Source organism: Leuresthes tenuis, unplaced genomic scaffold (genome assembly GCF_036924035.1).
Source record: "Leuresthes tenuis unplaced genomic scaffold, fLeuTen1.0.hap1 SCAF_7, whole genome shotgun sequence".
NCBI lineage: Eukaryota > Metazoa > Chordata > Actinopteri > Atheriniformes > Atherinopsidae > Leuresthes > Leuresthes tenuis.
This window is the reverse complement of record NW_027325361.1, coordinates 17,384,995-17,672,533: the sequence shown is the minus strand read 5'-3', so window position 1 is coordinate 17,672,533 and position 287,539 is coordinate 17,384,995. Positions and strand designations below refer to the sequence as shown.

General features: G+C 42.3%; 11 protein-coding genes across 20 annotated transcripts in view; 7 read left to right on the top strand and 4 right to left on the bottom strand.

Moving 5' to 3' along the window:
- Positions 1–18,996, top strand: part of cpamd8 (C3 and PZP like alpha-2-macroglobulin domain containing 8) — a 43,998-nt gene extending 25,002 nt beyond the window's left edge. Inside the window, exons 29-44 of the mRNA XM_072389629.1 lie at positions 1,575–1,731; positions 3,184–3,258; positions 4,673–4,838; positions 6,663–6,749; positions 6,932–7,068; positions 7,737–7,892; positions 8,600–8,662; positions 9,957–10,213; positions 10,301–10,388; positions 12,358–12,432; positions 12,593–12,698; positions 12,884–12,994; positions 13,077–13,289; positions 14,751–14,822; positions 17,557–17,758; positions 17,920–18,996. Of these exons, the coding sequence (XP_072245730.1) occupies positions 1,575–1,731; positions 3,184–3,258; positions 4,673–4,838; positions 6,663–6,749; positions 6,932–7,068; positions 7,737–7,892; positions 8,600–8,662; positions 9,957–10,213; positions 10,301–10,388; positions 12,358–12,432; positions 12,593–12,698; positions 12,884–12,994; positions 13,077–13,289; positions 14,751–14,822; positions 17,557–17,758; position 17,920 (1,966 nt within the window). The 3' untranslated portion in view covers positions 17,921–18,996. The remainder of the gene's footprint in view (positions 1–1,574; positions 1,732–3,183; positions 3,259–4,672; positions 4,839–6,662; positions 6,750–6,931; positions 7,069–7,736; positions 7,893–8,599; positions 8,663–9,956; positions 10,214–10,300; positions 10,389–12,357; positions 12,433–12,592; positions 12,699–12,883; positions 12,995–13,076; positions 13,290–14,750; positions 14,823–17,556; positions 17,759–17,919) is intronic.
- Positions 18,997–20,363: 1,367 nt separating this feature from the next.
- On the top strand, positions 20,364–22,579 carry cimap1d (CIMAP1 family member D). The gene is made up of 5 exons (XM_072388794.1): positions 20,364–20,407; positions 20,522–20,613; positions 21,130–21,240; positions 21,660–21,773; positions 22,000–22,579. The coding sequence occupies exons 1-5, from the start codon at positions 20,364–20,366 to the stop codon at positions 22,485–22,487; spliced, it is 849 nt and encodes a 282-aa protein (XP_072244895.1). The 3' UTR covers positions 22,488–22,579.
- Positions 22,580–22,625: 46 nt separating this feature from the next.
- Positions 22,626–25,074, bottom strand: cks2 (CDC28 protein kinase regulatory subunit 2). Its single transcript, XM_072388697.1, has 3 exons — positions 24,899–25,074; positions 24,390–24,517; positions 22,626–23,093 (listed from the first exon to the last, which is right to left on the bottom strand). Exons 1-3 carry the CDS (start codon positions 24,955–24,957, stop codon positions 23,050–23,052), a joined length of 231 nt encoding a protein of 76 aa, XP_072244798.1. The 5' UTR covers positions 24,958–25,074; the 3' UTR covers positions 22,626–23,049.
- Positions 25,075–26,454: 1,380 nt separating this feature from the next.
- shc2 (SHC (Src homology 2 domain containing) transforming protein 2) lies at positions 26,455–42,364 on the top strand. Of its 4 annotated transcripts, none has more exons than XM_072389626.1 (15): positions 26,455–26,759; positions 27,165–27,205; positions 27,296–29,784; positions 32,919–32,989; positions 35,154–35,214; positions 35,482–35,601; positions 36,117–36,170; positions 36,331–36,382; positions 36,508–36,634; positions 37,069–37,249; positions 38,212–38,305; positions 39,243–39,422; positions 39,518–39,864; positions 40,017–40,168; positions 40,696–42,364. In XM_072389626.1, exons 3-14 carry the CDS (start codon positions 29,017–29,019, stop codon positions 40,143–40,145), a joined length of 2,184 nt encoding a protein of 727 aa, XP_072245727.1. In that variant the 5' UTR covers positions 26,455–26,759; positions 27,165–27,205; positions 27,296–29,016; the 3' UTR covers positions 40,146–40,168; positions 40,696–42,364. The 4 variants fall into 4 exon arrangements, with proteins under 4 accessions (XP_072245727.1, XP_072245729.1, XP_072245728.1 ...); XM_072389628.1 differs by having other exon boundaries at positions 26,460–26,759; positions 29,524–29,784; XM_072389627.1 differs by lacking the exon at positions 27,165–27,205 and having other exon boundaries at positions 26,461–26,759; positions 29,524–29,784.
- A 283-nt stretch (positions 42,365–42,647) lies between these two features.
- Positions 42,648–55,730, bottom strand: ankrd24 (ankyrin repeat domain 24). The gene is made up of 23 exons (XM_072389624.1): positions 55,659–55,730; positions 55,416–55,472; positions 53,606–53,736; positions 53,115–53,203; positions 52,963–53,027; positions 52,785–52,842; positions 52,566–52,636; positions 52,333–52,439; positions 51,210–51,382; positions 50,589–50,611; positions 50,252–50,344; positions 49,883–50,002; positions 49,674–49,793; positions 49,388–49,517; positions 49,056–49,228; positions 47,774–47,937; positions 46,908–47,692; positions 46,496–46,812; positions 45,547–45,780; positions 43,703–43,879; positions 43,456–43,623; positions 43,275–43,340; positions 42,648–43,054 (listed from the first exon to the last, which is right to left on the bottom strand). The coding sequence occupies exons 2-23, from the start codon at positions 55,449–55,451 to the stop codon at positions 42,986–42,988; spliced, it is 3,369 nt and encodes a 1,122-aa protein (XP_072245725.1). The 5' UTR covers positions 55,452–55,472; positions 55,659–55,730; the 3' UTR covers positions 42,648–42,985.
- A 5,556-nt stretch (positions 55,731–61,286) lies between these two features.
- Positions 61,287–82,812, top strand: shdb (Src homology 2 domain containing transforming protein D, b). Of its 2 annotated transcripts, XM_072389622.1 has the most exons (8): positions 61,287–61,690; positions 62,339–62,719; positions 64,515–64,665; positions 67,794–68,015; positions 76,846–76,923; positions 77,642–77,816; positions 78,985–79,104; positions 81,205–82,812. In XM_072389622.1, the coding sequence occupies exons 2-8, from the start codon at positions 62,390–62,392 to the stop codon at positions 81,389–81,391; spliced, it is 1,263 nt and encodes a 420-aa protein (XP_072245723.1). In that variant the 5' UTR covers positions 61,287–61,690; positions 62,339–62,389; the 3' UTR covers positions 81,392–82,812. The 2 variants fall into 2 exon arrangements, with proteins under 2 accessions (XP_072245723.1, XP_072245724.1); XM_072389623.1 differs by lacking the exon at positions 76,846–76,923.
- A 10,103-nt stretch (positions 82,813–92,915) lies between these two features.
- Positions 92,916–96,283, bottom strand: s1pr3a (sphingosine-1-phosphate receptor 3a). Its single transcript, XM_072389621.1, has 2 exons — positions 96,014–96,283; positions 92,916–95,372 (listed from the first exon to the last, which is right to left on the bottom strand). The coding sequence occupies exon 2, from the start codon at positions 95,252–95,254 to the stop codon at positions 94,052–94,054; it is 1,203 nt and encodes a 400-aa protein (XP_072245722.1). The 5' UTR covers positions 95,255–95,372; positions 96,014–96,283; the 3' UTR covers positions 92,916–94,051.
- Positions 96,284–121,923: 25,640 nt separating this feature from the next.
- Positions 121,924–137,061, top strand: mier2 (mesoderm induction early response 1, family member 2). Its single transcript, XM_072389620.1, has 13 exons — positions 121,924–122,061; positions 124,571–124,743; positions 126,945–127,058; positions 127,295–127,400; positions 128,288–128,367; positions 129,653–129,722; positions 130,365–130,510; positions 130,873–130,954; positions 131,501–131,595; positions 131,681–131,811; positions 133,044–133,186; positions 133,813–133,908; positions 134,959–137,061. The coding sequence occupies exons 2-13, from the start codon at positions 124,717–124,719 to the stop codon at positions 135,375–135,377; spliced, it is 1,509 nt and encodes a 502-aa protein (XP_072245721.1). The 5' UTR covers positions 121,924–122,061; positions 124,571–124,716; the 3' UTR covers positions 135,378–137,061.
- A 7,709-nt stretch (positions 137,062–144,770) lies between these two features.
- plpp2b (phospholipid phosphatase 2b) lies at positions 144,771–161,732 on the top strand. The gene is made up of 6 exons (XM_072389619.1): positions 144,771–145,208; positions 155,704–155,855; positions 156,125–156,387; positions 156,916–156,973; positions 158,010–158,186; positions 159,087–161,732. Exons 1-6 carry the CDS (start codon positions 145,148–145,150, stop codon positions 159,243–159,245), a joined length of 870 nt encoding a protein of 289 aa, XP_072245720.1. The 5' UTR covers positions 144,771–145,147; the 3' UTR covers positions 159,246–161,732.
- A 14,390-nt stretch (positions 161,733–176,122) lies between these two features.
- Positions 176,123–210,415, top strand: tle2a (TLE family member 2, transcriptional corepressor a). 3 transcript variants are annotated; one of them, XM_072389617.1, is made up of 20 exons: positions 176,123–176,689; positions 186,196–186,359; positions 194,568–194,631; positions 196,845–196,889; positions 199,039–199,101; positions 199,432–199,473; positions 200,028–200,235; positions 200,587–200,603; positions 201,215–201,310; positions 201,762–201,806; positions 203,329–203,490; positions 203,735–203,855; positions 204,616–204,812; positions 205,239–205,315; positions 205,891–206,140; positions 206,238–206,485; positions 207,107–207,254; positions 207,373–207,523; positions 207,665–207,741; positions 207,844–210,415. In XM_072389617.1, the coding sequence occupies exons 1-20, from the start codon at positions 176,666–176,668 to the stop codon at positions 207,949–207,951; spliced, it is 2,307 nt and encodes a 768-aa protein (XP_072245718.1). In that variant the 5' UTR covers positions 176,123–176,665; the 3' UTR covers positions 207,952–210,415. The 3 variants fall into 3 exon arrangements, with proteins under 3 accessions (XP_072245718.1, XP_072245717.1, XP_072245716.1); XM_072389616.1 differs by having other exon boundaries at positions 199,432–199,506; XM_072389615.1 differs by having other exon boundaries at positions 199,432–199,536.
- A 789-nt stretch (positions 210,416–211,204) lies between these two features.
- tle2b (TLE family member 2, transcriptional corepressor b) lies at positions 211,205–281,730 on the bottom strand. 4 transcript variants are annotated; one of them, XM_072389611.1, is made up of 21 exons: positions 281,274–281,730; positions 280,961–281,189; positions 270,215–270,312; positions 268,565–268,628; positions 250,528–250,572; positions 234,772–234,834; positions 233,239–233,313; positions 230,865–231,045; positions 229,629–229,645; positions 227,538–227,678; positions 225,492–225,545; positions 222,258–222,425; positions 221,712–221,871; positions 220,948–221,117; positions 220,550–220,626; positions 219,406–219,655; positions 218,927–219,174; positions 218,430–218,577; positions 216,316–216,466; positions 216,119–216,195; positions 211,205–214,377 (listed from the first exon to the last, which is right to left on the bottom strand). In XM_072389611.1, the coding sequence occupies exons 2-21, from the start codon at positions 280,982–280,984 to the stop codon at positions 214,270–214,272; spliced, it is 2,319 nt and encodes a 772-aa protein (XP_072245712.1). In that variant the 5' UTR covers positions 280,985–281,189; positions 281,274–281,730; the 3' UTR covers positions 211,205–214,269. The 4 variants fall into 4 exon arrangements, with proteins under 4 accessions (XP_072245712.1, XP_072245714.1, XP_072245713.1 ...); XM_072389613.1 differs by having other exon boundaries at positions 230,865–231,042; XM_072389612.1 differs by lacking the exon at positions 281,274–281,730 and having other exon boundaries at positions 280,961–281,267.
- Positions 281,731–287,539: the final 5,809 nt, after the last annotated feature.

Here is a 287,539-nt window from a genome sequence, read left to right as displayed (position 1 = left end):
TAGGGGGCTGAATACCAGAGATGGAAGGAACTGATATCTGCTGCTGCATCAACCTAATGCCTATGTTCATTCCTGAGCCAAACCTGCGAGCAAATCTTGCTTTTTTTCATGTTACTTTGCTTCTTTGTAGATGTGGCTATGTTTAAAATATAACATCATGTAGGGTCTGTGTGTTTATCATATAGTCTACCGTACTGTAAAGTGAATACAGTTTAGTAACAGTATCATCACCTGCAGAGAAATTTGGCTGCTAAAACGATTGAGAGAGACTTTCTCCAAGTCATAAGATTTCTCTGAAAGTTTGTCAACTTTGTCATGGTGCATCCCGACGTAATGTTTTTGAAAGAATCCTTCCTAATCTCGTCTTTGAAGTGTGGATAACAGTGGCTCAGAGAGGGAACTTGGAGGTAGGAAGTTAGAAAACAGGAGGATGAATTAAGGAGGGGGAGAATCATGAGAGGGGGACCCTCGCCTGGGCCCAAGGGGTGGAAGTGAGCTTTCCTCATGCTTCCTTCCTTCCCCAAACTGACTTACATTTACTCTTTCCAGTACCTTTCCCTGAGGCCCAACATTTAAAGCCAGTGACACAATGTTACTTAATATTATAAAAATTCTAACAGGCCTGTGGCATCAGTTTAGTCTCAGGGGTGGAATAAATCCAGCATCCGACCAGGGAAGATTTAATGTTTCGGTTTATGAGTGTACTATTCTTTTTCCTACACATCCCCCCTGGTGCTCCTTTCTTGGATTATGATCTCACTTATAAGCTGTGTTGGGAAACTAAAGTGTGACCTGTTTGTGTATTCCTTCATTTCCATCTCGTTTTTCTCTCCTCTCATGGTAAACAGCTTACCTCATCTTATAAGTCACTTGTGGTCAAGGGTGCTGTAATGGAATGCCTTGCTGTCACTGAGCAGTTATTGGCTGAAGACTGCAGCTTTCGACCACTACCGGGAGGTCTGTTGTTTATGGATGAGTGTATGTTTATTAGCTTAGCCTTGTCCCCAGGGCTGACCTTGGCCTTTCTCCGTTGCTCCCCTGGTTCTTCTCCACTGTGGCCCATTAAAAACATGGCCCATAAACTTTCAGTTGCACTCCCAGGCCAGCCAGAATCACAACCATCGTCCCTGGGTTCTGTGTTTGCATAAGTTGCAGGACGCTTTTGGGTAATCTTTAGCTCACAACCAGAAACATAAACTGACTGGCTCATGTTCAATTTCACATTCTCAAGAGCGCAGCTGCCCCATCCTGTAGCACTGATCAAACTCTGCCGCACCCATCTCCTCCCCTCCTCATTCCTTTCTTTTTTTCCCCTTCCTCAAATCCATCTATACATACCAGACCTTTTATACAAAAACATGCCTCCATCTATGTTCCTCTCTAGTAGGCTTCCTCCCTCTCTGCTGACAGACTTAAAGCATGCAACATACTGAAAAATTCCCTTAGTCTACCGAAATGGTCATAAAAAACACAATAACTATTTTCAGAAATTTGCCAGTGCATACTTTAAAGGCTCTTCCTCTCACTCTTCCTTGTCCATCTCCCCCCTCCATTCCCATCTGTCCTTCCTTTAGGTTGACAGCGTTTGTGCTGAAGTCCTTTGCTCAGTCTCGGGGTTTCATCTTCATTGATCCAGAGGAGCTCCGCGCAGCAAAGTCTTGGCTCATTAGACATCAGCGAGATGATGGTTCCTTCCCTGCTATGGGGCGCATCCTCAACAAAGACCTGCAGGTAGACCTGGATGGACACGAGATTGAAGGGTTGTTTGCTTTTCTCTGCATTTAAAGCGGGAACACATTTAAAAGTCAAAATGCTATGTCGACAGAGAGCAAGGGGAGTTTTTTCTTTAGATTTAGTTTGTTAAGTATTAAGTTAATCAGTGAATCAACACTTCATAGACTTTCAGTTCCAGGACTTCTAAGTTGGAGAGTGTGTGGATGAATTGATGCCAAGAAGTAGAGCCTCACTGATTATGACTTTTTCAGGCTGATGCAAAAACTGAGTTTTAGGGGAACATTTTTCACTTTTTCGAAATATTGTCAGATATTCCTGCATGCATTCGTATATATTTAGATGCATAAAGATTGTCAGCACTGAGAGCTTTCTGGTTTTGATTTCTCGCCCAAGTAGCATTAACCAGCTATGTTCAAATGGGCTTTGGTTGAGTTCATGTAAACATCTGGTTGAAAGGAAAATACATGGAACACATTCCCCCTCAGCTTTGATGACAGAGTAACCATTTATTGGCTTCTTTAAATAAATATGGCTATTGGCTATATAACACAGAGCAGCAAAGAATCTCAACAGTCTAACTTTCCCCTCTCCTCCGTCTTCTTGCCTGTGACCCCCGAAATTGCTCACATTCAAATATTTTATTTGTCGACTCATTAAATGTACCTGCAGGAGGGAGAATTGGGTAGATAGGAGGCTTGCCAGGGGAGCTGTAATACTCTGGGTTATCCTTTGCCAAAGTCATTTCTGCATCCAGACAATGACAGTGGCATGACATTTTAATTCCACATTGTACGCTGAGTTTTATAGATGTGTATATCTATATCTATTTACATATATAGATATAGATATACACCTTGTCACAAACACATTTTATGGTTATATGACAGAAATTATTAAATGCAGCTGCAACAAAAAATGTTTAGATGTCACAGCTGTGTCACATGGCAAATTTCATTGATGGTGATGTCTCATTCATGCCTGTTGCTTCGCCTCCTCTGCTCCCATCTCTGGTGGGAATGACTAAGAGGAGTCAAGGAGAGGAATCAAGTGTGTGTAAATTGGAAAATTGGATTAGTGGGAAGTCTTGGCCCCAATATCAATTACCCATAATTCAGATATTCACTGGTACAGGCTGTTGTACAGACTGCATAGCAATTACACTATTGGAGATGGGTTCCCAGATTGGTTAACAACACACTGTGGAAATGTGTTATGGCTCCATACCACCAGCTGTCATGTACATGTGCTGCAGTGCTGCTGTTGTAAACAATGGAGTTGAAGTCGCTCTGCTGGACAAATTCTGTCATGACATCAGCTTTCAATGCATTACGCACTGTAACAAAAAATATGTTATATCCACCTATATCAGACTGCATAGTCCGTAACGCGTTGGACAACTTTTCTAGGATGTGACATTAAGCAAAAACAAATTTGTGCTCTTGTTCACAGGGAGGGATCCACGGGAAGATTTCACTGACAGCTTATGTGGTAGCAGCTCTCTTGGAGACAGGAATAACCACAGAGGTAAGATGTCCAATGACATGACACAGCAGAGTGTGCCTCTCACTACCCAATCGCTCGCTCGAAGGAAGCTTTTAAAGGAACTGATGGCGCTTAATTTGGCAGCTCAAAACAAAAACAAGTTCAAATATCCCTGGTCCTGTTGAGTCACTTATCCTGGTTGCATTGTTTTAAATTGTTATTTATTATCAAATGAAATATCAGTCCTAAGAATAAACCCCCGGTGTGCTACCTGTCCCACTTAAACAATTGCAGTCCATCAGACAAGCCCGGGTCATGTGTGGACTTATCACTGCATTCCAGATAGTTGTGAAGATGGATGTGCTGGCAGTTAGCCCATTCAATTTTGTTATGCCCCAGCGCTCTTAATGTAACGTCTAATCACGTTTGAACCACCTCAAAAGATTTAGGCTGACATGCAGAGACAGTTTAGTCCCTTAAAAAAAAAAAAAAACACCTCTCTTACATTTCGGTTTCTTCTATTTTTTTGTTTTTTTTCCTTTACATTCTTCACTTTTTCAATTCGACTCAATTTCAAAAACTTTATTTGTCCCCGGGGGACAATTAAAGGGATACAGGGCAGTTGTACATAAGTAACACGGACAAGTTAAAGATAAATATAGTCTATTATTTATAGTCTTTATACTCACCATCCTCAATGATTAAGTGTTCACTAAGATAAAAAAGAAAAGTTTTCAAAAGAGCAATAACAATCTTCAGCTTGTTCTATGCATTCTTAAAACATAAAAGCCTCTAATTCTCTGATTGTTTTTGCCTTTGCTCGCCAGTTGTCCAAATAGTTGATTCTTTATTTCGCATTTGCTCTCTCTGGCTTGTCAGCATCCATCTGTCTCCCCCCTTTTGCTCTGCTATCTATTCCATAAGAGGTTCTTCCGAGAATCTGCCCTTTTACAGCTGATAAAGACTGAAAAGGTATCCATCACTTCAAAGCAGTGCCTCTATCTCCCTTCCAATTTCACTTAATTAAAAGATGACTGCTGCAATTACAGTGAGTGGCTCTGGAGGCCTATCATCTCATAGATGAGAGGGAAGGTCACATCTGCATGAGATGAAAGTCAACTCTCAGCTTTTTAATGGACAAAATTAATGTTTATCAACAACTGAATTTTTCCCAGAAAAGGACTGTTGCACAATTAGACGGGGCAGCCTCGAACGAGCTGAACGCCAAATAAGATCATGGCAACAATTGTGTCTGCATAAAAATGATACCAAAGCCGCCTCGTGCAAATAATTGGGAAGTAAGTTACTGCAGTAAGGGATACCTTGTTTTAAAGGTATCAATGTTAGGAAACAAATAGAACTTAAATGTGCCCAGGCATTCAGATTCAGACATTCCACAGTTGAAATTTCTTTCATTGCTGCATCTTGTAAGCAAAAATGAACACTTCTGGTACAGGAGGAGAAGGTGGCAGTGGCCAAAGCCAAGGATTTCTTGGAGAGCAACACATACTCTGCTGACGATCCCTACACAACCGCTCTGTCTGCGTACGCCTTGGCTCTGCTACGCAGCCCTTACGCCCCGCTGGCTCTGCGCCGCCTCAACCACATGGCCATCACACAAGGTACTACCGCACGTCACTGTGAGCAACACGATTGCTATTCTCCTTTGGTTTCATTCGGTGAAATATCAGCAACCTGGATAACAGATGTACAAATAAGCCATGAGCAAACCCAGATGTTGTATTTATAACAGCAAAACCAACAAAAGAAAGAAAAGAAACATTCTGCAAAGACAGTAAAAAGTAGAGAATGTATCTACCTGTAATGCCAAGTGTGACATCATCTGTGAGGTCAAACAACAGGAGCCAAAATATTAAAGGTGAATTTGTCGCTTGATCTTCAAAAATCACCGCAAGGGGGCAAAAAAAAAAAGTATTTCTCTTCATCACTTGTGTTTTCTGTCAATTCATTACTGTGTCCTCTCATTTTACCTAAAAAACAAACCGGAATGACAGCAACTAACAAAAACAAGTGTACCTTAATTTTGGTCTTACTGCTAATACTATGCTGGCCAGTCATGCTAACACAGCTAACTTCGCACAGTTTATTATTTTACAGTATTAGTTTTATTATTGTAGTTGTATTTATTTATTTATTTAATTTCATCATTTGATAGTCTTATTTTGTACTGTAACGATTCAGCGAGATCGCAGTTTTTTGCAGAAACGTAGTAGCGAACATATTAACACTGTATACCTGTGTTCTGTTTTATCGACGCAAAAGAAACATTCTTGTTCACACACACCAAAAAGTTACAGCTGCAAGATAAGATACATGCACAATGTTTACAATGTGAAATCTTCCCGTGGATCCCTCCCTGTGGACAAGAGCACTTTTTATTTACTGGTCCAGCTGCAAGTTCTGCATCAGATGTCTTTTACTACCCAAAAACCAGTCTGAAGCAAAGAAAAGCAACACCAGTATTATTACTATTTTAACTCTCTGCATAGAAACATGTTTTTTTCTAGGAGGGGCTGGTAACAAAGGTGACGTTTGCTTGCCAGCAGCTGCAGACATTGTTGTTCTGTGTTCATTGAATTCTACTCATTTCTATGCTCAGTTTGTCACCAGTTTATTCACGTGCTACTGCCAACACCGGCTACTGCTTCCTCCTTTTCTTGCGCTGTTGGCTCTAAGGGAGACTGGACTCTATGGTGACTCATGTTCCATTTAGTGGTACAAAGTGGTATTACAGTACATCACAGTCTTTCCCCAAAGGATCTTGAGTGATATATCTTAGCTGCATAGTACACAGGTGTCTTTGTATTACATCATTGTTATTGCTTTTTCTAATTCTGTTGATACCTGTGGTTATATTTTTTATGTTTTAACCTTTTTTTCTACAAAGAGCACCTTTCAAGACTGCTCAGTTGAACAGCTTCACACTCGACACCTCACCTCACCTCACCGGGTCGTCAGCAATACAAAGTGTGAAGTTAAACAGCTGAACCGATGCCAAGAATTACAAAGAACTGACATAAATGGACAGAGATGTTCTTTCATTAGTGAGATTTACAGTTACAGCCCGAAAACCAGAGGGTACACAAGCACACGCTATAGGACATTAACAATTTTTAAAGAAGCCACGAGAGTTCTCAACAGGAGTTCAGTCCACCGCACCCTTCTGTTTCTTATCTCACTCTTGGTTTCCTTTGGCCATTTCCTTCTCTTCCTCTTGACTAACGCCTTCTGCAAGTTTTGGCAATCAAATCTGATGTGTAACTACAAAAATGCTCTTGTTAGATCACAATTTTAATCTCCAAATACGATAAAGGCCTGTGGCCTTGATTGTGTAATTGTTGAAAGAGATTTGATACAGTAATCAACGAAGCAACCCCCCTTTCCGTCAGGTGTCTGTCTTTATTTTACCATGCTTGTCTCCGTAGATGGACTCACGCACTGGAGTCTAACCGGCAGCACTGTGACCGACGAAGACACTTTCATGGGCTTCAGCGATGGCCTCTCTCAGTCAGGTATCTGTTGATTATAAGACATGGAAGCTGACAGGATGAGTAATTTGTTTCATTAAAAGTCAGCAGGAAAAAATTGCTTCCTTATATCTTTACGTGTTTGATACTGATATTCTATTGTAAATAAAAAAAGGAAAAAAGATTCCGGATAATACTCTTCAAAGTCAGTTCTTGTTTGATCCCAGTGGTGTCAGCAGAGGTGGAGATGACAGCATACGGTCTTCTGACCTACACGCTGCTGGGGGATGTGGCTTCTGCATTGCCTGTGGTCAAATGGCTCTCCCAACAAAGGAATGCCTTGGGTGGCTTCTCTTCCACTCAGGTACTGTTTTTTTCTGGCCATTTTTCTTTGACTTGAAGTCTTTACTCCAATCAGCCATAACAATATGACCATCTAATATTGAGTAGATCCTCCACTGACCAGTCTGGATGTCAAAAAAGAACATCTAAGGGCATCCCGGAGTGTCTGGTAGCAGGACATTAGGAGTAAATCCTTTTGGCCCTGTCCGTTGTGGGGTGGGGTCTTTGTGGATTGGGCTTACTTTCCACAAATGCCATCAGATCCCATCAGACTGGTATGTGGGGAGTTTGGGGGCTGGTTGAACACCTCTTTGTGTTGTTCTTTGAGCTCTTCCTAAGCAAATTTTTTCAGGGCCCAGTCCTGTCCTACAGGGGAGGCTTCTACTGTAGAGCAGTTGCCACATGTGACATGTGACTGTTCTGCAGAAATTGTTCAGGTAGGTGACAAGAAGTAACATCCACATAAATACCAACATGCAAGTGTTGCCAGCAGAACATTGCATTAACAAGATGAGCAGTGTTGCTCACCTCACCTGTCCATGGTTTTATTGCTGTGGCTGATCAGGGTATATTTGATCTTCTTTTATAATTCAGTTTCAGATGATGTCATAGATAAGCTATAACTTCTAAATATAAATTCCTTTATTGATCCCAAAACTCAATTAGACTTTGAATTAAATCCCATTCCAGGACACATGTGTGGCTCTGCATGCTCTGTCAGAGTACGCCATCCTGTCTTATGTGGGACGGGTAAACCTCACCATCTCACTTGCCTCCACCAACTTGGACTTCCAGGAGACCTTTGAACTAAACAGGGATAACAAGAAACTCCTTCAGAGTGCCAAGGTAAATGTGGAATAAAACTAATCATTGGCTTTTATATATTACAAGATATAACCAATTTGGCATGCTTACGCCTCTAAAATGTTTGCCGAGGTCGACAGCTCTTTATCAAAATGAATTGTCAGTTCCACCTATTACCAGTGGAATTCCATGCATTGCAGCTCACAGAAGCCCCTGTTTTTATATGCAATTTAGAAATGTTTGATTACTGTGACTGATGAGCACTTATGTACCAGAGTCACGGTCTGGCATCAAACAGTAATCTGTGTGTTTGCTTGTTCAGCTATTCAGTATCCAGCACCTTTTTCTTACTGCCAAACCAAACCAGGCTCACCTGGGCTGTATTTCCCAAAAGCACCGCGTTGGTCAGTTGATTTAGGAACTGTGCTTTACTGGCCTGTTTGCCCACTCATAAAACAAACTTGAAAGTGTTGGGAAGATCAACCTTTACTTAAGCTGTGCGGGTAAAATGACTCCATCAGACAGCACAAGCAGTTCAGGTGAGAGTCCTGTGGGTTCTCTCTGCCAGGCATGTTACTCTTCTATGATTAGTGGTGTCAGCTTAATTGGGGGCAATTAAGGGCTTCTGGTTCGTAGCCAGGGAGCCACTAGTGGCAGTGCAGCAGTCTACAGCATTCATTCACTTGATAAATGACTCACTCACCTCTCCCTGCCCCCTCTGACTCTCTTTTGTCTCTCTTATTTTTCAGATCCCTAGTATCCCCACAGGCCTTTTTGTCAGCGCTAAAGGAGAAGGCTGCTGTCTCATGCAGGTATCACACACACGCAGACACACAATTGCATGTTTGCTGTCTTGAAAATAACACGGGTGTGTCGCACCACGGTGCCCAGATTCCACCGTGAAATTTAGAGTTTTTTGGTAGAGCTCAATCAGTTGTTTAGGGGTCTTTTAATTCCTGTTGTCTCCCACCTACACACATAAACCACTTTTATGAACAAACAGACAACTCCTCCTTTATAGATGACATTCAGTTCTGACTTCTTATCACCCATATTTTTTAACATTAGTCTGCTTTAAAACCAAACATATTATTAATTTAAAAGCATGATCACAGATTTTAAACAGTCTCACTTTCATAAACTTTTACTTTATGATTCAGCTTTATGATTTGATTTGAGTGCAACACTTCCAACCACAGCAAAAGGTTTTGTGATGACCTCTGTGGTGCCTGAGATATCTTCAGCTCACTCTGCTTGGCAGGTTTCTCACAAACAAATTTTCTCTTCATCCGCACCCCTTCGTGCATCAATACACTTCCCTTACAGCCCCTTGGGCAGCAGCACCTGGGCTCTAATGAAATACAAGAGTGGCGCAATCAAAGAGTCCTGCCTTTGTATGTGATTGTAGACAGACTATAAGTAATATGTTTTGTGCCTCAGGGTTAGCATTTAGTAGCTTTGCAAATGTATCAAATCACACTGGATTATTTATGCAGAAGTTGTATAGTTGTAGGGATAATCTCATTTTGTGAAATTTAAAAAAAAACACCAAAGAGTGAGTTTTCCTCAGGCTAAAATAGTAGTCTGCTGAATGTGTCTTGTGTCCAGGGAAAATGATTTGTGGTTGATACTTGAAATTTTCTTTTCTCACTGACTCCTCAGTGCCTGAAGTCCTAAATATTTTAGCTCTTGGTAGGTTGTTGCCAGTTGTTGATCCCGCAAACTTAATATCTCATGTTGTAGACGGAAAGTAATGCTAACAGTGTAATTGACTAATTTAATTTTAAACTAATAGAATAGAATAGAATAGAAAAATACTTTATTCATGACAAAGTATGATGACATCATAAGATTTGATAAATGCAGTTGGCTTAAATTCTGAGTGCTGCATTTCGTAGCCTAACATCTTGAGACCATTCCACAACACGGGAAGAATATCAGTCAACATCAATCAAGTGGACATCAGTTCAACAGCCAGTTCAAATATAACTATATTTATAAGTATCGTGATTATAAGAACCTACTGTCTTTGTTGGTCTCATTTGAATGCTGGCTGCCCAATTTTCATGAAAATCATTTCTGCTTTTTTGCTCTGTGTGCCTGTAGATTGATGTGTCTTACAACGTACCTGACCCAGTAACCAAGCCAGCTTTCCAGCTCAAGGTGGATCTGAAAGAGCCTTTTCAGGAGCGACACCTGCAGTCTCAATCCTCCTCTTCCCGACATTTTGCCTCACGCTCCCGAAGCCGAGCTGACAATCGTTCCGAACTTAACCGGAAGCGCCGAGCACCCATCGATGATGACGACCCGGCAGCACACCGAGACAAAATGGATTTCCACATCTCTTTAGAAGTTTGTGCCAGGTATGAGCTGACCACACAATCATGTAAAGAGTTGCTTCTCACTTAACCTTCTATTCATCCTAAACACACACTTTTTTTTTTGTCTAGATGGCTCCATTCAGGCTCATCTAACATGGCAGTCATAGAAGTTCCCATGATTTCGGGTTTCCAAGCAGATGTCGAAAGTCTAGAGAGGGTACGTAATGGCACTTTGCCAGAGGTTCGCTTACGGACGCTTACTGGCTATTGTTGTTGGTCATAGTGATGGTACAAATAATCAGGTAAGAAACAGAGACAGATGTAATCACATCTGTAAGCCATTTTACAAAAAGCAGCATGTCATGGAATTTATCGGGCTCATCCTGTTTTCTTCAGAAATTCCATTGCAATCATCGCACTTACGTTTACACAGTCATGTACACAAAGGATTTATCCTTAAACTTACTCACACAAACAACTGCGCATTATAGATATGGAAGGTTTTTTTTGCATAAATATTTATCGGAGACAGAGGCAATAAAATGTCACACACAACTAATTGGGCTTTTTCAGGTACAGAGAAACTTGTATAGTTTACAAAGCGCAGAGGAGTGGATCATCAAAAGATGATGAGTCAGTGATAAGGGGAAGGTCAACTTTCGGGCTGATTACGGGTCATTTCCCACTTCACCCATGAAGAGCTTGTCTCTCATTACTAGACTGTGATCGGGGCTCAGTCTGTGGGCATACAGACTCCATAAGAGACTCCACTGTGGCTACCTGGAGAAATGTTAAACTTATACACACGCTTACACTGAGGCTGACCTGAGTTGTATTGGCTAACAAGCTCAGTTTTGCACCTCTGCTGGACTCCATTGATTTTTACTGTTGCCTGCTTCACTGCCACCTACATTCCTCAGTTTACAGTGGCAAGTTTGGCTTCACAATCAGGTTTAGTTGCTTTCATTGATGCTGTGGCCATGAATGATTAGTCCAGTGACTACTCTTATCACCTGATTTAGTGAGCTGCGCTTAACAACCCAAAACACATTGTCGGCTCAGCATTTCACCTATGGGAGTTCACAAAGAATGTTTAGTCACTTAATAGACACATAATAGTTTAGAATAGAGACTGATTTTACAGAGTGTGTGACAGAGGATGTGTGTGTGTGCAGGCAAATGTTTGTCTCTTTTGCATCAGCTTAGGCTGAGCCCATCACAAACACCTGCTGTCTCAAGGCTGCCACCTTTTACAGAATAAAAAATCCTCCTGCAAGAGGAAATTAACTTATGGCTGTAAATACACACATGCGAATTCATCATAAATAGCATATTCATGATTCATTCATATACTCAAAAGATAAAAAAAAAAAAGTCTGTCTGCTCTATCCCTTCTTGTAGACATCATCCATGTTGCATTTCTTTTCTTATCTATGATCCAGCTGAACTCAAAAGCATCTGTAGTCCACCTCTAGGCCACCTCTCCACCTCTTTTTCCACATTGTTCCACAAGGTCTGACCAATTGTTGAACCTGGGGAACTGCAGTTGTAAGCTAAACTGAGTCTGTGACTGGTGACTTGCATTTGATTTGCCTTCCTCCTTTTGCCCTTAGAGTACATTGAGTTGAAGATCATGTGACAGATGGTCAGTAAGGGCCAAACAAATATAATTCTTCAGTTTAAGTAGAAAAGGGGAGTATGCCAGCTAAAGGATTGGTATACTGAGGTCTGAGATTGTACAAAACTTTATACTCCATAATATTTTGTTTAGTTGGATTATTGGAAAATTAGCCCATTTTACCTCCATGGGTTTATTTATCCCAAGATTTCATTTTATGTGTTTTACATATACAGAAATATCCAATTCTCTGTGAGTTGTAAACATGACATGACATGAATGGAGCTGTCCAGTCCATTGTGGTGCTGATTACCGTTAATGTCAATAATGATGACTTCTGTCTGTGGTCATTCCTGCATTTTCATTTTTGTCATGTGGCATGTTCACCTGTTTTCCAATATGGGATTTTCTCAAGGTATTGTAACGAAGTATTGTGAGGAAACACTTCCAACCATAAGGCTGCAATAGTCCAAACCAATTCCACTACTAACCTGATCTGAATATATTTGACATTTCTTGTGCTTTGCCACTTTATGATGTTTGTCGTACTTACTGTCCCCCTTAACAGCTGCTGATGGATAAGAGAGTTGGTCTGAAGAGATACGAGCTGGACGGAAGAAAAGTGTTGTTCTACTTTGATGAGGTGATCAAAATTCTTTCTCTCTTGACACATGTGAAAGCATACAGCAGGGTTTACACAGGGGTGATTATTTTGTGTGTGTGTGTGTGTGTGTATAAGTTCTAGTGTTCAGGTTAGTGCCTGTGCTCATATGTATGTGTCTGTGGGTCTTCATTTTCCTTAGATTCCCAGTCAGTGTATGACATGTGTAGCCTTCCAAGCTGTCAGGGAATACATCGTGGGCAAGACGGCACCTGTTCCGGTCAAGATCTATGACTACTATGAACCAGGTGTGCCTCTTATGAATCTCTTATGCTCTTTTCGCTGCTACAGACCAGGAAAACCACGTAGTGTCCTCTCTTTTGTCAACATTTGCAAATTTTGAATTTTTTTACCAAGTTATGATGAATGTCATCGTTGTTTGGTGTGTTTGGATGTGTGACTGTCCTGTTGTGGGTCTGGGCTTGCCATGCAGCTTTTGAGGCCACCAGGTTCTACAATGTTAGCGAGGGCAGTCCCCTTGCACGAGAGCTGTGTGACGGACCTACTTGCAATGAGGTGGAGAGTTCAACTAATCAGTGGACAGGTGGGACATTTATGCTATGCCCATCACACTTTGCAGACACCCCTCCATCAACAGTATCCTAAAAAAGATGACCTTCCTGCAGGTTTTGTGCAAGCAAACCAGTGCAACAATGTGTTTGGCTGTCTGGAGGAGGAGCAGTTTGAGCGTTGCACCTGCTACAGGGATTGTGGCTACGACGGGGAGCCTGTTTGTGGGTCAGACGGGCAGCTCTACCAGAACCAGTGTCAGATGGAGGTCTTTGCCTGTCGCAATGGGACTCGCATTAAGCAGGTCCCACCATCTCAGTGCCCACACAGTAAGAGTTCTCTCATTACACGTCACTAAGCATCTTATTTTTTCACAGACCTAATAATTGCGTCACATCTCTACTTGCACATTACTACAGCCAAGTCACAGAGCACAACATATTCCCAGCTTTGATCAGGGATTCAGATAGTATGGGCGGTGTGTCAGCTCACCTTTGATTCCACCAGCTGGACAAATAGTTAACCACGTGCAGCTTAGACAGGAATAGGTCGAATGTGTTATTGTGTTATAAACTGTAATTACTACCCAGCTACAGTTGTGAGCAGTGTTGATGAGACAGGGTGGACAGGCAAAAAAGTTTCAAGTCATTGTAAGTTTAAATTAAAAAATGATAATAAAAGCCAAACATTTGCTATCTAACAGGGACATTCCTACATGTTTGCTCATCAAAGCAAGTCCACCCCCACCATCTGCTATTCTTCAGGGAGTCGATCACAACATCTTGTGCTTATCACCACCCAACACAATTGTAATTTGAAGAAATATTTACAGGAAATGATGATAATGGTGCAGCTGTGCCCATATCTATGCATCTATGCTTATATCTAGTCAAGAGTTGACTGATACTGTGTGAGTGTGTTTCTATCAGACACGGTTGGTTTGCTTTGTTGTAACTCAGTACAAGTGTATAATCATGAATTGTGCTTGGATAATGTGAGTCCGCTGTTGTGCACCTGCAAGTGTGATTATGCTCATCTGTGTGTGCCGTGATCTTAGCTGAGGAAACAGCTGTTCAGGTGTTGGGCTGATTATTGGATGAGCTCTCTGAGAAGAAGTGCCCACGATATCACCCTCCCTCCACCCCCTCACCACCACACACACACACACACACACACACACACACACACACCAGTCCTCTCTCACTCTCCGCCATATTACAGGGCTCCCTCCAAATGACAGAGTGCTTTTGTCCAGCCTTTGAAATCTTTGTCACATTCCTTTCCGACGCACAGCCCAACAACAAAGGAGCCTTCATGTTGTGGAGCAGATTGGGAAAAGGCATAGACAAAACTTCTGTGGGAAAAGACCTCAGTTTGAGCCAAGTGGTTCATGCTGTAGATTATCAAAAGGTTTGTAAATTTGTTTAGAGCTCCCTGACCTTGTTTGTTTGTGTATGCTTGTGTGGGGCAGATTCATGCCACCATATCCCAAATTTGAAGAAGTAAAAGATACAATTTGTTTCCACTCATGGCCTCCTGGGCGTTGTTTGGCCGCTGCTAATTTAGCGCTGATAGATTTTAATGCAAGCCTCATTTGGGACTAAGTGTACATCATTATTTTGCCAAGAAGTGTTGCTCAGTGGAGTGGATAATACTTCTGGGCAGTGTTTAGATTATGCAACACAGAAACTTTATCAAGTCTGTTACAGTTATTTATTTTAAGATGAAGTGGAAGCCACATAGATGTGAAGAATCTCAAGTGTATCTTGTGGGTGTGTTTGCATTTCCAGTGGAGACCACCAAGGACAAGCAACCAGTCGTGAGCCAGGAAACCGAGCAACCCTCAGTGCCTGTACACACAGGTAAGTTCATTTACCAAAGCTTTACACTCACACTTTCACATGCTTTAACTCCTCTGTATGCTTTTCTTCTAATATTTCCATCACTCCTCTCTTGTCATGCTATGCTCTTTATTCTTTTTGCTTCCCGTAGCTCTTCTTTGTTCTTTTGATATTTCTCTTGATTATGCACATGAGTCTACAGCATGTTTAAACTTCTTCTATACGAATGCCACTGTGTTGATTTTACTAGGTTGATAATCTTCTTCTTTTGTGGAAGGGGGTGTGGGGGGGGGTTGCATTTGCAGAAAAAGAAAGTAAGAGACAAAGACATGAAAAGCCTGTGATGAGGTTTGGGGGGGAGGGGGGTGAAACACTGAAAAGGGGGGACGGTCTAACAGAGAGAGCTTCAAGATGAAAGAAGAAAGGTAAAAAAAAAAAAAAAAGGAGCAGGCTCAAAATGGGAGAAGGGAGAGGAGGAAAGTGGATACGTAGGTGGGGTGTGTGGCTGCACATTTCCCTGCCACCACATCATGTCTACAATCAGTGTGATAAATAGGTGGATAAGTTTCACGCAGCAGGCTTAATTGTTGCTGTCATGAGCTTGCCCCTAGCACAGAGGCAGCCAGAGAATTCCTGATAGGATGTTTAGCTGTGTGTGTGTGTGGAGGGAGGATGTAGCTATGTTACATTTGGCAATTAAATTGTGAGAAGGGCACAGCAGCCTTTCATAAGCTGCAGAATGCTGTAGTCTTTTCATGCATGCTGCTTGTACACATTGTGTGTTGTACTCTTTGAAGTGCAAATAACATTAAAGTCTGCCTGTGTGACTGAGCTGTGTACAGGTGTGTGTGTGTGTGTGTGTGTGTGTTTGATGTGGTGTGGCCTGCACTGACTTGTTTCCGAGCCTGCAACTCCCGGTAGCTGCTGCTCACAGAGCTGCTCTCAGTCAAAGGTCTCCTTAGTACAAAAGCTAAATGCTTCTTACTTACCACAGGAATGTTATTCCTCACACTTAAGCATACATCCATATATGCACACACACACACACACACACAGGCATAAGCTTATTGCTTGCTAGCACAAGCAAACGTGTTAAGATACACGCACTCGGCTACAATGACCCTGGGGTGATTAGAATGAATAAGTACTGCAAAAACACTGTCATTGTAAACCATTACATTGTTGACGACATGCCCGCTAAGTGCACCAAGAGTGTAATAGGTGAAGGTAGGTTGTGCCAAGGAACTGACATTTTCCTTCAGGACACTAAAGGAAGCTCTGGAATTAGCTTCCCTGTGCAGACTTGTCTTATTAGTGAACTTGTAGCAGCGGTCAACATACAGTACAATTCTCACACATTTAAAGGCTCTTTTGAGCTGAAACCTTCCCACCAGGCGCTTCCATTTTATGGTCATATCACTTTTGAATTAGCCATAAAGTGGCTGATGTAAATGTTAAAGTGTAAAATGTTTTTAATTTTACGTGTTAGTACATCTCATGATAATGTGCCTCAAAAGTTTTTAAAAATTAAGAAGTTGTCGTAAAATGAACACTGGATGAAACTATACCCTAAAAAACAAGCAGGAAAAAACATATAGTGATCCTACAGTAGCATGCAGTAGAGAATGTAATATCTTAAGCAGGGTGGGACCCCCACTGGCTAACCTGCAGTATTGCTTCTGAAGAGGATTAGATGAGCAGGTTTTTAAAAGTAGAGCTTTCTGGTCAGGTTTTGTATTTGTAAAGTAATTTTTTTTTATTTTTGGGAACACAGCCTAGCTTCCTGTCATTATTCTTATACAAATCCACTGAGAACTAAGAATAATGACAGGAAGCTAAGCTGCGTTCCAAAAAATAAAGTCGAGGCACTGTAAAATTGAGGAAGAAAAAAAAAACAGTTAAAACCAATATTTATTGAGAAAAGAACCGAGGAAATATTGCAACTGGTGAATCTGAGAAAAGTATTGGTTTTCAGAGATACATTTCTTCAGGTTTTTGATATTGTGCCAGCAATACATTTCCAAAAAATTGACAGTGGCACATTCAGCCGTGGGCTGCATCATCTTGCATATATGTACATATATGTTGAGCATTAAATATGCTTTCAAAACTTTTAGCCTTGTCCCTTATGTACTAAATCCTTTGATAATATTGTACATTATACATATTGCATTCTTTTTGATTTCATGTTGACATGATTGTTCCTGAACAGTTGAACTATATATCCACATGTTGCAGAGTGGTGAGCTCCATTTCTGGAACACTGTTCTGTGGCGCTAATTTTACAACCAGTCATGTGACTGACTTGTTGTTAAATGACCTTTTTTTGTCAGCTTTTTTCTTTTTTATTTGCCTTCAGTCTCAACTTTTTAAAAACACATTGTTGCTATCAAACTCAACATATGAGCAAACAGAAACCGTACAATTTATTGCTTTTAACATTTGAAACTCTGTCTCTGTACAATTAAATCCAGCATTCACATTATTTATAAATGATTATGTTGAGTTTAGTATTTATTGGATAGACCCAGCTTTTTTTTTTTAAATAAGGCTATACATAAATACATAAACATTACTTCAAAATAGTTGAGATGGTGAAAAACGGAACATCACACCACGGCAGCCAGTAGTTTAATCTTGACCAACCTAATCAGGTGCTTCCTCATCACCTATTGGGGATGAACCGCTCACAGGCCTTGCATCTGTCGGCCTTTATTTGCTTGAATGTGTCTCGGTTTGTCTTTGCTTTCTGTAGGTGAGGAGGAACAGGGTTCCATAGCGGAAGTGTCTTACTACTCCTATGAATACGACTCCGATTCTGAGGCTTTCCTTGCCGATGCAGACGGAGGGGATCATTTTGACCTGCCTGAAGGTGGGGGCACCGTGGACTATAAGGTGCTCCTACAAGCAGATACCCAGATACCCACAGTGGACACAAAGAACACCCCTGAGCGATGGTAGGAGCTGCTTCATTCGTGCTTTTGTCTGTTTCAGTGAACCTGGGATAGTCCAGTCTGGTCCGATCGGTCTGTAGCGGTGTGATTTGTACAGACGTGAAATTTGATCCCTGGTGACAATCTTACAAAGAGGATGTGTCCTGTTTTCTTGTCATCCACAGAATCGCTCACTGAGTGAAGCCATACCCACATCCAAATTGTATCATATTTGTGAATATGCTTGTGAATGGAAAAGGAAGAGAGACTTGCACAGATTTTGCGCAGATTTTTCTTGGGTCTGAAGACTGAGTGTGCGAGTTTTTGTTATCAGGTGATAGGAGTCGGAGCGGATGCCTTTGTCACGTATGTCTGTGTGTGCGACTGAATGTGAATGTGTATGATTATTGTTAAGCTAGAATCCTACAGAGTTTTGTTCTCCTGTAGACACCTAGTCCTCAATACGCACCATAGCATCTTTGTTATTCACTGTGCTGCCTTTATAATCACTAGAAGAAATAATCAAGTATTTATGTTTGTAATTACACCTGATTTTAAGCAAAATATTTTGTTATATTTTCTATCTGTGGTATTTATTTGTAGCTAGAGGTCATATATTTTTTTTTTTTATGTTTAAGTCATTGCTCACCCACACAGCCTACTTTTTTTTTTCCCTTTGTGGTTCTTTGTGTGTTATCCAAGGCATTTTTTTTCTTTTATAGCAAGCTTTAACCCAATAACTGACAAGTTTGATGAAATTCCTGTGCTGGTATCCTGCTGGAAACAAATTAAAAAAAAAAAAAAAAGACATATGCTAACCATATGCTTTACAGAAACATAAGCTGAAATGATTTTCATTTTTAAGATTTTTGGAATTTTTTTTTGCATTCGTTAGACAGCACAGTAGAGACGGGAAACATACGTTGGGAGAGGAGAATGGACATGCAGCGAAGGTTTCTTGCCATGTCAAACCACAGGAGAGAGGTGCTTTTCGAGCTCCGTTGCACCCGGACTCCTCAGCTGTCTCTGACCACAAACACCATCTGCTCTCGCCACTCACCTACCTTGAGATTTGATTGTACAGTTTATAAGCTATTTTGTTTTTTGTTCAATTTTGATTCGTGAGGCAATCAAGTTTCAGAAAAAATAGTGACGTTTCATATTCCTGTAAATGTTCCAAATTTGATTGAACGCAACCCTGATTCCTATCAAACATTGTGATTTTTAAAACACGGATGACAATAAAATTTACATACAATTTAGTGGTTTGCTTTGGGTTTTTTTCTTTTCATCAATCTTTGACGCAGACGAAAACGGTCAGAGTCGAAGTTTTGTTTTTTGCCGTCACACAAACTTTTCCACCTCAGCCATTGGAGTGAGGAAATACCTCAAACCTACCTATTTTTCAAACTGCCATCTATGCAGATGTAGCACAGCGTGTGTTTCTTTTCCACCAAATGAAAAAGAGCAGTCGTCTTTGAACGCTGTGTTGCTCCATTTCCCTTGAAAGGCTAGTTAAGTCTGCAGATAATTTCCTGTCAGCAGTGACCTGTATTTTAACCCTGCTGCTTCAGAGGGCCCTCTGCTTTGATAACTTACTCTCTGACCCCTGACATGCTTCTGTGTGTTAGTTTGTGCTCAACCGTACACATCTCCAAGTCTGGATGTGCACCATATGTGTTTGTGTTACTGCTGACAACAGATTCAGGTTACCAAAGCAACGGTGGCCAGACAGAGAGTTAGAGCCTGTTAAAGTTTAATGTTCGGTTACTGCACATGTCACTTGTCGACCCCCTCGATTATCGTGGCCTCCAGCGACGTGCAGCTCAGGCCTGCGGAGGACTCGTGCAAATTGCACAACTCACTGGGATTAGAGGAGATCAAAGAGGGCTAAGTTGCAGCTGCCGCTAAGTAGTCTGGCTGAAACTTAAAAATGATAAATCCCATATGTATGTTTTTGATTTATGCCTAAATCAATGATGCATGCAAAAGGTAGGCCGTTAACCCACAGACTGTGTATGCAATGGAAAAACCCCCCCAAAAAAACTCCTGTTCCTGTTGTGACAATACACCACCAGCCTCTGCAGGGGATCTGGCTGCTGCAGGCCACCAACAGCAGTCTCTGTGGCAACTACATGCATGGCTGAAGAGTGATATTGCGTGTCCACACTGCAATGAGCAGAAAGAGTGAAAAGAGAAAGGAGGGAGAGGGGGATCTTGGTTTCATGGTTGGCAGGGGGGAGCTAGCATTACATGAGAGTGAATCGGAGTGATGACATTGTTTCTAAGAACCAGCTGAGTGCACCAATACATCCACCTCTGTGGAGGATGGGCCATTCACCTGTCCGAGCAGCCACAGATGGATCATTTGGACAAAGAGGCAACCGGGCAGAGGGACAAAACCTCATCCAGATCAGAGTCTGCTCTGGTATTGACAGTTTAAAATGTATTATAGGTATCAAGTATCCTGATCGTTTGAGAGGAAATTGGGGATTGATTCTGGATCATTCAGGGCTTTGGGTTTTCTCTGTCTGAGGAACTGTTGAATTGCTGTGAAATCTGAAGAAATACATCCATGGTGTTCATGGAATAAGGGACCGACACTCGTCTGATGACGGATTATCCAAGTATGCAGCCTGCTTCACCTCTGGCTGAGAAGAGGATTTATCTTTGGTAAGGTACAAAAACAGCTTTTGAGGACTTCTTTTTTCATGAGTTGATATTTCTATTGTCAAACATCTTGTAATGTGCTGCATGAATATGTCTGTAGTACTGCTGCGGTTGCAGGATTCATTCAGGAATCATTCCAGAAGTATCCATCACGTCTACAAAGAGTCAGATGGAGAAAAAATATCCAGATATTGCAGGGAAAGAAAAAGGTGAGATCAACTGAACACCGAGTCTTACAAAAAGCAGCTTTTATTGATCATCCACGAACATAGAACTTTTACAGAGCGTAAAGACAAACATCAACTTTCAATCTTCCAGTTAGTCACCTTAGGTCATACGGTTTTTCACAAGGCTGACTTGAGCAGAGTAGAGGTGGGCAGACTTGCCAGGACTTGCTCCAGTCTTTGAAATATTGCACCCACTTGCTGTATTTGTGTACATTCCGCTGAACACTTGTACGTTGATGTGATGCTTTGTGCCTCGGTTCTATTCTTTATGTTGTGTGCTGTTTGGAAGATGTTTGTTGCACATAAGCCAAGAGGCAGATACTGGCTTGAAGATGAGAGCTCTGGACTCATTGTATCATAATCACAAGTCACCTCTAAAACTGTTTTTCTGTGTGAGCATATATCTGACATTTGTGCTCTGTAAATGGATTTTATTGCATATAAAGTGTGAAAGATTGTGGATGAGCACATCAGTCATACATTTCCATTTGTTTTTAGGGCCCGGACCTGGGCGCTATGGACTTCCACCTACCATTGGATTCATTGGACATGACTATACAAAGCCATCCAGCCCTGCCTACTCTTTCCACGGCAGGATGAGTAATAATAGTGGGCGACTCTCTTATACCTGAGATCAGCATGAGCTACACTTGAATACTTTTTACTTTTATTATTACTGTTCATGTCTATACATTGTATCTGTATTGTACGTCTTGGTCAGGATTTTGATTGCAAAGACATAACTCAGTTAATTATGAAGCATTCAAAATCACAACATTTTTATATGCTCTTATCCACACAGTTTCTCTGATTTTCAGAATGATTTAATCAGTCATAAAATTTCACCAGCCAACCCACCTGCCTGTGTGGTGCAGTATCACACAGTAACCACTAGGGGGAGACATAGTTTAACAATTGTGTACTTTTTTGATCAAACTGAATTTAGTGCCTTTCTCCTTGCACTATTAAAGCACTGATGGAGAAAATACCACACTAAATCATCACAAATGTTCATTTTCTTATTGCAGTGTATTCTGTTGATTCCAGTCCAGGGCCTCGGTATCACGTCGATGCAAAAATCACTCGTTTTGGAAGGGATGGCATACCTGCATTCTCAATGTTGGGTAGAATGAAACCACAAAGTAAGTTTTTCCCTTGAATTTCATTTGAAATCATATGTTGCTACAATTTTCAATAATTATAGCTTAAACCAAAAACTCTGTTCTAGTTAAAAGATGAACTCTTACAGTACAAAGCAGAAAAATAACCGCTTTGGATATTTCTAGAAGTCCAGCGTCAGCTGTTGCAGCTAATCCCTGCTAACTGCACTCTATCATATGGTTTGTGTGATACCTTTGTGTTGACTAGAAGAGTTACTCCACACACCTGGACCTGGAACATACAGCCCTGAGAAGGCACCACCATGCAATCTGCAGCGCAGACCACCATCTTACACAATGGGTGCTCGCACACAATACCGCAGTGTGGACCCAGTTCCAGCTCCTAACAAGTACTGTCTGCCTCCACTCATGGGTTCTCAAGTCCCAAACAAGCCAGCCAGCGCAAGTTACACCATGTCAGGAAGTTTCAGCACAGGGGGACCATCTGTGGATTTAGCGAAGACGCCAGGGCCCTGCGGCTACAACAGTACAGACCCAAATGTGTATCTGCCCCGAAGGCCAGCATTTTCCATGTTAGGACGTCGCAGCTTATCCAGGAATAACATCAAGAAACCAGATCCAGGGACTTACAATCCAGAGAAGGTCACAGTTCACAAAGTCCGGGCACCAGCCTACTCCATGGGCATCAGACACACAGAATTTGTCACCCCACTAATTGTCGGTGTGTCTGACTGAAAAATCAATCAGAAAATACCAGCAACAGAATTCTGTAAGGCCATGATACAAACAAACGAGGAGCAAACATAGATGATTTGAACATTTTATTTTGTTCTTTGAGTAGCAAAGAACTTGTTGACTCAATCACAACTCGTTGGCAAAATTTATATCCTCTAATAACAGTATATGTACATAACACAAACATAAGTTTTAAGAACAGGAAATATTTGAACAGAAAGCTTTCAGGGTTGAACCAAAATAAAACCCTATGCTAGTAGGAAGTAAATCCATCTCGACAAAACGACATGCAAAGACATCAAAAGATGTGTTGAAAGTCTATAGACAGGCAACGTTTCGCCTTCACATCGTTTCTAAAGGTCATCCCAGTGGAATCAAGTAGTTTGTGGCTCATTGCCTCTAAACTAGATGGGATTTGAAAGAAAAAACTCCCACAATACAACTACAAGTTTTCAAAACAATACATAAGAACATATGTAGAGATATATATGTGGAAGAGAAGTATGCTCTTATGCAAATACATACGAGCAAAGGCAACACGCATTTTACATATCGTTCCCATTCATTCCTTCGGTAGAGGTCTTCTGAAAAGCAGTATATGTGGCTCTGGGGAGTAAAGCAACAAAAAGGGATCCGTCAGCATCAAGTAGAAAATCACACGTCTGCACACCAGTGTGTTCTGTCTGCACACAACTGTAATCACGGTCTAATGATACACACAAGAAACTGTTGAAGAATATTCAGATAAATTTGATTACTGTCCTAATACTACTCCAAACCTCAAAAAGTTGGGACTCTTGTGTAAAATGTCAATAAAAACAGAATGCAATGATTAGCTAATCTTATGAACCAGTAGTTATTAACAATAGCACACACAAAACATATTGAAGGTTGAAAGTGAGACTTTTTACTATTTCATGAAAAATAGTGCTCGCTTTTCATCTTATACCTTTAAGAATTAGTGGCGCCTTTCCAGATGTACAGTTTCTAATAACAAGCCGGACGGTTCTTCTCCTCTTTAGTCCAGAGGACACAGCATGATGACTTTGAATTTCAAGGTTTCATTTGTGAATAAAATGTTGGTTCATGAGATTTTCAAACCACTGCATTCTGTTCTTATTTACATTTTTACAGTGTCCCGACTCTTTTTGTATTTGGGTTGTAGAGTCATTGAAAGCTGGTGATATCAGCGTCGCTCTGCTCCGAAAGATTTTCTTTCCTAATATGACACATTATAAAACTAAAGACAGTTCCTCCAGTGATGCCGGGCAGAAGCTAAAGGAAATACTCATTTTCATGCCACAGTGTTTTTAAGTGTATAACACAATTGCTGCATTGTCTTGCACACAGTTTACAGCCAGTGCAGGTCATGGTAAACTAATATTCTTTAACTTGCATCTGAAACCAAAGACTATTAAAAAAAACAACAACACACACCCCAGTCACAGCCTGTCCACCCTGCTGCTATGCAGCAAGATGTACAGAGGCTGTAAGACTACTGAATTCATCATCAACATTCCACCATGAAAAAAAAGTTGTATTTCTATGCCTCGAGCTTGATCTTTTATGATTTCATAAGTAACTTTTGTTTCATTGTGAGTAGTTTAAGGGGAACACATTTGTTATATACTTATACAACCTATCTGCACAATGCAAGTAATAACACATAACTGATAACACATATTCCGAATCATGTAATCACAGATGTGCTTTACCTGAGCTTCATTTGTTTCTACAAAGAGGATGGACTTTGTTCCATCTCTTTTACAGACACGTTAAAGCAGCCATAAACTGAACGAATTAATCCAGCAACCAGACCTTTGGTTGTTTATAGGCTTCAGTGGAAATTTCGCGGTCTTTAAAAACAGTTTGAGCCTGTCCTACGGGTCCTTGCTTACTGACCTGGTTTGTGGATCATATAGTGAATCCAGCCCTGGCTCTGTTGCACTCCCAGTCCTCTCCACTCTTCCTCTGTCATCAGATGGGAGGAAGGCACCAGTTTAGACAGCTGCTTCGGAAGCACAACATGTCTGTGGGAAGGTAAACATATGACATATAAACATATAACATATAATTATTTAAAAGATCACTGCTTTCAAATGACACCGAAGTTTATGTCACTCTTGATGCTAGCGAAACTGTTACGGGTGGCTAGCAGTGAACAGGGAGTTGATTTGTTTTAGTATTATCATGAATCTACGTTAATGTAATGCTAACAGCAAATGTTTATCACTGTCTTTTACTGTAGTGAGGCTTCTATTATTGATATAATCATTAGTATGAAATTATCAGCCCACAGTAATACCGAACCAAGTAGAAAACAAATCGTCTCTATCATAGTTTGGTGTTAGCTAACTTCTCAACACAGAACAACGGACTTCAGGAAACGTTAGAAATGGCAATGTTAGTACCTGTATTCAAACTCTTCATCGTTGTACTTATCAGAATAGAAAATCTGCTTTTTTGACATCTTGTCCCAGATAATATCCAGAAAACTGTGCTCCGGTAAATGGGTTTGCAAGCGATATTTACGAGCTGCACCAACCTGCTGTCATCTGCCGCTGTTTTATTTTGAGGGTAATTCAAACCCCAACGGTTACCCGCTTTCCGCTGATTGGTCAGGTCAGCAGCACGTGGACACAACACGATCGTCTTTATATGTGAAGATGAGGCACTCGTCTGTTTAAAAACGCAACCATTACGAAGTTGCAAAAAGTGGACACATTTCCTAGTGATCTCTTTTACGAAAAAAGCTTCTTTTTTTTTGTTTCACGAATTCTAAGTATGTGGTAGATGTTTGAACCGGGGATATTTGCATTTTCGAATATTCTGGTCCATCGCCATGAGTTTTGTCTTTTGAAAATAGAGACAAAGGGAGAGTTCTTCTGTCTTATTTTATCTCTGTCGCATTGATTGGAACTGGAAGGAGTTAACGTACAAAAAGTATCTGAGCTGGCTATTTGGCCACCAGCTGTACATATTCGTCAGTATAAGTCTGACCCTAATACCAGCTATTCAAGTCTGTAGTTTGGCAAAGTTTTGGAATTAATTGTCCATGAATTTTCATGAAACATGAATTTTGGAAATGACATATGCAGCATCCTTTTGTCGAACATTATTTGATGAGCCCACTGCGATATAGAGGGCTAAATGCTACTGTGACTTTTCCTATAAAAACATAATTACAGATATCAAGTGAAAATTGACCCACAGTCCTTCTGTGAAACAGCATTTCTACAAACATACTTCTCATGTTTTACAGCAAGATATTGTCAAGAACATTTAATAGAAATTCAAATTAGATAAAAAAAAAATCCTACTAACAATTTGATTTAGCCTCAGCACTGGACTTAAATATATTTAGTTGTCTTACACAGAAATATGGATCAGTCTCTTGCTTTAAATGCATTTCCTTCTTTTCACAATTAGTCACTTTTAACAGCAAACCTTTTTTTTTTACCTTTTAACATTACAAAAGGGTCTAAAGTTGTCTTTGCTGCAGGTACCATATGTTGTTCTAAGTCATAATCACCGTTGTCAGGGTAATGTGTGCTAATAAGTGGTGGAGTATTCACAGCATGATTTGTTCCATTTGTAATTTGCAAAGTCAGGAGCTAAATCTGTTAACTCTTTACACACAGTGTGGAGTAATTGTGTGGAATGACATTGCATAGGCTTCAGTGTGATCATTTTAAGTAATCTTTCGGTATCATATGCAGGTTGACATGTATTACACTGCAATGACTGCATGGACTTTGAGTGTTTAAAATGATTAACGGATTCAGTTGCAACAGATAGAATAAAGAAATCTATTACACTTTGTTTGTGGTGTTAGTGCAGTCGTTTGTTATGAAAACGTGGGACAGAACATACTGAGAAAGGCCAGCTATTGCTTCATCTGTCAACATGCATCGATTGCATCTGGTTTATCAGTAACTTTTCATTCTCTGTTGCGAACAAGCAAGAGGAGATTGACTTTCTAGAGGAAAGTGAAGAGGTTTTGTAGCATTTTGCTTGTGTGTGCTCTTTTTGTCTGTTTGTGTGTATGCCCTTTTCCTGGTCTCCTGACCACTGAAATTAAGTTGTTCTCTCATTCAAGAATCACTACAGCTCCTCTCCGCTTTGATAGCTGAAGCACACACAGACACATGCACGCACACACGCACACACGCACACACACACACACACTGCATTGCGTTTTCCCTGATAGAAGTCAGTGGAAGTTCACTGGGCTGAATCCTGCTTTCATTCTCTAAAGACCTTGATTTATAGGTAAGATTCTCAGTTCCAATGCATTGTGAATAACTTCTACCCTGCAAATATGTCATTATAATTTGTTAGGCTTTGTCCATCCGTATTGTTTGGAATTAATGTGGCTATGGTTTGTTTACTGAAATGTTCTAATCCTGTTTACAGGACTGCATAGTTTTGAAAAGCCTTGTTAGAAATACACAATTCGTTGTGTTTTAGAGGAACTAAATGAGCATACAGATATCTGTGATTAATGATTTGATTGTCTTATTCTTTTCATTTTCTTCCAGTATTAGTGTGTAAGTCTGATAAGAGATTAACAGATACCCATGAGCCTTCTGAAGAAGAAGGAGATTCATTTATTGAATAAAAATATATCAATGCATTATATGCAACATACTTTTCTGTGTGCTTTCCACTGGACAGACACAACGGAAAATAACTCTGGCTGCTGCTGTCTCTCAAAGGTCACTTCTTTTTTAGATTTTTTAGTCATATTAATGTCTTTAAAACCTTTTTGCTGCAAATCTGACAATTTTTTCCTTTTGGGTTATTAGGCTCTTCTTGTCCATTTGGTTTAGAACCAAGGTCTGCCCACCAAAATCCGTGACATTAATCTTAGTTGCTCAGGGAAATACTGTTTTCAAATTTTGGGAATTCAAGGACCTCCATAGAAAATCGGTGGCTCTGATTCTCTGCTCAAGGGTCATTCAACTGTGGCAGAGGAAGGCGGCCCGACAAGATCATAAAAAGCTACCAACAGCAAACAGGGGGACATTATGCTGAATGCTGGAAAAAATACATTTCCGTTTGTTTAATCCAGCTGTTGTTTTGCAAGTAAATAGACAATTTGATTGTGCAAAATTGCTCTGGAACATTTAAATAATCCTAATCAAGCAATGATGTAACATTTGTGGGTTAGTACATTAACCTTCTTTGCTTAACAGGTTATCGGGTTATCACACATACTTCGTTTATTTGCATATACCCTGAGCATTTGTCCTCTGTTTACCTATTTTTCTCTCTTACTGTTTGACCAAAAACAAAAGTTAAAGAAAAGTTCTGCAGTGCGAATCACTGCACGAGAACCTTTGTGTTTCAGATAAAGAATTCTGATTCCCTTATGTTGCCTTCACAAGATGAAACAATACAACTGAGATGAGCGGGAAAGGCACAAGGGAGTGTACGAGGAGCGAGGAGCTAAATGGATCGTGCTGAGATTGCTGATTGCTCTCTTGGGAGGTGGATGGGAGGGTCTGTGGCGAAAGAATTCTGGCAGATGGGATGGGGTGGATGCTGTCAGACATGCAGTCCCTTATGAGCGTAGCTGCATTGTCTCCTTTGTCGCTTTTCTGTATGTAGCCAGGACAAATGGGATTACACCCCCGCTCACATCGACATGTACACAATTCATTTTAAGTAATTGGATGGATCTCCTTCCGATTTTTGATCAGTTCTTGAGTTGTTATTTTAATATGGCTGCAGGTTATTCCTGTACTATAGTGTGGAAATTAGAGTACACATTCATGCAATTTTCTTGTAAAATCTTTTGGATTTTTGATTGAATTGATTGATTAAATTGATTGCAAGGAACAGATAACAATTTCCACTCGCACTTCTTCAATTTAGAGCTTGAAGGCATTATCATGCAATTCCAAATGCAATATTTACCATCTTTAAAGCAACGTAATATTGACAAAATTCTAAATGACATTGCTCTCTTTTAGTTCACACAACAACAGCATCGTTTCACCCTGAGACGTAATACCACTCTTAATGTTCCCCAAAGATTTTCTGCACCGGCACAGATTGTTAATTTGATGAATTTCCTGTACATGGAGAAACAGGTGATCGGTAGAATATGTCTGTGTCTGGGAGGACGGTGGATGAGGCAGATGTGTTTTAGTTAATACAATCTGAGAGCAACTGGGCAGGGCAGGGCTAACAGGCCAATGACATCATACGCAGGGAGGGAGAGACAGACTGGGAGCACACAAGCGATCTTGCCTCAGGCAGTGAAAGGGAGCGGGCCAGCTCAGATGAGGAGGAGAGCGGCATGAGAGCGGGACAGTGCGTGTGCCAGAGCGGGAGAGAACCAGCCAGCTTTACGCTGATTTGACAAGGATATAGGACTTGGCCTGGAAGATTTGCTCTTTTGGTTTTTCCATCTTCCTCTTCCATCACACCTTTCCCCCTCCCCTTCCCCTCTCCCCTTTCCCCGCCATCCGCTGGCAGTTATCCCCCCTGTCAGCTCCTGCTTCAGGCGGCTCCTCCGGGCATGCTCCTTAAGCCAAAGTATGGCCGCTTTCGCAATGAGTCTGTGACCTCCTCCGACGACCTGATGCAGAGCCTAGCCATGAGTGGCAAAGTTGTGGCCACACCAGTGGTCCCCTCTTCCACCCCGAACCTTCCTCTCCCTCCTTTGCCTCCTCTGGATCCCAGCACCAGGTCCTCCTCCTCCGCTAGGGCTACAGCCCTGGCAGACTCCCCCTGTCTGGATGGGGAACAGGATGCCACCACAACTTTTTGCATGCTCATCCCTAGGATGCCCCAGTGGAAGTTTTCCAACTCCCTGCTCAGCCGGAGCCCATCCAACTCTAGCTCCAGCTCCAGCTCCAGCTCTAGCAAGGACTCGGGCAAGGCAGCAGCAGCTCCTTCCCAGGCCTCTGTGTCCTCATCGTCTTCATCACTCAGGGCCAGTGGTGCGACCAGTGGCCCAGTGGCCAGCCTTGCAGCCGTGCTTAACTCCTGTGACCCTGTGTGTGTCACCCCCTGTTCTTTACAGGCCATACGAGGGCAGCGAGCAGTAGCAGCAACAAATTCCGCCAGTCCAGGAGTGCAGGGATTTGGGGCCGCAGAGGCTATGGTGAGCCCTGGTGGTCCCAGCAGCTCCAGATCAGGAATGAACCGCAGAACAAGGGTGGAAGGCATGTGGCTGGGGGCAGAGGACTTTAACCAGAAGGGCAGCTTCATCCACAAACCCTCTCAAGGCTGGCTGCACTCTGACAGGAAGATTGCAGGACAAGGGGCCTCTTATATTGTCAGGGTAAGTCAGTAGGCAGCTTTTTTAAATGCATACATATTAGAGAAAGTTAAACATCAATGAATTGAATTTTTTGTCAAGCATTAACAGTTTTCCTCTCACAGGAACTCTATAAAAGGTGGTCTATCAGGGTGGGAAACAAAAGAACATGTAACTAGCATGCGGTGTGTTATGCAGCTCACGGGGCGAGGACGAGGGGAATACATAATTTAATCCATATAGATGGATTGGTGTGGCTGATTGGGAGACTGCATCAGGACTGCACACAGGCGTCAGGGTGGAGAAAGATAAACCATGATTTATGTGTATAGTCTGCAGAAGGTGTTGTTGTTCAGCTGCACCGTTTAGCAAAGGTGGCGTTCATCTCACTGTACTTAAAACAATCACCAACTCTATTCATAGAGAATGTAACACATGCCTGTGGGAGTGGTGCTCTTTGTGTGCTTTTGAGATTGTTTACTTTCATGTTTGCAGTGAATACATATGATTTCATCCACAAATTGGATTTACAGTCTTGGCAAAGTGAGTGACAGTGTTTACTGTTATTAGTATGCTTAAATGCAGGTTTTAAATACTTCTCTAACCCCTTGTGTTTTTATCAAAAATGTAATTATGGTGCTTAAAGAATAATGGATGATTGAAGCGAAGTAGATAAATCAGTGTTCCAAAGAAACGTCTTTTTCAGAATGTGTGAGTGATTTCTTGTTTACAAGGGGTTACCGTCCAAAGCAGTCTGCTTGACGTCAGTGTCAATCTCCCCTGAGCAATCCCCCATGACTGTTCACCTCTGCCACTCTGCTCTCTCCTCTTCCTTCTCAAACTAATGACACGGTTCCTGAATAGGCCAGTCTGCGGCCGAAGCATGCTTTCTAATAGCATTATACGGGCACCATTCATTCCTTTATTCAATTACATCTAATCACAGTCATTTGCATCATGTGATGTGGGAAAGGAGGTTGGATCGGTGTGGGAGAGGTCCAAATGATGAGTACGTATGAGGTGTGATCATCATGCAGGGCTTTCCAAGATTGATAACAACTGCGCCTTGTATCTCCGATTGATATCTCCGTTAATGGTCAGATGAACCTTCAAGTACATAATTGTTACCATCAGAAAGTGTGCTGCGATAATGACCCGCGAGAGCTAATGTTTGAAATGTGCAGTATTTCATGGCTTCTGAAGCAGAGCTATATGTGCAATTCAGTGGTACATCTATGCAGGGAGGAGCACTTACTGCATGTATTGGTGTCAGAGGGACTGCTGCACTGTGCCATCCTTAAGTAGCTTAGTGAGCGTCGCTCTTTCTTTATTTCTACTGGCTCTCAATCACTTACACAGTCAATAAGTCACACAAATCCTGCCCTCATTAAGGAGAGACATAATGTGAATCTTAGAAATGGTTTTACATATCCTCTCTGTCCACACAGCCATGTCATGTGCTGTGTCTTCCCTGCATCTGCCATGTCTGATAGCCAGAGAACTGCAGCAACCATTAAACAAGCAGCGTGGCTGCCAAAGCAGCTGCTGTAAATACAGCTAGATTAAAGCTAGACTGCTATCATTTCATATGGTTTCCTTACAGTCTCTGATTCTAAAAAAACAAAACAAAACAAAACAACTATTTATCTATTTTATAATCTGATTACCTTTAACCACTGATACGGGTTATGTAAAGATTCCACAAATTGTGTTGGGGTATGCTTTCAAATCTGCTATGAACAGTGTGCAAAAGTCTAAAATCTTTGACAATCTTTGTTGTCTAGAATGAGGAAAATTTTCTCCTGCATAACCACTCACTGCATAAATTGCAAACAAGGCAGGGTATGCGCTGACTGAACTGAAAACGGGATCCGTTTGTGTCTTTCATCTGGTCACGGAACATTATACAACATACAAGGTGGTTCTTGTTCCGCCACTGCCCTGAGGATAAAATTACAGCATATTAGATAACGAATTGTGACCCTTTTTTAGCGACAAACAATGAAACAGCAACGATTGAGCTCAAAGAGGGCATCTGCAACAAAACAGAGTTTGAGAAGGGGATGCCGGTGTTATTACATTTCTGAGGAATGTTTCTCAGAAAGCCAGTGTCACTAATCGTAGGAATAGTAAGCTGGAGCTCCGGTCAAAAGGACAACAGTGCAGATTGGCTAATAGAGGAGGGGATTTGTTGCATCAGCAGATGCTTGTGTGACAATGGAAGCATTGGCAGAGAAAAGGAAGAGGGGGGAGCACAATTTCCCTGATGGAAGACTTCCCTTAAGTCCAAATCTTATTAGAAATCTCATTAAGCTCTAAGGCTCAAAGGTTGCTCTTTCTGTCTCTCATTCCCTGCTGCGTGTGGTTGTTTGTGGTACAGTTATAATATGACAATATAGCATATCAATATGACATGGATTCAGCCTTACTGTGGTGAATTTAGGACCCAAATGCATTGGATTTAAGAAGAGTTGATCAAACTCTTCTTAATGACAGCTAGTCATGTGCTTGAATACATTCTATTTCCTCTTCATTTGGTTTATTTAGCAGGTACAAGCTAGATGTATGTACTGCCAACTGTGTCATGGATAATAGGTTTACTTATATTAATTGGATGGATAAATCTATGGATACAGATTTATGAATCTAAAATGGCAATGAAACAGAAATATTGTATGTTTTACTCACTGCGAAAGCTTTCCTTCAAGGAAATGTTCTCACTAGTAATAATTGTATAAACAAGCACACTCACACCCCTGGCATCCCCCAGAGGGCTAAGAAGCTGCTGTTTGTCCACGATTTGAAGCTCTTAGCGCTGCTAATCTAGTCAAGGTGCCATTAGCACCCTGACCTGTGAGCCAGGAGGAAGCCACAAAGCTAGAAGCACATTTTAATGGTCTTTCTTAGGATTCGATTAAGATTATTGTTGGAAATAGTCACATTTGCAGATAAATTATTAAATGTTTTACGTTCCAGAAATGTCACTTCCGAATGCATGCCCATGAGTTTCAGTTTCAGAACGTAAAAACTAGTAACTGCAGAACTTCAGAGTCATTAATCAAATATCTGCCCTTAGCTATTTTTGCTGTATTTGATTTAACGTGTACATGTGCGTGGGTATGTGTGTGTGTGTGTGTGTGTGTGTTTTCTCACTGTAGTACATGGGTTGCATTGAAGTACTGAAGTCGATGCGATCCCTGGACTTCAACACACGGACTCAGGTGACAAGGTAACCATCTTTACTGATAGTGGTGTGTCAGGAGAATTTGATCCAAGATGTACAGCACTGATAGAGACGTCAGTCACTATAATACCGAATTTCTTCCAGCAGTGTATTAGAACCGAAGCAGAAATGTTTATTTTGTATTTATGTTTCATATAGTATGTTCACTTGGTGTAATAAAATCAAATGAGCAGCATTTGCTACTTCTAAACTAACATCAAATTCTACAACTACACAATTGATAATAGAGTGACAGTAGCTTTGGTGTAAACCTGCTAACATTTTGGAACTTTTTTATCATATGGGCCAAAAACAAATTTCAAATATTCACTGATAGTTGTGCAATTGAAAGCATAAGAGGCTTCAATCAAAACTCAAGTCACAAGGCTTGGCATAAAGGCCGACCCACTTCGCGTGTGCCTCAGTTAAGAGACAAACACAGCTTCTGTATTCGTGTTGCCTGGCGAGACAGGTCAGACAGTGCATGTGTTTATATGTGAAACTGTGCCAGAGGCTCTTTGTATGTCTGTTTCCTTGTGTTTTCATGCCCTTCATGTGATGTTGTTGTTATAAAAGCACATTCTATGCAATCCTCAACCTCACGGGAGAAACTCGCCTCTGTCTCTCCCCCCTCTGTCTCTCTTCTCCCTCTCACTCTCCTATCTCTCCTCCACAATCGATCTGCAGTAATCTGAGCCTCACTGTGCATCCAAGACTTAAGTGCAGGGTGGAGGGAGGCGGCAGAGATGGAGTGATAGAGATAGGGGATCTATTATTGATGATGTTCGCTAATGAGTGTGGAAAGCTGCAGTGGCCCCCGTGAACGCGCCCTGCTGGATAATGTCTTTGGCTGTAACTTCTTCAGGAGGAGCGAGATGAGGAGGGAGGGATGTTCAAAACAAAACAGCAAAACAAAAGCAAAGGGAGGATCCATAAAATACAAAGAGCTGGCTGCTCTCAAGGCATCAGTTTGATGATGATTGTTGCACCGATGATGAATGTGTTGCGGTTGTTGTTGGGGTTTTTCTGTTTGTTTTTTTGTGCTCTGGGAGAGACATCACATTCAAGCTAGCTCTGGTTCAACTTTAGCTCATGTGAGGCATTTTATCCAAATCCCATGTTTCTAATTGCTTCCTTTATCTACCTAGCTAATTTGACAAGATATTAATTGTATCTGAATTTGCGCTGGATGTGATTCAAAAGCAGCAATAAAAAGTAAAAAATTCTCAGCTAGAGCTGGCCTCAGTTTGCACACAACATAAATGCGTCCTGGAAGGCCACAACAAACCATTAAGCGGTTGATAGAATTTCAAAAATGTATTCCGGCTCCTGGAACAACACTGGTGATAATGAGGCCTGGCATTTCATTGCAGGGTAGACTGCAGGCAAAAAAACAACAACAGCCCATCCTTCTCCTCCTCCCGCTCTCATCAGCATGAGTCATCTGAACATTGTGGTGTTTTTCAAAAATCCCTGAGAAGACCTTTACTCGAGATGGGACGCTGCTTTTTAAATATTTACGAGCCACTTGATAGGGGCAGCTGGGCCCTTGATTGCTGTCCCCACTGTCCCTGGTAGAGAGATTACGAGCTACATCCTTAAATCCGCATCATGCCTCACTCCCACTCCCACTGTTGGACACTCACAAGGAGACGTGCACTTTAAGTACCCATTAGGCAGCCATTCCCAGGAGTTTTAGCAGCTTTGTTGCAGAGTTGTCATCTAAAGACTGATGCCTTAAAAAAATCTATTTTGCTTCACATTCTGCTGCTTCAATTTCCCTAGTTTCCCCACAAATTGGGTTTTCTTTGTCACATCAGCGGTAAAGAAAAACTGGATTAGTACAAAGTAAACACAACAGACACAAACCATTTCTTGACCTTTGAACTGTTATGGATCTTTGACCTGTGGCATTGGATGGAGTGAGGGAACGAAACACTTCTGTCCATGTTGAAGCGCAGGTTATTCCAATAATGCAATGCAGACGTTTTTCATAGCCCTGAGTACTTCAACACAGTTTTATTCGTATTGTTGTCACTCAGTTATCTAAATGCATATGTGCAGACAACAATGAACCTGCATGATTCTCCATATCATGAATAGTTTGCTCGGTGGACCAGTGTGGGCCTCCTTGGACTAATATGCAACCTTTCTGCATTTTTCTACTCAGGGAAGCCATCAACAGACTTTGTGAAGCTGTGCCAGGAGGGAAGGGGGCTTGGAGGAAGAAGGTTAATAATTGCTTTATAATCCTACCTTGTACGTTTTGTTTTACTTGTGGCAAGGAATCTGTCATATTCCACATGAACTAAAGAGGTTTTGGCTCTAAAGGAGCACTGGATAAACCTAAAACACCATCACAAAACACATCCATCTATTGCTCTATGCTGTTTTCTTTTAGAAGATAAATGATAAACATGCGTGACATTTTTATTTTTTCAATCATTTACAGTTGAAATTATGTGATTGTGGTTTTCACTGTATTCTTTTTCATTCAGGCCTTGAACAAAGCTCTGCAGTCGGTCATGGGGAAGAGTAACCTGCGATTTGCAGGGATGAGCATCACAGTCAATATTTCTGTAGATGGCCTTGGTCTGCTCATCCCGACCACACGACAGGTTAGATGATGCTTAATTACCATAAACCGCTCAAAGTTCCAACTGGATTTCATAGGCTTTTAAGAACTGTTACTGATCATTGCTGGTGTAAATAAGATTCATCCCTCACTACAGTAGATTAAGATCTTAAGAGAAATTACTGTGAAATAGAGAAATAGTGAAATAGAGAAATAGAATTAGAGAAATAGTGTCGATTACTATTTTTGCATTCTCTGAATTCTTAAAGTTCTAGTTCTTCATTTGTCTTTTAATTGTTAAACATCATGGTGAGTACATTAACTGGGAAGTTACCAATGAAATTTAAATGGACAAAATATTGAATACCGCCCTTCTTGAAATATCAAGTAATAACCTTTAATAGTTGAACGTGTAATTTTCAGAAAACGACTTTTTTTTTATTTTATTTGCTTAAAGGATCACGTAAAGGGAGCACTTAGCCTTTAGTTTCTCATTTTCCTGTCTGTTGACAATAATTGCTGGAATAGAAACATCTTTTAGTCAATTTTCTCTTTCAGGTGATAGCACACCATCCCATGCAGTCCATCTCATTTGCCTCTGGGGGAGACACAGTGAGTGCAGCCCTTAACATTGCTGTCTGGACATTTTTTTTACATAATCTATCTGACTCATTTGTGTTTCTCATCATATTATTAAAAAACTATATGAATTAGAAATAATGTGTTTAATTCAAGTCTGATGTGATGGGATTTTCTATCCTGTACATTGCAGGACACACCTGATTATGTTGCATATGTTGCCAAAGACCCAGTGAATCAGAGAGGTATGTCCATCTGCCTTACTGCCCATTTTGAAATATATTTAAGCTGCTTTAAAGCTCCCTCTCACATATTGCTCATAAGGAAACAATTTGTCTTGTGTGATGCAATGCTTTTTGGCTTCCTTCAGCATGTCATATCCTGGAGTGCTCAGACGGTTTAGCCCAAAGTGTCATCAGTACCATTGGCCAGGCCTTCGAGCTGCAGTTCAAACAGTATCTACACAGCCCTCCTAAAACAATGGCGTCTATGGAGAGGTAACAGCAAGTTCAGTCAAAGCGATGACTTATTGGAAAGGATGAAAAAATGAGTCGCATCTCTGAAGTGGTAGGAGACTAATGGCAGATAAATTCTCATGATTTTATGAGATGCATGTAGGTACTGCCAACTGCATACAAATTCTAAAAATAGAACTGCACATAGTGAAATGAATATGAATACAGTTCACATGTAATGTTCAACGAACAGCTTGTTGAAACAGATGAAAAAAAGTAAGAGAGACTGTTTTTTTTATCAGACAAAATCGTTTTGAGAACCCAGAGTTCCTTTCCTAATGGTTACTCATACTATTAGTGTCATACACAAAAATCTGAATCATTTAAGCTTTTACTGTCTTTATTTAGGCATTTGGCTGTAGTGCCAGACCTTAATAAAAAGGCATCCTCTTTCTTACACATGTTTTTCTCTTTAGGCCTGTCAGGACAGATGAACCAATGTGGGGGGAAGATGAGGATTTCTCTGAGCATGATTACTACAACAGTATTCCAGGGAAGGAGCCTCCTGTTGGGGGAGTTGTGGACTCCAGACTTAGGCCCAGCGGAGCCTTCCTGGGTCACATCCATACCCAACCACAGAGCAAGATGGCATCTCAGGTTAGTGCCATGGCATGGGTGAAGTCAGGTTAGGCTCTAGAGTTTGGATTATGGAATGAGAGTGTTGGTTTACTCGTACTTTCTATTTCATGCAGTCGTATACTTATATTCTACTTCATTTCATAAGGAAATCGTAATGCACATACGACACAGGAAGAAAAAAAGTAGTCACATGAGGCGCAAGCAGATCCAGTTCCCCACTGTTTCCCAAAAAATATAAAAGATTAGAGGAAAGTCGTTCCTATTTCACTGATCACAAAATCTTTGATTTGGAACTTTTAACTGCAGACAAACTACCGCCACTTCAGCAAGCTACAGCATTGTTGTGCACTGAAATACTGGCACATCAGTGTTAAAAGTCTCACTCATATAAATTATAACTCAAGTGGGATTTTCGAAGTCTGTCATAATGTTCGTATACTGATAATTATTCTACCACACCAGTATTGTCTTTCTATGTATAGCTTTTTGTCAGCATTACCATTGGAAATGTCAGCAGTGCCAAAGAGTGATACTCAACCTCAGAATCTAATGTTATCGCAGATATAACAGAAACTGCATCTGGCTATCATCTCTACCTTAATATCACAGAATGACTGTGATACTAAACTCTCTGACATCTCCCTCATAAACTGGTGACTGATGTGTTTTGCTGCTTCTTGTCTGCATTGTTTACACTGACCTGAAGCAAAGGACCATGAAAATATACTCCATAAGTGACTCCCTAATGTGCCTGTCCCATAACTGCCAAAGACAGATATGATTACATAACGGGCTTTGGTAAAAGAAACCTTTAGCCTCTCCTCTCAGCATGCTCATAATATGGTGACTTGCCATAGCTGATGTTTCAAGGAGAGTGCTTCAAAACTGCATTACACAGGCAAGGGACGAGAATTCAGCATTAATTTGCAGAGAAACTGATGTTTATTATGTGTGTTCCTGGTGTGGTCCTGTGTTCGCAGATGGGCTCACCGGCCAGGAGGGAGCAAGCATCTTACCCGCCCGGCCAGCTGTGTTATGAGCTCCACTGGGACACTGAAACCACTTGCAGCTCAGGTGAGACACCCTGTGGCAGTAAACCTCTATAACAGGTAGAACAATGAAAAAAGATCTTTGTACTTAACCTGTTACACCTTTACAGTTTATCATTTCATTATTTTCTAAATGACAGGAAGCTTCTTATAAAAGTTTAGCCTAAATTGATATCAAATGTTTTTCACACTCAGGAAATGTATGGATTTGCATTTTTAAAATGGCAATGGTTCTTAATAGAGAACAGGTTAGATTTTTTTTTTTTTTAGTGGTTTTCAGATGTTTGTGTGGATATGTCTGCGTAAAGGTTGGTTGTGTTCTCCAGTCTTGTTGTGTCTGGAAATCGCTGAACTTCGTGGCCAGACAGCGATTCCCCTCCCAACCAGCAGACAGGCCCTCACTGTCTGGATATTTCTCAGGATCACATTAAAAGAATTAGGAGTCTTGGGATCAGATAGCTTTTGAGATAAAAGAGATGCGCTCATGGTGCACAATTTCTCATCTTTGGGAAGTAAAGATTCTCTGACATCAGTTTTCGTCTTTTACACCAAATTTGTCAGAAATAACAGTTAGAGCTTGTTTTCTTTGCCATCTGAATTCCTGAATAGCGTGTATGGTTTGGTGCTGAAGATACTTATATTATCATTTTCTGTGGATTCTAATAAGCTGAAAAAGTTGACCATAGCGAAATGGTGATGAAATTTACAACATAATTAATCTGGTTCCATCATCTCATTATTTTGAGTGAGCACTTTTGGCACTAAATGCAAAAGTCCAATGATAAGTGGAAACAAAATTAGCACATATTTAGTTTACTGTGTTGTGATTTCAACCACTAGAGGGGGCAAACATTTAAATCATTAAACAGTTTTAGCTCACTAACACTGCACACATAAATACACACGCACAGATCTATCGATCCAAAAATCACAAATGTTAGAAACTCATTTGTCATCGACAGGTCTGACATCAGATGGTTACTTGTGTGCTGATGGTCAGCCATCGAGCGGCAAGGATTATGAAGAACACCAATATGTAAACACCCGGAGTTTGGAAAAGTTGGATTCACTCACACAGGGTCCAGATGGACACAGAGGGGCCAGGGTGCCTGACAGTCCTAAGAAGGACCTCTTTGACATGAGTGAGTCCTTACATTTAATATAACGGATACAATGAGGGTAAAAGCTATTGCAGAACAGCCACATTTGTATCTCTGAATAATATTTGTCTCCGCAGGGCCATTTGAGGATGCCCTGAAGCTCCATGAGGCCTGTGGTGGAGCTGCTGGGTCCAACATATCAGGTGGCTCCTGCTCACAAGCTGGAGGGGGAGGTGTACGAATCTTAGAGGACCAGTGGCCCAGCCCTCCACGACGCAGAGCCCCTGTTGCCCCAAATGAGGAGCAGCTCCGCAGGGAGACCTGGTACCACAGCCGGATGAGCCGGCGAGATGCAGAGAAACTCCTGGTCCGAGATGGAGACTTTCTTGTCCGTGAGAGTACCACCAACCCAGGACAGTATGTGCTAACAGGCATGCACTGTGGCCTACCCAAACACCTACTCCTTGTGGACCCTGAGGGAGTGGTGAGTCTGTCAAACTTTGATATGTATATATTGAATCTTTTTATGAAAAGCCAGAGAGGCAAAAATAGATTGAAATCTAACCATTTCGTTGTTTGCTTCTAGAGGTCAACATGATTACTTACACAGCCCATTTCCTGTTTTCCTCCATAAAGGTCCGGACCAAAGACATGTTATTCGAGAGCATAAGTCACCTTATATCATACCACTTGACGAACGAGCTGCCTATTGTGGCAGCTGAAAGTGAGCTCCATCTCAAACAGGTGGTCAGGAGGAAGCAATGAGTCGCCTGGCCCTGCGTGGGATGGTAAACAGCTGTATACACTGAATTGTGCGATTATTCGAATGACTCAAAAGGCAGAAGTAGCTAGTTTGCCACCTGCTAAAGAAACATCCTCTTGCAGCTTGCACTCGACAAACCAATCAGAGCAAACTTTGCTTTTCTGGAGAAGTCCCTAAAAAGACATAAGCAAACACTGACTATTTCAGACAGAATGAAACCAGAAATGCTGCTGCAAAGTATCGTGCAAGGAAACTGATGTGGGTGCGTGTGTTTTCCATGTGTGCATGCAGGCAACCTCTAGCAGAACCCAAAAATAAATGTATTAGACTGTAAATGAGCATATTATGCTCTTTAGGAAAGGTCAATGCGCACTCTAACAGAAATATCACCAGATATTGTTTGTCTTATGGGAATATTTAGAATTTTCCATATAAATTTACATTTAATATTCGCTTTTTGTCAGGCAATAGTGGACTATCTTGTGCAATAGACTTTACTATACTACTAATATATACTAATTATGTCATCTTTCTTTTTCTACAATATTCCAGAGCTGAATGCTTCTGTGGCCCCTGCAAGCAACCTAAAAACTGAATCTGGAACTTATTTTCATGGATAACTGTTCATCCGAAAGACATCTGATACAGACATACCTATTAGGAGAGTGAGGTGTCTGACATCACCTTGTACTTTCTCTGCCTGTTGGATTCCAGGGTTACTAAAATAGCCATCATCTGTCATAAACTCCTCAGCATGCAGCAATTAAGCTAACAAACCAACAAGAATCCACAGACTGGTCCGTGCCAGAGCGTCGTGATCACAAAAGTCAAAACTTAAAATGACAGCTGTTTGGAGAGGACCCAAACTCAGGAAATTTCAAATGGAGCTGATACACAGTGAAGGAGACCTGCAGAGGGCGTAAACGTGAAGTGCTTCCAGAGCTTCACACCACACAGTCGCAGATCTCTGCCAATAAAGAACCATCACCAGAGCAAAACTGTCTTTGATTTTCTGGTGCGGATATAAAAACAAGAGATGGGTCAGGTTCACTCTTCAGAAACTCATTTTTGTATAAATGCAAGAAATGACTTTAAGTCTGTGACTAAAAGAAGCAAATGAAGACATGTTGCTACACAGTATGATCACCAGTCTGCAGTGTCCAGGAAGGCACAAAGGATGCAGACTGAACACAATCCATTGCTGGATTTAGAGAAGAGCTGCACATTCTTCCATTTTTTTTTTTGTTTGTTTTGCCTTGATAATCTATGTAACAAATCACTTTTTTTTTTTTTAGAAAATCATAGTCAGACCATATCTTAATTTAGACAGTCCAGTGAGCATATGATATATTGGCTTGCTTGACAGTGACTTGTTTCATCACATTTACCAGTAATATCAGTTGTATAAGCCCATGAAACATCACCGGTCACTGTACTCTGTGGTGAACGGTGCATCCTGGGTTAAAAAACGAACCCCCCCTGCATTAACGCTCCCTGTATCCATGCGTGTTTTTCCACAATCCCACCCACTTCAGTGCCTTAATAACCACACTGACAGGCATTTGTGTCAGAGTGTATATAGTGTGCATTTATGCTCATATTGCAAAGTTTTTCTTGCCATGCCAACGAAAACATGAACAAACTTCAGGATGATTAAGCTCTTATATTTGTGAACAGTAACGTAAGCTGCTTTGGTTTTGAGTCGAGTGATGATTAACGGTCTCACAGCTGTATTGTGTGTTGTTGTCTTATGCGTATCCCTCTGAAGAATCCCCTCAAAGATTTCTTCCTATAGCAGTCAAACATTGGTAGCAACTGTTCTTTATCCTTCATTTGTCCCGGCTCAGGGTAATTCATCATCTTACTGGCTCTCCTTATCTCCAGGTCTACATCTGCTCATAATATATGTTTCTATACTGCTCACTGACTGCACTAACAAGTGGCCAAACCCCTGTCTTGCCATTGTAATACTTTTCATATTGACTAGATTATCATCCTTTTGCTTTTCTCTACTTAAATGCATATCTTTATTAAGGCCCACATCTGTTCTTAGTCTCAACCTCCTCACTGCACAGAGATAAGGTCAACTGCAAGACTTTTGATGAGCTTAAATTGTGATTTTTTTTTTTCAAGATCTCCCTTTTTGCTTTCTCAGGAATTTCTTTGATCTTTTCTTCTATGAATAAGAGGGATGGCTTTTTGTCAATAAAATGATGAAAAACAAGAGTACAACTCAAAAGGTGTTTTGTCATCTGTGAGTCCTACTGCCTCAGGTCCACAGCCATGCCCTCCCTGTAGTCCATATATTTGCATGCACACAAGCTGCAAGACAAATTAAGAGTTAAAGTTTCCATCAGCCACAAATAGAAAAGGAACAGTGCAGCGGATGTGGCGAAAGAGACCTATGATGTACTCAGTCAACCGTGTCTGTGCATTAAGTGTGATTAAAATAAGAAAAAAAAAAACAGAAAAGGAACAACAGCAGAGAAGTCTATCTTTTTTTTATTATAACAACATTATATAAAATCAGTCAGCTTGTCACTGGCACACAGCTTGTTCTATCGTCAAAATAAACACTCTGTATCCACATTCACCTTCTATCACGAAGTCCTGACAGGTCATAAAGGCACTCCACTTTCAGCTGTCTCACTGTTTGGTTATCAGTCAAGCATTAAGGCTGTTGTTTAAGGTAATTTAGTTTTCGCATGCAGCAATGTCTGACCACAAATATGTTGTGTTTGGCTTTGTAGACAAAGTCTGGTCCTGCAGGTTAGACTGCTGGAGCGGCAGCTTTATGCTGCCATGTAAAGGGCCTGTAGGTGGACAGAGACTTACAGAGACTTTAGTGTCCCTGCTGTGTCATCCTCAGGATCTGAAGAAGCAGATGCTGCACTTCTTCATCCATGCGACCCTGTGGAGAACAGACAGCAACACCCATAACCAGTCAAAGAGTCAATACAAAACTGAAGTACTTCCCTAAACATTAAATAAACAAATAACACTTAAATAAAAGAAGCTAAGTCAGTTATTGTCAATGCTCTTGATTTCTATATGCAGCAATATATGCAGGGGCTGTCCACCTCTGGAATATGTCATTTTATTATGTATGTTTCTGTGTGCACTCAACTGACCTGCACAGCAGCCAGTAAATGGGAGCGGTATACAGCCACCACCTGTTTGTGCTTTCTATCCCAATCCTGCAAAAAAGAGAAAAAATACTATCATGTCAAGATCCAGTATCTGATATACATCCAAGTCACTCACAAAAGGCATTTTAGCTTAATTAATTAACATAATCACTTCTTTCCTCACCTGTAGTTGTTGGGTGAGTATGGAAATCCTGTTCTGCAGGGCCATCTGTTGTCCCGGGTTACCATGCTGCGTGGATGAGGAAGAGGAGGAGGATGAAATGCCAAGAGGAGGAGAGAGAGCTCCCAGGGCCTCTTTTAGCCGGAACACCTCCTTGGACAGCTCTGTTATCTGCACACATATCCAATACATCGGGTGCCAGATCAAAACTTCAACAGCAGTTGCTAAAAATGGGCCTGCAGTCTCTCACCTTGCGGTCCTTCTCTTTTACCAGCCCCTGGGACTCCTGGATGTCTCTGTGGAGCTCCTGGATGTGGCTGGACTGGGTCTGTAGTTCAGCAAGCTGCTGTTGCACTGTAGCAAGCTGTGACTCTGCCACCTGCCGCTCACTCTTGTTGAAAAGTGCCTCCCTCTGCACCTGGAAGACCTAGATCAGTATAACAACTCTTGTTATTCTATCACTATAAAAATGTTGGTTTTTTTGGGGGGTTTTTTGTTCACTGTACAACTGTGCAGTGACAACTGCGTTAATATGACCTTGACGAAGGAGTCATTTGAAGAAAATATTTTCAGCATCCATTACTTCTTAATATTTAAAGAAGCCTCATGCATTCAGGAAGCAAGTTGTAATGACTGACGATGTAAAGATTTAACATTTTTGACAAGTTGAGCAACAGTATGTTAAGATATAAAAGATGAAGTGTTTCTTGAAAAACACCCCTCAGACTGTTGAGAACGAGGTTGGTCAGCCATGTTTTAAGTGTATATTACAGAGGAACATTTCAGTGGTCAAGAGTGCCACAATGTGTGTTGTTTTGATGGGGTTTTTTAATGCTTGTTTTCATTCTGTTTCTTGTTTGGGTTCTGTCATTTCCTCACTCACTTCCTCAGTCTCTCTCCAGTCCAGTTATCAGTTCCACTCCCTTCACCCGTGTTCATTTATCCTCAGCTGCAGTCATTCACCAATCACTCTGTCCACAGTATTTAGTCTCGCTGTTTGTTTATGTCATTTGCCAGATCCTCACAGTCACTCTCCTTCGTGCTACTCCCGGGTCCTTGTCTCTGTTTTGGCCAGTCTGTTTGTTTCAGTAATTCATCATTTTGATTTTGTTTTTCCGTGTTCGGTTTTTGTGTTTTTTCCGGCTTTGCTTTGTTTTAAAATAAATCGTTTCCATTCATTTTTGCCTGCTGGCTCTCGCTCTGTGTCTGCACCTGGGTTCTCCTTCCTCGCCTCCACCTTTGAAACGTGACAGAGAGACGATTGCATTTGCTAGAGTACCAGCATAATTAAAACGCTAATGGAAAAAAAAAAGCTGAGGATTAAAAAGAGGATGCCTTCTTAAGCAGGAGGTGATTTTAAACACACCTCAAAATAGATCCTTAAAAGCTACAAAAAACATTTACAAGCTGTTAGACTGTTTAAATGGGTTGTTATGAAGTATTGACTGAGCAGAGTGGCTAAACATTTGTTTGAAGCCTTTATCCTTTTTTTTTTTTTCTTTTGGAAAATAAATGTTAAAATGATCTTGCTCAAAATGTAAATATCTGATTTCTCAGCTTATTTATTTTTAGGAATCAGTTCATATTTTACCTGCTAAGTTATGATGGAAATCTTGACAGAGGGTGTCCAAACCTTTGCCTGTAATTGTACTGTGCATGTGTGATATTAAATATCCTGTTGTTGTGTTTTTTTTGTCTTTTAGATAGAAACTCCTTCTACTCTTAGCAGGGGGAATGTTCAATCTCATTCTCTGTGTGAGGCAAAGGCCCTTTCTTTATATCCAGTCGTTATACCAGAAAACCACTGCACAAGCTGATGGACAATTACATTTGGAGTGTCACCAGGAGGACAAAGTGTTCATACGACTCTACTTCAGTACATCAGTAAGCACATACTCAGCGGGATCATTGTAACAGAGGGAAGTAATGAAAAGGAGAAGTAATAGACAAATGAATAATGTAAAGGCTAGAAAAAGGCTCTCATGGAACACAGCTCACATTATGGCAGACACAACATCTAATTTGGCTTTAGATGACATTAGAAAGGACTGAGGGCAGACACAATAACACACACATGCACAAAAGCGTACCTACCTCCGTGCACGTCTTCTCATGTTTCCGAGTGAGATCGTTGAAGCGAGCCGTGATGGCGTTAATCTCAGCCTGCAAAGAGAGCCGCAGGGCTTCATGGTCCTCCTTAGAGATCAGACCCTGTTCTGCGGCCTTCTGGGACTTGAGCTCTCTCAGCTCCATCTCCTTCTCACTCAGAGCATCCTGAGCTGCTGCTGCATTGCTCTCACTGGCCTCTAGGGTGCGCTGAAGCTCTGTCTGTCACACAAAAGGGTGAACTGTGATGTACTCTCATCTGAAGATTGGTAGGTTTAGCACAAACCCTTCTTCTAGGTGAGGCGGCATGTTTTTATTCTTTTGATTGTCCAAAATGTGCATGCCTTGTCCTGTTAGTGTATCTAATGTGATTTACACCTGTTGCATTGATATTGCTTGTGCTTATCTCTCTTGATGAGCATGGTCATCAAATGATTGCGGTCCATTCATGTACAAAAATCAACACTAAAGACTTCATCCTCTATTATTTGGCAAATCATGGGATCATTTTCCAAAACATGGAGTCATTTTAAAACAAAACTTTGTTATCGTGCTGCCATACATCTGCCACATCTCAGCCAGGAAAAAAAAATGAAAAGAAATTTCAAAGCTTTGACACTTTTAAAGATCTCCCCTTAAATGAAGTAAAGTTTAACTCTTATACCTCAGATAAACTTTGTAGTATAGTTTAATATAGAGAAGTGTTGAATGTTGGCATAAGTCATGTTTTAACTCTTAGATATGCAAACCTATAGGAACTTATGTACAAAATAGAGGTAACGCTGTTGGTTGGCACTTTCTGCTATGAACCAGCTCTTATACTCTGAGTTTTCCGTATTTGACCTCTCTATATATTATTATATTCTATTTTAGTTGATTAAAAATTCCCTTCCTCATCTGCATCGTTGGACCATTCTATGATTTGATATTCACTTACCTTGACTTTCTCATGCTCTTCTTTGGGAATGGCTTCCTGCATGGCCTGCAGTTTGGCCTCTAGTGTGGCAGCCTGCTCATCAGCCTGTGCCCGCCGGGTTTTCTCATCTTGGAGTTCCTGCAGTGTCTGAGCTAGCTGCTCCGATACTGCAGACAGCGCCTCTTTATGTTGTGAAAACAACACGGCATCTTTCAGCTGCAGGGCATCCTGTGCCCGGCCCTCCCGCTCTGCACACAGGCAGTCTAGAGCCTGGGCTGCTTCCTGCCTGGCCACCTCCAGTTCCTCCCTTACTGCTGCCAGTGTGCGCCTGGAGTGCTCTGATTGGACAGAAGCATGATTGTGCACAAAATCAACAGAGAAGTCCAGAACCATAACAATGCTGTACTATTCAGAAAGAAATGGCACAGCACACCTGACACGACTGAGGGCTCTGAGCTCTCTGAATGTTCCTCCTCCTCCTCTTCCTCCTCATCATCATCTCCACGACGAGGATGCCTGAGTCTCTCCAGCTCCAGGAGGGCATCGTTGAGCCTTCTTGCCACATCTGCCCTCTCCCTTGCCAGCTGCTCACACTGGAGCCCGAGAGTGACTTGTACCTCCTCCAGCTCGGAGCGAGGCACACACTTTCTCAGCTCTACCTCCAGCTCACCCAAACGCTCCTGAAGGCGGCGGACTTGATCTCCATCTCCAGCTGCTGCTCCCTCTTTCCCTGATGTCCTGCTCGCTGCCAGGGCTGCCTCCAACTCAGTAACTCTATCACGAAGGGACCTCACAGTTTCCGCCTCTCCTGATTTGTCTTCTTTCTCCTCCTCCTCCTCCTGTACAGATTTTTTCTGGGCCAGAGTAGCCTGGAGTTCCTTTACTTGCTCTGTCAGCTGTTTGACTGTGTCACTGTCCTGGCTACTCTGACCCCCTGCCTCGCCCTGTCTCTTTGCAAGCTCCTCCTCTAACTGCCTCACTCTGGCTTTCAGCTGCTGCACCTCCTGACTCGGACTCTCTCCTTTAGGCCTAGCAACTGCTACGTCAATATCCCCTTCAGCACACTCCACTGAAAGCACCCCGAGGCTCATCTGCTCCTTTAGCTCCTCCAGCTCAGACTGGGAAGAGGCCAACTGCTCCTCGAGCCCCTGCAGCTTCTCCTTCAGAGCTTCTGTGCTCTCTGCATTGGCAACTTCTTCCTCAGACCTCTTATCGCCACTGTAGAACATGACACATTGAATCAAATAGAAGAGAAACAAAGAAACAGAATAAACGTGTATTTTTATTAATCAAGCTTACTACTCCTCAGCCACACTGGAGGCCTCCTCTAAAGCCTGGGCCTGAGAGAGACGTTCCTGAAGAGCTTCAAACTCCTTTCTCAGGGTTTCATACTGAACTAAGGGAACAGAGTCTGAGCTGGTAGCCTGCATGTCTGTGTCATCCTTCTCAAACATCTCCAGCATCTGTACACAACAGAGAAGCAATTACAGCAGCACTTAGAAGCGTTCAATAACATGCACTGTACTGTTTGCCAGTGGGTTAGGATTTTAGGCAGCCTTCAGGTCATACACTCTGTTGAGTTGCGATGCTTGGCTTATGAGTATGTACAATGGACTCCAAGTATTAATAACTCAATCTTAATTAGACGTACACTTCATGTGTATATATATATATATTCATGTGTGGTATTTCACTTCAATAGCAAAAAAATATTCTTTCAAAATTGGCAAATCCGTATTTCTAACCTCTATAATAAGCCAAGCTCACAAAACACAGGATTTAACATTTTTCAGCTCTTTTTCACAACACATCTTTCATGCCAATTTTTTTTTAAATCCTAAATCCTCAAATTTCCTTTCAGTCTAAAAGCCAAACAGCTTTTGTTGTCAGAGATTATTTTCTCCCAGAAAAGAGCTATGACTATCCTGCTCACCGACATGATAAACCACTATCTAAATCCCAACAGGAGGTTTTGTTTCTAGTTTACTTCAGATTGCATCTCTTTGATCGCCTATCAGATCTTTGATTTCCTGCTTCCCTGCGAGGCTCTTCATCACACAGCGAGGCTGATGTGAAACTCTTAGCCTGCATCCCTGCATGTTTCCAGGGGTGAAAGAACAACCAAATACACTGAAACAGAAACCTACATAAAGCTTCAGTGCAACAGAGCTCTCCTCATGTCAGCTAACATGACCCAGTTAATAAGGATTGTCTACAAATTTGCCTACGACTGTGTCTGCATCTGGTGCTGGTCTGTTCTATTTATACCTGCATGAACACAATTGGCTCAGCACATTAGTCTTGCAAACTACAGTGTCTTTAAGTGGTCAAGATAAATACTTGGGTCAGGGACACTCAGCTATACATGAAACAGAATGTTCCCCCTCTGCCACAGAACCATTTAAAGATCACTTCACTCATAATTTATCTGCATTGAAGAGGTCTTGGACATATTGCAAGCATGTGATGTTATATTTGTGTGCTTTACTGTGCTAAATACTGGCTACATGAGTACTTTCTTGTGCATGTGCTTAATTACGCACGAACAGCATAATAATGTTTTTGTGCTGTTTGGCCTTACCTGCACTTTAAGAACGAGTTCTGAGTTCTGGGTGGTAAGTTCATCTATTTGTTTACGCAGCTCAGCAACTGTTCCTAGGTCTGCAGGAGAGGGGCTGACTGAGTCAGTGTCTGTTTGAGAATTGACCTCATTCTGAGCAGGAGAGGCTCTGGAGCGCTTGGAGAGCAGCTTTTCTAGAGGGAAGGTTCAGGAGAGACCACAACAAAAAATAAATTACTGCACTTCAGTGCCTGATTTTACTTATGCGGGAATGCCAAAATATTACACGCTTGGAAGTACATGCATGCTCCGTGTTGGGGAGGGGAAAGTCCACAAATACACGGACTGCATACCTGGGAAGTCCAGCATTTCATCCATGTCTTCAGAATCACTGGCCCCAATTCCATGGCTCCCCTTCAGCTCCTCCAGCAGCTTATCCCTCTCCGCCTCTGCCTCCTTTAGACGCTGCTTCAGTTGGGACAGCTATTGAACACATGGAAAATTTACAAATATATGATCATCTGTGATACGGGTGCATTGACAACCATCTGCTGGCTTGAATTAAATTGTGTAATTTAAGTAAACTTATCAGTGAGGAATGGAAATTTACTCAAGGTTTTATTTTCTACAGTTCTTTACCTGCTCCAAGGCAGAGAGGGCACTCTGTTGCTGCTGCTCCAAGGCTTTGATCTTCTGAAGCAGACGGCCTCTCTCCAGACGCAGCCGTCGGATCTCTTCAAACACCTCCTCGTCCTCTGCCTTATCCAGACAATACAACCATACAAAAGAATCATTCAATGCATTTCATGTAACATGTAAGAAAAAACACAAAGATTTGCTGTGCTAACCTTGGCTGAATGCTGGGTTTCTGGGGGCAGAGGAGAAGTAGAAGGAGAGTGGGACTTCAGGGGCTCAGGGGACTGGGAGGGGGGAGCTGGACTCTGAGGCTGTGGAGAGGGCGGCAAACCCTGGATCTTTGTGATTATAAAAAGGATAAAAAGTATAAATGGGGGGTGGAACTGTCCAGCTAAACTCAGCAAATCTAATAAGTGTTTTTTGTTTCCCTGGTGTTATCTCATCTAAACAAAACAAGTAATAGAAAATAATTTCCTTTGTTTTGTTTAACGCTGCAATGTCACTGTTTAAGAAGAGGTTTTACTGTTGCAATGTGGTAAAACAAAAGCACTTTCCATCCACTGATTTGTTTCTCACAGTACCTGGAGAGGAGAGCGGGGCGGTGGAGGAGCTTTTCGTTTGCGGGGAGTAGTCCCCCCTTGCACTGATGAATTGCCTGAGGGAATTTGAGGGGGCTGCGTGGGGGTAAGAGTGGGATCACTGACAAGCAGAGGTCAAGCTCAACTTAAAAAGGACAATTGAGGAAGCCAAGATAAGACAAAGGGTCAGCAACAAAGAGGAGAGAAAGCCAACAAAAAAGAAAGCAGCACATAGAAACAATGACCTCATATTGGAAAACATGCACAATATGATTGGCCAAAATGAGCCATGATCTCATCGATGGAGGGAGTGATACAACGTACAGCTATGCAACATTACCTCCTCGCCTGTGCCCTCAGAAGCTATGCAAGCATTGGGAAAAAGACAAAGTAGAATTCTTAAACCTCTTCAGCAAAGAGGCTCAGCTAACAACCAAGAGCTTACATGCACACATAATTGAAACTTTCCCTTCCAATGACTTTTCAGCTCAAACAGGATATGTAAAATTAATGTGGCTTATAGTAAATCCACCAAACGTGCATCAAATCACAGATAAAAAAAAAAAAAAAACTAATGCGGTCAGGCGTCAAGTGCAAATCCCCTCCTTCATCAGTGTCAGAGCAGCTGCACATCTGGCCTTCATATATCAGCAAAGACTAGTTCTATATTTTTTTTACAAGCACACCCAGCTGCCCCTCTGATCCACTTCTTCTTACTTACAACCGAACTCTGGGGGAATATTGGACACACACTAAAGCTGCAGCTTCATTAAACAAATGTGTCATTTAAATCTGCTTCATGAGCAATTTCACAGAAGTAACAAAGCATGATTTATAAAAAACTAGTTCATGTGTTGAATCAATGTTCCAAAGAGCTGCACTGGTTAGAGAGGCATCATAGGATATTTGAGGATATTTGATATTTTCATTTCTGAAAAAGGACTCGGTTCTCATACTGTACCTGGAGGTACTCCGTCCTGCAACATCTGAATGATGTGCTGGTTTCCTGTGGTTACGCTGTAGTCGGCAGCTTTGTGTCCAAGAGAGTCAACCAGCTGTGTGTTGGCCCCACCTCTCAGCAGAGCCTCTACAGTCTCAATGCTGTCACTCTCACAGGCCAGCATCAAAGCAGACCTGTCATTCAAAAAACAATAATAAAGAACGAGGCAACACAATATTATTTACAATGAGCAAATTAATATGGTTCAATTCCCGGCTGGGGCCTTTCTGTATGGAGTTTGCATGTTCTCCCACGTGTATGCGTGGCTTCTCTCCGGGTGCTCTGGCTTCCTCCGACTGTACCAAAAACATGCATGTTAGGTTAATTGGTGTCTCTAAAATTGATTGAGTGATTCTGAGTGTGTGTGTGATTGTTTGTCTCTATGTGGTTCTATGATGGACTGGCGACATGTCCAGGGTGTACCTCGGTGGGATAGGCTCCAGCCCCCCCGCGACCCGACTGACGGATTAAGCGAGTATAGAAAATGGATGGAAATTAATATGGCCATGAGTTATTAGAGTGACAAAGTACTAGAGTACATGGTACATTCAGTTTAGGCCTTAACATAGGCATTTTGTAGAAACAGGGTCTTTGACGTGTTAATCACTGAAAAGCTAAGAAATTAATTTCCATTAGGCTTTGTCTAATGTTTTGTGTCATGTTATCCAGGAAATAGTTATCTCATTATATTATCTTATTATCTAAGCTGCTGTGTAGAGCCAAGCTGAAGCTGATGCTCCCAGCTGGAGCTCCTGACCTGCATCTTTCTAAATTTCGAGCAAATACTCCAAACTACTGGAGGGTTCCTAAAGGAATACCTCCTGCACTCTGACTTAGACAGCTGAGAACCCATTCATGAAGTTTCCTCGTTTTTGTTTTTGAGTTTCTTTCTTATAAGGCCTCTGCCTGTCACTGCAGGCTTTCCCCTTTCTACTTTCCACTGACACTTTCTGTCATTCCGTCTGTCAAAGCTTCGGTAGTGTTCACAAACAGTGTTGCTCATCTCTCAGAGTTTCACTCTCCAAACTCTGAGAGGATGAGGAAGTAGAAAATCTCAGGAAAATTCTCAGCAACAGTTCACTACCTTCCTTGGTTGTCCTGTATGTTTGCATTGGCACCTCGACCCAACAGAAAGACACACAGCTCCACTCTGCTCATCTGGGCTGCTAAGATCAGCGGGGTGACCCCATCCTGTAAGAAAGACCATCAACCAAACATCATGAGGAAACATTGTACACTTAAATGACCCCGTCAATCAGCCATGACAAAACCAGCAAACTAAATGTCACATAATTTCCCAGCAGATTTCAAACTTACACTGTCCTGGACATCCAAATTGGCCTTGAAGTCCCACAGGGTCTCAGTGCAGGACAAGCAGCCACTGATTGCTGTGGGACACGATCAGAACTATAGTTATCAGAGGTTTACATACAGCATAAAATTGGCTCAATTTCTCAACATCTCCATTTGCCGTTAAATATCACATTCTGGGTACATGATATTAATCATATTGTTGTGTGTAAGTGTAGCTGTTACCTGCATGATGTAGTGGTGTCCTACCAATGCTGTCAGTACAATCCACTGCCAGCCTCTCCTGTCAGAGACACAACATACACATCTCTCATTTGTAGTGCATCGGAAATAAAATAAAAGAAAGAAAGAAATAGGAAAAAAAGGGTCTTTATTTTATTTGCAGGGCATAACTGTGGTTTACCTGCAACAATCTCTTTAAACACTCTGAATGGCCATTTTTGGCTGCAAGGTGAAGGGCACTGAAGCCTGAAATTGATCACATATACGCAGATATTTAGAACTAATCTAATACACGTTGTTCTTGTCTTACAGGATGAAGAAAAAATATCTCACCGGCCCCGTCTGTGACATTAATGTCTGCTCCATGAGAGATGATTACCTCCAGGCAGTCTAAACGGCCTCTGGATACACAGAGGTGAAAGCTGGCAGATGGAAGAGTGACAACAAGTCATTACAGATGAGAAAATAAAGTTGGCCTATATATTCACTCGCTTGATTTCTGAGGCTTGATCAAAACGTTTTATTCCTTTCATGGATTCATTTTTATTCAAGAGAAAGAAGGCAGCAAACTATTTAGAAAAATACTGTATTTTTCTTAAGCTGTGAGGTATTTTCACATCTTTTGGAGTCTAACTGATCTCTAAAAGATAGAAAATTACATTTTCATCCTAAACAATCAGTGGTGCATATTTCTAGATGAAGATTTATTTGTTGCAGAAGAATAAAATAAGGAAAGGAAATAAAGCTTTGAAAATGAATAAACTGCCTCCAATATCAAAATAGCTTTTTATCCCATTAAGGTAAAAGTTAGGAGCATAACTTACGCTGACTTTCCCTCAGCATCCAACTTTGTGGGACAGAGACCCTTTTTGACAATGAGGGCAGACACTTTGTCTGGTTCATTCTGCTCCACAGCCAGCAGGAGCCTTTCATCACTCTTGCCCCAGTCCTGACTCTATAGGGGGGGGGAGAAAAGAGAACAGGTTAACCTGGTCACCAATGAAAACTGAGACCACACCGCATACCTCCTAACATTCCAAACCAATCTGGTTTGATGACCATGTAAAAGCTACATTTTCCATGCAAAAAATATGCTTACCAGGCTAAACAAAGCAACTTTTAATCCAGAAATTTTAAAGCGCGGTAAATTCCAAATCAGTTATCAATACAGAGATAGAGGATACCTACTGGCAGCGGCAGCAGACTGAGGCAAGGACAGAACCGCTTCATCAGGCTAAAAACAGGCTGCTGGGGATCCATAGCAGCAGGGCGTCACATCCAACCAAATGCTGCTAAAGTGTACAAACTGACCACTGTGTCCTACCTGACTATGCACACTGGCACCTGGCTACATGATATTACAGAGAATTTAGACAAATCAACTACTGATAAGTTTCTGGAAGATACCTTTCAGAGGTCAGAGCAGAAATCTACATACCAGAGGATTTATACTGTCCACAAATCCTCCCTACAGTGAAACTGAATTGCTCTCCACACAAACAGCAAGCGGTGATATACACAGAGTTACATAGTTAATTTCTGTCCTCACAACATTGCAGCATCTCCTCTTCGAATTCAAAACAGCACCCCTCTCGTCGTATTGCTTCGTCTGCTAGCAGGGACATAGCAAGCCTGGCCAACGCAACTCCCCTCCCTCTTGTCCTCCTTTCTCTAACCTAATAATTTCCCAGCTGCCTTCTTCACTGTAGCGTGCGTCTTACTTCTCTCAATTAGTTTTTGTCAGTCCTGCAGAGCACCTCTTTGACTGCTTCATAGATCTGTTTCTCTGCAGCTACAGAGCGGGGCCTGTGGGATGTGAGGACTCAGCAAAAAGTGGAGGTAAAAAAAAAAAGAGCTGGATAAGCTGCACTCTGCTCTGCTGATTTGGGTGGCAGGGGGGACATACCAAAGACACAAACAGAGTGGCTGTGTGCCCATCTGTCTGTCTGTCTATCTTTATATGGTAAATCTACTGTCTAATAACCAATCTCATCCAAAGAGATCCCTCTTGTCACCAGTGATGCAGTGATCACTGAATTTGATGGGGTGAGAGTATTTATCACAACAGAACAGTGCTAAATGAGGATGTAAAAACCATTACCAGTATCCAAATGTCCAGACCACAAAGCACACAGGCCATTTAGGGGAGAGTCTGAAAGCTGAAAACTGCTAGTTTATCGGCTTGTATAAGAGCCCAGAACCAGTACAACAGACTGCAGCATGTAGCTGATTACTCTGTAACTGATTCTTTCTGTATTGTCCAATAGTTATCGTCAAAGCAGCCCCAAAACACAAGCAAAAATAATGACAGCTGGAGAGTAGGAATTCTTTGTGTGCCTGTGTATGTTTGTGTGTGTGCGCGCGTACATGTGAATAATTGAAGGCTACCTGAGATCACTGGTTATGGCAGCAGTCTGGAGACTGCCTTGCTCTCCTGCTGCTTAGTGACACTGAATACTGGTGTCCCCCTACCCATATATTTACAGAGAGCAAGTTGGAACCTTATATAAATGACTACTTCTTATAGTGAAGCTGAACACTTTAATGTTAGGTTAAAAATGGAAAAAACATTGATGAATACAGATGAGAATACAGATGAAAACAAACGCACACCTTACGAGAGATGGGTCCTACCTCAGTTTTTTTAAACTTTGCTTTCAGACTTTTCATGGTGTCGTCTCAACAGGAGCACTGCAATTAAAAATGTCTGAATTAAATCAGGAACCTAATGTTGCTGTAACTCTGCAATTGTCTTAAGATACTAATATTTCAGAATATAGAAGGAATTTATCAAACCAAGACAAAAAAAAATAGACACCTTAATGCAGTTAAAAAATACAGCTATATACGGAATTTAAGGGTAAACATATTGCCTACCTGTGGAAGACTGTCCGGTTCCAGGTGGGTATTTCTTCTGTCCCATCAACTGCTCAGAGCAAAACACTGAAGTCACTGCTGTCTGGCGGAGAGCAAAAATGTACCCGCCCCAACCCTAAATCAACCAATCAGCAATGCTTAAAACGCCGGATCAGCGTTTGATTGGCGATGATGGATGCTGTCAGTCGCGTGCAGAACGGTCCTCTCAACCTTTACCGGTTTTGAAGACTCATTTTCAAGTGTCGACGAGCGTCTTCTTATCTCGTGTCAAAGTGAATGTAATTTAACGCAAAATAGCATTCAGTCATAATGAACGTCTTATTTTATCGGTGTTTTTCCGGTCCGGTTCAAGAGTCTCTCCTGTGCAACACGGGATGTAGAGTGAAAGTTCCTGAGTTTACATATTTTAGCCAATCACCGAACCGTGATGGAACTATTGGAACCGCTGAAACCGGAAGCACCCTATTTCTCCGTTTAAAACAATAAAAGGTGAGTGAAAAATAGAAATGTAAAGTCTAGTATGAGTTTACCTATTACCATGTTATTGGGGGTGCTATATATTTCACAACACTGGCCATATAATTTAATAAGACCGTGGGCTAACGTTTGGACATTGTTGCATGGGCTACAGTACTATTATCATCATGAATGGAGACTTTTGTGTCCATTTTTATAAACTTTCACTGTAAACCTAAACTTTAAGTTGTAGTTGTCTCGAGTTTTTAATTTATCAACATAATGCAATAGCATGGAAGAATCCAGTGGTGAAAAAAATGGGGAAAAAAGTTGTTAAAATTACTTTTAACCTGAAAACAGATCTAAACAGAGTTTTGAAGTGCTTGTAGTCTACATTTTTATTTCATACTACTTCCCCCTGCTTCATTTCAGAGGAAATATTGTGCGATCTACTCCTCTTGATTAATTTGACTACTTTACTGATTACTTTCACTGATTCCTGTTACAAATATGAATAAGTTTAACATGAAATGGATTGTTAAAGATTACACAAGAATTTTCCAACCTTTTTGCCCTCTGACATCAAATAGTGTGTGTTTGGGCTCATATTTCCGATTTCTATTAGTACAGAAGTAAGTATATCCACCAAAAAGTGTTATCCTCCCATCTTAATTAAGCTTTGATATAAAAAATTCACTGATATCATATGATTACTTTTAATCTATTCAAAATCGAACTCAGACGCAAAGGACTTGGTTATTTGTCTGTGTAAGTATTACCAGTACCTACACAATACGCAGCAAAACACATGACAAATATCAGTGGCGCTTAAAACAAATTAAATAAACTACAAACACAACAGAATAACCACCAACTGCAATTCAACTTATCTTGAAATTATCATGAGTGCACAGCGAAGGATGTGAGCGTATAATCAGTTCCTACACGTGGATGTCATTTCTTAAGCAGCCGTGTCAGAAAATACATCCAATAGAAAATATGTTATGTCATTTTTTTCCCTACATCATGTAAACAAAACGACTAAAGAAATTGCTGGATCTTCTAAAAGTATTTCCACATGCAGAATGCGGCATGAATTCCAGATGTTGGAACGAACCAGCTGTGTAGCCTTAAGAAAATCACTTATTAGCGAGGCTAATTGGGTGGAAAAAAAGGTCTTATTTCGCTTCACTCTTGGATTCTCAATGGGAAAAGGTCATGTGGTCTGATGAGTCCAGAATGACCCTGTTCCAAAGTGATGAGCACACCAGGGTAAGAAAAGCGGCGGACGAAATGCTGCACGCAGTCATTCCTCATGCCTATCACACAAGCCTCTGGGGGCAGAGTTATGATCTAGGACTCGGTTGGTCAGGTCTCGGTTCAGCAACGTCATCTTCCCGAAAAAGGTCAGCTGGCTACAGTACACAAATACACTAAGTGACCAGGTTTTTCCATCAGTAGATTTTTTCAATTTTTTTTTATTTCCCCGATGGCATAAACACATGTTAAAACGATAATACCTGGATTCATCTGGCTCAAATTATGCAAGATTGACCCAGGGAGCATCAGACATCATTTTTACACATGGATTGGCAACCACAGAATTAAGACCAAACTCCTTTAGTTCTGGAGACATTTTACACAGTAGTACGACTCTCATATCATCAATACAAGGTTTTGACGGAACAATTAATGCAGCTCTTAATGTAAATAAAAGTTGTGGTATTGTGTAAGCTTTATGAAACAAAATTATGGGGAATACGTGCTGTAATCATGTTACTTAAAGCTTTTATGTTACTTTTCCTTTAGTACATAACTAGGTTCTACATTTTCCTGCTTTATTTGACCAAGGCTTCTACTTGTAATTTATGTATTTACACTTTTGGTTAAGCAAAGAATCTGAAAACTGTCAACACTACTGGTAGTTTTTCACCAAAATGTTCAGATGTTATGTTTTTATAAGTGTTTAGCATAGTGGTCCTGTTTTCTTGTTTCACGTGTAAGCGTGTTGTTTTGATCTTTTTTGTTGAATGAAACAAGGTTCCACAGTCGGAAATGGAATATGAGCATGTGTACGGACACACTACATTTGTTTTTCACGGAGCTAATGTTTTACATGTAACCATTCACAGTTGATCGTTGATGTGAGGCCACATTCAGTAAATGGGAAAAATTGTATTTGCTAAAACAAATCTCATCTGTTATGCTATGTATCCACATGCTATGTAGCAGTTTCTCATCTCCTTGGCACGCATCCTGTCACTCTTGTTTATCAGACCATTGATTATCATCAACTTCTCATCTGATGTTTTCCCTTGTGATTCATCAGGATACAAATCTCCTTGGTCAGGCTCAGTCAGCTCCTGATCACATGTGATGTCCTCTGAGGGAGCTTTCATGGCATCAAACAGCAACATCTGATCTTGTGGTAAAAGGTCATATACTTTCCATGCTGAATCGTCTTCTAGCTTCAGGGAGAGGAAGTATGATGAAAGGAATCAGATCGTTCCCGAACAGTGTTGGTCATTTGATAAATCGGGTCAAACTCTGTAATGTTCTGATGGGGGTGTTAAAAAGGCCCAACATTTGTGGAAATGTCAGCCCACACTGTACCAGTGCCTCATGGTTGGTGTAGTGTGGCCAGTTGTGGCTTGTTGTCATTGAATCCAGCTTCGACTACAGGGGTCGAGAGTGTGGATTGTTTCTTGTCCTTTGTGGTCAAGAGATTTCTAATTCGTTACTAGCAGGTGACTTGGCAGAGTCAAGTGGTTATTGTGCAAATTCCAGACGACTGCGCTGTTGGACACACTTAAATAACACCATGTCAGCTGTTTGCTTGAACAAATGAGAAATTAAAATCTGTTGGTGACAGCGAATTCATTGTTTCGAGGTTTGATGAGAAATAGCTCTCTGTAAAGAACTGAGACACATCAAATGAGGAAAACTGCAACTCAGGTATCAGGCCTCCCCCATTATTTTTAAAGGCTATCTGCAATATGCGCAAGCCACCAAACGGGGGCAGTAGGTGCAAAGCAGAAGACTCCACAGAAACGAATTCTTCCCACAGGTTTGCTCCTGTAGCTTCCTTCTTCAGTCCAGAGGATTGCATTCGGGTTCACCTTGTGGCTTTGAAAGCTAACCTTTGTTATGTGTGTACATTACTGTCTGCAGCCAATGGACCAATTGCTAAAAAAAAAAGCAAAAAACAGCTTGTTTGGAAATGTCAAAAAATGGCACTGAAAAGCAACATCTCAGTGAAACCTGAAGTTGGGAGGAAATGTCGCATCCATATTTAGCCTTTTATAATGAGGCAATCTAATTCTTCTCAGAAAGATTTCACCGCGCCTTGTTATTTTTTCAATTTGATTACATATTTGGCTCTTATGCAACAGCTCTTTTTGAATGAAACTGACATGGCCTATGTACCAATCTGACTGTCGGCCTGTATTTCTGTCTTTGTCTCTCACAGAGAGATTCCTTTTCGCCTTTTCGTTTTCTCTTCCTTTTTCTTTTTTTTTTTTTTTTACTTTACCTCCTTGTGTCTTTGTCACAGCTTCACCATCAGTTGTCTCCGATTTTCCGTCTAATATCTGTAGTTTCACTCTCCTCATCCATAAAGTTCTGGCTCTCACCCCGGCTGGGATGGAAACATAAATTAAATGCAAGCTCACTGGTGCTCGCCTGCAGGGGGGTTAGAGGAGGTGTTGGGCTGAGCAGATAGTGTAGATGAAAAAGGGGAACGTGTCACTGAGGGGAGGGGGAAGAGAAGCTCGATGCTACGTTCAAAGATATGACACGAGATTAAAAAAAGAGGTTAAAAAGAAGAGAAGAGTGAAAGCAAAAAGCCAAGGGATACACGAACAAGATCTCTTTTTTGTCTTGTCATGGGGAAAGAGCATGTTTTTTTGTTATTTTTACCTCTTTTTTCCTGTGTGTGTGTAGTATATAGTTTATAGTTTATAGTTGTAGTATCATGACCCATGTGTTGTCCAACAAGATCTGTATCAGCTTGATGAATGAACTGATTTGAATCTCTTTAGACGTTCAGCTCAGCATATTGATCTTGTTCCCACATGATCATGACCAAGTCTCACACGGACATCTGCAAGTGTTATAAAAGATTTTTAGAGAAAAGTGAAGTGGGGGGGAAGGTAGAAGTCAGCAAAGAGTAGCCCCTGTCCCTGGAGAATTTTGTTTCCAAAGGGAAAAAAAAACTGACATGCCTTTGTTGGTTGATGTCAAGAAATTGATCCTGCCTTCAAATTTACTGCCTCAGTACTGTAAGTGATTTAAAGTGGACTGCGGGGCCCTGAGAGCTTTGCAGTCACACTTGTACAGCGCCTTCAGACGTCCTTCAGAAACACCTCTGGATTGGTTTTTGATCTCTTCCCTTAAGTCTGGAGTCAATCTTTGGTGAAGACCGTTGCAGACACGGATTGGAAGACAGACAGGATGGGGAAGATGAAAAGGTCTGGATGGAATAACGTGGAGAACAGCGTGGCTGTGGAGACGGTGGTGGGGGTGGATTCTAGCTTGATGACCTCATCCCGTCACCCGCCCCTGGGAGAAAGTGAGCTCACAAGTGTCGTAAAGAAAAAGGGCATTTATGGTCTTTTAACAGACTTAGATGGGCCTTACCCAGTGTAGCATACAATCCAATTTACCAGCCTGGACAATGGGTAATGTGACATCTGTGAGAGTATGACACACTGAGAGAGAGCAAAAAGGGATCAAACAAAGGGATGAAACTCAAAAATGCTCTCACTCGCTCTCTCTTTCTCTTTTTCGTTCTTTTTTGTAAATCTGTGTGAACAAGTTTCATAGCTTTTTCTCATCTTGTCTGTGTGATTGAAGTAGATGAGAGTTTTCGTGTCTAACTTCTGTCACATATATGTGCTCATGTTGCCCAAAAAAATGGTTGGATTTCCTTATTCTTGCAAGCCATTTTTTTTTTTCTGAGACAGCAGAGAACAGTTTTGTTCAGCCTTCGGGCTTCTGCGTGCAGTTCTTTGAGGGGGTTACTTCTTGAAGCCAGACAAATGACAATAATCTTGAGTCAAGCTACAACACTGAAAACCTCTAGTGATGTCATGCGAATGAATAATGCACGTCTTTGGAGCATATTCGTGAGAGCAGACTCCTCTTCACTCGTTCTGCCCTTGCCTCTCTGTTGTGCTTTTGGAAGAGGTTATATTTCTTGTTGCGTTCTGTATTATGTGCAGGCACTTCAATGAATGAACGGTCGGCTGATTGCGAAAGGGAACAGGAGGATATTCCACTGGGAATGAAGCACCTCCCCTTTAATCGCTCTGTTGAGTTGCGTTGCTCTAGAAGCTGTTGTCGCTCTCTCCACTCTCACATTTGCAGACTGCCGTTGGAGGAACTCTGGTACATCTCGGCGCGCGTGTGTTTCTGGTAGAAAGAGGCACAGTTTTTCAAGATCCTTTGCCATTTCGTGGAATCAAAAGCTTTTACGAGTGGAATACTTTATCAATTCTCCGTATCTTTTTAATGCCAGCGACATGAAGAAACGCGGAATAAAGCACCCAAAGTGGCTGAAGGACTGAATCGGCGTGGTGAGTGGTTGTGCGTTCGGAGCGCAGCGCTCTCTGGGTTCTGTATAAAGCCGATGTTTTGATGATAGTTTCGCAGATAAGTTCTTGTGTTTTCGGCTCGACTTTTTTTTCTTTTTCTTTTCAGCAAGTGTGTTCTATAAGTAAACTTGTGTTTTTATGGTTGAAAAATAATCGGGAAGAAAGTTAAGATTGTTTAATTGAAGGTGTCGTTGATTCCGTGTGACTTTTTAATATTCTCCTCCTGCTGTTGTCGTTGCTGTAGTATCACCACGTTAACGTTGGACTGAAATGTAATTGAAGCCTATGGGCAAAGTCCAGTTGCCAGACGTTATCGCTCCCTGCCTGAAACAAAAGGAGAGCGTAAAGCCCAGCTGTCACTGTTGGTTAATGTCACACGGGTGCACGTTATAGCTCACAAATAGTTGGTCTGTGATTAGGAGGAGGTAGTTTTGCACAAATATTGTGGGAGGATCAGGACCTGTGGATTACTGTTGTTTTTTGGAACAGAAACTGAGGTTATTTTGTATTTATTGGCCTCTCTTGTCTCAGTAAAAATGCACAGGGGTAAAGTCAATCTATTGCTCATGTAGTCTAATCAGAATTAAGGTCAACGATAACCTTCTAACTGTCCCTGTCTGCTCCCTGCAGCCTCCTGCTTCAACTCCACTACACAGCAGCACATTTGGAAGCTGAGCTGTGATGGCCAAGTGGCTGAAGGACTACCTGAGCTTTGGCAGGAAGGTGCCTCCACAGCCACCCACACCAGACTATACAGAGAGCGAGATACTCAAAGCATATCGACTCCAGAGGGACCTCGATTTCGAAGACCCCTATGAGGAGTCTGAGAATAAGTCCAGAGCGGAGTCTGGGACTTCTGAACCGGCCACACCAGTGTATGGGTCTCCCATGAAATCATCCAGCGTGGATGTGAAGTCACCTAAACACAGATTGATCAAAGTGGACTCTCAGGAACTGGGGCGCACCAAAATTCTCCTGAGTGCTATCTCCTTGGAAGACCAACAAGAGCCTGTAAGAACCCTAGTCCTTCTGCTTTTCTTGCTGGTATACAAAGAACAAAGTGGGTGATGACAAATAAGATCTTGTTCAGTGGAGTGGGTAAGAGTAATGAAGAGAAAGCAAGCAAAAGAGAGAGGAAAACACTCTAGCACGTCTCTCTCCTCTCACTTCAGTCGCTGTGACAGGTTTTATTGATCAAGCTCCATAAAAAGAGACTTGTAATGTGTCAGAAAATATGCATTGTTTACATAAATCACATTACATCCCACACACCAAATAAATTTGCTAGCATTGGTGGAGTGGGGGGGGATTTATGGTTTTAGCAGGCCATTGAGTCAGAGGGAGTCACAGTCCCCTGAGATTATGTCCCTCCATAAATAATAGATGGGGTTTGGGTTTGCAAGCTGAGAGACCCTCGCACAAGCATGTCAGGGGCCACATAGAGTATCTTTCATGATATATTGCATGGTGATTTGTCAAGGGCCTCAGAGGGGTATCATTTATGCTTCGGTGCAGTTTGTGTCATCAGGGCTGTAGCACTGTTCTGGCTCCGTATTCTATGGGTTGTTTGGGGGGGGGGGGAAAGCGTACACAGCTAGTGAGAACAAAAATACGGCAGCTGTGTGGAGGGCAACTGGAGCCGAAGCAAAGATTTTTTTTCAGGGACACCGTCTACATGCGAACTCACCTCACACATGCTGAGTAAGTTTAGAGTTTTCATTACAGCACTTGAATCCATGACTCCACTCGTGTAAAATGCCAGAAAGTGCAAAAGTCCTGAGGTGGATTGAAGTAAAAGTCTTTGTTGAGTCAATAGCTCCCCTGCATGCCCCACTCATCCCACTCTCATTAATTTCCCATGGTCTGTGGGAACATCCGCATTCTAATTAACATCGCAGATTCTTGTGCATTGATAGATAACCTGTTAGAGAATCAACAGGGGATTAGGATGTAATTTTGTGAAGGCGTGAGCGTATTTAGCAGGAATTTGGGAAGCAAGCTTTTCTTCAGTAATTTCCTTTTTTAGAAGAGGAGGAGAGACAAAGGATATACATGGTTTAGTTCTAGGTTTGTGCACCTGTGTGTTTGTGTATGCATATGTTTGTGCGACCATATGGTTGCCTATGTTGCTGTCACTGTGCCAGATGACCGCAGTCCTTCCCACTGTGATTGCACGGAGGAACCAATGCTACGGACCACATATCTTCCTCTTTAATCTCTGTCCACGCTTTTTGCAGCCAAAAGAACAGATCTTCCTCAGGCAGGATGGACTCTTCACTGCACAATGATGCCTTCATATGACAACAAAGATACAATATGGTTTTGAGAATGTTTTTTTTAGCAGTGGCCACACTGCAAAGTTTCTTAATGCTGTGCACAAAAAAAGAAAGATACTTTGAAGTCTTTCATCTGTGATCAAACATATTTTTAACTCGCCGTTCACAGAGTGTCGCCCTGTTCTCTCCATCTTGGGTCTTGATTAGCTATTGTCCGTGCAGCATTCTGAATTTTCCTCCCTTCCAAAAAGCATGTGTTTGATACTTGAATTCAAGTGTTCCTTAAATGTGTTCGATGTGCAGCTCTCACAAAATACAGATTTGACAATTCTGGATGAAAGTAGAACTAATTATAACCTCTTTAGAATTCTAGCTCGCTTTGCAAATGTGCTTGCAAGAAAAGAGCACATTTTTAAAACAATTGGTTTTCATTATACCGTGTCAGCTTTTTTTTTTTCCTGTTCGGGTTGAAATAAGTGTTCCGTTACTAAATGCGTCTTCTTCACGAGCGTACGTGTTTCATCTCTTAGGTGGTGCCATCGGCTCCATTGGCAGGGGACACAGATTATTCTGATCCATTTGACGCTCGATTGGACCATCGACCGGAGCCAGATCTCGGACCTGTTCCCTGTGAGAATAATGGCTACATGGAACCATATGAGGCCCAAAGGGTCATAACAGGTCAGTGAAGTACCTCATTCTCGAGAAGATTTTTGAGCTTCGAAAAGAATGAGTGACTTTGATCGCAGTCACTCTGTGTTCTGCTGCCTCGTCCATGCTGTTTCCATGATGTACCTTTCCTTTACCCATTCAGGATGGATCAGTCCTTCCAATGCTTTGTGTTCGGAACAGTAGGGTTTAGCTCTCCAATAGAGAGGACCACCTCCTTTATCTGCTGTCTGCACATTGACTATCAGTTGCAAAAAATGAGGGGGGGCCAGTGATTTAAAAATCCTCAGAATGAATTTTTCATGAAAATCATCAAGGAAGTAATGCGGCTGTCTCCTGCACATCATGCACAAGTGCGAATGACCCGATAGCTGCTTGGTTTGAATAGTTGTTGAGATCGCACCGAGCTATTTTTGTACATCTGCCGAGCCAGGTCTGTGTTTAAAACGCTGGAATGTATTTTACAGCACAGAACAGGCAAGTGGCAGATTGTGAGGAGGAAGTAGTAGAATCTGATTTTAAAAAAATGTAATGGATCAGAAAGAATCATTATTTCTTTAATGCCCTAATTTCATCAGATTCAGTTTTTACTGGTTCTTTTTTGTTTTTCTTATTGTTGTCTTTGGCATTGATTCCATACATCCACACCATTAGTGCCCTCATAATATGAGGGTAAGTGGACAAATCTGATTCAGCCCTTTTACAAGAGAGCCAGGTATAGTCTCTTAGGTAGATCAAATCATGAATAAAATATGCAACTGTGTCATGTAGTAATATTGGTGTTGTGTACTATGTCAGCGGTTTCTTTAATGAGCAACACAGGATGATCAATAACATCATCTTTCTCTATTTTTTTTTCATCCTTTTCTCTGTTGTGAGGTTTCTTCCATTTAAGAGCATTACAAACAGTGATGTTAGAGATTCTGTAGGTCCAATTTAAGGACTGCATTTGGTTCTCCACTAGAGAGTTGCAACTGTCCACTCCACTGGGTTTTACTTCACTGCAGCAGAGTGAGCTCTCTGTGTCATGAACTGTCCCCTCTGAGGAGTCTATCCAGTCTTGGACCCCTCTCTGCTCTTGTGATTTGCTCCCATATCGTCTGGCACACAACCATCGTTTTCCATTTCTCCCTCCTCCTGTAACATCTCTGTCTGGCCTTTTCCCCCCGCGCTCTCACTGGTGTGTCCCAGTCATTTAGTGTAAAAGCTTGCCCCCCCCCCTTTCTCCATTTCTCTATCTCTCCTCATCTCAAGGACTCTCCCCAGCCCCAAGGGGAGTCTCTGGCTGCCTCTATAATCTGTCCTTTAGCGAATACTGTGTCCTGTCTTCTCATCGTTGCCACTCAGGCTGCCCTTTGGTAGTCAAAGGAAGTTCATAATATCAAGAATAAGGGAAGGGAGCATCTCTTCTTTTGCTCAAACTGGGAAACCTTGAAGGAAATCTTTTGTTGCTGCAGCTGGATGCAGCCATTGGAGAGATTAGAGTCACAGCAGTGATGACGGAGCATTTGACAAAGCATTGTCAGTTTTTCATTGACTTTGAATTGAGCCTGTCACTCCAATGCTGTATGTCGGCCTGCTTTTGTCTGTCTTTCTATTTCAGTCTGCTTTTACTCATTAAAATACATAGAAGCCGCAGACAAATGTGAGATCAGATTAATAATTATTTTGAACAAAGACTGTGCTGAAAGGACCCATTATAGTATGTGCTTTTTTTTAAGTGCCCATATGTGTTTCAACTTTGTCACAATTCTTAAGTTGTTGAGGATAAAAGGCTCGTCTCCCTTGCTGACACATATCTGCATGCCTAAGCACTCCCCAGCATTCCGTGTCATCGTTCCCCTCAATCTTCAGTCACTGTCACTCTGTCGAATTGCATTTTCAATACACCCACCAGTCTCAACCCTCTGCCCGTGTTTTTCTTTTGAATTTATCATTTTAGTTTCCTCAAATATTGTTTTTATCTCTCAACCTTCATCTTCTCCATCTCCTGGCTTTTGTGACACCACAGGCTCCCAGTGCAGGTACAGCAGCATTCAGCCCTGCTGTTCTTCTGTCTCAATGACTTAACATCAAACGCTGACAGACCACAATCCCCCTGCCTCCCTTCCTTGTTCTTCTCTCTCTTTGCTTCCATTTTCTCTGCCTTTTACTTCTGCTCTTCATCCCACTACAACCTCTCCTCACCTCTCTTTCCTTATTCAAGCTTGCTCTTCCTTTCTTTCCATTTCCCCCTGCCCTTTTCTTCATAACCTCAGGATCTTTCCCCAGGGTTTCTCCTTGGTCACCATGGTGATTACATTGAAGCCCAATAGCACTGTCTTGTTGTGTGAAGGTTAAAGTTTTTTTCTCAGCCTTTCAGCTGCAAACCTCTGACTTTTGTCTTTTTTTCCCCATCTTACATGAACGAAAAGACTTCGCACTGACACAAAAGTTGAACAAAAAAATGTTACTATTTGACTTTATTTTTTCCCCTTCCTCTCTCCCACCTGTTTTTTAAATTAGTGTATTTTTCAGGTCAGCATATAAAAAAAACAAAACACTTCTGATCAGTGCTGCTGCAGCTTAGATGCTCCTATCGAAGCATTTAGAAATCAGATTTCATCTTGCCTGCACCGATAATCCTAAAGCCTTTTATCTCACGGCCATATTTGATCTCACAGAACAGATGCAGGTGCAGAGACCAGTTGTTGGTTGGAACCCTCTGAGAAAGTGATGAAAATGTTAACGAGGAATCGTGGATGCTGCTGTGAGCCATGCTGAATTGCTGCTGGGGTGCAGGTTGGACGAGAAGTGTGTGTGTGATGGGGGGGGCTTGTCTACTGTAATGGCATTCAGCACCTAACCCAAGGCCTTGTTAAGCCCTGTCATATGAGTTTCTGAGCCAACAGCAAGCTGTGCAAATATAATTTGTCTCTTTCCTCTAATTCTAGGCAAGTCGTAGCTCCACAGGCTTTTTCTTTAGATTTGTGATAAAGAAAGCTTTGTGTTTAAGGAACTGTGATTGCAGCTAACAAATAATATTTTTCATGGGGTCTGTTTTTCTTTTAGACATTACTCATCATACAGATATATGAATGTTTGGATGCATATGTTTGTGCCTATTTGTGATTTACATTGTTTTACATATGCTACAACAGAGCTGCAGCGCGGCCCCGGTGGAGGACGGACACGGGGAGGAGTTCAGCTCTATGACACGCCCTATGAAGATGAGCGAGGACAGCGTCTGGGTTATACGTATGGAGAACTTCAGGACGAGGGCAAGGAGAGCAGCAGGCTGCCGCAAGATGATGAGCGACCAGCCGATGAGTATGACCAACCCTGGGAATGGAAAAAGGACCACATCTCCAAAGCTTTTGCAGGTAGTTAAGTTACATTTGAAAAAAAAAAAGAAAAGAAAAGGTTTAGTCACTTTAGTCATCTGATTAAGGTCAGATGATTCCTGGAAAGGCAGCCTGGAAAGTCCCAAAATATTCAGAAAATGCCTAATTTTTGGTGGTAGTTCATCACTTTAAACCTTTATCTAAACCTTTCTCCATACCTTGGATTCACTCATTGATTCATATGGTTTCACGCTGCCAGGCTTGATCAATACTCAGTCTTTTACACACAAAACCCCCACATATTATTGTCAATCTTCCATTGTTTTCTGGTGTCTTAGAGCTTAGAGCAAAACAGTTAATCCTTGCCAACCACTGACAAGAGCCTCTAAAGCCTCTGGCAAATATCTGCATGTCAAGCCTGAATTGGAAGGTATCTTCCCACATATGTTTTTGCAGGAAATCGCCCAGAAGTATTAGTGAAAATGGTTAAGACCAGATTCTGAAGGAGCCCTTTTAAAGGTCAGAGCCCTCCTAGGAGCACACAGACAGCCCTGTTGCTGATACTACACGGTGAAAAATAATTGTCTAACTGTCTTGCCCTTTAATATAGTGTCTGCCCCCCATCGTTACATCTCGACAGCCTTTATACCAGGAAATAGAGTACTGTGACCTTCACTGTCTCAGCTCAAATGACACATATCTCTCTTTCTACATTTGAACACCTCCTGTTGATTATTGATTTCTTACTCTCAGGCATGTGACCGACCACATTCACAACAAGCTTTGAGGAGATCGTCAGAACTGAGAGAGACATTTTGTGTATCTTTTATATGTGCGGGGGGTAGTCAAGGAACTATGTGAAAAACAAGTTCCATTTTCCAAACGATTTTTGTCAAGTAATTGGGATAGTGCACGATTATTGTTTTCTTTATGTTGAACTTGCAGTGCATGTACTTGCATTGCATTCTTTTTCATTGACTGAATATAATTAAAGGGAGAGGGGAAATTGAAAATACGAGAAACGGAACAGGCCTGATAAATCATTTAGGAGTGGATCAGTGTAAGGCATGCCAGGCCAAGTCGGCTTAATTGAGCTGCATCTCTGTGTCATCAAGGTCAAGGTGATGGGATAATAAATCAACCTTGGCTCATCCTCCCTCCCCTCCATTCCCACTCTCCTCCCCTCAGTTAATTACATGCCTACATGTGTGTGACTGATCCGCTGTTAATAAGAGAGTCATGGTCAGTAAGACATTGTCTGAATATCCTCACATACACACACAAATCCATTCTCATCGTGTCCATGCTCAAATCGCCTTAACCAGAAGAGGAGCAAAGAGACACCGTAACTTATTGGGAGTGGAGATGATTTCAAGGCTGTTATTTCAAAAACCAATACCACCTCTCACCTACTTTGCCCTCATTCTAGCTGTATTTGTCATTTTTTTCCCCTCTCCCTTATGTCTTCTTTGTGCCACAGATGCAATGCACTGCTTGAGGGGAGCCCTAACAGCACCATTAGAGCATGCATTGGAGTAAAACACTTATGCAGCCTGAGTCGTCTGACCCTTGTTTTTTCCATTTGAAATCAGCTCTTTGAGCTGGCGTGCTTTCTGTCTGGGCACACCAAGGCACTGAAGTGTAAACACACAAACAGTATTTTCCATTCTCACATTTAATCCATATTCCCAGACCCTCTTAGCGTTGCTAGGCACGGCCCACGTGCGAGGGTGGGGAGAGATGGAAAGGACGGAACAGAGAAAGAGAGAGGTGGAAAAGATGGGGAGAAGAAGACAAAGAGATTAGAAGGAGGTTTGAGCTTGAGGAAGACAGACAGGGATAGAAAAATGGATAAAAAGAAACAAACTGGAGGGAAAGAGAAAGGGATGTCCAAGGTTATGGTGTGTACTATGGCTGCTGAGTGGATGTTTGTGGAGGCCCAGTGCCTCAGTGGGGAGGAGCTGTGAGGAGTATTAATGGTTGGGAGCTGTGGCGAGGTGAAGCAAGTGCAGAGAAGGGGGGATTCAGGGCCATTGTGGCAGGGTGCAATCAGTCATCCACTAACACAGGCACACTCTCTCACTCGTATACACGCCAACACTGCAGCGGTGACAGGTCTGTGCCCACATCCCTCCCCTCCCTGCTGATGTGACACACTCACTCAGATAACCTGCCACAGAGGGCAAAAAGGGGGGCATCGCGATCTGCTAGCAGCTTCTCATCATCACCTCCCCACAGGCGTATGCACACATGCCTAGATTTTTCAACTTGGTTTTCAGGCTCTGATTATCACCAAGCACCTAATTCGAGGGTGAGAAAAGGTTGTGCGTATGTTGGCACAAATGATGGTGTGGGAGAGAAGGATGGGGGGGATTGCTATTGTGTATTGTATGTGGATTTATATGTGCTTCATTCATGCAAGAGGTTCTCTACAGAATCTCTTTGATTGTAATTGTGGCCGCTTATCCACGCTTGTATGTAATCACTTGGATGAAGGAGAATGTTGTGGATATTTTTCAAATCAAAAGTAAGCTCATCTCTGAAGCCTCTTCCGCATTTAAAATTGGATGGCAAGTCCACTTCAGTGCTCGTCCTCACCAGTTCTGTGATGGTGATCCTGCCAGTGCCTGAAGAGGTGGACATGACAGGCCCCCATCTCAGTCCAGAAGGCTTTTATTACAAAGGAAAGCTGTCACCAGTCGCACCGTCTAGCTCAAATTACATCAGTCATTAACTCCTGGAAGTTAATAGACAGTCTAGGAGTGAGAGATTGGTCCTGCAGCCATTCGGCTTTATTGCTGAGCTAATGAGAAGCGCCATCTTATTAACTCCCCGATGGTCACTCCTAATGAACAAATGAGAGTTTCAGGCATTTTTATGTTTTCAAATTTCATAGTCCACAACAGAAGGTTTGAGCTATTTGATGCCTATAATGGCCATGTGGAGGTTGGCGGTGTGGAGCGCATGATGAGAGAGCCACAAATCAACTGGAGATCTGGATAGAGTAGGTGAATGAATAACACTGCTACCCCTAGCAGTTACCGTTAAATCGGCATTGAGAAAAGTACTTATCCTCCACTTGTTCCTGTGCAGCTGCTCATTAGGCAACATTTAGACTCAGGCTGTGCAGAGAAGCTTCTCAGTATGATGAACATGATGAACATACCCATGCTAAAAGCAAGGTTAAGACTAAGAAGATTTAATTTTCTTCCCCTCAGTTGCAGTACAAAAATACATTTAGGGGAAATTGAACCACAGCATAATTAGTCTTTCAATGATTTCTTTAAACCCACTTTGTAACATATTTAATTGGAAAACAAGGGTTATTTGGTATGGGTTTGTTTATACTTCCATGTGGTCGACTGCAAACTCCTGTGAAGCTTGTCGGTGTTGATTTAATAAAAGGCCCTCTGGACTGGAGCTTTGATTTCATGGCTTTTGTCTCTGTGGGTCCTGGGTTTGTTTCTGACCTTTTGAAAAATTCTTCCTGAGTTTTGAGTTCCGTGTCTTCACAGCCGTCATGTTTCCCCCAGAATGAAATGCAATGACTCACGAGCCCTTCAAATTCCCCCTTATGCCATCATCATCATCCATGTTAACTTGATGATGTCAGCATTGAGCTCAAATCGCTGTCATGTCTTGGGGCATGTGGAGGTACCAGATTGCTCAACTTGCCAGATCTACTCAGGGTCCTGCATTTATAAATGATGTCACATATCATTGTTTTTTCCTCACTGACTTGAAGATTGGCTGTGTAGACAAAGAGATATAAATCTAATTAAAAGTATGGCAAACTTTGCATGTAATTATGTTACATCTGTATGTGTAGAGAGTGCAGGAACTCTACAGAGTAATTCTGTATTTCATTCTCTACTGGTCTGGCTGCTCTGTTATATTTGAGATAGCTTTGTAATTGAAAAAATCCTGCAAAACTGTGACGATTATTTTATTCTTTGACAAGGGAACCTCTGTGATCTCCTTTATGTTTAACATTCACTAAAAGCAAACCTTGCGAGGAATGGTCTGGCGTCTACACATTTTCTTTTTACACTTAATCATCGTGTGCTCTCAGAAGATTCAAAAATTGAGCAAATTTGGACATGTTGTACAACGTTATCATCAGGCATGTCTGGTTCTGAATGGCAGCCCAGAGTGTGAAGACAATCTACACGAAGTGCAGTCTCTCATGTTGTTTTGCACATGCAAACTAAAATAAATTGTTGAGAAAATGATGAAAAAGGCCTGTAGATAGATATTTATTTAAAATGTTTTACAGTATTAGAATGCATATATTTTCCCCATTGAATGGCATTTTTAAGTTGGATATTCAAGGCTGGTTTAACATGTGAATGAATTCCAGTAGTAAAGTAAAAGTGAACATCCCAAAAGATGGTGTGTATGTTTGTGCGTTGGTGTGTTTGTGTGTGTGTGTGTATGTATGAGCTTCAGCTTGATATATGTGCTCTGACAAGACAAGGTTTCCTGCAGTGTTAGACCATGCATATTCGTGTATGTGTGAGCGAGATTGTGTGTGAGTGAAAACAAGCAAAAGAAAATTAAATTTCCATTTCTGGATTGATGCTGCTCTAAGCAGGCCCTGGGGCATCTGACCAGCTCCTCCATCAAATCTCCTTCACAGAGGAACTCTCTCTTTCACTCTCACTTCCTTTTTCTTTTTGTCTCATCTCCTCTCTTTTATGCCGTTCCTCCTTCCTCGCTGATTTTCCTTCTCTTTCACCCTGAACCTTATGTGACATTAATGGGAAGGCATGTCCTTTTTCGACAAACATGTAAGCTGAAGGGACAAATTATAGAAGTAGAGCAGGGCAAGAAGAAAGAGGAGCAAGATGATATGGAAAATGAGATGATGCCCCACTTAAAGGGGAAATGGGTGAAGGAAGAGTGATGAAAAACAGGTATTAGACACTGGAATGGATGGGGGGAGCACCATGAACATAGAGAGAGAACAATGCCAGAGAAGTTTATTCTTAAAAAAGATTGCTTTATTGCCCAGCAGAAGGTCTTTGTGTACACAGAGAAAATGCCAGGGCTGTGTCGGACAACAGATGTTTTCATTATCGACCTAATGTAGCTGTTCATTGTCTTTTTCTGCACCTCCTTGATTATTAGGACACAGAAAACAGCTGGTGTGCCTGAAAAGTCAGTTATCCATCACTGGAAGCAATGCGCCCCCTGTGTAGCACAGAAAGAAAAACACAGTCTGGTCATTCCCTCCCCCCCTCAGATCATTTCTGCTAATTGTTAGCAGGTTGCTGAGGCACCAGGCACACGAGATTTTTTGGCATACCACAAATTGCTGTCACCTGTTTGATCGGTTGGGGTAAATACTGGAAAAGCACATTTCATTGTTAGCAAAATATTTCTGCTGTAGACTTCACCGTGAGCATGCCTTTGTCTGTAAATCATTATTCTCATTGTGTAGAACTGAAGAAAGAAACAAAGCACCAACAGTCTTCAGTGGATGACAGAGCCACAGGTTCTCATTAGAAGTCGATGGTGGTCAGATGTTCCAGGCTAGCAAATGAGTGACATTGTTTGAATGTGTGCATTGCATGTGTGTGCTTTGCGACTGCTCTTTGAAACCAAAATAGTTTTTTTAGACGAGGTTTATGTGTACACGTGTACACATATGAAAAGGACAGTCAGTGGTTCAACAAGAGAGGAAACCGCTGGACCTGGTTGGCTTGTTCGAGCAATTTTTACTCTCGTGCATTAGCATGCATTTGGGTTACAACTGTATTATCAAAATATGAATTAAGCTTTGATATTACCATATTTAAAAACACTGTTGCTCTAAAGGTATTTCTAGAAAAAATTCAAGATTAATAAAAAAACAACTTAAAACTGGTGTTGGAGCCAGTTGCAGACCGTTGTTAAAGAACGGTGCTGCAAACAGGATTTATAGATGCTGTATCAAGAAGGATCTATAAATGCCAGTGATTTTTATTTATTTATTTATTTTTTATATATTCTTTTAAAACACCTGACAATATTTGCATTGTAAATTAACCTGCGCACGCCCGCAAACGCACCTAATGATAGAAAACATTAAACATGGGGAAAATAAGGAGAACTCATGTTCTTCCACTGCCGCTTCGGCTTTCCGTCCTTGTTGAAGCCAAGTTTTTTTATTGTTCTCTCTTGGATTAAGCAAACCAGATACTTCATCGGCTCTGGATTTTTAACATTGGTGGTCACTAAATTTCACCAGGTCCGGTCGGCCTCATTAACTGCGCCCCCACGCCCTCATGTAACCTGTTCTTTGCCCTGGCCCAGCAAAGGTGTTGTTACACCGATCTTTTGGGGCTGGGACCAGACCTTTGGCAGTCAAAACAGAAATGACTGGTTCTAAGCAAGGATCTGTCTGTGAACCACCACTATAATCACTTTGGTGGGAAAAACTCTTGTGTTTGTGAAAATCATGGTCTTGCAATATGCAGGTAGGGAGTATGAAGCAACAACAGTTATCAGGGTGGACATTTGCGTTGGACACTCAATCTGTTTTTAAGGAGAAAGTGGCGCTTTTTCTCCACAGCTTCTCTGTCTCAAGTCTGTTATGATACTGCATGCTGAGTATATGTATGCATTTCCTTGACCTCTTGTCACCAAAATCCATCTATTGCACTCTTGTTGGCTTTAGCTCCCTGCTGACAGCTTCATCACAACTCCTCCCCTTACTGACAGCATCAGAATATCAAGCATGCCAGATACTCAGCTGGAGTCTGGAACATCTCCGAGAGCCTCTCAAACCTCATCTTTGTGACGTTAACACATATAGCAACAGATTACCTCCGATGAAACTAATTTGGGCCATTTGTCTACAACTTCCAAGGTTTGTCTGAGATGAGAAAGGTGAGAGGGTTCGAATCTCATTGAGTTTACTACTTGTAGCTCCCTCAGAAAATGCCTTGACATTTTTTAGGACTGCAGTGAATGTGCGAAAATCACTGTAGAGAACTTAATCTGTTGTTGCTGATAGGGCCTAATAAATGCCACATACTCAGCTGGAGAGAGATATTCTTGGTCTTTTGTTTTTCATATTTTATAGAAATAACACACTTCCTTCAACTAGGTACTTATTTGTTCTTTTCTTTTTTTTAATCGCACAATTTCCCAGGCACGAGCCCAGGATCTGACTTGTCTTCTGTCTTTTATTCATCGGACTCATCAATGTTTTATTACCTCAAATCTCTCTTGGATAAGAGATTTGAGGTTAAAAAGATTAAAAAGAATAAATCTACCCATAGATCACCAGTGTCCATGACTGGAGAACTGAATCTGATGAAACTTCCAGGAACAGTTGGATGTGTCAAATGTGCTTTTAGACATATCTCCCAGCCTAACATTTACTGTTTATACTCGTTTGACAGTGTAGTTTTAAGATCTGCAGTCTTAGACAACACGATTTGTTCAGGGAGATAACTGCTGCCCAAACGGCAATGGAGAGAAATCTTGAAAGAATTTCCTCCTCTGGCTGCAGCACGCTCTAACCTGAAGCTTATCTCTAGCTGAGACGGCTGAGCACATTTTTAATCTGGGAGAAATTGTCTTGGCTGCCCCCATTTTTTTTTTTTTCTTTCTTGTTGCCCATAACTTTCTTTCGTGTGCCTCTCATTTAAACTTATCTGTCTTTCCACACCTGTCTCTGCTTTTTTTTTTTTTTTTTCTAGAATTAGAGGTGTGAAATGGGATGTGGTGGTGAGCTGGCAAGCAGCAGAATGTGGCAGTGGTGGTGCTCAGGGGTCTCAGGTGTGTTCATGTTCGTGTCTCCCACTCAGGAGGGCCAGGCCACACTTTAATCCTGGCCTCAGTAGTGGTGCTGCCCGCTCCAGATGGGGCCATTGTACTGTGCCATGCATCAATAATTCACAGAGAGCCAGAGAAAGTGGCGAAGTGTGTCTGCCTGCTCAATAATTAAACGGGGAGCGAGAGAGACATGTATGTACAGCCTGGGTCTCTCTCTAAGCGCCCATTCAAATGGCCTTTGATGTTGCCGGCCTGGGGGGTCTTTGGATTTGTCGGCTCATTACGATGTCACCCCTCTTTTCCTTTTATTTGTTTTGTAATCCACTTTTGCAGAGAGCTGAATTTACATTCCTATACTGGCACAAATGCATAATGTACCTGTATTCCTGAGTGTGTATGTAAAGCAGCAGTAATTGTTACTGTTAAAGTCGTCAGCCGTGGTATAAGATGAGCTATTTTAAGTTCTGTCTCCCAGTGCACCTTCTGTTGCTGTAGGTAGGGCTGTCAAAGAGGGATTATTGTTGCCCCATGCACCTCAGTTCCAGTATCATAAGATGCAGTGGGTCACATTAAAAATAAGACTTTTTTTTAAATGTAATTTGATGTTAAGAGACGATTCAATGTAGTATAAAGTTCAGATAACTATCAATAATTCAACCCCTGACTTTTCCCATTCCCTCTGTTTCATCTTTGCTTTATTTCGTCTAAATTACTGTAAGTATGGGGTTTAAAACGCTTAAGCCATATTTTTTTCATGTGTGTAATAAAGTAAGGTGACTGGAGCTAGATTATATTACTTCTCCTCATGACAGGAAGTAGAGTTAACTAAGTTTTATGACACCACATCCCTGTCATCCCCACACATACTGTACTGCCTGTCACTACCACTCCCAACAGAGCTTCCCTTTCTATCATCTCTTCCACTTCTCGCATCCTGCTCATTCTGTCCACCTCGCTCTGAAAATCCTCCTCCCTACTTTAGTTGTTCTTAATCATCACCAGTTCTCTCACCTGCTTCATTGCAGTTAACTTTGTAAAAGCCCATCTGCTCTTTTCTTGCACTTTTTTCTCTCGCCTCCTCCCCGCTCCCTTCTTCTATTAGAAATGAGGGAGTTGTCGGAGTTGCCCTGGCCTGCCCCAGTGGGTCAGCTGGAAGAGGAGCCCCCCGTCAGAGAGCAAGGTGACCTCTCACCCTGAACACTCGCAGTCTCGCCCTACTTTATCTATCCAAACGCATGCAGTGGCTTGAACCTTCTTGACCCTGTTGTCCTGCAACTGCCCCACCCCCTCAGACTGCATCTGCCGCACCTGCATCTGTCCCTGCCTGTTGCAACTGTTGAATGGGAGGTTTGGGGTTTTAGAACACTCCCTTCCTAATATTGCCCCCCCCCCCCAAAAAAAAACCCCAAAAAAAACAAAGCATCAACCATGCATGAAAAGTTCCCTGTAAGGAGGATGTCTGCCGTGTTAATGTCAGGGTACCTAAAGTGCTGCGGTAAACTCAATGTTTCATTACAGCTTAAATTTTTACAAAAGTCAGTAAGAAAAGTGCTAAATAACACTTCAGTGTACACATGTGATATGCCCTGGAATAGTACTGATACAGCAAACATTATTTTCAAAGTCTACAACAGTAAATAGTCAGAGCAAATGAGCTACATGTCCGTTTGCCTTCCAGGACTCATAAAAACGTTGATGATGGTAATTGTGATCATAGTTTTGTTGTTGTCAGAGCCCCGCTGTCGTGCAGTGTGATCCATCCATGAGACGCGAGAGGTGGTTTTGCCCCGGCCATATATCTGATGTTTACCCCAGTCTGGCTGAGAGGTTTAATCCCTTTTGATCATATTGTTGTGTAAATAGCGTGACTCATTTTTTCTGTCCCTGCTTGCCAACAGTGCAATTTGATGGCGCAGAGTGGGATCGCTCATCGCCGCCTGCAGAGCGGTTGCGTCCTCCCGGGCCCAGATCCAGCCCCCTGGCAGGAGGAGGAATGAAGTTTCGAATGCCGCATGAAGGCCCCACGATGGTGGGGGAGAGAGTGGATGCTACTCTCCCTCTGGAGAAGCAGGTGTATGTATGCTATCTACTTTTAAACCCACAGGTGCTCACCGTTATCAGTTTCTGTATCAGAGCAAACGTGCACTTGATGTAAGCTTTGATTTGGTAGTAGATGATTGAGGGATAGAGATATGCCCCTGTCTGACTAGAAGATTTGCAGTAATAGTAGTAATGGTCATTCAAGTAAAATTAGCAGTCATAAAAGTGAACCAGCAATGCTGTGAGAGGTTTTATAAATGGATATTGAATGTGTCAGTCCAGGTACAGTAGGGAGGACCTGAGTTAAATCATGCATTATGTCTGGAGCATTTTCCAGAGTTATGATGTTTCGAAGCATTGAATACTCGCATCCCTTTCATGAAGACATTTATCATACCATGTATAAAAGTGGTTATGAGTATTTGAGGGAAGGCCTAGTTGGGCTATAGACCTCATTAGAAAAGCCGAAGACAGTTTTATTGCTCGGCTTTGATCTATTAAGGACTTGGACACATTAAATTGAAGCTGTTATGTGTTCCAGCTAAACAGAACTGGGAAAGGTTACAGGGTGAACTAATTAAGTCACAGCATTAAAGACACACATTTACTTTGGTTAATTTCAGATATCATTGGTGCAATTTATGTGCCGTTTCTGTGCACATAAAGAGCTGTTTTGCTAATGAAATCCAAGCACATGACACCCCTTAAGCACAGATGAACAGTCAGGCACACACTGTGTTGTACTACCAAACACATACATTCGAACAAATTCACTTGAGAAGCTGATTGTTATGCTCCACTACTCCCTTATGATCTCCTAAGGATTGTTAGACTTTGTGGTTGCTTTTAGCGCTGTTTTTAAATCAGAAAAAAACAACAGCACTATTGCCCTGTAGCATTCATGTCACATGGCCCAGGCATCGCCAAGAAATGCTGATTATTATGGCACAGAAAAACATTTCTTAACTGAAAACAAGACAAATTTGACTGAACAACATTTGGGAAATTAGAGTTTATAGAACTGGAAAACATGGAACCTGCACTGGGACCATCCGAGTGATCTGATCAAATGGCAAACATTACCTCAGAGATTCTGTGTTCACATCCATCAATAAAAGGTGTAAAAAAAACCCTGTCATGTTTGCACATCATGTTTCCCCTTTTGCCGCATCTTATCGTGGCTGTGTGTGTGCTCCAACAGATGGTACCACGGTTCACTGTCCCGCTCGGAGGCGGAGTCACTGCTAACTCTGTGTAAAGAGTGTAGCTACCTAGTGAGGAACAGTCAGACAAACCGCTCTGACTACTCCCTGTCCTTGCGGTAAGATGCACCAACATACAAAAACAAGCCGTTAAACACCATGTTTATTGGCAGTTTGACACGACCATTTGCATATTTGTCTCTTTTTTTGTACCTTGCAAATAAGGAGTGTGTGCGTTTAAAGTCACCTGAGCTTCTTATCTCATATTGCAGTTTTCCACACCTCTACATCTACATCTTGCCTTTCGTCTCTCCCATCCACCATCACCTTCACTTACGCTCACTGCTGCACAGATTTCTCTCCTGATGCTCATGTGCAGGGCACAAATACTGCTTATCTGGGCGAATCTCTCCCTTGTAATTACTATCATGATCCATTGTGCTGGCCTCACAAGTCTCCCATCATCACTCTTTCCTCACACCAATCTTGGCCTCTCTTTCTGTTGCCTTCTTCCTTGGCCCCAGTGGGCCCTCTAAGTGGCAATCAGGCAGGTAGAGCACACTTCAGTGCACACATCATCCTCCACATAATCACTAATGAATATGAATTACCTTCTGTGGGACACCCAAGAAGGGAATTAGGCAGGGAAGTGGGAGAGTGAGGGAAGGGGAGGTGAGGGGAGTCACTGTGTTGTGCTGACATATAAACAAGCTCATGCGTTACTCATTTACATGACTAAAGTAGGTTTGACACTCACATGCACATTTGCTCAAGCAGCAAGGTCAGTACTGAGACTGACTCCCAAGCTGGCACATATGTGGTTTGGAAGAGGGAATGCATGAAGAAAGCTTACTACCTTACTTTCTTTCAGCTGTTCAGAGAAATGCTGAAAGTTACCTACATAAAAGGCCATCTTCTAAACAGAGACCTTATAGATAACCTTTTGGATAAAGTATTTTTCTATTTTCTGTTCCGTGACTGACTGAGTGACCACTCAGTCCATCAGGCCAAATCTAATTACGTTACCTTACTATTGCTTCAAACTTTGCCCCTCGTACATGCGCCTGTCGGGTTCGAAATGAAAACTTTAAGAAAGATACCAGCTTCAGGGAAAATAGTTGACCCTCAATTCAAATTCTCTTCATTGTCATGGATGTTGCAGTCGTGTCTCGTGGGTATCGTGTTTCTAAACACTAGATTTGGAAGCAGCAGTTAAGTCTTTAACAGACACACAGTTATGATGTCAAAGCTACCTTCAGAGAGGAGTCTTTGTGTAAAAACACTGTTTCACCTCAATTCTGTGGAGGAAAAAAGACAAAATCAGCATCAGTATGTTTTTGTTTGTTTGTTTTTTGCTTATCTGTCCTTGTATAACGTGAACCACACTGACCGCATGCTAGATAACACAGAAAGGTTAACACTGAAAGGAGTGACTGATGAAGGTCATTTAATGAAGACACAGAGAAGAGTCACCACAAAGTGAGTCGGGGCTGAAATTGACAAGCCTATAAGATCTACAATGGCACAGGTTACAGTACAAACAAGCACTGTTTGGTTTCAACATCATCAGCTGTGACCATTGCCATGGAGCTCCGGAGGCCTGCTGGACGATGACAGGCTGCTTCTGGTTATGTTGTTTGCAGTCAGTGTTTTTGGTTTCATTGCTCTTCAAAATTTAATTTGGTTTCCTGAACAATGACAATTATGGTCAAGCCCTTGTCTTTGCCTCTGCTGCTATATTTAGACAAACATCATGACTGGTTGGCTGGCTCTTAAAGGGGAAGTCCTTTCACGGATGCCTTAAATTTCAAAGTCTGGTGTGTCTCTGTTGGAAAAGCCACCGCCGCAGACCACAACATCTGTCTTTTTCTCTCGCTCAGAGACTCTGCTCTTTTTTTTTTAATGTTATTACGCCACTCATCCATCCATCACAATGTCCCCTCCTAATTTGTGTCATGGCGGCGTTAGCTGTTGGTTAGAATCATGTCCCCAAAGTGGAGAGAGAAGTGAACATAAATCCAGACTGTCACTCACGCTGTGTCATAATGTGACAAAGTGTGTGCAAGGCTGAGTTTTATGTGCCCTACATTTCATCTCATCCCTCTTTTCTCCCTTAGACTTCTTGTTGACTTTAATATTGGATATCTCCCTCTCTCTTTTGTCTCCATCCTCAACCCACTGTCTCCATTATTATGTTTTTCTTTTCTTTTCTCTCACAGGAGCTGCCAGGGTTTTATGCACATGAAATTCACCAGGTGTAAAGATGGAAAGTACGTGCTGGGACAGAACAGCCCACCCTTTGACACCATCCCAGAGGTCATCCACTTTTACACCTCACACAAACTCCCGATTCGAGGTGCGGAGCACCTGTCCCTGCTGTACCCTGTGCAGGTGCAGACACTCTGACTCAGCTGGATGTTGTTGTTTTTTTCTGGACCTCCAGGATTTTGTTTTGATCAGACTCTGAATACACGAATGTTAAACCATACATTTTCAGCAGAGTGACAGTGCTCTTTCCGTTGTTTGATTGGATCACTTCTAATGATTCCTCTCATGATGGGCTCCTGCCCTCAGCCACCACTGCTGTTGCATCTGTGCCAACTGTCCTCTAGTATATTGGGGATCAATTCACATGAAATGCAATACCTGGACTTCAGGCACCTTTACTGTATCTCCTATTTCTCATCTCTGTGTTTGGCCACGCTGGGTCACTTCAGGATTAAAACGCTCAACCTCATTGAATTTCCTTCAGAGTTGACGAAAAGGTATTGGATATTAGCCGAGCGGTCGCTGGGAGAAAGTCTGTATATTCTGAATGTACTGATGTTCTGTGTTTACTGAAGACGAGCAGAAGGCCAAGATTAAATTATTGCTGTTCCACTAAAACACCTTTACACTGGTTTAGAAAAGAAAAATATCGCTGTTGTTGGGTTAAAACCTCGAACATCAGATTGTGCTGAGTTTTCATGCTTTATAATAGAGTCAATAAAGTCTAAATTGTACTATCTAAGATGAGAGACCATATTCATCCTCAGGCTTGTTCTTTCTGTAAGAAATCAGTGCTTTCAAAAAGGCTATTTTAAAAGATACAAGGTTTTTCACCAACATCAGCTATATTTTTATATCAGCTATATGTTTTGTTATTTTATTTTACACAAAACCATGATTTTTTTTTTTCCTCCTCTCCTTTGATTTATCCTGTACTGTTTTCGGGTCGTTTGATGCATAAGTGTGTTACTCTGTGATTGTTCATCATAACCAAACAAAGAGGTTGTGTTGTATTGGTACTGTTGACCTAACTGACTTTTTGTCTCTTTTTGCTTGCCTGTGTTGCATTGGGTTTGTTAAAACCAGTGTGTCACTGCTGATATTCTCTCATGACTGACTTAAAGAGCAGATAAACTTGGTAAACTAAGCTATAGGCTTATTAAGTAGCAAAGAGATTAAACACTCAAAAACTTTGTGAATATCGGCCACACTTTCACACATTTTCCCACATCTTGCAAATTTTCGGCCAACCAGCACATCACATGCTGGGTGCTGAGTTGCATATGAGTTTAATGCTTGCCAGCTGGAATGGGTTGAAATGTCTGCTGCCTGGTTGCAGTATTTTTTGGTGAAAATACATTTGTATGTACAGTTGGAGATGACAAATGGGCAGTTCAATTAAAGCAATGTTTTTTAAACCAAAAAGGTCCATGAAAATTTGAATAAATTGTCAGTTCACAAGGATTACATGTTTTCTTTCGTGTCATTGGCATCAAAACAACTACAAAGTCTGCAAGTCGTCACAAAGTTATTGTTTTCTGGCCTTGAATGACATTATTGTGTCAGATACATTGATAATAAATTTTAACAAATTCCCATTTTGCATGGCAGTCCAACAGTTCTTGTTACTGCGGACAAGCATTTTGCATGTCACTACCTCTGTGATGACGTGTAGGTGTACGCAGTTGGAAGGCTTCTTGGTGTCACTCGGGTCTTTTGTTCCCTCCGTAGACTCTTGATTTTGTTTTCTGATCACCAATTCTGACCACTTTGGGCCCGCCAACAAGATTGGAGTCCAAATCACACAATTGATATCCAGTAGCTCCCTGTTTTCCTCCAGAATCTTAATGTAGTCCTTTATTTACTTTTATGAATTTGACTTTTTGTGATTTTTTTTGGTTTTACCAGTTGGCCCAACCAATGGACTGAGCAAAACCGAGCCTAATGGCACAGTGTCATTATCCTTGACCTCAACTTCATTCTTCTCTCATCTAACCACTGAAGTCTGGACCTAAAGCTTCCTATTTGTCCAGATAAGCTTTAAAAAGTCATCTGCAAAAGCTTTAGTTGTCTGTTTTGAGAAAGGCGAGTCCTTCTTGGCCCGCATTCACAGAACTCATTTGAGCAGGCTCCCCTAGAGTTTCTGACCTGAGATGTTCGAACCAGAATTTTTCAGACGGATCAGGGTACCTTAAGTAATGATTCATGTTTTACATCGAGATTCTGCAGGAAAATGTGACCTGGGGCAGCATTGGACCTTCCAACACGATGATCCACATAACGTGGTCAAGGTAATGGTAGTCCAAAATCCTTATTGGGACATGCAGAAGGCTTGTGAAAGGCTTACAGATTTAGGTCTTTGGAGTTAATGAAAAATTTTGGCATTGGATTTTTAATTTAGAAATTGCTTAAAAAACCCAAATGGTTCTAAATGACTATTTATGTCTGACAATGACGAGTGACAACGGACGATAAGACTGTGACTGTGTTTAGACATTTTGTTATTAGTTTTCATTTCCGCACAAAGGAAACTTTTTAGTACGTTAACAAAACAAACCAATGCAAATTAAACGCTGCATATGAATGATTGTGGGCTTAAGTGTACATTTTCATTTGATCAGTGGTTTAAACTTCTCCTTCTTTTCCAGCTCCATTGCAGCTTCCATTTTCACCTCCCTTTAACCAAATTATTTGGGAAAATAAAATATAATTGGGTTACAACGATAACTGCAGGGATTTGTAGGTTTTTTTAAAAAAAAAAAAAAGAGTTTGGTTGTGTGTGTGATTCTAAAGGAAACACTGCAAAATTGAGCATTACTGATCAAATTTTATACAATAGACTCCTCTTCAGCACAGACGGGGGGGAAAGAGGCACAAAGGACTTGGCAAGATTGCGTGCCTCACATACTCAAACACACACACACACATTTGCTTTCCTTCATCCATTAACAGCAGGGTTGGAAGGAAGAGGGTGAGGACTGGGGGTGAGGTGTGGCTGAGGAGGGGTGAGGCAGCGCTCATTATTTGGGCTGCGCTGCTGTGAAAAGCACTGGGATTGCTTTCATTACTGAGCCAAATGAAATAGCTGAGGCTGATTACCCGCGTGACGGAAAGAAGACGAGCTGGATCACACTCTGTTGGGGAGAAAGAGTGGGGTGGGGGGGGTGACAAGGGATTTGGGGGAAGAGGGGAGGAGAAGAAGGGAGTTGGGAGGGAGATGCTGCCTGGCTTTACTTCCACAACAAGATTCCAAACAAGTGTGTGTGTGTGAGTTTGTGAGAGTAGAGTGTGATAGTGACATGAATGGCTTATATAGTCCCTTTTTTTTTTTTTTAAACAAGCCTCCCTGGGGAGGGATATGAATAATAACGACATCGGCAATGCACCATGTAAAAATCAAACAAGTATATGCACATGTTCCTCAGGCCTTTGTCTAGCACTTAGCTTGTGTGCCTGCTTTTGAGAGTTTTTCTATCAGCTGATATATATATCAGATTGAAGCCTGCTCAGTATATTTCTATTAACACATTTATGTTGGCTCGAAAAAATGGCACCAACCCTATGAAAATATCTTTAAATGATGTTGTGTAAAATGTGAAGTATGTGTCCTTGTGTGGCTGTAGCCGTCAGATCAGAGTCACAGTGGGTGTAATGTCAGATCTCGCGGCTGTCGACGATTATGCAGTGACGGCAGCTGTTAATCCATCAGACAAGCCTGGAGGAATGAACACCTGTGATCACTATGGAGCCAGACAGCATTTTGGGAAACCACATAACATATACACACATGCATGATACACACACACAATGTATAAATGAACATATTCAACAGACAGAAATACTTTCAGAATGCATTTTTGATATGTCACAATAGGATGATCACGGGCGTTAACCATTAGATTATTCATGGATGAGTTGAATTCATTGATTTGATTTAGGGTCCTGCTAATGAGGGCAATGTTCCACTCGAAAATAATAGTCTTTTATTTATCTTATCAATATTTGCAGTGTTTTTCCTGTGTCTGCCGTGAAAGGGCGTTCACGAAGCTCTCCAGTGAACGACCATTCAGACTTTACAAAATCGTTCTCATGGTACATTTGACACAGGAAATAGACACCTGCTGACACAAGTTACAAGTTACTGTTTGTTTTTTTTTAACACATTAATGTTAACACATTAAATTAAGTCAACATTTGCCACCGAAACATCAAATGTGAAAAAAAAAAAAGTGTTTCCATAAAGTCCATCCATCCATCCATCATCTGCCGCTTATCCGGGGGTCGGGTCGCGGGGGCAGCAGCCTGAGCAGAGAAACCCAGACGTCTCTGTCCCCGGCCACTTCCTCCAGCTCTTCCGGGGGGACCTCGAGGCGTTCCCAGGCCAGCCGAGAGACATAGTCTCTCCAACGTGTCCTGGGTCTTCCCCGGGGTCTCCTCCCAGTGGGACGTGCCCGGAACACCTCCCCAGGGAGGCGTCCAGGGGGCATCCTAACCAGATGCCCGAGCCACCTCATCTGACTCCTCTGACTCATCTGACTCCTTGGCGGTCTGATCCTCGGCTACTGAAGCTAGTTCCATAAAGTCTTCTAATTAAATACGTCATCAGATGTAGAGATGCCTCAACTTGTAGTTATGTGTGTGATTAAAGCAATGCTGGATTTTAACTCTTCAACTTGAACAACGAATGTGTCCCTCACCACACAAGTACCTCCTCTGATGGCGCGATGGGGGGTTACATTACAGAGTCCCACAGGCTGATTGGAGCTCTTTCTCACAGCTAAACCAAAGTTCTGTGCCTAAAACTGTTGCGGTACCCTTTTAATATGTTCTGTCAGAGCTGCCTTACTCCGAATCAGTTGCACAAAAACATTTCTTTAGCGATTTATTTTACTGCAAGGAACATGGTCATTTTTTCCATTGATGGAACCGTATCAGTGTTGTCCAGAGAGATTTCTGTCATGGTTTGTCTCAGTGGGGGCATTCTTGTGTGCCTTTGGCTGACTGCAGGTGATTTGACAGTAACTTCAGGACCGGAGTATAAAAAGACTGCAGTCATGTTGTCATGTTCCAAGCAGGAGTGAGTTCACATCAGTGGCTGCTCATGTAGGAGTATCTGCTCGAGCAACACCTGTGTAGAGATCGGTTCTTTTTTATTGTCTCACTTATTAAGAACCAAATAGCTGAGACTGTTATCATCTCATCATAGTTTGATATATAACGCTTAGAGAAGTTTTTTTCTGAACTTACTTTATTGTATTATTTCATGCCATTGAGGAACACTAATTCAAGACTCTACCCTCATTTAACACCCATGAAAGGCAAACTTCAAATTGATCTCTAGTGTCTCCACCTCCAGTTCTTATTTGGCACGGCATGTACACAAACCTCCAGCCTGTTTGCACGCACTGAGGCAGGGAATTAACCAGCTGTGCACACACTTTCAAAGCCACAAGTGAGGGACAGGACATGCATGTCAGTCTACAGGCTGCCGTCCTCCCTCTCATTTATCCCCGAGCCCAGACATGGTAATCCCTACAGTTGTGGCAGGCAGGCATGGAAGAGATAGATTGGAGGTCAGAGTGAGCAGGTGTGTGCATGCTGTCGAGCCCCTGCCAGAGAACTGCAATCAGAGAGTGTTTGGAGAACGAGGCAGCTGTGGTTTAGGGGGGATTTGGGGGGAGAAAGAATTTGAAAAGATTACTTATCAACTTCCGCCATCTATCTGTTACATTAAGCTGGTTTGTGAGACTGATACAGACAGAGTGTTCTTATGTAATCAGGGATTTTGACTTCTCTTATGCTCGAGAGATGTAAGTACAACAGGAGAAACCGAGGGAGATAAGACACATCAAAATGCAGTTTGTCTCTCACAAGTCATACTAACAGTAATATGAAAAAGTACACCCTCTTTCACTTCTCAGGTTTTGCATATCAAGACATGGTGAAAAAGATAATCTGGTCCATACTGTGTCCTAAAATTAGATTAATACCAGCTGAGATGAAATACGTCAACATTTCTGTATGATGTTATGTTTCCTGCATCATTGTGGAAGAATTTGGGCCACTCTTGTTAACGGTATTACTTCAGCTCACTGAGGTTTGCAGAAATTCATTTATGCACAGCTCTCTTAAGGTCCCACCGCAGCATTTCAGTCAGGTTGAGGTCTGCACTTTGCCTGAGCTATTGCACCACCTTTATTCTTTTCTTTTATTATTAGCTCTTATGTCGTGGAGTTGCGGCTGTGTTTGGGATCATTGTCCTGTTGCATGACCCGATTTCAGCCAAGTTTTAACTGTCAGAAAGATGGCCTCACATTTGACTCTACAGTACTACTACAGAGCAGTTCGTGGTCGACTCAAAGAATGAAAGGTTTCCAGTTCCTGTGGCTGCAAAACATGTCCAAATCATCAGCCCTCCACCGCCTTGCTCGGTAGTTGGTTTGAGCTGTTTGTGATGCTATGCTGTGTTTGGTTCTCATCAAATGTGTTGATGTATACTATGACCAAACATCTCCATTTTGGTCTTGTTTGTTCAAGCAACTATTGCTTCTCTAAGATCAGTTTTTCCTCCATGGTATCGTGTTAACACATATCTGAATGCTCTTGATATGTTTGACCTTAGAAAGAGGATGTGCTCTCTTTTTCATGTGATTGTAGGAGCAAATACTTGAAATTTTAAATAGCTGTTGTTTAAAGTATTGAACAGAAGCCTTTCCAAGTTTAGTATCTTAATATTCTTGTGGAGTAACAAGACATGAGAACTCCTCTAGTGAGCTAAAGAGATGTGATACAGTAATGCTTTAATTAATGTTTTAAAGTGGATTGAGCTGCGTGAGAGAATAAGAAATCTCCAAGTACAAACATGACAGTCTGTAAATAATGCAAAGTACTCTAGATTTCTGTCATGGGGGGGGTCTTCTTGCATTTAGAGATTCTGAACTACACTGGGCTGGATGCTGAAATATTTTGTTGATAAATATATAACAAGCTTTAAAAAGATAATTATTTCAGTTTTATACATATTTCATACAGTTAATATCGTTGAAAACAGCATTGTTGCTAAGGAACTAGGAATGCAATAGGAAGACAGACTTGGGTTAGATGGTAAGATAGCTGTCAAATCAAGATATTCTGTTTTCCCTCCACTTGTCTTCTTGATCAGCCCCAAACAGAAGATTTAATGGCAGTGGGGTGTTGACGGGAATGCTGGGAGGACTGTACACAGATCCAAATCTCAGCTAGCTTCCTCAGATGTCCTTCTATGAAGTGACCTTTGTCTCTGCGCCCTCAGCTTCTTCCCAGCTGCTCCCTGGATAAAGCCCTCTGATCCCGGGGAGCTTATCACCAAAGTCTGCCTTGCTCTTTGCTTTCTTTGTTCCATGTTTAATTACACTACATTGAATCGGAGTGCAGTAGAGGTGAAGGTAGGGAAGGATGAATGAGTCCGTCCCCTCTGGTGCGAGTGGCAAAACTCCACTATAGAGGAGAGAATGGCTTCAACTCGGGCTTCCAGCGTGAGAGTCCGAATCAAATGAGACCCCGTGCTGCTTTCAGCCTGGCCCCACTCCACCTCTGAGCTGCATCAAAAAGGGACCTGAGAATGGTAGAAGTGTTTCATACTGGCACATTCTGTGGCTCAGACCAGATGGAGTCTTTGTTCTTTTGCTCAAACACACACGGCTCGAACATGGACGTGCACAAAAACGCACACGTGCAAACGCGCACACACGCATGCAAGCCCGCTGCCTCAGTGGCAACACAGCAGCAGAAAGCCAGGATCATGATGACGGGAGGGTGTGTGATTTTCTTGTCCTCTATCGTGTTCACATTAGTCATATGCAAATAGGTATTGTGCACAGAGAATGACACAAATCCACCATGTCTAAATCCTCAAAGAGGACTAGTGACGGCTATTTACTTAACATGATTTATTAAGGTATTTGACCCAGTTAGCACATGGGCCATTTATGGTGTTTGTTTCAGGTGATTGGAGAAACTGAATATGCTTAAAGACACAAAGAGCATTTGAATGAAGAAGAATGCTTGTATTGCTGAAAGTGTTATCTCTCCAGTCTTCAAAATCAGACCACCTAACTGAACCCATGTTCTTCATCTCGATGAATGTCAAAGAGAAAATGTATTCATCTATAGATGAGGAAATGTTAGGGTGTGAAATGCTTTAACATTTAACAGAATTTTCATTGTGTACCTTCTACTTTGTTCCCCTAGTAGCCATAATATGGAAAATATGCAAGTAGAGGTACCCCTAACAGACACAGGCATTGTTGCAGTTTTAAGCAAAGCTTTTACATCAGTGCCATTGAAATTATATTCGAAAAAAAACGTATACCATCATTGCCAAGCTGTTATAAGATCATAAGTATATCCTCGACACTCGGAGCTCTCGTCAAACCCTGAGCAAATGAGTGGAGCGATAAACAAATGCAGGTCCATCCACTCAGATCCTTTGTATGGTACAAATCAGCAGTTAACATTCAGTCTTATTTGGAGGTATGTCAAAAAATACTGAGCAGACCCAGTTGATTTTGACTTTATTTCAAACGTTATAGCGAACGTTTAATGTCAGGACAAAGATGGCAGTCACACAAACAACTAACTAACATGTACTCATATAGACCTTTACTGTACATGGCAGATAATCTTGACATGTAACAGATGCGCAGGTGTAATGGAGACGACTACATTGCACTCGCACAAGGTGCTTCTGCTGTGCATGTTGGCTCATTGTCATGGCTTGCTGCAGCAATAAAGGGAATTGAGCCAATGTTAATGTTGTTAATTCCACCCGAGGCTTTACTGCTTTGGAAATTCAATATGTGTGTCATAAAAAAGCTTTATGGGAACAGTTACATCCGTGGCCTGAGTTATGAAAATGTTCTTTGATTTTATGTTAAGTTACACTTAAGATCAGTTCAGATGAGTTCAGCATTCTTAGACTTTCACTTGAGTCATAAAGGATTATGAGCGTAAACACCTTACTTAAGCTGGTTTAAGTTCTTTTTGTACATAGTTCTTTTTGTACATAGCTACAGTTCAGAAATCTCAAATCAGTCAAATCAGCAACACATCTCCAAAGGACAGCCCCATCTTTACCACTATGTAGCATCCTCCCTTTTTTTTGTTAACAGACTGTAAACATGTGGGAACTGAGGAACAGGGGAATGTTGTCCAATACTTCTCAGATATAGGATTCTAGCTTTTCCACAGCCTGTCATCTTTCTGTTTTGGAATTGGGGTTGTAATATGATTTTATTATGTCACACCGCTGTGAGGTCAAGTGGGTTTTTTTGTCCTGTCTTCATGTCTTGTCTTGTCATTTCCTGTTTTATTTTGAAATAGTAACTCTCCTCTTTTTTCGGGTCACTTGCTCTTCCTTGTGTGTCTCGGTCTGATGGTCTGCTGAATGTTTCCACCTGTTCCCCATCACCCTGTGTATAAGAGTCTGCGTCTCCCTTTGTCTTGTGCCAGTGTGTTCACTAGTTCATCGGTTCATTCAGATGTATAATAAAGATACCAGTATATGAAGTCAGAAGTTGTGCACAATGAATATTTGATAACAGTTCTGCTCTGTGATATTTGAAAGTCTCTTTATCAGGTAACTGAGAATGTCACTGCAGAATGTGATAAGACTGTTTGAAAGTTCATCTGTGCTAGAACCATAGAAAAAGTGATGCCGTCAGATTGAATTAGTCATCTTCTGCAAGTTTCTCAACAATTAGAAAGTTCATGAGTCGTTCACTAAGAAAACAATACAGGCCCTGATGCTTGACCCATCCATTCTGGGGAGTCTGGTGTCTCTGTTTTGCTGTGAGGGGTATTTTGCTGGCATGGTTTGAATCCACACACTCCTTGATTGGAAGTTAGATAAAACATTTCGAGCCTGATGGATCTGAACTATTCCGGGATGAGAATAAATCCAATCTTTGAGCACCAGGACAGAATGTTTTGATGAGAATGTAATCTATGTGCTGTGACTTTGGCAGTCTCTGGACCTCAACCCACCTGAACACCAACTGGTTTTGGACCTTGTAAAACAGCACTTTCAACTACTATTATGAAAACACACTAAGCATATTAAAGCTGGCATAGTGTCACAGTTTTCTGCAGATGGAAATATTTAAAGCAGATTTTTGTTGTTGTACAAACTTTGTGTGATTGTGCTTTTGAAGATTGTCAATAGATAAAAGTATATTTAGTGAGTTTCAAATTTTGAATGAACAGGAAATTTCTTGCGTTCAGCCCATGAATTTATATGCTCATAGTTAATTTCCCATATACTTGGCAGTACTTATTATTCACTTTTGTCTGTGTAACTACCATTTTAGATAGGACTTTTCAAGGGATAGCAACTGGGCACGTGCTTTTAATTTTGGTTGCTCATTCTGGGATGTGTTCGTTTTTTTTCCATGATGGTTATGTAAAGCGTAATTATCATTAACATTGAGTTACTGTGTCATCACTGTGTATTTATAAACTGTTATTTTCATAAATTCCACTTATGTTGATCACAGCTAAACAATGCTCTGTCCTTTTCTCTAGCAAGATCACTTTAAAACATTTTAAACTTGATGATTTAATCAACTAGGTGCTTAAATTTAGATCAAAATTATATGTAAAAAGATGACGATGAGAAGCAGCAAACAGGAGGTAGTGCACCCACTGACTACAAATCACACTCTCCCCCCGCTTAGCATTTCGGCTTTTTCAAATGCTGCACATGGCATAAGGCCATCATCTTCCCTGGCTAATTCAGGAAAGAATGTTCAAACATTTCAGACAGAAAGAAATCAGTGACCTTTAAGCTGTAAATGCTTGGCTGGTATTGAGCCCTCGCTGTCTTTTTCCATCAAAACTGGAGATGCAGAACGGAGACACATCCTGTAGCTGAAGTGAGTATGAAATGCCGGTGTGTCAGCTCTCGTCTGGTCTTAACTGTGGAGCGTAATATGAGGATTAAAATGCTGTCTATTTATTAGTTCAGTTTAAACTACTCATCTGTAAAACATTCCTTTTTTAGAAACTAAACAAGCACATGAACTTAAAAACTGCCAAATAAACCCTTCCCACAATCCTTGCCACATCTGTAACTCTTTATTACTGTAAGTGAGCACCAGAGAATATACACAGAATGGGACACTATTTCATCAAAGCATATTCATGCAATATATCTTTCATGACTAATTGATAAGTGACCTTCCTGACTGGAAACCTCTTGTAATAATATCAGGAATTTCTTTGCATTATTCATCGCTGTCTGACCAGAGTCTGGCAATGAATCACAATATGAACGGATCCATGAGTTTTGCATTTGGACGATTTATAAATGAGAGCTGCAGGTTAAATCAGATGACATGTCTTGTCTCCTGTCTGAAAAGTAATAAAGCGACCCAAGTAAATTATCTCTACGTGAATCTATGTGTGTGACGTAGGCTTTAAGTTTTCATGAGCACCTTAACAGCAGATCAGTATGAGCTAAGCTCGACTTCTAATATGGTGAGAAGTTACAGACACGTTTACCATCAAAGCCTCCACAATTTATGCAGAGGAGGAACACCGAGAAGCAGCCTGAACAAGATGGGGAGGGCTGAGGGCAAGTGGGCGACTGATTTAATGTTAAAAAATGTGACACGTGAAAATGTGGTGACAGGCAATATGATTTTATTTGGTGTATAACTGCATCAGGCACTACATCACCCATGGCAGAAAAGTCATTTACAGTCTACCATTAAATAATTCACATCCAATGCTCTTATTCACTAGTGGTTAGTTGACGTGAGAGTAGTTTTCTACATGTGCTGATGAAAAGCAAATATTTTTTACGTGTGTAGTTATTAGCTGTGTTAATTGAGCCCACAGTGCAGCCGAGTTGGGCTGAGACTGATCAAAGGCAAACCAACAGTGGTAAAGGGACAGCTGGCCAAACAGAAGTTACAAACATCACCTCTCCTGTAGCACCACCATCAGGACAAAGTTAAAGTTCTTGCCCACAAGTGGTAAGAATCTAATAATAGCAGTGCCATTTTTATCCGGGTTACAATTATGTTTTCTGGTGTGTAATAAACATCACAGCCTCATGAGGCCGCTAGTCTGGTGATATGCTGTTTTTCTTCTTTTTTTTTTAAAATCACAGTGAGTTGCAAATAACTCATAATAAAGTCAATAATAAAGTCCTAGTACCGTGATGGGTTTCATGCACACAAAGCAAAAAATATACCAGTTTATACTAACAAGGTAGGAAATGTTTTCACAGAAAATAGTCAAATCTAGCTGTGATGGAAAATGCAGATATTCTAAGGATTCCTGCATAAACACATGCAAAAAAAAAGTGCAACAATTTGATTGTCTATTTATAATGACATGCTAATAAACGTATTGACAAACACATAGTTAAGGTAAATTCACTCCATTATCATCTGAAGGATTACCAAGAGTTATTTCACAGAGACAGATTTAGATACAATGTCCATGACACTATCCCATTGTATCTCATGGTTTTGAAATGTCACTAAATTCTAATCATTGTGTGAGACAAAACAAATAATTTAACTAGTGTTGGAAGCAATATTGCTGTCAACTGTGAAAAGTGGCTTTAAGTTATTTTGATTGTCCTCTAATCTACGATCTGAATTTCTATGGTTACAGTTGAAATACTGAGTAAATTCAGGCGAAACAATATCCGCTGAACACTAGCAATAGTGTACGAACAAAAAGTGGCTGATAGCAGGACAACGTCTGGCGAGTGTTCACTTCTGTATGACTTATTTAAGGCACTTCCACTCAGAACTTGCTGAGGGGCGGCAGCGCCCCAGCCTTTACAAGCACAGCTGAAAGCAGGTCTGCAGGCCCAGAAGGGTGAGGCACAGCAGTGGCTGTGGGATCTCCGTGTTTCAGCTCATAGGTGTTCACAGGTGTGGGAAGCTTTGTTCTATTCAGTGTGGACTTGCCAGCCCCACTTCCTCCACCTCCGCCAAAACTGGTCTTGCTGTTTTCAGCTGTTGGGATGACCGTGCCCAGGTGGGGGTTGCCCACCGCAGCAGTCCCAGCGGACTCCATGCTGGTCTGACAGCAGCACAGCAGCCGAAAGAAGGCAGCCCTCATCTCCCTGCTGGACAGCGTGTATATCAGAGGGTTAAGGGCAGAATTGAGCACAGCCAGGGCAATGAACCAGTCCACCTGGAAGAGGACTGGGCACATATTTGGGCTGCAACCAACATCCAGCAGGAGCAGGAGGAACAAGGGGGCCCAGCACATGACAAACACCCCAAGAACAATAACCACTGTCCGCAGCAGGGCCAGAGAGCGCTCCGAGGGCCGACTGCTCACCCTGCGGCTGCTTGACGTCACCAGGCGGTAGATCCGGATGTAGAGAATGATGATAGCCACCAGCAGGGCACTGAATACACTGATGCAGAAGGCAATATAACTCTTAGCGTAGAGTGGCAGAACTGTGGAGCATATAGCCAGATTATCCAGGCAGTTCCAGCCGAGGCTGGGAAGGGCACTCATCAGTAATGACACGAACCAGCAGGCCACCAGCAGTGCTAGAAGTCTACCTCGACCTGCTGTCTCACAGGGACGCAGACGCACCATAGTCATGTGCCTCTCTATGCCAATAGCTAGGAGGCTGAAGGTGGAGGCACTGAGGGCCACAAACATGCTTCCTTCTCTGGCCAGCCACTGCACTGGTGTCAGGTAGAAGGTGTTCTGTCCCGATGTAAAGATGTTAACAACATAGGCCACACCAGCCAGAAGGTCCGACAGTGCCAGGTTTCCAATGAGAAAGTACATGCGACTGTGGAACCGCTTATTCCTCCACAGAGCGAGCAGAACAGTGATGTTCTCCAGAACAATCAGCACGCAGATGAAGAGCAGCACAGCCGTCTTACAGACCCCGCTACTGCGAGGCCGGTCCCACTTCCCTGAGTGGTTGTAGTGGCTGACGATGACAGTGTTCATGCCTTCCTTGATGATGTTCCCCATGCTGCCTGCCCCGTTCTGACCTTCCTCGGCCACACAGCAGAGGGCGCCACAGCGCTGGAAACGGAGGCTGCTCAACCGGGAAGCGTCACAGCTGCCATCTTAAAGCCTCTTCAAGCACCTGCCATTGAAATTAAGTTTTCATATTAATTGCAGTTATTTTGAGTTAACTTTTGGTGGAGAGGCATGAATAGAAAATCTAAAAATTTTAAACTAGATATTGTGCATTTTGTATTATCACTGAGCCTAAATGCTTTCACATATGCGTCTTGATACACAGCTGAGTACAGTAGTAAATATGAAAGCTATATATATGACACATTAGTAAACAGAATAAAAGAATTAATGAAAGAAATTACAAATAGCCGAACACATGACATTTCTACAGTAGTTTTCTTTTTTCTCTCTTAATTTGCCTTTAATGATCAGATGGTTGTGTTATAAAAATCATGTTGACTCAAATTCATTTCAAGCTATCAAGTTATGTCGCTCATTTTAAAAAAAAAAAGTTTTTTAAAAGTCCTTACAGTGAATTCTGCATCAAAGTAAAAAAATAAATAATAAATAAAAACTGTCTGCAACTTTTATTAGAATTTTCGCGTTGACAATTGACGCTTTCTGGTGTCGTCTGAGCCTAAACATCTTTCCAATTTTCTGAGCTGATGGTACCAACAAAAAAAAAGAGTCACCTGCACAGATTTTTCCTTGTTGTTGAACATCATTCCTGCAACTTCTACATGTAGCTGCTGTGAATAACCGTACCTTTTCGATTTACTGGACGCATCTAAACATCCCGGCGGAGTGGCGACATTTGCAAAATTGGACACGTTTTCTCCTCCTGCGTAAAGGTGTATCAGAACAAAAAATGTGATTGCAAAAAGGTGGAAATGTCCTATGTGAAGTCAAAAGTCCATATTGTGCCCCAGTCCGTGTAAAAAAATAAAAATAAAATCGTATAACTTTGTCGTGTAAAACTATCCACCGTGACTTATGTCCTAAACTTTTCAGCGTCCTCTCCGAACAGTGACTCTCCAGTCCAGGACTGTTCAGCTCTCACCCCTCCCAGCCGGTGGGGCGGGATCTTCCCCCACCTTTTTATTACCAATAATCATGAGTCAGGAGCGAGTTTGAACCAGGAGCACCCCTGTCAGTCCGACAGACGCTTGACGACATAACAGAGACGTGCTGCATTGCATTTAAACATTTTGATTTTCAAATAAACATTCAGAGTGAGCTTATTATATGGCTGATCTTCCAGATGTGCGACAACGACTTTTGTTTTTGTTTGTAGAGTGCAGACTTCAGGTCCATTTTGTATGTTCCAATGTGTCATATAATTGCTGGCCTACTTGTCCCAACACATGTGTATTTAGCCTCAAGGGCCTTATGTGCTCCATAAAGTCAAATCAGTCTTAAACGGCTCTTGTTTTCCATTTTGTTTCCTCAGTACTTTCAGTATCCTATCAGTGCTGGAAACTGATTATTCCAAAATCTGATGTTCACCATGTTTTTCTTGGATCTTCTTCTAAATAAATCTTCTCCAGTGACCGGCCCAAAGGTTGGAATCTATTTTATATTTGTCATGTGATGAATCATTGTTTTTTCATGTTCAAATAAAGGATCGCTTGGTCCCTTTGGTCCTCTTGAGTGTGAGATAGGTCAGACCTCTCCCATTGGAGCCAACTGGAATGGACTGGAGAGGAACGGTTACACATTTCTTTTCTCCTTTTTTGTACTTTTGCTTTGGTTATATTATAGATACGACATGGCTGGTGTCGTGTGTAAACCATGGGGCTGCGTGTCCATTTGCAAAGAGGACACTGGGTCTCAATATGACGGGTCCATCCACAGGAGAGATGAGTTGTTTTGTGCAGGAAGATCAGCAGGAACAGTGGTGATTGTTTGGGAGAACACTGCAAAATAGAATCATGGCGAGAAGTTGTTGGATCTTGTACCCTTCAAGGACTCTGAACCTCCATACACTTCCCGTCTCCCTTCTCTATTCCCCTGTCTTTCGATCATACTACAGAACTATTTTGACTCAGATTTCAAAGTCAAATAGGAGTCTCTACTTTTGAGCAAACATGGACTGACAGACCTAGAAGAATCAAAATTTTAACATCTGTTCAGTTCCATATCACTGGAGAAATCCATTTTCAAGGGAAGATCATAAGGAGCAGCTACTAATGGACCATTCGGTCACGCCGTTAAGGCTGAGAAGGGATTTTCTGCTTGAACTTGTTTATTTTGACAGATTTTGACCCAGAGAGACCGCAGCTGCAGAATATGAATTTTCAGAAAGGAATGAGGAAATGAATGGGGGCATTAATTTAACCTGTGCTGCAGAATAAAAAGAAGTCAAAACGAGGCGACCATCCATATTTGATATGTTGGAAAAGTGTCCAAAAAATGAAGAGCTATTTAGTTTTCTTTTCTGCTCCTTTTTTCAAATCATCCATCACTACTTTTATTTCTTCTTCTTTTTGTATCTTTGTTTTTACTGGATCTAAAAAGCTGGTTTAGCATTGGACAGGCCAAAAATTGAGACTGCAATGGATGACAGTTCTGGCTAACAAATATTGGCACCGTAACAAGTATTGCCAGAAAGAGAACACGTTGGTGAGAGACAAGAAAGAGCAGGAGACTAGGCAGCGACAGAGCAGGCAGTTTTCTCTTATCCCTTCACTCTCGCAGTCACTGTGGTATCACTGATCGTGAGGAGTTACAGGCCGTTTGGCCCTCTTACAAAGTCAGTGTAGATTAATGAATGACCTCCAGAGCTGTTGACTTTACCCTGAGTAGCAAGAGATGTACAGACGCTCTGACAAGCCATTAATAAACACATGAAAACACCCAAAAGGCCTTTTGGCCCTGTGTTGTTACAAGCTGGACACAGACTTCCTGAATGTTTGGTGCATTGCTGGAAAAAGGAAATGTAGCTGCAGGCCACCAGATTATGAAAAAAACTGGCCTTGTAGTAGTGAGATCTTGGAACAACTATGCCATTAGTGCCTGTTTTGTTCATCTGTGTGTGTGTCTCGATGTGTGCAGCAGCATTGTGTGTTAGGGCACAGTGACGCATGCTCCGGTGGTGAGTTAGATGTTTGGGAATGCAGAGTGCAGTGGGAACGAAGCAGGGGGCTGTGGCAATGGAAAAGGAAGGCATCGACCCTTGTCCAGCTGCTGCTGTGTACCCACACCCACACTCATAACGAAAAAGTACACAACTCCAACGGAACTTTTAAGAATAGACGAGAGAGTGACTTATACCTAAGTTAACTATGCAACAGCTGATTATCAGACTTCCAGATGGTGGGGAGTACAGTGGCATGTGAGTTGAAGGTCCTGAAAATGGAAAATGCGTATTTTATCCATCAAGATGTTTAGCTGTAAAGAGACAGAAGTTTTGACCACAAAGCGGTAACATAAAGGAATAGCACAGCAAATCGTGAAAAAGCTACATTCATGCAAACACAGTGAGGGACACTGAGTCAGTCAGGTCAGGGGCCAGGCTGGCAGATGCTTTGATAACTGGCCAGTGTCCCACATTGGAGCAGATGCTTAACGTTGGTATTATTTGGATTTTAAATCAAAATAGCTATTTTGTCCTCTGTACAACAAAATGAAAACCTGTGAATGTGACACGAAAGCACTCAACTTGTAGATATTTGTAGTAGTTTTCTTTTTGCAGGAGCTCTGAATTTTGCTATCTCACATTTCAAGGTTTGGAGCATACGTTTCTGAGCATACTGTCATGCTTTCACTCGTGAATCAGGTTTGTCTGCAGCGGGGTAGCATACAAAATTGCCAAAACAACACAAAACAAAGACATCTTCAGCTTTGAACGCTATCAGATCCAGGAGGCGCAGAACAAGCAGATGAAAAGTGGAGAAATGTCATGCAGAGAAAATGAGGAACAGTTGAGTGAATTTTCATGATTTGTGAGGTGTCTTTATGCCCCTGATTTATCTGTATTTCTTCTATTTGACCCCGTTGAACACCACAGTGTAACTATTCAACTATAACACATTATTCCTGCTGTGAAAGTGTAAATATTTCTTGCAATGAGCTTCAATATTCAGTCTTTTCCCTTATCTGTCTGATGCTGCTGATTTGGTTCTATCATCATCATGTATCATTGCTATATAACTGTCTTACCAGTCCACCGCTCATCTTGCACTTTCCCTTTCAGAAACGAATGACTGGTTCAAAAAGTCACAACAATAAAAAGTAAAATAACAGAAATCTATCTCTCAGAGAAAGCTTGAGAGTGAAACTGAATTTCACAGTGATTTGTTGATCAAAGCATGCATTCAGTTTCAAATTTAACACGTCCTCCCACCAGTAAAAGATCATTTCTTTCACAGAGCAACTAAGGAATTTCTTTTTTATATACTTTTGGTCACACTTGTCCTAAATTCTGCAATTTACTGTTCACAGGTCTTCCCAAGAAACCCGTTAAAGCTCCAATGAGAATAAATATTCATTCCATGGTGAAGCCTCTATTCTGTCTGCAGGTAAGCTATAAAAATGTATCTTTCCATTCCAAATCTCCTCAAGCATCAGCCTAGATCACAATAACTGTTCCATAATCAAGAATGGAAGCCAACGATTATGCTTTATCTAGCTCAAACATCCACACACTCACATTAAGAACATCATACTTTAGCAGATGTTCCTTTAAAAAATAAGCATTTGACGAGCTCTGATTTTGAAATTCACATGAATCATTTTTACATTTTTTGGATTTTCTACTATAGGGTTGAGTTTCTTTTTAGTTTAGTTTGAGTTGTGGGTCGATTTTGTGCTTTTTCTTCAATTTCAAAGAGTATTATGCTCATGCATTTTGTTTTACTTACTACAACCCTTCTGTTTCCTGCCCTGTTGATTGTTTCATTGGGTTCACCTTCCCTCCTCTCCTTTATTGGTTTGTCCTTTTTTTTTTACCTTGTCTGCTCACAAGCCTTGTTGGTATTCATAATTAGTGTGTGGTTCTAGTTTGTTTGGATCTTCTTGGCATCTTACCTTTGTTCCTGCACCGTCTTCTGTTCATTAGCTAGTTTCATTTGAGCTATTTCGTTTCTCCACCAGCTTGCCTTGCCCTCGTCTGCATTTGGATCCTCACCCTCTCACATGATCTGCATCAATCATTGTTGTTATCATTGTTAATGCAACCTGTTAATGCAAGATATTACAAAAAAAAAAAAAACTTACATTCCGACAATTGCAAAGTTTTCTTAATCTCCAGTACCGTCATATATTCCCTTCTATGGGGCATGTCATTGTAGGAGGTCTTCCTCAGGTTGAAGGTTTATCTAGAGCTATGGTGCTGCTGACTGGTTATCAGTCGTGGTCTGAAATCTTTTAGGGGCGCAAGGTGACTGCTTGTCTCAGAACTGACCTCCCTGCTTCTTTAAGATAACATTTTTATCTGCATTGAGCTCAAAATAGCATCAGAGGTTACACAGATGGAACAGTAAATAGAGGACAGATGGATTTACAATGCATTGGCATGGTAACATGGTCACTCTTTATAGTACAGAAAAATCATTATATTGAATGTGCCACTATTGCATAGATAGCTGTGAAAGCAAGTGTGCAAAGGATGTACGAATATAGGAAAGAATGATGCAGAAAGATAAAGAGATGACAGAGACTGCATCCTGACAGTAAGCAGTTGTCACAGGAGGAAAGAAGATAGAGCTATTATCTTCAGGGTGTATCATTCGCTAGTTGTGAATAGCCTCATTTGTTAGTCACAAACACACCGTTTCAAAATATACATCAGACTAAAGTTCATGCTCAGATGTTGCTTAGTGGGTGAATTCTAAATATCCTAATTCAAACATGAGAACTGAGGTACAACCCTATGAAAAATCTTAACCATGAACAATCTCAACATTGCACATACTCGTCAAAGTGGCACCATTATCTGAACTCCGCATAACGGCTCCTTATCTTTGTAACGTCACCATCCGCTTTATCACACAATCAGTCTGGAACGCAAGACGTAAACATCTTTATGGTGTTATTTATTTTCTTTATGAACTGAGTTCCTTAATCATTAAATAGTCTCTAAGCCATTGCTTTGCCAAAATCTGTTAGAAATAACTTGGAGTGGACTTATGTAAACAATCGTGCCCAGATTTTTTTCTCAGAACTTCTTCACTGATGTCTGGGAAAGAACGCAAGACAAATGTGTGTGCGTGCCTGTGTGTTTATCTGTGTGTATGTGCGTGTATGTGTGTCTGTGGGTTTATCTGTGTGTATGTGCGTGGGTGTGTGCATGTGTCTGTGTGTGTCTGTGTGCTTCTGTGTGGTCCAGGTATTACTTGTCTTATGGGGACCACAATTTGTTGACATTATAACTATAAAATGAGACGTTTCCTTAAGGGTGAAGACCCACTTTAAGGTACAGGTTATGTTCAGGGTTAGGAGCTTGCCAGCAGTAGTTAAGGTAGGCCCAGAAAATGAATGTAGGTCAACATAACTCTGTTAAAGTGTGTTTGTGTGTTTGTGCTTGACTGTGTCTGTGGACTCGACACTTGTCTTTTATTCAGTCATGTGTCCGTATACTCATGTTGTCTCTTACACAGGAACTATGACTATTTACTAAACACAAACAGCAAGATCTTTGCTACACAGATAAAAAGTGCATGTATGCTTTACATCATGGATGATGGATATTTTTAGAAGCTTGTGTGTCTCAACTGAGTGATTTGTTTGTCTGCAGCTCTGTACGATGAAGTCAAAGATACATTTCCCTTGAGACAAAGACTAAGGAGCCTGCAGTCAAGCGTGTTGTGTTCCACACATGTTGCAGTGACCCCAATCAGACACCAGCCCAAACATTCACCTCGTAAGCGATCTATCCAAGTTCTGAGAAAGCCTTTCCCTCCAATCCTGCACCCGTGGATTCTTAGTTGAAAAAAAAAACTGCAGCAAGAGCGTGAGAAAGCACTAACCCACTGACTGAAACAGGCCAGACTTCATCTCCACATGCAATCAGTGCAGATTCAGATCACTGTAACCTTTCAGAGATGTGCACTTTGCTTATGTCCTCCCTTGCTTATTTTACGTTTCTGAGATATTGATGAGTTTTAGAGTTGCTATTGTTTGAAACTTGTTCACAGTACCTGAAACTGCTTTTATGTTGTTTTATGCAATGTTGTATTGTAAGGTGAATGTTTCAGATGATGTTGAAAAGACAACCTCAGTGGACGGGTTGATAACTAAGTGCAGAAGTAAAATAGTTTTACTTTTCTTTTACTTTTACTTTTCTTTCATTTATTTAGCTATCTAGCTAGCCTAAAGTCAGCACAATACTCTTAGTAATAGTGATGGTATAGCTAATAGAACCAACAGCAGCCAGTAATAACTGTCTAATAATGGAAATACTTAACTGACCATGTGTCTCTCCAGCTGATCCAATTATAGGGTAGCTTTAAAAGAATAGATCAGTTTCTTTTTCAAATTTAGTTTGATACTCTCGTTCAGAAGATAAGTACCACAAGGCTTCTTTACAAAATATATATTCTAAATACGTTTTAGATGAAGTTATAGAATTTCAAGTGATTTTGGAAGTTAACAGGTATGGGTTAGTGATATTCTAACTTTAGAATAAAGCGGGATTAGGCCTTTCTGTGTTTTCGGTCTTTGTGATAGGCTGACAAATGACTGATGTTGCCTAATGCAGGTGTTTGTATCATGTAGACCTCCTGTGGTGCATTAGAAAGATGAATAGTGAATTCACAAAGAAGACAATGTCCTTTATGTTATATATTTGTGTTATTACAAAAACTACACAGAAGTATCTGTGGCATTTCTCTTTGAATCTATCTCTTGTTAAAGAAGGGAAGATTTAGATATTACCAATGTGTCCGGATCAAACATTAACTGATATTTAAAGTAATCAAAGAACATTAAAAAAGCTGATTAAGTCTACCAATACTGTACTCAGACAATATACTAACAATACACAACACAACAATACACAAACTAGTCTTGATATGACACAGAATATAAATCCCCTACAAGCAGCAGCGAGACGATATGACTCACAATTCACAGACATTTCCACGTTAGAGTAGGTATCTTTATCTGGAATCTTATTGAGAAATACCTCATAGGTATGAATAAGTAGGGGGTGCACTGAGCAGTTTAGTCCTTCATTTTAAAATGTAGGCCTTTTGTGTGATGTGAGATCAAGACCAACACACATTCAGTCAATAATAAGACTTGAATGAAACCCTTTTTGTAACTTCTTGGTTGGAATTAGACAATAATATAACTTCAGTAGGGTTAAAAAAACAAAACAATTATTGCTGGGGCTTAAGTACATTCCTTTTTACAAGATTGACATGATTGTCACAGTCGTGGGTTCCATTTCCCTGGTTTGTCTTGTTTACATGTCAACGTAACACGTAATGACAAAACTTTGTTTCTTCCTGGTTGACTGTAGAAAATAACTTGGTCAGGATTAAAAATAAAAACTGCTTGGATTTGGTTAGAAAACAACACGGCTAGGGCTGACTTATATTCTTTTTACAACTTGACTGTCACCCTAACAAATATTTATTTTTAGCATTTACATGCAGTTGTTCTTACAACCACTTGAGCGCACATATTCTTTATACGTAAGTACCAGCCAGATCTGCCTAAATGCCAAAATGCACATGAGGAAACAATGAAAAAATAAGATAGTGTGAGTTCAAAGAGAAGTTTGCACAAGCTAGGAGAAGCTCCTTGGTGTGTTTTTGCTTTTGGGTTAGACCGAGCCTGTTCAGGTTATGGCTGTGATGGGCAAAGTCCTGCGTTACCCCAAAAGATTTCATTTTAATTCTTTTTAAAAACTGTTTTTTTTTTGCCTACCCAAAGATTTTAAACTGAAACCGACATAGATTCGGTTTATTTAGAGACATTGTAGTGTATCAGAAATAGAATGCGGGTTTGCAGTCTTCATCTTTCAGACCGCTGCCTCATAAATTTGAGCTAAAAACCGCTGGCTTTGCCTGCAAAACAGTCTGAGGTTTTTTTAACCATTTATCTGGGTTATGTTTTCTCTCTGTTCCATTTTCATTTGCAATTCCTGCACTCCAGCGGTGAATCCCTCAGTACAGCCTGCAGGTGCGAAGCTGCGCTGTTCTGCTGACCTACTGACCTACAGACCGAAAACTGATAACTTCCATCCGTATGCAGACTTGTACGATTTCGATTTTTCCTTTTGAGAATTGCTCTCGTGTTCAAATATTTGTGACTGAAACACCCCCAGTATTAGGACAGGCAGTGTGAGCTGATGTTGGGTGGAAATACAGGTGGGATCAGATTAGCATATTCATAAATCCCCTTTCACCTGCAGAGTCAAACCCCCAAGCCATTTTAAGGCATTGTTTTCTCTTTTTTTTTTAAAGGGAAAAATCTTCTAAATTATATATTTTTTGGGAGCAGGGATGAGTTTCTAGGGGATTAAATAACTGCGAGAAAGAGATTTTAAAATTCATTCACCAATTCGCAGGACATTATCATTACAACAGACCAAAATTAACTTTCTATTGATACACTGCTTGAAAAAAAAAAATCAAACCTCTGCAGCTGCTTTTATCACACATAGACATCTTTCCCTTTTCAGTAGTGTGGCATGTGCTTTTTATAGGATGACTCTAATTTTACACTTTAAACAAACAAAGTTATTTGGAAAATATTGTTGTGCTTAAAAAGGCCGTGGGGAGCTTTATTCCCACAGTTTATTTTATGATATTAAGCGGTTTTACCAGGAACTAAAGTACAAGAATGTTACCAGATAAACACAGTGAAACATCTCTCCTTTCTTTGTTGACCTGTTGAGCGTTAGGGTATGTGGGTATGGTCATGTGTAAATTTGAAGGCGCAGGCATTTTCCCAGCATGTGACCCTGCTATAGTGGATGTTTGAAATGAATGGTGCATGTTTGTGAATGAATTACTGTGTGAATGGCGATCAGCCGGGCTACCAGCCTCTGACTGACAGTGAGCTCTGTGGCCTGTGTTACGCAGTGATGCTCCACATAAAGAAAGGCTTGATAGAGATCTGCAGAGGTAGTAAAGGCTCATGTAGTGACCGTTCAACCAGCAACAACAGTGAGACAGGCCAGCCATTGGACACGGCCATCCTAAAGCTCCCTGGCTCCAAAGACATGCAGGACTAACTAAAGGCTAAAACACACATATCACATCTCATTAGTCAGGGCCAATGCGACAGCTGACTAAAGGTTCAAAACGTGTCAACTCAGTCATGTAAACCCACCACATCTTGTTTTATTGTACTTTATCTCATTCTCATCTTACAGGAGCAGCTGTATATCTCTAAATGTTCTTGTCTTACTCTTTTTGCACTTCTGGGCTGCAGGGCAATTTTCCATTTTAAAACAGCTCGACATATTTGATTATTCTAGCATAATATTTTTAAATCGATGTGGCCATTTTTGTTTGCTCAGGAGAGGCTAACTCTTTTAGAAATAAAGATGGACACGGTTTCAGCTCAAGTACAGCTTTAAATATAATGTCTCTCTAGGTGAAATTGAAAATAATGTGGGATTGTCATCACTTCATCAATCTTTGTAACAAGGACCAAGGTTAAAATCCAATATTAGATGGTAATGATCTTGGTTTCCTGAGGCATCACCTCATTGAAGTGAAATAGATAGAAATAGATAAGTTAAATATTAAGTGAAATAGAAATCGTTTATGTGGCTTGATGAATCAAAACTCAAAAATCCTATTACATAACATCCAAATAATACAAAGGTTGTTATCAGCAAACATATTACCATAATTGCCAGCATCAGTGCACATGTAGTTGCACATGAAGTCGTCGTTATTACTGAAAGATATAGACAGGTTGTGGAGCAACTTGTACTGAAAACCAGAGAAGTTCGATTTCAGGGAAGGTCTTGCTTATTTCAGCAAGACAACGCAAAACCATGTTCTGCATGCTACAGTAAGAAGGCCTGAGCTGAACTCAACCAATGTAGTTTAAAGAGATACATTTTCTTGATTCCAGTGTATTTGGTACAACGGTACAAATAATACAAAGGATGTTATTATAGATGCCTTGCTGAAGTGGGCCTACTGGGAGCTGGGAACCTACTTGGACCCCAAGGTATCAGGTTGGCCCAAATTAAGGTGGTCAGAAATATTTCATAATGGGATTAAATTATTGAAAAGTGATACAAAATTAGCACAGAGTGCTGTACAGTGACTGTCACGAGATGACAAAAAAATAATCTCATAATCCATCCACGGATAAAAAAAAAAAAGACTAAATAAATTAATTGAGCTACAGTGCTGATGCCAGTTTCCCAGAGAATAGTTTGCAAAAATAATCTACAGTAATCGGAATTATCATGTATTGCATCAAAATACGTAATAAGAATATAAAGAAGTAATTCTTAGATCCACGTGGACCAGTGAAACATTCAAATGCTGTTTGTATAGTTTTAGATGTTTTGTAATGACATCCCAACTATTCATCATTATCACTGATAATCTGTGAGATGTTTTCTTAGTTTAGTGGTTTGATCCATGATATATTAATCACATGTTTTTTGGCCAAATCTGACATGTTTGAATTGTTTGCAATCCCAAACCCTTGGTATGAGGTCAGGTATCACAAAGTGCTTTTTAAATATGTAAATGTCTGAATTTGAAAAGTTGTAATTAGCCACGTTTTTTTCACCATATTTAGATGAGTAAATGATATTTACTATTTGCTGACTAATAAACTGTTGAACTGACACTGTACAGTCAATATGTTAGAGGTTCTGAGCATCTGCTGGACATATGGTGCGGCATTTTATCTTCCAACTCACACATATATACACAAGGAGATTCCATGTCTTGCAGCACTGTAGCCCACCTGTGTTTATGAGTCGAACACATGATAGTCCACTATATTGCTGAGATTGTGGAAGTCTCCTCCACCTCCCAGCCAGCCCACATCTGTCCTCCTGTCCCAGTGAGTGTACAGTGGGAGCAGTCGTTGGTCCAACAGTGGCATGCTTCAACGGTTGATGAGAAAGGGTGTCTGTGATGGTCATGGTGTGTTTATTGGTGGAGAGTGAACTGACCAAGGGAGAGGAAAGGGGGTGGAAGAGGTGAACTGGGGTTAAACAAGGGGAATGTGGTGTGAAAATAAATTAAAGGGACTGCAAACAGCAGAGCAGGACCCAGGCACAAGTCCATCCCTGGTTTTGTGTGCCTTCAGTATAAACACTAAAGAAATTGTCCACCTTGTGAGATAATCCTTTCCAACAGGTTAGCATTTGCATTGGTCCACCAGAAACCCAATATGTCCACAACGTCTCTGGCAGAGCTAAAGTAAACCTGACATTTATATGCCCAGACACACACACACACAGCTGCTACAGCCTTGCCCTTGCCTTGGACCTCTGGGCTGTTCCCCCTTGAGTCTAAACCAAAACAATCAAACCACTGACACAGGAAAGTGAACATTAATCTCCAACACAGCCATCACCATAACAAGCTATCATTTTGAAACGCACACACACGCACACTTCTTAAACATAGTTTAAACTCAATGTATGATCTCTAAAATGTTTGAAACGCAAACACTGGCAAACGAGAAGGGAAACTTGTCTTCTGCATTCAGCTTTGTCTCGAGCGCACATACTTCAGCCATTCTGTACTGTTCGGTTCTGCACCCCATCATCAGACTGGTGGACTTTATCAGAACAAAGCCTTAACGGAGATGGAGTGAACAAAAACATTCTAAAAACTTGTATTTCCGAAAATGTTTGGAGCTTGTTAGACCTTAATGTTTTCCCTGCAGTCCTCACCCTGTTGGATTGTTTTTTGTGGATGCAGACCAAAAGATAAAGACATGGCCTCTCAGTGGACTGCCAGCTCTACAATACGGTCACCATAAAGGCACTTGCCCTGCCTGGCACACCGACTTGAAACATTTTAGCTCCAATGTAGCCTTTCGGGTTGAAAGAGAAACAGTCTTCACGCAAAATTTACAAATTGCTTTTGTATAAAATCAGACATGAGAAGGGGACATGGCTTGCAGAAGTAGATTTTTCCTGTACTGTGGTTGTCATGAACGCATGGAATGAAACATCCTGTTAGGAAAGCCAGTGTAAAATGCAGGAACGACATGCAGTCCGCTTTTCAGATTTAAAGCAGCATTCAATTTTGGTGACTCAAAGGATAATTCAAACCTGTGACCGTTAAATCGTGATGTCATATTTCACACAGTCCATATCCAGTCTTGGCTTATATGATTGTGGGGTGGTTAAAAAAATAAATGTGTGTGGGAGGTGTTGCTGGTTATGATCGTAGGTTAACTGTGGATCTAAACAGTAGACTGGTTGTGTGCTGTATCTATGGCATATGTGTGTACACACCCCTGCAAGTCTTCAGTCTGAAAGGCCTATGTGTTTTGGCATCAGTAACTTAATGACTCCACTTACTGGCCTAATTCACACTCAGGCTCTTGTACACGTTTTGAAAAAAACATTATGCACGGAAATCCTACCAACAGAGAATCAGTTGTGTCAGTCAGATTGGAGGTAAACACTTTTAGAGTTCTTGTTTGAACCTCTTTGATCCTTCTGATCTGGGTTGGAATAGAATTCTGTTTATCCTTTAGTTTAACAGACATGATTAGGCATGTATAAACTGAGTGCTTTTAAAAAAATCTCAGCTCCTGAGCCACATTTTAAAGTAAATTAGGACCAAAGATGGTATATGTCGGGAAACGAGAGGTTTGGGCAAAGAATTACAGAGGACAGGGCATATGGAGGTTGGAGGGGGGAGAGGGACTAAAACAAGACAGAGCAGAGCTACATACATCTTTCCACTCCGATGTTTTTATATGACCTTGTTGTGTCTCACAGGAAATTCCCTTCGCTGTTTCCATTTTTCTTTGATAAAAGAAGTATATGTAATCTATCAATAAAACAAGAAAACAGAACACACTGAAAGGAGATTAGTGTGACTGTGGCGTTTATCTCACAGTTGTATTTTCCCTCTCATTTTGGCTTTAGACTCTTCCCAATTTAATCAAAACATACGTTAGTTGTCTCCGCAAAAGGAAAGGAAAGAAAACGTCCATTTTGTTCTTTCTTTACCTCGGAGCCTGAAGTTTCTTTATGCTCCCAGTTGCGCTTTGATAACTAACAGTGGAGCAACATTGTTTTGCCATGAAACAGCTTGTTCTCATGATTCAGATCCTGTGCCGCACAAACCACTGCCCAGCCAGGCGTCTAATATTAACTATGGTGAGTTCACACGCAAAGCAGCACAATACACGGAAACCCCAGTCTCCTGAGTCTCATGATAGCACCTTAGAGCGTAACCATCTTTGTACCCTGAATTACTCTGCAACATTAAATGCCGCTGGCTTTCTTGCTCTTGACTGACAATCTGACAATTATGTTAGTTACTGTCTGCTTCAGATAAGAAGCACGACACTCGGACCTCTTTAGCCATTTCCTTCTCAGAGGCCAATATTGTTCTGCCACTGACTCCCCCTTTTTCTCGCAAATACAATACGACCCTGCTGATATATAATACTGTGAGGTTGGGCGGCAATTTGAAATATCGCTTGAAGGGGGAGGGCTTTGCTGTTTGAGCAACATGGCTCAGGGTAGGCATGCTGTCGGCTGCACGGCCTCCTGTGTTTTGCTGTCTCTTGCAGAGCGTTGGTTTAGTGGGGAATCCAAATGGAAGCCCTAAATCCCAGTTAATCTGTCACATCACTGGGAGAGTTGGACACTCCACAGTCCCCCTATCTGATCATCAGCTTCCCACTGGTCTCCTGTCTACTGCTGCCCTGCTGGGACATAAACATCCTGTTTAGAGAGAGAGTGGGAAAAGGAGAAAGAAAAAGCATAAATTAATTCAGGGCACTTAACAGAATGTCAGCATGGCACAAATGTACAATCAGAGTGTCGTGAGTGCTCTGTGTTAGACACAGTGGTGTGTCAGGTGTCAGAGTCAGTTGATATCAGTCTTAAAAACTTTCTGTCAATGTAGACTTGAGATATGTGGTGACTGAGTCATATCAGTGTGTATGCTGAAACCCATGACCAAACAAAGCAGACTGGAAACGATCCAGTCTGCTGGTAACGCCATGTCTAAACTGGGCAAAAAAGCAAAAGTCATACACAGCAAATGTGAAACTAACAGAAGGATTATGGTTCTCTGTGAAGTCCAGTAAAATTAAAGACACTCATTTCTTGTGTGTGTATAACTTGGCACAGCTGCAGAAGTCTTCAGGCCCTGTGTCAACCTTAGTAGGAGCAGCATTGCCCCCTTGTGGTATGGCAGGTACAGTGTTACAACATAGTATACAGTTGAACATGTTAAGTAAGGCTACTTTATTATGTTTTTCATCGCTTTTCAATGTTTATCAAGAAAATAATTGTGAAGGCCTTTATCTAAGGCTTTTTTTAGATTGAAACCAAAGAAAGATATCCAATTAAGTTAATTAAATTAGCCCAGGTTGGGTGTGATTTCAGCTCCCTAAAATAACAAATTAAACTATAGAATTAGGCGTAAGCAAGATTAATTTTTTCTACAGGTGAACTCCATTATTCTTACAACATTTTAAGGAATTAGTGCAGTTTGCTGCAAAGTTATTTCATGGGAGATTAGGATTTGTGTGCAAAAGACTCCGAATGGTTTGTTTTTGTCATAGCTACAGACCCAGAAACATGTAAACTCAAAAGACAGCATGATCAACACACTGATGAGTGGCATAAAAAAAGTATGTGCTGCAGTGCAGCTTTCAGCACACACGAGCACTGATCTTTTGTGTTATAACTCTAGACGGATCAAAAAGCAACAGCACTGTACTGATGGGGGTATTTCCATTGCTTCCACTTTCTGAAAAGCATTTCTTTAAGAACGTTTCAATATTTGTGTTCATGGAATGGAGAAATGAAAATAAAAGTGATTGTATGATTCAGTATAAGCTCACATTTGAATTTGTCACCATGGGAGGGTGGTAATGGTTTTGTCTGCTGATTTGGATATGTTCTGGGAAGACATGACAAATAACAGATACACTATAAATGCAGAGTCATTCCCAGGAAATGTCTTGAGAAGACAGGAAATAACTCCTCCTTACAGTCTCTTCATATTACTTGTCAACGTCACTAGATGCTATTTTATTTTTTGACCGAACATGTTGAAGTATCCAACAGTTTGGTTTATGAAATAACACATACAGTCATGTTTTTTTGTGACCTTTGTGATATATACATGCCATTTCAGTTTGTGGCAGATTCTTGTGACAGCTCAGTGGTTGCCATGGTGACTCACACAGACACAAATTTGCAGGATATCAGTCACAGAGGGGCACAGTGACCCTAGCCAACCACAGCTAATTCAAACAGAATAGAGGAAAAAAAAGAGTTACAAGCAACAGTGTTGCTCTTACAACCCTTTAGAATTTTCTACTTAAATATGAGCTAAAACAGCATCAGATTTTTTACATGACTGAGAATTACTTATACAGAATCCTTTTACACAAGTGTAACAAAAATTCACATTATATTTGGTGGTATAAATATTGAGTATTTATTTGTGTAAGTAGCAAAAACATGTGAACTTCACTGTCTGCGTCTGGTGTGATTCCCTCAGAACAGTACAGAGCAGCTTCAGATTTGGGATGTTGTTGTGTTTCCTATAATGCTCCTATAACTGCTCACTTCAGGTCCTTCCACAACATTTCCACAGTATTGAAGTCTTGATTTTAACTTGGCCACTCAAAAAAATGTATAAACCTTATTCTCCTCACTTTTGAAAGACTTGTAATTCAGGGTTGTTGTCTTGCTGAGTGTTGAGACTGAGTTCATGGAGAGATGTCCAGACATATTCCTCTGGAATGCACTGGTGTGATTAATCAATAATAACAAACTGTCTTCACCTACAACCAGCAAAACAGGTCCAAAGCACGACACCAGGTTTAACAAATGGCATACAGTTCATTCGAGAATAAAGTGTTTTGCTTTCTACAAGGATAACGTTTCCATAGATGGTTCAGTTTAGGGATAATCTGTTGTCAACAAAATGCTTTTCCAGCAGTTGTCTGGCTCGTCCACATGATCTTAAGCAAACTGTAGACAGACAGAACTTTTTGGAGAGCTGTGGCTTTCTCCTCTGCAGTTGTTGTCTATTTTTCTCCTGATTGTGGACTCGACAGGGCACTTTATGTCTTTTATGACTTGTGCTAGTTTTGTCCAGCACCTGCTTCATATGATGGATATGCATACTTTTTGCTAACAATCTTGGACCCATGAACATTAACTTTAGAAAATGTTTGAGAGACTTTAAGTTGATTGGGTTTTTGTGACCTCACAGACGATTAGATACCTTGTTCATTGACTGTGGATTTGTGAGGTCCTCAGAAATCTCCTTTCTTTTGTTGGTCTTTGTAACTTTTGTTACATTCATTTGACTGGATTCTGTTTCTCGACCTTTAAGACCAATTCTATGTGATGGTTCTCTAGGTCACATTCATGCAGAATTATTGAAAATTCTCAAGGACTGAAGAAATAGCTGTGAACATAGAGCTCTACACTGTTATTGGTGTCAACATGAAAAATATCTAAAGATATCTAAACAGTTCGCCCTACTATTCATAAATGCTCATCGCACCCTACTGTGACTCATGTACACCTCAACTATCCAAACCAGCATTTGGCTTGAGCTTTAGTGATTAGCAGGTTAGCACAGCTCCCAGCAGAGTAGGACCGGCTGAACTTGCTCCTGGAATCTCTCAGTATCCTCAAGACCTCAAAATTAAGAAACAAATAATAACACAGATGATTGCCAGAACCATAGGATGGACCTGTGGGCTGGTGAAACATACATAACTCCAATTACTCTCATAGTATTAAATAGCTTCACAAGAACTTAAACAGTCTTTTGAGATGAGAGATTAAATGTATTCAATGACCAAGAAACGTAGTCAAGTTGCCTTAGACAATATCTAAACTGTAGGATTATACATACTGAGGGAGCTATGTGCTGAAGTGGATGCAGGTGAGCAGGGAGGAGTTGCAGGTCCGGTTATAATAGTGACAAGAAAGCAGGGAGATAGAGGAGTTCTCACAAATGACAAAAGTTAGCGGTGAAAGAGCAGCCAATATCGCAAGGGGTAGATAATAAAGTGAAACTGAAACTATGAATTACCGGATTGGAACAAATAAAGATAACGTTTTTTTCAATTTGCATTTATTCATTTCAGTTAGCATACCACCTCACAATGGCAACTAGGAAACCAAAACCATAAAACATACGGTATGAATAAGAGGAAACATGCTACAAAAAGATAGCCAGAATGTCTGACAGTATGCACAATCTCTGTTTTATATCTGCCACACACTTCCCCATTTCACACCGTAGATTTGTGTTCGTATGAGTACTGCAGTAAGAAACTAGGAGTTGTTTGAATGTCTCTAACAAATGATTCTCACTCATTTCTCCTTAGTGTTGAAACAAATTGGCCTGTTTAAGTTCCACAGCACCAAATGTGTTTAAAATACATAGAGTAGAAAAGCTATCACTCCAAAAGTCCCTAAATAAGGGCTCAAGCTAAGTTTCAAGCACTTAGAAGAAACACATAGCAAGAGGCTGACGGGTATAAACAGTAAAAACAATGATTAAAACACTTTGCCTAACTCCATAGCTTTTGAAAATCATTTCAAGTTGATATTTATTTTGAGACTAACAATCATAGGGCATTTTTAAATATTTGATCAAGGAAGTCATGCTATGACAAAAATGTCTCAACCTAATGCTCCTTGTCTTTCTGATCTTTGAAGCACATGTGGAGAACCTTTAGAACAGGAAGTGTCTCCTGTCGCCCCTGTCTGACCATCTGGCCTCCATCTTTGAACAGATTTTCAACAATTCAATGGAGCTGTGCAAAGTTCCCCTCCCAAACATGATATCATAGCACTTCAGGTTCTGTTTTCATTCTGCGACACTTCATCTGTCCAGATACATATGCAAGAATCTTGTCTGTGACTTCAAACAGGCGTTTTACACAGACATCACATCACAGAAGCAGTCCAACTCAGCCAGCTGTGAAACCTTCCACCTGTCAGTGGCTCTCAACCTCTTGACAGACAAGAGTAAGCAGGTGAAGCTAAGTACACACGTCCTATCCGTGCATGTGTGCAATCGGCTCTCCAATCTGATCTTATTCCTTTACACAAGTGACTGCATCTCAGGAGAATTAACTTCCAGGCGCTTCCTGAAATTTGAATATGACACAACGGTCATCAGCCGTGTCTGGGGCAGCAATGAGTCTGCTTATAGACAGGATGTTGACTGACGGGCCCTCTGGTGTGGTCAGAACAACCGCCCAACACTGCATATTTACCATTTCATAAGAAATTCAAAAATTTGTTTCAATAACATCATTAATTTATTCTAGTAATACAAACCTTGCACACTGAGCATATTGGATATAAACATTAATTAGGCCTAAGTTCAGCCTAATACTACTTTTTGAGTTATTTTTAAATTCTGTCCTCTGTTCTGTCATTTCCACTCCAGGCTTTCCAGGCCTCCTCCCCATCTCCACCCCTTCCTCATACCAGTGGAGTTTGATTGGAAGCTTCTGCCACTTCCTCTCTCTGCTAATCCACCACCAGCGTGTAGACACCGGGGGTCCCGTCCTATTCTATTTCCTTCCTTCATGTCACCACTATCAAGATGATGCATCAGAGTCTAACTGCCAAACAAAAACCGTTTAAAATTCAACATTTTGTGCATGGATACATTTCATTAAATCTTTTTGAAACGATCACTCATACGTGCACATACGGTGCATCATTTTCTGCAAGATTTATATCCATTCCATATTTATTTACCCTTTCAATTTTTATGTTTCAGACTCATTTTAAAATAGACCTTTTCAATGGTTGGTGCCAACGTCTGGCAAGAAACAATTTTTCTTATATATGCAATTTAATCTTGCAATTTTTTTTGCACATAGGTTGCAAGTGATGGTGAGTGTGTCCTTCACCAGCCCTCTTTGACCATCTAATCTAACAAGCTTTATTGATTCAAAATATCTTGATTTAGTCAGAGAGGACTAGAATCACCGACAGTGGAACACAAGAGAACAGGACAGATAAAGACAATAAACAGAAGACAGACAATGACAGGTGTGTGTGTAAGGTGTACTGTGGTGCATCTAGATGAATGTGTTGAAGTATGCGTTGTGGTCTGTAAGTAACCCCCGTATCCACCAGAAATAAAGCCGTCCAGCAGACGAACATAAAGCAGTGATGTTGACCTTCAACACTTACTCAGCATCAACCACTGACTACAACCAGTGACAGGCTGGATCACAGCTAGTGCTGGTGTGTTGGGCCAGTGCCATGCACCTCCACCAGTGCTCTGGATTGCCCCCCCAGCCCCAGCAAGACCCCTGCAGCCCAGCTAGACCCTACCAGCAACAAAGCCAACCCCAGGGGCAACAGGAAAAAGGACCAACCCAGAATCCAGGAAAAGCACCAGCCAGGACATCCTGAGTAAACCAGCAGCCCAGCGGGTATGATACAGAGGGTAGGGGGAGGGTAGAACGCTCATCACACCCACATTGCAACCCCGCCAAGGGCAAGGTGCACGCCACCCACCCCAGGACAAAGGAGGCACGCCTAACCTACAGCGAGGAGCTAGGAGCTGCACAACACAGGCCCCCTAGCCAGGAGGGGGCCACCAACCAACGTGGGGATCCAGTTGGTAAACATCCTGGTGGGGCTTGGTGGAAAAGCACCAGTGGGTGGGAGCGACCCAGGCAAGATTTGCTGGATGATTCATCTCAATGCAGAACCATTTTCAGGTGTTTCTAGAAATGCTCTACTGGGTTAAGGTCCACGATCTTGCTGAGTCACATCAGCATTTTTGGTGAGGCCACTCCATTTTTTTTATTTCTCTGTTTTTTGGGGTGACATACTTCCGGCAATTTTTTGTTGAAATGTGTTCAACACGGCCTGTATCCAACACAGTCTGGATAAGGTTTATCACTCTGGACTGATTTATATTTTCATCCGCCTTTCCCTCATCGCAGCATGTTCTCCCTCTGTATACGTGGGTTATCTCCAGGTACTCCAGCTCCCTCTCACCATCCAAAAACATGCATGTTAGGTTAACTGGTGATTCTAAATTAGTGATAGTGAATGTGCATGATTGTTTTTCTTGTTTGTCACTGTGTTGGCCCTGTGATGGACTAGTGACCTGTCCAGGATGTACCCCGCTTCTTGCCCAGTAACAGCAGGGGCAGGCTCCAGGTACTCAGCGATACTGATTTGGATTAAGCGGGTATTGAAAGCAAATTAAATTATAGAAATTAACAGGTTAAGTTGAATAATGTCCAAGCTGTCCAAGTGATAACAATTTCAAAGGCCATAGAGAAGGGTCCATGACATGTCTATTTTCAATATGTTTCACAGTAATAAAGTGTTAAAATTTGTCCTTTTGGTGGCTATAGTTCTAAGAAGATAATCATTGAGAGAATTTTTTTAAAGAGTGGACGGATCGAGACGTCAAAAGAGCTTCTGGCTGATCTAGAACAATCTGAAGTAGTGGATTTCATCCTATACCATACTCTATATACTGAACTACAAAGGAATGTTGGAGTGAAGACTAAGGAGGACAGCAGTACTGGAAGAAAAAATGCACAAAAACAGCATATCCTGTATTTTCATTAAAAAGCTGCAGTCTCTCTTGGATAAAGTTCTTTGGACAGTGATAAAAGTGGACCTTTTAGGCAATGCTGTACTTCAGTATATTTATACAAATTAAGTCCTTAATAATAGCCCATATGTACAATAAAATGGAGGTTCCTTCATGCCGTGGGCATTGGCGTCACACTTGACCCTTTTTACTGGGGTACATGCCCCAATCGGCTGTGCCTCAGTAAAGTCTCACATTTTGACAAGCATGTATTTTAGGATAATTTGGAATAATAGTAACTGTGACATTAAAAAAAATATATATATATTACTTATACACAATATCAATCAATGCTGATTCATTAAAAATACAGGTGGCTGAAATGAACACAAAAACTCTTGGTCTGTGCATCCCGCCCAGCAATGCACACAGGTTGATGCACATAGAGGAGTCAAATGTATTTGGACATGCCAGGCAGTGTGAAACACGTAGACAGAGTTTACCTTGACAAAGAGGCCAAAGGGAAGCCGTCTGCATCTGTGGAGCGTCAAACATGGTGTGCAGCGTCACACATGGTGTGCAGCAGTGTGCGTATCTGTACAAGTAGCTATTCGATGTATTGTGTGAAGAGTGCAGTCTCGAACCCACAAACAGGAGAGTAGCAGGGAAAGACCGTTCCGATGAAGTTTGTATTAGATTTTCATTTATTGTTGCATGATAACAAGTTACAACAACAAAAACAGGCTCTGCATGCTTTTTTTTAGGTGTACTCTGACTCTGTCTAAGCTGCTTGCACACTTTCTAGCCAACTAATGCATTTTATCGTTGAAGTAAAAGCTGATACAAAAGTTGTGACAATGTCTTCTATTTTGACCTTTTGGTTTTTTTTAACAAAGCACTAAGTTCAGGTGAGAAAGTAAGGTCAATTACACATCACCTGTCTGCATTTCCCACAACGAGCACATATTCAATGAGAATAATGTTGTTAATCAATATGGATCACTTCATACCTCAATGTCTATTTAAATGGAGTTTTTTATATGTTTGCCTTTTGGTTGACGGTATAGAAGAGAGGAGAACAGAGAGCAAGAGGAACCAGCAGAGAATGTGGACAGAAAAATATGGTTATAATGGTAGAGCAGCTTCTCTTTCACTCACATTCACTGCAGTGGATTCCGCTAAAGACAGAAGAGACAACACCCCGGAGATAAAACTGAGGGAGCAGTTTCCACCATTACATGGGACACGTTACTGTTACTTTTTGCACATGAGAAAATATTTTTTCTTTGCGGGAATTCTGTTCATGAAAACTAATATCTTTAGTTTACCTTTACCAGTTGTTTCAGTTTTAGCAGCTAATTAGCAGTAGCACGATTAGAGGACTTAGTAAAGGAAGTTCATTCAATATTATGAGGGGCCTGTGCCCCAGTGGACCTCTATGTTTAGCAACGCCCCTGGCTGTGGGGCAGCGTTTCCGCCTTTCAAACATGAGGCACTGAATGTATTGAAGGAATACTGAAATCAAAAGGGACTTTAGAGTGAAATGTCTTACCTATGAGAGAAAGTTAGATTCAAGATGAGAGTGAGACAGCAGGAGAATGACCCTTGGACACATCCAACAGCACAAAAGAGTAGTTGAAAAGGAAAATAAGGACTCTTTAAAAGGTGCTAGCAATGAGTCAAGCTGAACTAAGTCCTACTGAAAACCTTTGAACATTTTCAATTACATAGAAGACTGCAAACATAAGAGTTTGAACACATAGAAATGTAAGAGTGGTGGATATCACCCACAGATAAGCATGCAAAGCTAATACATTACTGCAAGAGAAATGTAAAGACTGTGATTGTGATTGTGATTGAGTTCTGCAATCAAGCAAAAAGTGCAAAATAATTATGTCCAAGGTGCATTTAATTGTAAATGTTCTGTTATGACAGTTTTGATAGCGATATATGATATTATAACAGCCTTGTTATAATCTAATTACTTTTGACATTTTATCAAAATATGCTGTTTTTTGGAAATTACTTTGCTCATTTAAGTCCCTGCTTAATATTAAGAGGTGACAATAGCTCTGACCAGCACCATATTAATGAGGTCAGGTTTCCCCTGTGGCCAATATGTCCAGACTACATTTCATCAGATCAGATTATTTCCCCTAAGTATGGCCTAAAAGTCATTCGATGTCTCCTGGCAAATTCCCAGCTGGCAGAATATTTCAACAAAACAACGCCAACGAGCACACTTGAGTCGTGATTATTTTATATAGCCTTTATCCCCAAAACAAATTTGGGATGCTGTGTAAAATGTAAGTTAAAACAGAATTAATGATTTAATAGATGATTTAAACTGTGTGTGTAACTGAAAATAATACACAGCAGCATATCGAATTTTGAAGCTGACAGTTTTATTGTGTGTTCTTTGGAGAAATGTATGCTTATTTTGAGATTGACGCCAATAATATTTGTATATATAAACTCTTATAAACTCTTATTCTCAACACCTTCGACCCTTTCATTGTAATGATGCTTGTTTCACAGTGTGCACAGATACACGCAATGTGGTTGAGCATGCTCTCGTCTTCGTGGCTGTGCAGTTACCCATGTTGTGTGCACTAAAGTGTTATTGCTGAAGTAAGAATTTGAGTTTGTAATGCTTTCTGTGACTCTGCAGTGAAATTTCTACAGAAACGGAAACTGGGGTTTCCTACTTTACCTCATAGTAGAAACTATTTGAAACCTTTGAAAGAGTTTGCTTTTTCCTTCCTCCTTAATCATTAGACCAAAACTTTAAAAATCAGTGCTGAATCACTGTCATAGCTCTGTAGTTTCTAGAACAATTCAAAAGAGAATATGTGAAAGTGCCTGGTAAAATCGTAACAGCTACCAAGCACCATTTTAGCTGATACAATGTCTTCATAAATAATGAGCGAAGCCCACTGACTGTTTGAGCATTTTGTAATGCAGCTTAAGAACTTGAGAAAAGCCATTAAGACATTTTTAAGGCATTATGTTAATACTGTGATGAATGCAAAGGCATTTTGAAAATAAGGCAATACTATAAGGCCATTTATTCTTTATTTACCTCCCAAAACCAACTGTTTTCCCTTCTTTTCATTTTTGTAATGGTGGGCACGGGTTTATTGGCACAACAGGGATATAGCTGACAAGTTTATATGGACAAAAATCAAATGGACTAAATCACAACACAATTCTCGCCCAGTGATATAAAGTTCAACAGAATCCTGCGTACTTCCTCTCTCATAAAGCTCCAAATGTAACCACCCACAAAGCCTTGCAAAACAATTTGTTGTTCTTTTGGTGAAAGGCTTTTTCTTCTTCACACAAAGCACACACTGAGAGTTAACAAGCACAAGTGCCTTTGCCTGTATGGCCTCTTTTCACTGAGAGCAGTTGAAAGGGGGAGAGGTCTCTAAATGAGAGAGGAGCTGTCTGTTAATGTGCACTTATATGCCGCCATGATTTATGCTCAGAAATCTCTCTCTTTCTTTGCAGCATGAAAAAAGGACAATGGAATATTTAGTTGCCTTTTGACGCTGAAAGGCTAGAAATAAGGACATTGTTTTCAAAGATAGTGAATGCTTGCTCGTGTGGCTTGTAGTTACAGTTTACCTGAGAGAAGTGTATCAGCGAACCAGCTGAACGCAAACAGAGTCAGGAAGGCAAAATCCCATCCAACCACACAAAGTGTCTAAATTCTAAATTTAGATTAAAAAAATTTGGCACAAACAGAAATCCCAGCATGTGCACTCACACTCTCCCCGCAAACAAACGTGCTTTGTTTGGTTTTCTCTGTGTGGCTTGACCTTTTGTGGAATACAACCCCAGTCTTTCTCCCTGGATTACCTTTGGACAAATATACTGAGTCAGGTGATGGTGACAGATAGATAGAAATCAGGTAGTTGCAACTGCTCTGAAACAGGTTGGAGGTGGTTTTGGGAAACACCAACAGTTCTGATTTGTTAAGTCATTTCAAATTGATTGAGTGAACAACTGCTGCTTCCTCAAAAGTTAAGACACACGTCTCAAAATCAGATAGCTTGAGAATGAGCAAAACACAGAGACGTTAATATTTAAAACCTCCAGGAAAGGGAATGATCTGGTCTTTTGTAGAAATCCCCTTAACTGACTAAACTGCTTTCTAAAATAAAATCAAGATGTTGACATGCAGACAGACTTTCCCTTGAACATTTTTTATTGCACATCAATAAATAAACATCGTATTTCTGTTACTTCAGTCAGCTTCAGAAAGTTATGATGATGAGCAAGAAACAGAAGAAACCTTTCTTCTTTCCTTTGCTTACTTGTCCTTGTATCCCAAGTGGCTCGGTGACTGTGGGATACCTCTGTTTATTTAAGTCACGAGACAAATCAAATTAATCATTTTCAGGTGATTTGTTTTGTTGGCTGTGGATGAATCAAGTCACGTGGGGTCAACATGCAGGCTCCATAACATCTACATTGAATTTGCCTCTCTTGCGGACTGTAAACAATCGTGGGCTGAGGAGAGAGTCATATACAGTCTTTATCAGCTTTGACCATGTCCTGTCCCCTCCTTCATGCACATAATCAGCATGGGACGTATAGTCTTCAACATATGAAACCTCAAACGTCTCGACTGAGACGTACCATTTCCATTTAACATGTGGACTATTTTTGTTTCATCTTGACAGAGGAACATAGGGTCTTTTCACTCTTTATAGCAAATTAAATAGTAGGCTATTTATTATATATTAATTAATTCTTCTATCGTTTGTTCTTTAGTCGGTTGTTTTGAAATATTCAATGCTGTAAGATCAGAGTTTTTTTTTATTCATTTATTTTAAGTGATACCGAAAGTGATGGCGGTTGTGGCAGACTTTAAAAATAGTTTTACAAAAGTATGGGGAAAATGTAAAAAAAATCCAGTTAAGCGGTAAAGTTAAAACTGGAAGAAGAAAAAAGAATAACTATGGAAAAGTCAGTGTTTCTCTGGAGTGAGCCGTACTACGGCCGCCGTCGCTGAATCGTTGCGGCAATAAACGGAGCTGTACAGAAGAGTAGACCTACAACATCCGGGCAATAGTAAGCTTGCGCAGAAACGGAATGGCGGAGGTAAGTAGGCGAAAACGAGGACTGTAATGACCCAAATGTTAGAGAAACCGGGCCGAATTTCAAACTTGTGTCACTCCATGTGGCACACAACATTGCCGACGGTTTCTCCGGCTCGTGAGCGACGGGTGGAAGAGAGCTATGTGGCCATTTACAACCGGGAAGCGGGGTGGAGAAATGGAGAATCTCTCCGGCGTATCGTCTCGCACCGCGTTCTTGGCTTTAAAGAGCCATTCGCTCTGTCTTGATAGTACAGGCGTAGAAAACAATAGGGAGCCCGGCGGGGTCTAACGAGGTGGTGCTGAACTATTTCAGGTGCGTCCGTCCAACGAAGGGGGTTGAGTTTGAAAGTTGGGAGACTTGACATGACTCGGTGGCGGTAAACTCTGACGGTGTCTCTTGGAAATATTGAAAACTAGTTGTTTCCTTCTCGTGCCTCACGTCGCGAGCCGGGGAGAGGAGGAGACGTTCAGCACCAAGTCACAGGAAAGCGCCCCTGGTCAGACAGACAGCGCCCGATGGGTTGGGAGTGGGACTTTTGGTGTCTTTAGAAGTAAACTGTCTAATTTAGTGGCTGCTGGCACCATGTGTGAACGTGTATTGGTGCTGTTTAGAGCTCTGTTCAGTCTCTAGGTAGCTATCACCCTTAAGATGCGAGGGAAAGTTTCTTTTTTCCCTTCTTTATTAAAGTCTTTTGTGGCCTTCATTGTGGATCTAAAGCATGTCTCACTTTGCTTAATGCGTTTTATACTAAAGCTGACATTGGAAAGATGTTGTGGCAGGAAAAGACCAGGAACTGTCATGTTTTTTGTTTTTTTTTGCATGAATCTTCATTATTCACAGCACGGTCAATCATTTTTAAGAGGACCTGATGAACATGTGACTCTGTTTTACTGTGCAACAGTATCCTTGCTATCATTAGATTTTTTTTCCTTGTGTGTTGCACAATTAAGAATCTTATTCTGCTCTCAGAGACCATGTAAGGTTTATGTTTATGTTTCTGCATTTAGCATTTATCCAAAGCGACTTACAAATGAAGATATAAGAAGCTATATAAAAAGCTAACAATAAACTACATAGTAAGGTCTTTGATTGGTTATGCAAATATGGATGTGCTATTTAAAGTACTCTGTAAAATCCCAGTTCTGAGCAATACTGCTGACAAAGACCACAGTGGCTGAAATGACCCGGACGTGGATGCTTAAATGACCATGACCACAGGATGTAAATGCCAAAATGCGAATAGGACCGAAACCTGTTTAAGACTCAAAAACCCAGGGCACTAATGCTCCTTAAATGCACTGAATAGGAAGTATAAGAATCTTAAAAGTGAGGTTGTATTACAGATGCAATCGCCACAAGCACCACAGACAGTCTGTCATAGACTGTCACAGTGGTCTAAATGTATACTCCTCGATTCGCTTTTCACCACTACTTTGTTCCTCGTTTTCTTATTTTTTTTAATTGAAAACTGAGTGCATCTGAGTGCATAATGAATTTTGTCTGTCTCTCTTTTTTAATGGAAACCCCATTGTGATGAACAAATGTTCATCTGACTTTGCAAAGAATAGAAGGACGTAACTCGCCAGCTGTTTGTGGTCTGAGTCGGCAAAAAGTAAACTCACGCGACCGACTGACTGGTGTCTTCCCAGAAATCACATAATATCCCAGATATTCCCAAAGAATAAAGTTGTTCCTGAAGAGCTTCCTCCGTTTTCCTCTTGTGGATGTCCACCGCAGTTGTTGTTTGTTCCTTTTTTTTTTTGTTTCCAGCCAGCACCACTGTTATTTTTTTCTACTGTATTAAGACCGGAAGCAATGCCTCGTTGATTTCAATAGGAAGGTTCTTTTTACATTTCTTTTTTTGCTGCTTTTCAAAAGATTGGCTTATATTCGCAACACTAGTAAATGTAAACCCGATGGCAGGGGTGATGCTAAACTGGTCCAAGTAGCTAGTGCACTGCACCAAAGAAAAGGAGGAAGTATTGTTCCACTAATGTTTGTGTATGTGACAAGGATAATAGTTTACCGCAAATGATCCAGTTCTCGTATGAGCCGCATTATTCATATGTACAAGATCTGCCACTTCTGGAGGGATTGTTGCGTCAATTTGGCAACATTCTAGTTGTTTAAAACCAAAGTAGGCTACTTTGATTGCCCGGTGTCATTATTAGGAGAGAGGCAAATGCATGTTTTGTAAATATTGAGGGGGACATAATCAGTGTGCCTCCCCAAACTACGCCCCCACCCCACGATCCCCCTTAAAATGATAGCTGTGCCTTCAGTAACCCTAAAGTCCCTAAGCGGCAAGTCTCATAACTGAAAAGTTTAAAAGCAGTCAGCTGAGCTGTAATGGGATGAGCAGGGATCAGCCACAGTTCGATCACATGTTGTCTGCGTGTACATGTGTGCCTTAGATGTACTGTGTGCATGTAAGCTGCACGGTGCTGTTTTCACATGATTTTGAACGCCATATACAAATGATACTGTGTGTGTGTGTGTGTGTCTGTAGGTGGGTGAAAAGCATCGGGACATGAGTGCAGAAGTGGTGGCCTAGAGGAGAATGGGCAAAAGGCAGCGATGACAGCCCTCAGCAAGAAGAAGCAGCAGCAGTGGTAACAACTCTTAGAGGAGTTGGAGCAGAAGAGTCCACGCTCCATGAAGATGGCAGCAAAGCCCCACCCTGTACGGTCAACCTTTTGCGTTTTTCACTAAATACGTTATATAGTTATATCGTTTATAGGACCATAACCCATTCAGATATAAGGCTTAGTTTTAAAAAGCTGTCTAAAAACCTCAAATCAGTGTTTGAGAGCGGGATTTTAAAATGTGAGGGTTCTCACAGAAATGCTTTAGAACTTCCCAAGATACTGTAAACAGGAAATGGGAAAAGATTTGAGAGGTTAGGATTTTTCCTTTTCATCGTTATTAGTTCGATTGGGAAGTGATTGATTTGGACCTTACGTTTATCAGTTTGAGAAATGAAATTGATCGTGTATGTTGGCACAATGTTCACATGCCTTTTGGAAACATGAAAGCCTCCCAAATGTCGTTCCAGGTCTGAGGGAGTGAGGGGTATCTGTTTGTAACGCCTCCACAAAGCGGTGGTGTTTGTGTTCCGAGAAGAGTATAAAATCAGTGTAATAACCGAACCGTGTTCATACTGTACAAAAGGAAACTTACAGTTTGATTTTAGAAGAAAATGAAAGAATTTGATCATTGAATATTTTGTTATTCGAGATCAAACAGGTTTTCAGTCAATGTGATACACTTTTTTTGGTAAGCCAGTTTGAGGACTGAAATGATCCACGATCCTCGTGCAAAATAATGCAGGAAGCGTTTGGTCACAAACAAGTTATATACCCTTAACTCATAAAAAAACGATGTCGTCGTTCAAAATATTTAACGGAAAGAAGTCAGAAGGATAAACATGCTCTGCAGTCAGAGTTCTTCATAGTGAGTTTAAGGGTCGGTCTAATTTGGGTCGGTATTTGTTTTGAGACACTGTTTTTGAAAGAATTGCTCGTTTTTTCTTTTCAGTCATCTTGAGTTTTTGTGTTGTCCTTAACTGACAAAACCTAATCGGTCTAATAACAAGTTTTACTCCATTAAGAAATTAGATTTGTTCCTGTTCAAATAATTTTTTTTTTTCAAATTGATATTATTAAAAGATTGAAGTAGAATTATTAAACGGTTGCAGTAGAACTTAGCGTAAAAATGTATATTCAAAATAAACTATTGCCATGTACAATGGCACAAAAGGCAAGGACAGAATATGACATTCTTTCCCATTGATGGTGTTGTTTGACGATCCTTTAGAAGTTTCTTCGGTGTTTGGCAAAAATATGTGAGCCTTTCAGTATTTGGTGTAGCTGCAACTCAATTGGAAGTCTTAAGCCCTGCAAATCAGTTTGGAGGATATTTGCCTCTTTCACATGTACGGAGTAGCTTTAGCTCAGGGAAGTTGGTGGCTTTGCTCACATGAACTGCCCACTTCTTTTTCTTCTGCACCATTTCCCTTTTACGTTCGGGCCATTCCACAATTCTGTTGGTACACAGAAGAACTTCTGCGCTTCCCTTCTTTTTATTACCGCAGGAGTTCCCAGATGGCACAAACCGGGCCCAAACCATGATATTACCACCACCACGTTTCACAGATAGGATGAAGTCCTTGTGAAGTGCTTTTTCCTTTATGTAAACGTAACGCTCTTCATTGGAATAAATATAACAAACTCATAATCATTTGTTGACCCAAAAGAGGCTTTTAGTTGCACAGGAATTTCCTGGGGTTTTCCCCCTCATCTCACAGACATGCTTTGCATGCATTGCTCAAGGAGCAAATTTTGGGACTGAACCATGGGGAAGGGCAACAGGGGTCATGAACTGTGTCCATTTGTGAAATGCGTGACTCAGGATTGTTGGTTTGCAAACTCATTGTTGCTGGTTTTGTGAGCTTTCATTTGATGAGCATCCACTGCTCTATTTCTGTGCTCCTCAGAAGTCTCCATCGTTCGTTTCACGATACACTGACACACACCACACGTGTTGTGAAAATATGGCAGACATCCTGGGAGGTGGCCCGCTTCCACCGTGTCTTCCCAATCGCTGAAAAGTTGTAACTTCAAATTCTAGTGAATTGTTAATCTTGGAGGTTCGCTTGTTTTATCAGTCGCAGACATGTTGGGAGCATTTTTGCTGTTCGACGCTGACTTGTGAGTTGCAGAAAACAGTCAGGAGTGTACCTGTGATCATCAAACTGACAGCCGCTTAGAGCATGTTCTTCAAAAGAAGAAGTGGAAAATATTGAAACATTTGTGTGCTTTGTCTCCCTCTCACCCAATCATTTCCCTCCCCATGTTGTTGTTCCCTCAATGAATTGTTAATAGGCCAGTGAGCTTCCCTTGGAGGAGCTGCTGGCTTTGTACGGTTATACAGTATCCGATCCAGAGAAGGAGACCTGCCTCATGGCTGCCAGCATGCCAGACATGACGCTTGAAAAGGTATAATCGATGCATACGAACACATACCAGTGATCTCAATGTTCCGATTGGTGTCATTGTCTTTTTAATGGTCAGCCTTACCTTCTGAATGACTGCAGCTGAACGTGAAGAGTCTAGTTTAACTGTTACGCGTGGAAGGAATATGGATTTTCTTTCTTTTTTGGCATTTCTGAGAATGTTGGGCTTTGTTCTGCTGACTTATTTCTTCACTGATGTCTTGTTTTCATGACGCGCAGGGTCAAATAAACGAGGGTCTTTTTCACGGGGAGGAGGAGGAGGAAGAAGCATCGGCTTATGATCTCACTTCCTCAAACACCTCGGATCTGATTCGCCGCCTCCAGGGTAACGCACACCAGAGATGCACAGTAACACGTCCTCGTGGCATTTAAAGTTCTCACAGCAAAGAGAGACTGATAAATGAATGGTTGGTTTTGTAATTCTGTTAGAAACGAAACAGCCCCGGGACCTTTTTCTGACGAAACTGCTGTTAAGAAAGAAAGATCACTGAAGACTTTCTTTTTTCCCAGGATCTTTTTCTCATGGAGAAGTTTTAATACTGCGCTTTGATGAGGTTGCAGATTGTTACTCAGAACCAGGCAATATTTTTCAAATAACATGAGATGTCGGGTTCAATATCAGAAAATGACTTGCAAATCTTTATCTTTTTTTTTTTCTTTTTTTTTGCTTTCTGTATTATTTTGTTATGGGATGCTCCTGTGTGATGGCTTGTTCAGGCTTTATGTGTCACTCACTGTATGATAGAATTACGTCAAAGGCACTCAAACCCTCCTGAACTGAATTAGATTAAACCTTTTGGAGAAAGCTCTCCTCAGGGATGATTATGTTTGGGGGGAAAAAAGCAGGCAAAGTATTGTTGCTGAGTTCACAAAATATCATGAAAACCAGATTTATGGCCGGTGCGCTTCTTTGTCTCTCATCACTGGGCTGCACGTAGTTTTTCTGAGGGTGAAAAACAGGAAGGGCCTTCTTGTTCTTTGACTCTTTTCTTGGTTTGTTGCTTTGTCTTTAACTTTCCTTTACAGTGAATTACATAAAACCTATTTTACATTTACATACTATGTTCAGCCTGTGTAGAGGTTTTAGATATGTCAGGAGACCACCTGGCTTTAAGAAAGCATCGAGTCCTTTGACGAAACCTTGACAGCCGCTACCTGTACAGCTTTTGTAATAAATGCCCGGTGTTCCCTCTCTTGTTTTGCCTCCTTAAGGTGGAGATAAAGCCACATCAGTCAGCACATCAGATGAGGACTCTGATGATGCCTCTATTCCCTCCAATGAAGAGCACAAGGTAGGCCACTAAGCATGAGAATCTCGTGTAGTCTCAAACTGGATCTCAGGTTACAGAGGCTCTCTAGTTTCTTATGATATTTGTTTCTTTTAGGGAGAGAGAAGAGAAGCTTTTTGTCGTATATTTGCAGAATACATCTAGATTACGCGTTCTGCCTTATTTTTTTTATCAAGTCATTTCTCATCTGCATGATGGACAGCAGCGTTGCACAGATATCTGGAGAAATCTTTTATTTTTCACCTGTTGTTTGGTGGAGATGCTCGTTTTTTCTTTAAAATACCCTAAAGTGTTGTATTCCATCATAAAGTGTAGAAATGCAACATACTTGGCCGGGTTATAGTTTTCACCTCGTGTCATGCTCTCACTTCCGTGTCTCACGGTTTGGATTATACATTTACCTTGGCGGCCGTGATTAATTACACACAAAACACGCTGGACTGAATCCAAGCTAAATACATCGATCCTCTAACAAACCAAAGAACCTGTCATACAAGTAGAGTTTGATATAAAGCAATGTCCTCCGCTCTATCAGATCTCTTAGAGCTGACTTCCACTCGGTTTTATGTGGTCATTGATATTCCTGTCTTTTTGCATCCTTGCAAGGTCTCACAAACAGAATTCTCTGCCATGTACCTAAAGATCCAACATTGAGAGTCATTTTCTATCATTGATCAGAGACTTAGTCTAACTGGAAATCACAGCTTTATCCAATTTCATTTGGGATCGCTGGTGATCACTTCCATGCAGTGGTTTGTACTTTGAGACCTATAGTTCCAGTCTCTCTGATGTATTTGTTTCTGTTTATTCATGAGAGAAAATACTTGTGTATTGCAATTAACTTGAGGCGATATTATTTGGAATGATTTGCCTTTTGAGCAATATTAAATAAAGATGCGTTTACCTCTTTTGTAAATACTACACAAATACAATGCTACACTTCTTCTGGCATTAACCACTGTCAATACAGCACAGGTTTATCCAGTGTGAACGTACCTGCAGGGAACACTCTTCTGGACCTACTAAACCTAAATCATTCCCGGACATACCAGATCTGATCTTTTGACAAGGTCACTCTGGTTTTACTGGCTGGTCAGAGATGCTGTAACGCAAGAAAGTGAAAAATACATGGGGATAAAATCTTCAAACATTCTAAAAACCAAAGTGACGTATTACTTAAGCCTGAATTTGATTCTAGTCAGAGCCCTGAACTTTTAAAGAAGCTACCAGATTTGAAGTTTTGTTTGGCATGCAAGTATCACAACTATTCCTTTGATTTCTTCCTCAGGAGATCATGGTTGGCTCCATGTATCAAGCAAGAATCCCTCCAATAAGCCCATATAACTACCAGGAGAGAGGTAAGAAACTCATGTTATTGGCGTGGTGTACAAAATAAGTATAACATAGTTATATATATATAATGTATATCATGATATATATGTTGCATAATTATTTTTTTTATGATATTCATATTGCATCATATTTTCAGCCATTTAAAACCCTTGTGTGGTGGATTTGAAAAGAACAAACTCTTACCGAAGACGCAGCTCTTTAGGCAACCATTTTATTCTGTTTTCTATTTATGAATTCCATTTGAACTTTTGAAGTCGAATTTCCCAGTTCCCAGTTGTAAAAAAATCATTTCCAATCTGGAAATTTAGAGGAACCTCACCAGCCCAAACCTGAAACTCCAACATGTCTACCCCACACATAAAAAGTGGTGATAGCTGGAGTAAAAAAAGGTTTAAAGTGTTATTTATTCACTCAAATCAGTCGCACGTGTGGTACTGTCCCGCCTCGACCAGTGAGACATGTTGTTGTAGTGTTTGCAGGGGCAAATTTGCAACTGGAACACCTCCAACTTGACTGTCACGTCATTCACAGCTACGAGTTCAGACTTTTAAAGCCAAACGAACACAACATCTTTCTCATCCTTCTCGTCCACTGCTTCTGCCCTTCCCATTACTTCACACCCTCTTTTACGACTCCTCTCCCTCCAGCCTACAGCAGTGAAGACCAGTTGCTGTGGAAACCAGGGGTTCTGCCAGTGCAGGAAGTCGAGGGGTTCTTGCGAAATGCACAGAGGCCTCGTGGCCAGGAGGGGGCAGTATGGGCACAAGGGGCTACTGTCCAAGACAGTGAACAGGTACACAGATTATCTTAGAAAATACAGTCACAAAGTGAGTGAGTTCAAACTTAGCTATAGTGTACCCATGTACTAAATGCCCTGAGAGAATAGGTGAATATGTAGCCCTAAAACCAAATGAGGAGGAGTTTGTTGACGCGTTAATTTGAATATTTCCCAATTTTATTGTTGTCCTGACATCTTGCTTGTTCAGCTTTTTAACCACATTCCTTTTGTCTGAACATGCCTGAGAACACCTCTTCCAGTAGTTTAATCTAACGATTTATTATTTATATATTCTCAGTTATCAAGTTAGATCATAAATGTGTTTTTTTTATTATTATTATTTAGCTTTCCCTCCTCCTTTCTCTCTTGAATTTCAGGCACTGTATGAACTGGTAAAATGCAACTTCAACACAGACGAGGCACTGAGGCGATTGCGTTTCAATGTGAAAGTGTTCAGTGGTAAGACCCTTCCTGATGTCCTATTTTTGCCATTGCGTGCATATTCGAAACCTTTCAAACTCGTACTTCGGATAACCCTGATAAGATGGAACATTTGACGAGTCAGAAACACTTGGCAGTTTGTGGAGTTTCTCCGCTTGCTGTCACTTTGTAAGGTGAACTGCCGAATTACAGAAGTGAGTATGGGGGAGGGGGGGTGAACTTTCCCACTCGGTTAAAGATAAAAACTTCCTGAAAATGATTTCCTGCAGAGGACACTGCTGCATTCAACAGTTTTATTTACTGAGCTCAGCTCTGAAGAGGATGAACTGCTCCCAGATCTTTTACCCAGCAGCGAAGCTCTCGTTTAAAACCAACTCTGTTCCCGTGGTTAGGAGAATGCCAGAAATGACAACAAAATAGATACAAAACTGAGGAGAGAACGTCATCTAATCTATCAGATTTACACTTCTTTTTTTTTAATGTGGGAAGTGTTTATTTGTTTATTTTATATGTTCTGAATTTAAATTGACAGGTAACTCTTTAATCCTGTCCTCCTGTCTTTAGATGAGTTGTGTTCTTGGAGTGAGGAGGAGTGTAGGAACTTTGAGCATGGCTATCGAGTTTACGGGAAAAACTTCCACCTCATTCAGGCTAATAAGGTGAGCGCTCAAGGACCAAAGGCTTGAACATTTTGCATTCAGTCTGCATGCAAAGTACTAAGTTGCATCCTTTTCTCCTCCTCAGGTACGAACACGCTCCGTGGGAGAGTGTGTGGAGTATTACTACATGTGGAAGAAGTCTGCACGGCACATGTACTTTACCCAGCAGGCCACCAGGCTGAGCAGAAAGAAGTACAGTCTTCAGTCGGGGAGCGTGTGAGTACTGCTGGGACACCGGCATGCTGAGCCAAAACATACATGGTTGGCTGTGTTAAATGCCCTTCAGAGGCTAATTGTGTTGCCATATAAGGAATATTTCTGACTTTTTCTGCTTCATCTTTTTTTGGAGATGGAAATGCAACAAAATCTCACAAAGTACCAGTGTTACCCACTGTCCAACACCAAAAACCTCTCAGCTCTTCTGAAAGTGGGATTTGTAGTTAAACTGTCAGCAATAAATCAATAAATCTCACCATACAACCACAGTTTGAACGACCAAATTATTGATTTTATGTTCACTGTATACCATTCGTAGAAACTAATTCATATGGAATAAATGATAAAGTCATTTATCATTTATAAATGACTTTATCATTTACGGTTATTTACGGATAAATAACCGTAAATGTAACGTGTCAATTAAGCTGATTTGGGACCGTGAGAAGGATTGAATCGGTAGTCTCAAAGCCAGAGCAAAGAATCTCCTCTGAAGCCTTCTATGCAGTCAATAGATAGTCTGAGACGGCGGTAGATGCAGTCACCGAGTCAAATCATCGTCTGGCATGGGCACAGATAATGCTCTGGGCAGTTTTAATCGCCTTCTGCAGAGCCTTTCTGCCTTGAGTCAGTCTGTGATGTTTTTCAAATAGGATGCTTTCTGTTTCTTCTCTGTGCTAATTTACAGAAACCTGACAGCATTTTCAGTTTCCCTCTGTAGTGCAGTCATTTCTGCGCTTTCTGTCGCCATGTTTCAGTCACAATTTAGATTAGGAACATGGAATTTTGGAACTTGGGAAGGGAAGTGAAGATATGTTGGGTTTTGAACACTCATACTTTTATTATTCAGCTTATATTCAGTTTGCTACCGTTTAGCTTTATTTATGTACGAGTACTCTGAATGTCTCAGTAAATTCATCCATTCTGGGAGCCTGAGTAATACCAAACCTTTTTAGTCTGTTAACGTATCTAAATTTGATCTGTAAGCGACTGATTTAGGGAATTGTGTTCTTAGAGTAATTCCTCCAAAAAAGGATTCGTCTTAATATGTGTGTGGTAAGAGTTACTCTGCTTGTGACCTTTTTAAAGCGCTGATTCACCCAAATGATAGAATACAGTAACGCAGTGTAAGTGCTTTTGCTGATAAAAATGAATATGATAGAGGAGTGTGCAGCGTAGCAAAAATAGCTTGAAGGTTCTCATGCTCACAGTGGTTGGGTTGTGTGTTTCAGAGAGGACGGAGACCAGGACGGGGAGGGCGGGGATCTCGAGGGAAGCAACAGTTCTTCAGAGTTGTTGTCGCACAGCTCCATGGGCGCTGGGCAGCTCGAGTCCCCAATACCTCCTCACTCAAACCTGGACCTAAACAAACAAGGTAAACGTTTGGGATACCAGATGTGATGGGCTCTGTTCAGCTCTAAAACTGAGCTTTGTTCCCCCGTAGAATTCCTGTCTTACAGCTGATCAACAGAACACCAAGGTTACAGACGCAATGCCCTAAACTCTTATGTTGACATGTTCCAACCAATGAAAGAATGTATGGGGAAATTTATTTCAAATTACGTAACGTTAGTTGATTTACTCCAGTTTAATTAGATTTTTATTGGGCACAATTAGCTCTACTGTTTTGCGCCTGAGGCATTGAGTTCCATTTCCGTTCCTTTTGGAAGCTACGCGTTTTTACCCATCTGTCTGTGTGTAAGCCTGCGCTTACGCATCACGTCACACGTATTATTTACATCACATACTTCCTTTCTCAGTTGTGTTATACCTGCAGGTTATCAGACTTAGCTGAATTTGTTATTTTGATCGCATTTTATTTCTCATTTTTAACATGGCATTTTCATTGTGTTTTGCTATAAAACATTTTTTGTCTCCCCACCTTTGCTTTCTCCCACTGTTTTGTCCCATGTGTTTTGTGTTGTTGTTTTTTGCGTGCATGTCCGCATGTCTATCTGTGTGTGTATGTGTGTGCGCGCACGTTGACACGATGCTCCAGAGGAGGAGGGCCGCCCCAGGCGCAGACGAACTCCCCGCTTTCTCTTAAAGCCATGACCTCGGTCTGCACAGGCCTCAGAAAGCAGGCGGGGCCTGCAGGTAAAGGAAATGGGATGAAACTATGTGGTCATCGGAATAAATCCTAGTGGCGTACCTGTTGAAGGCAATCGCGGTCTGATCAGACCTGGGAGAACAGGGCTAAAACAAACAGCCTCTTTTAACCTTCAGGGATGTTCAAAACAACTAAGACGACTAAGTTAAATTCAGAAATATCGACAGAAATGCTGTGAGATCAGACAGTCGGTGTATGCCTATGAGTTGATTTGTTGTTGTGGCCGTTTTACATTTTGATAGTTTGCACAGATTTGAATCATTATAAATAACCAAAAATACAAAACAATGCACATTGCTCTTGTTATGAAATATTGGGCTGATACTCACGTGAAAGATAATAATTTAGCTAATGGCCGACAGTTGATACTGATTGTTTTTTTTTTTTTCATTTATTCTCCCTTGCCTGTAAACAGTTTTAAAGTATTTCCGCCCTTTAAGCACATCTCTGAATGATGTAAATTCATCCAACAGCGTTTAACACAATCGCTCGCATTAAAGATCCCGTTGTGTAAAGAAAATGGATAAATGAATAAACTGATTTCAAGAGATTTTAAAGCTTTTATGAACATAGTGACTTTTCAATGCTTTTCAAAAATTTTAATGTAAAACAAATCAGTTTCAAGGCAAAGTCGATCTGACACAACCAGGACACACCAACCCATTAATAATGGCAACTCACACAGGTGGATGTCATCTCTAGCTGAGTATTGGCTGCTACCAGTGTTAGCCTGATATATCTAGACGTTCCTAACTCTAATAATTAGCTGGTGTTGGCAAGAGAGAACAACAAGAGTTCTAATATCTCACTGTTTCTAATTTAAGAGGCACTTAAATACATCTTTGGTTAATAATGCCGTAGTGTGCAGTTATTCATGGAAAATTTGCTTTAAATGGTTTATATTCCTCAGTTTAGCTTTAATTTGATGGAAAGGATTTGATACTTGGCGGGGATGTCTACAGAAATAAGAGCTTTAATGGAAGTTTGAATACAGCTGTGACAGAATGTAAACCGTGAGCCTCTCTCTGTCTGCCCAGATGGTGAGCTGGTGATGAGTCTGTCAGAGCTCTGTGGTGACGAATGTTCTCAGCAGCTGTTTGAATGTCCCTTCTCTTTCCCGTCCATGGACGACTTGCGGGATCCAGGCTCAGACAGTTGTTGTCCTTCGGCTCCGGTCCAGCTGCAGTCCCAGCCCTCTGCTCAGAGCTCTCAGTGGGTATGCGGGAACTCGCCATCCCCTCACGACGACCACAGCCTCCGAAACTCCTGCTTCTACCACCTGCACATGCGTGGCGGACCTTTTGTTTCTGATGGCTCTGACTGCGGTGCTGCAGGCGGCGGGGCCGACGCCCCCCGCAGGCTTCAGGTGGAGTTGAGCCTCCCGTCCTCCTCACCTTCCTCACCTGCCGTTCTTTCATCCCACTTCCAGGCGTTTGGCAACCTGCTGCACCCGTAGCTCGTCCCGCATCGGCGTCCTCTGACACAGTGAGAGTACATGGACATTTTTTTAACTGGTCAGTTTGGGGTTTTTTTGTAACTTGCGGTGCGTAGAGATCGTTGTTTGGTCTTCACACAAGTCAAAAAAAATCAAGGACGAAACATGCATTTACCTAACTTTTTTAAGACGGGATGGACCTAATGTGGTGAGGGTTGTCTAGCCATCAAACTCTTGACACTCTGACCCTCTGTCCATTGTGGGGGACAATGGTTTTGATCACTACGTGGCATTTATAATCTGTATAACTTATCAGTTGATTACCACAGCCTGCGCCAGCCTGAACGGTTCTGATGAATGTCTACAGTGAACACAAACTGATGAACAGCTGCTGTCCAGTGTCTCTAAAACAGATCATTGACTCTTAACCGTGAGTTATCATGAGGGAAAGGTTTGACGGGTACTCAGTTCTTTTTCCAAATTTCTTTCCAGAAGAGCCAAACACGTGATTTTTTTTACAAATCTTTTCTTTTCTCCGTGTCATTCAGCACGTCCACTGCTGCTCTTATTTCAGACGTGTCATTGGGCAGTACGCACAAGATGTTTAAATGTCACATTTTAAGCTTCAAATCTTCTCCCTTAGGTCTGTAACTGCTTCTCCTTTTTCGGTCCCGTGTGTTTGGTCCTTCCTCCACTCTCGCCATCTACAAATTTCTGTCGGATTTGCTTTCCCGATGAGTCAATTTTAATGTAAAAAAACCTGAAACGAATCACATTTTGTGAAGTTTATTCGTATACGGAGCCACATAAGAGCAACTAATAGCGCAGTAGTTTTGCAGGAATGAATTCGTCCTTGTACTTGTACTAAGGTGCAGTGCTTTGTTGATAATTTCTAATACGTTGAATTATTATCTTTATTATCAACTAGAGAAGCAAGATAAAAGTGATGCAATCTTAAGTACATTCAGCGACTATCTTGGCAAACTCTGTCCAAACTGTTTCTCAGGCTCTGTAAATTTGATGACCTTCAACATTATTATCAGTTCATCATTCGGCATATCCAGGCAGGAGTGCATATATCACTTTTACAGCTTGTTGGTCCCAGGGTGGCGATGATGGGCTTTGATTTCGGAAAGCTATTCTTAAAATGGAAGTTAAGGCTCGCGCTCCTTGGCCTTGAAACGTCCAGCGTGGTCCCATCTTTAAGTGATGGAATGAGCCGTCCCTTTACTTCCAGCCGCAGCTGTAGATCCCAAAAGTAATTCCAAGTCTGATGTTACACTTCCGGAGCACAGTTTGCTCATATCACTTTGCGTTTCAGATGTAATACTATTCTGTGCTTTATTAAGATAACTCCGGTTGACTTCTCGTTCCGAGCCCCATGAACTGCATCAGAAAGAACCTCGTTCCGAACCAATCGCAGAGGAGCCGCACTCAGGTAGCGTTTAATGAGTAAAGATTGAAGTGACCGTAGTGATATTTTTTGCGATGGAGCTGGTCAGGTGGTGGTCGTCCGTAAATATTATTTGCTTATTTAAACAAGAGTAATGTGTTGAATAACTGTTATCATGCCTCTTGCTGGAGCTTTTTCCTACCTTTTTGTAGTTGTTTTGCAGAGTCGTGTATCGATTTATGCATCTGCTCATATTTACATGTCAATTCATTTTAGGAAATCTCTAAAGAGCTAAATAAAAAGTCCCACCGAGGGAAATGGTTTTAGATTTCACTTTCAGTCATCCGGATGCCCCTGGTTACTTCTCATTTCTCTCTTAAACTGTTCCAGCTCTTCCTGCGTGATGCTTTTTTTCTTTTCTCAGAAATAAGTCGGTTTCACAGCAGACTTTGCATTGTCTCTGTTTACATGCAGGCGACTCCAGGCAGGCCTGTCGAGGCAGGAAAAAGGAGTAAAAGTCACTGCCTTTTGTTTATTCTTTATTGTGGCTTATATTTTCTTGCAATTTCTATATTGTACTGCTCCCATTATATTTCTTTCTAATTATTCTATTTTGTAAAGAAAGAGAAATAATTAAATTCAACGGTGAAGACAGTCAGATGTATCGTTACTGCATGAGTTACTCGTTCTGTGTTTCCTCCAACTGTTTCCTATGAGACTATAGAGAATGAACCCAGCCTTTGATGTTTTAAGTGCAAATGAAAAGTGTTGACAGTTGATGTAAAGGGAGAGAGTGAAATGACATAAGACCTACACCTCAGTTGCTCTTGTGTATGCTGATTTGTTCTAGCAGATATGGTTAGATGAGGATTTGGAATTGAAATACTTTCCAAAGCACATCCAGATCACGTAGTCGAGATCAAACAAAGATTACTAAGTAAAACTGTTCTTTTTCACTATATGTTGAATGTAGTACTTCTAGGCCATACAAACGAAGAGAAATACTGCTGCCTCACCTGGGCCTGAGCTCAGTGAAGATGGGCCGAGGTGCAGTGGGAAACTGTTCTGTGGTCAGACGAATTCTTTTTACGAGCCCAATTCCAAAAGGTTGGGACACGAGAACTGTAAATGGAAAACAAACTGCAGTGACTTACACTGCTGGCGGGAAGCAAGTGGTACAAAAATAAACATATTTAAAGTTATTGAGTGAATTGGTAAAAGGTCAGTAATGTGACTGGATTAAAAAAAAAAAAAAAAAAAGAGCACCTTCGAGAGGCAGAGGCTCAGCAACGTGCAGAAACCCGTGTCTGCAAATTGAGGATCAGTTTCATCATTTTGAAATGGAAAATCAAATGAAAAAATACTATTTATTCGAAAGGGAAACTACATAAATGATGTTCCCCTATGTAAAATTGCAAAGGCTTTGAATATTCCAATATATATGAATATACAATCATCTACGGTACATGATACCAGTAAAGGATTTGGTACCATCTGGAGACATCCAGACATCCAGATGGTACCAAAAATTAATATTGGATGCCCGGCATTAAAGAAGTGCTCAGGAACTTTTTCAGAAATCATTGAAAACAGTTCATCGTGTCACCCACAAATGCAGGTTAAAGCAATATGAAATTCTTTTTGAAAGTCATGGAGGCTGCGTCCTCCAGACTGAAGAGGAGAGGGACCATCCGGCTCATCTGGACCAGCACCATCGAACCTGAAAGCAAGATACAGGTTTTAGAGAACTTTTTTGTTTGGTTTTGTTGCATTATCGTTTCCATTTGACAGTGTCCAGGAATTGAGGCTGCAGAAATAAGGCATGCGTAATTTGCACAAAACAGACAACCTCACTAGTCCTCAAAATGCATTTATTTCTTCGAGAACATTCCTTCCGAACACCATGAAAAATTACCGGACATATTTTTAACTCAGCAGGTGGTGGCACTTTAGTTGTCTGTGTTTGTTGGTGTTATTTGATCTCAGCAAGAAAAGTGTTTCCATCATTTAACAGCAACGTGACATAACCTCATATTCACAGCCCCTGTTGAAGCCTCGCTGCAGATGGACTCCTGAGGATGAGAAGGCCCAGCTCTGTCTTTATTGCCATGCCAGCAAAGAGTCCTCCTGCTAACACGATGTCACAGTTTGAATTTTCTTTCATTTTCAGATGCTTTGTCCTCTCAAGTAGCAGTAAGCTTTATGTTCACCTTCTTTCTCTTATGCATTTCAGTCCATTTTGTGTCTTATGTTTGCTTTGCACCTCATTACCTCACACCAGTGTTCCATTAGTCATCACTAACCTCAATATTTGTCCTTCTTTGTTTCTTGCATTTCTCGCCAGCCTGTCTTTGCCACTGTGTCAAGCTTCCCACCCCTTTTTGCTCCTCGTATTTACCTTTTTGCGGTATGTGATCTCTGCCTGTTCCTGGACCTTACTCTTCACCTCCTTCTGACAATCCTGCTTTGCACCTGATTTTTCGGACTCTTTGGAGTGTTTTCTGGATTTCGCCTTATTGCCTGCTCCTTGCCAGTGTTGTTTGCCTCAAGGATCACTTATCTTAATAAACCACATAAGTTTGGCTTATATCTTATTCTAATTCTCTTCCAACACGGATTTTAGCCTGCACGTCTACAAAAGGGATGAAAAAGACAAATTCTAGCTTTGAGATCTTCAGGGAACAAAAAAGCTCAGAATTGACCCAATTCATCGATAATTGAAAATAAGTCTTCAAACATGCCATTAATTACTCACATTCAGTTCCAGTATATCGTTATGCTCATTGGTCATACCTGCACCTTGCTGCTAGGACAGGCTACAGCCCTTTTGAAGAGGACAAAGCAGGTATAAAGGATGAATAGGTGAAGAAGGCTCCAGAGTAAATGTTTCAACATCCTGTTTAGTCCCATCAAGTATCACAGCTTCTATATGTTTTGGGGGTTTTTTTTGTAGATAGATAAGATAATCATTTTTTTTTTATTTTGCATCAAAAAACACTTTTTAAACCAAAGACCAAATTGTATTATTGTGTTACCAGCTGATCCTCCTTAGGATTAACAAAGGTGCTGCAGGGTCAATTTCAGCAAGAAGTCAAATCGAACGCTGCGGACTTTTGGGTTCAGACATGCCACCATTCTGGAACATCTGTAGAACAGTTTTCCAGGACTCTGTGCTTTTGTGAAAAGGGCTTTAGGTGCATTGCTATTTAGATTTCTGTCCACAGATTTCAATGATGATGTTTAAGTCAGCAGACGGTGTGGTAAATGACTAAATCTGCTGCCTGCTTCTCTTGCAGAGGTCCGCTGCAGATTTTCAGGGGTGATTACAATTATCATGCCGTTGCAGAAGCCATCCTCTCTCCATTTTCATTTTATTTACAGATACTGTGTGTTTGCCTCTTGGATGTGATTAAATGTATTTTCCCCTCTACTTGTGACAATTTCTCTGTGCTAGTGACTTCAACAAAAAGTCAGAACATGATAGAATCACCACTTCTGTCATATATTCAGACATATTAGTGCCTGTGAGCCCATCTCTAAAGTTGAGATAAGGAAATAAGTAAAGGTGGTAGAGTATAAAGCAATACTCCGCTCCTTTCTATGTTTAAGCATTAAAGACAAGAGCAATGTGATGTTCTCCTTCCTGATTATCTTTCGTTATTTTTATGTTGTGTCTGATGGTAGAGAATGTATTTGGGTGAAGAAGCCGTGCTGCTCCTTCATCTGCAGCCTGTGGCCAGCAGAGGGAATTAAAGAGCAGGTAATAAATTAGAAGATTATTCTCAGCACATAACTTGAGTTTTGTGTCTGTTGATTCTTTAAACCAGCCAGCCAACTCCATTTACTTGGCTGTTCATTTCTAAAAAGAAGAAGAAAAAAAAAAGAGATCGCAGTCAATCTTTCACAATATGACTTTAAAAGAGATTTCCTCTGACAAGCACACAGCCATCGATTCTGATTTGTAAACTGGAAATTCTCTGAACAGGAACACTCATTTCAGAAGCTTTCTTAAAGGCATAGGCTTTCAACAATAGTAAAGATGCAAAAAAAATAAGCTGCCCCCATCTCTGTTGTCATTGAAAAGAAACTATAAAGAAACTAGAGTCACGTTGTAATTATCCAGTTATCTGTCCAAGAACAATTTACAAGAGCAGGAGCTATTCAGTGAAGGGTTATTTATTCTTTTAAACATGTTCTGGCTTGTCTAGAATCTAGATAACAAGCTTAAAGCTGTTGGCGTAAAGGTCCAGTTCGCCCCAGCGTTAGATTAAGTGTATTTGCTTTTGTGAGGAATGCTCCCAAATGGTCCAGAGTTTTACAATAAAGGCTCAAACATTGCACCATTTCTATACAATGGTCCCTGTCTGAGGCGCTCGATGGGATTTAATGTTCTCCACAGCTGTGCGGTCTTAAAGAAATTATACACATTGACTGAATGGGTCATTTTTCTTTCTAAACAAAACTGCAACCAGGGACAAGAAGACCAAGAAGTCAACACAGCTTGATTGCCATGGCAACTTGATTATACATGTTTTAAGCATGGCTGAGAGCACTGATGGGAGAAACACATTTGACCAGTAATCCCCTCAGCGGCTACAGTTCACAGTTTCTTGAACAACCTCATCAAGGAGCACTTGCATGAGCTGAGGTCCATAGAAACTGGAATGTTCCTGCAGAGTGAAATTCTGATTAACATTGCTGAGCAACAAAACTGTGCTCGCTCAAAAGTGGTACCAAAAACAATCCTAGTCCATGAAATGACATCCATTGTCTGCTTTTAGTGTCAAATTTCACTGCCATTCGCTGGTTTTCGGTCATGTGTCCTGTGTCGAAAGATTTTCAGTGATTCTCTATTTACATTCCAAAATGATTTCAGATCTGAGAAAGTAAGTCATTTTCAGGTAAATTTAGTCTTCTTGACAATAGATATCCAGATCTCCAAATGATTATTAACAGAGAAAAGCGTTTATTTTTAAATTTACTTCCTTATTTATTGAACTCACATTCAATGAGGATTTCTATGTCTGATGCTGAGTATACTGATGCTCAGTATACTGAGTGTAGAATGCAATACTCCACATGTTGAGCTACAAAGGATGAAGAAAAGAGGCTACAGGAGGAAAATAAAGGCATAACGTTTTTTAAGGCACCTGCTAACCAAAGCATTACAACTAATGCTCAAATCAGTGCAAGAACTACATACTGAAGGTTGATAAATAAATGCAGCAGATTTATTTATTTGGTCATGATGAATGGCCTTCTGAACAAAACATGTTTCTTGTTGTCAGGTTAGAGCAAAAAAATCTCACCTCGTGTACCCAACCCTGCCCCTGCATCCCGACCGACTGGATCTCCAACTTTCGGTGTAAAACAAAAACCTACAAACTAAACAAAAACAATCTAAAGCATGTTTAGGTTGCATTGTCCTTCCCATGTCAAAAGGAAAATAAACTGGCCATTTGGACATTCCAGCCAACTGATGGCAACCTCTTTTTTTTTTTTCTATTTCTAAGTCTCATTTGGATTATATGTCAGAGGTTGATAAAACTCTGGGTTGCATAGTTGACAGTGATATAGATGTCTCTACCCCAAATCACAGTGGTGCTGGTGACACCCGAATCAGTTTTCCAAAGAACAATTTTTGTCACCCTTTCCTAATGTTTCCAATACACTTTTTTTTTGTCTTTGTGAGAAAAATCCTTATGTGTCGGTGCCCTTTAATTATTCGATAAACTATTTATGTCTAAATGGACCTTCTTTTTAAATGTGTTTAATATTTGTGTTCTGAAACTAAGGGCAAAGGGTGGATCTGGGTTTAAACTGAGCTCCAGAGGGAGATCCTCAAACAGAATTTCACCTCCCTCGTGGAACGCCTACTGGACACGGGAAAGCGACTGATTATCTCCGGCCCGCTTCCCCCACATCGCTATGGTGACGTCACCACCGCCTTCGTCAGCTGCACCGGTGGCTGAAGGGATACTGTCTGAACAAAAGTATCCCTTTTGTTGACAACTTTGCAGATTGGTCCACTGACGGGGGTGCTGTTCTGTGGACTGCTCCGGCCCGGGTGGCTGGAGGACTCTGCACCTTGGTGTGGGGCCTCTTGTCCGGGTCGGGGCTGTCTCTGTGGCGGCGCTCCCTGTGGTCGTGGCCCAGGAGCCCTCTCAGTGTGGTCGGCCCCTATGGGTGGCTTTTTCCTTGCCTTAGGTCTGGGTTCCCGGCCATGTCTCTGTCCGATAGGTGCAGTGGGTCTGAGCTTGTGTGTGTGTGCATGTGTGTGTGTGTTCGTCTCCGTGTCTCTCTGGGTATTTATGGGGGTGGGAGGGTTGGTATGTTCTATCATTGTTGTTTTTAGCCTCTGTGAGACACTTTGTGTTGCTTTTAAAGTATGAAAGGTGCCATAGAAATAAAATTTGATTTGATTTGATTTGAACCAGTGACCTGTGTTTGAAAGATGTGCAGGAGGTATAGGACTTCTCTTGTACCATGCCTTAAGGTGTAGAGTATAAAATAAATCAATGCTGGTGTTGAATTCATTTGCAGTACAATAGGGCCGAAGGATAATCCTTTGGAGAGAACTTGAATGCCGTTTTCGGATAAAAGCTTTCCTGAGATGTTAATCACAGTCCATGTTTGCTTCTGCCTCTTCTGTGTCTGAGTTCCTGGTTTCTTTCTCCCCCTTCACATTTTTTCGACATTTCAAGGTCTAAAATGCACTCATAGGAGAGAGAATCAAGAAAAGAAGAGATTTGCTGGAGGAGCTATAAGCAAGGACACATTGGCCTTCTCTGCTCGCTCTCTGGCACAGGGGACTTAGATGCAAATCGAAGAGTCTTCTGAAGTACGTGTGTGCACAAGAATATCACGGGTGGGTTACAGCTAATTGGGTGCAAATTGGGAAATGAGATAAGGGGTTCGTTATTTCTAACAAAGACGCCTCTTAAGAACAACCAGAAGAGGGCAGAGAAGACTTAGCTCCAGATTAAATCCTTGCACATTACAACAGTCTGTGCACTGAACCCTACTCTTAATACACTTGTGAATTTCACTTATGTTTCATTACTATGCTGTACAACGCTAAACTTGCAGCTTCATAGTGCCAGGCACAACTTCATTTCGACGCATTTCGTTCTGTTTGCAAATGTGCAAAAGTCAAATAAAGCTGCAATTCGAAGCAGAAGCAGGGAAGATTATCTACTTAACTCCAGGGTGCTGAACTAATATACTTGAGGGGGGGTGTAAACATGGTGTTTGTCATGCAAACAGAGTTAAGTGTTGATATACGCCCATGAGTCAAAATATTACACACATGGCTAGATGCAATAAGCATAGGGTGGGTTTACATTGACTGCTGGTAGGGAAACACCTCGACTAACTGGGGCAAAAGGCACCAAGGCCTGGAGTCATGCTGATGGAAACTCATGCTTAAGCTACACACTTTTGTTAACTTGGGATTTTTGTCTTCTGTTATTTTTTTCAACACCCAGCAAGTGTATAGATTTCCATCTCCTAATAACACGAATGTGCTGAGGTTTAAAGGATATAAACTTTCCTCCGTATACATCTCTCTTGTGTGAGGCAAGAGGGGAAGCTTCAAAGACAACTGAGCAGTGAGCTCATAGTGCTCCATTTGTGTGATGATTTCAAAGATGGAAGCAACTCTGATTCATCAGTTAAAGCCACAACCTCATTGTAATCCAAGAAGGCAGTTGTGTAAATCAAGTTTACCTCGGGTGAGAATGTAATGTAAAATGTATTGCCAATCATATCTTTCTGGATATCAACTTCTTATTCCTACTTCCTATAATCTCGATCTCTTCGTTTTAAAGCAGCTTTCGGCCCCCTTCTCCTCTTGCTCTCCATACTGTGCTCGAGTCTTCTCGATTCAACAGATTAATAATAGGACATAGAGAGAATAATCATGCACACTGCTGAGAGTTTTTCTTCCCCGCTCTTTGGTCGCCTGTGCGTAAAAGCGTCAAGTTTAGGGATCATCACATAGCCAGAGAGGAGCCAGACGAGGAAATTAGGAGGAGGGACCAGAGGCAGTGGCGTGTTGTGAGCGGAGCGCAGAGAACAGTTTATACTGGATTCTCCGGACGCCTCTGGAGTTGTGAAGTTGGAGGATCCGTCTTGTGTTGGCACTTGAAGCAGTAATGCGCGCTCACCTGCGCTGGACTTCAGAAGTTCTGCGATTCTGCTCCGAGTCGCGAGAGTTTTAGGAAAGTTGCAATGCCAGCACAGGTAGAGAGGAAGATCCCGGAAGAACTTGTTGCGCCGGTTGCCAGGTTGTTTGCATAGCTCGTGCTTTTATTACAGCGTGACCGAACTCTGATGCACTTGATTATTCGTAAAGAAGATATTTTCCTGCATTGAATAAGTAAGGAACGTGAATAAAATGAGGGATACGAAGAAGAAGATATTGTACGTGGTGATGGATGTGCTGTGCGTTGTAGTTGGTAAGTTATGGACACTTGTGTACTAAACTGCACGTCAGTATTTTCTTGCCTCTTTTATCTAAGGCAGGTACTGCGGATCAGATCTGTGCGGTGACAGCAGTTTCTTTCCATTATTCATTGTGTTTGTGTTTTGCGCTAATGGAAGCTGGTTTAATCGTGATAACTGCCCTTGTTTGTTTATTTGCTCGTTGAATTTCTTGAAAAACAGACTAAAGATTTTTCTAGAGATGAGTTGTTTAATCTCAGTTTCTTTTCTAACTGCCGATTGTTTCTAGCATTCCATTTGCTTATGCAGAACTGTGCTGGAATATTGCCCAGGCTGTAAAACTATAGCAAATGACACCATGGTAAAACCAAACAGAGAAACAAACAAGAGGAGCCCTCCCTCTCATCCACCTCACCAGTCGATCTTTTTGTCCCCAGTCGCTGCAAGCTCCAGTTTATATACTCACCAAAAACTCTGCAGGACTTCAGCCTCAGGAAGCTGAATGTTTGTTTATGGAAATTTGATATGCACGTGTGCACCCCGCATATTCCTCATTTTCTTCAATATTTTGTCTGCCAGGAATCCTCTGAAGAACGTTTCCACTCGCCACTCAATGCATTTCTCCACATACGACTTCCACTTGCGCCTCACAGACTGTTGTTTTGCGTGTAACATCAGGCAGATGATTTTTTAGAAGGCACAAAATGTCCCGTTTTTTACATTGCTGCAGGAGCTGGAGGACAGCATCCAAATTATTGGATCTATTTAGTTGAATTCTGTTTGTTTGCACAGATTCTCTTTTAGAAGAACATCTGTGATTTAATAGAAAGTTTCCTTTTTTTAATTCATGTCAGATCCTGTGTATGTAATTATAGTTTAAATCCCTTCTTTGTCATTCAGACAGTGTAGAAAGTTAAAATTACTCAACTTAACTACATAGGTATTCAAGTTGACCAACAACCCCAACAAGGCTCCACATGATGTCAAAGAAATTAAAAATGACTCAACAAGGCTTTGGTGAGACTCAAAACAACTTCAGAGAGAAGTAAAGCAGCTACAAATTACTTGAAACATGCTATGAACACCTATGAAGACCAATTGTTGATACACCATAGCTGGTATTTTTTATTATTATTGTTTACTTTCTAAGTCAGTGAATTAAATTATTTAAATGGTTTATGAAATTGTTTAAATGGATATATAAATAAATGATGATGTTTTCTAACAGTTCTAACAGCCCCTGATAGAGATAATAATAACCTCTTGGGGGGGGGGGGGGGGGGGGGGGGACTCATTCATATCAGAAAAAGACGGCAAATATGAGAAGAATTTCTCACCAACGCCCTCAGAAGAAGTCGTTTTCAGGCGCAGCCGCAGTTATGATGTGTGTATGTGAAATGTGCCACTGTGGTGGAACATTGGTTTTCTGTGTTAATGCCACAAGCCCATGACAGACATGTGTTTCACAATGCTCTGGTGTTTGCCAGTGTGTGGATCCCTTGTTGTGTCTGCAGTGGTAATGGTGCTGAAATTGGAAGGTGGATGAAAATAGGGATGATACTTTATACCCCCACCTCTTAAGAGAGCTTGGGGGGGGGTTTCCATCTGTTCCTTTTTTCTTTTTTTTTTTTCTTTTTGCACAAGTGCGGGATTAATGTTTGGGTTGGGTTTGTCGGCTGAGTCTGGATGACAGCATCCCACCCTTTTTCCTCCCGCTTCCCTTATGCCACCCACGTCAATCACCCAAATATTCGTCAAGTCAACCCCAAGCTTATGTGAGGTTGCCCCAGCTGTGTAACTGCACGGCGGAGCTTGTAATTATGCTGACCATTAGTGTAAACAGAAACAAGGTTTGGAGATGGGCTTAGCCTGGATTTTAGGACTATTTGGTTATGATTTTCTTTCATTGATCTAACCCTGAATATTATTCTCCTCAACTCCAGTGTTGCTGACAGTGTGCACGTCTGTTCAAACATCTTTTGTTAAGATATACAAAGGCTAAATTAGAAAAGCAGCTACAATGATTTCTTTGGTATGCCCTCAGTCATTCACACCCTGCCTTGCCCAGATCAAACTAACTAAATCTAACTGCTGTCTTTTTAAATTTTCTCTTCTATGATACCCAACACACTCGATGGGTTAATGTAGAAGTCTAAGCAGTTTAGCGGTTTCCTGACTGATTTATTTGGACAGCACTCTTGTCTGTGCTTTCCAAACATCTCTTTGTCTCGAAATTCTCATTCATTGTAAGCCCTTTCCAGCTTCTCTTCGTCTCCGTTTCTATTTTCTCTGCACTCAGCACAAATAGATGGTGGGTGTTGGCCCCGGCACACAGACAGGAGAGACCAGGCATTAACCTCTCCCTGCCCACCGGCTCATACTCATAGGTGCAGTGTTGCAGGTGAATGAGCCGTAGGAGGAGTCACAGCTCAAATTGCTGCATGACTCAGGTGCTGCTTAGGTGAAGTGAATGGTAATTATCAATGTGTCATGTCAGTGTTAGATCCTTTGAGAAGTGTGACACTGAATGGCCTTGACGCAAAGCAATGACGCTGCACATGCTCATGCAGCCTTTGGTTCTCCTGTTTACTTTTTTGTTTTGCAGTTACATATAGTACACTGTATTACTCTTTTTTTTTTTTTTTTTTTTTTTTATTCAATATAACTGACAACTATTGTCAAAAGATGACATTGGATAGACAACGGGAGGTGCTTGCAGCGACAGTTGCCCCGGGTATGTTTGTTTCTTCCCCTGGCTCACATGTTTCTGATTTCCCCCTCGGAACTTAGATTCCCAGTATTTTATTTTGTGACTAACCCATTACTTTAAACAAAAGAGCTTTTCTCACGGAGAAGTCGTAGTATTTCCTTGCATTGTTTTCTCCTCATAAAACAGGGATTTTTCTAAGTACCGTGGCTGTTGGTAGGAGTTTGTTGGTAAAGCCTTGCTGTGGTGTCTCCTGGGAGATGGGCCTCTCCTGTGGTTTTGTTGGGAAGACTGATTGTCCTGAGTTCTCAGAGAAAAGCATTGAAGATGCGTGATGGGAATGGTTTTCCTCCAGAGACTTGTGTCATGGAAACTGAGCTCCCTTTTAACAAACACGTATTTTCTCTGAGGAAAAACCTCCTTTTTCTTGTTGTTGTGCTTATTGCTGTTTTTGGAATAGTTGTGCAATTGCAAGTATTTTCATTTTAAGTGTCATCTTAACTTCATGATTATTCATAGTTTAAGAAGTACGAAGAACTTATAAAATGGTAGTTAACCAAGTGGCAACAAAAATATTAAAGGTGGAAGTCACAGGTTTCACAAAACGCTCTCCTTTGAGCCTGCTTTTGCCCAACAGGTGGCAGCTGCTGTGCTTTTGAATAGTGGTCTGTGGGAATATGGCTTGATTTTTTTTATATTTTTACCTTGATTACGGTAGTTTAGGGTCTCAACTGACATGTTTTTTTTGATAGAACATGATTTAGAGTCAAGTAGATGAGAGTGCGATTTGCTGTAGCCACAGTTAATCTCTTGAATCGTGACTGGGAGAAAGTTTTTGGAATTTGATGATGTTTGACATTACAATGAGCACGTTGACATAACTCCAAAAGCTGGCTTTTGAAATACATGTAAGCAGGCCAAGGTACTCAATGTTGTGCTTCATAAGTGTATATTGTTACATCCAAATTCCCAATAAAGTCGTCCTCATTCACATATTTTTTTCTGCTCCTTTTGCCAGATGTCCAAATGATTCAGAAACTGTGAGTGAACTTCAGCCCATTAAGACAGACTGTCGTTCCAGACTGTCACTCTGCGCTAATGAAATCCTGATTTTAGCGTCATCAGACAAAGTCAGGAGTAACTTGAAGACTACGCCTCTGCAGTGAATTCAGCTATACTGACATGAACGATGATCTTTCACAGAGCAGAACAGAATGTTTGGAACAGTTTTCCACAGCATTGCAGTGTTGGACATACCTCAGGCAATAACTGGATTACTTTTCCATGCAGGCATACTGACACATAATGACAGTGATCGAATTAAATGGCCATGTCTAACTTTAAACATTGCTAGACTCAACTCTGCATGTAGTCATACTCACTGAAGATATTCTGTGATATGAGAGGAATTGGAAAAAAGAAAAATTGCTATTTGGAAGTTATAGTTGAGAAAAAAACCTGGTCAGCCTCACTTTCCATTAGATTCTCTACAGCACAATTAAATGGTGTAATTGACATTGTCTCGCTGCATATGGAGCGGCTGTTCCATTTTCTCACATTTTCATTCCTCCTCTGGATAGAAAACAAATTGCCATAGAAAATAAATGTATAGCAAATGAAGCAAGAGGAGCAAGATGCACTCTTCAGTCATTGGTTACTAACAAAATCACTGGTTAGATATAGAACACTAAAATTAATCTGCACTATTATTACTATTCAAGAAGATTAAAATAATGAGCAAAATTTTCCAGTACACATGGGGTAACAGAGAAGGTCACTCTAAAATATATATGGTAATTAGATGATTAGGGATTTGGACACACAGAAATAGTCTGAAGGATATTTAGTAAACTAGGTCAGTGCCATTCATTATATTTGTTCACATAATCAGACTGGCTTTTAACTCCTCCCACAGACCTTGCTGGTTTAGGTTTAAACCTGTGTGGCCTACTTCTTTGATCCCCACCAAACCCAGTCTCTTTGATGGCCAGCCCAGATTTAGCCTCGCTCGCACAACCTCGTCTACCACCCCGTCTCCTCCTGCTCTGCTTGAAGCTAAGCATGCGTAAATGATGGACGGAGCGAAACAGGGGGATTAAAAGTGAAGAATGGGCCACAGCAGCAGCAGGATTTGGTGTGACTGGTGAAGTTGGGCGTTTCTTGTGTGAATTAGAATTCCAGAGGCCAATGTCGGCAGAGGTTGTAGGCTCAGCACATACCTTCCACATTAGTCAGTCCAGCTTGGGGTGAGACAGTCAGAAAGAGGGAGGGCTATGTTGTTTTGTAACTGCAAGCCAACTTTTAATGATCTATAACATCACCCGATACGATGATGGCAGGACAGTGAGGACAGTGAGAGTTGGAGCAAATGACTGAAGAGTGACACATATGAAAAGTGGGGGAAAAAAAAGAAGAAATGGTGAAACAAGAGCTGCCAGCAGAAGGAAAAGATCAACAGAAAACGGGAAAATACAGAAAAAGGAACCTTAATGCAGAAAAGACAGGAAACGAGAGTGGAAGAAATTAGAAGGAGGGACAAATGTTCCAGCTGTGACCCTGAAGGAAAGCCTTAGACCAAGCAGGGCAGCCCAGGGGCATGAGAACAGCCCTCTTATGCCACACACACTCACACGGGCCTTCAAAATGTGCATAATGAAAACGCAGACTGTATTCTTTTTAAATTGAGGAAAGTAATTGTCCGTCTACGTGGTTCTGCAGGTGCAGCAAGTTATGTCAGAAAAACAAGGGCTGGTAACTGTTAACCTCCAGAGCTACTTCCCGACAAATGTGTTACCTTGACTCAAGGTGTCAACCTGTTGTTGAAAACTGAGTGAGACAGGCAAGTATACATGTGAGGGAGATAAAGAACTGGGAGAAGAAGAAACAGCTAACCGAAAAGAGGCAAAGAGAGAATGTGACGAGCCTCCGATCTCGGCACAGCTTAATGTGCGATTGTGGCCCAAATGCTCCCGCATAATTGCACATCTGCCAGCTAAATAAAGCATCACCCATTGAGGCCTGTGTATTTACAACAGCGGGGGGGAAGTGTATAGGAGGATACTGCAATAAAGAGACTGACAGACAGAAAGATAAAGACTGCAGAGAGAAGAGTGAAAGACTTTGAATAAAAGGGGAAAACAGAAGGAAAGACTTGAATCAGCATGGTTGGAAGCTGAAAGCACAAGGTTCCTGTCACACTGGAGTCTTTGTCAGTGTGGTATCAGTTGATTTTCAGATCTTCTGTGAAACTTATCTGAATGGATTTTATAGCCAGCCTTCACACGTAATCACTATCACTTACTCTCTCTGTAGTTTTATGTTGCACTAATGCCCATTTCAGCTTGTGGAGACACCAAGGTGCCACTGAGGATAAACGGTAATATGCAGCCAGGTAAATCTGAGCCTTAAACTGAGCAAAGTGGAACCAGAGCCTTTAAAGTCGGCTTTTCTAAGTCGAGACGGGAGGGCTGCGTCCCCCCCACTTCAAACAGGCGACTATTAGAGTTTTCTGACAGGCAGTTTGTGGATTAACTTTCTGGCTACATTCCAAACAAGCAGCGATTTTGTCCTTCAGTCCCTCAAAGCAGGTGTCCTGAATGCAGTTTTCTCCCATATTATGAATAAGTGCCTCCACCCTCTACACATGAACATACTATTTTTCTTTTCTTTTTTTTTTTTTCAGATTTCAGACAAAAATCTGCTATGGTTGTCTGAGTTTAGCCTGTGACACTCTTCAAGTGGAGGCAGCTCCTGAGCAATGTCAGTTTGGGTTGTGGGATTGTCTCGTGGTGTGCCGGCGGCCTATTTTGTGTGCCGGTGTGTCTATTTTTGTCTGCGAGCTGTGTATGTCTGCTTTTCAAGAGACTAGCTGGTTTGTTTCTTGCAGATATTATCCACGGGTCCAGCGCTCCTAAGTCATGCTTACGTACACACCCCAGGGTGTACCATTCATCCTGCTCAAGACAGCAGTCCAAACTCTGTACATCTTTCTTTTTTGTTCAGCCTTTTATATTTCATCCAAAATTTTAATGTATGACTTACAAGCTGAAGTGAGTTTTCAGCTTAATTAGTGATTCATGTGCGAATGTGGGAATGAAAAATGAAAGCACTTTTATAAGCCCGGGAAGGGTCTTTTAAGGCCAGATGTCCTGACTTCACTTAGTCCATAAAATGTGTGGCAAGCTGGCAAAATCTATGTTTGGCTGAGAGGTTTTAATGAAACTGAAAAAGGCATAAGAGCCATTGGCATATGGCTTACAAGATAAATATGTATATTCAGCAGTCATTTAGACATTTGTGAGCTTGTTTGATAGAAAGAAAAGGTTAGTTAAGTAGCTGCTGGTTCTTGTCTTTGAAGCTTTATTTTCTCATGCTCCACAGTGATAAATGGGTGTTCTCTGGCAAGTGTAGGAAGTGTGAAATGACAATACTATGTAACTCCAATGTGGAAATAGCTCTTGTTCTGCTGCTTAAAGGTGAAGTCTACCCTGCTATTTTAAGAGAATAAACACTGGTACAGACTTTGTCCATTCAGGCCTTTAAAACTTGCTGAATTAGTATCTGGTCAGACAAGTCTTTCCTTTGAAGTTACTCTGTAGGTTCAGTTTGCTTTTGATGTGAATGCAAATATTTCGCACAGCGGGAACTGGTCTTAGCTGACGTAGGTCTGCATGTGGACTGGAAACAGATTTTGTGTCACCTTGCCCCCCCTGTGTCCCCCTCACCTGTAATGACAACAAACACACATCTCAACTAGTCACGTCAGATGATATCTATCCAAATCATTTTGACATGTTGCATAATCTGAACTCACACCTACACTGGACCTATATGGCTCTGGATGTGTTTAAAATGCACATTTTAAGGATTAAGGAATCAAGAGTTTGTTATACAGTCCTGTACATGATACTTTATGATGTTAGTTATCACAGTAAAATCCCCTGTAACAGCATTCGCTTGTCTTTGATATGTCTCTGTTTGATTTAATTCTACCAACTAGGAGAAGAAGAAAAGTAGTGGGGTTTTTTTTAGTTTTTTTTTCTACAGCTTGTTCCTTTGCCAGCTGGAGGCAGGATGCAGGATACAGATGCAGGAGCTGCCACCCAAAAGCCACATCAGTAATTCAGTTTCAAGGTGCTCCCCTGTTGTTCCTGGGACAGGATGTTAGTTTAATAAAGAAGAATTGACTGTATATTGCGTTGTGGTGGTTGCAAACAGGATTTGGTGGTGCCAAGAGGGAAATATGTGGAATTTGTAATACCAGTGTACCACATCCTGGCCTGGCTGGTAGATGTGCTGCATAGATCCAGTCCTCATGTGGGGGTTGTTGAGACTCTACCATGTGGAGGACAGGTGTCTTCCCAGCTTCCACTTTGGAAGACATATTGAGCAGCTGTTGGCTGTTTGGAAACGTCCCCAAGGCACGAAAACAAAAGTCCATGAATACTGTGACAAGAGTAATTACATGTGTGGAAAGTGCTCTAATTTGCTTTCTGCTTACTTGGTAGATGAGAATATCAATTCTGCTTTTCTATATCTATCCTACGATGAAGATAAACTCAACATAACAAGTAAGGGCTAGTCAGTTTTTAGCAGAAGCAAAATACTGGTGTCATGATGAAGCTGAATGGTATCTGTGTTTGATTTCCTGTTTTTTTTTTTTCTTCCTCATTTGTCTTGTGTAAACCCAGCTCCTCCAATGTCGGGTCACACCAGGAGTCGATGTGCAACGGTCTTTATCCAGTTGAGCGCTATTGTTTATTCTGTTCTTAGCACAAAGCTTCGACAGTGTGTTGCTGCTTCTTTTTTTTTCGCGGAGCCAATAAGACTCTTTGTCTTTATGGTGTCGGTGAACATCATGTGTGCTGTTGGCATGTTGCTGAACAATGCTCGCGCTCAGCTCATGTTACCGTGGATATATGCGATGTCAGACAGCAGCGAGACTCACACTTGATGTCATTGTTCTTGATATTTGAGGATTTCAAGAGTTAGGGGATTTTTATAGAACGTCATCTCTCCTTTTGTAATATGCAGACAACTTTTGTGACAGTAGTGTCTGACCTCAAGGATTCTCTGCCTACAGTGACTTTTAAGTTACAAAAGTCATAATAGATGACAAATCACTTCACTTACAGCAGACTGCTGACATCCATCATGTGAGATTGAATTAAACTCGGTGCTCACCTCAGTTGAGTCCTGATCCACCTTCCAGTTGTGTATTTTCTTTTTGGCCTCAGCTCTTGTGGTCTTCAGTCAGTCTCACTGGAATTATGTCAGCTGCGAATTTTTCTTTTTTTCTTTTTCAAAGAATGGGAGAGTTGCACAGCTAATTTACACAGAAATATGATACAATTGATGAGTGCGCTTCTCAAATTTGCCCTGTGCTTTTGCATGCCTGTTTTTCTTTCATTTCATTGGCAGCTGCTTGCCATTTCCATAGTGGCCCCAAGACTCTCCTGGTAGTGGATATCAGGGTGGAGAATACATTCCTTACCAGGGCTGCAACTCAGTTATTTTCAACAATTTGTCAGTTAATTATTCACTTTGACTGTTCCTCTAAACTTATCTCAGCTAGAATGTGTATCTTTTCTTTGAATAAACACCTCTTATCTTCTGAAAGTAAGAATTTATTCAGGCATGTGATGGGGAAAAGCTACAAAGCACTTATATTTGAGAAGATACAACTGCTGCTGCTGCCAAAGAGCCCAAGGTTGGAAGAATCCTCTCTGTATTTGCAGTTTTGCACGAGGCCTTTTTCCCACATACTGTTTAGATCTGCCGCGGGTCATACTCCACAACTCCCCATTGTGGCCTTGAGAGGGCACACTGTAACAGCAAGGAGCAAGTCGGGTTTAATTCCTAGCAGCTGTGACGTGAGTGTGGTGGTAAAAAGGTGAAAATCAGAAAAGGAGTATCAAGACGACTGAAGTATGGTTATCTGTCAAATCACTCCTGAACATTGGTCACGTTGTCATGGTCTCATCGTGTTAAAAAACTCAGACCTTAATTGGAACTGATTCCTGAGCACAAGCTTGTCACTTGTCTGTCTGTGTCTCAAACTTTAAGGATTTGCTCCTGAACATACGTGTTAGAAAGAAGGACGGTGAGTGCGTGTTTTTGGGAGGGACGTTTCTGGACAACTCAAGGACATCATGCTTTCTCCTAACCTCAAGCTGCTACTTTGTCTTATTTTTAGACACAGCCACATCATTCAAAAGTGTTGCCGTTTTGTGTGTTTTGCCTGCAGGAATTTGTGTACAGTCTTGTGTGTGTGTGTGTGTGTGTGTGTGTGTGTGTGTGTACAGTCATTGGTTTGTGTGTGAATTTTTATTTTTTTTTTTTCACATATGCCTACAGTACCTATGCAAGAACAATTTCCCCACTGTTTGTTTTTGTTATTTCTTGCCATGCATTCCCACCCTGACATTTAACTGCCAAATGTTTTTTTTCCTCCTTGTGGGTTGTTTTTCATCATTGTGATTTTAGAACTCTAAGTCCAGTGAGAGAGAAAACAACTTGGCTATCCTTAGAGAAACATTTTTACTTCCCAGCTCGGATAGGGACTGATGTAATGTCTGAAAACCTGTAGAAAAATAGACAAATATGTTATTCCTTGGAAGACTTTCTCTTGAATATTAACGTCTATTAACCTGAATCCGCCTAGAACCTGCGCTGCTCAGTCACTTGTCTCATTGCGGTCAATCACCAATGTATTCATCTCATTTTACTAAGGGCTCATTTCTCCAAACATGCTGAGCAGTCCCATCTAATCCGACTGTTCTCCCGGTTTTTGTTTACTTCAGCGGCGCTGCCTTCCATCATTATGACCATTGTGTACAAACCATATCAAAGGGGGATTTACTGTGATGACGAGAGCATCAAGTACCCCCTAAAACCAGACACCATTACTCACGGCATGCTGGCTGCCGTCACCATCTCCTGCACTGTCGTCATCGTAAGTATTCCTGAAAGCCTCAGCTAAGCTGCCCTGTCTCAGGAAGTTTTATTTCTTTTAACCTTACATGGCTCTTGATGTAGTTGAAATTAAATTCAATTATATTTTACTGATGATTCCAGCTATTTAACAGCATCTGATACTGTTTGCACAATTTTAAAATGCTCTTTAGGAATTGGGCAAATGGTTCATGTGTCAATAGAAAAGGTCATTTTCTTGTTTGGCAGCCCAAACAATTTGATTTAATAAGTCACTTGTTTTTTCCACAGATCTCTTCTGGGGAGGCTTATCTGGTCTACAGCAAGAGGGTTCACTCAAATTCAGACTTCAACCAGTATGTCGCTGCACTCTACAAGGTGGTGGGCACCTTTTTGTTCGGAGGAGTTGTCAGCCAGTCACTGACCGACCTGGCCAAGTACACAATTGGCCGCCCGAGGCCTAACTTCATGGCTGTATGCGCCCCGAAGGTCTGCACGGGTTACATGCAGGTCATCAACTGCACCGGCAAGCTGCAGGACGTCACAGAGTCAAGGTAGGATGAGACGATTTCTGGATGCTTGTTGCATCACAAAACTTACCATGATCACAGATTTTATCAGCAAAATGACAAAAAAATCTAATTTAGAATAAATAGAGAATACCTCGAGTTTCACGAGTGGCCCACATCCCCTCGTGTTAAAATGCCAGTCTGAACAAAAGAGGAATATTTTCTCCAAAGTTAAGTTACCCATTCAGGTCAGCAATACAAGAGGTAAATTATTTTATTATTATACAGCTTATACACCTATAAACCTATGCACTGTGATCCATGGGCGAGTGCCATGACTGTGTCCTTTTGTGCAATCATAGTGTCCTAGGGCTTATCTGTAAGGTCCATGCCTTCCACAGATAAACTTAAGGCTGAAAACAGCACTTTATAAACCACCCCAGTGCCAACACGTAACACAAAACACAGGAAAATGGGGAAAGGACTTCTAATTTGGGGATTTGTCCTCTTTTAATGATGCTGCTAGATAATCATCCTGTGAGCTGCTGTTACATTTGACTTCTTCTTTTCCAGGTTGTCATTCTACTCTGGTCACTCCTCATTTGGAATGTACTGCATGCTCTTCCTCGCAGTAAGTACAGCCTTGAGCCTTTTAAACACAACATAAACATGCAGCCCCATGTGCAGCGAGAATGCGAACATGTCAGTGTGTATCAGACATTACTGTCCCCAGATGGATGATTCTGAGAACATGATTGTGCATTTGGATCTGTTATCAAGGGCTAATTGTTGAGGAGAAAAGGTCCATAGAGCCAGTTTGTGCCTGTGGACATAAAAGGACAAGGCAAGGGTTCAGAGAAGGAATGTGGACAGTGAGAGAAATGATTTTGAGGCCCCTGCGGCCTTTTTCCCAAGCCAAGGGTTGTGTTCTGTTTTTCAAGCCCGTTCTGTTCATTAAACTTGGCCTCGTATTTTTGTGTTAAAAGCTAGGCGCCAGTGCTGCACGACAAGTTCCAAGCAAAGCAACATTTTTAAGCTCAAAGAAAGGACAGCATATCTCCCGCTCGTGCCAATTCCTATCAATATTTCAGGCTGTGCTGTTTTATTAGGCAAATACAGCAAGCGAAACAGAGTTAAGCTGCGATATCAGTGACCTGTTGTGACAAAGTGTGCTACGGTGTGAAGTGCAGCGTGTGGGTGAGTGGCAGTGCACCTTACGCAGCAGCTGAGCAGAAACCGTTGTACGTTTATTTTTGGGGTGGGGGGGTTCATTCACCCATAATGGACATAAATTAGCTTTGCACTCAACAACTTTTAGTTAAATCCAATTTAAGGCATACCAGCCATATTTTGGTGGGGGGTTTGCTCTTAAGTAGGCACCCAAGCTCGTTCTCAATCAAAATATGCTTTGTCTTAGTCATTTTTGGGCTTAGATAGCATTCAATTTAAACCGCACAGCTGGTTATTCCTTTAAGTGTATGTAGTGATAGCAAACATTTAACTACAGTATTACAGCACAGCTTTGTCTGCATACTTATAGTAAATGGAGGATGACCCAGAAACCAATAACAGTATCCTGACTCTGGTTTTTGTGTGTGATGACCCTTTGATTGTTCGAATTTTCTAACGTTCTTTATACACTCTTCTCGTTTTATCTCCCACCGCAGCTTTATGTGCAGGCGAGACTCGCTGCCAAGTGGGCCAGACTTCTCCGACCCACCATCCAGTTCTTCCTGGTGGCCTTCGCGGTGTACGTGGGTTACACCCGAGTCTCTGATTACAAGCACCACTGGAGCGACGTGCTGGTGGGACTGCTGCAGGGAGCGCTTGTTGCTGTTCTCAATGTGAGTCTCCAAGACAACATCCTACTCGGAGAACACTGCCGCAGTTAACAAGTCCACCATCATACTACCATCCAACAGTCTGTACATCTACCAAATGCCACAGCTTTGATCTTGTGTGAAGTTCTGAGTTCGTTTGACATTTTGAAACTTCATCTTTTGTAAAGTAGCTGCGGCCTCATACCTCGTGACATCTTAACTTTGACTCTTACCGCCGTGGTTTTGAACTCTTGGAAAAGCAAATACGGGTGAGGCTGTCTCTGTCACAGAAATTCCACATAGCGGAAATCTTACTGTTAGCGATACTCCCGTCAAAGCAGAAAAGTCACTGATAAACAGTTTTTCAGCTTTATTTGATTTGTAACAGCAAATTGGAAGCAAGTGAAGTGTCAGATAGCAACATAGTGTGTCTTGATCCAAACCCACGCATAGCAGCTTCTCTGCCAGCAACTCCAATCTCATTTCATCCAGCTGGGCTTCTTTATTGTTTGGCCACTTCCCTATTTTGATTGAACCACTGTCAGCACTGCCTTGTGGAAATTCTGGAGTGGCAGAGTGTGTGTGTCTGTGTGTGTGTCCTTATATGATGAATTGGGACCTGAGCCAATGTCTTTGGCCTTCACTATGCAGTGCGCAATTAGAGACCCTTGGAACACAGTGTTTTATGGCTTACAAGGGTTGTGCCTGCTCTCTGTGTGTTCCTCTCAGATGTGAGTTTGTATAAATGTCAGTGTGTCATTTAAGAGCTCTGCACAGACCTCTGCAGGCATGTGTAATCACAATTTCCAACCCTGCCCTTTCGTCTGCTATATTCTTATGTGTTTTTTTTACTCCCATCTCATTGGGAAAAATATCTCTTTAGTGACCAACGATCTCTCTTTTTTTCCTACTCTCCTTCTGCAGGTTCGTTTTGTGTCAGATTTCTTTAAGAAGCGTCCTCCTCGTTGCACAAGGCCAGACGCAGCTGATAGCGAGGAGCCGGAGAGAAAACCAAGCCTGCAGATTGTGGACTCTGAACACAGCAACCATTACAACTACCGCAACAATCCTGGCCCTTTGTGATAGGGCACAGACTCTTGGCTGTAGCCTGCAGACCCTAAACCTGTGTGATAGGTTCTAATTCCAAGGCTACAGCCTATACCTGCAGTCAGCCCTGTTTAGTTCAGGTAATTACCTGGGTCAACCACGGTCTTGACTCTGCAAGCTGCCTTCTGCCCTGGAACTGTTGAATTTTTGTGCCTTTGTGAGTTCTGTGGTCAGCTCATTGTTTTTCTGTTTGGGGATCTGGTTTGTAGCTTTCAGCCCCCAAGGCTCCAGTTTCTTCCTCCAGCGTCAACCACTCACACACCACCTGCTCCACTGGACTGACTGAGAGGGTGACATCCCATCACCAGATGCCCCTCTCGAAGACACCATGATGATCTCCTGTACGAGAGAGCGGAGCATATTGTTTTTAAGACGTTACTGGTGTTCTACGCATAAAGTTGCGTTAAGCGAAAAGACTCCAAACTCACCGAAGCAAAACTGTTGCCTTATTGAATACTTGTGGCTTATGCGTTTTCAGACAAGTTACACTCGGCAGATAAAGAGAAACATCACAATGAGAGTCTTTTCTTGCCACAAAGCAAATGGAAGAATGATATTTACTCTCCTCTATGCTACCACCGCCTGAGTCAAATGCATGACCCACTTTTTATAGTTCATTTATTCAGTAAGCTCACTTTTTTTGTTGGAGATATTTAATCTGTCCTTCAGGTCATGTTTTTCAAAGGTTTTATACTTAAGGTAAATGAGACTGGCTGAATTTTAGCTGTATAACGTTATAACTAATGTAACAACCTGAAAGTGCGTGAAAACTACAGATAATTTACAGTTGGGTCGGCAGTTACAGTAACTGTTTCACATTCAAAGAGCTCTATATTGTATTGTTGGCATATATATATCGCTTATTGAAACCTTTTTTCGTGCGTTTTTGATTTCCGTATGTAGAGAACCAAATTTGTCGGCAGTGATTGAAGAGAGGTGAAACTGCTCATTTGTGAATGTTTATAAATGTTGGTGGAGATACAGTTTGTGGATTGGCTTAATTGTAGTGCACCTTAAACTGGCTACATACGAGTTCGGAGGAATGTTGCACAAGCTAAAATGTCACCTGCAGACTGTATATCAGCTTAAGCACCATGTGTGAAACAATAAGACATTTCTTTACTGCCACACAAAAATGAGTCGATAAGTAACACGTAACCTTTCAGTTTTTATTTAAATGCTTACGCATATTGACAACTTTCTCTTGACTCATGGCTTGTGTCAAGACTGGGCCAGATTCACCATGAACTGTAGCTATTCTTTTTAAATGGTAGATATTTGATTGCAATGGTTTGAAATGATTTCTATTTCCCCCCCTGTGTGAAAATGGACTGCAGATTTAGAAACTTTAAATGCATGAAACTTTCGTCTCTGCTGAACTTTATGAATCATGCCACTACCACTATAGTGCCAATGAAATACTAAGAAATTTGTCCTCTTTCTTAAATATTTTATCTTTTCTGTTGTTTTTTTTTTCTTCCAAATAATCAAAGAAGGACTAGACAGCCATTTTGAAAATGGTGTTTAATTTATTTTAAATAGAAACACTTTTTTATACCCTTTTACAGAGCTGGAAATGCCAGCTCTGTTAAGGTTTTTGTGCAATCACCCCCGCTTGCCACTATGAGCCACAAATACTGTATCTGCTAACACGATGAGACATGAGTTGTATTTCTTGAAGGATGTGTGCTTTTGATACGTTTTAATTTCCCCTGTACGGTGTGCTTTGGCCCATGTTTTCTCCAACTTGTATGTTGGATTTGCCAACCAAACATTCCCTTTCCGAACATAAACCAGATGCCTTGGCAAGGCTGTTAAAGGGCTGTTGTAATAATGATAACGAGTTGCATACCCAGCTGTGTTTTTGAAGCTGGTGAGGCCACTCTGTTCCCACTTCAAAGATTGGTCACTTCCTCTCCCCCTCGCTCATGTTCATGGACGGGACTAATTTGTGCATAAACTCGCCTGGACAGTTCTTGTACAGCATGCAGACTCCTGGAGGACTGACAGATCTGACAGATCTCTAACCTGATAGGGTAGGGGAAATATCGGTGTAGACTGGAAGACAGAGAGGTTCTCACCTGGTTGTGATTGGAAGGGCCCTGAAGCTGAGCTTGTACTCCGCAGTAGAGGGGCACTGAAGGGGGTGGGGTAAAGCACTAGCTTTTGGGGACTTCCACACATTTAAAACACTTTAGAACCCAACAAGAAACAGCTGGAACTTGTTGCAATGAAGTGATATGCCCTGCCCATTTCATTCCCCTTCATTTTTATGGAAAGCAAGGTTTTCAACTCTTCATGTTTCTCCATGTTATCATGCTTCAACAGTTTAGTACCTGAAAACTTCTGTTTTCCTGTCAGGTAGTGGCTGTGGTTTGTATTGTTTGCTTTTGTTGGGCCTATAGATTGTATCTGTAGCCTTCAAGCCAGAGAATTTTAAATAAAGATATATTCAACCGTTAATTGTATGATTTTTGTTTGAATGTTTTCATCTAGTATCCCTTATTTTATGGTTGGATATAACTCTTGTTGCAAAAAATTTTTTCGTTAGAATGACGCAACGCAAAGCATCTTCAGGCCTCAAGTCGGACGATCTTGAAGAACAGACTTGAATTTCTGTTTTATAACAAGATGTAGAATTCATCTGTGGTTTCACTCACTTATCTATAAAAGGTTAAATCTGTCATCCAGGATTAAGTATAGCTCGCTGCTTTCAGAGTCCTGATTGACGTTTCAGTTCTACGAAAAAAAGGCTTTATATGCTAATATTTCAGTTTTATTCACCTAGTTTTAAAAGTACTTATTTCTATAAGTTGAGTCCTCCTCAGCACAATAGAAATAGGGGAAAGTGTCACTACTTTGTGGTGCTCAAAGCTTCGAAAAGTAATTCTCAAGAAATTCCACAGTAAAATGCCTTTCCAGAAGTAACGTTGGTGGTCCTCTGAATAATCCTCAGATCATCTGTTTTGGTGTCAACTGAATTGAGCCTTTGACATCAGCCGTTTTAGACTCTTCTGTGTTTCTAAGAATAGAAAGCAAACAAAAAACCAAACATGGTGATCTAGACGGGGCGAGCAAGCTGCTGCACTTTCAAACTATTTTTTTGCTGCATTCAAAGAAAGGTTCACATGATTTGACTCATTCAAGGTGTGGTTTGTGCTATTTTGTGCAGCTGAAGGTTCCAGCACTAAAATGGGGAAAATCATATTTGTACAAAGAGGTATTAGCAGTTGATGGTGCTCTGTGTCAGCCAATGCTGTTCAATAATTTGCTAAATTGCTAATGTTTGTCCTGTAATACGTGCTTACAGTTAAAAAGCAAAGTAACATAAAAAGGTAGTTGCACAAGAGCTCAGAAGCAAATCCCTGCTGACAATATATCATAAGAACATGTGGTTTGACTTCTCCTGCACTGCTTTGAGATTTATCGTTTTACCTTTGGAAACATACTGGCAAGTTCCTGATTTACGACATGATTTTCTTGCACATTAAATGCTTTTTAGTTGTTGTTTTTTTTTTTTGCAACAAGAATAATCAGAGCCAAGTGCTGAGGAATGAAGAAGGGTTAATCAAGGTTCTCCCTGCTGCATGACTGGGGAATGTATCGCACCACAAAAATAAACGCATGTATTTATAACGAAATAAACACTGGACCCTTGGGAACATTTGTGGGAGTTTCATTGGCAGCAGTATTGAAAAGCACTGTCATCCCTCATTTGAAATAATATGACTCACTAGCATGTTGTGAAAGTTGGGCTTACAAGAGGTAATTTTTTAACCTGATGTCAAAACAAGAGGGAATGGAAAACGTTAAGGTTGTTTATTTACACGAATATTTTTGCCATGTAGCTTCTTCTTCTGAGAGGTGATTTACAATATGAGTTCACAGCTGCTCATTAATTTCTCATGACTCATGCGTCTCATATGACCTGCCCTTACTTGGATATATTACTCTTAAGGCCTGATGGAAACTGCGTCTTGTTGCCTCATGAGATGTAGTCGCCATAGTAACTGGACCCTCCCTGAGAGCACCATCTAACATTAGATCAGCCTCAGAGATTAATAAGGCGGGTGGAGCACGTTTTCTACCTGGAGTTGACAGACACATTTCTGTGGCTTGACCTTGTTTTAGATCTGTTTGTAAGCTTTCAGGTTAAAACGTTGGAAAACTGTCACCATGACATGTTGTTCTGTTGTAGTTCTTTCATGGAAGGTCGAATATATTCCAAATCCTAGTTAGCCCCCTTGATCCTACCCCTCCAGTTTGCAAAAGTTAAGCTACCCCTTTTCTTCGTCCGTCTAGAAGTAGTGGTGATTTATCTCCTCAGATGGGGTGTTGGTGGCAAAATTGCCACCATTTCTCAATTCCCAAAGAAAAGGGGTCACCTACCCAACCTGAACCAATGAAAAATGTCACTTCAGGTGAGCTGAAGTGGTGGGCCCAAGGGAAGAATTTGGTTTGGGCTATAGACATGCAGGGTCATGTGTTTATAGCTTATACTCAATGTCTTTTTATGGTATTTATCGTCAGAAAAATAGTACTGAGACACGAGTTTTTAGCATTTTACATTCAATGTCATATTTATTTCAGCAGAGTAATCTCACAAATGCATCATTTTTCCTGCTTCTTGTAGGAAAAGTAAAGCATCCCTTCCTGAGCTGTTGTGGCGCAGAATGAAATAGAACTACTCTAGTAAATAATCAGTACCTCAAATTTGTACTTAAATGCCACACTTGACAGCGAAATTTCCACAACTGCAGAATGTGCCTGTGTAAATATGTGTCTTTAAAGCCTACAGACAATAAACTTTAAATAGCAAAAGTGTCAATCCTTAGAAAACGTCAGGATCATGAATGGTCTGCTCCGCCACAACGGATCTGATTTCTGTGAATGGCTGCGAATCATGTGAGAAGAGGCTCCTCAGATGAGTGGTTTTGGGAAAACCTCAGCACTGGAAGCAGTAGAGCATGACAGAATCTCCTGGGCTGCCAGTATGTTGATGCTGTGGCAGACGTTATATACTTGGCTGGTCAGCCCACTTTGGTCGGCGTCCATGTGGATGATGGCCCCATGGTTTCAAACTGGAATTTCAGGACCGGTAACTGTTTTCTTAGTTTGTCTTTTTTGTTTGAGATTCTTTTCTTGGCCTTACTGAAGCTTTGTCTCTCTAACAGGGTGTGTATTTGATTGAAAACTTTTCAATCGTGAATGGAGAAAAAAAAAAAGGTGAATGGCTTGTACTGAGTAAAGTACAGAGTCAAAAGGTTCGTGTCAGCTGAATTGTGTTTCCTGGTATTTGTCGAAAGCACTTCGAGGAAGATTGATATAGGTGATATAAAAGTCAAAGGGAAACTGAGAAAGGAGACTAATATATGAATAAATAACATAGCATGGAAAATACTTGTTCTTTGAACTGTGTTGAATTTAACTATTTAGTAGTTGCCATTGAAATGGTCTCACATTAACTTTGTCAGAGGGCAGCCCAAGAAACCAATGTTGCCATGTTGCCCCCTCCTCTTAGTATCATTGAAGATGTTTTTTTATGAATCGCATACATATATCAGAGGCAAATTTCCAAACAGCAGCATAAGCTTTATCAAGAGCAATTTGTATCTTTATTAGTGCATCTCAGAGTATTTTGACAATTCATGTTTTTTCCAACATAGATTTGAAAATATGACAGAGTGAGGCTGCTGTTACTTTCTCATGCTGGAAGCCAGAAGAGACATTTTTAGCTTGGCGCTGTATTCTAGCAATTAAAATGCCTCCAGAAACGAGCAGCTACTCTCTGTTGTTTTTCTCTTCCTATTATAGACAGCAGCTAGTCTTCCTGCACCAAAGCCAAAAGTGATGCTTCTGCAAAGAGGCCCACTAATTAACCCCTCACTGTTCCACATTCATTCCCGCTCACACGTGCACGTGTTATTAATGCAGGTTCATCAGCCAGTGCCAGGGCCTTGTGTGATTTCAGATAACAATATGAATCTTATTTCATAATTAAGCCCACAAGACTTAATCCGAGAAGCAGCCTGCTCTAAGCCTTTTGTGCTGAGGGAATTATTTCATGATCAAAGTTTTAGCATTTGTGCTTTGAATCCCACTGAGGTCCAATGTGTTAGTTACCCAGAATGCCTTTTATTGGGGTTGTTGCTATTGATTTTGATCCAAAACTATGATTTTTCATGTACGCCTGTACCTCAAGAGCACAAAACGTACACGAAGACGGTTATTAATGAAGATATGTGATATGGCGTAAAAAGGTGAGAATTCTTACACAAATAAACCAATAAGTACATGCTGTTATGCAAAAAAGTCATACAAAAAAAGCAAAACAAAAAGTTCAATTTGTGTTTGGTGTTTGCACCAGTCCCCATCTAATTGGTTGTAAGACTGTTGTAACATCATGCAAAACAAGATTTAGGCTTTTTTTGTGTGTAATCCCTGACTGACTTCAGGATATCAGGGCTCTGCTGAAGGACTCCCTCTTCGTATATGCATGACGCTCTCCTTGACTTTGATTGGGTACATTGTCACAGTGCAGCATTTGTGGCACTGTCTAAGGTGAACTATCATTATCCTTCAAAGTACCCCCCAGCTCATTTTTCACGCTGTCTCTGCTGCCATATATTTTATTCAGCTGGACCAGATTTGCTCTTGCTGGATAACATCCTGTTTTTGTTTTCATTTATAATTAAATCAGAAAAGCCATCTATTTCCATTTAATTTGTTTCCAGTCCACTAACCCACAGCTGTTTGCCTTTGAAACATAATTACTGAAATTGAATGTATTATTATTCCATTTCTTGATGTGCTTGCAAGTCTATTACTGTACCATCAATGTTTAATTGCACCTATGTGTTTTCGCTGCGCTTCATGTGAAGTTTCTTTCTCTCTTTCTTGATAAAGACAGCAGTTCCAGACTGACTCTGCAGCTGTGATTAATTTGTGGTGACTGGTTGGCGGCAACTATGATAGCATTAGTTAAGATTAGCAGAGAGACATGTGGGTTAGGGTGGGGATGATAGAGTTGATGCTGATGATGACAATAAGAATTACAGTGTCACTTACTGCTGGCCTTGATGAGTTTTGATGAGTTTTGATTCCAGGGATCAGTCATAATAACAGGAGAGTGCCTGCAGAGCCGGTGTGTCACAGGAGTTCTTGCCCTTGCTGGCAATGGCCTTCCAGAAAGAAACAAGTAGTGACAAGAAGCTAGTGAGGCAGGAGAAGCTTTTGGCTTTACTAACAGTGGTCGTAAATACTCTGAGGAGGTATCTATAGCTTTCTCGCATCCAGCTTCCCGTCTCCAGTCTCTTGGCATTTAAATGTTGTCTTGGACAGTACTTCTGTGCTCAGGGGCCCGGCTGCAGGGACCTCACTGGATAATGGTACATTTCTTTCAGGCAGACCAAGTAGAGAGCGCAGAGGCAGCTTGTCTGGCTGCTAGCCATCCTCACCACTACCACCAGTGACCTGACGTGGGATTTATATATTATATATTTACACACACACACACAGACTTATTGCTCTTACCAGGGGCTTCATGTCATTCCGACCCTGCAAGTCATGCGAGACCTTATAGATTTATAGGTGAGGGGAAAACGCGTCCCGCTGTGGAAGAGTAGCGACACGGAGAGGTAAACAAACATCAGGTACGTCGTTAGAGGCTACGTGTGACAGGGCCTCTGTTTGGAAAACAGTCCAAGGTCCTGTTACGGACTGGAATGATGTCATCGCGAGGGGAGGCCCACATGGATTCAGGTTCAACTTATTAATTCACATTAACAATAATCAGGAAAGGTGTAGTTGGGTTACTGTGTCATGTGTTACCACAGGAAAACTGACACACACTAGCATACAGTGGTGTACTGTAAAACCTGAACTCATGCAGAGACCACCCATCTCACCAGCCACAGATGCACGTTTCTGTTTGAGTATCCATATTTTGATCGCACACAGTTATGTATTGTCTTACGAAGACTGAGACCAGATACAGGCCCAGTACAGCGTGTGTGTGGATTTAACCCCGAGGCAAAAATGGCACTTTAACAGCATTTTTGTGGAACCCAAACCAAAGTATCTGACTTGTCACTAAATCAGCTACTCTGAGTACACAGTCGCTCGCCTCCAGTGTAGTTAAAATGTTGTATATCACTCAGAACTTGTCATCTAAAACTTCTGTTTACAGTGTTACTCCACTGTCACTGTGATAAAATATTCTCCAGTGCTTTGCAATAAATGTTTTTCTAGGCTTCAAGGGTTTCCTTTTTATTAGTTAGTTGGTCTATCTTTAACTTTATATCTATTAAACCTGTGAAAACAGAAGCGACACGAGGACTCATTCCATCTACTCAAACTCCTGACTCTTGAAACAGATCTTATTCTTGCCTTGAATCGTATTTAATCACAGTACAATCGGGATTCCAGTTAGAGAGCCAGGAACTGATCGCTAAACTGTGACATACAGGGTTCAAACAGTCTTGTTCTCACTATTTGTGTAGCTATCGTCCATAGAGCTGCAGCATCGACAGAGAGGGACCACAAGGGGAAGTGGGAAGCCGGGGTCGGTTCTAAAGCCAGCTGGTCTCCCTTGGAAAATACAGGTTGCCTTCCTGTGCCAGAAATCTGCAGAGCGAGAAGGTATAGTAAATGAAAGAGGGGAAAATGTTAGTGTAGATGTGGCTGGCCAAGAAGAGAAGGAAAGGATGGATCATATTCTTAAAATTCTGCTTCTGTGGAGAGGAAAATGCTGGCAAGACACAAGTGGAATGAGGAAAATTCCCCATTTTCCTAAAAAATAACAATAAGAAAGTAATTAAAAAAATCTAAATCATGTGGCTCTGATAATCAGGACAACATTGTTTTTAAAAAAAACCTGCATATAAAATGTATTGAAAGTTGTGCTTTCTCCTACAGCTACGAGGTGTACAGCTTGTTATCAATTTGAGTGAAAAATAATGGATATCTTCATTTGGAAATCATTTGGAATTCATTTGGATATCTTCACTTTGGAAAGTGACAGAACAGTGACAGAACAGTGTATTCCCTTATCCATCTTCGGTTTAATGATACCTCCTATAGCATATTTGCACTCTGAGTTTCTGATAGAATGACTTCACCATCGAACCCTGAAAAGGACTTTTTTTTTTCTTCAGAATATTGTGAAGAAGCAAAGTAAAGCTTGTATTGGCGATATGATATTGTCCATCCATCCATCCATCCATCCATTTTCCTTAATCCCCCCCTTAATGCATCGGTCGGATCGCGGGGGGGCTAGACCCTATCCGAGCTGTCATTGTACGAGAGGCGGTGTACACCCTGGGCAGGTCCATCACAGGGCCACACAGAGACAAACGAGACAAACAACCTAACGACGATTTTAGAGACACCAATTAACCTAACATGCATGTTTTTGGACGGTGGGAGGAAGCCGGCGTACCCGGAGAGAACCCACGCATACACGGGGAGAACATGCAAACTCCACACTGAAAGGCCCCAGCCGGAAGTTATATGATGTTGTATAAGTTCTAATTCTGTGTGAAAAATAAATAAAAGTCTTGAAACAATAGCAGTGATCATAAAGCAATGTCAGACCCTGACTTATATGCTTCTAGCTTTCCTGATTAGCGTTAGATTTGACCACTGTAGTTTAACATCCCATCCAAACTGCTCATCCCATCCACTCTTTTGTAGGTATGGTGGTTGAATGTTGTCAGTTTCTAAGACTAGATAGGACTGTACATGACCAATAATAGCTAAAGAGCTTATTTAAAAGTATAATGAACATGTTCATATGTCAGCAGGCTGTAAATTAGCAGTTCATATTGATCTTCTGAAGTTTTGACCTATGAAGTGCTAAAGCCAAAGCTTAACTTTGGACACACTGCATGTTCAGTACCCCCCTTTTGACAACTATCCCACCCTTTGAAGTCAGCTAAGAGTCTTTCATTTCTTGTTTGGAGCATTTTCCTCCTTTTTGTTCCAGCAGAAGCCTTTTAGTTCTAAGAGGTTCTTGACTTATCTCGCACGCACTGCTCTTTTGAGGACTTTCCGCAACTTTTCAGCGATTACATTTCTGAACTATGAGGAAAGGGCAAAACTTTCAGTTTGTTCCTCTCGACTTTGTCTTAGAAGCCACCCTCTTAATCTCTTACAGTCAGTGTGATGTTTGCTCACAGAATTCTTGTTGGTATTTAATTGAGTCCATACTTCCCTCTGCCAGTGAATTTTTTCCATGCCACTGGCTGCAACACAGTCCACAGGACAAGTTACCCAAATGCATCAGGCTTGTTTGGATGTTCACTTTAAAATGTGTCAACTTCGAGGCGAGGATGCAGGAAACGTTTGCGTCTCATGATTCCTCCATGAGTATCATATCTGTGCAGGATTTTGCTGAATCTACTGATTTTCACAGGTTTTTTTTTTAAAGAAAAATAAGATCTTTTGATTTGCCCCTGCAGCAGTCTTATGAGCAGTTCTCTTAAAAAGAATATTTGTTGGTCACCCAAACCTTTAAACTTGGCCTCCACTGTTTTTTCTATGAAAACACATTTAATAATCTTATCAGAAAAAAAGTAAGAAATGGCAATACAACAGCAACTTCCCTCCAGCGTTGGAGGGCATTCATTAATGACATTTTCTGGGTGCAACAGAAATAAGTCTACAGCTGCTGGAGAAGTTTAGAAGAGTGCTTAATTTTGTATCACCTGGCCTTTTCCAGCAATGACAATGTGAACAGCGGAGGACCTGAAGGCTTACTGAGGCAGGAGAGTTATTCGAGAACTGAAATCTCTTGGGCGTCTCAAACATTTGAATGTTGCTCCTCTCCTCTTTTTTTCTCTCCATAATTCTCCTAAACAGATTTAATGCTCTAATCATGGCACCACTTGTGCAAAATGCTGAAAAGCACATTGTTATTGTTAAGTTTTTAGTGCGAGTTGGAGAGAAGTCCATCTTCTACTCACTTAAATATCCATAGAAACAAGTTTTGAGGACAATGGTGAGGTATTTAGATATTTTACTTGAGTATAGATGTAGCAACACTACAATGTAAAGAATACTGCTTTCAAGTTCCTGCCTTGGTCAAAATACAGCATCTTTGGCATCAAAACATACTTAAAGTACAGAAAAAGAAGTAACAGATGGATAAGATGATGAACTGTGTGAGTGGTCAAACAAAATATGATATTTGCCTCCAAAATGAGTTGATAAGAAGCAGAATACAATCCCATTAATATATTAAACTGCATTACATGACGAAGTCAGTGAATTAGGTTATATTCGACCTCTGGTTACAGGTGAGCACTCATTTTTTGGGGGATGAACCTTGACTCCTGAATAAAGCGTTCAGGGGCAGCTCGGTGTTTAAAGTGTAACGTTGACACCGTGTGGTAGGAAATGACAACTGCAGCCAGAACACGGCGAATTAACACGTGGGTATTTAGCGCCACTTCCCATGTATAGACGTGTAAATTAACGGACGTCAAGTCACTAGAAGGTAACCTTAAGGTGCACCGTCTGGTTTGAAGTGCATCCACCGGGTGATGTTTCTGGTTTTGCAAGAAAATGCCAAGCAGCAGGTAACTTGGGCCCTCTTCTTGAAGAACAGGTTGAACCGAGACATGGGCCCAGCTGTGCGGCTTTCTGTTCTTACCGATCCCCCAATAACTAATGAATTTTGACACTGAAACGGCTGGCAGACGATTAACAACATTATATATCAGCCGCGTTACTTCTACTGAACAGCAGGTGGCAGCATAACGCAGTGTTCCAGCTTGTTGCCTCCAAATCCAAAACCCAAACAATGCAGTAACCTATTTGGGCTTTTATAGTGGAGATTATTTGTGAGACAAAAGTCATTATATTGATTTGTTTAATGTAAATTGTTTATTGTTTGTATCAGTCTACAGGAGTTATCATTTAACCACTTAGGGTTGCCATGATAACAAGATATGTTTGAGGTTTTTTACTCATTTTCGAGCCAAACTGCACACAAAACAGATCATATGTTACATCTCTTGTCCTTCTTTGCGTCAAAACCTAATTTTTTAGCTCTCTTTATTGCTTTTATATATCTACGATAACACCTTATCTGCACTCCAACATGCCAGCACTGGTAAAGTGGAAACTCAAAGCAGTGGCTGCCTCCTTCTCGCAGGAGAGCATCACTCTGCTGCTTGGAGATGAGTGACAGCGCACGCAGAGTGCTGTCAGTAGCATTTGCAAGTCAATGCTCAGATTTAACCTCTTCACTCTGCCTTCAGTGTGGATCCACTGCCTGCATTCAAAATCAGCCTTTGAAAAGACACACTTTTTCTCAGCCCACCTTTTAGAAAAATGCTAAGCAAAAGCGAGAATACGACCTATCGCTCTGACCTTGTTGAAGGATTTTACCGTCATCTCGTGTTGTCACTTTTCAACAAGTTACCACGAGGAGACAGTTTCTCTTTGTCTTCATTGTTATCTCCCTGAGCTCAATATTGAATTCCATGGTCAAATTGTGCGAGCAGCTACAGTTACAGACATGCGGAAAGTCAAAAGATCTCATTCCTCTTCACTGCACAAAGGCACAAATAAGTCCATTGTTCTGTTTAATAAAATGCCAGTGAGAAGATGAGGTGTACATTTGAGCTTCTCAAGTCTACATCAGGTTGTGATGAAATCACTGTTACATTTACAAACACAACCATGTAAGAAGACTCATTACCGAGCTCCTCGGTGTGGTGTTATGTAGTCCAAAGACTGGAGGAGACTTTTTGAGTAGGGATAACAATGTTGTTGCACGGCGCTGGAATTCCTGACTTCCCAGATACACATGCCTGTGGGCGTAAATGTGTCAGCGCCTGTTTTATGTGTGCATATGTGTGTCACAGAAGGTATTTATTTGTATCCGCCTGCAAGGAGCAGAGGAGGTGTGTGCATGTGTTTGTGTGCATGTGAGCATAGCTGCTGCTGATGTGGGTCATTACCCCTTCTTTTCCCTCAGGGGCCATGCAGCAGGAGAGGACAGAAGGGGAGAGGATGGATGGAGGGGGTGAGGGGGATGGGAAAAAAAATCAAGGGGGTTGGAGGTGCTGTGAGGAGGAGGGGGGTTGAGATTGTGTGAGTGTCGAGGGGGGGTGGTTGAGACCAATAAATCACTGTGCCGTCTCTGCGCTGACACCCAGCTTGTCTGATGAGGGACAGGGGAAGGGTGGGGCACATGGGGGATGGGGGTAGGGACGAGGAAGGGCGCCATCACTACAACACTGTGGCCTTGTCTTCCTGTCAGTCAATCCCACGCAGGCCAGGAGCCACTCTCAACTCCAACCTGAAACTGCAGGGGAGGTTGAGGAAAGGTGGAGAGACTGGGGAAAAAAGTGGAACACGGCAAAAGTTTATGACCCAAACCAGCACACCTTTCCTCTGTGGTCCTCTCGTTTCCAAGGGGACGTTTTTTTTGGAAGGGGAGAGCGGTCTGTCTGCTTTCCAGTAAAACTCGACTGGTCTAAACTTAGAAATAGCTCCACGAAATCAGTCGTTTAAAAAAATTCTAATTATTAAACTCATGACTGCGTCAAGGTCAGTGGGCAATTTCCTTAATTTCTCAGGAGTTTGAACAGTTTGAAGAAGGATATCGACCTTATTTTGTTGTGTGAGCCATCGTCAGAGTGACGGAGGATAGAATAACAGTGAAATATTGTCCTTTTCACGCTGTGAAGCATGGAGCAGCTGCACTTGGAGTGCAACATGTCTTGAAGCTTCATTGCATTCTGGTTCATGAAAGCTTTACTACTATCGTGCAAATTGGGTTTCCAGCTGCATTTATTTACTTTTTTTAAGGACTGTCTCCAAAACCCAATCCCTACCATTGATTCTTTATAAAGCTGGAGTTTTTTTCCACTGTAAAACAGAATTGCGCAGGTAGCTCTAGTGCTCTGAAGTTATTTGGCCGTGGACCTGGAAATACCATGCACTTAATGGAGTTCAAGGTAGATTGCTGCACTTCCGTAGTTTGCCTTCCCTTTTCCTTCGAGCTCATTTCAAACCACAGAGAAAGATTTAGGAAAAGGATAACTATTGCCACACCTGATGAACAAACGCCCATTCATCCAGAGTCAAAAAGCAACTATTGGCATCAAATCGAAACAAAACCAAATCTTGATTCCTTTGTGGCTTTTAGTCGACTTAGATGGGGCCCATAAGATGGTGTCTCCATCGTTGCATTTACTGTATCAGGTCCTGTAAGTCAGGGCATTGAGCTGGTGTCGGTGTAATGGCAGCCGGGATCAACTCAACTATATAAGAGCAGGGAAAAAGCAGGAAAATTCCAGCTCTGTTTCACACTTCCATCACAAATATATTGTCCTTCACCTGTTTTGATCTATGGAGTGTAGCTGGAATGTGAGAATATTTGAGCGTAATCTTCTTTTGTGTGAACTTTCCTCTTGTTTCTCCCACATAATTCCCGCGGCCTGCCAGAATATATATATACGATCACACAATGCCATCACCAGGCAGACACAGGCTATCGATCTGAGCAAAACATTGTAATAACTGCTCTCGTCATGCTGCCAGCCAGTGAAAAACATTAGATGGTCTGTCTTCTGGACACGATTTCTGTCCAGCAGACCACTTCTGTTGTAATTTGGGTGTCACTTGGTATTGATACCGGTCACAGTTTAACGCAGATGTTGCTGTAGCTGAACTTTTCAAGGGAAGTGAACTTGTTTTCAACACCTCATTTCAAACCACTCCCTTCCAATCTTTCACTGCTTGATGATAATGTGCTCAAGGTATGGAGAATCAGAATGTCATTGCTTTCCCTGCTGGTTTCTTTACCTGTGCTGCTCCCTTCGGCGCTTTCCACTCTCCCACCCTTTGAGGCAGGTGACGCGCGTGTTTACCTTGACTCAGAATACGAGACTGAATTGTCTCTTAAGAATCTTACGTGACCAAGCTCAAACTAAAAGGTCCCGCAGCCTCATGACAACTGTACCTTTTCTTGTTGTCGGGTCACTTTGATGTCCTGTTGCTCTGAGCCACTGAGGAGGTAAGAAGGGCACTGTAGTGTATTTAATCACTGGAGCTCAGCCAACACACACACAGTCCACTCCTTCATCTGACCTGCCAATAGCAATAATATGTGTCCTTCACTTATCATTTTCAAGCATCTATATTATCGTACCGCCCCCCCCCCCCCCCCTCCCCTCCCCTCCCCTGCACCACAGAGTGGAGACTCACGCATCCTGTGAACCCTCCCACTTACTCCCCACCCCCCTCCCACGCACATACTGGACGCACACACATGCACGCACGCGGCTTGAGACATCCCCCTGTGCAGCAGCAGACTGCAAAGCACTGCATTCCTCATGACTTTTTTTTTTTTTTTTCTAATAAATGTGATCCCAGAATCCTGGAGGGAGACCAGTGCTGTGCATTAAAATTCATGGGAAAAAATGGCAATAAAATCTTTCTTTCTCTCCTTGTTCCCCTCTTTCTCTTGCTTCCTCTCCACTCTCCCCTCTTTCTCCCTTTTCTCGTTTTCATTCCTTCACTTGTCTGCTCAGCAAACACACGCACACACACACGCGCACACACACAAGCCACTAACACATACACATTTTTTTTTCATCACCCATGTGCACTCCTGCTCTCGTTCAATCTCCTAACCCTCCCACTGGCTCGTCTTTCTCAGCCCCCTCCACTCCCCCACCGTCCTTCATCCTTTATTCTCTTCCTCCTCCCTCCTTCCTCCCCCTCTGCCTTTTCTGTCTCTCCTTCTCACACACATAGATTCTCACACAAACACACACACCCATCTATATTTTCCAACTCCACCTCTGGCAGGTTGTGATTTCCACTGTCAGAAATTGCTTTTTCAATATCTCTTTCTCTAATTATGAGCCCAGCTAAAGGGGTCATGCCACCAGAATACCAATTTTTCCACCATTTCTCCCGTCTTCCCCCTGAATAATGCTCTTTTTCCAGGTAGAAACAAAGTGCTTATTCAATATATAGCTGTGCAAGTGTTGCGCCATTATCGCTGTAGTGCCTTCAGTTGCCTAATTGGGCCCTTATTTAGCTTTTTTTTTAACGTCTGGTCAGCCCGGCGTGGTCGTGATTATTTTTTTTCCTATTGATAGGATGATGCAGATGTTAGCCTAAAGCCTATTTATCTCAATGGAATGAGGGCAATGTAAGCTTTCTGGATACACTGAAACCACTGAATCTTGACACAGCAGCCACACAACTCCTCGCATTCTCAATCACTCCAAGCACCCCGGAAAGGGTTAACTTCGCAGAGCGTTCGTAGCCCTGTCTGATTGACGTGTGGAGCATTGTGCTACCGTTACCCACCAATCAACGAGCGGCCTTTTTACCCCACGTGGGTTCTCTGAATGCTCATTGGTTCCCTGTGCCAGTGTTTACCGTGCCGAGGCCGAGCCCCACGTGGAGATTTCATTCAATCACTGAACAGCTCCTCCGAAGCTCTCTTTTAGAAAATAAATGTGGGACATTTTATAGAATTAAAATGTCCCAATTGTGGGGATATATTTTCAATTACTTGCGTGAGTGCAGGTGAACTTAATAACTGCGCAACGCGAACAAGACAAGAAGCCCCTGCGAAGGTTTCTTTGCCAATATCGCCAGGCTATTTAAAGAAAGTCATTATGTGAATGCTCTGATATGGCCGGTGTTTGATACTTATTAAGATAGTTTCTGCTGTTGCATAAAATTGCAACAACAACAAAAAGTGTCTTCGGGTCCCCTTGATGAATGAAAGCTACTCGTATGCAAGGGTCCCATTGAGGATCAGAGCAGGGGGAGTGGGAGAAGTGAGGGACTGGGAGTGTTGTGTGAAAAGAGTGCAGGCCAACGAGTGGAGACAAAAGAGGCTGCGGCTGTATTGAGTGTGCTGGTTGAGTGTCCGTCTACGAAGCCACAAGCAAACCGCATCACCCCTTCTTCTTCTTCTTCTTCTCCTCCTCCTTCTTCTTCTTCCTCCTTTTCATTTGGCCTTAACGCTACATACGGCTAAAATATATCGAAGCGGGAGACAATTTGCGATATTGTTTCGCTGGAGGCGAAGTTGAGGACTTGGGAAGAGAGCTCCCTTCGACCGGGTGTTTCTCGTCTCCTCTTCCCGTCCCTTGTACACGTCGAGAGCGTTGCGGTGCGGTGTGGGGTTGGAGATATAACCCAGAACAAAGGAGTCTTGGAGCAGGGATTGAGCGAGTCGAGACTAGCTTTGCCATTATCTTTGAAAACCGGCCAAATGCCTCTGTGAGCGCCACTATAGTACATCGGCTGCTGCTCGTATTTCTCGACGAAGCCTTCCGCCCCGAACTGGAGACAGAAGAAGGACAAAAAAAACAACAAAAACGCACAGCGAGACACGCAAGTCGGCGGTTACAATGTTTCCTCAAAACCGAGCACCGGTAAGTAGGCTAGCTCCTAACAGTCTGCACGTATTTGATGAAGCTTTTGTCTCTTAGCCTACAGTGGGTTTATATTACACGCTAGGTTGCTTTAAGACCTTATTAAGAGTCATTAAGAAAGTGCAAGTCGAAATTGTTGGGTCTTTGTCATCCATATGTATTTCCGGGGACTCTTTACAGGGGAGAGTGTGATTCTGAGAATAATAATATGGTTTTATTTCTATCAGTGTAATGTTGTGGCTGATTAGGGTCAGATAAATTGTCAGTAGGGGTTTTGTGGGGTCACCCATTCAAACAACGTCCAACTTTACTGACTTTCTTTGTGTGATATCTTGTGTCCTTAGTGGCCACCTCCAACCACCGGGTTAGAAACTTGGAGCCCCTTACGATCCCCGCACTATTGTGCAGTTGACCCAGATGATGTGTGTATTTGTTTGTCCCCTCATCGTGAGGGGAAAGTGAGTCATCTTGGCCTGTTGTCACCCTCTCTCAAAGATATGCCCATCTCAAGTGCCATTCATCCATTTCACCATTTAATTTTTGTTCCCCTGCTCTTCCTTTTTTCCTGAAAAAAAAAAAAAAAAAAACACCCATCAAATTGGATTCCACTGACCTGACAAATATATTTGCCCTCATTGTCACCCCAAAGTGCTGTTTAACAGTTGGTAATATGGCTGTAAAAAATCATTTAAAAACTACAACAAAAAAGGGAATGCGCATACTGTTTAAGAAGGATTTCTGCAACATTAGAAGCGGAATCCATGCTGCACTGGCCTTAATTTGTTTTAGTCGAGTTTAGGTGGAGAGCTTTTGAGTAGACTCAAATACATAAACACTGGTCCTCCAACTGTGAGAAGTATCAATTAAGACCTGCTCATTTGCCTAACCCTCTTCCACAGCCCTCAGTCATGCTACCCTGCACCCCTCCCCGACAGTGTTTTGACATTCGTGTCCCTTGTATGGAAATCAGATTAAGCACATGGTGAAGTACAAGTTTGCATGAACATGTGCGCACGCCCCTGTAATCCAGTCAGTCAGGTGAGGACACAGAAAGAGATTGTTTTGATGCTTTCCTGGATTTGCATACTACTTAAATTACACCCCCGTCATGCACTGTGATTTCTATTTTAGCCTGCATGTGCTTCTGTGTGGTAAAGGGGTCCTGTGAAACACCCCCCCCCCTCTCCCTTTCCTCCCTAAACCTACAGCACATACAGAAGCAACACACATTCACACACGTCTGCAGTACAGCTGAGTGCAGGAAGGCAGGGCAGGAGGCGCACTGTTGGTCTGTGGTTTGCACTGTAAACCCAATCCCTCTCATCCAGCCTCTCCTCACTGTGTTCCTGTGAGAGCTCCAAACCACATCTTAATGTATGGGCAGGCGTCCCGGGGTGAGAGTAGCACGCTGCGGCGGGCCTGGGCGGTACGTTTAGACCAGCGGTCCTGTTTCATTTCAACTCTCCACAGATCTCAGCACTGCCATGGGAGGCGGTCGTCATTGGAAAAATCTCAGGCCATCAGCAACTCTTGTTTGCACCTTGTAGTGAAGGGCCACTTGAACCAACCTAACCTACCACCACTGGAGGTTGGTGTGCTGTGAAGGAAGTAAACCATATATTACTAAATGTGTGGCCTGTGTATTCGGCAATCTTTAATCAAAATTGTAATGCACTTCTTGTACATTGAGGTGCATTTTTCTTTTTCTTTACACTAACAAAGGTATGTGGTTGGGTTGCATGTTCCAGGAAGCTGCTTGTATCCCAACCTTAATCTTCTTACAACAGGCGTCATTTCCTGTTTCTTTAAAAGTAGAAACTTGTTTTGGTTTTTTGGTTTTTTTCGAGCAAGACTATTTCTGCTCTGATAATGCACTCTCACTTGTGCCACAAAAATAAAAAAAAAGTTTATTTTTTCTTTTTTTAAAATTTATTTATATTGCATGTACAGAAAAGAAACCCACAACCAAATGTAGTGTGAGACAAACGATGTGGCTGAAAGAAAGACCAGAATACGCTTTAAGTTGACTATGTATCGTCTGATGACGTTGGGATGCAGCCTGATGCTAAAAGCAGTGCATGAGCAGATATTAAGGTATAAAATTAGGCAGGCATGGCTAGATCTTTTTCAGTTTTATCAAACCATTCAAATTCAGACAGAAGAAAGGGCAAAAAAAGTGTCAGTAAATTAAGCTAGCTGTGTACAGGAAATGACTAGCATCTGCATTTGCTTTGCCAGTCCCAGCTAGTTGAGTTAGCCTATTTTACGCTTGCACTCCAGACCTCACAATTCTTGACACCACCCATTGTATTCTACATTACGGATATATATATTTGGAAAAAGAGTTATCATTATGGAGTAGTGAGTAGCTTCGTCCACCATCCTTGACAGGCTGTAAAGAAAAACATTGACAATGTTTGAAAAGATGCAGTTCCTGTTGTAATGGGTCCCAACTGTCATTGGTAAGTTTGGAATTTGGTAGTCAATCTAACAAAATTAAAAGTGTGTATTTATATTTTAGCTATATCCTTTTTCATTCCAAAAATGTGTATTCACCTCAAATATCCCATGATCTAAATTTAAGGTTTAAGGAGACGTCTTTAAAGTGAAATCTATTCAGATGAGTGTGGACTGGGGTCACAGACATGGACTCAAGCTTTCAGTGTGGCTTTCTCTTCTCAAACATTACAACTAGCAAAAAGTCAGCCTCTACTTTCTCTTTCCTAGCATGCTTTTAGCTCTTTATCACTGCTGTTGTGTAGTGGTGAGAGTGCAGCTATCGATCAGGAGCTTGCCTGCTTTGCTCAGTCAGTGATTAGGGAGGGAGAAAGAAAAGGCCAGGGGAAATGAAGGAAAAGAAGCCGAAGGTTTACACAAGCTGTTGTGAAGGTGCGTCTCGGTGGAAGGAACAAACGAGCTGAGGGGGTTACCTGATACAAAAAGGCACCTACAGCAATTAGGCCAGCTGACAGACAAATTGTGGCGCTGAGCTAATGTGGGCTGACAGCAGAGAAATTTGAATAACGAGGCTTGCAGGAGGAAGAAGATGGGAATGGGGAGGTTGGGGGAGGGAGCTAAGGGAGAAAGATGTGTGGCATTAATGAAACAGGTGCCTCTCAGTCCCTCCCCTCTATGTGAAGTAATCATTGACAGATTACCTACAAATTTCTCCAGCGCAGAACCAAGCTGATGGCTACTTGATGTAAAGTGGGGGGAAAAGGAATTGGGCCAGACGACTGTTTCTCAATATTTGCAAACTGCTTTTACAGTTGAAATGGCTGGCACTGAATAACAGTCATGTTTGAACAATTTAATTTCTTCGTATTCAGACATGCTATTCTGGGTTAGATCCATTGTCACTGCATCCTTGTTGGTAGTCTGATGGGAAAAGTGTGAGAGCTTTGTGGGTGTTTACTTTGATGATTGACTCTGTGGGTAAGCAGTGTAATTAGTGGTCTGACTAATGGGTTGAGCTATATGCAGGGAGGCAGCAACAAATCATCCTCCCAGCTAAAGGAGAGAGATAGTGGTCCAGTTTTAAAAATTATATATTTAACAATGTTAGTGACAGGTTTTCTAGGGATCCGTCACTTGATCCACCACTTTGGCCTAGGCTATTATTTTTGAATTAAGATGACATTTTGTTGACATTTGCGGTTCCTCTACAATGACTCCGCATGACCTCTGCGATCTACAGACTCACTTTCATGAGGTTCATGTTTCTGGTTTTGAGTAAAATGTCATGGATTATTGCAGGAATTGCCACAAAATGTGTTAGCTATTCATATTGCCGAGAGGAGGAAGTCAGTGTACTGACTTTAGATTAGTGACTAAATTTGACTTGATCGAGTCTTTCATGTTAAAGAAAAGCCATCCTCGGTAAGCTGGCGCAGTTCACACATACCAAGCAGAGGTTACTTTGAGACAACCAAACTATGAGACATGCATTATTGTCATCTATTGACGTAGACAATCGACGGCAGAAAAGCCTAAACTACAAGCGAGACTTTTAGAAAGCCCACTTCAGTAGGAAGAATCACTCCTTACGCAATGGGAAAGAAAAAGAAGAAATCCAAAAAGCATCATGTGATGTCTGTGGGGTGCAATTTGAAATGGATGTAGTAGGAGGAGTCAAACCCATATTTTAGTCTTGAGATAACTTTGTACAATATGTAGTCAGTATATATTGCTATGTAAAATGGAGAAAGACACAGACCCGATTAAATATATTTATTAAATATTTGATCATTTAATGATGCCAAATCGGACAAGTTATCACTTCTCACAGTTATTTATTGTGGTAAACATCCATTTTGAAGCCAAAAAAATTCTTCACACAGCCTCCATGTGACTTCTAAACAAAACAGTGTCTTCTAAATAAAATGAAATGAACTCAACGTATCCCAGGATAGTGTAAGGGTAAGCATAGATGAGGGTCCCTTTTTTTCTTTCTATTATTTTATCTCTTTTATGATTAAAAACAAACCCGGCCAGCTCGTCACTCAGCCATCCGGCTCTGCAGGGGCCTCTTGCCAAGAGACTTGGCCACAGTCGTGTTTCCTGTTTCACACATAAATGCTTTCCCCCGATTTTGACGTGATTGGCAAAAATATGGAATCACAGACTGTACGAAAGGCAAAATCTGGGGTATTGTCGAAATGGTGAAAGGGCACTTTTCCTTGAACTTGTTGAGGAAAGGTGTTGGCTATGTTCAACAAGAAGAACCACACTTAAACAATGCTGTAATGTGCATCTGCAGGAGGGAAATTAGAGCTGTTCAAAAAGTATCTCACAGAAAAGGACAATAGACCTTTATCTATACCTAATGAGTTCGCATCACCTTGTTTAACATTTGTGTAACAACATAAATACGAACTGTTACTTCATTAAGATTTGGGAATTTGCGAATCAGAAAAGGAAAAAGCCACAAAAATGAAAATATCCTGCCACAGGCTGTTCACCTATGTGCCTCACACTGAGCCACCTTTGCTCCTGTATCTAGTATATGGACATGAATCCCTGTGTGGAAAATATTTGAGCGTTGCTTTTGAATGTTGCAGCTGTGAGGAATTGCGAGACAGAAAAGCTATGCACACTATGGCAGGGCTGAGCTGCATCTTAGTGGATTGTCATTTCAAAATTGACGTCAGGGCTACAGTCGTGTGAATGCAGTATGGTGCATGTGTGGTTGTAAGGAATTGTGGAAAGCTGCATCGTGCACAGTCCCACTTAACGTTTGTTGTAGGCATGCGTGGGTGTTTTTGTCTCATCTCCAAACGTGTATGTATGCACATGCTTTTTTGAGGGTGGGGGTTCAGAGCAAGGATGTGAGGTCATAGTGGTTTTCTGCTTGTGGTGCAATTAGAGGTTGCTCAAATGAAAACGGGAATGATTTAATTCAGAAAATGCGGCGCTGTTAATGGTCCCGTCATGTCAGGAGTTTTTGCTTCTTTGTGTTTTCGCCGTTGCATTCAGGGGTTACATCTGACCTTGGCTATGACATGTGTACAGCTTCTACCCCACTCTGTTTTTCAGCTATGTTTCAGTTTTAATGATCTGTTCCTACTCCCCTGTTCCACCAAAAATGACGTGGGTTTTGATTTAAATCATTTCCATCTCCATGTATGACTCTTTCCCTCATTTTGTAATTTATTTGTTGCAGTTGACTTGGATCTTTCTGGTTTGATTGAGCTCAGTGTTATGCATTTAATTGTGACATGATTGCATCTAAATTTCCCATGTTTAGCTTGTGCAACAGATGGCTTTAAACCTCTAAAAGCTTACTCAACATCTGTGTGTGCTAACCTATGTGAATTTGGAGTTAAGGTGCAGTAAAAGCATACTGTATGAGATAAGATAAGCATGGCTGATCCTTTGAGATGTTGGTTTCAAAGTTCTGTGAATCTACCATTGCATTAACTTTCACAATGAATATACAGTACATGGATCCTGCTGATGTGTCCAAAAGGCTGAGTGTTGCATCACACTGTGTGGCAACAAGTTAGATTTGGAAATAACAGTTGCAGGACAAAAAAACTGTCCTATGAGCATTTGCTTTATCCAAATTCAGCAACCGCAAAATATGCAGAAAGATGTGTTTCCATTCTTGCAGCCCTAAGCTCAGCACTCCCATTGAAAATGATCATGTTCACCTGGGTCTGTTCCCATCTGAGCTGATAAGAGTCATTTGAAGCAGGACTGAAAGCGGATTAAATCTTTTCCCTTTGGACTCAAAAGCCAGATGTTGGTGTGGTTTTTGACCAGTGTAAAAAAAAAAAAAATTTAAAATCTTAAAAATTTAAAAAAAATAAATAAAAAGTGGGATGATATGTTTTGGCTCTGTAAGCAGCTCTACTTTTAAGTTATCTGAATTGGGAAAGAGTAAAAAAAAAAAAAAAGATCTGTCGTCATATGATAGAAAAGCTTTCCTTCATGTCATTCAACCTTGTGCGGTCCTTCCCCTGTGTCACTGAACTGTACATTACAATTATATGAGCTGCAAAGACCTAACCTGTAACTGTGTAACGGCGATTTTCCGTCTATGTAAGCTTTGTTCAAGGGCAGACGGCGTCTCTTGTTTGCTCTCGAGCTGGGAGGGAGGGAATAACTGACTGTGGGATTATCAGGTGAGGCTCCTTGCTCAGATCCATTCCCTGGAGGTCACCAGGTCAGCTTAATGGTCTGACCTCTCACTTTAAAGCCTGCTCAGCTGTTTGCCAGATCAGGAGTAAGGACAGACTAATAACATTGCTTAATGGGAATTGCAAGGAGTTAGGAAAGATGTTATGTGTGCTGGCGTGGGATCAATGTTTTCATGTTCTCAGACGGCATCTGTCACATGCATCTCATCTGGGTGGGTGTGAATCATATTAACACCCTAACCAGCAGCTTGGAGTTGTACACAGGGTCCTGAGTGGCTAAACTAGCAGAGAAATGGCATTTTCCTCCATTTTTAAAATGTCCTATTCTTCTATCAAACATTTGAGAATATGGACAAGTCTCCAGCTTTTATGTTTTGAAGGAGTTAATCATTTCGTTCTCTGGAGGTATATCTTTGAAAAAAAGGAGAAAGAACCCTGAAAATGTTGAAAGAGAAAGAAAGAAAGGAGCAATAAAAAGGATAGCCTCCCCTTTCTTTCTCCTTTCACCCTCCTATAAAATGGCCATGGTGCTCTTTTTTGCCCCCATGAAGAGTAATTGTTGTGTGTGTTTAGTCATGTTTTTTGTGTAAAAAGAAGGGGTGTGTGTATATGTGAGCGAGACTGACAAAAACATTCATGTGTATCTATGGGGGGTGAGTGTGTTTAATGGTGGGTTTCAATGTGTAAAGTTAGGGAAGTGTGTGTGTGTGTGTGTGTGTGGCTGCATGCTTGAAGAGGGGGATCTGGCAGACAGATTGAGAGCAGCTTGTAGGAAAGAAAGAGGAACAACGAGGCCACAGCCCATCTTCGATCCTTTTCTGTTTTTAATTTTCCTTTCTTTATTTTTCTACTGTTTCCACCTCCCTTTTTTTTTATTTATATATTTCCAGAAATAGTCTCATCCAGCTTATCTTTTTTTCACTTCAATTTCTCCTCCCTTCTCATCTTTCTCTGCACAGCCTCTTTTTCCCCCTCTTTCCTCTGTATTTGATTTCCTGTCCTCAGATAATCTTTCAGCTGCTGGCACACCTTTAGCTCTTTAAGAATATCTCTTTCTCCTCATCCGCATAAAGTTGGACTTATGATGTATCTGAATGTGTTAGACACACACCTTGGATTCCTTTAGACATTCGACTGAAATAATCAAGCTGCTGATTATACATAATTTTCTATGGTTTATAATTTGAGATGGGGGTATTATCCTTCCTATTATCTCTCCCCCACCCAGTTTGTAGGTTATTTGCTCCAATTTGATAGGTGGGCAGTTTTATCTTTTTCTTATCAACCTGCTGTGATTAAACCAAGACTTTTAAGTTGAGATGACTCAGTAAAAAATTCCAGGACATAATCCTCCACAGCATAGCCTCATTACTACTTTCTCTGTATAAATTCAGAAAGTAAAATTTTCTGAAAGGTCTATTGAGGCAGTTTACTCAGAGGACAGGGCAAAGCACATAATGACACGACTCGTGGTAAATGGAGATTATACTATAGAGAGGAACAAAGCAAGATGGTTAGGCTTGTTAGCGCTTGAAGTATGAACGTGATCTGTTATGCACAGTAAATATAGCTGCTAACTGGAGTCAAATAGCTTTTTAATCATATTTATACCATTTTGCACATAGATTTTCACTGCATTTAACAATTCCCCCTTCAGCCTGGTGAAGGATTCCAAAGCTACATGACTACCAGTTAAGAATGTATGCAAAGAATAAAACGAATCTTCCACTACTCTCTATATTGCCGCAGGGCAAACTTGGTGTGTGTGGTTTTAGTTAGAAACTCGTATCTGTCAGCTGATACCATCTTAAGGAAAGACCTGGTGGTTGGTGGAGTGTCCACTCCTAATACAGCTCTGATGCTTTCTTTTTAACCAGTTGGTACAAATTTAAAGACATTAGTACTTTTAAACACCACTCAATGTGAGAAGCTTATCTGTGCAGTTATTTTTTTTGAAAATATCAGTTACGGTTTTGAATGTATCTGCCAATTAACCTTTAGTCAGTTTTGACATGAAACGGCCTTGCTAAGAGGAGAATTTCTCCCAATTTATTATTCTTTGTTTCAACGGTGGGGTAATTATTTTGGGCTCTATTCAACACTAGCCAGTGCACTCCTGTTTTGGAGGAGAAAAAAAATAATCATCACTTTAACTTAAAGTCACCGTCTTGGTTACGTGACCTTGTGAAATGGTCGTTCCACGTCTGCTTCTGCTCTCAGTTATTTTGACAGAGAGCCAGCCAGACAGACCGACAGGTCTGACCACCCTCCAAGGCCATCTTGCAGCCCTCTTTTTGTCTGCCTGTCCTGCAGTATTACCACTATGGTTGTAGTCTCCTAATTGCTCTGGACCCTGCAGGGAAGAGAGACCATATGCAGGGATTGGGGGCTGGGTCCTCAGCTATGATGAGGTCTGTTTTTTTTTTCTTCTTTCTGCCTTTCTCCCTCCTGCTGCTCTATTTCGCTCTGTATTCTTCTTTTCTAATCAGTCTTGCAATTAAAGAAAGTCTCTTCATTTGGCTAAGAAGCTCTTGCACCCCTTCACCGTCATAAGTGGGAGCTCCTGACCTATTAGTATCTGCCTCTGATGGCCATGACAGAATTTTTGTATTACACACCCCCCTCTGCCTGAAAAATATTTGTCATTTCTTGCTTTGTTGGTTTTATAATGTCCATCGTTGAGGCTGGTTCTCGTTAAAGTTGCACCGTTTCCTCACCACATGAAATTAGTCATTGTCTGCAGAACAATTTTCAACCATTAACACAATTCTGAATCCTGATGCCAAGCGCGACTCCTGTTGGCAACTGTCTTGCTCAATCTGTTTTCATTACGGTTCCCTAATAGTTTGTTTTGTCTCCACCTAGGCGCCTCTGCAGCCACCCCCGTGCTCCTCTGCCTCAGCAGTAGCGGCGGCGGCAGCAGCGGCGGCGGCGGCTTCGGGGACGCCCCAGTCGCTGAAACTAACCTACCCGGAAACTCTGGACCGCATCAAGGAGGAGTTTCAGTTCCTCCAGACACAGTACCACAGGTGAGTGTGTAGAAGCGCTGCAGGTATTTTTTTCAGTGTCCTGTTTTGTCACCAGGCAGTCAGATCAAGCACAGTGTTTTCAGAAAGCAGAAGGCTGTCTTTGTGCGATGGTTTTTCAGAAAAACTATGAAAATTTTGTGTCATACAGCAAGAGCCATAGCTGTATCATACACAATGGCAATCTTGCCATTACTACAAGTACAAGCGTTGCAAAGTAGTTAACTAGGAATTTGCACTTGCATGTATTTGATTTATCGATACAGTGTGTTGCCAAAAGACTTTGCATTCGTTTGTAGAGTCAGAGGTTTTAGCTGGTTGAATTTTCTTGTCCTGCAACATGCTCTCTTGTCACACCCAATCTCTAACCGAGATGACGCACTGTGTTTTTCTTCCTACACTTTTTGCACAACTGTACAGTATACTAGATGTGCAGGAATGTGCCCAGAATGCTTTTGAATTTGGGATTTGGGCTGCTTGTGTAGTCTTAGCTTTCCCCATTGCTCCGTTTTCTTGGCACACCTTCACAGGGTCCCCACTCCCTGACTCTTCCCTCATCCTGCTTTGATTTAGCAAGCCAGAATCTCCTCTCTCCCCCTTTCTGTCCCACTTCAAACTTCTTTTGTGCAACAACTCACACACACACACACACACACACACACACACACTGTCCACAGTCCCTCTAACCCCTGCAGCTACTGTTGCCCTGTTCACAGAAATGCCTCTGTGTGTGTGTGTGTGGGTGTGGGTGTTTATGTCTTCTCTTTTTCTCCATCTTCTCTCATCTCCAGTAGCTCGAAAGTCACAATCCTTTAAAACCCATAAAACAGGACTTGTTGGATACTCTCAAAGATACTTTTATGTTTAGGATTAAGTGGGTAATATGCCTCTAAAGTGTAAATACATCTAATATAATTTTATATATATATATATCGAGATGGGGGGGGGGGGGGGGAGTCATATCATGCTTTTTATTTATTTATTATTATTTATTTATTGGTCATTTCGATATATATCCCAATATAAAATGTATCACTAGTTTGTTAATTTTAAATGTTAATTGAGATTTGAATATATTAGGTTGATTTTTAATTAAATATTTATTTTCTGTCAAAGTTGAACATGACATGTAGCATGAATTTCAGTGTAATCACGGTAAACTACAAGGTAGCCTAAGGTTTTCACCTTGTGATCACCTTTTTTTATGTTTTTAAACCAGCCTTTTGGCAGAAAAGTCAGCTGCCAAGTGAAACGAGTCCTCCCTCTTGGTTGAGACGGTGTAATCGGCATCACTGGCAGCAGTTTTAAATGACGCCTCATATTACAAAACACTTGGAGCATCTCCCTCTCAACAGGCAATAGCGCTGAGAAACAGTGAGAAGGATCCATAATAAGTGAATCATGAGATTTAAAACATAAGGAGCATGAGCAATCATGTGATTATATCTGTATTTTCCCATTTCATTACCACTGCGAACGGTTTCAGAAGGTTCAGGTTTCCAGGGAGGATTGTTTAACCATCCTACAGGCTTCTCCAGCAGCCCATAAGCTGTGGTGATTACAGAAACACACCAGAATAATTCAGCGTATGTGAATAGAGCTGAAAAATAATACCGTAGTCATAAAAAGTAACAATGGCAACACTTATTGGAACAGCTTTTGTTATCTTCTGGTGGGTATGAGCCTGTTAATTGGACTCATTGGCTCATTGATAATTGGCTTAAAAACAGCAGTAAAGTTTGGCTGTTGCTCAGGATGTGTTTGACACTCAGTAATAGTTGCACTGCTGGCTTTGATTTGGAAGAAATTTGATGTCTGAAGCTGTTGCTGAACTTTTTTTTTTTTTTCCCAATTCTATTTTTATCATTTCAAACACCATTTTGCATTAAAAATCTTACTCCCAGTCGGCAGGTTACCAAGATAAAATCAAAACCTGTCCTAAAGTGTGATAATGTACAATATCTAGGTTATCATGCTGTTGAATTGAATCGCTTTATTGGCTAATATGACATCATATTGTAGCTTTAGTCTTACTGATATATTGCCAAGTACCTTGCCGATGTCATTGAAAGTTTTTTTTGTTTGTTTTTTTTCACGATAACTTACAGCTGAGAGGCAGAGGAAATGTTATATTACAACACTTAGCACAGATTAAAAGCTTTTTATGTTTGAGAGTCTGGCAATCACCAAGTAGCCCAGTCATGCATGTCAACTCTTCTTGAGCTACATGCTATTTAGAAGTCATAAAACAACCATTATGTAGTAAAAAAATAGAAGTTATCCTTTTAACATGGCATGCGGCACAATAAAACCACTTGGCTCTTTCCATAATGATGTAATTCCTAGAAGCTGTTTGATGCCAGTTTGCCTACTGACCATAACAATAAAGAGTTTGGCAGCAGTTTTGAGTTGGACCAGACAGCCGAGGCTGGTAGGATCAGCAGTGGCCTTGTTTAGTCCAACAGGTTGGAGCTCAGAGCTGCGTCTCTGATTACAGCTTGCACCTTCATGCAATCAGAGCTACCGACACACTATTCACCCTGAAGCGAAAACATGACCTGAATGCCCACACAGACGGACACAAACACACCGGCCCATTCAGACATGCTCCCAATCTGATTCATGCGCTTAAAGCACTGACACACAATCGTGGGCCCTCTCCAATTATCCTCACACACAAATAGATTTTGTCCAGAAATAGCAAGGCTTAGTTGTGTATTTTGGCTGCAGGAAAGGTGGCCGGATTCTGATAGATGTTGGATTAGACAGCGGGAGAGAGACAGTGGAGTGGTTTTGGGCTGATGAACTGCAACAGGGCTTGTGTGTGTGTGTGTGTGTGTGTGTGTGTTCATTGGCGAGGGGCATGTTTCTGAATTTCTGTGTTGCTTTTTGGTTTTGGTGGCATCACCAAGTGGTACGATGGGATGTGAAAAAAGAAAGTCTTACCAGGCTAAAGAAAGAGAAGACCTAATTAATTAAGGGCATCGGCTCTGGTGTGTGTGTGTGTGTGTGTGTGTGTGAGCGTATTTTAACTATCTAAACAGACTGTAATCAGCAGGCTGCAGGGAGACGGGAGGAGCTGCTGACAAAGCTCTCATTACTGTAATTTTCTTTCTTTGCAAATGCACACACAGGTCGTTCTTGGTGACGGCAGACATGCTTGTATTACTGTGTGTGTGTGGTCTGTAGAGTCAGATAGACTCTCCACTTACCACTAACATGCTGCCACTCATCAGTAAAGAGCCCCTCCACTCATCTCTGCCCAAATACTACATAGTAGTAGTAACTGCTGACACACTGTGTGCATTATTCTAAATATTTAGCTGTCAATAGATCTTTTGAAAAACAATCAGTTATGAAATTATTTAGAATTTTTATAGATCACCAAATCTAATGAAAACATGTTAAAGGTCAACATCACCTTCAATAGCTGTAAACAGCTTATTAATATCAAGAAGATGAGCATCACCTCGGACTAATTTTTCTTTTCTTTTTTTTTCATGTTTATAAGGAAAAAAGATAGAAAGTGAAGATGAGCTGAACTCCAAATGCATTTTGATTTGCGTGCACGTGTATCTGAGTTGAACAGCCACAACATTACATGCACCTGTCTTAAAACGGTCAGGTTCCCTTAACGCTGCCACCCCTCAAAGGCATGGACTCAGGATTTCTGCTGGTGTCCTGTGATGGTTTGCAGTTGATTGTTTGGCTGATATGAGTTTTGAGGTTTGGCTCGCTTGGATCAGTCTGGCTCTTCATCTTGGGACAAATGATTGATCAGATTGGAATATTTAAATCTGTTATTTAAAGGCTTGGTCAATATCTTGGTTTGTTTTTGTTGCCGCTCCTCAGCAGACATTCCACTGATCAGGGGTTTTATTGTGGCGGCTTACTGGTGCGTCTTCGCAGTGCATGTTGATAGATATTCAATGTGCTCAGATATAAGTGGAGGAAATGGTCCGACATCCTCTGTGTTTCTGTTTCTCACCAAATGATCATTTTATCTTTGCTTTAGGAGGATTTTCTGTTTGTTCATAGATGCATTTTGTTTGTGGGTTGGTTAAAAACCACTCCCTGTCTTAATTCTACATGTGTGTAAAACATTTATGAAAGACTAGCATTTACTGTAAGTTTCTCATCAGAAAGGGTTGCAGTTGGCCTGTGTGTGTGTGTGTGTGTGTGTGTGTGTGTAGGTGTACATGTTTGCTCTTGCGCTAACCCTTGAGAGATGATGAAAGAGTACACAGGCAAGTTGGGTGGGTCCCTATTTTGTGTGTGCGTCTCTCTGTTTGAAGACGGAGGCTCTGGGAGAGAGGTTGGAGGTTATTGCAGCTGAGCAGAGAGGAGAGGCTGATCAATAGTTAATGACATGTAAAGTGAACAGTCATATACCTGGAGGCTGGCTGGTTAAACGGTCCTGACACTGTAAAGGCACAACGCTGGTGCAGTCGCTACATGGCCCCCCCATCCGGCTGGGTCTTTTACTGTCTTGTAGCTCTGTGTTTGTGTAACCCTGAGTGAGCTGTGGAGCCAGTTCTTTTCTAGGTTTGATATGACTTTGAAATAAAGATCTGTAGGTTTTGAACTGTTGAAGAAACAAGAACAAGACGGTCTTCTGTTTGTTATAATGAATGAGTTCCTCTAATTCTGTTTTTCTTACAGATTGTGAAATGTTCACATCACATCGTTTTTCCCATGTAGTTCTTACAGTCGTGCGTTTTTAATTTTCTTGAAATTGTAAATTTGCCGGCAACTGTTGTATTGGAACTTAACATCAGCTGATTCAGAGTTTTAAGACCATCAGCCCACAAATATACAGCTGTTCAGGTGTGTCAGACGTTAAAGGCCATTTCTGTGGTGCCTGCTTATGTTTTTACATTTTGATTAAAGATAACATGATGATAACTAACACATACATAAGTAATAATTTCAGTTCGATGTAAGTCGAGACAAGGAAATGTTTTCATCAAGGCATTTCCAGGCAATAGAGGAAAAATGTGTGGTAGAACCAGTTTTATATGATCTTGTCTGCTCCTGTGTAGTTTTTTTGCTTAGTCCAGAGGGGAGAGGGAGTGATTCTTTTCTAATGCTATATTGGAATGTGGCGCAGCTAATTATCTGAATATTTATTTATCCGTGCTTTTATTGTTGTGTCATCCGAAACACCTTTGTCCTGCTCCCTGAGAAAGAAATTTTATCATGAACCTAAATGAATGAAGATAAATGATTTCTCAACTTTGCTCTTTTAGCAAAATAATAAAAATAGAGAAGGTAAAAGTGTTGTTTTTAAAAAAAAAAAAAAGAAAAAAAAAAGATGCCCGGAAAGGAGGATATTGACATTTTTACCCAGTGGCCCCTTTCAAACATGTTGACTTAAAAGACGGTCGACGCATTTCTGCAGAATTGGATGCTTCAGTGTCTGCCGGCTCTCATTAGAGCGTGGGTGTTCTTCACTGTTTATTTAGCACGTTTGCGTATATGTGTGGGTGTTTGCTCTGTATATATGTTCGTGTTTACATTTGGTTTCTTTGTGCAGACATACGTGCGGTGTATGCTGGTTTATTGTGTTCATGCACGTGCACTCCCAATGATCCCGTGTGTGTGTGTGTGTGTGAAGAGCATTTGTGTGTGTTTAGTAGCTGACAGAGCTGTCTGAGGGTTGGCAGGCTGCAGATTTGTAGCGCATTCAGCTGATCATCTTATCTCCTGTCACTGCCGGTGAAAGATTGAATCGAGCCCACCGTAGTACACACACACACACACACACACACACACACTCGCACTCTCCTCTTTTCTTGTAGCTTCTTTCTCCTTCGTGTTCACTCAATCTTGTTTCATCCCTGTGTTGTTGTCTTTCTCTCCGTCACCTGGAACTTCTCTCCCTCCCTCTCAGTAAATGGTGCTGAGCCAAAGACTAATTATCACAGGCAATCATTTCAACATGAAATACCTACTTCTAGCTCACAACTCTCCTCCCCTATCTCCCTCATTGTCCTCTCCCCTCCAACTCTTTTATGCTCCTACAGTCACATAATGGCAACACGCACTCACAGTAATTCCATTCCCTGAAGTCCATTTTGCGGAGAATGGTTATTGCTTTCTGAGTGCAACCTTGAGGTCTTTCTTGTAAGCACAAGAGGTGTCAATGTGCACATGGTGTGTATGTCTGTTCATTAGCTGTGCAGCCTTGTACAGCTATTGTGAAATTTGTGGCAGGCGTGCCAAAAACAGAGTCATTTAACAAGAATACAGACATTGATTTTCCTTTTCTACGACTGTCTTTAATGGGGTTTAATCGCTGCTGCTCATTTGCCTAAAACAAAATCAGATGATGGAAGGTTTTTGTGAATGTGATATTTTGACTTTAATTGATCATTTTCAAGGACCCTAAAGATGTCCTTTTCTGCTATTGATCCTTTTGAAACGGCCCAACAGTAAAAGATGACACTCACTGCTGCTTCAATTACCAGTTGTGTCTAAAGCTGAATTTAGGAGCCAATGAACTGAATTACTGATGTAGCTTGCCTAAAGAATGTGGGAGATGATTATTTCTTTTTTTCATGTGAAATATTCTGAATTATTTTTTTTTTTAGATCAATTCAGTCTGATTGCTTCCCCACAGATCGATTTTTAAAGCACAAATAAAACCTCCACACAGCGCTGTAGGAAGGTGCTGCATCGTCTGATTTGATCTGAAAGTCCCCGTTCTGCTGATGGAGGCTGAATGTGTCTGAATTTATTTTTCTCTTACCAGTTCTCCACTGAGTGTGCCTCTTTATGACCTCAAGACCTAACCTTTTTAATTTTTTTCATAATTTACAGCTAAAAGCATTATTTATTTGCACTTTTTCTTTTTTTTAACACCGTCGGCTGCTGAAAATTGTCTTTCGTCACAAGGATATTAGCAGCGGCACATTTTAATGGTGAGCAGTCGCTCATTATCTGTATGCTGGGTTGATGGCTCCTCTTGAAGCCTGAAATTTATGCTGTGATAAACAAACTGACGGCCCCACACACAAACACATACACAGTTACATTAGTTCTCAGCCCGGCTGTGAGTGACTTCTGCCGAGAGGCAATTCCACTGTAATAAAATCTGTAGGGTGGGGATGGGGTTTAATCCTCACTACACTCCTTCCAGCACAACCTTCCCCTCTCACTCTTCGTCCTGTTTCTCCCTCTACCTTCTTAGGTCTGCTCAACTGGCTGGCAATGATAAATGAGTCAATTATGAGTGTGTGTGTGTGCACGCAGTAGTGGAGAAAGGGAGCGGATGGGGTCGTTATTACCTGTTGCGGCTGGGGGTAATGTTGCGTTATTAATCATATTCTAATTTTCCTCCGCCAAACGACCCTCCCTCCACCCACCTCCAATGTCCCACCCCCCCCAGCCAATCTATCTGCTGCCTGCAAACAAGTTGGAGTAAACTGCCAAAGGCCCCCAAAATGTACTAACTCTTACGAGGCGGGGGGGGGTGTTTATGCGGAGGAGTGAGAGCTGCAGAGGCAGCAGGGAGAGATTTGTGTTTTTGGACCTGAACCCATTTAGAAATGATTTGTATGCGTGTGCAAATCCAGCTGCTTACATTGTCCAATTTTTTTATAGGACATTTGGGGACAGGTTTGGGTGTGAGGAGACATGAGACTCAGAGGACAAACATAAAATATGAGACACACAGGAGATGGGTTTGGCTGCTGTCATCTCAGATGCCATCAACAGCCACAGGTCAGATCCTGAACATAAGAGGACGCAGATGATTGTTAAGAGTGGGGGGGGAAAAGCCCCCACTAAAAGCAGAGGCTGCGACATTAGGGAACAGGCAGAGACAGAAGGCCTGGCTGGTAACTGGGAAAGCTGAAAAATAAGAAGGAATGAAAGCTCTGTGGATGTATTGAACATTGTCCAGAGAGAGAGAACAGCAGAGACACCCTGGATGTGCTTCAATGCAGTCTTGGCTGGATTTCAGGTCCCATGCGTGACTTTGTCTATTTTTGCTCTGCTCTAAGGTGATAATGGGCTGTCAGCACCACAGTCACCCTGCTCCCTCTTCCCCAGTACGTGAGGGAGGGAGAGAAAAGAAAGGGGGGTTGAACAGAGAGGCAACTAGGAGTAATTTGTTATGTTGCTAATTGCATTGTGTATTTTTTTATTTATTTATTTCCAGTGTGATATAAATCTAAATGATTTGTTTTCCATTCTTTTCTGCTGCAGTTTGAAACTGGAGTGTGAGAAACTGGCTACGGAGAAGACGGAGATCCAAAGACACTACGTTATGGTGAGACGCACACACACACACACACACACACACAGGCCATGTCTCTGCACATTCACTCACAGAAAGTGCAGTGCCAAGTCCCCCGAATCCCTTTCATCTGCTAACAGCTGCCAAACACCCACAAACAAACAGAAACAACAACAGAAAAAAAAATCTCACACGCACCGGACCACACAGGCACACACAAACATTCATACTGTATGTAGTGCTTAAAAATATTTTTTAAGACATTAATCAAAATTTCATCAATAGCAAGTAAAAGGTTTATATGAAGCTGACTGTTTTCAGTGAGCAAATTGAATTGAATATATCTGATTTCTTTTGTTTAATGAGGACCTTTATTAGAAATAATGAGCCCGCTGCATGTGTATATGCTCTGATACCTGTTGTTTTATTCTCTGTTTGTTAACTTAACTGAACTGAAAGCTAAATGATATGTCATCTGGGCCCAGAGAAATGAGGTCCAATACTGTTTCCCGTTGTAATACTTTCCTGAGTCAAGTGATTTTTAATCCTTGGTGATTAAAATAATCTATACAAAGAATCTGGGCATCTTGCAATATTGGAGTACAGAGCAGGTCATAGAAGAGAATGAGACTGGATCATTTCATTAGATCTGGGCAAGGAAACAAAAGCATCAGAATGTGTTCCCTGTAACACCCGGATGCGTGAGGGACCAGAACTCCTCAAAAGCCTTCAACCCTCCAGTCTTGATCTACCTGTGATCGGAGCCATAAGCCACAGCTGATGGAGTGTGGGCTGCCCACAGCCTGCTGTGCCAAAAAAGAGCTCTGTGGTAGTCTTGGCTCAGACCCTGTACTTGTGAGGAGGAAGAGGGGGGGTTAGCTGGCATAAAATACAAGCCAGGTCTCCTCAAGCCGACTGATAATTTGGGGGAGTTTGGATGTTGCTTAGCAACAGGCGAAACTTGGCAAAGCAACTGCTAAGCAGAGCTGCCAGCTGCCAGGAAAGGCATCTTTTATGGAGGCTTACAGGCAAACGTACACAGACAGAGGAGTGTGCACGCACATGGCTCGGAAAGAAACCGCACTCGCGGCAAAGCACTCACTGCACATAGATGCACACGCCTACACAGTTGCAGACTTGTGCTATAAACACACACACACCTGCACTCGCACACATATGCGCGCTAACTTCCAAGAAAGATGTCTGGAGAGAGAGGACCCCTGCCATCTCCTCTCCCATCCTGCCAGCCTGTTCCGGCTGCCCAACTGCCAATCTCCTCTCTCCACTACCAGCCACGCTGAAAAGCAAATGTCAGCCTGTCACTTTTTAAGGCATTTGACTTTAGAATGTTCTTCTTTTTGTCCATTACTGAGGGAAGAGAGAGATCCTCAGCTGTCTGTCTCCGTGGCGTTCAGCGTCTCCTGCATTTCTCACACCTCCTTGTACTTTCAGATAAAAGCCAGGGTCAAATAGCTCACATTAGACATGATTATTGCAGTGGTCTGTCACCTTCCTCTGCCTGCCGACAATTTCCCTGCACCGCTGTGGGTTACTTTGGCTTCCGAAACATGCCCCAGGGTCATTTTAGTGCCACCGACTTTCAGCAGACTCAAGGTGAAATTAGTGATGATGTGCTTTTAGAGGCACTCGGTACATTAGAGTGCACATGCTCGGACTGCCATTGTTTGAAGGCGGCAAATAGGAATCTGAGTGGTTTAGGATGGTTGATTTCACTGCCGGAAAAGAAGCAACCAAGTGTGACTTTTATGCAAACATAACTCAGAAATCTGTGGAAGAAAAAGATGGAGCAAACAGTGGGAAAAGTGTCAATTTTCAACACAATTTCTACCTCTGTTGGATTCAAACGCAGTGAATAGAAGCGATTTTTTTTTTTCAAGTTGGTGGCAATCGGCTCTGATGTGTAACAAATATTAAATAGTACGTTTGTTTTAGCAGCAGATTATTCTAGCGTTGTTTTGTGCAACCTATTAGAGGTTTGGAGCGTTTCACACAACCTTCTAGCAGTGGGACATTAGAGAACGTAGGCAGACTTGCAAAGTTTATTATATTTCACGACGTCTTTGGTTTCTCACTGGATAAACTACATGGTTTCATTCATTCTTCGAGTGCATCGTTGGAAATGTTTGCTTTTTATAGAAAAACCCTGAAGCGCAGGAAAGTGTTCCACAGGCTCATACTCTTTGTGTCCAATCATTTATATTAACTGATCCTCTCCTTTGTTTCAGTATTATGAAATGTCCTACGGCCTTAACATTGAAATGCACAAACAGGTGAGTCAGCGCCAGTTCTCTTCCTTTCTGTTGCTTTTTCTTTTCTTTTCCTTCATCGCTTCCTGTCTTCTTTTTTTTTTTTTTTTTTTTTACCACCAATTATCTCTGCTCTGAATAACTAATGTTTTCAGGAAAGTCTATCTTTCTTTTTGATTGTTCAGTCAATTATCTGACAGACTTCCAGACAAATGTTATGCTGTGGAGGCATAAATAGGATCCACAAACAGAATTCATTTCTCATCTGTGGACAGATGAGCATGCTCTGCCCTCCCATCTTGCCCATCATTAATCCCTCTGTTACTCCCTCCTTCTGCCCTTTTATTCATCCTCCCAGCCCTCTCCTTGTGATCCCATTTCCCTTCCCCTCTTCCTTATTTCCTCCTATTTGTCTCTTTTCCTAATGCTCCTGTCTTAATCTGTTTTTTTTTTTTTCACCATCCCTGTCTCTCCTTCTCTTCACATGGACTTCCTTCCTTCTCTGTATCTGCTGTTTTTCCATGCCCCCTCCCTCCACCTCGGTCTCCTTGCAGACACAGTCCACGCTGAATTTCACTTTAAATCAGGTCACCGCTTTCCTGCCGTCTACTCTTTCTCTCACACTCTTCGTTCATTTCACCATCTCAATCGCTTTGCTTTTGACATGCTGCTGCTGCTACCCCCCCCCCCCCCCCGTCTCATCTTTCCTCCCCCGCCTCCCTTCTGTTTCTTTTTTCTCTATATCTATACTCCCTCCCACATCCTTCCTTCATTGGCTGTCATTTCCTCAACGCGATCTGCCCTTTTCCTCCTCTTCTCCTTCCTCCGCCTCCCCTTTTCATTTCCACTCTCTCATTTTGTCCTCCCCTCTTTATTCTCTGTCTGTAGATTGCTCATGTTCTCTCCTTCTCTCCCTTTCTCTCTCCTGAAGATGTCATTTAGTAGTTGGACTTCTCTAACAAGAAATCATTGTGTCTCCCTCGGGGTGGGGGGGGGGTGGGGGTGGGGGGGTGATGGATTCAGAGGAAGGAGAGCAGGGGTTGGAGGGGAGGGGAGTGGGTGGGGGCATGCTGGCTGGCTGAAAAATGTACAATGCAGGGAGGGAGAGATGGGAGCAAGTTAGGGGAATGAGAGAGGAAAAGCGAGAAAAAGGAGGGGTGGGAGTTCAGTCCGCCATCAATAAATCACTTAAGAGGGAAAGAGGATGGGGTGAGTGTGGGTATACATACAAAAGTGCCCTTGCATTCACATGCATTCTCACACTTTCTTGCACACACACACACACACACACACAGACATGCCAGAGTCTAGCTGTCAACAAGATAAACAACCTGCAGCCATAATGATGTTGTCATGATCTCTGCATGCATATCATTACTGGCCGTAGCAGCCTCGTTGGACCTGCCGTGGAGCATGTTTGTGTTCGTGCACATGTGTGCGCATATTAAACACGACATGGCTGTGTTTGTACTGTACTAATACCAGGGAGGAATGAAACAAGGAATGGATGGATGGATGAATGAATGGAAAGAGCAATAAATGGAGTGGGATGGGGGAAAAAAGATGGACAGAGAGATGGTCAAGAGGGAGCAATGAAGGGAGAATTGGCAATTGGTTGTGTTTTGGAGCAGATTGAGGCAGACACACACCCACAGCAAGATGCCCTGACCCCTGGCAGGAAGCAGCCACACACACACAAGCATGCAAAAATGCAAACACACTCGTAGACGAAACAGACATGCAAGGACCCGTCAAAAATATATACACAAACGCACACAAGATGGCGACTATTTTGTCTCCTTCACACACACACGCACACACACACACACGTGCGCGCGCTCTGTGTGGGCTGGCTGTGGCCGCAGCAGATGCTGTCCATGAATATTTTAGCCAAAGTCTCTGGCAGAGTTTCCATTTGCATGGACCAGATGTAAGCAGCTGAAATATTTACCACACTGGCCCTGCAAGAAGCAGGCCACAGACACACACTCTGTCTGTGTGTGTGTGTGTGTGTGTGTCTGTGCGTGTGCATATGTGTGTGTGTGTAACCTTCACGGGCATGTCAGTTTTCTTTTGTGTTCATCCTCAATCTTGAATGTGTGATCGTTTGTGTGTTTTATTCATCAAAGTGACAGTGTCTTTTTTTTTTTTTTTTTTTTCTTCCCCCTTTCAGACGGAGATTGCAAAGCGGTTGAACGTGATCTGCGCTCAGCTCATCCCCTTCCTGTCACAGGAGGTGGGACACACATACACTCACACTCGGTACTGCATTCAGCCTGTCTCTCCTTTTGTAAGAGCAACCCACACTGAGGAGGCGAACACACTCACACACAGAAGTGCGGATGGACAGAACTTCAAAGCACATTTCATTTCCCTCACACACCAAATGGTCGCATGCGTTCACGTGACGCTGAAAAGGGGGGAAGAAATATCCACCTCAGAGATGCTTTTGACTGTTTTTCTTTTCCTGATTATCAGACATTGTACATGTTAACATTAACTGAGTTTGAAATTGACTTGCCTCCTTTTTCAAGTGCCCTCACTGTCATCTTGGTTTGCTCCACAGCATCAGCAGCAGGTGGTCCAGGCCATGGAACGCGCCAAACAGGTGACCATGGGGGAGCTAAATGCTTCGATAGGGGTACGTGGGCTCCCCCCTCTGCCTCATAGCGTGTGTACCTTATACTCCCATATTTTATTTTATTTTTTTTCCTCTTTTTTTCTTTTCCTTTTTGTGAGGCAAATTTCCATTTCCCAACTTTCGGTGCTAACAAATTGGCTGACACCGCAGTTTTTTTTAGTTTTTTTTTTTTAAATGAAGGATTGGTTTAAGGTCTTGCTCAAGCGTCTCTACGCAGCGCCTGGAAAGCCAAAAATAAAAAAGACAAACGGCTAAATTATAAATTATATTCCTGGGAAATATAAACAGGCTTAAACAAGCAATATTTCACCATAGAGCTTTCAGTCCCAAAGCGCCACTGCCCTGATCTTTAGTGTCCTGTCACGCACATCGAGCACTTAGTTCCCTTCCTCTACTTCCTCCTTTCTTCCTCTTGATCATTTCCAGTGAGACCGCTTTCTTCAGTACTTGTAAGTCACCCAAATCTCTTTCTTGTGTCTCCTTTCTCTGTTTGGTTTCTTTTTCTGTTTTCCTCTCTGCAGCAGCAGCTTCAGGCCCAGCACCTCTCCCAGCATGCCCAGGGTTTGCCAGTGGGTCCACATCCATCAGGACTGCCCCACCCTGGACTAGCGCTTGGCGGAGGGTCCGGCCTCCTGGCCCTTTCTGGGGCTTTAGGGGCCCAGCTGGCTGCAAAGGATGAGAGAGCGCACCTGGAGGCAGTGGCTGCTGCTGCTGCAGAACACCACAGAGGTACAGGCACACGTTTAGAAGGTGCTGAGCACAAAGTGTAGAAGTTTCGTTGAGATTTGTGCTGGAGTCTGACTGCATTTTTGAAGATGGAAACATCTTGGTGAAATAAGAATAAACACTAAAGCTTGGCTTGGTGAATTGTGATGATTGGTTTTGCCTTGGAATTTTGGCAATGCAGAGGAGTGTTGCTGGTAATAACTCTCTTCTGGGATATTTTTACACTGAGTCATCAGCTGCAGGGTGATATAAAGTGATGGCAAATAATTTTGCATTTGTGTGTGTGTGTGTGTCCTTTCCTTCGTTTGCTCTCCTGCTGCTTGCCACCTCAATGTGTCTCCCTGGAATGAACAGACCGTGAAGCAGGACCAGTGAGTACAAATGACCCTTTTCTTCTGTAGTATTTACAAGTGTTGGCAAAAACATTTGTGAAAGCAGGTGTCAACTCCACAAAGGCTTTGGTCATTATAAAGAATAAAATAAAAAAAGTTGTATTTTCCTTGTTTTTAGAACTACAGAAAAGTTTTTCAGGTATGAAATTATACACGGGTTATGTTAGCTTTGTGCAGCTTTCAGACATCTCCACAATGTGCTTGATTGTATTGGTGAAAAAGGATGTGTCAAATCAAATCAAATGTGTGGGTGACAAAGCATGCTCCAGCCACTCTACAGTCTCCTCTGCTGCCTTAAAGAACCCCCCCCCCCTGAGTTGGCCAATCAATGCAGCCTGGTATTCTTTCACATTCATCTCTGCAGCTCATGAGCCTGACATGATTTATGCAGTCCTTCTCACCTCATTATCACCCTCTTCCTCCCACTCCACCCTCTTGCCCCCTCTTTTTTTTCTCTCTCTCCACTCCTTCATCCTTCCTACCTTCATCTCCTTCCCTATTTTGTGCCGCCCAACCCAAACCTCCCCTTTGCCCTGCTCTTGTTTCTCAATTCAATCCTCTTCCCTCCTGGTTTCCCCCCGTCTCTGCAGAGCTCTCTGTCCAACGGGGATAAGGGTCGCCCAGCAGACTACCTCAGCAATGGCAAGAAGAGGAAAGCTGATGAGAAGGAGTTCATGACAGACTATGTGAGGATGCTTTTGTAAAGCTCTTAAATGTTTGAGCAGCAGTAGGAAAGCTTCCCCCCCAACTCTGCCTGTCCTCGTCAGATAAGACTGGAGATGTTTGTGCGGTGGTTAACCAGCAGACTTTTGATACTTTGCTTTATTTTTCTTTTTGTTCTTTTTTTTTTACACATTATTTTAAACAATCTCGCATCCCGACGCTAAAACTGCGAAAGATCCGATATATTAATCCCTGAGGGTTTAATTTTAGAGAGATAGATTCATCTAGTTTTTTTTCAAGTACAGGATTATCAATGTTTGAGACCTGAAAATAGCTACCACAGACGCAAGCCTTTGATGTCACAACACTTGTTTTGTTTGTTGTTCCGAGTTGTGCATGTCCACATGGCATCTGCATACACCAGAGAGCAGAGCAGGGATATCTCATCTCGCCTTCCCTCTCTTTCTCTCACAGGGCAGCGATGCGGATAAGAGTGATGATAATTTGGTGGTGGACGAGGTTAGTAAGCGGCCGCTGGCCTCCGTTTGCCTCACTTGACCGCTTTCATCAGCATACATCATGTAAACATACCCAGCAGGACCATATGAATAGTAATAACAGTAATCCCCTGCAGCCCTCCTCTGCCTCTACCTGCCCCCATTTAGCTGCACACACACAGTCATAAAGTACACAGGAACACCAGTGCAACTGCAGTTTAAGCTGCCTGTATACTTTTTGAAGGCTTCTATGTACAGTGGGGTAGATGCGGCTGTGGAAGAGGAGTCAAATGAACAAATTAACTTCAATCTTGCTTTTTAAACCCAAACCACATTTGGTGTTGTTTTTTTTAATGCATACTTCATAGTACATTTTCTATGTGAGTCTCAGCCATGTTTTATTTTAAGGTCAGGATTTGAACGTTTTCCTGCTGTGACTCGGAAATGATGATTTCCCCGTTCACACGAAACGCAACATCATCTGTGCTGCTACTGGTAGAAAGCTCTGGAACATCGGTCAGTGGAAAGATGCTGAAATAAGAGGCCGCCTTCGCAGACCAAGCTGAAAGGATGGTGAAAAGCCATGTCTCAACAATAGCTACTTAGTCACCGACACCAGTGATGCACCAATGAAAAAAAGAAACCACAGAATTTCCCATAATTTCATAATTGGAAGTTTCAAGTGAAATGCCCTCCCTGCCAGCATGGATTTCCAGCTCAAAGTCAAACGAATCTCTCCAACCCTGACCTCATCATCCAACATGGCTGCCCAGTGCTTAAGAAGGTTTTGTGGACACACTAATCTAATCTGATCACTTGCAAGCAACATTTCAGAGAATTTCCCTAAAGATCAGATTTGAAAAACAAATCTGATTGATTTGCGGTCTGAACAAAGCCTCTGAAAGCTCGTGTGTTTGCGGGCTGTAATCTTCTAGGGTTCGTGACCCCTCGAGCTAGGTATTGAAAAAGTTTTGCTTTTTTTCCCTATTAAGTTGCAAAAAGCCTGACGCCAAAAAGCAGCTTTATGTTCTAATAGGTTGATTGCAGTTGGTTTGGAATGAATAAAAGGTGAGGAGTAATGGGAATGAGCAATAAAAGGATATGCGGTTCTTTTTTTAAGGAGCACTGAATAAGAATTAGAATGGGCTCCCTTGTTCATACTTGCTTTTAATGTGTTTGAGTGAAAAATAGTGGAGAGCAACATTACATACATACAGATCTCTGCTCTTAAAGAGATGAAAAAGTTCATCTAAAGTTCACGAAACTTCAGTCAGACAAACCATGAAAGTTTGTCTTCTTGGAGTAAAATTTCCTCCTTCAGCTACAGTGGAGGGACTGCGACATAAAGCAGGAATTTCATACAGAAGATGGCCGTTGCTTCACCGAGACGATTAGCTTTAGGTTTTCCAGACATTTAATTGCACAGGAATAGGACAGCACCAATTGCACGAGGCAGATGTGTTCTGTGTGAGGAACACGTCTTCTTTCGGTCTTGTTTAATTCAGTCATTATTTTTTTCTTTTAATTTCTTTTAATATATTCAGGACCCATCGTCCCCCCGCAGCGTGCAGTCCTACTCATCCAGGGAGAATGGTTTGGACAAGATGCCCCCATCCCGAAAGGAGGGCCCCCCTCAGGCCAGCCCCACCTCCCTGGCTTCGTCCAGCAGCGCCACCTCCCCCTCTCGTGGAAAAGAGCCCCCACAGGTAGTTGCAAACACAAATTGTGTTGAGTGTCTCCTTTACGTGTGCAGTCACACATCCGCTTTCTATGTATTTAAGCTCACACTGCTGTTTTGTTTGAGGTTGGTCTCTAAGTTGGAAATTCACTCCTCTGGTCCAGTGTACCCTCAGACATTTGTTTTGTCATGTACGTTTTTGGTTGTACTTTCTTTTACCTAGATTGATATTTTGTTATTTTTTTATAATGTGCCTTCCACATTACTTCCAGAGAGAGAAGTCCAGCACTCCAGGTATGAAGCCAGGGACCCCTATGTCTCAAGAGTCCAACACTCCAGGACCAAGTGGGCCCCCACAGTTCAGACCAGGCAAGCCTGGCGTTGACCCCCTCCGTAAGTGCACCTCCAAACTTCCAAATCATTACAGAAACTTTCACCGTTTACAAGGATCAGTTTCTAATAAAGGAATGCGTTTCTGTAAAGAGGGATTTATAGCCCGAACTGGCCTTGTTATACGAAGCAATTCTATCAACATTGGACCACAGTAGTTGGTATGAGTGTCAGCCAGCTCCCCACCACCAACCTCCATCTGGCCTTAATAAGCAGCTGTGGGCAAAAATATTCAGCATGCCTCACTTTTTAAATGGAAAGATTAGGTGAGGTGATGGACTGTGACTGTGAGCTGCTTCATAATGAGGCTCCATCTATTCCAGTGTATTTCCTTCTTTTTTTTTTTCCCCACACATCACCTGTTAGCTCTTGCTCCAATTTCGCACACGCTGTTATGCATGCGTGCGTACAGACACAATCCACCTACACGTGCAGACAGAAAATATAAATGATGTTCACGTGAACGCGGAGATGTTGCCGTCTCACTGCAGGGAGCAACAACGGCCAGCAGGGGTCAGTAGTGGTCCAGTGCTGCAGTTAGTGATGTTCTCCTGCCTTTTGTTGCTGGTTTTTCACAGCTTGTCAGTCACAACTGTCTCGCAGGCTTTGCAGAGGGAGTCGCCTTAATAGATTGTGTATCTCATTCCAGCCTACGCTAAGATTACTCATAACTCTCTTGAGTGATTGACGCCTTTTATTGTTTGCCTTCGTCTGTTATTTGTTCACTCTAACAATTCAAAACACGTTTCCCTCCCACCTCCAGCTCTGGGTCTGAGAAACCCCTTGGCGGTGCAGGGGGCGTATCCTCCAGGAGCTTTCGGTCTACCTCCACCGGGAGTGAACGGTGACCTGCCCGGGGCGGCGGGCTATGGCGCCGGCCTCCACTTAGTCTCCCCTCAGATGAACGGGGCCGCGGCGGCGGCAGCAGCTGCTGCCGCAGGCTATGGACGGTCCCCTGTGGTGAGTCTGCGGCTCTGCAGATAATTTGTCTTTGCAGTGTCACTGTCATATGGAATGCCTCAGCATATAAAGCTGTCTGAAGGAGGGACACACAAACATACACACATATATATATATATATATATATATATATATATATATATATATATATATATATATATATATATATATATATATATATATTTGATGTATTTTAGAGGGAGAGCAGCTACATTGTCATTTATCTTTAAAACTATTTTGCAAGCTATGACCTTGGCTCTTGAGAAGTCTCTGCTTCAAAATGATCCATTTTTTGTCTGATCTTTCTTCTCAAACTGTTTCTATATTTCCCATTTTAATGAGTTAACTCGTCTCATCACCACTTCTCTCCACCGAGCAAGTCAGTTTTTTTCTCACGTTATATTCAGGCACCTCTTTGTCTTCCAGGTGGGATATGAGTCTCCACACCCACATATGAGGGTCCCTGGGCTGCCCGCCAGCCTGCAGTCAGCCTCAGGGAAACCGTGAGTTTCCTCTTATTTGCCTATCAGTCAAATCTTCTCCTGTTTTCCCTCCAAGCCCAGTCTACTCTGATTGGTCAGTTCCAGTTTTTGTAGTCGTTAGTCAGAAACTTGAGTAAAGGCGATGGCTTCAAGAGACTCCACATAGAAAAATACACTTTTAGTTGTTTGTTTTTTTGTTTTTTTTCAGTTACCAGGATATCATAAGTCACACGGTGGTTTTTCTCTTTGATATTTCTGGTAAATGCACAAGTTGAAGCAGATGAGTCAAAGAAAACGCTGACTCGTGAAAGTTTTTGTTTTTGTCTGCCAAGCCAAACAGCTGGCATGTCCCACATGCCACTACAAGCAGTGAGCAGAAGCCAGAGAGCATAAAAGTCACAACTTTAGAACCCTCTTTGGTTTTCATTCAAACATTTTGTGCGTATTGTCTTTAGTGGCGCTCGTTCAAGTTTCACGCTGAAAATTCGTTTTCCGATTGGGAAGCTCAACGAAGTCCAAACACTAAAATGTTCTCCTTCATCTCTCTCCAAAGTGTGTCACTGCAGCCTTTAACTCATTTCTGCCTCCCCTCTCAGCGCCTACTCGTTCCATGTGAGCGCAGATGGTCAGATGCAGCCGGTGCCCTTCCCCCCCGACGCCCTGCTGGGTCCGGGAATCCCTCGGCACGCCCGTCAGATCCACTCGCTGAACCACGGAGAGGTGGTGTGCGCCGTCACCATCAGCACCTCGACGCGCCACGTCTACACTGGAGGCAAGGGCTGCGTCAAGGTGTGGGACATCAGCCAGCCGGGGAGCAAGAGCCCCATGGCCCAGCTGGACTGTCTGGTGAGACCTCTGGGATGTTTTGTCGCCGTTTTAATTCTGTTGTTAGAGTACTTAACTCACAGCAGTATGTATGTGTTTGTTTTCTGTGTCCAATCAGAACAGAGATAACTACATCCGCTCCTGCAAGCTGCTCTCTGACGGGCGAACCTTGATTGTTGGCGGGGAGGCCAGCACGCTGTCGATCTGGGATCTGGCCACGCCGACTCCCCGCATCAAGGCTGAGCTGACGTCGTCCGCTCCCGCCTGCTACGCTCTGGCCATCTCCCCCGACAACAAGGTCTGCTTCTCCTGCTGCAGCGACGGCAACATCGTCGTCTGGGACCTTCACAATCAGACGCTCGTCAGGTAAGAGGAGACGCAACTGACTCATAAGCAGCTATTTTCCTGCAGTCGGACGAGGAGAGCAGATGGAAACCAGGGACTATTGCCAGATTAATTTCAAGAAAGTTGGCAGAAAAGAAACGTGAGAGAAAGGAACAGAAGTTGGAGAGAGGAGCGAGTAATACAACCTGCACCTACAGTCATAAAGTAGAAAAACTGCAGTTTGGTAACCAAAGCAGAGACTTCTTTATTTTCTTTAAAGAGCCATACCAGTATTTTTTTTTGTTTGTTTTTGCTGACTTTAGCATCAACTTTAGCATCTAAATGTCTAAACTCATTTTTGATGCACTTAGTTTTTCTGTTTTGTTTTTTTTTCCCCATCATTAACTCTTTATCTCATAGAAGCTCATAAAGGGCAGCGTGCTACAAGTAAGCATTTGCTATGGACTCCATCTCACCTGCACTGGAGGGCTGTTTTTGATCCATCTCATTAAAGTGTATCCGTCTGATAAACCATTAAATTAATTAAGTAATACACCTATTTGGGGACGTCTTTTTGCTATGTTATCATGCAAAGTGAGGAAAGTGCTGTTAGAAAAAAGGGAAACGTGCACAGCTGATGTTCTGGTTCGTCTCCTCCTGCAGGCAGTTCCAGGGCCACACAGACGGAGCGAGCTGCATCGACATCTCCAACGATGGCACCAAGCTCTGGACAGGAGGCCTGGACAACACGGTCCGCTGCTGGGACCTCCGAGAGGGACGCCAGCTGCAGCAGCATGACTTCACCTCGCAGGTACCCCCAAAGTCACATAAAATGAGTTTTAACCTACCGAAGAGCTGCTGGTGATCATGATTGCGCTCCACCTCTCATCTTTCACCTTTTGCCCCCTCCTTCCTCTCTCCTCCTCCAGATCTTCTCTCTGGGCTACTGTCCGACAGGCGAGTGGCTGGCTGTTGGGATGGAGAGCAGCAACGTGGAGGTTCTGCACGTCTCCAAACCCGACAAGTACCAGCTGCACCTCCACGAGAGCTGCGTCCTGTCCCTAAAGTTCGCCTACTGCGGTACAAACACACGACCAATAGCTTGATTATATTTAGTGACTCTCCCATCATTCAGAAACTTCCTCTTTACCTGTCACTTTTTCACAAAAGCAGCTCCATATCTCCCCTCCCCTGAGGCTTTACTGTGTTTTTGTCCTGCAGGTAAATGGTTTGTGAGCACAGGAAAAGATAACCTTCTGAATGCATGGAGGACACCGTACGGATCCAGCATATTCCAGGTAGAGCATCAAGCCCTTGGTTTTATGTGGATTTTGACTTGAATAGCAGCAGCTGGACTGTTTTGAGATCTAAACTGACTTCCTCTCTGTGTCTGTGCTCAGTCCAAGGAGTCTTCGTCGGTTCTCAGCTGTGACATCTCTCCTGACGACCAGTTCATCGTGACTGGTTCCGGAGACAAGAAGGCCACAGTATACGAAGTCATCTACTGAACCCTGATTGGCTTGATACAGTAAACTACGAATCAGGGGGCGGAGCCAACGCTCCCTCCTGCACCAATGACTGTACAGAGCGTCGGTGGCATGGAAAACGAGAGACACTCAACTTGTACTTTGTTGTTTTGTTCAAGTTTGTGAGAAATAAGAGAAACAAGGAGGCACAAAGTCACATCTCTGGAAAAAAAACTAACTTTGATTTTAATGCTCTGAGAATGCTGGTTAGTTTATAGCTGCGCAGTTGTGGGATTCCTCCAAAGAACTTTTGTTTTTGTTTCAAATTTTTTTTCTTTTTTTTAAAAAAACAAAATCAAACCTCTGTAGTGAACAAGAAATTAGAAAAAGAAGAACAAAACGTATTTTTTTAGCTTTCCACTTTGTTTTTTGCCAACAGTTGGACTGTTTTCAGTGAAAAGGCACGGACGGTTTAAGGAAAAAACAGTGTATGAAGTCCAAGTCTGTTTCAGCTCGGCCCGGTTTGGCCTGGCCTGGTCCAGCTCGGTCCACAGCACAAGCCAGCAGCTGCTGGGATGGTCACCTGGGAGGTTTCCGGCTTCTTTAATTTTTTCCCCTCCTCGTTAGGTTTCAGCAGCAACATGATTGTATCATTTCTCGTGCGTATGTAACAGAGCGGGACGCGGCTGCCTCTGAAGCGTCCTGAGACTCGGATTGTCTTTGTTCTTTCCCCTTTTTTCTGTCTTTTTAAAAGAATGAAGATTAGCTTTCTTTTTCTTTTTTTGAGGATGTTTTAGGGGAAATCAACCTCAGACAGAAGAAAAACAAACTAAAGTCAGCTCAAACAACAAGTACTCTCCTCTGCTACGTCACCTTCATCTTTATGACTCAACATAAATGTGTTTTTCTAATGTCTTTGCTAGGGCACATATAGACTGACTGACCGGTATTTTCATAACTTCCATCATGATCCTTGAACCTTGCTATATATGAACATGTAAATAAAGTTCTCTAAAGGCAAACCAGGATGTTATCTGTGGCTTTGATTTGCTTTGAGATCACAGACAGGAGCATCTGTGAGGTCAACAGTTGTGCTCTTATTTATTTATCTCTCCAGGGACCAGAGTAACTGCAGCAGAAATGAGGTGGAGCTGATACCAAATGATGCACACTGCTGCTTGCCCCCCCCCCCCCCCCCAAGTCGGGCCCTTGGCAGGTTTGACTCAGAGGTTTCAAACTGGAAAAAGGAAGCAGATGTTGCACATTTGGAAAAGCGTGTTCTCACAGCATGGTGTCAGAAAGCATCTTAGAAATATTTAGATGAAAAATGACGGCTGTGGAAGGTGAGTACGCTCGCTGCTCTGCTTTCCTGTGAGGACTACTTTTCTCTCTGTTGTGAACGTCTACTTTGTCAGACGTGCGAGACGGTGTCCTGGGATTCAAACCCGCGTCATAAGCAAGCGATGATTCTCAGCTCCGTTGTGACGGGTGCTTTCAGTGAGTAATGCTGCATTACAGTTGAGTTTTTGTGCCGTGACAAAGGTGATCTGCAGTTCAACAGGCAGTTGAATGGAATTATTATAGCAATAATGCCCAAGAAGGAGTTCTTCAGTGATAATGGATCATGGAGAATGTTCTGCCGAGACAAAGCTTTAAGTGTGCGAGAGGAGAACCAGCGGAGACGCACAAGTGAGGCATTTATCCTCTACTCCAGGCAGACTGTTAGCATACCCGTGGACGCTAATGTGTTTCACTTCTTTTGGAGCAAAGCTGAAATGTAGTTTGAACTGGAGCTTCGGACATTTTTAAAAAGCAACTTGCTGCTTTTAATACTCGCAGTCACAGCACTGATCAAGGCCACAATGGCTCCTGTGTAGTTTGGTGAAGTGCGACTGGATCAAGACGCAGATCGCTCACCTGACCTCTGATTTTTAGCTACACCGCTCGGCTGAAACTTTCAGCAGGATTAATGAATTTTCAGTACCTCATTAAAGCAGAATAGACCTTATCCGTCAGTGTTATAGCAGGATCGTCTCTGGCACACGGCACCAATTCTGATGGAGCAGTTCTCCGAATATGCCATGAATCAGAATCTCGGCTGCCAATTAAAAGGCAAAGCCTTTGAAGGTGTGTGTGTGTGTATGGGTTTTAAATTTATGCCCAACCTATTGGTTTCTTTTCTTTAAAAATTAAAAAAAAATCTACAAATATTGAAATGTGTGTAAATTAGCTGCTTTATTTGATGTTTGTGTGAATTATTCACAGAAACTTCCAACACTGGTCACACTCCAGGAATCAAACTTGATAACCTAGAGTATCATTTTTAGTTTTGTTTTTTTTTCCTTTTAAACTGTGTTTTGTCAGTGTTATGCTCTTTCAAATGAAACCGCATCGATGATTGCTTTGTTGTTACTGTGACGGGGTGGAGAAGCCTTCACTGTGTGCCATTGAAAGTGGACTAAACTGGTTGTCACTGTGTTGCGAATAAAGATTTCCTCTTTTGGTTCTATTTGGTCTTTTCTTTGGGCATCCTAATTTAAGGGGAAAGGCTGAGGAGCTGCAGCCACTCTGGCGGCATGTGAGGCTTTACCTAATGCTGTTATCAGTTCTGGATGAAAAGGGGTTTGTGTTGTAAGCTTCCACTGATTGAGCAAGTCTTTTTTTTTTTTTCTTTTCCTTTTGACTCTCATTTCATAAGCAGCTTTCGAGAATGAGGCAGGGAGCCTCGGCAGACAGCACAGGAACTTTACCCAGAAAGGAAGAATGTTGGGAGGAATTAAGCCGGTTTCCACTGCAGGGACCATGGTGCAAGTGGAAGTTCCGGGGAAATGATGCTGCTATTCAGAACTGAAAGTTCAGAAACTCTTCAGGGGTGGGACACGCAGTGGCAGATATTTTTTGACTGGTCAAGCAGCGGCCGGATTATATTTCAGCCACATGGAGTTACAGAGGAAAGCATGTGACAGATGAGCCGGTCTAACTGGGAATTTTTTGCTGCTGGAACTGGAAACGCAGGCTTTTTCTTTCTATTTTCCCCATATGTCAGCAGACGGGGGAAATGCACACAGGATCCTTTCAGTTCCCTGGGAAAGGAGAAAAGAAAAATGACCAAAAACAATCATCGCGACACATCCAAGAATCTGTTTTGCAGAACCTGCAACGTTCTCAGTTGAATCTTGTTTGGAAAGGAGCTAGAAAGAGCCAGGAAGAGACCATAAGTGGAGTTAAAGTGTGAATATTGGATTAGCATCCATGTGTAAAGATGGCTGTTGACGACAGACTCAGCAGACGCATGAAAGGATGAACACAAATTTGGTTTATTTTCCACACACAGTATTTCTTGTACAGCACAAGGGAAAGTCGTCAGGAGGGAAGACACAGTGCATTAAAAAAAAAAAGGAAAAAAAAAAGTTCCTTGGCTTTTCAAAAGAGAAACTTAACATGAGTTTGTAAAACAAAACGAAAATTAACCTTATTTTTGTTGTTTTTTTCTTCTTCACACTGTTGGAACAGACACCACAGGCAGAGGAGAGAGATGTTACACAGCAGAAGAAATGTCCCACGTACTCACGCAACACCACCAAATGCATAGCCAATTATACAGCATCATTTTTTTGAGTAGCGCACGAGCTTGTGGACGAGAGTGACGTTTGGGGCTGCCTGTGACTGTCGGAAAAGAAAAACGAGGCAGGCAAAGGCGTGAAACTGTACATATCGCGAGACTCCTCGCTGCCGTCGCAGAAGCCTCTTGTGATTCTTGCATTTCTAATTGGGCGCTGTAGCAGTGAACGGACTAATCTCTCTAAAAAAAACCGAACCGCAAACTGCAACATCAAATGAGTCCTTCTGAAAGGCGGTGGCGGTGAGGCCGCTCACCTTCCCCTTTAGATAAAACTGAGGTTTTCATCGTGTTGGCGGGGCAAAGCATGCAGTGAAAGTGGAACCTCTGCGATGGTTAAATCTATAGCGCCAAGTTGCAGCCAATGCCTCGACGGAAATAAGAGTTAATACCACATCATAAAGAGTTAAAACAGGGCAAGGTACACTTACTACCACTTTGTAAAAAGGGGGAATGAAATATAAACAACAAACAGTGGACAAGAGGGGCTCTTCTCCCGTTTGGAGAGTCTTATTTTTTGTCTATACACTGAAATGCCGACGCTGTGGCCAAGGATAAAAAGGTTCACTCATTAAATAAGAAAAGAAAGATTTAAAAAAATACTTTCCCCCCACCTGTGTTCCCTTGGACTTTCTGTCTCCGCGTGTGGGTGCATCCCTCTCTGAACCCCGACACACAAACATATCGTTACACGACACGAGCAACCACTAGTCATAGAAAATACTGAAATGAACGTGTCACAAAAAAAAAAAGATAAAATAAAGAAAGGAAATCTTGAAACGTGCCCGTTCGGTCTAAACATTGGTGACACGCGCTCTCCAGAAGCAGGGCTCTGACGTACTCTGCCTGCAAGGTTGGGGATATCATACAAAGAGGACCCGAAAGCAAGAGACGGGTTCAAAGAATTAAGTTTGACTTTTGTGGGGGTTTTTTTTTCTTATTCGCTCGGTTGCCAATAATTGGCGGAGGAGATCGATAGCCTGCATAGTAATGGTGGTTAGCTCGTGCTAACAGCTAACCCTCATGTCTGTCCAAAAGCACATTCTCCTGCCCGCTCACATCTCAGTTGTCTGAAGGCAAGTGTAGAGGTTTAGGTGCCGACCTATTTCTCCACCAGGCCCAGTCACTTACCAGCAAGCTTATGTGTTGCTGGGCAACCGCCTCGGATCAAGAATCACGAGACACTTTGCTTATTCCACACTGTGGGATCAAACAAACAAGATGCAGCGTATTAATTAGTGATCTTGGATGGGGGGGCTTGTTAGTAGCAGAAGGCTACTTGTTCCTCCTTGTTTTCAGACCGTGGGCTCGGTTAACTTCACGTTTGGCCTCCAAACACGAGAGGAGTGCGGATTCAATTCAAATCTCGGCAAGAAAGCGATAAAAGTCTACTTAGAAATAATGTTAAAGTTTTAGCATCTCAATTAATAAAAAAAAATTTTAAAAAGTTTATCAAACAAGAGTTCGCCAGAGCTGCGTGAGGTGTCAGGCGGGCAGAAATGGAGATAAAGACTCTGATAAACACGTAATCTCGTCTAAATGAAAGCAGCAACTAGTCGCGTAATATTTGAAAGGAATCGGATTAGTCGCTGTTTAGTTAGCTGCTGATGACAGAGTAATCGCATGGTGTTAATTTGTCCCCTTGTATGCCTTACAGTGAGGTTGGCGTGCTGCTACTTCATCAAGCTGACAGCACCTTTTAATGAGAGTGAGAGCAGCGCCTGGTGTCAGGAGAACAATCCAGAGGAATTAGAAGGAACAGCTCGGCGGATGTTCTCTGTTTGTGTCTCTGGGCCCTGGGAGAATCCCATCGACTCTGCTGCTCATTAGACGCTGCCTTTGTCAGACCAAAATAAAATAGATATTAAGCAGTGAGACGAAGAGCGCTGCGGTGAATGTTTAATTGGGTGCTGGGTGTGTTGTGTGTTTTTCTCCCTTCATACATTCACCTCGAGGGGGTGTTATCAGAGTGTGTGTGTGTGTGTGTGTGTTCTGTCACCTGGTGACGCGCAGCTCATGTATTTGTGTGTCTGAGCCGGTTTGGTGTCAGTGTTTGTGAGAATCTGAAGCGGGCCCCCTTCCATCTCGGAGCGCCATCGTTCCCCAGCTCCCGACACCTCTCGCTGGGGAGATCGAGCTGCGGCGTCAGCCTCATTAAGGCCTCCACTGTCTGGCTAATGAATCGATTGTGTGGTATCAGTGCTCCTGGCTGGCACTCCCACAGTGCCGCTCCTCGCCTTCTCTGGGGGCCTCCTTTCCACTGAGCTCTTAATCAGGAAACAGCCCTAATTACCCAGCCTCCCCCCTTCATTGCTCTTCCTTCCGCACTCTGGCTTTCTCTACTCGTCTTTCCCCTCTTTCTCCACACAACTGTATCTTTACACTCCACCGCCCTCTTCCTTTGTCCTTCTTATCTTGCTGTTTCACATTCTGCCTCTCTCTGCTATCATGCCTCATTCCTTGCGCTAAAAGCAGGAGGATGAGGAGGGGAGGGTGAGGAGGATTTGGGAGCTTCTACAGTAGCTTATATCACAGCGAAACAGGAGGCAGGGGTGAAGTTTTAGGGCGGAGGGTCAGGAGGACTCAAGAGAACTGAGACGGTTGCTGTTGCTGATGTAAGATCAGGAACAGTTGATGGGACAACTAGTTGCCCATCACCCCTAACCTCCACAAAGAGAGAAAAAAAAACAAAACAGAAAAGAAAAATCTCCAAAGTGTCTCTTCCCATTTCATCCTGGCTCTCAGTACACCACCTCGTACACCGTGGCCTTCTTGTCCCCGGAGCCCGTCACTATGTACTTGTCGTCTGGGGAGACGTCGCAGCTCAGCACAGACGAAGACTCCTTGGACTGCGAGCGGGTGAGACGGCCGGTGACAGATGGAGAGAAACAAACACAAAGAGAGAGAGCTGTCAGAAAAGATGACTCATCACTTAATACTCGATCACACAAGACATCTCCACACAGTCAGCAATTATTTCCCAACAGACAACTGCACAGCTCCAGGATGCTGACTCATTCGTCTGCTTCAGTGTGACACATGCAGCTTCTCTCTCCTTCCCTTGCGACACGCCGCCTCATTAAGAGCAGGTTCAAGCAGAGCGAGTCTGACGGCTGCATGAACTGACTAAACGTCGGATCCTGCCTTTTCATTTGCCTTAGTTTTCCCCCTCTATGTATAAAAACCCGACCTGGGCAACTGGCTTTAGATGAGCTTCTCCAACACCTCCTCCTCCTACTACTGCTCCATCATCATTTATCTTTCCAGCTCTCACCCCTGACTCTCCCCCTCCCTTCACCCAGCGCTCTCTCTCTCATGTCGACTCCTCCCGCTCCTCTCTAAACTCCTCCTTTCCTCTCCTCCTCCTCTCCCCACTTTGCTACAGGCACAGCAGATCTGTCAGCTCGTTGAGGTGAGAGGCCATCTCACTCAGGAATCCGCAAACTAAACCAACACTGCAGGAAGGAAAAAGAAGGGCGTCCAGGAGGGGAGGGGGGTGCAATGGGAGACCAAGTACCTGACATCTTAGAGGGAAACTGACAAAATGTCTCAGACAATCTTGCGATACAAGTAAACCTGCCTAAATTTTAGATATCAGCAAAACAACTCTGCTCGGGGCAATAATAAGATGTGTGAAAACACTAGAGAGCAATCTATCGTACATTTGTTTGTACAATGGATCTGTGTTGATAAGGCTGTGTTCTGTATGGCATTTGTTGTGTTGTAATTTTCCCTTTGTGAAAATGTATGATTAAAATGGGAAAGATTGTGCCAAGGAGCAGAAACAGAGGGAGGGGGGGGGGGGGGGACAAAAAAAAAAGAGAGACAGAAAAAAGTGACTTAGTAAATGACAAGGAGGACTGAGCAAGGAGAGGATGGCAATAAACAAAACGACAAGGTCAGTGAAGAAAGGCAGCGGAGAGGTTCAAAGAGATTAGGAGAAAAAGATAATAATGAGAAAGCACGGAGGGAGAAAGGGCAACAGTAAAAGGAGGCGTAAGGAAAGAGAAAAAGGGAACGAGAGAAGAGTGGGGCTTTAAAAAGAAGCAAGGAGACGGAAACAGGAAAGGACAGTGATAAACCAGGAAGAAGGAGGAGGAGGAGGAGAGAGCTGCTCTGTATAACACTGTGACAGGAGGGAGCTGTTTGGCAGGAGCAACGTTTGGCATTTGGATAACAAAGAAAGATAGCCAGCATTCTCCTTTCAGTCCGCAGGGAGAAGCAGGAGGCGCCAACCCTGCTGCCCACTGTAGCTTACACAAACATGACAGCCACACCGCTCACACACACACACACACACACAAAATGCTCAGTTCATATGTACCCTCATCTCCCTTCTCCAGTTTCATTCACACCCAGAGGTCCTGTCTCAGCACAAAGTAACGCATCCCTGAATATGTGGGATTCACTGCAAGGTGGAACTGTGACGCAGGGTTGTTTCCCGCGTGCATGTGCCTGGCAGCCCGCACACTCTGATAAACGTGTGAGTAGAGTTTAAGGGAAGAAAACTATGTTTAAAGTCCAAAGGTGCGCATGACTTAGTATTTACACACCGTTTATTTAGGAACCGTACCGAGCATCGACCCTCACCTGGAAAATACTCGCTCCATATGGTGTCCTCCACGCATTCAACAGATTGTCTTTTCCTGTGCTCACGAACCACTTTCCTAGAAGAAGAAAAAAAAAACCCACAGACACAAATATCACCATATGTTAGGAGAAGTGTGGGGCGGACCGAGGTGCTGCCTCGTAGGCCCGAGGAGAGGTTTGTGCTTTTGTGTTTGTACCGCAGTAGGCGAACTTTAGGGACAGGACGCAGCTCTCGTGAAGGTGCAGCTGGTACTTGTCGGGTTTGGAGACGTGCAGAACCTCCACGTTGCTGCTCTCCATCCCCACAGCCAGCCACTCGCCTGTCGGACAGTAGCCCAGAGAGAAGATCTGGAGGAGGAGAGAGGGGTGAAGGAAAGGTGGGTTGGATTAAAAACAGGTAAATGTAGGCAGGATGAAAACGACGGATAAAACACAGAAGGGACGGGAGGAGAAGGGGCGAAAGCGCCATGGTTTAACAAATGAAAACACAGGAATGAAAGAAGAGGTGTGGGAACAGAGGATGAGGGAGGAAGAAAGATAAGGTCGATGGAGGAATGAGAACAATGGGAGGAGGGAGGGAGAGCAGATGAAGGAATCAAGTAGGGATGAGGGATTGTAGCACAAAAGAGAGATAATATGAAGGTGTTGAGTGAATGCAGAAACAAGGAGAGTTAACGGGAGAAAAATGGCAACGTGGAATGATGGGAACAAGATAAACGGAGAGACAGAGGGAGAATTCCAAAAGAATGAGAGAAGGTGGCAGATGTCGAGAGACGGAAAACGACAGAGAAAGTCATTACATGGTGGATCGAAACTCATTTGACAAGTGTGGTCAACTCCATTGTCCTGTTGTGACAGAGAAGAGTGAAGAAGAAACAGACGTCTGTGTGTGTAAACTTGCAAGGTGGAGTCACGCTGGCGTCTGTGGAGGCTCTAATCTCTGCAGGGAGCAGCGTTTTTATGTGTATTTACTGTTCTGTTGCACATCTACTGGATACATTACACATCCTTTGTATTATCTGCAGGACCAAACCAGTATTTTCATTATCTTTATTAGTTCAAATATGGTTTGATTTTTCTGCTCAAGTGTCATTAAATGCAAACGTTTAACCAGACAAAACATTTCTGTTGGGTGTCATTATCTCAGCGAGTAAATGTTGGTCTGATTACCAAACAAATTTCTCGATTCATTTAATTCACTGAGAGACGACTTTTTATTTAAATTTTTCACAATTTTAAACTATAAAAGGAAAAGGACACAAAGTGGCAACATTCCTATTTGATAAGTATCACAGCTCACAAGACTTTTTACAGTCAGCTCAGTGTCTTTCAGTTCCTGTTTGGGGGATTTTTGCTCATTCCTTCTGCCAAACCATTCTAGTTCACAGAGATTCTTGGGCCATCACGGATGCACTGCCCATCTGAGGTCTATCGTCAGATTTTCAATGATGTCTAGATGAGAGGACAATGAAGGCTACAGTAAAACCTTCAGCTCGCACCTTCCAAGTTATTCCATTGAGGACTTTTAGATGTGTTTATTACATCCTGTTAGATGTAACCTCTTCTCATCCTCAGCTTTTCTACCGACTCTATTCTTCTCTTTACTAGACAAACGCTCCCCTGCAGCACAGGCAACACAGCAACGGTCAATCCACCCCGTGCTTAATTATTGGAGAGGCGTACGTTTCATTTAAAAAAAAATTTAAAATCCAAACATACTTTTGCTTTGACACATCTAGAGGCTACACTTGAAAACGTTTGATGGTGAATTTTTTGTGGCGAGGATACAGGAAACGTCTGGCCAGCCCTCAACGGCTTTTCGGCTCTCTGAGGTGTGGCTTTGCAGAACAATAATGCACCACCAATCTGATGAATTTAACTGAATGTCTTTTTGAGTAACCTGAGGGTTTTGATTTGCAACGTTGAGCAATCCTACAAGCAGTTGTTTATTGTCCTAAGTAGTTATCCTACTTTCACAGTTCTAGACCGCTGTTCAGAGGAGTCCATGATTGCTGGGAATCACCTGGCTTTGAGGACTGTGAGCAAAGCAAAAGATTATGCTTCAAACAGGGCAATTAAGTTCTGAGACTCGGAAGTTCTTGAGGCTCCCAAACTTTTATTTGTATCACTCTAAAACAGTATCCAGAATGTCAAAATGTTTTAGTGTATATTCCACTGTTGACAGACACCAACATTTTTGCATGCTACCGTACATGACAATGTGCTGCAAGAGCCAGTAAGGCTGTCGGATGACATCGTGTGGCAGTGCATGAACCAGGTTCATACTGTATCCATTTAGCTGCATCTGTACCTGCGAGGTGAAGTCATGCTGCTGCAGCTGGCGTCCCTCTCGGAGGTCCCAGCAGCGGACCGTGTTGTCCAGGCCTCCTGTCCAGAGCTTGGTGCCGTCGTTGGAGATGTCGATGCAGCTCGCTCCGTCTGTGTGGCCCTGGAACTGCCTGTCGGACAGGAGACACACAAGAGCTTCTGAGAAGAAAAGCACACACACATCTGCAAACACAGAAATGCTGGAGACTTATGTGCGCCTCTTTGCTTCTTTTCTGCCAGAGGTGTCAAACTGAATATATGTTAATCCTGCTTTCCCTGAGGCTCCCAGCTCCCTCACCATGTGATCCTTTCTTTCTGTCTATAACCTAACCTCAGTGTTCCCTCCCCTCTTTTCCGGAGTTGTTTTTCTCGATTCTTGCCAGAACCTTGCTGTTATTCTGTCTATATCCCCTATGGCATGTTTATTTAAATGTTTTATTGACCGTCTTCCGTTTTTTCTTGGTTTCTTCTTTGTCTTACCTGACGAGCGTCTGATTGTGAAGGTCCCAGACGACGATGTTGCCGTCGCTGCAGCAGGAGAAGCAGACCTTGTTGTCGGGGGAGATGGCCAGAGCGTAGCAGGCGGGAGCGGACGACGTCAGCTCAGCCTTGATGCGGGGAGTCGGCGTGGCCAGATCCCAGATCGACAGCGTGCTGGCCTCCCCGCCAACAATCAAGGTTCGCCCGTCGGGGAGGATTTTGCAGGAGCGGATGTAGTTATCCCTATTCTGATTGGAAAAGAAAAAGTAACTGGATCAGGGAGAAAATACACTGTAAGACTTTAGAGAGCGGATGATGACACTTGGGACATTCAGGAAATCAGTGTGGACAAGAAGGATGACACGGTCAAAAAAAAAAAAAACCCTCACACTGCTCAGTGAACATGTTGAATTTGTTTGCATGAGATAACGTGTGTTTGTCAGTGTATCCATCCCAAGCTTAATCCTCTACGGTCTCACCAGACAGTCCAGCTGGGCCATGGGGCTCTTGCTCCCCGGCTGGCTGATGTCCCACACCTTGACGCAGCCCTTGCCTCCAGTGTAGACGTGGCGCGTCGAGGTGCTGATGGTGACGGCGCACACCACCTCTCCGTGGTTCAGCGTGTGGATCTGACGGGCGTGCCGAGGGATTCCCGGACCCAGCAGGGCGTCGGGTGGAAACGGCACCGGCTGCATCTGACCATCTGCGCTCACATGGAACGAGTAGGCGCTGAGAGGGACAGAAGGAAAAGAAAAGATAGAAACTGATCCTTCAGAATGGAAAACAAACTGTGAAGGGGACTGAAGTGAAATGTGCCTGTAAAGAAGATGAAATCGATCAATCGAGTGAAAACAGAGAGATACGAGTAGATACACACAATTCGTCAACAACCGAGCAGATGTGAGTGTGAAAGTTGTGAAGTCTGGATACGCTATAATAGCCTTGAAACTCTGATAATATTTGTTCAAATTCGGGCAATTACTGAGCTCAGAGTAGCTGTGGGCAGGAATGCATAATGGCTGATTGTATTACAGGGCAGAGTCTGTGTGGCATTGCTAACGGCTGATCAATACTGTAGCGGCTGGAAGCCAGGGCTGTTTTATAATTTCAAATTAGCAGCGCATGAATGAACCGCTGCTCAGAAACAACCGACAAAAACAGCACAATTCTCAAGTTGACGAGACAAAGAGTGCAAAAGTGTCTTAGTATGTTTCCACTATGGAGGCCTTTCAGGTGTTACACAGGGTTAATGTTGTGTCTAAAGACAAAAAAAGAGCAGGCATGACTCATTTGGATCCAAATGTTTTTTTTTGGATCATCGCAGAGTAAGTTTTTAAGTATTTGAGGTATGTGCAATCATCTGTATCCAAGTAGTTCCTTAGCTCAGCTTTTAGTTTTTAATCAACACCAGCTGAACAGAAAATTGACGGTTTAACTGCCACCTCTAAGTGATGAATATACAATATTGCAAGTATCCATGCGAAATGTATGCGTACATACATAATGAGAAATAAGCCTGGGTGAGTGGGCGAGTGTATGCTTCACTCCACAACTTTCAGCGTTGTTTAAATAAAAACACTCTGAAACATTCTTTTTCTGAACAACTTAGGAGCTTTAACTTACGGCTTGCCACCAGAGGAGCCGGGGAGAGAGGAGGACAGCCCTGTGGCCCTCAGGTGAGACCGAGAGTCGTACCCCACCTGGGAAAAAGGAGCAGAAAAACGTTTACAGCCACGATTCAGCAGATGTAATCGGCATGTTGGAGAAAAGGGTAAAGCAGGTTCTCTGAGGCGACTCGCTGCAGAGCTCCTCTCCCCTGCAAAGTTTGCCCTCCACAACAGTGAATCAGAGAATGTAAAAAGGCAAGACAACTAAGAGTATATAATTAATGCACTGCTCTTATACCGACAAGGCAGAGTCAATTCATAATGTATTTCAACAGTGGCATCGCTGTCAGACTGGGTTGGATCAGAGCTATAAATCAAACCTTGACAGAGAAGAATAATTTGGTGTTTGCTCACCATGGGGCTGCGGGAGTAGGCGCTGGCTGCTGCGCTGATTTGTGGGGAGAGAGTTAGAGCCCCTCCGAATCCCCCCGGGCTGGCCAGCTCCCCGTTCAGTCCTGCGTGGGACACCACGCCAAAATGAGCCGGGTATGAACCAGGGGGCACAGACATGGGACTGCGGAGAGCTGGGGAGGAAGGGAATACGCAAGGAGCGATTGAAGGATGGGACAAAAGAGGGAGAACCATGTACTGCACACAAGCACAAACACAGTCACAGAGGGGCTGAGAATAATGGAAAAACCTCCTGTTTCACTACACTTTGCTTCTACACCAAGTGATCAAGGTTGAGAGTTCCCGATGCTTGTATGGACCTCACTTCCACACCGGGAAAATTCACAAAACAAAACCCATAAATATATCACGAAAGTCTCGACGTCTGATTTATGAGTGAAAATACAACCAATCTCCAGCTGCGGTTGCAGATTGACGGCTTCGTATTAACATTGAGTGTGAAGCCCACATTATGTGAAACATAAACAGACAGTGTTACTGTTCATATGAGGTTGTCTTGATGGGCTGACATCTAGCTCTCATGCAAAATGAGAGGTGCTGAACAGCTTTTCACGCCTACGGTTCGCCATGCACAATAAAAGTTCCTACTTAAAAATAACTGAGAATGGATGAAATAAATCTGGCTCTCTTTGCTTTTTAGAAGCATGTAAAAAAGAACCCTGAGAAAACCTGTCTGTCTGTCTGTCAGTCAGTCAGGAGAGTCTCACCTAGAGGGTCTGCACTGGTTGCTGCTTTGCTGACCAGGCGAAGGCAGGACGTGCTGGGACCCGGAGCTCCTGGGGCCCCTGGAGCTCCTGGGGTAAGAGCTTCTCGTTGGGAAGGGGATGGGGTGCCGGATTTGGACGACGGAGACTGGGACTTGTCCATCTGTGGATATGTCAAACTATTAATATAACCACTTAGATTAATCTCATTGCTCACTCTAGGCTCCAAAATGATACTTTTGTTTGTTTTCATGAGTCTCAGTGAAAGGTGAAGGGTTTGTCTTGTTGGTGCAGGGAAAAGCTATTGTGACAATGGTTTAATATAACATGAAATAGTTACGATAAATACTCATTTAAGAGGCATCAGAAATGATCCAGCTAAGGGTACGAGGTGAAAAGAAATCCGCTTCATCGTCAAAGGAAAATCTCATTCAACATGTTAAAAAAAAACTTCAGAAATATACTGTTTTAGCATAACAGAAATACGACTTTTGCTAGTCAGCAGAGTGTGGGAATTCTCTATAAGGCTATTTACAGTGTGTGTCTTACCTGTGCAGGGTCCTTGGCTTTCCCTGGAGTGGGGCTGCGGGGGTTTGGCGTGGAAGGAGCCTCTCCTGTGCTTGATGAGCCCGGGAGCTCTTTCCTTAGGGTCGGTGCTCGGTCCAGCCCGTTCCCGTGCGGTGAATGTGGAGGGCTGCCGGCGGGAGAGTTGGGCTCCTGGGGGACAAATGAGATGAGAAAATTCTTCAATGTTCTACTTAGAGTCAAACAGCTCAGAATCCTTTCCTTACAATGTCAGATCACGCAATGATTTGGTTGCTCTCTCGCCGTTTACACCCTCAAAATGATGAAGTCGTGTCCCAGCATGTTTTCATGCATTTGTTTAATCAAGTGATTTATTAAACAAACACGCGCAAGCCTAATCACTTGCAAATATGGCGGTTGTTCCTTTGCTCCTGATTCCTGCAAATTGGATCCAACATAAACTCTGGTGTCACAGTCTGAATTCTGATTTGTGGGAGGACTGAGAGCTCAGGGAAGATTGCATGAAACAGTAGAGACTGTCACTGGTGCAGCAGTGTGTGGACCCAGAGATAATGTAGCTGTTACAGATGCTTTCATCACTGCAGCCACTGTCGAGCCAGTGCTGCCTCCCCCCAGAGCAGAGTGCTGGAGTAAGCACTTCCCTCTGGGTCACACTGATCAGCACAGACATTTTAGTACTTATGCGCACACACAGAGGTAAGCACGCACGCTTACAAGCACACACACACACAGATTTGCACGGTCTGCACATATTTACCTGTAAAGAAAAAGGCTTTTTGTATGCAATCCATGCTTAAACACACACATTTACATATAACACCCAAACACCCTTCCTCCTCCTTTCTTTCTTTACCCACATTTGTCAATTTTTTTTTATTTTTTTCCCCCCTCTCAGCTTTTGTACCAGTTTTCAAATCACACAAGAGACCAGCTCGGCTTTTTGTGCGCGATATCAAAATACAGAGGGCTTAGATGAAACATGTTTTGGAACACAGCGTGAAGTATTTAAAGAACTAAAACATTCCAGGGGCATAAACGGCTTTGCATATATTAAATGAGGCAGACTGCAGTTATCTAATGAGAGGAGGGAGGAGGAGGTGGAGCGGTGTGACAGCTGTGGAAAAGGAGGGAAAGAAAAGGAAGCGGTCGAAAGAGGGAAGAACCGAAGCTTCCAGAGTGTCGATGGAGGACAAAAATACACACAGAGGAGGTAGATGATAGATGATGGGTAAATGCATATGGAAGCGTCAGTGTGTGTGTGTGTGTGTGTGTATGTGTGTGAGCATGGTTCACAAGCAGAGAGCACAAACAGTGGCAGCTGATAATGAGCTTACACAAGAGCTCTTCCTATTTACAAGGAAACTGCAGCGGAAAGTCGAGCGAGCTGCATACCTGCTGACTCCTTTCACATTTCACAGATATGCATGCACACACACACACACACACACACACAATAAGAAGCACCAGAGCAAGCAAAGCAAAAACTATACAATTCAACATTCGTGTGTTGAAATGATTAGCTGGTTTGCTTATCTGCCACTGTCTCCGAGCTCAGTTTGCTCGAGTCAAACAAAACGCCACCGATTCTAGAACTCCTGCTTTTTAAATGGAAACGTTGCCATGACATGGGAATGAACATATTTGGGCTGTAGCTGTCTTATCTCGCACTGCAACTATTTTTAAACACTGTAAATAACAGTAATGATATGTCACTCTGAAACAATAATTGATCATTTCAGTCCTGTTGGGGTGTAAGACAATAATCATCTCTGCCAGCAAGCAACAGAGCAAGCATTCAGAGTCATCCAACTCTGTGCATTTGTGACTTCCTCTTAAACACTGTTTTGTGTTGGGTTTTTTTGTTTTTTTTTACGTATGCAGACATACACAACAGCTGTGTAAAGCCGTAGTACTGAAAGTCAGGCACACAGGATTATGCAGAGGATGGTGGCTGGTCTCAAGCTGTACCAGGCACATCTTTAGTTAGTCCCATGAGTAACACTGGTCCTCACAGTGCTGGTTTCCTGCTTTATTCATCTGCAGCACAGACGCAGAGAAACTCTGTTGAACAAAGTCCACTTGTCACTCGTAGCTTCTTTAAAAAAAAAAAAAAAAAAATCATGGATGTTATCTGTAACTGAGATGTACAGCTTTCACCTCAAGATGTTCCGGGGCTGTGAGGACATAAAAGTCTTGTGTGACCTACTTCGAGACTTCAACACGTTCCATGGCGAAGATGCAAACTGTCAGTAAACATTTCTAGTGAGGGTAGACTATTTTTGAAAAGATCTGAAGACAGTAAGTTGTCTTTAGATCAGATTTGATGACTGTTTACCTTTAGTAGGTACGGCAACGACCTTATCCCCTTTATAAGAGATGTTACTAAACTTTAAGCAACGTTTATATCATATTATATTCATTGTATAAGAAAAAAAAAGTATGTTTTTCTGTTGTAGAGGAGCTGAAGAAGCCTCTGACTGAACACACGCCATCGTTTGGTGATGATGTTTTATAAAGGGGGCACAGTGTTGTCCATTATGTTTAGTAACGTGTGCAGCACGCTTCTTTGCATGATCTGCAAAGAAGTAAAGAAGACAGGATCACAATTGAAGCTACACCACCTTAATATTATTCCTCAGTAATTATGAGGATAAAACACTGATGTTGCCAGCTGAGATCACAACAGTGTGTGTGTGTGTGTTAGGGATAATTACTTTTGCCACAAAATATTCAGTGGTTGCATGAGCTCATGCTGTATTCTTGTTTTGGGAGTGAAAACAGACCCAGTATAGAGGGTGGGGGTGAAACCCACCCCTATCTCAGACATTTTTGCAGCTATGACTCATCTTTGCCTCTGTGGTGTTTTTTTTAACACAACAATGAAATATGTTTTGCTCTTTCAGAAGATAAGGTTGATTTGGTTTCTCCGACATCTAAGCAGTTATAGCACAAGACTAACAAAGCAGAGTCTGCTTTCGGTCTTCACAGTCAACCAAAGCTGCCTGGCAGTCAGTGCTGAGCAGGTTGTATACAGTAAGTCTATCAGAAGTTTTATGCTGATGACAGCTGTTGCAGCCAACAGGGGAAACGATAAGAGTGAAACTTCAAACTATAAAACTGTAAAAATAAAAAGAATAAAAATTCTCCGTAGAGCTGAAGAGATTGGCAGAGGGATGGTAGCCAGTTTAAGAATAAGGGCGTCAAAGATCATCTAAATACTACAGTCTGGCCATTCACCTCATTAGAGACGTCCACCACAAGATTGTCCTCACTCTTGTCTCCATCACTGTCCTGAGGAGCAAAGAAGACACAAGAAATTAAACATATGATACGTCAAGAATGTTTGTTTTCACTCCGTCACCCACGCAGCCGAACAGCATCCTGAACATGTAGATAGAAAAGTTTAATAACAAAGACACACACAGCTGCGCAAGTGCACACCGATCGATATATCAATATCCCTGCCTGCTCTCTGCCTCCTTTCACTGTCTGTCCTCCATGCAACATTAAACACAGAGATACACTATACATTCTCACCAAATATCTACTCTTATACAAAATCTATTTCCATCTCTCACGGTCCCGCAGACACAAATTCTGCTCGTCTTTCTCCATCCATGGCACATTCCCTGCCCAGCCACCTCGCCATCTCTTTTCCTCTCGCATTTTTTTTTTTTCTTTTTAAGGGGTGAGAACGATGGCACTTCGTCACCATGGCAACCACACTTTGATGCGATCGTGGCCTGATATCAGTGTGTTGGGTGACATCACTATCCAATTATGCAAAACCAAAACAGGACAATGCCTTCAACCTATTCCTGGAACAAAAACAGCAAAGAGAGACAGTCACACAAACAAGATGGAGGGGGGAGAGAGGAACAAGCTGAAGGACATGTGACAGAAAATAAAAGATTAAAGAAGGAGTTCAAATTTAAAGAGAACAGGGATAAGACGGAGAAGGAAAAGCAGAGAAAATGAGAAACGAGAAGAAGACACAGAGAGATATAGATGAGCAAAAGGTGATCTGAGAGAGAGACGAGAGGTGAAATACAGCCAGACAGACATAAAGAGAGGAGAGAGTTTCAAAGAGCAAGAAACTAACACTGTTTGTTCCCGCTCTGGACTAATGGAGAAGATTTGGGCTGTTGTTGTTGATGCCAAACTGATTTGCTGGAGGCCTTCTTGCACAGACAGGCTCCTTGTGTCAATCAATCCTCCAGACTGCAAACACACAGCCATCTAATTCATTACAGCTATCTGCCTTGGCTGTCTCTCCTCTGGCATTACATCCCCTCTGGCTGCTTGCTCTTCCCCACCGGACCCATCCAAACCAAACACCGCTCTAATTGGCGATGGGCTCGAAACTTCCTGTGTGGCCTATAGCTTCATAGGCAATATCATGCGTACACAACCACACACATATATAAGAGGGCTTCATGCCATCTCTGGAGTCTTTTAGGGGGGGTAATTAGTTAAATAATGCTTTTGTGCACACAAGCACAATGCTAATTCCATATAAAATGAATGATTTCCATGTTTATATCTTACATTTTTGGAGGTTCATTGCTATCCTTAAATCAAAAGCGTAGCTTTTTGATTTGTGAGCATTAATCTTTGTTTTCATGCCCAGATATTCAACTGCACTCCCTCAAAACTCTGCCCTTACACTCAAAGTCCCTGCTTGTGTCAAGATATGCTCTGCTTCCCCTCAAAACTGTTTTTCTGCTCTCAGATTCACTGCTGCTTATTAACAGTGAATGGACTACAGAGATATAGTGCTTTACTAGTTTTGCTGACCACTCAAAGCGCTTTTACATTACAAGCCCCATTTACACGCATGTTGACAAAGCATTTCTAAGTCTGTGCAAATTTCGTTTGAGCCATTGTAATCCTTTTATGTCCATCTCACACACACTCGCACATCAATGAACGCGTTGGAGGCAAGGTGGAGTTCGATGTCTTGCCCATTGAAAATTCGAAATGTGGACCGAGGACGCAATGGATCGAATCACTGACCAACTGACTGGCACATGACCACTCTAATTCCTGAGCCGCAGCTTCCCCAAATGCCCAGCGCTCCGATTTGAAAAAGGATCTTCCACCCTATCCTGCGCTCCAATCTCCCGCTCGTTCAAGTCAAAGTGGATCCTTGGGCAAGACATTAAATGTGGATGTTGATGGATGAATGTGGCCTGTGATGTTGAGCACTTTGAGACAAGCTAAATACTGTAAATTTACCCTTTGGCCTAGTTCATCCGGGACAAAGACGCATAACATACGTACATAGGAGTGTGGCGGGAGGGGCTCTTTGTCCTCGCAGCGCCTCCTCTTGGCCTCAGCTCCTCCCTGCGAGGAGGAGTATCCTCCTGATGGGCCCTGGCGCTCCTCTGTGGGCTGGCTGTCTGTTGAGGACACTGACTTACTCTGAAGGAGGACATGGACACAAAAAAAAGTATCAGAACTGTCTCACATCATTGCAGCAAGAGCAGGTGAAAAAAAGAGCGACGGCATTAACGTTCACATTGAACTCTTGTGTTTATGAGCACAGCTAAATAAAAACATACAGGATAAACACATCCGGTCCTACTTTACATGTAATGGTGCACACACACACACACACACACACACACACACACTCACAGTTAGAACAGCAGAGGTAAGCACAGGTTAAGCCGCAGTCACAGTAGCACACAGGACAGCCTTTAAAGCTAATTAGTGCTCTGCCCTCGGCACACCAGTCCTCATGTAAAATATGACTCTCATCATTGGGTAATAAAGCTGTGCAGCCATATTTACAACGTGGCCTGTCCTGGTTCTCAGTGCAAGAGAAATCCGATCGAAGCACTGTGTTGTGTTTGTGTTGGGGTAAGGACAAGAGGTTCGGTATGGGCCACTTGTCATTCTCTGTCCCCTTGTGGGGAGGACAAGAACATTGAGGGTTTAGTGAGTCCCACAGGAAGGAGCCCACAGAAACTAAAGAAAGGAGCACAACAGACGGGAGAAGAAACCGTACAATGGACCTCAGTGAACAAACTTCCCTCGTCCTTTTCTCTCATCTACAGACTTGTTTTGGTCGTGCGCCCTCATCTCCCCCCGTTAATTCAGAATTCTAACATGTTTTATCCAAGCGTGGCTCTCTGGTAAATGCTAGTTGATGTGCGTGCCTTCTCTCTCTCTCTCTCTCTCTCTCTTTCCTTCTTTCAGAAAGGCAGTAATGCTTGAATAAATTCTACACAAATCTGAACTCATGAGAGAAATACAGTTTTCTCGGTGCATAACAATCAGCTTTGTGTTTCACAGTTAAATTATGCTAAGGGTTTCATTGTGGATAGAGAGCAGGGGGAGGGAAAGTAAAGTCAGCAGTGCTCTTAAATCATTTTAATTTCCCAATAAAAGCCAGAACGAAGACTTGCCGACTATTTTAAAATTCTCGTCTTTTTCCTCTTTAAACTCTTTTGGGTTTTTTTTTTAACCAAAAATCATTGAAACAACAACTAAGGTAAACACTACGTTGTTATCTCTGCTCCCTGCCTGTTTACTGTAGCTACCAGTGCACAGAATGAGCGATCATTAGGAAACTGTTGTGGATACTGAACACATGCAGACTGTGAAAGCTCACTTTAGATGTCAAAGTGCGTCTCCTCTTTGACAAACATAACATTACATACAACAAGACTCAGTCATTTATTCAGAGTGAACAGCATTCTGGTTTCCTGGTACACTGATTTCTCTTCACCACAGCAATGGCGGCTGTGCAGCTGTATATTCAATAGTAACGAATGTCACTCTAGACTGGGCTGTGGCGGGAAACATTAAATCAAACTGGATGTCAGTGGGCTGTGAGGAAATATCAGATAGTTCTTTCAACAAATATATTGCAGATATTCCAAATCACGTCATGTGAGGCGTTTCCATCTCTAGTCGAGTGAAAGTTTCTACAAATGCTGAACTGCTTTGGACAGATTTTGCAGTCAACTTGGCTATAATCCTTTCAGTTGTTCTGTTAATCTTCTAGATTACCAGAAGATTTGTAGCGCTGACAAACAAACAGTTGCTTGTTCCTCTATTCCCTCAGTTTACGCGCGCGCCCCCCCCGGTGAAGTGAGGAGAGCGCGACAGAAGTGTGATATAGAAAACCTTGAGAAGCTCAAGGTTGATGGGGATGTGCAGCCATTGTGCTGATGTCGATCTGTGATGCTCCTGGCAGAGTTCCAGCCATACACTGCCCATTTTTTCTGTTTTTTTTGTTTTCCAGAGGCCACTTCTCTGTGTGTCTCACTTTCCTTCAGTTTATCACTGTCGCACAAGCACGCACAATGAAATGTGGGCGTACAAAACGCTTACATCAATGTTCACACACGCACAGCTACTCACCCTGCTGGGTGCTCCCTCTGGGTTGGATCGGGGCGGAGGAAGGGAAGGCAAGAGAACAGAGTAGAGAAAAGAGAGAAAGTTTGACGTCAGTCCAGATAGTAATAATAACAACAAAAGCCCAGTGTCAGCCAAGGTTAGGCTGAACTGCGACTGCTCCCCTCTAATAAAGATACAGACCTGCTATTGTGCCAGATTCCAGTCTCCTCTCCCTTCTGTATTGCCCTCTTTCTGTTCTCCAACCACACAAAGCTCGCTGTCTTCTCCTACTGCCTCATTTACTATCTTTTCCTTCTCGTATGTAAGAACAGAAACGCATGCAGCTGCAGACACGCATAAGCTTTTCCACAGATTTTTAACATGACAATATGAGAACACTGGTCTCTCTATATTTCACTCTTCCTATCCTCACCAATTTCTCCTTTTTTCCTGTTACTAGCTCAGTGTATTTATGAGAAAGTCTCTGTTGGCTCAGAGCCTGAAACAAAGATAAGATATTCTATCAAGGGTGAATGGAAGTTCATGGGGAGAAAGCATTTCTTCTGCATTTACACAAGCACCACGAATACATCTGTCCACATTATGACCCAAATATAAAGAACAAAGTTCAAATACAGTCCAGAAGGTGAGTTTCTGAACCAAAAAGCTCTCAAATAACGTGTAGCATTGCTTTGCATCTGATCTAAACTGATAAAAAGTCATCTATGTTTATGCTGCAGCTGCCACAGTTTGTCTCCACATTCTATGCATGAAATAAATACAATTTAAATAAATACAAAAAGCAGTGAGAGCAGAAACACACGCATGTAAAATCTAAATGAATAAAAAGTGCAATAACGTGCAAATTATTTATATATGCTCACTTCAAATTCAGCACCAGTAGCACACTGCAAAAGTCACAGCAGGGGCATGTTTACCACAGTGTTGCATCATTTCCTTTTTGACAACACTGTAAGCATTGGGGAACCGAGGAAATCAATAGGTTTAGTTTTGAGAGCAATCCTTTTGCCAGTCTTGCCTGATGTAGGATTTCAGCTACTCAATAGCAAGGGTCCGCTGTGTGGTATTACTGCCAAATGATTTCAGTAGCTGCGGACCGAAGGTTGGCCAGTTTTGCACCAAGATTCTGTCTATATAGCGATACTGCTGTAATGTGTGTGTAATGTGGCTTGGCACTGCCTTTCACTGCTTGCCTAGAATTGAGATTTAATCCTGTAGAATTAAAAGTTAAATCGTTACCTCTGAGATGTTCAGGGTCAAGATGATTGCGCTCATCTTTGGAGGCAAGGTGGGCTGAAACCCCCAAGGCGCCAGTCAGCGCCAGAAGCCCCGAGCCCCCTGCACCCAGGGAAAGGCCTGATGGGTGTGGCGTCAAGGGGATGCCGGGAGCGTGGTGAGACAGGTGCTGGAGCTGCTGCTGCTGTGGCCACAGGGAAAGAAGGGAATGGGGGTCGGTTGCATAAAAAGGGAGTAGGTGGTTAAGAAGAGACAGGATAAAGAAAAGAATTAACAAAAATAAGCCATAGAAAGTGACAAACAGCAAATGAGAGGAGAGAAGTTAGGGGGGTGGTGCATGGTGCTTGGATAAAGGAGTGTGAGAGAAACTTGAGAGATGGAGAAAGTGAATGAAATGAAATCCACATGTGAGAGGATATTAAGATGCTGGTAGATAGGATGCGAATGAGATTAAAGGATTAAAAGGTGAGCGGGACACCAAGGATGAGAAGCAAGGACAAGGATAGAAGGGGAGAAGAAAATTTAACAATCAGGATTCACAGGAAAAAGACAGGCAAAAGGGATGGAGCGCAAGAAGTATATGAAAGAACAAGAGTTGGAGAAAGCAGCAAGGTACTGAGGCAGAGGGATTTATTATAAAAGAGAGGCGGGGGGGGCAGAAAATGGTCATGGTAAAACAGAGAGCATAAGAGAGGGAAAAAAGTGTTTGAGTCGGCGAGCAAATGATGAGAGAAACAGGGAGAAATCATGGAGGCAGTGAAAAGCGAAGTAGACTTAGATGAACAGGGAGGACAATAGAGAGCGTAAATGAGTGCAGTAGAAAAAGGAAGGAAAGTGTGCAGCACAAAGAGTAAAAGATAGGACCAAAAAACAAAAACAACGGGACAGGAGAAATGAGGACACGGCAAAAGTAAAATGAAGAGAATCATCAAAGATTATGTGGAGGGCTGGATGGGAACATCCGGAAGGAGAATGCAAACATATGGAAAAGAGAGTGGAGAGCAAAGAGGCAGCTACAGATAAAGAAAGGCTGTTATCCTGAGGGGAGCATTACGATGTGTTTCATGTGTTGTTTTGTCAAGGTAGCACATTAGACACACATACACACACGTAAGAGCACACACCTTGGAGGCAACAGTGTTTGTAGAGCTGGGAGGAACAAAGGGCTTTAAGTAGACGGTAATGTGATCAGAGCTCTGACAAGCTGCGGAAAGCCCCGTCTACCACAGCACTGAGGAGCATCGCCGTGTTTGGGTGAGCTCATAGCTACGCCATACAGTTATCCGTCTATATGAGCGACAATATGCGTCAGGGAAAAGTTGTTTCAGTACATGACGTTGTGTTTGTGCGCGTGGTGGTTTGCATAAAGTTGAGAAGTGCTGACCACAAAGGGCAGATAAACAAAAAAAAAAACACATCAGCACAGAATTCTCTAAAATGAGCAGTAATTAATGATGCAGAGTATCATTGTCGCGCAGTAAATTCACATCGGTATGAGCGGTGTTCTGAAAAGGTTTTTTAACTCTAAAACAACTCTTTTCTTTCTTTTAAACACAAATTGTTCATCAGCAGTCTTAACAAAAAGTAAAAGTATCCCTAACTGAGGAGTGAATGGGGGCAGGAAGTTCAAGGCTCAAAAAAACCCAAAACAAACTATCCAATCAGAGATAATGGGCACCCTTTCCTTCGTCTGCTGTTGCACGTTTTCTTCTTCAGGCTGTGTTCTTGCTCCCACAAAAGAAGGTGTTTGATGCCTCATTTGACACCACTTCCAAACAAAACTAAGTTACTTAAGTTAAGAGGAACTGATATTCATTGACAAAATATGTTTAGGCTACATAAAAAAAATTATTGTAAAAAATAAGCAAAACTGCCACAAGAGATAGATACTGATCAAAAATAGTTTTAGAAATTAAAAGCAGCCTGCTGCACATTAAAAAATATTAAATTTCTTAAACTTAAAACCAATAGAATACTTTCTTCTAATCTGCCAATCTGTAATCTAAGATGCAATATCATCGGTGGAAAGAAAACCAGACTTGTGCAGCAAATAAGAACCGATGACCAAACTCACCATGGTGACCTAAAAGCGGGTTATGTGTTCAGTGCAAGTCACCATGGTGATCCTGGCAGGTTAAAAGCAAACAACCTTTTGTGACACTGCAAACTCTGATTTAAGGCTCAACAAGGGCTGTAGCTTGAGGTTTATCAATCTCACTTCAAACTGTCCCCATAGAGCCTGTATAAATCAGACTGTAAACACCCTGATAGATGGTTAAGAAACAATTTATTAGTCATTTAATTCAAACATCTTTGGCAGATGAGTGTGTCCGTGTGTGTGTAGGCGTGTTTGTGCTGATGAATGGAGGTGACTCACCCCGATGATAGCATTGAGCTCAGCCATGGTGACCTGCTTGGCCCTCTCCACCGCTTGGACCACCTGTTGCTGATGCTATATAAACACAAATGGACACAAGTGGCACAACATAAGCACAGAATATACAGACAAACACGCTTTCAATGCCCCTGAGAGATAATGGGTTCGACTCTAGAATTACTCAAGCTGTAAACACAATGCTTATAACATGAGAAAGTCTTTTTTTTTTTTTCTTTTAACCTTTCTTAACAAGTTTGAAAGCCTGGATTAAGCAACCGCACTTTCACACGAACACAAACGAGCACACAAGCTGACACTTATGCGGATCTGCGCATGCTATACTATCCCAGTTCTGTTTAAATAAACGCCGAGCTAATCAGTCAATCAAACGCAAACGTACACGTGTGCGCCAGCGCGTCGCACAGTGTTGATATTGATCAAAGTGACAGAGCTGTGACCTTGCTGTCTCCAGGTAGCACAGCCATCGATGCGCATGCACACTCTGAGACAAACAGAGGTGTCTGCAGCGCCGCGTCTCCACGCGCACACATTCGATGAATGCTCACTCGTGTCGAGTAAAAAAAGAATCACACACACAGTGTAATGAAGCCAAAATAAGGGTCTACTTTCGTTTAATCAGTTTCGCTCGGAGACAGAGCAATAATTCAACAATAGATTAATCCTCAGCAATTCTGCTCCTTTTATTTATCACAATCTTAACCAACAGACAGAAACTGAACTGCAGCTTCCAAGAGTGCTTATTGGAAGCAAAACACACATGCAGAAGTGGTGCTAACGTTAGATAAGAGGGCCCAGAGCACTTTTAAGGAATTATTACACTCACTATAACCATAATGGGATCTAAATGTTCTGAAAACAACATAGTTCATTACTCTCAGAGTCGGAGTGCCTTTGTCATGAAATCCAATATAACTCGCTCAAAAGAAATCATTTAATCTACAGGACAACATTTGAAGCGTGTGGCGCTAACGACATATTTACACAGAGACGGAACAGAAGCCGCGATGCGTCAGCCCTCTCAGCTCATAAAAGTTTCAGCAATTATTCCTAATAATAAAAGAGTTGAGATCTATTCAGTTGGTCTTTCAGAATGTAAAGTGGCTTCACTCGTGCACAGTATCTAATAGCACTGATGCTGATGCTGTGATCAAAACATCTTCGGACTCAGAGCTGTTGACTGATTTGCTTTCCCGTTTGACCACAGAGAGAGGGCGACAGAACTCATCATCTGCCGAAATAGTTGACAAGAGAAAGTTAACGAGCTGGGCTTTCATTGATATCCCCGCTATTGCAATCTTTCAATTTGGATAGGAGTCGTTTCAATTAACACATTTAGGTCGCAAATTAGAGCCGGTGTTTAGCATCTACACCTTTTAACTTGCTATAACCGCTATAAATGGTAGACCCACATTTTGTTGTTGATAGTCCCGAGGTGTTAATAGATGAGTCCTCTTTAGGTGTGTGTGTGTATTTTGTGTGCCCGAGAGTGCGTCTGGCAGCAGTGACACTTACCTCCTGAGAGAGGAAAGGGATGATCTGAGCACAGATGGCACTGAGACGCTTGACAATCTCCGCCTGTGATGGAAAGGGAGACAGAAGGAGAGAGAAGTGGATCTACAATCATGTTGCATATTGTAAGGTGATGACTACACAATGAACACAGAGCATGTGATACACCTTTACAGCACATTAGGCTCATGTTGCATTCAAACACGGTCTTAATGAATGAGGTCTGTCAGCGATGACTCTATGAGGCTGAGAGAAGATAAATACACGGGGATGTAGGAGTGAACAGCACAGGTGGAGGGATGGAGTCAGTGTTTGAGCACCAGTCTTCGTGTGATTTCACTCAGCCTCACACGTTCTTATCCACTTCAGTATTTCTATGTCTCTCACCTTCACCCTCAAACCTAAAAACATACTGGAGAACAAGCAGGCAGACACTCATAAAGAGCAGCTCAGCTTATTCAATGTCCTTCTATTTGTCCATTCCATGAAACTCAAAGGATTCTTTAAAAAATTTTTTTTTTAAAAATCCCCTTTTCTCGGTTTGAACATTGTGAGGACCGCCTCAGATTCTTTACCTCCATCCATTCACTCAGGCACACAGTAAAACAAGCCATCCTATCAATACTGTGCCTGCACACATTATACCAGCACACACAAACACATTAAAACTAGCGCACACACTCTCGCTGTGTCTTGCACACACACTGAACCTCTGCAGTGTGTCTAATTCTATCTGTCTGAGTGCCCTCAGCCTCATTTTGTTCTCTTCTTCACTCAGCCGTTCTCTCTTTTTCTACAACAGCTCTCACACTGAGCCATTATTACCCTATTCATCCTCTTCCTCCCATCCCTCTCCCCCATCTCTCTCATCTCCCTCCCCTTGCTTGCTCGCTTTGTCTGGTTTTCTGCCATCTTTCTACTTTCTACTTGTCTATATCATTTTCTTTCCCTCTATTAGAATTTATCCTCTTTCCTTTCCCTCAGCTGCCCTTTTTCTTCCTGTGCATCATCAGTTGCTCTCAGTAGTCCCCCCCCCCCCTTTTTTTTTTTTACTTCAATGTCACACTTTACCAGCGACATGGCAGGATTTTCTCTGTTCTTCCTCCCTCTACCCATCTTGCTTTCTCTCTGTATCACTCCATCCTCACTGGCACATGTTCCTGCCACTTGAGGATGTAGGAGAGGAAGAGAGAAAGCCAGCAAAGGAAGCAATAGAGGGCAGTGCAGTGATTGACAGGGCTGTAAACACCATCACACAAAGGCTCTGAAACCCACGCACACACAGGCGCAGGCCAACCTGTCAGCTCTGTTATGTGCACAGAAACAGCCTCGCATATCATACATGTGTCAATGTATTCATGAATGGTAGGTGACTGTGCCTAAGCTCCTCTGTGTGTTGTGTATATTCCCTATGCAAGCACAATGGGTGTCTGTGCCTGTGTGTCGACCACAAGATGGAAGTGAGATGCAAGTGGTACCTGCTTGGCTAAACCGTACCCTGCTGCGTTTCAGTCGTTTCTGCTATTTCTGGTTGCAGCTGGAAATAAAACAAGGTAATCAGCGCTCACGTGGCCTGTGTATAAATACAGTGCAGAGCGTCACTGTTGACACCAACAATGATGCACTGGGTGGTCAGGTTACAGCTCTTTTAACAAATACATCTGTTTTGTTGTTTGAGATTGAACTGGCCAAGTCTGAAAATTGCATTAAGGTTTTCGTATCTGTGGGAAAAAAAACAAACCCAAAAAACCTGACAGTTCGGGGGAAATGGGAACAACAAAATGCTCAAGCCTGCATAAACCATCATACTCGCACACAAACAGCTGCTTGTGAACTGGTTCACTATCACTTACTGTTGATTTGACATACAGTACTGTGCACAAGCCTTAGCCACCCCTTATTTCTTTATATTTGACCACCTTTATTCTTCAACACAGCCTGAACCATCTTAGACGAGCTTTCTTGAAATTTCCTTCGGTATTGATGCGAGTGTGGATGGTTGTTCGTTTCATTTGTCTCCAAGGCGACCTGTTCAGGGTGTACCCCACCTTTCAACTGATGGCAGCTGGGATAGGCTCCTGCCCCCCTGCGACACTAAATTGGAGTAAGCAGGTATAAAAATGGCAGGATGGATGGATAGTCTTCAGGAATAGTTCTCCAGGCTTCCTGAAGGACATATCAAAGCTCTTCTTTGGATGTTGGCTGCCTTTTCTTCCGTTCTCTGTCAAGATGATCCCACACTGCTACAATGATGTGGGGCTCTGTGGAGGATTCATCACTTCATGAGACCTGTTTCCATTGATTTTCTGTCCAGTTCTTGTGTCATTTGGCATACCTCAGCCCTTTCTCCCCACTTCCCTTCCTTAGGAATGGCTTCTTGACAGCCATCCTTCCATGGAGACCATTTCTGATGAGGCTTCAGCGAACAGCAGATAGATCAACTGAAGGGCCAGATACATCTCTCAGGACCCGTGTCAGTTCTTTGCTTTTTTTCCTCCCATTTCTTAAGGACATCAGTTGCAGTAGTATTTTTTTTAGGCCCATCACTTTTGTCACAAAAATACTATTTTATGATATTTAGATAGCAATCTTTGGCAAATTTTATAGAGGCAGCAAAATAAATGGGAAAAAAAATTGTGTCTTAGCAACAGGCTACTAGTAACACAGTGCCTAAAAGTACCTTTTAAAATGGGTTCTTTGGTAAGATCTCTCATGTACAGACAAAACGCCAGTTTATCCCTTGAATTGGGCGCCTTTTTATGCTTAGGTAGGTAATAGGTTAGTGTTAAGTGGCTATTCAAACACTCATTCCTTTAAAAATGATCAGGTACAAGGACAAGACTGGAAGAAAAAAAAAATGAGCAAGCAGCCAATGTTCAAAGAAAAAACTAAAATAGAAAACCTGGAGAACTTTTGCTCAAGACCACTTTAGAAGATAACAAGAAGGTCTATGTCCTTGGAAGCTAAATATAAAGACATGAGGAGTGGTTCAAGGCTTTTGCACAGCACTTTACTTTGAGTCACTCAAATGTTTCATCCAGTTTGAATGAGCAAAACTCCTCCAGTTACATCTCTGCAATCATACCAGATCGCTTCCTACCAAACAACAGCCCACAGGTTGATTCTGATGACCTGGCTCAGCTATGGCAGGAAAAGAAAAAGCAAAAAAAAAGCTTATTTTGTAAAGCATGGCAGATAAAAGTCCAAATAAAGAATAAAGTCAGTGAGAAGTGAGAACAGTGTGTAGTGATTTGTGATGTGGGTTTAAAATCACGGTTATGAATTGCAATTCCACCACAAAAGATCATCACCACGTATCATTACCATGTATTCTGAATTAAAGTTCAAACACATAAACTGCAATCAATCTGCACGCAAGCAAAGTGTTGAAGAGTCAAGGGGATTGACCTTTAGTGCATGTTATTGTCCGTCTCTGTCCACTGCTCCTGTTTAATAAAGGCATAAAATGTCCAATATATATTTTGTGCTGTGCTGAGGCAGTCCAAGTTGAACCAGGTGTCAGTAACAACAAGGCTTCATTCCAGAGCCGGCCAAAGCTCAGCCACCAGGGAGTACTGGCAAAGACTGGCCGGATGGAGGGAGGAGTGGATGGGTAGATACAAAGCAAGAGGGAGAACTTGTCAATAAACACCTGAGGGCAGATACGCTGCCAGCTGGCATGGAAACAGATAGTGACAAAGAGAGAGACAGGGAGGATCAACATGAAACACGTCCAGCACGGGTGAGAGAGAAAATATGGATTTTCGAGCAGAAGAGCAAAAAATTTCCCCCAATACTGAGATACAATACTTAAATGAGACAAAAAACAACAAAGACAAAAAAAGAGGAGGACGACTGCAAGACAAGGACGACCTGTACCAGCGGCTGTGGTGATATTAGCCCGTCAGAGCCTGAATGACACACATTCACACACACGCTCCGTGGAAGAGGGCGTCCGCCGTCACATTAGATCAGTGACAGGATGACGGTGATAAACAGCAAAACATTTATAGGATGGCCGGGTCTGGTTGCTGCATAATGATGCAACCAGAGTTGTGTAAAAGATAATGCACATTAATATACTGTTCAATGTATCAAGACCTAGCTCAGTTAAAATAAATGACATTGTGCAGACAGCACTGTCACCTCATAGCAAGAAGGTTCAGAGTTTGGAACCTCAGCTGTGGGAAGTTTGCATGTTCCTCCTGTCCGTGAGTGGATTGTCATGCATGTTAGATTAAGTGGTGGTTTCAAAAGGTCTACCCTGAACAGAACCCCCCTAGCAAACTTTGAACGGGTGTTATACAGGTATAGAGAAAGGATGGATGTCACCTGGTCCAGTCAACCCCATGACAGTGAGTAATAATAATAAGCCTCAGGTTAAAATAAAAAAAATATCAATTGCAGCTTAAAACACAGAATGATTTACAGATGTATTCATTAATTATCCCATGGAGTGAATTAAACTATAATGAGTAGTTCAGCAACAGTTGAAAGCTTTGGGAACATGAGCAGCGAAAGCGCACCGTGCTTTCTGTCCCGTCAGATTGTTGGAACGGTACATGAAGGTGTCAATACACATTATGGTGTGGCCTGAGCCGAAGTGTGGACTGAGATGCATGGACTCTGCCATGAAAATGAACATGAACAGCCCATTCTGTTAAATGTGACTGCATACATGGGAAGAAGGACTGTTTTTGGCTTTCATCCACAGAAAACACTGTTGCAGTTACTCTAAACAGAATTATCCAGAATCAACTAATGCCCTCAAATTGATCCAATGTTTTAGCTAATCTGTGTTCTTAACACAATGGCAGTAATGTCGAAGACCCAACTCTTAAATCAAGCTATGAGCAAGGATTTAGGGAGACAGTTTGTGGCTGAATAGCAACAGCTCAAGCAAGCGTGTGTCTAGTCCAAAATACATGCATGTAAATTCAGTGTTACGGTAAAATACAGGGGATGTATTTCAAATGAGGTAAACAGACAAAGTTAAAGGATTTAATACAGAGAGCCGCAACAGATGGTGATTATATATCTGTTGTGCCGGTTTATTAGTATATCTACAATTAGTGGGCATCAAGAAAGAACAGAAAAATATTACTCAAATAGGCAGAACGAAGGTTCCAACAATAAATCCCTCTTTGACTCAATATTTAGCACCTCGCATTTAGAAAAAGGAAGAGGCAGCACAATGGGAGTTGTGCTTCTCAAACAGGTGGAATTCTTCAGCGTTTTAGCTAACTTCCATTCACTGTTCACGCCTGCTGCTCTCCTCTCCACCCACATGTTTAACGCCGCAGATCAAACGCAACACGTTCCTGCCTGTTCTGTAAAGGCCGTCAAAAAGCTGTCTGCAAAATGTGGCAAATGATTATCCAAACTAGGGATGGTCGAGACAGGTGGGGTAAATGATTCGCTGGTGTGTAAAACCACAAAAACAAGCCGTCGCAGACTCTGCATTTGAAATTTATTCAAACTGATGATCCAGTGAAAATAATGAGCCTGATTGATAGCGCAAAGGCAAGGCTTGTTGTTACTGTAGTAGAAGCTGCTGCCCCCCCCCCAACCATCTGTTTTGTAAGAATGACAGGGCACACTGCATTGTGCGACTGTACCTCCACCTGCCGGCTCGGAAGAGGTTCAATATAATCTATGAAGACTATACAGCTTTCTAATGAAGATATGAAATGCAACTTACACTCTTGACATTAAAGCGAACTTTCGCCTGAAACAAAGGGGAAACCACCTCCCGGTGAAAGTGCAGCATTGTGTTTGGCTGCCGAGCATGACGGCGGGCAACAGTGACCGTGTTCGTCTTGCCAGCGGAGCTCGGTGAATCTGAATGTGATGAGCGTGGGTTGAGATTGGCACAGGAGGAGGAAGATGGTGCCCAGTGTGCTCTGGCGGTGCCAGCTGTGCCAGCCTCTGAGTCCCACTATAGCCGAGTGAGCCAGCCTCGCGCGGCTATGTGTGAAGGAGCGCGTGCGTCAGTGCTACCCCTATACTCACACTAATTGCTTTCAACAAAAAGCTCTGCCATCTCTCATAGCTCTCATATTCTGTCCGTCTCCCCAGCACCCCTCGCTGCCTTGTCACCGGTGGGGATCCGTGGATGTCGGTTGGTAGTAAAAACGAGCAGTAGTTGAGGAAAGCATTTTAACTGAAAATGCTGCAATGGACAACTTCAAAGGAAATGCATCCCACAGCCAGACTTTGCAACGTGATGTCCATGGATAAAAAAAAACAAACTACTTTATCATAACAGAGGATATAAAAACATGATTTTATAAGGACGATAAGAGTGCTGAGACTGGCCTTTGTGCCTTTTATAACTTGTGGCTCACTGATTATTTAAAATGAAGGCAATATCATTCTTTTTGTTTCCCCCTTTTCTTTCCTTTTGCTACAAAGCTTTTTTTTTTCCTGAGTGCTGAAAATCTCACTCGTAGACCGGGTATCATCTCCTTTTCACAAGTCTTCATCACATCTAACTTATGCCTGCTTTTCTTTTTTGGAAGGGGGCTTAAAGACAACAAAAGAGGATGTGAAGTTCTGTAGCGTGACTGAAATAATCTTTTATTTGAAATTCAAACCATGCACACCTGTTCCAGTAGGCTCTTAATGAAATTATGAGCCTACCAATAAGTGCTGTGTGGGTTTTTCCAAAGGGTATTCTACTGCTGGTGTGAGCTCAAGTTGTCCAAAGAAACAGCTTCCGCATAAATACCCAAAGACATAAAAATGTCTCAGTCAACTTTCGCCCCATTTCGTGCGTTTATGTGTTCTAGTAACTCAAAACCTGCCATGTGTGTTATACAGTAGGAGGCATAAGCTATGTCTGAAAACTTCAAACGCAATAAACATGCAATTAGAGCATAAAACTCTGTGTTGATCGTGCCGACTGGGTTTACAATCAAGTTCCAGCTTCTCAATTGTGAGCATTTGGTGCTTTTAATGCTTTAATAATTTGAATTATCATAATTTTTGCATCATCCTGAACAGATATTAGCTGGTTACCGTTAACGTCGGTCAAAGGGGATTCCATAGAACATATAAAAAAGAAAGATGTCGCTACCGCTTCTGAAAAGTAAAGCTAATGCTCAGGTACCTTAAAGCTGTATTCTTCCCAATGGCCAGCAGGAGGCGATTAGCCTGGTTGCAGTAATGAATAAACAGATAGATCTAAAAATCAAATATTAGCAGAGGAAATATTTTTCTTTTACCTAGACGATGACGTAGGCAGCCTGAAAGGTGTTTGTTTTTTTACAGCACTGCTGTGGGGTGACTTTGGACAATGCCACATACATCTGTCAATGCTTCACAGCCTCTGTACTTTGGGCTGTCTAATTGGACTGCGCTCCCCTCTGTGAACACTCTCAAGTAAATATTTGTAGCCAGTGACGTACTAATCAGCCACTGATTGGGGTTGCAGACACAGAGATGTTCAATGGGAATAACCATCCCAGCTTCCTCTCTTTCAGGATCCCCCTCTCCTCCTCCCCCGTTTCCTCTTATTCTCAGTGCCATCAGCCCTCCTGTTTTTCTGTTTGGTTGGCTCATTTTCCCCTTCCACAGTATCTCTGTCTTTTTTTTTCCTCTGTGTCCTCTCGCTCTGTTTTCCCTCAGTGCTCTTGGCCTTACTCTCCTGCTCTCTCTGCCCTCCTCCTCATTCTCTCACTTCTTTCTCCTTCTTGCTGCATCTCTCCGCCTTGCTTCTCCCTTCTGTCTTTCTTGCTCACTCTGGTTTTTTCTCCTCTCTCAGCTCCCTCTCTCTCCTCTGGGCAGCGTGCCAGCTCCTCTTCCCTGGCGCTGAGCCAACTTCTTTCCTCCACGCCTCCTCCTCCTCCTCCCCACCCTCCCTTCCTCTATCCCCCTAGCCTCTGATTGATGGGCCCTCTATTCTGTAAGGAGAGGAAGGGAAACAGAGAAAGAGAAAAAGAGGGAGGAAAGAAAGAAGAGCAGCAAAGTGCACACACATTTACAAAAACACTCAGAGGCACACACATGCACGCACTCCCGACATTGTGCACGTGTGAAACTGCACTCACAAGTGCGCACACAAAAGCCACTACAAACAGTCGCGCACACGCTCTCTAAGCAGAGGGGCACACCGAAAAGCAACCCAAACAGAGCAGACGAGGACACACACACAGATCAAGCAGCCTCCCTGCATGAAACCAACACGCACACTTCTTCCAACACAAACACACAAAGACGCCGATTCAACCTTTAGTGCAGAACCAATACAAGCCAGGCAGCGGACCAGGCAGCAGAAACATTGAGAATGAAAAATACAGACAGACAGCTCACTTCAATGCTCTCACACACACTCATACATGGAGATCCAACACAGTTCAAAACATGCACTTACAAACACACGCATACGGATTCAAGGACACAGATGCATGGTTGACACACGTCTCACACACACACACATACAAGCAGGGAGGTTACTGTACTATATCAAATCTGTGCCTCACAGTTGGAGCTGTAGATGTGTTGTTTCTTTAGACCTCCATCTCTCCCTCTCTCCGACTATATTATACACAAAGCCATTAGTCATATTCACACTGTGCCAGCTCACCAGCTTGCATTGACAGACTGCATACTGCCTCAAACTCGTGTCATCCGCAAGGCAAGCAGACACAAAGTAGCCAGAGCAGCAAAGCTGGCTGCACGAAAACGCATTCAAAGATCACACACTTGGACACACACTTTAAAATCAATCAGTGTTGTCATTATACGCGTTGTCATTTGTGCCTGAGGGCGGCTGACGCATGCACGACCACGCAGGTCAGCACTGTTACTAATATCTGGTTTATGGCCAGAGGCATGGCTTGAATTGGGAAGGGACACACACAGAGTGCTGGAATGTCACTCAGTACGCGCCACCCAAAGTTTTTATCAAAAGGTGCTACTTCCTGGTGACGGCAGCCATGCGTCGATTTCTGACAGGAAACACTGACACTGACAGCTACTCCAAGTCACGCTCAATACAAAGAAAAAGACCTCTTTCTAATCTCAGTTCATTGCTTGCTGCAGCAATATTCGACTGCGGGCATAATAGGTGGCGCTGTATGCTTTCTATACACCAAAGCTTATCAACACATAACAGCAAACCACTGAGACTGTTGTTGACGTTTTATATGACCGGCGTGAAACCAGACCAATGCAAACAGCAACGGTCCCGAAGATGAAACAATGCCCAGTTGGAGAAATAGCTAGATTTGGGAATCTCTTTTGGTAAGCGTCGACACCAAAATAACACATTTCCAAAACACATTCGGCTTGTTCAGATGCTCATTTGCAACCTTGTGACGTTGGACTTTTATGCTGAGGGAGAAGGACGGGTTTTCCTCCGATGACTCTCTCATGAAGGTCATGACTGAGCAGGTTGTTGCTGCTGCGGAGCAACATCACACCACTCTGCTGAATATTTCTGAGTAAATAAGGTATTTTTTGTGTTACCACAAGCAGCTCTTTTGACTTAAATTTGTTCTTCACTGCTCCTGTTAACTGCAACTTCAGAAGTAACATTCCAGGTGAGGAAAACAGCTACAGCCGAAGACTGTTATTGTAACAGAGTGTTACCATGCTGTGACGCTTATGGCCGCTGATAACTGAGGCAAGGTAAGCGCAGTTGAAGTGTCAGAGCTTTGAAATTTGCATCATTTGGTCTTTTGTACAGAAATTATGGTGATGAAAAAGCTCGAAGAAGCTGACTGAAGTTTGGAGAGGGAAAATAAAGACAGTGACCTTGTTTAAGGTCACTTCATCCTCACACAACTACTTAGAGGCAGAACATTTTTGAGTGGAGGAGACCTCATTTTTGCATGTCAGTGTGTTCTCCTTGGAAAGTCCCTTTTCGCACAGTAACCTGGGATGTGCACCAGACAGATCTGAATATGTTACACGAGATAAAAGCAATGTGCTGTGCAGCCGTTTGTGCACAATACCGACAACCAATTTGCTCCTGTGCAAGCAATAGTCACTAAGAATGGCACCACATGCAGTAAATTTCACATGCATACATGTCTCTCTCTCACACACACAGACACACACAGACACACACAGACATACACATATAAGGAAATACAGTCTGTGAAAGTACTCAGAGCTCCTCTGTCAGAGTTAAAAGCTATTACACTAAAACGCTAGCTCCCTGGGAATTTAATCACTCACTTTTCCTTCTCATCTCATCTTTTTCTTTCCTCTGTCACTTTTTCTTTCTCCCAACTTGCATTCCATCATTCCTAAAAGATTATATCACACACTAGCCAGCCCTCTCCATCGCTTCGCCCCATTATTCACAATTGAGCTCCGTTGTATACAACAGCACACACGCACTGTCTGAACAGAGGGAGTGAGAGGAGAGAAGAGAGCGAGAGACATGAAAGCTACACACACCAAGTACAGATGCTACAACATGTGCAAAGAGGGACCGCATACGCCACTGATCAGAGAGAGTGCAAACGGTGCATGAACACACACAAATCTAAAGTACTGCGACCTCTCGAAAAAGCCTGTTCTAGTTGACCCACATGTGCAGTGTGCTCTTAATCCAGCCCTTTAAATAAAACTAGCTAGACAAAAAAAAAATATATGTCAAAACCAAAAGAAAAACATGATTATGGACAGACTGGGTGGTGGGAGAGAAACTGTAAAAAGAAAAAAAAAAAAAGAGGTAAAGGACATGGAAACAGTGAGACCGAGAGAGAGAAAGAAAGAAAACGCAGAAAGAGAGAAAAAGCCCAATCCTATTATGAAGCAAAGCGGTGAGTTAAAATGAAGGCATCTCTCCCAAAAGAGCTGAGGATTCAGGTCACAACTTCAGCCAAACATACCAATTCAAGCATGCACACACACACACGTGTGCACAAACGCATGCATAAAAAGGCCAGACATTTCAGGCTAATTAGGCGGGCAGATAAACGCCAGCACACGCGCTTTTGCCTTTCTTTCCTTCCTTCCTTCTTTTTCTCGTACAAAACACAAGCAGATAAACCATCTCTCATGCGATCTTCCTCCTCTGCTTGTTCTCTCTCTTAATCTTCCTCAGTCCCATTTTTTTTTCAGTTAAATTCATAGTCTGGGCTCCACACCGTTTTAAAATGAATAAATAAATACACACACACACGCTCAGCATTATATGTGTGGTTGTGAAATGAAAGGAGAGCACAGGAAGGAAGGACAGCCAGCTGCTTCATCTGTCCTCAGCAGTCCACAGGGGAAACTGTTTGGCTGCAGAGCATCCTGACCGTCAAACGCAGCCCACCATAATATCCTGCCTGATCCACACTGTCTCTTTATCTAACATACTGATACAATATCTATAGGCCAAGTATAAATACATATACACATAAGGTTTTTACACTGAAATGTAAACTAGTTAGAAAAGTGAAGCAACATTTCAGACAAACATTTATGTTAGGTTTCACGTTTGGATCTACTAATCCCCAACTGCCACTCCTCAGCCTTTTATCGCATGCTGTTATTTTCCTAAATGGCTTAAAATTAGTAACCAGCAAAGGGGGTCCACTATACAGCTCAAGGACACACTGACACCTTTTGCTAATGGGATGCTCTCTCTCACCACTTGTCCACCTTTCGGCCCGTTAGCCTGGTTAATGATTATGGAGGATAGTTAAAAACATATCCGACAGTGAAGGAATTTTATCACCAGGTCATTTACACAATAAATATCTTTAATGGCTCCAAGCTTTATTCGGGGTCAGATTTCACCGATAACGCATAACTAATGTACATTTCAATAACAGCTACAACTGTATGTTGGGTTATTCTGTTGCCTTTCTGCAAGTTTAACTGGAAAGCTGAATGAAAGCGCTTAAATAAAAACTTGATTTTCATTCTGCATTAAACTCTCCGTTTTGTCAATTTAAATGAACTATCATCGTTATGCGTTTCATCCACTGCTGTTTCCTCTTTCAAGTACAATAAAGACACTAAAGAGTTGAGATGATTGCCTTCAAACACGGTTAAACCTTCTGCTTCTTTGCCCTCATCTTCCACAATGTGCTTTAAAGAGTATTATTGCTCCCATATCTTTAAAAAGGTTGACACTGACAAAAACAATCATTATAGTCATCACTGTAACTTCCAAGAAAGAGCTGTGCTGTTGGCAGAGATACACACATTTAGATGAAGTGGTCCTGAACCTAAAAAAAGGGGAGATTGATGCATATCTGGCAGTTATTTCAGTGGGCTTGCTGTCATCTCCTGTGCACATGGTGCACTGCAGGTATCGCAGTATGATAACAAACATGAGAGCCAAAGATGGCGAACCATGACGCAAAAAAGCCACGATCCCTGCACAACGACGCTTGATCGTTGATGTTTTGTCATGCTTCGGCCAGGACTGATGTTTCTCTGTCTGGGTGCGTTCCAGCCTTCCACACCTTCAGATTTTCTGGGCTGCTCTCAGTCTGAAGCCTTTGGCTTGCTGATAGCTCCTGCTGGACACGTGCCTGACAAAGCTTCCTCTCCTCTTCATCTCCTGCCATTATCCTGCTGCGTTAATTAACTGCCAGTGAAAAGAAACTTCAATCTAATCACTGCACACCTCACATCAGCAAAGCTTCGCATCTGTACGCTCACCTGTGACAACAACTGGCAGCCCGCAGTGAATGGCTGATCAACAAAAACTATGAATATACATGTTGTGCACAGGGGACACGTGCAATAAGAGCACAGCCCTAGAAGTGTTATCTCAATGAATATAGAACAACCACAGAGAGTAGTGTGAGGCTCTTATAGCCTCCCACACTGCTCCTGGGGATTCACAGTATATATGAATATACAATATGATAATGGAAATGAACCGAGGGAGATAATGTGATGTGAGTGTGCATGCAGGTCACTGTATCCATACAGCTCAGAAAAGAAGGGGAGGAGATGTTATCTTTCTTGCGCCTTCGTACTGTTCGGATATAATCATCACAGACAGGGAGGAACGTTGGGAAGAGGAAAGTGAAAGGGAGGAAAGGGGCTGAAGATAAAGGGCAAGAAGGAAATTTAAAGAGATATAGAGAAGAGTAGAGCGAGAGAGATGGGTAGAGAAAATAATCAAAAGCGGCTCAGAGGAAGGGTATGAAAGCAAGAGATGACTGTTGCAGCTCAATTAATGCCGGGACATGAGATGGCCCTGCCACTGATAATGACAGAGCGTGCTGAAGAAAGACACGGGGAGGAGAGCGAGGCTATACAGTGATCTCAACAGGATGTTAGGAGAAGCTGGAGGGGGGAGACGGAGGAGGAGGAGGAGGAAATAAGAGCAGATACTGTTAAATCTATTCATGATTCATTATTTCTCTCTGCAGCTCAAAGCTCCTCTTCCTCCCTTCATGTCTCTCTCTGTCTGCGTGTCTCCCCGACTGCCTCTCTCCATTGCTTTTCTTTTCTTGGCTCTCATTTCATCTCCAGCTCTTTTTCCCCCCTTCATCTGTTCTATGAGGTCTTTATCTGTCTCTTCTAAGGCTCTACCCTTCCTGTTTACCCTCTTCTCTTTCATCCGTTCAATTAATCTCTTTCCTTCTCATCCCCTCCATCTTTTTCAGTTTCTCCATCTCTCTCACTCTTAAATGTTTTTTTTCTCTACCACGAGCTCTACTTCTTGTACTGTTATTAGTCTTTTATCAAACCAAACAACCCCTCTCCATTTAGAACTACTTATTTTCCAACAACTTCCTTCTGTGCGCCGTCCTTGTCCTCCTTCTTGTATCATTCTTTCTTCCAGACATTTTTTTGCAGCTCCCTATTTTTTTTATTTTTAAAATAACTCCCTCCCCGCCCTCTTCTTTTAATTCAATTTCAACTTTAGCTCCGGTTTGTTTTTATGTCTGTGATGCTTCCTTTTTAATGGCTGCCTCGCTTGAATCTCTCCCACGTCCCTTTCTACCGTTCTTGTTTTCCTTTTTTTCCAGACATCCCTTTTTTTCACTCCCCACTACACAGAAGAATACTTCTTCCTCATATTCCCTCTGCTCCCTCCTCTTGGTTTCCAACATCAATCAGCTCCTTCATTTCTTTTTTTCTTTTTTCTTCCTTTTTTGAACTCCTATTCGCCTGAATTTAGCTCTTTGGTCTCCTCCTGTCATCCTCACTATCTACACTTTCGCTCCCACTCTTCCCATTTTCCACCCTCACTTGGCCTCCTTACTTCTGCCATCCTCCCCTCTTCCTCCTTCCCTGACTCCATCTCTCAGAGGTGAAGCCAGCACCCCAGTCCTCTTCTTCTTTTTGGCAACAAGAGCTGACAGTCCAACACTGCCTGGCTTTGCTGCCAGCCATCTCCCTCCCTCTGTGTCTCTTTATCTGTTCCCTTCCCTGTAGAGTCATAGTTTCTCTTTTTGTGATAAAAGTACAACTCAAACATTTGTTTAGTGCCAAAGCAGCAATTCTAACATAAAGTTTCTTTTGACAGGGTTTCCCAAAAATGAGCCCTGAAGCTTAATTTGGATTCTGGTATAATGTAGAAAAAACACAGAAGTCTACTTTGGTTTTAAAACCAACATTCACTTCAACATCAGTCCAAGTCGTTGCAGAATAACTAACTTTAATGAAGGTAGTCTGGAGCCTTAAGATTATGCCTGATTATGATGGCGTCAAGGCAACTCACAAACATGTCATGTTATTGAATGTAATAGCTGCAAGTTCAAGTAAAACGCATTCAATCCAAACCAATGTGGGATCCAGACTGATGGAATTCCGATAAGGTGATGTAAAGCCTCAGGTATTGGTTTGTATAATATGTTTCGTGTGATTATAGAGCTGTTGCAGCTGAAATAGACACAGCCTCCTTTTAGTGCAAGTCTCGTTTTCCAACCAAAAGCACAGCCTGAGAGACAAGCTACAAGTACAAAAACTACTACAGATGCAGGGCATCTCAAGCCTTTTTACTTTAATCCAAGAATTAAATCAAAGACAGGTTCAGCATTTTATTAAAGTGTAATGCAGTGTTACGGTCAGACGCCTCACCTGGAAGACACTAACAGTACAATAGAAAAGAATTACTCATCTTTCCTCACACACGACTTCAAGAGCGGGGCAACTTAAGCCAGCAGAGGAATCTAAAGCTCCCTGGAGCCTGTACTCAGTGTTTGGACAGAAACCCACTGTTTGATGTCTCAATGCTATAATTACCTTGATAGTTAAATGACACAATGATTATGAGGTTAAAGTGCAGAGTACATAGGCTTTCATTTGAAGGCGTTTCGCAGACTGTTTCAAACAATGAGCTGCTTTCTGAAGGTGAACGCTAAGAGCTCATTGTAAAATGTGAAAAATAAACCCCCCCTCTTGTCTCGTCCTCCATGACGGCGTCTGACTCCACCTAAGAGAGCCAGTTAGCATGACAGATAGATAGATACAGAGAGAGAAGGAGGGAGACACAGGCAGTCACCTTAAAGGAAATGCCATTCAACTGGATAATGATTCTGTCTATCTGCATGGAGGTCTATCAGCTTGAACAGGTTTCACATCTACCTTTTCTTGTCGCTCTGCCTCGACATTAATCTGCCTGTCTGTCTGTGTATGAGAGGACGAGCGAATATGACGCAAACCCACCAGCACCGAAACGTGTGCAATAATTGCAACCTCTTCCCGTCTAATAAAAGCAACATCTGCACAGAGAGCCAGAAACACACCGACACTTGAGCACAGAGACACCGCCTCCAAGTACACCAGCAGCGACCTGACAACGTGAAGACATCCAAACACAGTGAACGCAGACTTTCTTACCTGTTTGTGCATCTCAATGTTGAGCCCGTAGGACATTTCATAGTACTGTGGAGACAAAAACAAATTACAGACTCATTGGCATTTTGTTCATGACACACATTAACATACAGCTTTGCACAAGATCTCAAAATGAACATCTGTTGCTCAGCGAAGCCGCATATGTTGCCGTTTGTCACTGTGGTTTTAATGAAAGAAAGAAAAAGAAAAAGAGGGAAAAGATGGGAGAGACAGAAAGTGTATGTGTGTGTGTGTGTGAGGGAGAAGTACAACAAGTGCGTGGGTCTGTGTCACGAGGTATTTACGTCTTGGCAAAACATTATGTGGCTTCACTGTCTCTGCATTGTTGGTGTATGTGTCAGGGCGTCTTACCATTATTCTATTTTTGTCAATACACAGCTGTCGAATGAGCACGAGCGTGTGTGCGTGTTTACAGTTTGTTGCTTTTTTCCCTGTCGGTGTGAACATAGGTGTGGCAGGGAACGCCTACCGCATACCTGGTGACAGAATGATGAAGACTCCGAACCCTAACGACTAATCTCCCTGTCCCCGTATCTGTGTGTGTAACCAAAAATAAATCTCCCAAACATGTGCAGCATTAGCAGGAAGTCTGTGCCTGTATATTTTCAGCAAAAAGTCTTGTAATGCAAGATGTATATCAGCACAAAACACAATGTTACTGGAATGCTATCACATCGGCCAAACTACATCTGAAGGCTCATGTTGTGACCATATCTGAGCTTGCTCTAAAGACTGTATGATGTTGCCTCATTCTCAAGAAGAAAAATCCACCCAAACAATTGTGTTACCTCACCCTCTGCTGCCAAATTCAGCACATGGGGCCTCTCCTGGTAACCTGATGTGCCAGATGGTTTGTTTCACAGAATCTTGGAAGGACGGATGTTGGATGCTGATGCAGGATGTTTGGAAAAGCGCAGGCAGGCAGTCAAAACTGTATTGGCATGTGACTGGATCAGCGCATCACAGTGTAGTAAGAGTTACCTTCAACCAATCAGACCAAAGAAGTTCTAGCCGCAGAGCAAGTTGATAAATAAAACAGAAGCAAGTCAGGAGAGGAGCAATAACACCTTTCTGGAGAGAAAAGCCCTCACTGTTGTTTTCTTTCGATGAAGAAATACCTTTCGGTTCTGATATAACTGATATTATAGCAGCATTTACCCCGGCAGCCACTGGTGTTGACTGTCACCAGACAAAGAAAATCCCCCAGTAGTCGCTCATAAAGGTCACAGATCAGCTCAAACAACTGTGGTCGCAGGCACATAGTTTAAAATGTTTTGGAAGCCATAAAACAGCAATACTTTCAACTGTCAAGGGACAAAGATAGCGACTCACGTATGGCATCATCCATGTGACTGACTAAACAGTCAGAATGATTAATCATTGAACCAACTATAAGAAATTTAAGAAAAGAAAAAAACAAATACAATTGCAAATTCACTGGTTCCAGCACCACAACCTGAGGTTTCCACTGTAATCATTTTAGGGTTATTCCCAATACAAAATGATCCAAGATTATCAAACTAAACTGAATTCTAAATGGTCTACATGATTCAAGCAGGTTTACGAACTTTCAGTTCAATGCAACTAACTATACGAATAAGCCGACTTCAGCTTCAGGAAACACTGCTTCACTGCAGTTTACAGAGAAAATCACTCACTGACAGAAGACTGATTAGCTTAGAAATAATCACGAGTTGTTGCTCTAATCCAGATAATGCGTCCACATCACATGTTAATACGCGCTGTAAAGTGGGGTTAGTAACTTAACATATCCCTTTCAAGCATGTTGTGCTCCTGTTCGAACAGGATTGTGTACCTGTGTATCATGCACCTGTGTGTGTGTGTGTGTGTATATGCTAAATGCTGCATGATGCTACCACCACTGCACGCATGTACTTCTGGTTGTCTCACTCTCCGGTGTGCGTGTGAATCACTAATGTTCTAGCAGACGAGCAGCACACAGACACCGAGGATTCGTCATGGTGACAAAGGCATCCTCTTCCACAGGATGGGCAATGCTCTGACTGATGAGAGTGAGACATGGTTCTCCCCTCCCTCCCTCTCTGTATTCTCTTGCTCATTTTCACTCGAGCACTCTCTTCTCTCCATTTATTCCCCGCCTCATTCAGTCCCTCCCTCGCACTCCAATCTCTATCTTTCAGGGGCTGTCGGGCTGCCGCCCCCCTCCTGCGTCTCTCTAGTTATTCGCTTCCTTCTTTTTCTGGCTGTGAGGTGCTTTTTCATTCTCCTTTCCTGCTTCTTTTAAGTAATTTTCTATAACTCCAATTTTCTATCCGCATGCAACCTTGCAGTTGACTTTGAATTCAAGTTCACTTTGCTGTCATGAACATAATTAAGCACAACTTATGATATTGTACGAGGTCGGCAATACATTGAAAAAGATTATTTCTCAATTGCTACATAATGCATAAAAGGCCAAATAAATCAAATGCAGAATAAAAAGGAACTTGAAGAAGCTTGATACATTTTCATGTGAGGTTTCGCCACTCTTTTCCTTCAGGCTGTGACACGCGCTGACATATTTCACTGCTTCAGTGGCAATGTCAGGTTTCCTCCAAAGTATTTATTCAAATAAAAAGTCAGACAGAGCATACGGAGTTTCCGATATTTGACCGTAGCTTTTTAAAAGTGGAACAAAAAGAACAAAGACCCCGCCGCCAACTAACCAACATTTATACGATTAATAATACCTTCTGAAGTATTTCCTCTTTCATTCACTGATACTGAGAGTAGAGCATCCCTTCCATATTTGGACATATATAAAAAATTATTTTTGCTTGAATTCAAATAAAGTCAGTGTTTTTCTTTTTCTTTTTTTAAATTAGAGCTGCTGGCTATTCTTTCCTTATTCCTGGATCAACTGAGCAGGCAAATGGTTTCCATTTGAACTTGGAGGCTTGTGTTATGAACCCACAGATTATGGTCACAGGAGCTCTGCAAGCAAACAGTTTGTGTCCAAAGACCATTTCATCAGAAGCGCTCTGGTTTCGTTTTGTTTTTTAAGGTGTTTTGTGCAGTGAGTATAGAGAGGACTGATGTGAGGGATGCAACGTCATCTGTAAAACACGAGGAGGCAGTGTGAAAGGATGAGCATGGCCTCCAGTGGCACTGCGTTAGTGTTTACTGATGATGTGCCAGAGGACAGCAGCAGCTGGATGAATTGTGTGGTGTTTTAGGCGTATACCCTCTACTAAGATTCCCTTAAATGCAGCAAAGGAGACTGACTGGCATTGACAGTGTTTAGCAGCAGTCGAGTCAATCACTTGAGTTAAAAACGGTTTAAGCGGCATTTTACTTGATGAAGGTGAAACTAAGGAGAGCTGCAGTAAAGGCCTGGCAAAGTGAACCCGTGGAAACCCATTTCTCTGTGCTGTGCATGCTTGTTCCTGGTTCCACCCGTCACAAAAACCCTTTCTCCCGCTTGGATGTAAATACCCTTAAAGCCGAATGTCCACTCTTTAAACCCATATTCATTAGTTTGTTGTTACTTAAAACCGTTTTGGTAAACAGCTAAAATAATTCAAATTGAGTCCAATTATTTCCAGAGCTAACTCTGCCTGCTCGGGGGCCTCCACTGGATGTGTTAATTATTACTTGTTTATCTAAAGCAATGACAGATGCCGAGTGACATCATTAGCACTTGGAGAAGAGGTTGTGCTGGATGTAAAGTGTGCGTCTCGCTGGAAGGAGAAACCACAACAAGTGCCGGTTCCTTTAAACCGCGACCCGTAACCTTAACCTCGTTGCTTTTGTGTTTAGCCATGACCTCGGTTTTACGAAGGGAAAAGCGTGCGAGTTCATCACTCACCGTGTGCTGTGAATTTTCTCCTACTCTCTCCTGTTGACACTGAAAATGTCTCTCTAGCCAATTATTCTCTTTTTACCCCCCTTCTCTCCTCTCCCAATGCCTCTTTTAACAGCCTCTTGTTTTGAACCCATCTGCAGCATCTTTTTTTGTCTCTGCCCCCTTCACTCTACTTTCTGGTTCTTGCTTCACCCTTTTAGCTATTTCCATTAATCTTGTCCTCTTTTATGCTCCGTCTCGGTTTAATGCTTTCTCTCACTCTACTGCCATTTTCTACTTGGCTCCCTCACTTCTCTCACATCCTTGTCAAGTGCTGTATCTGTATTTTCCCTTTTCTCTCCCCTCATCAAGCTCACCTCCGCTGTGTGTTTAGTTCTCCTTTCTTTCCAATTCGCTCATGGACAGACACACAAAAAGCTGTTTTCATGCAGACAAAAACATATGTGATCTTCGAATCTCTTTTCACATGGAAAAATGCACACGTGCGTCACACAGGCAGACGCGCAACTGCAAACACACACAAGAGTAAACATACTCGAGTAGCCCTTTGTGCTTCCAGCGCTGCCTTTCCTCCTGCCCTCTCAACATGAAAGACATGACATCTCTCTTTGTTCTGGCTCTCCCTTTCTCACCATCTCTCGTCGGCCTCTCTCCTCACCTCTCCATCACTGCACCTCTCCTCGGCCCTCCCAGTCTTTTTAGCTCAGTTCCTTGTCTGTCTCCCCTTATTTATTCTCCCTCTGTCAGGGCCATCAGCCTCTCCACCTCTCAGCCATTGCTCTGCATTTCTCATCTCTCCCCTCACACCTCCATCCTCCTTCACATCCTCTTTTTCACGTGATGGCTCACTTTTTCCGACTGCACCTACAGCTGACTGCAACAAAACCAAATCTCCCGTATTTGCACACAACCGTGGGAGTAACATTGCTCACTTGAGCAGCTGTCAAAGTGGATGACTATAAAGTTTAATGTATATGTTTAGGGCGAGAAAGAGAAAATGTATATGTTTAGGGAACCCCGTTTAACATTGCATTAAAAGGGGTATTTGGTCAAATTTTGCTAGTTAAGGGGAATTGTGGAAGTCAGGACAACCCCAAAAAATATGACTGCACAAAACCCAAGCAGTAGGGTAGCAGGCATGGTGGTGCATCATCGGAGCAAAAACCAGAGTCCATACGAAAGAGTAAGTGAAAGATAAATTTCCTTTGGACAATAAAGCTAATCTAATCTAATCTAAGCAGTCCAAAACAGAACTCTGTCTGCTCCACAAAATTTTACCATCATCTAAAAGATGCAAAGCAAGATCTGGATAAGGCAGAGTCTTTCTGGAAGTAAGTACTATAAACTTTGGCAACAATCACTAAAAGCATTTTTAAAGAAAAAGAAAAATGTGAGCGGCACTTAATAGAAATAACACTTGCAATTCGTTTCACATGTGGGTGGAGAAGTTCCACTTTCGTGCAGGTGGTTTTACAGTAAACAGTGCACAGACAGAACGAGGGATGGGTCAACAACTCCCTGTTGCAGGGATGATCCAAATGATGGGAAGCATTCCACAAAAAAAAAAAAAAAAAAGGAAGAAAAAAAATCCAATAAACACCAAGCTGCTGGAGGGGCTCTCACAGTCCTCTGATATTAATATTTGCACTTCAAAAATCACTATGAAAGATTTTGCCCCACGTATCCGAACTTTTGCATACAACCAGCACAGGAATGTATTGAAGGTCTGATGGGAACACTGCTCCACAAAGCCAGAGGCAGAGCAAGAAGGCCGGAGCGGAGGAGTCCTGAATGCCACTCTACATTTAGAACGTCAGCAACGGCTGAAAGGCAAGGCGTTCAGTTCACTTTTTTCAAGTTTTGGAAACTGTTGATTAAAAATTCCGCTCGTTTCACTGCATTTCACAGTCATCTTCAGCTATGTACCACTAAGATTCAGGAGGGGGGTATAAAGCAAGAGAAAAGCTACAGCCAGTGCCACCTTGAATTCCTGTCAGGCTCTGACGACACAGTACTTTACTTGAGTGCTTCCATTTTGCTGCTGCTCTGCATTTCTGCCGCACTTTCAGAAACTATGTAAAAAGGAGGAACTATGTAACGCTATACTTTAATTCTGCCAGCAAACAGCGTTAACATTACGAGCTCTAAGCATGTAATAAATGGTTAAGAGACACTTAAGATCGAGTGCAAATCCAGTGGATGCCAATATGTGGAGGTGGAAATGAACTGAATAGAATAACACTAACTTGCTTTTAGCTCGGGTTCTTGTTTTCTGCGTCCTTGCTCGTGTTAAATGAAGGTTGTGTGACAAGAAAGTTTACAACTTTTTATTCTGAAACATTCGTAGCAAACAGCACATGGCATGTCTTCACAGATTAACATGTGAAGGGGGTTTAATGGGTTAAAAACACACTGCTCAGGTGTAAATGACACGTCAGTATATAACGGAATTATATCCACCAACAAAATACTGCCAGGACCTAAAGCTGAGTTGATCAGTTTAAAATAGAGAGAGCCTCAGATAAAAGGCAGCAGGATTTATCATTAGAAAACTACGATTTTAACGGGCTAAGTTCCTCAGTTACAACATCACTCAGAAGTTCCAGTAGTAAAATGTTCCATCAACACATAAACCCTTTACTGTACAAGCAGTTGGCCCAGTGATGGCGTCCTTAGAGGAGGCAGAAACAGCAGACTGACTGAGTGAAATGTAGTAACAGTTGTCCTGTGGGAGTAGGCCTGACAGCAGTGAAGTGACTATTGTCCTGTTTGGGCCATCTGCAACGACACTTCAACAACAACACACTGTGAGAGTCTGGTCTGCTGAAACAGACACAGTCCAAACTCGCCACCGATTTTTTCAAATCATTTTCTATTCCAACGTTGCGCTCTACGGACTTCTACTAATGTTTTGGTGATAAATAAGGTCAGCCACTTCACAAGCATGTTCAAACCGAGTCGAAAAAAAAACCTAAACAGATTTAATAATGGGTCACATTAGAATATGGAACTACATAGTCCCCTACATTAGGCTACGGAAACAGCTGCACGAGTCTGCTCTATGAATAATAACAGTTTGCTCTGCACAGCTGAAACTGCAGCGTTACTCCAAGTGTTTTGACTGTTGTAGCCTCTTTTTAACAGATTCATTCCATCCTGCTCGCCTAGCCTCCGACTAAACCCCCACTGCCTGCTTCTCTGCCTTATAAAACCCTCAATCGTGTCACTGCGGTCTCATTCAGCATTCTGTGAAAGATCTATGGTCTATGTGAGTTTTGAGTAGGTGTGTGCAGCAGACTGCGAGGCACAGGTGATGGATGTGCGCGTGTCTAAGTATGTGTGTGATGTGTTGAGCCTAACAGAGGGGCATTAAGCCAGCTGGGCTGATGTCACATACCGAGAACAACCAGTCAAAAAGCAAAGGAAGCGAACGTGCGTGTGTGTAGCCGAGGTGTCCTTTGCGTTTTTCATTTTCCAGTCTGAAATGAGAAAAAGACATCAGCGATGTCAGGTCTGACGGATTTTGTTAACGTATGTGGAAGATGTTGTCATCAGTGTTCATACTAGAGTTCATTTTCAGTGTGCATCAGTGTTCAATGTATTATTTGTCCACTACAAAGTTTATAAAAAAAAGAAAAGAAAAAACAGACAAGTGGCAGAGAAAACATCAACAAAACCCAGAATGTCATGAACAAAAGCTTGGAGCCCCTCAGTGGAAAAGTTACTCATTCAAAGTTAGAAAAGGTTGGAGGATGATTTTAGGCCAAATAACTGGGTTTTCGTCCAAATATATTGTGAATTCCGACCACAAAAAAAAAAGTCATAATAAGTAGATCTGAAAGAGACACTTTGACCTATGAGCTCTGTGTAAAGTGTTAAAACTTCAACACGAAGACAAATATATTATCGACTGAACTGAGACACAGATACATACCAGCCAAAGTGAATTTAATCAGTATAATGTTAAATCAAAGGTCTAAAGAAGGAAAAAAAGTAATATTTTGTTATTTTTGTTCTTTATAAACATTAGATAAGTTTTAAAAATGTGCAGTTCTATTTGTATGAAACTTAAAGGAACAAAGCATCTGGAGCTTTAAACCGTTTTTTTTTTCCCCAATAGAGACTTTATGAATTTATGTCTTTTTCAGGGACGTTATCAGCTCTACATCTTTTGCTCTTTGGCTCGTCATGTCAGTTCCGCAGGATACTTTAGATAAAAGAGGCTGTGGTGTAATTCTTGAGTATCTGATCGTGCTGCAGCGTTCCACTCTTCTGAACATGCCTCACATCTAACGTCTATCTGCGACTAATACGTACACACTGCTCTGTCATCATCAGGGCAAAACAGACCAAGAACATTCCAGCGTCTCCTTCAACGAGCTGCTGAGCTCTACTGCCTCCTGTTTCTGTCTTCTCTCACTCGTGTGCTTCCCTCCTCCTTTACGCTCTTTCATTCTTCAGGGAGTATTTGCTCTCTCGTATACCCCCCCTCCTCTATTCCTTCCTCCCTCCCTCGTGGTGTTGAGAGAGCGTAAGGCGGTGGTGCCAGTCTCTCTCTTTCTGTCTCCTCCATGCGTTCTGCAAAGAATGCTGGCAGATTTTAAAATAAGCTTTAAGGAAGTGGGTCTAATCCAAGGTGATTTATCTAAATGGGACATTCATGTATGTGTGTGTGTGTGTGTGTGTGTGTGTGTGTGAGTGTGTGAGAGAGCAGCTTACAGGCATGTGTTTACTCCAGCATGTGGGTGGGTGTGGATGTGTGTTTGAGCTTTAACAAAAGCATTGTTCATAGTTGTCTCTCGGGTGAAGTTGTCTCTTTCATCTGCCCACCCACACACTTAGACACATACTGTACCAACAGTGCTAAAGTGGACGTATTTTTGTTCAATTCAGGCCCTAAACTTTCATTCCTGGATCGGACCAGAAGGAAGGTTAATCTGCTGTGAGTGGTTGACACAAAGTTAAAGAAAAAAAAACACCTGCTCTGTGATTTTTTTATGACATTTAAGCCCACATGACCAAACGATTATAGGCACGCATCAAATTTACTTTGCAAATGAAAACTATTACATAATCTAAGAGGAGTTTATGTGATGTTGGTTCATGTTTTGTCACAGACTAATTTAGAAATAAAATCAGCTAAATTATTTTGTTATTTGGGCTGGTAGTCGGACAAAGGGAGCGGTGCGATTTCTTTTAGATGGGTGCTGTGATCTGATATTTGTGCTTCGATCCGTTTTTCAGACTTGTTTAGACCACTCAGCAAGAGAAAAAAAACTTTACATTTTTTTTTAAAAAGCTGTGTTTCACAGGTTTTCCAGTAGCTCTGGGTTTTTGGAGGTTAATGTCTTTGATGCCTCCATTTCCTCAGCAACAACCAGGGTTAACAAAGTTCTGGGGGAGACATTTTACCCAGCTTTGGTGAGGAGGGAGATACTTTAGAGATTACCCTGAACCTTTAGGGTGGGGATGAGCTTTTGCCATTGCTCAAGTATTCCCAGTATTTTATTTCGGCCCCTCTATCTCAGTCATCAAACTATTTATTTCCATCATCGCTCATAAAAGCTAAACTGCCATTCTACTTATAGCTTAACCATTACTAGCATGGCAGGTACATTTGTTACTAGTTGTAAACACAAAATTCAAAGTCAGACCCCCGCTGGGGGAGAGGCACCAGCTGCCGTGATGGAGCAAACTGGAGAATGAATGACGACAAGCGGTGGCTTCAATGACAACAAAGTAGGAGAGGAATAAAACATTAATTATCATCTAAAGCACAAATAGAAACACCCACATCCCTGTAAAAGACATACACAGGTATTCAGTGAGCAGATGCCAATGAGGAGCGCTTCATCATTTCACCACCGTGTCTTTGCAGCCCGCTGAGTTTAGCACTGCAGTCCTGACACTGCAGCAAGGAGAAGTGTTGCTTTTACACTTTGACTGCCTTAACGTGCCTAATTAATCCGATCCTTAGTCCTCAATGCAAAAGACAGAAGGTCAAAATGATCTCTAAGCTCCTGGAAAAAAAAGTCCAAGGGTGTTCAAGTATCAGGTGCATTTGGTCAAAATGTTCCTTCAACACAGAACTGACACGTTTGACTGCCACGTAATGCCCAGCACCACATCGCTTGTCTGGCAATAAGATAAATCACAGCACATTAGTGCCCCTCCAACTGATCCAATCTAGCACCAACCCAGGTGATATTAACAAGTCCTCTGATTGATATGGTCATATAGGCAGCTTGTAATGTAGCTGTCCTGTAACATAATAGCAGCAGGAGAAAAGTATGACTCATTCAAGCATTTCCACATCAGAGCAGATGTCAACCCAAGTGTTCTTTGCCTCACAATCCTAATAAGGGGGTAGGAAGGGGGATTAGAAGACGTGCACCTTTAATCATTCAAGCATTCATGCTTTAAGTTCAAGATCTCATTTGTCCGAACGAGACATTTGTGTCCTGAGCATTTGCCACATGGGGATTGATCTTAATACATTTACGGCAATATTTCAAACTTAGGCTTGATTTAATATGAGCATCCAGCATTGTAACATTATGCACTATGCTTAACAAACAATAAGGAAAAAAATCAGAAAAGGTCACTGTTTAATAAATGTATGTGTAACCTACACAGGACGTCATGCTAGCAGGCTCTGATTTCTATAGCCTGTGATGACTGAATCTGCAGTAATTCAGCCTCTGCAGCTTCTCTTGCAGCCATTTCCATCAGAGCGAGGATCAGAGCTACTGCCCAGCGCCAAACTCCAATCTGAAGGGTTTAGGTTTATAAATACGTGCATATAGCATGTTCTACGCAGGAGATTCAGTCCATCTTTACGAATACTTTGTTTTTTTCTCCTCCAGACAGTTCAGACAGGTTTAAGACTCTTAAAACAGAGTCAATCCTTCCCTACATCTGGCCATACTTAAATCCCCTGGCCATCTCCCACTAATGGCTGGCAGAGCAGCATTTAGCTTAGCAAGAAGCAATCCCTGTTCAGATTCCGTCTCCTTCTGTCCTGCTATCTTACATCAGTTTTATTGTTTCCCTATCTTTTGTTTTATCATAATCAAGAACAAAAATGTGTCTGTTTGTCTCTGGAGTTTCTTCTTTCTCTCTCTCTCTCTCTCTTTTCCAACGGGATTTTTTTTTTCCTTACAAATCTTCTGCTGCCAGTGTCAGTGCCCTTGCGAAGCCCCTCTTTCATATGTCTTTCATCTGCTTTTTTCTTCAGAGCCCCACTCACAGCGCTACCACACACATCCCTTTCCTAAACAGTCTGTGACTGTAATGTTGCTGAAGAGAGCACAGTGTGTCAGCCTGAATCAGACAGATGAGCTGGGAGAAGAGTAAGAGGCTGAGAACGCAGCATTAATCCACACACACACACACACTTCATCCCTGCCTGAGGGGCCACACGGGGAGACAATACACACACACACACACACACGCACAGACTGTCCCATTGTTCTAAGAAATGACCACAGACTGAATGACGCAACCCGATACACATTGTGGTACTTAGAAAAAAAAAGTTAATGTCAGCATTTTACCAAATGAATTATGTAGGAAATGCATACTGCTACAGATGTAAATAAACCAAAAAAAGCTTTTGTATTGTCTGTGTAAACTAATGTTTTGGTAAACATACCCAAGTTAGGCCCCCGAAATCAGGGTTTTCTTTGTGTCACTTTGCCTTTAGGTCTTTAAGACATTTAGAATTCCCAGGTGCCGTTGAAGGTATAATAACAGCAAATGAGGAAGTGAGAGACAGAAAGTGATCTGCAACAGAACAAACCAATAAATCAGAGAAGTAAAACAACTGCTTCTCGGCGGCATCGTTCTAAAGTTAAAATAAGCATGTCCACTCCTCTACACAACCACAAGGGAAGTTCCTGGTGCGGCGGATTTCGTGAAAGCCCACGTTCTAAAGACAGAACACGAACATGTGTTTTCGAGACGCGGCAGTTTTAATTGATCGCCATGTTTTTAGAGGTCTCACAAATGGAGTAGTCACTGAAGGGATGTTCAGTTGTTCCTGGAGTGGGGTTATGTGAGGCACTTGTGAGGCACTGACTGAGTAGTCAGTGTCTTACTTGCAGTGGACAACAGTCAGAGCGCTCTCAGTTTGGAGAGATTCCTCACAGGTAGCAAAAAGCTACTCAGGAGGGGGTCAAAACCAGCGTAAATATTCTCTAAAAAGAACTCAAACTTTAGAAATTGCAAAGCAGTTACAATGAGAGCTATATGCTTTAATAATGCACTGAAGCATCGGCCACGCTGCTACATGGATGTTCTCTGGTCAAAACAAAGCGAACAATACAATGCAGAAGTGCACCGTGTTAATTTCACCATATAGCTCTTGTCTGAACCACTTTGAATTATGTAGGTGTGAATTATTTCAGGTGGCTAAAAAAAATGGACTCTGTTAAAGCCCTTGATGGAGCAGATTGAAGCTAGCTTGAATTCTTCTGATTCTTCCAACTGAGAGTACTATGACTATTATTCACACAGGTAAGAGAAAGACGGTGCACAAACACAGCAGGCAACCACACAAAAAAACATCCCTCTTACTGATGTGTACACACCCCAACACAGATAATATGGAAACTCACAAATGGTGGCCCGGCTTTGATTCATTTTAAGCCAAAGTTATCAATAAACTTTCACTATTTTGTGCATCAATTTGACAAAGAGCACCTCGGTGAAGACATGCGTGCATTAGAGATTGTGCAAACATCAAATTACTTTATGCGCTGTACAAAATAAACATCAATCCACTCTCTCTACCCCCTTCATCTTGTACAGGGTTGTGGTGTGTGTGTGTGTGTGTGTGTGTGTGTGTGTGTGTGTGTGTTTAGGGGGTGGAAACCTGTGGGCAAGAAATAGGGAACACCTGTCGCCAATCCATCACAACAATGCCCACTCTTTCTAACACCTTCCATCAATTTAGAAAGCCAAATTAAACTTACATGCATGTCTTTGACCTGGACAAAGTCATGAAATGTTTGATTTTTATCAAGTCTGATTATTATTACTGTTTGTGTCAGGTGATCCCTTTTTTTAATAATGACCATGTGGCTGAAAGAGAACAGCTTTCTCAGGACATTTCCATGTTGTACAGACAGCCTGGTATCGTCACTCATCACAGCCTGCTTGGTATCCGATGCTTTATAAATTTCAAATTTCAACACGACAGCTCTGTCAGAACAACATGTTGCGTTTGACTCACTCTTATTTCGTATTATGAATTTTAATGCAAAACTATTTTTGACTGGTGCCAGCAGCTTGGCCTTTCATTAACACAGGACCCCTGTAGCTCCTCTGTACCTCACTTAAACACAGACGCACAACACAGTGATGGAGAGGCCACCTAATGTGACTTCCGACTGTTATCTGTCACACTCCAGCGGACGTCTTTTTTTATACTCTGTGTTGAAGGGGGCAGGCACTCCTGTTTAGAGTTTTATCTTGAGTTCAACACTAAGGGTGAGAGGACGGCTGCTTTTTTTTTTGGACAGAAATTTATTATACATTTGACCATAAAGCCTTCAGTAATAAAACCACAATCAATCATTTTTTACCTTAGAGCAACAAGTACGAACACCACAAAGTCTACGAGACTCGAGACTAAATATCTAACTTTAGAGGGTTTTATGATTAAAAACAACTTTAATCCGTCCCCTTTTTTTTTTTTTTTTTTCCACATCACACTGAGCCTCGTGCTTACACAGCTTGTCTTTGTAAGAATCAAGCTCAGGCCAGCAGGGGTGACCACAGCTCTCCAGGCAGCAGTCTAACTTGCACTTTGTGTTGGCATGTGACCGACACATCTACACCCCCTCATTAGCCAGGGCTACAATGCAACCTTACTTAAAAATACACAGTGGAATTCCAGGAGAGCAGTGCAATCTGAGAGCCATGAATTATAAATACAACAGCGAGAGAAGAGCAAGACACCCACAGACACTCTCCGTGCGGGTCACTTGATGTTTGTGTGCGTTTGGGGGCACCAGTAAAAAGAATGCACTTTGCCGCCGTCTGTCTCACACGTACAAAGATATAAGACAACCCAGTGGTACAGCCAATATAAAACCTATATTTCATCCAAGAAGCCACAGAGAGTGGGTCTGACAAACTTACTAATGCAAAACACCCAACCTGGCTGTGCTGGTTTACTGCAGCAACACTTTGCAGACAGAAGCAGTTTGAGATGGTTATGGCATCATGTCTTCATGTGGGAAATGTATCAAATGCCCTTATTGTCCAAATATAGAAAAAAAAGAAGTAGTAAACAAACTTTAAGAAAGTTGGACATCACGACAAAATATCTACCATCAGAGTGAAACTTGTATCCACTGTAAAAGAAAAAAAAAAAAAAAAAAACTAAGAGCTGCTAGAAAAGTACAGCTTTTCAGCAAAAACAATATCACTCCGTTTCTTACTCAGCTGTATTTGCTTTGTTTGTGTCACATTCTCTCTGATAATTAAAATGTACCAGAGGCATTTGCAGTCTATTAGTATTTTTCAGCACTATTATTTCCAGTTAATGATCATCATTAGCCCGAGTAAATGTGAAAAATAGAATGAGTGCAACCTGTGTTTCCCAGACATCTTGCCGTGTAATGAAAAGGATAATAAAACATGCAATAAACAAACTATTTTTAAAACCTAATTCAAGTGTTCACAAGCATGTGGCTTTGCTTTGCGGTGTACCACAAAACTATTTCAACTTTATGTACGATTTATCCCCAAAAATCTGTAGAAATACTGTCATTGTGGCAGTGTGAGTCAGGCGTGTTCTGGCGCAGCCCACAGGTGTTTGGTCAGATTGTGATCTGCACAGTTTTGGAGGGTGGTGCAACACCTCGGTCACTTTGTCATGTTCCTCGAGATCAGAGTATCTTTTGTGGAATGGTGGGCTCTCAGGAGTGTGCCTCAGGTTTCCCAGCAGAAGACTGCAGTATGGAGAAAAATCAAGCTACTCTATTCACTTGCTTTTAGTTTTTAATTTTGAGACTGACTGTTGTTGTAGTTCGAGGCACCTCATTTTATCACAAGAGAAAAGACCGATGATCATGCAAGAACATGAAGAAAGCAACAAGAGGTAAAAAAAAAAAAAAAAAAAAAACCTCTTAGGTGTCACCATAAAGACTCATTATCATCATAAAAAGAAACAGGTAGTGACTATTGTTAGGAACAACTGGCAGTCTCGAAACAAAATCCACCCTTTTGTTGACCCGCCAAGAGCTGCTGCCTGAGTTGCATTGCTTTATATAAAAACGTCACATGAAAGACTGCCACCTTTCACACAAAATGTATGTTCCTTAACCGTTATTGCATGCCATCTTGAGAGTTAAGCTGTTAAACCTAATGCATTAGGTGCAATAACTCTGAGTAACCATCTCCCCACTTGCATACCTTGGATTTTTAGGAGCTTAACGTTGATGAATAGTAAAGGCAGGAGCAGTGCAGCGTGGTGAGCAGAGCTCCAGCCTGTGGAAACAGGCCTCAGTGTGGATGACAGGCCTAACGAGCTAAATATAGCCTTCTGGGTTATCTCCTCTGTGGGCACAGCGAGTCCGCTGTTGCTTCACATTATTTACGTGTCTGTGCGTGCACTCGCTCTCTTCCCTCTCTCTTTTTCATTTCACGCCCCCCACACAAACACATCACTATCTCTTGCTCTCTGTGTTGCATCCTCTTTTTTCTCTCTCCATTTCATCCCTTTGCAGCATCTTTTTTTTGCCCTCTCTCCATTTTCTCCCTCTGTCCCCTGGCATCTCTTTGTCATTTCCTCTCTCTCATTCCTTCTCTGCCTTTTTTACGCTCTCCATCTTTCCCTCTGCATATCTCTCTTCCCTCTATCAGTCTCTCCCACTGCTCTTTTATTCTCTTTATCTCTGCTTCCCTTTGTATCCCTCCCTCCCTCAGCAGCTCCCCGTTTTTTTTCCGTCTGACACTCTCTGAGCCTTTTTTCTCTCTAGCTATCTTTCCCTTTGAGCCTCTGTTTCTCTCCCCTCTTTCCCTCCCTCTCATTTCTGAGCCATGCCTATGAAGTAGCAGAGCACTGTGTTAGCCATTCACTACACCGCAGTGAGTCCTTGTTCAAATGATGCAGCCTGAGGTGCTAAACGTCTGCCATGCTAACCAACATGGATGTGTCATCAGCATCTGCAGATCCCTGACCTCCTGCCACGGGCAACTGTTAAAGCCCAGTGTTGAACCTAAACATACAGCAGAGATACTCCACAGTTTCTGGAGTAACAGTGGAGCACCAGTGGTGCAGTGATAACAAAGGTTGTGACATTTAATATGCACAGAGTTCAGTTAAATGCCACCCACTGCACCAGTCTATGGAAAGACAAGAGAAATGCATCTACGCTGGCACACCACCTCTCCTACAGTGTAAGAACTGGTGGAGGGTTTGTCTGGGTAGCTCGCTCCACAAAGTTATTCCATGAAACCACAAAATTGGGAGTGCCTAAGATCAGGAAAAGTGTGTTATTACCAAATCTGTGGGGGTTTTTTTTGTATTTTTTACACTGTGTGTATTCTGCTCTGTTCTTAACCATTCTTTATGTTGTATGAAAAACAAAGAACATCAATAATTAAAGTGGCTTGGTAGCATGGGACCCTCAGCAAAGCCACTAGTTGTTCTTATGCAGTACGGTTTATACATGATGCCATAAAAGGAATGACACAACGTGTGAAATATATTGAGGTGAAAGAGGTAAATATGTTGCAGCTGAATCACTGAAGCTTAAATAACTGAATAATGAATACGCTTAACACCGACTTACGTAACTTTTACTCACTCACAGCGTTGATCACAGGTGGCAAGAGAGGCACATGCGATTTTCTAACGATAAACAGCTTTTAAAAAGAGGTTCTAAAATATTCGCCTGAGAGAAAAGAACAATAGAGTCAGTGGAGTGGCTGAATTATGCCGGTTGAACATGGTAACATTAGCTACCAGGGACCAGATAAACTAAAGCAAACCAGAGTGTTTTTATGTCTTATGAATAAAACCTTTTATCTTTTAGAGAAAAAAAATAAAATAAATCACTCTACTGACAGTTGCTAACAAGAGTAAAAATGACAACACATCAGTAGAAAAAAAAAGTTAATCAAATCACAGCTTTCCTGTTTAAGAGATATTTGCATGCAACTTTTTACACATCATGGTCCTCACAAGGACAGAATAACAAGGTTGGGTTTAAGTGTAGACGAATAAATGAGTATGCTATGCATTTGTAAGTGTGTGTGTGTGTGTGTGTGTGCATCTTATCTGTTTATCTCCCGCCTGTCTGTGTGCTTCTACATCCATTTGTTTAACTGCCAGCTCACCTGTCTGCTTGCTTTTCTCTCACACTCTCTGTTTGTGTATCTGCCTGTCTGCTTCTCCCTCTTTCTGTCTATCCATCTGTGTGTCTATCTTGCTTACAGCCCTGATCCTGCCTTGCTCTCCCAGGTTTATGAAATGTGAGCAGCTTAGCAGATGGTGCATATCGTATTCTGCTTGGCTCTATGTGGGTTTTGTACCACAGACGAAGGCTTACGATACATGTGAGCCTTTAGTCGCACAGACGCACTGACACAGACAGCTAAGGCTGTTAGCGCACAGGAGAAAAACAAGAGCCACAGAAATACCTTAAAAAAAAAAAAAGAGAGGGTTTGAAGGAGGAATAAATTGTGGTGAGGAATGGGAAAGGTACCTTACAGAGAGAGGAATTAAAGAGCAAGATAGAGTGAGAAAGAAAAAAATCACAGAAACAAGGACTTTTGTTCTATTATCATTCATATTTAAGATTCTTTTATCTGCATACAAGTTTTTCAGCGTAAATAATTACCAGATATTAGCCATATTCATGTAGTCTTTTCAGTATAATCTGAATGTCTTTCTGTAAGTTCAGGATATTTATTGTAAATTTACTACTACATGGAGCGAGAATGTAATTCACAAACAGAACCAAACAGAGCGACTGATTGAAATATATCACCGTTTGACCGCATACAAACTGCTAGCTTCCACCGATATAAACACTAAATGTCAATTCAGTTAAAAAAAAAATTATCTAAAAAAAATTTAAAAAGTATGCAGACTGTACTTCTTTTAGAAGAGACCATGACACTCTTCTGAGACTAGCAAACAGTGTACAGCCCTGCTGAAGGTGTAGTCACACTCACCATGATGTAGTGCCTCTGCATCTCAGTCTTCTCACTGGCCAGCTTCTCACACTCCAGCTTCAGGCTACACAAGGATGAAAACAGACACATACGATTCACGTGGTTTATTTTCATCCAGTAAAATAAATCAGAATTTCCACAGGACTCAGTTATTTGGGGGGGGGGGGGGGGGGGTCACTCACAGTTTAAGGTATGTAAGGTTTGCTACTCTGACTGAGCCTTTGACTGAGCCTTTAACATCTCCTGAAAGTGGCACTGGGAAAAATTCACCTTTATAGGGTGCGTCTTACTCTGCACTGCAGTGATTCACACTCTCTGTGGGTGAGTTTTAGAACTCCAGTCCCAAAGAATTACCTGGCTTATGTTCATTCTTATGTTCTTATGTTCACATTTGAAAATGTGTTTCAACTTCACTGCATAATTTAGTGATGGATTAAACAAAGCAACCGTTTTTGCAGATGAAGGTTCCCAAATTTGAAACGCTCACGGATGGCTTCATCGCAGCTGAATTAACACAGATCTGTTCCACAGTGTTAAAAAGTTGAATTGGGAACGAGTTTCTCAGTTTAAAAGGCAATGCTCAGAAGTGTCAGACAGATTACTGTTAGGAAAAGCTGAAGCATCACGCTCCTTGTTTTTACATAGGTGTGCCACTGAGATCAACCCTTAAATTAAACTGGTGTTGCTGTGTCTCAGCAGGTTATTTCATCTGTCCTGTATTTATGGCCGTTCTTTAGTCACGATTACTTCTGGTCAGACACATGACGACATGATCAGTGACCTCCAGCTAGAAGGTCCAGTCTAACATTTGCTATGTTGGAAATTATACTGTAATCCAACATGTCAAGAGGCTGGTATGGTATGACAAAAGCAAGCAGTAGAGATCATGAGAACTAAATGCTGTCATGCTGAGCTTGATAGAGGGAGAAGTTACAATCTTGCACTGATTTTCTTCATTTCTGTAAACATGTACCTGTTTACCAGCATGTAAACATGCCGTTTAATGACTCCATGTGTTTCTGTAAAAACAGAAGCTAAAGCAGGCTGTCCCTTCTCTCCTGAAAGGAACAATCTGCTCTGGTTTCAGCGGGGCCAACCAGCCCACATGAGCTCTGCTATGATTCAAAATCTGAGAAAGGGGTCATTTGGCCCAAAGTCAACACACACTTCCAGGTGCTGGATGAATCATCGTTTCTCAAATGTTTGCCAACAAAATAAAAGCTTGAAGTGTCAAAAGGCATACATGAAAAACAGATCGTCATTATTGGGCCAGGCTAACGCATACTGTAGCTGTTGTATACCACCGGAGATGTCAAAGAAAAACGCATGAAAACGATGAAAAATGTCATTTGCAGAGAATTTGATCTCATGGACTCTTTCAGGCAAAGATGCCAGAGATGTGTACATAGATTTGAGATGACTGGGTCCTTATTCAGCTTGTCAGGCTACAGCTCACAATCAATTAGTTTCCCATATTTTGAACTAAAGGTCAAAGGAAAGCCCTTGCACACTGTGTTAGCTTCACTGTCTGATATAATCAAGAAATCAATACCCACTTCCACAGAGCTGAATTACAATGTGTTGTGTTTATCACTAAAACGTGAAAGAGTACCATTTGTATGCATATGTGTGCCATGTGTGTGAGTTTACCTGTGATATTGAGCCTGGAGGAACTGGAACTCCTCCTTGATACGGTCCAGAGTTTCCAGGACTGTGAACTTGAAAGACTGGCCAGGCTGCAAGGGAACCTGCACGGGTAAGAGATAAAAATATTGGATGAATTTCAGAAATCGAGGTGTGCATGTGTGTAGATGTATGCGTCTAAACAAGAGGAGAATGGAGGCACTGTGCCTTGTGAACCTGCATCGACCACACATGGGAGTGTGTGCGGGCGAGCGTAGCTGTGAATGTGTGTGCTTTTGCAATTGTGCGTCAGGGAGCGAGGAAGAAAGCCATGATGAAAGTGAGAGGGAAGGTCACTTCCCCTTCCCACACATCATAAAACCTTGCCCTCTGTCTCTCTGTTCTCCTCCTCCTCTAATGACTCTGCCTCCTTCCCTCCATTGCCCTCATCCTTTCTTCCTCTCCTCTCTCTCTCTCTCTCTTCCACATTAGCATCCTCTCCACTCTGCCAGGTTTCTAATGTATTCCAGCCTACAAAGAGCTGAGAAGGGAGGAAACATCAAATGAATAACTTATAAGGAATCACGGCACCGTCTCTCACCTGCTAAAAGCTAAAGAAGGCCCAACAAAATAAGCAACTCCCAGGGGGTCGAGCGCCGCCGCCAGCCCTCCATGTCTGTCTAAAGCGCTTTCGACAGCAGCCCGACTTCTCCAAAGTCTCCACAAAGTTGAAGAAACAAGGGCACTGTTGATGTTTTTGATGCTGTAGTTGTTTTCTTTAGGGATGAGGCTGGAGTACACAGACAAGGTTGTCAGTTCTCAGAGGAAATCCCTTTTTTTTTTTCTTTTCCCCTCTTCTCTTTTTCCTGCCAATTTAGATTGGTAACCGTTTCCGCCCCATGGGGCTCACAATATCTGACTGTCGGATATCTTTACCAGTCACATTCACTCCCTGTGAGTCACCTGTCTTGGCCTTTTTAAACTCGTTTAGGTGGTATTCCGGTGCATTCCAGTAACAGCTCTCATGGACAACCCTTCAGACCACTGCCACAGGAAGAGACAACATTCAATGATACTCCAGGCTGCGGTCGTGGGCAGAACTGTACAGCAAACAGTCACAACTATCACAAGCCGGCACATCTCCAAACGATAGGCTTTCGAAGGTAAAAACTTATTTTGGGGTGGCACTCACATACACAGCTCCAAGCATAGCACGCTAAAACTAGCACGGTGTCATGTTACCATTACTACTGGTCAGAGGTGGAGCAGATAAATACCTGTGACAACTGTCGTTATTTGAACCAGGAAGCAATGTTAGTTGAATTATTTCCCACCAGAGGAGAGTTGTTTGGGATGGAAAACTGCTTCTGCCAGCAGCATCACCAGGAGGACTGTTGACTGACTGATAAGCACACGATGATGACAAACTCATCAGCTTTCACTTTGTAACTCTGCAGCAATTAAGCGTGCGGTCAAATCAAGAGCGTCAGAGCAGGTTACCGACTGTTTTTTTCCTCTTATTGCTAAATGATCTACGAGTCTGAGAAAGCTGAGCTACATCTACCCAGTTAAAGGTTATTGATCTTATATTTATGTCATGCGTTTGTCCAAGTCAAGTTTTCTTTCATCGTGACCGGATCATTTCATTACCCATCCGTACATCATTTAGTCACCTGTTAACTTAACCGTGCAAGCATCCATTTACTTTTCCATCACTCCAATGTGAGCGGCACGATGCTGTTGATAGGCTGCAGCGAGGGTGGGTATCAGCCTGAAGCTAAGGCTAAAAGATTGGCGGTTTCAGTGGCGGGGCTTCATTAGTCTAGACAAGCACAATTCAATTAGATTTCAATTAGGCCGACGACGGAGGTCAGAGACGCGGTGGGTTCACCCAGTAATTAATCCGCAGAGCCGAGCTGAGCCCGAGCTAAACTGAGCTGAGGCAGGCATAGCGGGGACATCTAGATGGCTGGATGGGCACAATACAGACAAACCCTGTGGGTGGGTGGGTTGCTTGTAGGGAGGTGGAGGGTGGTGTCTGCTGGCAGATCCCCACTGACCTTGATTCTCTCCACACACACACACACACACACACACACTCAGTGGGGAAGGGGAGGAGGGAGGGATAGATAACGATCTGGCACAGGCAGATACACACACACACACAAACGTAGCCAAAAGCACATTGGAAAACAAATCAACAAACAAACGCACACTACTGTGCATGCGCATTCACACTTTAAGTACACACACAAAACACCCTGATCCACAGGGGGAGGGCGGGGAGAGAGAGGGATGGGTTGACGAGGGAAAAAAGTCAGGAGAGATGGATTTCCATCTGACAGATGGAGGGATGGATGAAGGGAGTGATAGACTAGTCTGACATTCTTACAGAGGAATGAAAGCTCGAGCAGAGAGACAGATGATGAAAGAGTGGTGTGGCCGCTGACTGAGAGAGATAGCCAACCATTCATCCGTCTGACACAGAGGGGACGGGAAGAGGATGAGGGGATGGAGAGAACGAAAGAGAGACAGACAAAGAGTGTCTTTGCTGTAGTCGACACAGCCTGGTCGCTCCAACCCGTGCGCCGTCCATCGGCCTGTGGTAACACCGCTCCCACCATCTGCTGCCATGCACACATGAACACACTGTCATGTGAATGCACACAGACAAAGTGCTGCTGGCAGGTTACATCAGCAGCACTAAGTCATATAACAAAGCTCATAGTCAGATCAGGATTATACAAGAGATCTGCGAGTCGCAGCCATTGGTGTCGACACGGCAGCCCGGGTGGTGCGCTGATGAGAGAGATTTGAATTCTTCTCATCTCTTGGACAGAAACTCCAAAAAAATGCCTCACTTTGGATTCGCACACTTGCACCTTTTCGAATGAGTTTCACAGACCCTGGAGAGATAAATCTTATGAGCAAAAAAAAAAAAAAAAAAAGGAAATGAAAATACAGAAGAAAAAAAAAAGGAAAATAAAAATTGAGTCAGAAAGTCCCCAGGCAGGAGGTACAATATTCCCTGCTTGTGTCGACTTCTGTCTGTAAGAACTTGTACAAAAAGCTAGTAGCAAATTAGTCCATACTTAATAGCAATAAAAGGAGTCTTTCTTCTCAAGGACACTTCAGCTAGTAGGAGCAAAACTGAGCTTTAAGCTACATTAGCTATACGTACAAAGCTTTGCAGTGTTTATAAAGACGGAGGCATCAGCAAGTCATGCCATATGTACACCACAACAAACATTTGTTGTCAGATTGTGTGTGTGTGTGTGTGTGTGTGTGTGTGTGTGTGTGTGTTTCATCTCTCCTGTATTGTGGCAGATGGCAGCCCAGACTGTTAGGGGTGCAGTAAGCACGTCACAAAGGGCCAAAAAACAGACTACTGCCTCCTGCGTTTTCATATGCTGCATATATGTGCGTGTGTGTGTGTGTGTGTGTGTGTGTGTATATGAGCATGTGTCTGTGTGAGAGCACCCCGTCATCCAGCACAGGGGATCCTGAAACCCAAAACTGATCCGGTTAATCTACGAGGTGGAGGTGCAGGAGGAGGCGAGAGGCAGAGAGAGAAAGGTCAATCGTGCACAAACACACACAGACTGTACACACCATGTGGGACAACAGTCAATCACAATTTGGACGAGGCCGCATGGGCTAGCAGAGAATTAGGAGGGATTATCCGAGGGGGCAGGGGGTGAGGGGACAGGAGGACTGGTGGATGAAGCCTCTTTTAATGTATCACATAACGGGTTGGAGGTGACACTCGCAGACCTTAACCAACACCTGTATGTCTGTCTGTGGGTGTGTTCCACCGCGTGTCGGTCCGTCCGCGGCCATGATGACACGTGAGCCCTTCTGACGAAGTCATACACAGTTTGTGGCACGAATATGTGAAGTGTCATAGTAAAGATACAGTTTGAAAGGTTAAGGTGCCTCACAGGGTTACATCATGTCTGCGTCTGTGTTACCCACCCAAAAAAGAATAAAAACACTGTTCATTGGTGCTCATTTGCGAGCCACTTTTTTCTTAACTGCGTCGGTGGGTTCATTCTTCCGCATGTGACCACAGTCAAATGTCAAAGAGATGAATAATGCGATACCAACTGCAGCATGAAGAAAAAGAAAAAACACTCCAGTTGAATGCTTCCTAACGAGTGTGGAGGTTACTTGAGCCTTTCTTACACTGGTAAAAAAATAAATAAATAACTACTAACATACGCCTACATCAGGCCTTAGAGTGCAATGGGAATGTGTCAATCAACATTCATCCCACGTCAAATTGTTCTGGAGTATTCGTGGGTGTTTATTAGCTCCGGCTTTAGTGGGTTTGTCATCAGTGCCCTGAAGGCTAAAACTTAACGGTCCAGTATATCTCTACCTCCAAGAGGAAAGGTGTGTCACCATGACAACATGAAGGGAGGACATTACACTGTATGGCACAGGCTGTGTTTCTGATAACCATGACTCTGAGATAACCAGACTAGTTGACTATGTCTGACTGGACCTGGGCTGTCAGCCCCACACACTGGGACAGAGAATACGCTTCCAACTGTCTTCACTACAGGTGAAAACAATAAATCTTCTTGGCCGCGAGTTGCTGCTGTCAGTTTCGGGAGCCTCCGTGTGAAAAGATACAGTCCATTAACGTGCATTTCTGTAACAGAAATGTCAGCCGTGGCACGGTTTGCTTCCCCGACAGCAGCCACAATAGTGAAAACCAGCGCGTACACCGTGTCTCGTGTTCCTATCAAAGCCTGGCCGAGTTGTAGACGATTTAAACCCTCGTCTGCAGCGGAGTCATGAGATGCAGGTCTGAATGCACACTTTCCCATTGCACTCAAAGAGCCAGATGACAGCAGGCGTTGGTGGGTTTTTGACCAGTGTTAAAAGGGTTAGCGCCACTGTGCTCAAACGCTTTTTTATTGTGAAGCTATAAAAAGGTTTACAGAGCAGTGCCTATAATGTCTTGTTTAAATTTTTTTGGAAAACAACAAATCGAAACAATTTCAAAACCTTCACCTACCAATGACTCTTGCAACAGTCTTGCTAACTGTCATGCTCAATTTCAGTCAAACTCGTGTCCCCTTCTTTCTGAATATTAGGTCAATCTACTTCTATCAGTCCCTCTGTCAGTCTCTCTGCTGGTCGGACTGTCACATGGATGTCTTCTGTTCAAGCAGCAGCCTGTTTTTTCCCCCCCCAACACTGGCGGCTGCTGCACAGCAGAGGCAGCAACTGTGAAACAGATGCACGTCTGGGAATTATTGGGAAAGATGCGATTCTATCGGAGTGTTTGTCTTTTCTGCCTATCTGTTTAGCCCCCGGCACACTTTCTGCCAACTGACGAGTATTCACACGGTATAAGCAGGCAAGTCTATGCACGGATGCATTCATTCCAACTAAACACGCGCAAACATTTTCTCTGTTCCTCTTGCAGCTCCACCCTTCTTTTCCTTTTCTTTCACACTTAACTTCTTCCAACCCCTTTGTTCCCCCTGCGTGTCTCCGAGACAAGCAGAGACACATTCAGATTCAGCACATTAAATAATAACTGGCTGGTGAAATATTCAGGAAAAAAAGGCACATGAATAGATGTGAAATGCCAAGTGTGGAAGAGGAGAGTCAGTGCCCCTCGTGTGCAGGTCTCTGAGTGAGTGAGTGAGTGTGTCTGTGTGAGAGTGTGCTGAAGTGCGCTGCAATGAACATAAGCAACAGCTCATTGGTTCAGACTGTGATAGACTGAAGAAAGGCTGAAGAGTGGAAGCACAACTCAGATATCAGCCATCATTTTATGAAGCCTTTGAACAGTTCCCCCGTTTTTCCACAAACCACTCAAAGGTCTTGATAGCAAAGGGAACGTCTCCATGCTGGAATCCAAACAGTGAGAGTCTATTTACAGTTGGTGGCACTCCCACTGAGCTGAGAACCAGCAAACATCTTTGCCACTCACTTTTTCAGCCAGACCGACGGTTAACAAGCCGACGCTCGCTGTCATTCAGCAAGCCAACTAGCCTGTAAACTACAGGTCAGACAGGCATTCAGTAAGCCAGTCAGTAGACCGGTTAACCAGTCAACCAGCAGTCAGTCAGAGAGCCAGCCAGTTAACACTGCAGCTCACCAGTCAGTCACTAAGCCAGTCGTGGATTACAAATCAGGGAGAGATTGGCAGCCACATGAGTCTCTGGACTCTGTCCAAGCCTGGCTCTGATCGTTCCTTTTAATGGCAAAGAAAAGAACACAAAACACAGGATTTGTGGACAGAAAATGGCCTGTTTTTAAATCAGGGAGCAGTTTTAATCTAGGAGGCTGCTGATGTCTGATCAGAGGTTGCGGGTTCCTTGTAGGACTTTTGCTCGTTCTGTGGCTTGCAGCTGTATTGTTCCTATTTGGCTTTTTGACTTTTTAAAAAAAAAGAGGCTGCCTTTGAAATGCTCAGGGAAATTAAAAGTAAACAAGGAGAGAACAATGGAGAGGATGGTTTTAATGTCATCTGTGGGAGCTGGCGGCAATATGCTGGGCTGTTGACTGTTCATGGGTCTCATTAAAGCCACAAATGTTTGGGAAAAACAAGCTGCTGTAGGCACAAAAGCGACAGGTCCAATGATATGAAATGTGAAAGCAAGTGCTGCAGATGTGTGTGCCTTAAAAAAAACCTATGGAATGAGCACTTTAGCAAGCGCTTATCCACATTAAACTCAGTAATAATTAGTGCAACAAAAGGTAAATAAATAGAAAATTAAGATTTCTAACGGTTTCATTAATTCTAACTACACACATACTTTTTACTTTCTCTTCAATTAGTCATTTTATGACTTTATAAGTGACAAAGACGGCGTAATAAAGATCAGCACAGCATTTTTCTTCATTCTTCACTGCTGCAACGTTCAGCACCTTCATCAGCTACACGGGAGGCCAAATTTCCCCATCCTTCCCTTCCTCTTGTCTCTTCACCGGCTGCATGGACAGGGTTAAAAACCTGTTGCATACACAATAACCTACAGAGCGGCGGCATGAAGCACAAACACAGCCCAATCTTCCTAAACTCAGCAGCTTGAAGTAAACGTGCGGATAAGAGAGCAGGAGCCTGCTGCGCTTGTTTGTGGTGGTGCTAAATATTTACAGTGAGGTAAAATACGTACTTTGCGCGTCCATTCTCCGACCCGAACTGGTACACCAACACGTCCACGCCCTTTTAACTGGGGTGTGGCAGCCAATCAAGGGCTTGTGCAATCACAGCAACAGTCGAGGTCGAACTGGGACTTCATTTGTTGTTGTTGGCACACAGTACACACACATACAGATCAGCCCTGCTCTCCTTTCCCCTTCCTCTTCCTAATGCAGACGCACAAGCACTTTAACAGCTGCAAATACAAGCTATTATACGGAGACACAAGGACACATCAAACGTAAACGCAAAAGTTCTAGGCAGTCACATGGTTTGATTCTTATTCATCACACAGCAGGGAGGATTGTGATCGGTCGTACCCTCATTCTGCAGCTGGGATAGAAACAAGTCCCTCAACAGATGGTATGGCCCCAAAACAGTCAGATTAAGACAAACTGAGCCCTCAGATGATTTGAACAATCAACCTGCCGTGTACCATGAAAACTGGTGCTGTTTAACAGGCTGATGGGGGTGGGGGGGGGTTACGCCAAATGTTGATTTGTTTTAGTTTTCATCCGTTTTGCGGGAACTTCATGAATAAACATCAATTATTAATAACAGAACTTTTTAAGTCAACATTTCCTAATCCCAAAGCTTTTGCGCAGCTTTACACGCGCCCAGACGCACGTACAATCCCAAACAAAGGCACTTCACACTTTCCCGGCAAACGCACGTATGAGGCAACACGGAACCTCACGGTCAAAACGTACCCGCCGACAAACACACGTTTACGCCCGTCCAAGTCAACACACTCTGCCAATGCAAATATGTACGGACGCATTCACTCACAAAGCACTAAGACGCGCACATTTAAACAAAAACGCACCGAATACAAATCCTCGTGCATGCACACACACACACACACACACACACACACACACCGTTCTGATAACACTTTGCACAAAAATCCAGTGGAACCAATTACAGCTCCACTCGCCTGGCAAATCAGCCCTCAGTTTTAACCCTTTTTCCACCAGAGAGAGAGGAGAACAAAGTCTTACTTCTCTGATAAAAAAAACCCCCAAAAACAATGATAATAATAATGATGCTCCAGCTTCGGATGCACTTTGTAGTTTTTCATACTGAAGGCACGGTTGTTTGCTCCAAAGGGACACAGAGGGAAAGATGAGAGGAGCTGCATTCAGGGCACGCTCATGAGAATTGGACCGTGATGTCTGACTGACATCAGCGAGGATATGCAGCATAACACCTACTGAAGTCTCTAAAGTAACCGATGCGCAGCTCTAGGCTCACAATACGCCATCGGTCCTTGTTTTTAAGTAGTCGGACAGTTTTATGACACACAAAAAAAAAAAATCTATCACAAACTACTGTGACAGATTACTCCCCGACCTGAGTTTCAAGCATGTGAAAGTTAATCTTCCCAAACTTTTTAAGTGCTTTGAAACCCAAAAGTGTCGGAAGGTTTAACATGACAGAAAGTTACTTGCGAGCACACGTTATCGTGTCCGCTGCAGCCTCACTGCTCTGTGGAAGTGTGCTGCCGCTCAGCCCAGCCTTCCCCATCACACAGATCTGAGGCAGAGAGCAGAGAGGAGAAAGGCAGATTTTTCACGCGCCAGATGACGAATATGCCGAACTAACGAGAGTCTGAAAATCCGCAGTCTGAAAAGCACCTTTTTAGCTCCTTGGAAAAGGTCTTTGAGAAAAAAAAAAAGACTTTGTCTAGATACACAGCTTATGGAAATATCTAACTTGGTCTCATTTACAGGGTGTCAAGACTTTCTGCTGTTATATCAACGCCACCGGGGACTCTTACTCACAGGCAGCCTGTCCTTCAGCATCTCTCTGCTCTTTGAATAAGTGACAAATGTCTGCAAAAGGACATGAGTGTTGTGGTCAATGACACAAGACAATGGACTGGTACATAAAACAATGACAGTCAGTAATACCATTCCAAATTAACTGCATATTAACATGTACACACTCGTACAACTTTGAGCCTGACAGCACACACACCCAGTAGTTGGAAAAGCAGACAAACGCACACGCATGCACAAGCACAAGTGCTCTGTGCGTCTTCACACCTCTCTGCAGATCACATTTCATAGCAACACCAGAAATAAAGTTCCGCTGGCAGAGGAGGGCCGCAGAGGAAGGAGGAGGGAGAGGGAAAACACGGGAGGAAAAACACAGAGACAGAAAGAGCGAGATAGAGGCTATCGATCTGTTGGAGTTGGCTCAATCTGCCACTGAACTTTATCACAAACGCAGAGCATCACAGCAGGAAGCTCCCTGATACGCCTCTAAAGCAGAGAACAGAGGAATGTTCACACTCTCTTTATCCGCGTTTCTCATTCATTTTCATTTCTCTTTCCACCCCCGGCAGCGGGTGTTTGAAGAATTATTTGTGCCTCCTTTACTTCTTCCTTGGCTCTTACATCTCTCTCCATCTCTCTTTGTTTCTCACCTCTCCCCCGTTTCTCTGCATCTTTCCAGCGGCTGGCTTATTAGCATTCTCTCTGTACATGTAATTGATTCCTCATGCCTTCCTCCTGTGAAAATGTCATTCATAATTCTACGTGATAGCTGGCTGGCTAGTTGGCTGCATGGCTGACTGAGAGCTTGGCTGACTGGCTGGATGGCTGACTGTGAGGCAAAGTGGCCACTGACCCATCTGTAGCAGATACAAAGAGACTGACAACCAAATCTGATTATAGCAACCAGATCAGGGCCCCTATGAAACGAATGGTGTAAGCCAGACTCAGCCTAAGCTGTCATTCATCTCTTTGTGCTCTTTAGTGTATGTAACCTTTAGTTTACCCCGCTATTAAATCAACTGCAAATTCTCACCACTGATGGAGGGTGAAATGGAAAGAGGTAAGGGACTTTAAAGAGGTATCAAAAGGGAAGCACTTGTGCGCTCACGGCTTTCCTTGGTGGTAATGGAAATGAATTAAGTAGAACTCAAGCATCAATTAAACAGTCTGCATGTGCGTGTGTCGTGTGAGCTTTTGCTTAGCAACAGAAACGAGCAAATGGACAGTTAACTGCCAAACTATGTCTTCTGCACTCATGCATACATACATTAATGCAGTCAGATCTGTTCTAACACACATTTCCTTGCACACAAACAGTCTTGCACTTTGATGAATAAACAATAATGCGCACACACACACACACACACGTACACGTACAAGCTGAGTAGAGCTGATTGAAGTATATGCAACTGACACAACCAATCATCGACTCAAAGGCTGACAGAGAGGGACGTGGGGTGTGTGTGTGTGTACATAGCAGTCCAAACACCCCACTCCCCTCCTGTCATGTCACCCTCCTCGTGTTACAGCACAGCCCCATTTAAATAAATGACAGCGGGACAAGTGAGGCAGCCTGAGAAAAACTGAGGCACGGTGAGGCCAGGGGTCAGAGACACAGGAGGAAAGACCACGAGGAAGTTCAAGGAAGAAGGGCACAGAATAGAAGCGAGAAAAGACCGAGGGAAACGTGAGTGACAAAGCAGATCTGAGACATAAAAGCCACACACAGACTGGAGCTGGAGAGAGAGAGAGTCGTGGACAAAGGTGAAGAGACACGGAAAAAGTGCGGCAGACAAGTAAAGAGAGACGTAAGGAGGAACTTACCGGATGCCTGCCCTGAGGGTACATGATCCCTGGAGAGGAGAGGCTTCCAGTCCGTTTGATGGCCAGGTTAGTCCCCTGGCCCTCCACTCCTCTGCCCTCCACCGGTTACACACACACACAGAGACACACACACTCTGTAAGTCCTGTTCCTGCTGCTTCGCTGGGTTGAGCACAGCAGTTTTCACTCTTCTCTTTGCTGCTCTCTGTCTTTATCTTTTAACGCAAATTCCTGTTGACACACAACCGAAGAACACTGAGTCCGTCGACCCGTTTATCCAACAATGTCATGATAAAACCGTGCAGCAGACTTTACCTCCTCCCTCCTTCTCCCCAGTCAAACCCAAGCCAGAGTTTCTCCTCGTCTGTCCCCCTCTCCTCAGCTTGTGATCAGTCAAGGTCCACACGCAGTGACATGACAGAGATTTCATCCGGGCACGCTCCGCTCTTCTACTTCTCTTCTACTTCTCCTTCTCTTTCCACTCTTCCTCTCGTGCCCCTTCACCCAGCAGTCCAATGGCGAAACATACAAACATAAACACTCACTCAGTGCAACCAAATAGTCCTCTTCTCTGCTTTCTCCCTCCTCTGACACACTGAAGCCTTGACTGCAGCAGCAGAAAAAAAGAAGGAGAGGAAGAAGAGGAAGGAGGGAGGGGAGAGGAGAGAGTGAGAGCTTTGTTTTTAATCTAAATGTGGAAAAAAAAAAAAAAAAAAACGCAAGAGGAAAGCAGGAAAGAACAGCAGGTCAGTGGAGGATCCAGCGGGCTTTTCAGCAGCAAGCCCTAGACTGTAATATATTGTGCCTGTTGGCTTCAACACAAACACGACAGGCTGCTAAAGCTCCTCTTAAGGTGGAACTGAGTAGATAGAGACACCCGGTCACACACACAGAGTGAGAGAGAGAAAGGCAAGAGATGGATCCGTTTTCAATTGTGGTCGGACACGCAAAGCAATCAGTCACGCACAAAGACTCAGGCTCAAACTGATATGAATCGCGATGCAAACACACAAACGCTCAGACACTCGTATACAAATTCATGACAGCTTTGTGGACACGCTCAAAAGTCCCACACACACACACACACACACAGAGAACAGTCTCTCAGAGTGATAAATGTATTAGCCAGTTTACGCCGTGCATTAAAATGCATCTGAGATGTATGGATAACGCTCTAATCCCGCTTAATCAGACACAAATCCAGGTTTGAACGCATTCAGACCGCATGAGAAGGTTTTTCTCACGCCTTGCATACGGATGCTTGGAAAGTGAAAAAGCACGTCCATCCAACTCCCAGCTCTTCTCAAACTAACTCAAAGGTCATCAAAGCAAACTGATCCAAAACCGGAGTTGGAGCCAGCGAGCGGCTTGATGCTACACAACCTCCCTTCCAAAACAGTTGGAATAGCGTTTGAAATGTAGACAAAATCAGAATGCAGGGATTTTGCTAATCTTGCCTACCGATATCTTATTCAAAATAGAACAGAGAAAACGTGCTTTTGCTACTTTCACGATTTCACGGAAACAATCAGCTCATCTTAAAGTTGACGGCAGCGACACGTCTCTAAAAACCTGGGACCGGGGCAACAAAAGGACGGAGAAGCAGGTGCTACTAAACACCAATTAACTGGTTAACCAGTTAACTGGCAACAGCTGAGTTGCTTGATTATGTATGCAAAGAGCACCTAAAAGAGGCAGAGTCTCGCAGAAGTAAAGACGAGCCAAGGGGGAAAAAAACCCCAACTGTGTCTGTAAATTAGGGAGTAATTTCAGAATAATGACTAAAAATCAGCATTTGTTGTCTGTGGCAGCACTGCATTAAAAAGGGTTATGATTCTGGTTCCGAAAAGCTTCCAGAAATCTGTGAAAACCACATACTGCGTCTATTACAACAGCGGGGCTTCGTTGTAGGAGACTCCAGGTGCTGGTCTGACCTGCTCTTATCAGTCCGGGCAAACCCGAGTCTCTCTCCCTTTTGGCTGGCTCTGAATCTCCGAGTTAACACGAGTCACTGAATGTCTCTTTAGACAAAAAGCCTACATGCCCTGAGGTTAATGAACCCTTTAAATTCCGCTGGGTCATCTGAATGTGCCCTTTGTCTAAAAAAACTAAAAAATTGAAAATAAATGAAGGTGAGAAAGGAATGAAAGAAATCCTTGAAGAGAAGGCTGAAAGAGAGCATCGACGAGCTCTAACAGACGTTTCTAAAACATCATTCTAACATTTACAGCCATGCATTGTGAGGGGCTTTTTTGTCTAAACTGCATGCCCTCCTCAGGAGGAACGTCTATTCGCTGCCAGGGATGTAATCAAAAGTCGAGTATCTGGAGGATTACCACTGTAACACCCCAGAAATATCCCTGCCGCAGCGGGATGCAAATGTTGGCCTGCCTACTTTTGAGTGCTGGCTCTTGAGCAAATGTTATTTACAGGAGTACCAAGAATGGACCTGGACCGTCTAAGACCTGTTATTTAAAGACTTTCCAAGTACAGCACACCGGGCTGGCTCAGACATCTTTTGGCGCTGTTTATAATGAGTTTATCCAGGGCAGCTCTGGCTTTGAACTTGATCAAACAGCCATTAATCCGACACAGTAGACTCGGACACAGTCGGTCCTGGCATCCGTGGAGGATTTCCAGTAAGATAGAAACTGCATTTGATAACGAGAGGGTTAGCCAGAGGGCAGCCCCAAAGCCTCAATTAAGGACACATACAGACGTCCTATTATACCAAACACTGCAGATCCTTTTTGGTAAAGCCTAATGCTTTTTAGTGTTAATCTTCCCTGAATGTCCCTGTCAAGTTTGCTTAAATGTTGAGCGTGTCAGGCTTCTGCAAAAAGGTGCAAGTGTTGGTGTGTGCTGCATGTCATTTTGATTAAGAAAATGGAATAATGCTGTCTTGATATTCGAAAATGGGCTCAAATTAATTCAGCAAAACTAGGGGGCTAAGGGGGCAGGTTGGAGTGTTTTATGATATTCTGTCAATCAGCACATTTTAAGTTTGCTGTGTAATTCGATTTAATTCAGCAGAGCAGGTAATGGGATGAGTTTCTGTCGCTTCTCACAGGTCAGCTGGTTTTTGGACCAATCACTGTACATGCAGCTAAAACAAAACAAACCTTTAGTCTCCGTGAAATAGGAAATTCTATTGATTGATACATTTATAACACGGCGAGTCTGACGGGCCAGATGATGTAGTACATTCACCAAAATGGGAAAGTATCCAAGGAAACGGTTTGGAAAAAGACAGGTGCTTTCAGAAAATACTTAATTAGATCCGACCGACGCCAGCGAAGCCGTTTGGTACATTAAACATTTGCAGGCGTAAGGGAATTTCGAAAGAGGTGCAAAAGCATCCTTTCAATCTCTCAGAAAGCCCCGCTGCTCTTGGCTCTCTCTGCGGTTTATGAGGAGCCGAGGCTCTCTGGATTCAAAAGTATAACCGTGTCAAGTATCACTGAAACGAAAGCAAAGAGTCGCATTCTCGTGCAGACACGCAGCTTCGTCCTGCAATTCCCACGTTGCTTCTTATTCTGCTGCGTTTGGGATGTACAGAGCTGCGACCTTTGGGCAGAGGGCGTGTGGAGACCAGCTGGTGACATCGTGGGTGTGTGAGGCTGACCTTCCCACAGGGTTGTACGCTGCGCTGCATTTACTGGCAGAACTCAGGGTTTTTTGATCTAGGACATGCACTGTATGCCGCGCAACCCTGTGAGATTTTGGGTTTTAACTGTCCACGTCAAACCTTACTGGACCTTACTGGTAGAAACTGAATTGCATTGCCAAGAAATGAGATAAACAACGCTAATATATGCACTGGACCGACTTAACTGACACTGATGCACTACCTTGGCTCAGATTCCCACGTTGTGAGCCAAGGCAGTGCTGAAGCTATGTTTTTGAAGTGATACAGTGCATTCTGCCTGAGTTTAATAGGTGCTGGGTGCCTGCTCTGCTCAAAGAAAAACAAGCCGGTGATTCCCTCCTCGTGAAAACCTCGCCACTTCTAAAACTTCCAGAGACATTTAGTTTATCTGCGTTGGTGTAATTGCGGTTTTATCAGCTACTCTAATGATGAGACAGGTTACAGGTCTGTTTCCAGCTTCAACCTGCATGCTGAGGATACGCTTAGCCCCCTGTATCAATAGACTGAAGCACTGTAGAGGTTAGTCCTGTGAAAATAAGGAGAAAGAGTTCTGCAGGCGTACAAACAGCATCCTCACAATGCTGCATGCAAAATCTTTTTACATCCAACCAGCGCGCGATGCCATAGCAACTTAACCTGGAAGCTTCTCCGGAGAGGGGGGGGTGGTTGAGATAAGATATCAACACATGTAAGAGCACCACCGGCTAATTAATTCTTCTCTTGTTCGGACATCTGAAGAGTCTCTTCTTTTTGTCCGTGCCTCTCAGTTAGAGACCAGTTAATGACAAAACCCCAATTTTCTCCTTAATCAAAATCATCATTTCAAATATTAACTATGTATATTTAACATTTAAGGGGCTGGATGCCTTAGAAAGTGAACATGGACATTTGAAATAAACCCACTTTACTGGTTTGACTCATTGGTTTGCCCTTAGGGCTTCACACAACCGAATAAAAATGACCTCAGAGCAGTTATCCAATAAAACTCATTATCAAAAAAAAGTTAGATCTGCTCCTGCTTTAATAAGACACTGGAATTGATGAGCTCATGTTGAAGCGGTCGTCTTTTCCTCCTGCTCCGACTGCCGCAGCTCGCAGCCTGTTTAAACTTAGACTTTCGACGTCAAATTTCTCCTATTAGTCTGGATTACTTTTTTGCTTTTTGTTAGAACCGCGTGGCTTCAAATGCACAAGAGTGAATCGTCATCTGATGTGAGAACTTAGCGAGTTCGGATTTAGTTTTTTGGGTTTTGTTTTTTTTCTAAAGCCAGATCAACCAACGATACCCTGGACATGTTGACCCTGCTTTGTGGTCAAGGCCCTGATAGCAATCCATTCATTAAGGAATAATCTAATTCAGTGCGGTATTACCACTCATGAAAGTAGCTGTGTATCCGTAGAGGCAGCTTTGGAGAAAACGGGAAAGGCACCAAGATGAGCTCTCACTGGATATCAAGGTTTGGAATGAAGCGGCAGCAGCCCAAACGTTATAAAACAACAGCGCCACATCGTCACTAAAATCTCCACGTGTAAACATCCAAACCATGTGTCCTTTTTCGGTTCTAACCGGGGGCTGGAGGTCTGACACTGAACAGGTCAACGGAGTGAGCTTCACAAAGTCAAACCCGGCGACTTCACGCTGTGAGGCAACTGCGAGTGCTCAAAAGAAACACGACAGACCACTTTGGCAGAGTGCCATACATTTCAGTGAGGAAATCTGTACCTCCCAAAGCCTGAGTGCTCTACATCAGACACACTGGCTTGTTTTAACATACTCCTGGCTTCGTCTTTCTCTCCACACACACACACACACTGAGGCATGCAATGATGTCCCACAACCACCAACAACACCACCATCATTCTTCATGTAGCCCATTGTACTAATCAGCAGCATCTAATTGTCTAGAATAGATTATGAAGGTAATTATTCCCCCGAGTCCTAACGTGGGGTTTTCAGAAAGACATTAGCACAGCCCCGGGATGACATTGAGTTAAACTTTGCAGTTACATTTATAAAGATGAAAAAACTAAAAGGTATTAAACTGAGTTCATTTACACTATGAATCAAAAGAGACACGGTCTGTCAGGTCGCAGGAGCCTAAATAAAGTGGAACAGCTTGGTGCAAATCGATGGATGCTCATTCACAGTTTGACAGAGTAGAAAACAGTACATTAAAAGTTGGACCGGCTTCCTGGGGTTCAACAACAACACGTCAGTCGTCGAATGAGCTTCCAATCAGCCACTTACTTGCATCCTAAAGGCTTTTATCAATATCACTTTCAAAACAAGCGTTGACCTTATGCCTGGACATGCAGGAGGAAGCAGCCTGGGAGGATCCACAGAGGAGAGTCAGCTGCCAGAGTCATAGTCAACCTCGAAAGACACAGAGGACCAAAATCAGCGAGGAACTAAAACACTGGGATCTCAGCTCCAAGTCTAATTAAATTAATTATGCCAGCATTACATTTTAGCAAGACATTTGCAACTGAACAGGGAAATGGGCCCTACCTGTAATATGAAGAGGTTTGGAGTGTAATGAGGTGAGTCATGATACTGTAACCAATATTTGTCACTGGTGAAACATTAAAATTGCATTGTTATATTTCTTAAATTCCAGAAGAATCGGCCTGTCAAACCCTAACACCGTAATACAGCGAATGGAGTGTTAAGAGGCATTATGTACGGTGACCCATGTGTTAAAGCCATGCTGTCAGTTCTGTTGTTAAATCTCGGCCATTAAGCCAGTATTATATCATTAGCTTCTTAACATTTACCTGCCTTACTTAACCAAACGCTGCTGTCGCAGTTGCAACGATGAAACTACTAGAAACCCAAGAGATAAAGAAGGCAGCAGCATTTTATATCAACCTCACCATAATTGGTAACATGAGAAAATTACCTTCTAACCGTGTCACCTGTCAGTCAGTCGAC

Bases quoted from the DNA above. Each gene is read 5' to 3' on its own strand.
- cimap1d (XM_072388794.1), top strand. From the start codon at position 20,364: ATGCAGCCTGCTTCACCTCTGGCTGAGAAGAGGATTTATCTTTG. The intron at 20,408-20,521 runs GTAAGGTACAAA...CTGCGGTTGCAG, and splicing joins GAGAAGAGGATTTATCTTTG to GATTCATTCAGGAATCATTC. The intron at 20,614-21,129 runs GTGAGATCAACT...ATTTGTTTTTAG, and splicing joins TATTGCAGGGAAAGAAAAAG to GGCCCGGACCTGGGCGCTAT.
- cks2 (XM_072388697.1), bottom strand. From the start codon at position 24,957: ATGTCAAAAAAGCAGATTTTCTATTCTGATAAGTACAACGATGAAGAG. The intron at 24,518-24,898 runs GTACTAACATTG...ACCTTCCCACAG, and splicing joins GATGAAGAGTTTGAATACAG to ACATGTTGTGCTTCCGAAGC. The intron at 23,094-24,389 runs GTCAGTAAGCAA...TTTACTCCCCAG, and splicing joins CTATATGATCCACAAACCAG to AGCCACATATACTGCTTTTC.
- shc2 (XM_072389626.1), top strand. From the start codon at position 29,017: ATGCTCCTTAAGCCAAAGTATGGCCGCTTTCGCAATGAGTCTGTGACC. The intron at 29,785-32,918 runs GTAAGTCAGTAG...TTCTCACTGTAG, and splicing joins GGGCCTCTTATATTGTCAGG to TACATGGGTTGCATTGAAGT. The intron at 38,306-39,242 runs GTGAGACACCCT...TGTCATCGACAG, and splicing joins TGAAACCACTTGCAGCTCAG to GTCTGACATCAGATGGTTAC.
- ankrd24 (XM_072389624.1), bottom strand. From the start codon at position 55,451: ATGAAAAGTCTGAAAGCAAAGTTTAAAAAAACTGAG. The intron at 43,624-43,702 runs GTGAGAGACTGC...ATATGTGTGCAG, and splicing joins TAAAAGAGAAGGACCGCAAG to ATAACAGAGCTGTCCAAGGA. The intron at 43,055-43,274 runs GTCAGTTGAGTG...TGTTCTCCACAG, and splicing joins ATTTACTGGCTGCTGTGCAG to GGTCGCATGGATGAAGAAGT.
- shdb (XM_072389622.1), top strand. From the start codon at position 62,390: ATGGCCAAGTGGCTGAAGGACTACCTGAGCTTTGGCAGGAAGGTGCCT. The intron at 62,720-64,514 runs GTAAGAACCCTA...TTCATCTCTTAG, and splicing joins TGGAAGACCAACAAGAGCCT to GTGGTGCCATCGGCTCCATT. The intron at 79,105-81,204 runs GTAAGATGCACC...TTTCTCTCACAG, and splicing joins GACTACTCCCTGTCCTTGCG to GAGCTGCCAGGGTTTTATGC.
- s1pr3a (XM_072389621.1), bottom strand. From the start codon at position 95,254: ATGGGGAACATCATCAAGGAAGGCATGAACACTGTCATCGTCAGCCAC.
- mier2 (XM_072389620.1), top strand. From the start codon at position 124,717: ATGAAGATGGCAGCAAAGCCCCACCCT. The intron at 124,744-126,944 runs GTACGGTCAACC...AATTGTTAATAG, and splicing joins TGGCAGCAAAGCCCCACCCT to GCCAGTGAGCTTCCCTTGGA. The intron at 133,187-133,812 runs GTAAACGTTTGG...GATGCTCCAGAG, and splicing joins CCTGGACCTAAACAAACAAG to GAGGAGGGCCGCCCCAGGCG.
- plpp2b (XM_072389619.1), top strand. From the start codon at position 145,148: ATGAGGGATACGAAGAAGAAGATATTGTACGTGGTGATGGATGTGCTG. The intron at 155,856-156,124 runs GTAAGTATTCCT...TTTTTTCCACAG, and splicing joins TCTCCTGCACTGTCGTCATC to ATCTCTTCTGGGGAGGCTTA. The intron at 158,187-159,086 runs GTGAGTCTCCAA...CTCCTTCTGCAG, and splicing joins CGCTTGTTGCTGTTCTCAAT to GTTCGTTTTGTGTCAGATTT.
- tle2a (XM_072389615.1), top strand. From the start codon at position 176,666: ATGTTTCCTCAAAACCGAGCACCG. The intron at 203,856-204,615 runs GTAAGTGCACCT...TCCCACCTCCAG, and splicing joins GCCTGGCGTTGACCCCCTCC to CTCTGGGTCTGAGAAACCCC. The intron at 206,141-206,237 runs GTGAGACCTCTG...GTGTCCAATCAG, and splicing joins TGGCCCAGCTGGACTGTCTG to AACAGAGATAACTACATCCG.
- tle2b (XM_072389611.1), bottom strand. From the start codon at position 280,984: ATGTACCCTCAGGGCAGGCATCCG. The intron at 225,546-227,537 runs GTACGTATGTTA...TTTGCTCCTCAG, and splicing joins CCCTCCCGCCACACTCCTAT to GACAGTGATGGAGACAAGAG. The intron at 214,378-216,118 runs GTGAGGGTCGAT...ACCCGCTCGCAG, and splicing joins ATGGAGCGAGTATTTTCCAG to TCCAAGGAGTCTTCGTCTGT.